The sequence below is a fragment of the Chiloscyllium plagiosum genome, unplaced genomic scaffold, assembly GCF_037043375.1.
Source record: "Chiloscyllium plagiosum isolate Xiang-an unplaced genomic scaffold, Cpla_swu_hap1 HiC_scaffold_6, whole genome shotgun sequence".
NCBI lineage: Eukaryota > Metazoa > Chordata > Chondrichthyes > Orectolobiformes > Hemiscylliidae > Chiloscyllium > Chiloscyllium plagiosum.
This window is the reverse complement of record NW_028270144.1, coordinates 94,119,219-94,363,011: the sequence shown is the minus strand read 5'-3', so window position 1 is coordinate 94,363,011 and position 243,793 is coordinate 94,119,219. Positions and strand designations below refer to the sequence as shown.

The window sequence follows — 243,793 nt, the reverse complement described above, 5'->3', positions numbered from 1 at the left end:
TGGGGGCAGTGATACCACAGGTGCACCTAACCTTAATTAGATAGACTTTTGATTGACAAGGAAATTGCAGGTGGGTGGGGTTCCGGTGGGAGACAGACAGGTAAGTGGATTTAAGGTCACAATCAAATCAGTTATGATTTTATTGACTGATGCAGCAGATTCTAGAACTTGACTGACTTATTATTGCTTATATTTCTCATATTCTTAAGTCCATTACAATATTACTAGGAGTGAACACCACACAGTCCTGGTGAGGACAAAGTCCCATCATCATATTGAGGGTACCTTCCATTTGGTTGTGTAGCACTACACCATACTCATTTGGATAAAATTCAACCAGTATGATAACTCTTAGCTGGGTCTCTATGAGGCAGTTTGGGCCATAATTATATCCAACCACAATGTGCAACCTCACTCGACTGTTACTATCAAGCCAAGGCATTAAGGCACCAAGGGTTCAATGATTAGTGCAAGAAGGCATGTCAAGAGCAGCACCAGGCATAACTAAAAATGAGATGACAATCTGATGAAACTGCAACACAGTGCTATGTCCCTGTCAAAACAGCAGAAAGTAGCATTCGATAGATTGAGCTAAGTAATCCTACAGCCAATGGATTGTATCGAAACTTGGCAGTTTTGACACATCCAGTAATGAAAGGTGATGGACAGTTAAAATAACAACAGCAAGGAAAAAGAGTCTCAACAAATATCCATATCCTCAAAAATTGAAGAGCCTTGCTTATCAGTGCAAAAGACAATGTTGAAGTGTTTACACCAGCTTCAATCAGCAATGCCATGTGAATGATCCATCCCATCCTGTGGTCCTTAGTAACAAAGCCACCAGTCTGCAGAAAATGTCTGCCTGTATTCCTGATGAAGGGCTTTTGCCTGAAACGTCGATTTTGCTGCTCCTTGGATGCTGCCTGAACTGCTGTGTTTTTCCAGCACCACTCTAATCTAGAATCTGGTTTCCAGCATCTGCAGTCATTGTTTTTACCTAGAAAATGTGGTTTACTCATTGTGTTATCAAGAAAATGCTGCAAGCTCCAGATATGGTAAGTACTATGGGCCCTGATAGTATTCTGGTAGTGGTACTGAAGACTGATGCTTCAGAACTAGTTGCACCCCTGGCCAAACTGTTCCAGCACAGTCATGACATTGGCATCTTCCAGACATCATGGAAAAATTGCCAAGACATGTCCTCTCAACAAAAAGCAAGACAAGTCCAAACTGACCGATTACACTTCATCTATCTTGATTATCAGTAAAGTAATGGAGGGGTCATTACAGTGCTATCACCCAACACTTACTCAGCAATAACCTCTTTGATTCTGCCCAGATGATTTGGATCCTGCCCTTGTTGTTACCTTGGCCCAAAAATGAACAAAACCGCTGAACCCTTTTGACATGGACACAATGTAAAGGCTATGTTTTAATTTTCTATACTTTTAATTGTGGACTGAAATGCGAAAAGGACTGTTTTAATCCTAGATCTATTTCAATTTAATGGCTACCCACCAACATGAGAATATGTGCTCTGGTACTAGATACTGGGGAATGCTTTGACAGTAAGTCATCTAAAGCTACATCTTGCACCTCCCAGATATAGAGCTGTTAGAGTTGTCTGCTCTTATTTTTGATTAGCTCAACAGAGAAAAAATAATTAGAAAATGATGTGTATTGCATCATTTGCTAGAATGGAGCTCTAGTGACCTATGATCCATACATGAGTATTATGCCTTTTGACTGAAAACAAAACATGAATAGAGATCACAGCAGATCGGGCAGCATCCATGGTGAGAAAGCAAGCTCACGTTTTAAGTCTAGATGACTCTTCATGAGGGAAAGTGAAATATGGAGGGAGCAGCATTATGCAATAGCGCAGAGGGGGGAGGTGTTGAAGTACTGGGAGAGAAAGAATGTTGACAATTCAAATTAAGTGATCAGAATGTGAGATAGCGGAATAATAGCACATCTAATTGCCAGACTGGAAAGAACAGACAGTCCTACTGGAGTGGGGGAGGGAAGAGAGGACATAGTGACAGAGAATGTAACAAGCAAAGCTAAACAAAGGGAAGGAATATATTCACAATCTGAAGATGTTGAACTCCGTATTGATCTCAGAAGGTTGTAAAGTGCCTAGCCTGAAGATGAGATGTTGCAACTCCAGTTTTCGCTGTGATTCGCTAGAGCATTGCAGCATGCCAAGGACAAACAAGTTAGAGACAAAAAAAAAACTGCAGATGCTGGAATCCAAGGTAGACAAGCTGGAGGCTGGAAAAACGGAGCAAGCCAGGCAGCATCAGGAGATGGAGAACTCAACGTTTTGGGTGTAATCCTTCTTCAGGACTGGAAGTGAGCCCACCCCCAAGTCCTGAAGAAAGGTTATACCTGAAACAAGGACAGACAAGTGGGCATGTGAGCAGGATACTGTGTTAGAATTACTGGCTACATGAAGGTCAGGGTCATGCTTGCAGAAGGACTGGAGTGCTCTGCAAAGCAGTCACCCAGTCTGCATTTGGTTTCTCCAATGTAGAGTAAGCTACATTAGGTGCAGTGAATACAACACACAAGATTGGAGGAGGTATAGTTGAAATGCTGCTTCACTTGGAAAAACTGTTTTGGCCTTTGGATGGTGAGCAAGGAGGAGCTGAAGGAGTAGGTGTTGCACCTTCTGCAGTTATATGAGAAGGTGCAGTGGGAAGGGGAGGTGGTATTGGTGGTCAAAGAATTGGCTAGGGTGTCCCGGAGGGAATGATCCCTGTGAAATGCAGATGGAGAAGTGAGGGGAGGATTTGTTTGGTCATAGCATTCTGCTGAAGTTGTCTGAAATTTCAGAGAATGATCCTTTGAATATGGAGGCTGTAGGGATGAAAAATGAGGACAAGGGGAGACCCGATCATGCTGTTATGAATAAAGGGAAGGGGAAAGGGCAGAAGCTTGGATGATAGGTTGGATGCAGATGAGGGCCTTGCCAACCAAAGTGGGCACGAAACCACCCTTATGTTAGCAGTGCTGTTTCGGAAGGTGGCATCATCCAAACACATACGATGTAGGCAAAGGAACTGGGAAAAGGGATGGAATCCTTGCAGGATGTGGGGTGGAAAGAGCTGTAGTGAAGGTAGCTGTGGTTATCAGTGGCTTTGTAGTCAATGGCAGTGGACAGTTTATTTTCTGAAATGGAGATTATGAGCTCAAGAAAAGGGAGGGAAGTATCGGAAATGGATGATGTGAACATTATAGATGGGTGGAAATTGGAGGCAAAATGAACAAATTTTTCAAGGCCAGGCTGGAACATGAAGTGGCACAGAAACAGTCATTGATGTACTGAGAAAAGAATTATGGGAGGGGTCAGTGTAAGACTGGAACAAGGATTGTCCCACATAACCCTTAATGAGGCAGGTATAAATGAGATCAAGGTGGGTGCCCATAACCACTCCTTTGACTTGGCAGAAATAAGATGAATTAAAAGAGAAATTGTTTAGTGAGAAAACAAGTTCAGCCAAGCGAAGGAGAGTGGTGGACGGGGATTGTTCAGGCCTCTGGTCAAGGAAAAAGTTGAAAGCTCTCAGACCATCCTGGTGGGGAATGGAGGTAAAGAGGAATTGAACATCCATGGTGAACAGGAGGCAGTTGGGGCCAAGGAATTGCAAATTGTCAATATAGTGGAGGGCATCAGGGTAGGGTCTGGATAAGTGGAGGCAAGATGGAGTCAAGGTAGGAGGAAATGAGTTTGGTGGGGTACGAACAGTCCGATACAATGGGCCTACCAGGGCAGTTTGGTTTGTGGATTTTGGGAAGGCGATAGAAGTAGACTGTCTGGAATTGGAGACTACATGGTTGGAGGAAATGGAGGGGGGGGGGTGGAGGGGAGATCTCTGGAGGTAATTAGGTCAGTGACAGTCCTGGTGACAATGGTTTGATGTTTGGATGTGGGGTCATGGTCCAGGGGTAGGTAGGAAGAAGCATTTGAGTGTTGGCATTGAGCCTCTGCAAGGTAGAGATCAATGTGCCAGACTACCTTTGTCAGTGGATTTGATAACAATGTTAGGGTTGTATCTCAGAGAATGGAGTGCGGCAATTTTGAAGGGAACAGGTTAGAGTTAGTGAGAGGAGCAGAGAAATTGAGACAGCCAATGTCACACTGGCAGTTTTCAATGAAGGGATCGAGGTCAGGTAAGAGGCCAGAGGAAGGGATCCAAGTGGAGGGTAAAGACTGGAGGTGGGTGAAGGGGTCAATGGAATGGGTTGTGTGGAATTCTGCCCGAAGAAGTGAGCACAGAATCAGAGGCAGTGCAAAAACATTTAAACATCATGGCAAGCCTGAAATTTATTAACTTGTGCGACATGAAGCTGAGTCCTTTGTCGAGGACAGTACATTCGGCCTCAGAGAGGGGAAGATCAGGAGGTATGGTAAAAATATGGCAAGGACTTGGGTTTGGGTGAATGACCTCTGGGGGGAAGAAAAGGATGGAACCTGAGGGTTGGGAAGGGGTGGATAAGGTGTCGACTCTGAACGACGGGAGGGGAAGGGGTCTGAGAGATGGAAAGATGAGGGTGGTGCAGGATGGATGTTGGAGTCCATACGTTGCTGGAGCTTGTGTGTCTTGATGCCTGAAAAAAAGAGAAAAAGTCTTTTGTTGAAGCAACAAATGAAACGAAGGATGAAGTAAAACTGGGGAATAGCACCGCTTTGAGAAAGGGTGAGTCAATGTTGCTGCAGAGTGGAGTCAAGTGTGCGCACGTGATGGTGCAGGGTATTGGTCATGGATTGCTGGATGCATTGGGAATAGCAGTCCAAAGGTCATTGGATGTCATGGTGATGCTTGTAATCGTGGGCGAACTTGAGACATGAAGGGTGAAACATAGTTGAAATCCATATGGGGTAAGTCATTGGCAGTCACTGAGGAATGAAATATGTCTGTGAAAGTGAGTTTTGGCAACACCTTGTTGAACACTAGCAGTGCAATGTAAAGCAATGAAGATGTGCATAATGGAAGAGATAGCCAGAGTTCCTGTCAGAGGGAAGAGCAAAACCTCTTCAGGATGGGTGTTCCTTGAAGAGACGTGGCATTCGATTAAATACATTGTAGGAGCTAATTACTGCAGATGCTAGAATCTGTACTGAAAACAAAAAAATGCTGGAGATCACAGCAAGTCAGGCAGCATCCATGGGGAGAAAGCAAACTAAAGTTCCGAGTCTGGAGGACCTTTCATCAGAGCTGAAGTGAAGTATGAAGGGGGCAGCAGCATTTATGCAATAGTGTGAGGGGGATGGGATGTGTGCTGTTGTTGGAGTGCTGCGGGAGAAAGGATCTTGACAGTTCAGATTAAATGTTTGGAATGTGAGAATGGCAGACTGATAGTGTGTCTAACTGCCAGACTGGAAAGAACAGACAGTCCCATTGGAGAGGGAAGAGTTGGAGAGAGGACGTGGTGAGAGAGAATGCAACAAGCAAAACTAAAAGACAAAGAAGGAATGGGTTCACAATCTGAAGGTGTTGAACTCCATATTAAGCCCAAAAGATTGCGAAGTGCCTAGTCTGAAGATAAGATGTTACTCCCCCAGTTTTTGCTGTGGTTCACTGGGGCAATGCAGCATGCCAAGAACAGACTAGTGGGCATGTGAGCAGGACACTGTATTACAATGACTAGCTATTGGAAGGTAAGGATCATGCTTGTGTATGAACCAGAGGTGTTCTGCAAACAACTACTTGAAATGTTAGCTTCTTTTCTCTGCATGGATGCTGCCTGACCCGCTGTCATCTCCAGCATTTTTTGTTTTCAATACAGATTCCAGCATCTGCACTATTACGCCTCTTGTTTGCTTCAGTCTTTCGTGTGTCCATCTACTTAGGGGCGGCACAGTGGCTAGGGCAGCGCAGTGGCTAGAGGTGGCATGGTGGCTAGGGGTGTCATGGTGGCTCAGTGGTTAGCACTGCTGCCTCACAGTGCTAGAGACCCGGGTCTAATTCCCACCTCGGGCAACTGTCTATGTGGAGTTTGCACATTCTCCCCGTATCTGTGTGGGTTTCCTCCGAGTGCTCTGGTTTCCTCCCACAGTCCAAAGATGTGCAGGTTAGGTGAATTGGCCATGCTAAATTGCCCATAGTGTTAGGTGCATTAGTCAGGGGTAAATGTAGGGGAATGGGTCCGGATGGGTTGCTCCTCGGAGGGTCGGTGCGGACTTGTTGGGCCGAAGGGCCTGTTTCCACACTGTATGGAATCTAATCTACTTAGTCACACACTCTTTTGTGTGTCCATTCCTATCTCATCATCTTCAATGGAATTGCCTCATACTGTTTTCCAAGTTCGGGAGCATCGTCTTTTATGGGAGTCAGGAATTTAGGAACATAGCACCATGGCTTCACACAAGATGCCAATGCTGGTGGCCATTTGACCAGTGAAGCTAATGTCACTGCAAACAACCACTCAGAAACTCCAGTGCAGGAGTTAATTTGCAGGCTCAGGGCCATTCTTTGAGATACTACCATGTCTATGAAGGGCATTGCTGCAGTCTGGTCCCATTTGTGATGGCCAAGTGGATATTTCATTTTTAGGAAGCTCACCAACATGTCAGACCCTAAGGAAAGCGAGGTATTATGCATTCACCTTGGCAGACTGCATGATCATTAATTTGCTTGCAATACCGCACCTAGGGGTGAGTGATGAGCACATGGTTGCTGACTTCCTCAGTGATCTTCATCTTGCCTTAGTTAATCTAGTGGTGAGTGTCCTGGACCTGTTCTAGGAAAAAAAAGAAGCTTCTGTTTTACTTTAACAACCTAAAGAAGCTGTGCTAAACCACAGTGCCAGCCAGAATCTTCACTTTGCCATTCTTTGACATGCCTTCTTTCTCAGTCCTCCATTCAGGTTTCTTTATGGTTGGATTGAGTTCAAAGAGTGCTGCAAATGCTTTAACTATGGTGCGTGCACATCCAGTGATATGGTCTTATGTTACCACTGCCACTTACTGGATACCTCCTCCACCCTTTGGTAGTTAATTGACTAGTTGCCGCAAAATACTGATTCCTAGCCTGCCCCCCCCCCCCGCCAAAAAGCAGGGGTATCCATCCAATGGTACGACCTTTGACTTTTCCACAAAATTCAACCTTTCTGCATACCAGATGGTTATTCTAGGACTGGTATATTATCTGAAAAACAACCATTCAGTGATCTCTACTGACTACATCAGTAATGCTTAAGCACAGTTTACGTTAAGTAATATGGGTTCAGATGAGAGAAGGGGTAACGTGTCTAGTTTAAATTAAACAATTAAAACTGTAATACCCCCTTCTCAATTAATCTTTAGTTCAGCAATGTCTGTTGAGCTTGAGAACTAATCCTCAAAATCAGACATTTTTTAGGGCTCTCCAAATACTACCTATTAGGAGAACAACATGTGCCCATGTGTAGGTCCAAGCATGCAGCAAACCAGCCACTACTGGTCTGCCTGATCCCGTTAGGATTTAGATCAGAGTGGTGCTGGAAAAGCACAGCAGGGCAGGCAGCATCCGAGGAGCAGGAAAATCGATGTTTCAGGCAAAAGCCCTTCATCAGGAATTCCTGATGAAGGGCTTTTGCCCGAAACGTCGATTTTCCTGCTCCTTGGATGCTGCCTGACCTGCTGTGCTTTTCCAGCACCACTCTGATCTAAACTCTGATTTCCAGCATCTGCAGTCCTCACTTTTGCCTGCCTGATCCCATTAGGGATTAATGCACAAGAACTCCGGGTTTCTGAGCACCAATCCCTGGACAATTCGCCTAATAAGATTAAGCAGAGGTTTTACACAGGATCTGAGGAAACTCCTGACAATACAGCAATTTAATGTAACCAGATCTCCATCATTTTCTGGGTATTCCCATATTTTCCCATCAGTGTTGAAACAGAGACCAACAGAACTCACAAGCAAATTTGTAATCAATATAGCTTTACAAAGAAATATAATAAGTAAAAAAAAATTTGAAAATTAGGGTGCATTTTTCAAAAATATTCTTGCAATAACACTGTTCAAAAATCTTCATTATTAGATTGCTACACCACAGACAAAGTAATTTGTGGCATGGTTGTGCTTCCTAATTTGAGTCTTTTAAACACAAGTATGCCAGGAACTCAATTGACTAACAGGACAACAGTGAGGGAAATTTTGTATCCATGCTACCTTTTCCATATGAATCAATCTAGCTATAAAATTGACACCCAAGAGGTAGAAAGTGAGGACTGCAGATGCTGGAGATCAGGGCTTAAAAATGTGTTGCTGGAAAAGCGCAGCAGGTCAGGCAGCATCAAAGGAGCAGGAGAATCGATGTTTCGGGCATAAGCCCTTCTTCAGGAATGAGGAAGGTGTGCCAAGCAGGCTAAGATAAAAGGTTGAGAGGAGGGACTTGGGGGAGGGGCGTAGGGAATGCGATAGGTGGAAGGAGGTTAAGGTGAGGGTGATAGGCTGGAGAGGGGGTGGGGGCAGAGAGGTCGGGAAGAAGATTGCAGGTCAAGAAGGCGGTGCTGAGTCTGAGGGTTAGGACTGAGAAATGCAGGTCAAGAAGGCGGTACTGAGTTCTCCTGCTCCTTTGATGCTGCCTGACCTGCGCTTTTCCAGAACACATTTTAAAACCCAAGAGGTAGAGGAAATTAAATAAGTGACTATTATATGTGTTTTTTTTAAAGAAGACAATAATAAAGAAAGGTGAATTGGAAATAGACAAGAATGGGAAAACTAGAAAATAAAGAAAAAAAGCAGTAGTTTTTAGTCCTTCGATTTAAAATGTTTTCAATTAATATTTATTTTGGCAGTGCAGTGTTAATATTACAACTGATAGTCATATCAGATATTTAGATGATTTTATTATGTAATATTAGTGTTGGTTCCTGCACTAAATGTCTAAAGAAATCAATGACTAGCTGAATGGCTCTGTAAAATTTCAGGGCTGCTGGTGCTCTGAGCATGAAAATGAAACATGAGGTGCAACATATCACAACTGAATAAATGAAGCAGAGATTTCTCATTGTTTTTCACTAGCTGCTCATTTTAACTTGAAGTTCACAAAATAACAAAACAGTCAAATTAAACTTAAAATTATTCTTGTTAAAATAGTATTTTCATGGTCATTTTTCTGTAGAACATATTTATATTGAAAAGAGAATAGTACTAATCACCAATATTGTTTAAAATTTTAAGATAAACTATTTTCAGGTAGCAACAAGCTACTTAACTCTGAAGACACTTTGCCTTCTTCAAACTTCACAGATAATAATGAAGGCACCCTCAAAATATAGGCAACAATTACAATATTCAGTGATCTTCTTTATAAGCTGATTTATACGTTTCCTTATAAGTCATGCTCCCATATTTGATGTTAATATTCCACAATGTTAGTGATGTTGTGAATTCATTACATTTTCAATGGCAGATACTCTCTTTAAAAATCCTTGCTTAACAGATGAAGTTGACTGTCTTGAAGAACACTCTGCCCACATGCCATTTCCATGATTCTTTTGATGTTTGCACAGAAATTGTTTCATCTTTTCTCTGAAGAAACTGGTTGTGAGTGTATAGAGAATTGGGTTCAATGCACTGTTTATCGGGAGTATAAATATTACTACCCAGGATGTTATTGTTCCTGAAAAATCAAGAAAACACAAATAAAAACGTGTTTATATTTTTATAACTGTTGATGGATTGAAATACCGAAAAAAGTTAAATTACATTATTACAATGATAGAGCACATTTCACATCCCCAACTGCTTTACAGCCAATGAAGTTCTTTTGAAATGTCATTTTTTACAAAATGTAGTAGTCAATTCACATGCAGTAAGCTCACATAAATAGCAATGTTATAAGGATCAATTAATTTTTTGTGATGCTAATTAAGGGATAAATACAAGCCAGGACACTAAGATTTTTTGAAATATTGCCATGGGATATTATACTTCCACATCATAGACAGGACTTCAGTTTAACATTTCATCTGAAAGTACTTTGTGAACCGCACTCACTGCTAGCTTAGAAGCTTATGCTCAAGTCTCTAAAGTGTAAATTAAGTGTAAATGGATGACATTTATTGCTTTTAATTAGAGAAAATATATAAATGATCTAAAATCACGAATATTAATGCTAAAGAGCTATGTATCATCCTCATATGCCAAACCAATGGCACATGTATGTTTTTTTTCATTAACTAAATGTTGATAATAAGTGATGTAATGACTGAAACCTTGCTTTTAAAAATGAGTTTAACTTGAGGACAGTACACTATTTATATGAAGTTGTTGGCAATGTGTGATTCCAATTAATACTTAGTCATACCATTCCATACCAGCAGGTGACTCTGGTGTACTTTCTAACAATTTTAAATAAATAAATTGAATTCATGCTTTGGGTATTAAAAAAACAGGTAAGAAAACTTCAGATGTATTAGAAAAACATTTCAAAGTGGTCTGAATTCATAACAGTAACTTTAAATTGAAAATGACACTTAATTATTGAAGAAGGGAGGTAGAGAGAAATCACTTAACGAGTATCTGGAGAATGTCCTTCAGCTGTTCACATCAAATAAGACACTGATTGTATATCGTCAGCCCATGCTTGCAAAACGTGCAACACAACATCAACACAGTGTCCAACATTGGATAAGAGTCAACAACTGACTAACATTTTCTGGCTAAGCCTGCAAAGTATTGTGCTGACAGCCAGTTTAGAATGGGCAGTTGAAGTGTGATGGCACTTGAGCATACCTGGATATCACATATGTTAATACACAGGTATCTGTTCTTTGCAAGGAGAAAAGATGATACTGCACCTGTGTCGACTTAAAATAGGTACAGCATTTACTGGTTCATTTTTCAGGGCAGTGCCTTGACCAATGAGAGGCAACTTGCCTAGTTTAAAATTTAAACAAAACTTGTTAAGTATCATTAATTAGTGCATTCTCCTTGGCAAAACATCTAGCAGGGTCCATTTCCCCACCAATCAGCATTCTCCTTTCATACAGTATAAATTACGGTTTTTTTCCCCCTAAGATTGATAAACTTATGAAATATCAAGATGGGACAGATGAAATCCATGGACAAAATATGTTTTTGGTTGGGCAATATTGAAGGCCTGTGCTTCAAAATGAAAATTTAAAAACAGAAAACCATTTGAAAACCAAATGAAGTTTGGTCATTTTCCTCATTGCTAGTTGTGGAACCTTGTGTGCAACGTAGCTTTGGATTTCTCTGCATTTCAATAATGGCTATGCTTCAAAAGTATTTAATTGATGGTAAAGGCAGTTATATAGGCACACACAAACAAGGAGAGAAAGTGAGGGCTGCAGATGCTGGAGATCAGAGCTGAAAATGTGTTGCTGGAAAAGCGCAGCAGGTCAGGCAGCATCCAAGGAACAGGAGAATCGACGTTTCGGGCATAAGCCCTTCTTCAGGAATGAGGAAAGTGTGTCCAGCAGGCTAAGATAAAAGGTAGGGAGGAGGGACTTAGGGGAGGGGCTTTGGAAATGCAATAGGTGGAGGGTGATAGGCCGGAGTGGAGTGGGGGCGGAGAGGTCAGGAAGATGATTGCAGGTTAGGAAGGCGGTGCTGAGTTCGAGGGATTTGACTGAGACAAGGTGGGGGGAGGGGAAATGAGGAAACTTCACCTCCCCCCACCTTGTCTCAGTAAGAAATGCAAAACTTGCACACACACCTCCCCCCTTACTTTCCTCCAAGGCCTCAAGGGAAAGTTCCATATCCGCCACAAATTCACCTGCACCTCCACACACATCATCTATTGCATCCGCTGCACCCGATGTGGCCTCCTCTATATTGGGGAGACAGGCCGCCTACTTGCGGAACGTTTCAGAGAACACCTCTGGGACACCCGAACCAACCAACCCAACCACCCCGTAGCCCAACACTTTAACTCCCCCTCCCACTCCTCCATCGCCAGACCATGGCAACATGACAGGTTGGAGGAAGAGCGCCTCATCTTCTGCCTGGGAACCCTCCAACCACAAGGGATGAACTCAGATTTCTCCAGTTTCCTCATTTCCCCTCCCCCCACCTTGTCTCAGTCAACTCCCTCGAACTCAGCACCGCCTTCCTAACCTGCAATCATCTTCCTGACCTCTCCGCCCCCACCCCACTCCGGCCTATCACCCTCACCTTGACCTCCCTCCACCTATCGCATTTCCAACACTCCTCCCCCAAGTCCCTCCTCCCTACCTTTTATCTTAGCCTGCTGGACACACTTTCCTCATTCCTGAAGAAGGGCTTATGCCCGAAACGTCGATTCGCCTGTTCCTTGGATGCTGCCTGACCTGCTGCGCTTTTCCAGCAACACATTTTCAACACACAAACAAGGAACTTGAGTAGGCTATTTGGCTCCACAAGCCTGCTCTGCCACTTAATAAGATCATGACTGATCTGATTTTAACTTCAAATCCAGATTCCTATCTACCTCAGATAACCTTTCATCCCCTTGCTTACCAGCAATCTATTTATCATTGCCTTAAGCATATTCAAGACTCTGCTTCCACTGCCAGTTCAGGAAGAGACTTCCAAAAGCTCACAACTCTCGGTGTGAAAAAAAAAGCCTTATCTCTGGTTTAATTGGGCACTCCTTTATTGAAAAACAGAGACCTTTAGTTCCAGATTCTCCTGTAAGAAGAAATAGCCTCTGCACATTTAACCTATAAAGACCCCTCAGGATCTTATATATTTTAATAAAATCACAGCTTCCTCTTCTAAATTCGAGTCTGTCTGGCCAGCCATCCTCATAAGACAACCTGCCCATTGCAGGTATTTGAGTAAACATTCCAATGCATCTCTGTCCTTCCTTAAATAAAGTGACCACTACATGGAGAATATAGAAGATTAAGATATAGAATACATAGAATCCCTACGGTGTGGAAACAGGTAATTTTTGAGACATTCAAGTTTCTTAGAGAGCTTAACACGATAGATCTGGAAAGGTTGTTTCCCCTTGTGGGAGAGTCTAGGACCAAAGGGCATTATCTCAGAATAAGGTGTCATAAATTCAATGCAGTGGGTTGTGAACATATGGAATTCTTTACCACAGAGGGCTGTTGAGGCTGGGTTTTTAAGAATAATCAGTAAGGAAATCAAAAGTCATGGGGAAGTGGCAGGAAATGGAGTTGAGGATTATCAAATCAGCTATAATCTCATTGAATGTTGGTGAAGACTCCAATGAATGTCGGTGAAGACTCAATTGTCTGAAAGGCCTACTTCTGCTCCATGTCCTGTGATTTTATGGTCAAGTGTGCACGGTAGCCTGGATGTGGTCCTACCGGTGCCCTGTGTACCTGAAGCATAACATCCACAATTTTAGCCTTCATTTTATTTTCCCAGTTACCTTCATGTCATCAGCAGGTTGGGCAGCCATACTTCCCTTCCCTTCATAGTACATAGAATTCATAGAATCCCTACGGTGTGGAAACAGGTCATTTGGCCCAACAAGTCCACACCAACCCTCTGAAGAGTAACCCACCAGACCCATTCCCTGACCCTAATGCTCTATATTTCCCCTGACTAATGTACCTAACCTATACGTCCCTGAACAATATGGTCAATTTAGCATGGCCAGTTTACCTAACCGGCACATCTTTGGACTATGGGAGGAAACTGGAGCACCTGGAGGAAACCCAAACAGACACGGGGAGAATGTGCAAACTCCATACAGGCAGTCGCCTGAGGCTGGATTCAAACCTGGATCCCTGGCGCTGTGAGGCAACAGTGCTAACCACTGAGCCACTGTGCTTTATATAATTTCTAAACAGTTGAGGCCCAGTACCAGTCCCTGTGAAGCATCACTCACTACATTTTGCCAACATGAAAAAGACATGAAAATCTATGTCCAATCTCTACTTCCTTTTAATCAGCCAATATTCTATCCATGGGACTTTTACCCCAAGACATGAATTTTTGCTTTCTGCACAACCTTTGATGTGGCACTTTATCAAATTCCTCTGGAAATGTAAGCACAATACACCTGGTTCCCTTTTTTTCCACAATACATGTTGTTTCCTCAAATAACTCTAATGGATTGGTTAATCATACTTTTCCTTTCATTAAACCATATTTGTAAATATTGGCACAGGGGATAGTTAAAGGTAAAGTCACCATAATCCCAGAAGACTATTGCTTCATTAGAGAGAAACAACTAGTGATGTTTGAATCTGAGGGTCACGAAGCCTTAGCAAGGAGAGCAGCTGGTGCATGAATTTACCTGGTGATTAATTTGAACTTATCTAAGAGCCCTGCTATAACTTTGAAAATAGTGCTACCATTGGCACTATTTTCCCATTTAAAAGAGAATTTTGGAGATTTAAAACCTATGCATCAATGATATCACTCATTACTTCTTTTAAAGACACTAGGATAAATTCATCATGACCTCACAGATCATGACCACACTTCTACATTGTTGGCATTTCTTGACCTTTTAAAAAGGTAATTCATGAGATCCATGTATGCCTGGCTACGCCAGCAGTTATGGCCCATCGACTTGAAAATATAGCAATGAGCTACTTTCTTGAACCATTAAAATCCATTTGGTTTAGGTAGACCCATTAGAAAGGAAGCTTCAGGATTTTGACTCAGTTACACTGAAGGGACATGATCATATTTCCAAGTCAGGATGGTGAGTGGCTTGGTAGGGAACTTGCAAGTGATGGTATTCGAATGTGACTGCTGTCCTTGTCCTGCTGGATAGTAATGTTCATGGTTTGGAAAGAGCTGTCCAAGGAGCTTTCATGAATTTTTGCTGTATATTTAGTTGACAAGACATACTATTGAGCTATTGATGATGAAGGCAGTAAAAGTCTGTGGATGTTGGACCAATCAAGTGAGCCACTTTGTCCCAGATGGTGTCAAGCTTCTTGAGTGTTACTGGAGCTGGACTCATCCAGCCAAGTGGAGAGTATTCCATCACACTCAGGACTGTGCCTTGCAGATGCTGGATACGAGTCAGGAGGCTAGTTACTCACTGCAAGATTCATTGGTGTCAACTTGTTCTTAGTAATATGGCTAGTCCAATTCAATTTCAGGTGAATTGCATCCCCTAGGATGTTGATAATGGGGGATTCAGTGGAGGCAATGTTGCTGAATGTCAACTGTGATGCTTAGATTCTTGTTGGAGATAATCATTGCCTGATATTTGTATGGTGTGATTGTTCATTGCCATCTGTCAGCCCAAACCTGCAAATTGTGTAGGTTTTGCTCTATTTAGACAAGGATTGCTTCAGTATCTGAGGAGTTGTCAGTGTGCTGATCATTGTGCAATTATTAGCAATTAGCAATTAGCATCCCCACTCTGACCTTATGATGGAGGATTATTGATGAGGTAAGTGAAGATGATTCGACCAAGGACAGTACCTGAGGAACTCTTGCACAGGTGTCCTGGAACTGAGATAACAGACCTCCAACAACTACAACGATCTCTCGTTTGTGCTAGAAATTACTCCAGCTTGTAGAGAGTTTTCCTCTTGACTCCCATTGACTCCAGTTTTGCTAGGACTCCTTGATGCTATACTCAGTCATATGCAGCCTTAAGAACAGAGGAGCTTCTTGTCAAAAGGAGGAAGGTAGCTTATGTAAGGTGGAGGAAACAATGATCTAGCATAGCTTTAGAGGATTACAGGATTATTAGAAAGGAGCTCAGAAATGGACTGAGGAAAGCCAGGAGGGGGCACGAAAAAGGCTTGACAGGAAAGATTAGGGAGAACCCAAAGGCATTTTACTCATACGTGAGGAATAAGAGAATGATCAGGGAGAAGGCTGGGGCCGGTCAGGGGTAGCGTAGCGAATTTGTGCGTGGAGTCTGAGCGGATAGGGGAAGCCCTAAATGAGTGCTTTGCTTTGGTTTTCACTAAGGAAAGGGACCTTGGTGTGAATGAGAACTTTGAGGAGCTGGGAAACAGGCTTGAACAGATCAAGATTGATGAAGTTGATGTGGTAGAAGTTTTGGCAAACATTAAGGTTGATAAGTCCCCAGGGCCAGACCAGATTTATCCTAGGTTGCTCCAGGAAGCGAGAAAGGAGGTTGCTAAGCTGTTGGCAAAGATCTTTGCTTCCTCACTCTCCACGGGAGTAGTACTGGAGGATTGGAGGGAGGCGAATGCTGTTCCTCTTTTCAAGAAGGGGAATAGGGAAATCCCTGGCAATTACAGGCCAGTCAGTTTTATGTCTGTGGTCAGCAAGGTTTTGGAAAGAACTCTGAGGGATAGAATTTATGACTATTTGGAAAAGCATAGAGTGATTAAAGGCAGTCAGCATAGCTTTGTGAGGGGCAGGTCATGCCTCACAAATCTTACTGAGTTCTTTGAGGAGTTGATGTGACAGGTCGACAAAGGTTGAGCAGTGGATGTGGTGTATATGGACTTCAGCAAGGCATTTGATAAGGTTCTCCATGGTAGGCTCATTCATAACCTCAGGAGGTATGGGATACAGGGAGATCTGGCTACTGGATTCAGAATTGGTTGGCTGACAGAAGGCAGAGAGTGGTTGTTGATGGAAAGTATTCTGCCTGGAGGTCAGTGGTGAGTGGTGTCCCACAGGACACTGTTCTTGGGCCTCTGCTATTTGTAGATTTTATAAATGACTTGGATGAGGAGGTTGAGGGGTGGGTTGAGGGGTGACACAAAGGTTGGAGGTGCCATTGATAGTATCAAGGTCTATTGCAAGCTGCAGCGCGACATAGACAGGATGCAGAGCTGGGCTGAGAAATGGCAGATGGAGTTCAATCTGAATAAATACGAAGTAATGCATTTTGGAAAGTCAAACTTGAATGCTGAATATAGGATTAAAGACGGGATTCTTGGTAGTGTGGAGGAACAGATGGATCTTGGTGTTCAAGTGCGTAGATCCCTCAAAGTTGCCGTCCAAGTGGATAGGATTGTTAAGAAAGCATATGGTGTTTTGGCCTTCATTAATAAGGGGATCGAGTTTAAGAGCCACAAGGTTTGCTGCAGCTCTACAAGACCCTGGTGAGACCACATTTGGAATATTGTGTCCAGTTCTGATTGCACTTTTAGGCTTTGGACAGGGTGCAAAGAAGGTTTACCGGGATGCTGCCTGTACTGGAGGGTTTGTCTTATGACGAGAGGTTGACTAAGCTTGGACTTTTCTCGCTGGAGAGAAGGAGGAAGATAGGTGACCTGATTGAGGTATACAAGGTAATGAGAGGCTTGGATAGAGTCAATAGCCAGAGACTTTTCCCCAGGGCAGGATTAACTGGCATGACAGGTCATTGTTTTAAGATATTAGGAGGAAGGTATAGAGGAGATGTCAGAGGTAGGTTCTTTACGCAGAGAGCTGTAAATGCATGGAATGCATTGACAGCAGTGGTGGCGGAAGCAGAGTCATTAGGGACATTTAAGCAACTGCTAGACATGCACATGGTCAGCAGCGAATTGAGGGGTATGTAGGTTAGGTTATTTTATTTTAGATTAGGAATAATCCTCGGCACAACATCGTGAGCCGAAGGGCCTGTTCTGTGCTGTACTTTTCTATGTTCTATGTTAATGTCAAGTGCAGTCACTCGTACCTCTGGAATGCAGCTTTTTGGTCTCTGTTTAACTAAATATTGTAATGGGGTCAGGAGCTGAGTGGCCTTGATGGAACCTAAACTGAGCTTGACCCAGCAGGTTATGGCTAAATAGTTGTTGCTTGATAATACCGTTGATGAAACCTTCAATCATTAGACCATTTGGGCAATGTTTGGATAGGATGGGTTTGTCTTCCTTTTTGATACTGGACATTCCTGTCTATTTTTCCGTGTTGTCAGGTAGATGCCAGTGTTGTAGTTCCACTGAATCAGCTCGGCTAGAGGCACAGTACGTTCTAGAACACAAGTCTTTAGAACTATTGCTGGAATGTTGCCAGGGCCCATAACCATCACCAATAGCCGTTAGCTATTTCTTTATATCATGTGGAGTAAATCAAATTAGCTGTAGAGTGGCATCTTTTTACTGAATACATCTGGAGGAGGCTAAGATAGATCATTCAAACAGCATTTCTGGCTGAAGGTTGTAGCAAATGCTTCTTCAGCTTTGACTTTTGTACTTATGTGCTCGGCAGACCTGTTGTTGCAGATGGCAATATTTATGGAGCCTAATCCTCCAATGAGTTATTTAATTGTCCATTACCATTCACAACTAGACCTGGCAGGACTGCAGAGTTAAGATCTGATTTGTTGGTCGTGGAATCACATAGCTCAGTCTCATACCTGTTGCTTTTGCTGGTTGGCATGTAAGCAATTCTGATTTGTAGCTTCACCAGGTTGGCAAATCACTTATAAGTATGCCAAGTACTGCTCCTGGCATGCACTCCTAAAATCTTCATCGAATCAGGATTGATGCTCTGGCTTTGTAGACATAGTAAAGTGGTGAAAATGCCAGACTGTGAAGTTACAGATTGCATTGAAGTTCATTTGCTGCTTCTGACGACCTCCAGCACCTCATGGACATTCAATCTTGAATTGCTAGATTTGTTCAAAGTCTATCCCATTTTTCACAGTGATAGTGCCATAATCATGAAGAAGGGTATTCTCAATGTGAAGACAGTTTTGTTCCTTTTTTGAGGCTTTTGCACAATTGATACAACTGAATTGCTTGTTGAGGGCAGTTAGCAGTCAGGCACTATGTTGTGGGTATGGAGTCACATTTAGGTCAGGCCAAGAAAGGACAGCTGTTCCTTTCCCTTTAAAGGGCTCATGAATGTTTGTGACAATTGATAATGATTTCATGGTCATCATTAGACTTTTATTTCCTGATTTATATCTCAAAAATATTCCATGAACTCCTCAAACTGGAAATCTTTGCCCATCTGACTTTTCAAGTTTATTGAAATATCTTATTGAACAAAGAAAGAGGAGTTGGCCATTCCTTTTCTTGGCCTTGCTAAACAATTAACCTAGGTAATGGATATTTTGCATCTCAACTCTGCATCATATTGTTTGATATTCTTAGCTAGTTTAGCTACCATCTGACTCAGAGATTTTTGAACAAGAGTCCAAAGCAATTATATCAGCAGCGAGACTCAAACACAATCTGCCAAGCATGGAGCTTAAATGCAACACCTTTAATGCAAGGGCAATCGCCATGCCACCACGTGTTTTTGAAGAATTTGTGAACAAAGCACTTCAAAAATACTTGAACAGGATCATAATTTCAAGTTCCAGACTGTTAAGTTTTTGCTAATAGCAAAATAAGCATATTAATATATTTTGAACACCACATCCATTTGTTAAATCTTGATTTAAATTAGTCCATGGCAAAAGTTTATGACTTCAGTTCCCCTCATTCATTTACACAGAAAGTAACATCATATTTTGCATACAGTAAGTGATTATTGTGAAAGACATAATTGTTGCTAGGTCAAAATTATTGGATGCTATATTGTTATATTTCAAAATGATTTAGGAATTATATTGCCATAAACGTGCTGGATAAGGCTGAAGATAACAGGAACTGATAAGCGACTTCACAATGGCCTGATATGTGAGTGGAATTATGCTGAGTCATTCAGATCTGCTAAGAGCAAAGATTGCAGGAAATCACTAATTGCTGTCTCTACCAAGTAAGGACAAAACATTCAGGATTGACCACGTGCACAGATAATTCCAAATAAGGCATACTTGGCACAGATACCTGTTTATAAAGCAACCTGAGAAAATCCTTTTTTTCAGCAGAACTTTGAAGAATCTCTGCAGGAAAAACCTTACGTCGGGAGGTATGGTGAAGACGTCGAGAATAATGCCAGGTAATAACGTTTGGGGTTAGTTACAGAACCCAGGCTAGTGAAAGACAGTGTTTGAGATATCTCGAGCAGTTAAAAGTGTGTGTTATTCATTTAAGTAATAATGAATTGAGTTTTATAGAGCTCTAAATGTCTCTGCTGTATCTTCAAGAGACAGTACATGTATACAAATATATTAAGATTGCTGTATTACTAGTCATTGCTGTATTACTACTGCATTACTAGTCATTGTACCAAAGGAACATGGTATCATTTCACTGAATGTAGAGAGATCAACTCAAGGTAAACTCCAATACTCATGCTTAAACTTGTGATTTTTCTTTACTTCTGAGAAGTTCAAGATATAATAATTGAACTCCCCACCTTCACTACACAGATGAGAGAGATTCAAATAGACAGTTCACCACCACCTTCTCAAAGGCAATGAGAGATGGGAAATAGATATTAGCCTAGCCATTGATGCCTGCATTCCATGAGCAAAACAAAAGTGTGGAAGTTTTTCACCTTTAGTGCTACCTAAGGAAAGAAGCAATATAGATAGGCAAATCAATTTGATGCAGTTGCTGAATTTCCGCTTGCTGGCTTTCTGTATGCTGGCTTCCCACATGCTGCAGTTGCATGTGTTTAGGTCTTTGAAGGTGGTAGGTGATGTTGACAGAGTGACTAATAAAGCAGGTGTGTTGTCAGGCTTCAGATGGACACTTGAAAAATAACCTAGCGGAGTTACAGGGATAGAGCAAGGGATTGTGACCAACTGGTTTGCTTTACAAAGAGCTGGTATGGACTTGTTGGTTTATCAGCTTCCTTCTTAGTCATAAATGGAATCAATACAGGGAATCGTACAGTACACCCATGACAATAACAGCATTCTCATAACGATCTTCATTCTTCATCAATTGGAGAAAGTGTACAAATGTCTGTGCAAAGTATCTTAGAAGCTAGCCTTCGTCAGTTACATTCCTCAAAGGCCTTTGTACCTCCAAATAGAGTGAGCAGGTGGTTTCTTGGAGCTTAGAACTACTCTGTAAAAATATGGCTGATGGTACCAGTGAGGAACCTTACTTGTGAAATGGAAGAAAGATACAAATGAAGTCACATGACCTAAGTGGTCACTCAATAAGCTATTAGTTGATGTAAATGGATTTTAGATGCTGGACAGAACAGTGATATTCTTCACTATGTACCAGCGCCGGTGCTTAATGATCCACTATACCTTGCACTTTATTGCGCTGAAGAAAGGAGCTACAGGAGGAGGAAAGTGAGGACTATTCAGTATCCTCAGATGAAGTGGAGGAGTAGATAAGGAGGACTATTAACATATCAAGGACGCCTGCTGCTACTCACCTTTTGCCAAAAAAAGACTCATCCAGGCACAGTTCAGACAACCTGAGCATATGAAATGTTACACTGAAACAATGCTCAAAGCTAGTGCCTACTTGGAACTGTTACCATTAGATTTGGCTATCTAGTGCATGCCTAGTTGGTCTCCCACCTTCTAACTGCCATGAACTTAAATTCATCCAACATTCTGCTACCCATAACCTAACCTGTATCAAGTCCTGCTCACCTTCTGCCTTAATTAACTTATTGATATCATATCTGAGAGTAATCCAGAGATCTGGGTAAACTCCTAGGAACCCTTGGTTTGAATACTATCATGGCAGATGGTAGAATTGTAATCAAAAGAATTCTGGAATGAAAAGTCTAATTACAAGAATAAAACCGTTGCTACAAAAATCATGATTTGGAGAAGCCGGTGTTGGACCGGGGTGTACCAAGTTAAAAGTCACACAGCACCAGGTTATAGTCCAACAGATTTAATTGGATGCACTAGCTTTTGGAGCATGAAAGAGCAGCTCTCCGAAAGCTAGTACTTCCAATCAAACCTGTTGGACTATAACCTGGTGTTGTGTGATTTTTAGCTATAAAAATCCATCTGGTTTACAAATGTCCTTTAGAAAAGAAAACTGCTATCCTTAGCAGTTCAACATGTGACTCCGGACACAGCAATGTGGTTGACTCCTGACCACCCTCTGAAATGGCCTAGCAAGCCATTCAGTTGTGAACCACAAAAGTCTTAAAAAATGAATCAAACTAGATTGACCACGTGGCATCGACTAAGGTAATGAAAAACACAACCCTGTTGACCTTGCAAAGTCCTGCTTACTAACAGCTGGGGGCTAGTGCCAAAGTTAGGAAAGCTGTCTCACAAATTAGTTAAGCAACAATTTGACACTTATTCTTTCAGGATCTTACCTTACTGACTATGTCTCAGAAAACATCATCATCACCTCAGGCCATGTCTTGTCCCACTGTCAGGATAAACTCATCAGAAGTGGTAGTTCAGTGGTATACAGTTGGGAGAAAGATGCCTAGAAGTTCTCAAAGTTGACTTCTCACCCTGTGAAGTCTCAAGGCATCAGGTCAAACACAGACAACAAAACCTCTTGCTAATTAACATGTACTGCATGCCCATCGACTGATAAATCAATATTCCTTCATTCTGAACAGACTACGACAAAGAAATGAAGAGTGGTAAGGGTGCAGATTCTGGAGGAAGAGGAAGGTGAAGGCTGTGCTACTTCATCAGAGGAGATGGAGAGGTTTAAGGAGGAGCGTAATGATCTGTCAAGAATATCTGCAGCTGTGCACCTGCCAAAAAAAAACTGCGATGGATTCATCTGGGGCATGATTCAGATAACCAGAGCATGTGAAATCTTATTGCACAAAAATGTAATGCAGTGGAGGCACTGAATATTGCACAAGTATGGGACCTGATAACATTCTGGAGTAGTACATGAGAAAACAGGACAAGTCCATCCACAAGCATTCACCTCCTCTGCCTCTCCCTCTGCTGCTCAGTAGCAGCAGTGGATACCATTTACAAGAGATGCTACAGAAATTCATCTAGCCTTCTTAGGCAGCACTTTCTAAGTGTTTGACCACAACCATTAGGGGACAAAGTCAGCAGTTACTTCCTTCCTAATGGCATTATGGATCTACCTAAATGAAATGGACTGCAACAGTCCATAAAACAAACCTCAAAGAACATAAAATGTTCTCAACTCCATTGTCAAGTCGCCTCATTGCTTTGCCCCTTCCTATCTCTGTAATCTTCTCTAGCCTTACAAAGAACTCAATATCTGTGCCTACCCATCCTGGCCCTGTGCATCCTTGATTTTAATCACTCCATCATTGCCATCTAGGCCCTTAACTGTTGAGGACTTTACTATGAGGAATTAGGAATTTTTCATTAGGAATTTATTCCTAAATCCCTTCACCCGGTCTATCATTTCCTAACTTTAACTCACTCTTTAAAACTGCACTCTTTGAACAAGCTTTTGCTAAAATTCATTTGTGGCATGTTGGCATCGCTGTCTGGCCAGCATTTATTTGCCTGTACCTAGTTGTTTTTGAGAAGGTGGTGGTGAGCTGGGACTTCACCAGTTTCCTAATTTTCCCTCCCCCCACCTTTCCGAGTTCCAAACTTCCAGCATCATCCTCATGACCTGTCCTACCTGCCAATCTTCCTTCCCACCTCTCCGCTCCACCCTACTCTCTGACCTATCACCTTCATCCTGACCCCCATTCACCTATTGTATTCTTTGCTACCTTCTCCCCAGCCCCAAACCCCCCTCCATTTATCTCTCCACCCTGGAGGCTTCCCGCCTCCATTCCTGATGAAGGGCTTTTGCCCGAAACATCGATTTTCCTGCTCCTCAGATGCTGCCTGACCTGCTGTGCTTTTCCAGCACCACTCTAATCTAGACTCTGCCTTCTTAAACCACTGCAGTCCACTTGCTGTGGATTAGCCCCCAATGCCATTAGGGAGGGAATTTCAGAATTTTGACTCAGCGACAGTGAAAGATTGGTGATACATTTCCAAGCCAAGATGGTGACTGGCTTGGAGGGAAACTTGAAGGTGATGGTATTCCCATGTATCTGCTGGTCTTGTCCTTCTAAATGGAAGTGGTCCTGGGTTTCAAAGGTGCTGTCTGAGGATCTTTGGGGAATTCCTGCAGAGCATCTTGTCGATGGTACACACTGCTGTTACTGAGTGTTGGTCGTGGAGGGATTGGATGTTTGTGAATGTAGTGCCAATCAAGCAGGCTGCTTTATTCTTGGTGGTGTCAAGTTTCTTAAGTGTTGTTGGAGCTGCACTCATCCAGGCAAGTGGAGAGTGTTCCATCACACTTTTGACTTGTGCCTAATAGATGGTGAACAGATTTTGGGGAGTCACGAAGTTAGTTACTTGCCGCAGTATTCTTAGCCTCTGACCTGCTCTTATAGCCACTGTGCTATGTGATGAGTCCAACTGAGCTTCTGAGCAATGCTAACCCCCAGGATGTTAATAGTGGGGGAATTTAGTAAGGGTAACACATTGAATATTAAGGGGCCGTGGTTAGATTGTTTCTTATTGGTGATGGTCATAGCCTGCAGGTTGTGTGGCGCAAATGTTACTTGCCACTTGTCAGCGTGGATATTGTCCAGATCTTGCTACATTTGAACATGGACTGCTTCAGTATCTGAGGAGGTGCAAATGGTGCTGGACATTGTGCAATCATTGGCGAACTCCTGCAACGATTTCCTAGAGCTCAGATGACTGACCTCCAACAATCACGACCTTCTTCTTATGCGTCAGGTATGACTCCAACCACTAGAAAGTTTACCCCTGATACCCATTGCTTCCAGTTTTGTTAGAGCTCTTTGATGTCACATTTGGTCAAATCCAGGGCAGTCACTCTCACCACACCTTTGGAATTCATCTCTTTTGTCCATATTTGAACCAAGGCTGTATTGAGGTCAGAAGCTGAGTGTCCCTGTGGAATTAAACTGGACATCACTGAGCAGATGCTCTAATAATAGCACTATTGATGACACCATCCATCACTTTATTGATGATCAATAATAGGAATTGGCTGAGTTGGATTTGTCCTGCTTTTTATGTACAGGACATACCTCGGCAATTTGTCAGGTGGATGCCAATGTTGTAACTGCATTCGAAGAGCTTGGTTAGGAGTCCGGCAAGTTCTGGAGCACAAATCTTCAGTACTATTGCCAAAATGCTGTCAGGCCCATAGCCTTTGTAGTATCCAGCGTCTCATGTAGAGTGAGTTTAATTGACCAAAGACTGATATCTATAATGTTGGGGACCACTGGAGGAAGTTGAGATGAATCATCTTCTTGGTACTTCTGGCTGAAGATTTCTGAGAAAGCTTCGTCCTTATCTTTTGCATTGATATTCTGGGCTCTTGCATCATTGAGGTTGGGAATATTTGTGAAGCCTCCTCCTCCAATGAGTTGTTCAATTGTCCATTATCATTCATGACTGGATGTGGCAGGACTACAGAGCTTAGATCTGATCCACTGCTTGTGGGATCACTTAGCTCTGTCTATCACTTGCTGTTTCTTGGCTTCACCAGGCTGACACCTGATCCTCAGGTATGCTTGGTGCTGCTCCTGGCATGTCTTCCTGCACTTTCCATTGAACCAGAGTTGATCACCTGGCTTGATGGTGATGATCGAGGGGGATATACCAGGCCATAAGGTTACAGATTGTGCTGGAGTACAATTCTCTGTTGTTGACAGCCCACAGTGTCTTATGGATGCCCAGTTTTGAGTTGCTAGATATGTTCAAAGTCTGTTTCATTTAGCATGCTGATAGTGCCACACAACATGATGGAGGTTATTCTCAATGTGAAGGCAGGACTTCATCTCCACAAGGGTCTGTGAGGTGGTCACTCTTACTGATACTGTCATGGACGGATTGGTAAGATGAAGTCAAGTATGGTTTTCCCTCTTGCTGGTTCCCTCATCACCTTCTCCACATCCCGTCTAGCAGCTATGTCTCTTAGGACTCAACCAGTTCGATCAGTCATATTGCTGCCAAACAACTCTTGGTGACGGACATTGAAATTCCCTTACCCAGAGTACATTTTGTGCCCTTGCCATCCTCAGTGCTTTCTCTAAGTGTCGTTCAACATGGAGGAGTACTGATTCTTCAGCTGTGGAGAATGGTACATTGTAATCAGCAAGAGGTTTCTTTGCCCAAGTTTAACCTGAAGCCACAAGATTTCATGAGGTCTGGAGTCAATGCTGAGGACTCCCAGGGCTACTTCCTTCTGACTGTATACCATGGTGCTGCAACCTCTGCTGTGTCTGTCCTGCTGGCAGCACAGGACTTGGAGACAAAACAAAACCTTGCAGATGCTGGAATAGTGCGACAGAATATCTCCAGGAATGGTGATAGTGGTGACTGGGACATTGTCTGTAAGGTATGATTCCATGAGTATGACTATGTCAGGCTGTTGCTTGACTAGTCTGTAAGACTGCTCTCCCAATTTTGGCACGAGCCTCAGATAATGGTTAGAGGACTTTGCAGGGTTAACAGGGCTGTTTCAGCCATTGTCTTTTCCCAGTGCCGAGGTCAATGCCTGGCAATCATCTGGTTTCATTTATTTAAGACTTTGTAGTGATTGGTACAACTGGATGACTTGCTAGGCAAGTTCAGAGGCCAATTAAGAGGCAAACCACATTGCTGTGGGTCTAGAGTCACATATTGGCCAGACCAGGTGACTGGAATACAGATTTCCTTCCCTGAAGGACATTAATGAATGAAATGGTTTTTCCAACAATTGACAATGGCTTCATGGTCATAAGTAGATTCTTAATTCCAGAGTTTTTTTATTGAATTGAATTTCCACCATCTCTTATGGTGGAATTCAAACCTGAGCCCCCACACCTCCCCCCTTACTTCCCTCCAAAGCCCCAAGGGATACTTCCACTTCTGCCACAAATTCACCTGCACCTCCACACACATCATTTATTGCATCCGCTGCAGCCGATGTGGCCTCCTCTATATTGGGGAGACAGGCCGCCTACTTGCGGAACGTTTCAGAGAACACCTCTGGGACACCCGTGGCTCAACACTTCAACTCCCCCTCCCACTCCACCAAGAACATGCAGGTCCTTGCACTCCTCCATCGCCAGACCATAGCAACACGACGGTTGGAGGAAGAGCGCCTCATCTTCCGCCTAGGAACCATCCAACCACAAGGGATGAACTCAGATTTCTCCAGTTTCCTCATTTCCCCTCCCCCCACCTTGTCTCAGTCAAATCCCTCGAACTCAGCACCACCTTCCTAACCTGCAATCTTCTTTCTGACCTCTCCGCCCCCACCCCACTCCAGCCTATCACCCTCACCTTGACCTCTTTCCACCTATTGCATTTCCAACACTCCTCCCCCAAGTCCCTCCTGCCTATCTTTTATCTTAGCCTGCTGGACACACTTTCCTCATTCCTGAAGAAGGGCTTATGCCCGAAACGTCGATTCTCCTGTTCCTTGGATGCTGCCTGACCTGCTGCGTTTTTCCAGCAACACATTTTCACCCCCAGAACATTAGCTGAGTTTCTGGATGAATAGTCTGGTGGTAAAACCATTAGGCTGTCGGCTCCCCTAGCTTTTGGTCTTCTATCCTAATATTACTTCTGTGGCCCTCAATCCAGCATTTTTTGATAATACTTCTTATGTGTTTCCAGCATTACCTGCTTTTACTTTATTACATTAACTAAGTTAGCTGAGATTTTATTTCATGTGTCCCCAGATTTATAAATTGCTTTGAAATATTCCTGAACTGTACTATATAATTGCAATTTCTTCCATGCACAGAGCTTCAGAGTTATATTTTGTACTTGTGTCTCATAACTCTTCAAAGTTGAATCATTTTTTTAGCTAAGTCCTGGTTGTGTCATGTAATTGGAAGACTTCTAGGTCAATCAGTGATTTATCTGCAATTCGCTTTACCTAGTCAGCTATGTTTGCTGCTCACAATGGGGTCTCCTTTTCAATGGAGAGATGAACTGTATATTGGGTGACTGCTTTGCGGGACTCTATGTTTTGTCCATAATAATTACCCCAAACTTCCAGTTGCCTACCACTTAAATACAGTACTGTTGCCTGGCCAACATCTCTGTGTCAGGCTGCTGCAGTCCTCCAGTTTGCACTGAATCTCACTGGAGGACTGCAGCAGCTCATTTTCCACTTGAGGATCTTGCAGCCCTCAGGACTCCGTACCAAAGTCAATAATCTTAGAGCCTGACTACCTCCATCCATGTCTTTTACCCACCCTCACACCCCATGTCATGACATGGATCACTTTTAGCACAACAAACCTATTTTCAGCCACTCATAGCCCCCATTAGCACCTATCTGATATTTCTTATTCCACGGCTGAGTATCAACAATCTCTTTGCCTAACTTTTTTCTTTTCTCTGTCTGGGCTTTGCCTTCACCTATCCACTGACTCCTTTTACCCCACCACTCCCTGTCATTAAGATAAATACCATTTCTTCAGTTCTGAAGAAGGGTCACAGGACTCAAAATGTTAACTGTTTTCTCTCGACTGATGCTGCCACCCCTGCTGAATTTTTCCAACAATTTCTATGTTTTTTTCAGACTTCCAGCATCTACTAGTTCTTTATTTTATTTTCATGTGGTTGGATGTTCATTTCAGATCAAATATAACACCAAGGTTACAAACAGTCTTATTCAGCCTTAGAAATTTGCTAGGGAGAAATATTGAGTCAGTAGTTGGGGAATATGTTTATAGTTGAGACTAAAGACCATAACTTTGCACTTTCCAGCATTTTATTCAAGGAAATTTCTGTTTATACAGTATGGAATGTCAAGACAGAGTATAGAGACAGTGGAGACATTGAGATAGATGGTTATGAGATATAGTTCATGTTGTCACCTTACATATAAAATGCAATTTGCATTTCAGATTATTGAGATGAAGATGGTGAAATATGTGAAATATGTGAAATATGAGGGACCACAGATGGTTCATTTGTTGGCACCAAAGCTAATAGTGGGGAGGTGAAAGAAATACCTTTGCAGGGATACTGTGGCTGAGAATGGAATCATCTAAATATGTCAGTTATCCATTCTCTGTGATGGTGAGTTTGAAGGTGGATGGAGATCAGCAAAACAGCAAAATACATGCCTGGGGTGGGATGGGAAGCAGGTTAGCTTGCCCTACACAGAGATATATTTGTAGTTGGACTGAAGGGTCTGTTTCCGTGCTGTAAACTCTATGACTCTAAATAAATACAAAGTTTTTAAAGATTGGCTCTGGTTCTATTCTTCAGCAATTGACCTTCTGAAATAGAACAATAGGATCTGGCTCAAGATAGGATACAGGAAGCAGAATGTTATTTGAGCTGGTTTACAATATTGAAGGTGAAAGCTAATAGTCAAGATGAGAAATTAATGAAGAAGGCATAGATGAGATTTTCAGCAGCGGGTGAAGTAAAGCAAGGGTAAGTGGGGATATTATGAAGCTACAAGTTTGGTACTGTTGAGAAGATTTGGATTAGAAACTCAGCTCAAGAGTTGCACACAGTCTGATAAAATGGATGAGCGGACTAGAATAGACTCTACATGGAGCACCCTGCCTCTATTCCTGATGAAGGGCTTTTGTCCGAAACGTCGATTTTCCTGCTCCTCGGATGCTGCCTGACCTGCTGTGTTTTTCCAGCACCACTCTAATCTAGACTCTGGTTTCCAGCATCTGCAGTCCTCGTTTTTACCTAGTTGATTTTAACCCTACTGCGAATCCTCTTGCAAGGATACCTGCCTTGAAGAAGTTTTCCTCCTCTCTCTACAAGAATCTCAGTGAGTCTCTCTCACTGCAACCCCCCGGACATCTCCTCTGCCCTGAAGCTCTTCAACCATGTCCTGAATCAGACTCCTCATTTCCCCTTCCCCACCTCACCCCAGTTCCAATCTTCCAGCTCTGCACTGTCCCCATGACCTGTCCTACCTGCCTATCTTCCTTTCCACCTATCCACTCCACCCTCCTCTCTGACCTATCACCTCCATCCCCACCGCATTCGCCTATTGTACTCTATGCTACTTCCTCCCCATCCCCACCCCCTCTCATTTATCTCTCCACTCTGCAGGCACCCTGCCTCTATTTCTGTGAAGGGCTTTTGCCCGAATATCGATTTTCCTGCTCCTCAGATGCTGCCTGACCTGCTGTGCTTTTCCAGCACCACTCTAATCTAGACTCTGGTTTCCAGCATCTGCAGTCCTTGTTTTTACCCATCTACATAGAGCACATTGTTTCTTCTAATCTTTCCACAGCAATGGTATCATGTAAATATTCATTATCCTGTTCCTGCTGTGCATGACTTTGACAAAGCTTATTGATTGATAACAATCACTGGTATTAAACCATGTTTTAAATATAACATGTAGCACAGCTATATGAGAGGTTGAATATTAGAAATGCTAGGGTTTTTCCCAAAATTGTTTTAGCTGGTGTTTTAGTCCATTAATGGCTAATTGTTTACTGTGGTGTTAAATCTTAACAATTTCAGGTAATCTTTACATAGTTTGATAATCAAGATAAACAAGCTGATTTTGTAAATTTTCATTTGCCGCACGCTGTTCTGAAAAAAACAATGTCATAATAATATACTTCATTAAATATCAGTTGCGACATTATTCCTATTTATTATCCATGTATCTGTAAAGTAAGCATTTTTCAAAATAATAAGTTTTAAGAAATGCTTTGATACTGGTTGTCCTTTTGCCCTTCCTCTTTTTTGGCTCTTTTTACTTTTGGCTTCATTTTCACTAATCTAGTCTCAATACTTTTCTTTTTTAGCCCCTTTGAAATATAATATATTGCTTCATGTTCAATGTTAAAAACCTGAAACATTAAACCTTGACAGAATTTAGTGTGTGCAGATAGACCACTAAACTGACCACTAAACAGAAATACCAGCAGGCAAATGTAGAAAATTACATGTTATCAAGAAAACACAACCTATCTTCTTATATAACAAAATATTGTATTTTTTTAAAGGAAAGCAGCAACAACAGCATTAGATACCTGGAATCTCCACCTTAATCAATGAAAGGACTTTTAAGAGAAAAATTGGAATCCAACAAAGGGCATCAGAAAGCACTATGAAGAAAAATCTGTAAGCCACTGCAACTTCACTTCGAATGTGACTTTTCATTTCAGGTGTCCGGATTCCACTTTTGTGAATGGAATAAAACATGCTTGAATAAGAGAAGACAATAATGATGAAGGCAATCAGGTTCAAACCTATCAGAAAAGAAAAAGGAATGTTTCATAAGTTGATATCTAAAGAAATATTGATGATTATATCTATTTTATCTTTCTCCCATCTGTTGGTTGTTATGCATTCAAAACACAAGGAACTGATCTATGTCTGACCCCTTTCTATTGTTGCTATTACATGTAGCACTACAGTATATTTTCATCTAGTTGATCATTTGTGGTTCCTGTTCATCCCCCTCTATGGGGAACTTGTGCTGCAAGGGGAAACTTGCATGAACCATAAGTTCACAATCAGGAGGGACCTCATCTCAAAGTAACAGAGAAGCCACTGCTGGTTTCATTTCCATTGCTGTTGGTACCACCCCAGTAATACTGAGATGAGAATCAATTGGCCTTTGAGTGATAAGCCCATCATTGACCTTCTCACTGCTGCCTTAATTGGGTTGGAATTCCCTGTTGATTCTATAGCCATCAGCAATAGTCACTGTATGGTATTGTTAAGCTTTCTAGGAATTTCATGTGCTCAGCTCACAAAATTCAAAGTCAGTTTACAAAATCACAGGTTAGGACAAAACTATAAATTGGCTTTTAGAAAGTGCTAAGGTCTTTAAATAGAAAAAATGATTAAAAGTCACAACATTTAATCAAAAGTAATTAATTTAATTATGCTGTTATGCAATGTTGTTTTTTCTGTTAACATTTAGAAACTTATTTTTAGCCCTTGTCTTACAGATGAGATATTAAGACATAATACATCTCCCATATCAGGTGAATGTAAAAGATCTAATGACATTAATCAAGTAAAAGTAGAGATACTTTGTTGTCTTGGTCATATTCTAACCTCGACCACCCAGCTTTATTTAACCATCTGTCTTATTGCTGTTCATGGTACCTTGCAGTATGATAATTGTTTATCGTGGTTATCATGCACCAAATCCAGTTGCCTTTGGATTTCACATTTCAATAAGATCTCTAATTCTTCTAAACTCTAATGGATATAGGCCCAACTTGTTCAACCTTTCTTCATAATATGAGTTCTTCATCACAGGAATGAATTGATTGACCCTTCCCAGAACTACTTCTAATGCAATTATATCTTCTTAACTGCTTGCTACATTTGCATACTTAAATTTTTGTGATTCATGTACCAGCACACCCCCGTTATTTCTGTACCAACACATTGTGCAATCTCATTCTTCATAAACAGAAAGGTGTTTTTCTATTTTTTCCTGCCAAGCTGGACCAATTCATATTTTCACACATTGTATTCCAAATCATCTAAATTTTTATCCACTCACTTTTTGTTTAATTCATTCACAGGATATGAGCATTTATTACACAACCCTGATTGCCCAGAGGGCAGATAAGAGTCAATCACATTGCTGTGGTTCTGGAGTCACATGTCAGCCAGACTAGGTAAGGCCGGTGGTTTCCTTTCCTAAAGGACATCAGTAAGCCAGCTGGGGTTTTCCAACAGTCAGCAATGGTCATCATTAGACTCTCCTAAGCTATCTTGGCTGCATTTGCTGACACCTGTCCATGTGCACTCCTTCAGGGAGCACTCCCTCCACTCCAGTTCTACTGATCCACATTTCAAAAACACAAGTGTTTTCCTGAGCATATGACATGACATGAAATCTCTGTGTGAATAGGGATCTGAACTCAGGTCACCAGAACATTACCTGGGTCTCTGGATTAATAGTTTTATGATAATACCAGCAGATCATCATCTCCCCATAACTTAACTATTGTCTATCCCTTTGCAACCTTCTCTTAACCATTAAATTTCATACCTATCTTTGTGTCATTAGCAAATTTGATCAATGTAAGTTCAGTTCCTTCTTTCAAGTCACTACTATAGATTGTAAATAGTTGAGGCCCCAGCACTAATTCCTGCGGCATTTCACTCATTAGTTTGCTAATCTGAAAAAGATCCATTTATTGCTACTTTGCTTCATGTTAGTTAATCAATCATTTATTCAAGCTGATATGTTATCCCTCTATGTAATTGCTCTTATCTTGTGTAGTAATCTTTGAGGGGCAATTTCTCAAATGCCTTTTGGAAACTGAGTGCAGCACACCTACAAGTTTCCTTTCGTCCAGCTTACCTGTTACTTCTCTGCAAACTAACACATTAGTTAAATATGATCTTCCTTTCACAAAGTTGTGTTGACTCTGACCAATTGTTATTTTCTTATTTAAATATCTGTGGAAACGTTTACTATATGTTTTGTATATTACTATCTAACTTGTGCTCATATACTATCCTTTCTATTAGTCATTCTTCAAAACCTGAACAATTTTTATGAGTTACCACTAATGTTTGCAGGTTTGTACATTTTTCTTTCAATTTGATATTATCCTTACCTTCTTTATTCAGCCATGGTTGATGCATCCCTCTCAAAGAGTCTTTTTTTCTCACAGGGGTAATTCTTTGCTGAGAGCTGTTTATGTATCTCTATAAAGATTTACCACTGTATCTCTATTGTCCTACTATTTAACCTAGGTTGCCAGTTTAGCTACTTTAGTCTTCATAACCTTACTTTTATTCAGGTTTCAAAACATTAGCCTTCAGCCCACACTTGTTCCCTTTCAAACTGAATATGATATTCTATTGTGTTGCGATTGCTGTTGCCTAGAGGCAATTGTATCATGACAGTATTGATTAATCTTAAGTCATTGATCATTCCCAGATCTAGAGTAGCCTGCTCCTTGTTTAGCTGTAGAAAGTACTGCTCAGAAATTGTCCTGAATACATTTTATTCACCCATTTTCTAGGCTACATTTGCAATCTATTTCATTTAACCTATGTGGAGATTAAATATCATCCATGATTATCATAGTAACTTATAGATGGCTCACCAGGGAAAGGCAGCAGTAGTCAGGTTAATGGCACCATGGTTGGCTCTGCTGTACAGAAGTGTGGGAAAAAGAGTGTGAGGACTATAGTCATTGGGGATTCAATTATCAGGGGAGTAGATAGGCAGTTCTGTGGTCGAAAATGAGACTCTCAAATGGTATATTGCCTCCCAAGGGGCACCGGTCAGGGATGTCTTAGATTGACTGCAGGACATTCTGAAGGGGGAGGGTGAACAGCCAGGTGTCATGGTGCATATGGGCACTAATGATATAGGTAATAATTGGAATGAGGTCCTACAAGCAGAATTTAGGGAATTAGGAGACAAGTTAAAAAGTAGGACCTCAGACGTAGTAATCTCAGGATTGCAACCAGTGCCAAGTGCTACTCACGTAAAAATGAAATAATAGGCAGGATGAATGAATGGTTTGAGAGATGGTGCAGGATGAAGGGGTTCAGATTTTTGGGATATTGGGACTAGTTCTGGGGAGTGGGACTATTACAAATTGGATGGTCTACACCTTGGCCGGACTAGAACCAATGTTCTAGAGGGTGCTTTTGCTAATGCTGTTGGGGAGGGCTTAAACTAATTTGCCAGGGGGATGGGAATTAAATGAGGAGGTTTGTGGACAGTAAAGAGGTAGTAACTAAAGCCTGTAAATAACTAGAATAATGAAGTTAGCGTGACTAAGGGGAAGAGTAGGCAGGGAGCAGATGATGAACAGAAAGGACAGGTGGTCTGAGGGGCATTTGTTTTAATGTGAGAAGTGTAGAAGGTAAGGCAGATGAACTTAGGGCTTGGATTATTACCTGAGAGTATGATGTTATTGCTATTACTGAGACTTGGTTGAGGGAAGGGCAAGATTGGCAACTTAATATCCCAGGATATAGATGCTTCACATGGGATAGAGAGGGAGGTAAAAGGGGTGGAAGAATTGCATTACTGGTCAGAGAGGATATCACAGTTGTGCTGAAGGGGGGGGGGGGGGGGCTATGGAGGACTTGAGCAGTGAGCACTATAGACAGAGCTCAGAAATAGGAATGGTGCAGTAATAATGTTGGGGCTGTACTACAGGCCTCCCAACAGGGTACAAATGTGTAAACAGATTATGGAAAGTTGTAGGAGCAACAGGATGGTGGTGAAAGGAGATTTTAATTTTTGGCAACATTGACTGGGATTCACTTAGTGTTAGAGGTCTACATGGAGTAGAATTTGTAAGGAGCATCCAGGAGAGTTTTATAGAGCAGTATGTAAATAGTCTAACTTGGAAAGGCGCCATACTGGACCTGGTGTTGGGGAATGAGACCAGCTAGGTGGTTGAAGTTTCAGTAGGGGATTACTTTGGGAGAAGTGATCACAATTGCATGCGTTTTGGAATACTCATGGAGAAAGAGGAGTGGTCCCAGAGGAAGAGTGCTAAATTGGAGGAAGGCCAATTACAGCAAAATTTGGCAGGAGCTGAGGAATATGGAGTGGGAGCAGCTGTTTGAGGGTAAATCCACATTTGATATGTGAGGGTCTTTTAAAGAGAGTTTGATTACAGTGCAGGACAGATATGTCCCAATGCAAATGGGGATAGAAATGGCAAGATTAGGGAACCATGGACGATAGGTGAAATTGTGAGACTAGCTAAGAGGAAAAAGAAAGCATACATAACGTCTAGGTGACTGAAAAAAGACAAAACTTTGGAAGAATATCAGGAAAGTAGGACCAATGTGAAATGAGGAATAAGAGGGCTAATAGGGGTCATGAAATATCTTTAGCAAACTGAGTTAAGGAAAATCCCAAAGCCTTTTATTTGTATATAAGGAGCAAGAGGGCAAGGGTTAGAGAAAGGGTTGGCCCACTCAATGACAAAGGAGGAAAGTTATGTGTGGAGTCAGAGAAAATGGGTGAGATTCTTATGAGTACTGTGCGTCAGTATTCAACAAGTAGAGGGACATGACGGACGTTGAGGTTAGGGATAGATCTGGATGTGGGTTCGCTCACTGAGCTGGGAGGTTCATTTTCAGACGTTTCATCACCATACTAGATAACATCTTCAGTGAGCCTCTGAATGAACCACTTGGTGGTGTAGCCCACTTTCTATTTATATGTTTGAGTTTTCTAGGGTCGGTGATGTCATTCCTGTGGTGACATTGTTTCCTATGGTGATGTAATTCCCTGTTCTTTTTCTCATGGGGTGGTAAATGGGATCCAAGTCAAAGTGTTTGTTGATAGAATTCCGGTTGGAATGCCATGATTCTAGGAATTCTCATGCATGTCCCTGTTTGGCTTATCCTAGGATGGATGTGTTGGCCCAGTCAAGTGGTGTCCTTCCTCATCCGTATATAAGGATGGTGGCTAGCTTTCTGCCTGTTTGTCCAATGTAATGTTTGTTGCAGTTCTTGCAGTAAATAATGCAGTAAATAACATTAGTTTTGCTTGTTGTCTATATAGGGTATTTCAAGCTATGAAAAGAGGTTGAGTAGATTAGGATTATTTTAATTAGAAAGACAAAGGTTGAGTGGGAACCTGATTGAGGTCTATGAAATCATGAGAGGTATAGACAGGGTGGATAGCAAGAAGCTTTTTCCCAGAATGGGGTCTCAATTACTAGGAATCACTAGTTCAAGATAAGAAGGGTGAAATTTAAGGGAGATATTCATGGTAAGTTCTTTATGCAGAGGGTGGTGGGTACCTCAAATGCGTTACTAGTGGAGGTGGTTGAGGCGAACACGATAGCGTCATTTAAGATACATGAATGGGCAGAGAGTAGAGGAATACAGATTTGTAGAAAATAGGCCAAAGGTTTAGATAGAGGATCTGGATTGGCATAAGCTTGGAGGGCCAAAGGGCCAGTTGCTGTGCTGCAATTTTTTTTGTTTTTGTTCTTTCTTAGATGTCCAATTTATTTATTTATGTAAATTCTGTCCTACAATGTAATGAGTATTAGGGAACCGATAAGCTACAAACAATGGGGTCAGTTAGCTCAGTTGTCTGAATACTGATTTGTGATACAGCATGATGCCAACAGCATGGGTTAAATTACCATACCAGTTATGGCCTCATGAACGTCCAGCTTCTCAGCCTTAAACCTAACCTGACCCTCATGTTAAACTCACCACCAGCTACAGCTGTCCAATGAAAGAGCAGTGCTATGGTCCTCCGGGAGTGTTGTGACTTAACCTATAAATAACTCCCAAAAGTGATGTTATCTTCCCTGTTTCTTAACACTATTAAAATTCTGGATGTAGGTTTGCTTACTGAGCTGGAAGGTTCATTTCCAGATGTTTTGTCACTCTCCATTGGACGAACAGGCAGAAAACTAGCCACCAGGATACTGGAACACCAACTAGCCACAAAACGATAAGACCCTCTCTCACTAGTATCCTTACATACAGATAAGGAAGGACACCACTTCGACTGGGACAACACACCCATCTTAGGACAAGCCAAACAGAGACACGCATGAGAATTCCTAGAAACATGGCATTCCAACTGGAACTCTATCAACAAACACATCGAGTTAGACCCTATCTACTACCCCCTGAGAAAAAGAACAGGAAATGATATCACCATGGGAAATGACAACACCAACCCAAAGAAATCCAAACATATAAATAGAAAGCAGGAATCATGTACAGTGCTTTGCCTGAGGCCCACTGAAGATGTTACCTAGTAGGGTGACAAAATGTCTGGAATGAACCTTCCAGCTCAGCGAGCAAACCTACATCCAGAACCTCAACCTGAGCTCAAATCTTCTCAAAACTCGTTACTAAAATTGATCCTGCATCTTGCTCTTGTAACCGAGAGACAACGCTAACTACTGTACTAATGATCTCTTTAATAAACAGGGCTACCCAACTACATTTTCCTCATTTCCTATCTTTTCAAAATGTAAAATACCCTTTAAGGCTCAGGTTCCGGTTTTGGTCACCCTGCAACCACGTCTCTATAATGAATTTCAGTTTATTTCTTTTCTTGTCAACAATTCATCCATTTTGATTTAAATACTACATGCATACAAAATGATGCAAAACCTTTGGGTAGCATCTTCCCAGACACCGGACAATGTGAGAATTAGTGAGAAAGTAGGGAAAATTACATGACATCAACAGTGAGGAGCTTCATGGTATCGTGACAAAGATGTCCCATTTTTCAACAGTACTGATCAACAGGCCAATTTTCATGCATAAGTACACATTAACTTTCTCATTATTAGATCATCTCAACTTGCTATTATGCAGTTTCTCATTTTCCACCCTCCCAGTTCTGGTGCCAGTGTCCAAAATACAGTTCAAAACTTGTCTTTGAACCACCTAATTATCTAATCTTATTTACTTTATACCAATTTGCATGTGGCTAAGGTGGTAATTCAGAGATTATCATCTAGCAGTACAGAATTTGAGAGTATTGCTGAAAAAAGTACTCATTTCACTGAAGCCTTTTGTCCTGAACTTATTAGGATATTCACAAAAAAATTAATGTAAAGGGGAACAACGTTCATATTGTATGAGAACAGACAGTTAGGTTGTGGGCAAATGGAGTCTAATTGGTAGAGGTATTGCTATGGGAAATGCACCAGTTCGATGATGACTGCCAAGCTTTATTCAATGTAAGCTGAAAATGTGTTGCTGGAAAAGCGCAGCAGGTCAGGCAGCATCCAGGGAACAGGAGAATCGACGTTTTGGGCATAAGCCCTTCTTCAGATTCCTGAAGAAGGGCTTATGCCCGAAACGTCGATTCTCCTGTTCCCTGGATGCTGCCTGACCTGCTGCGCTTTTCCAGCAACACATTTTCAGCTCTGATCTCCAGCATCTGCAGACCTCACTTTCCCTTTATTCAATGTAAACCACATGTTGGTGCTGATTAGTCAAGAAATTGCTCTGAAGAATGAAGCAGAAAATGGATATTGCCTATTTTGTTCAGTGAGACAGGCTCAGTTGGAAATGTTGTTTTTACCTGCAGATATAAGAACTCTCTGTAATAATATATGTAGCTTGTAGTATGTGCAAATATGTCACATTGAGAGCCTGATTGATAATATTAAATTGTTGTCAGCGCACTCAGAATTATTTAATAAATGTAGTCAATCACAAAATTATACCTAATGTTGGACACTGCTTAAAGTTTTGCAAACACAAAATGGCTGAGTATGGTCAGTACCATGCATGCTGTGGACTCTAATGGGACATGATGTTTGATTTTCTGTTCCAGTGTTTAGGATTTGGGGGTTCATATCTAGCATCATATAGATACTGAAATTCATTTATGACATTACTCATTTTTGTGACAGGCAAAACATCTACACTTGCTGCTGTCTTGGGAAAGTAGCCAACATAATCAAAGACCCCTCCCACTCCAGTTATATTCTCTGTCTTCCATCCTCTTCCAGTGGGCAGAAGGTACAAAAGTTTGAAAACAGATATCAACAGATTTAAGAATAGCTTCTTCCCTGCTTTTCAGTCTTATGATTAGAGTTGATCCTTCTATATTAGAGTTGATCCTTCTTTGCACCTTCTCTAAAGCTACATTCTGTTTTATTATCTTGATGTACTTATGTAAGGTATGATTTGTCTGGTTAGCATGCAAAACAATACTTTTCACTGTATCTTGGTACATGTCACAGTAATCAATCAAATCAAACAAATCAAATCTTTTTGGCTTGATGGTAGCATCCTTTGAGTGGCAAACACTACTTGTGTTGCCACTATATAATATTAATGTTTAACAACTAGCTTCATCTGTTGCTTAAAGTTATGAGATACCTTATTCTTTGAAGATAATCTGGAGTAGACGGGGCAGTTTCTAGGCCTAAACATGGCAGCCATAGGCCCACTCGTGTTTGCATGATATACAGTGAGAAATTATCTGATCAGGGTAGCCAATATCTCACAAGGCGGCTTCCATGCATCCTATTTCAAAATCAAGATTGTATAATAATTCAATGACTCATGCCCTATTTATAAGGTTGTAAATAAGGTGAATATACTTCACATGGAAATGTAGGAATTCCGTGCATATATTTCCCAGTGAAAGTAAACCTATGGTAGGCACAACTGCAGGCAGATTTCACAGTGTTTCTTACTGCTACTATGCGATAATACCATGAATTGTTTGCCACTTACAGGCTAGGTACAGACCAATACCAACCTGCCCATGCTTGCAAAACCCTAAATGCGGTGTCCAAAATTAGATGCAATACTGTGATTGGACAAGATTGGCTTTATAATGCAGAGTGTACCATGTGTTATATTGACAGCCAATTAAGCTTGTAAATTGTGCTTTCAGTGGGGCACACTTGGCATGCTGAAAATACACAAATAAGTACACAAAGCCCTGTTCTTTGCAGACAGAAAGAACACGTATACGTACTCAGTCTGTTTCAACTGACCAAAACAGGATCAATTCCTCAGAACTAAGCCTTAATCAATCAGAGTCAATATGCCTATTTTCAATTTAAACAAAGTTTGGCAGAAAATGGTTAGTCATCATCTAACTAGTGCATTCTTTGTGACAATGCCTTTACCAATCAGAATGCAATTGCCAACCAGTCAGCTGTCTCTTCTCATACAGTTTTTTGTTTATTTGTTTACTTCATAACAGCATTGTGGGTGATAGAGCTTTTTGGGAAAGACATTATTGTTTTAATTTTGAGGAAGGGTCACTCGACCTGAAACATTAACTCTGATTTCTCGTAACAGATGCTGCCAGACTTGCTGAGCTTTTCCAGCAATTTCTGTTTGTGTTTCGGGTTTACAACATCTGCAGTTCTTCCTTTTTTGTAGCAGTTGTATTCCTTTCAGCTTCATGAAGTGATGAAGTTGTCTCCTACAGGACAAAATGCCAATCATTTTTAAATCTATGTCTCTTTGTAGAAAAATGCAGAAATGTTAAGCACCAACAATTATATTGTTTGAAATGCATTTTGGTAAGAAAGTTAGATTTTTGCAATAGTCAAAGCACCATTTTTACACTGAAAAACAAATTTCTAATAAAATTTTAACAATCTGCATGTTTTATTGCTTTCATCAGAAATAGTACTACTTAATGCAAGGTTATTTATTCGTGTTTCTTTAATCTCTTCTAAGATGGTTAGGAGGGAATTTTCAATTGAATACCTTAAGGCTCAATTGTTTTTGTGCTAAGGAAATACCCTTGAATTTATATAGCTTCTTTCACTTAGTCATAGAGTCATAGAGATGTACAGTATAGAAACAGACCCTTCGGTCCAACCCGTCCATGCCAAACAGATATCCCAACCCAATCTAGTCCCACCTGCCAACACCCGGCCCATGTCCTTCCAAACCCTTTTGCCTTCCTATTCATATACCCAACCTTTTAAATGATGTAATTGTATGAGCCTCCACCACACTTCTTGGAGAGACCTCAAAATACACTGTAGACAAGTACCAAAAGCCAATTTGTGTACATCAAGATCTTACAAGCATAACTGAGACCAACAACTAGATTATCGGTTTCCGTGGTATGACTTTGTTATTGTGTCACCATAGTCTTTTAAGACCAGAGGGGCTGCTCTATCATTAGAGAGAAGTGACTTGTGGTTATTTAACCTGAGGGCCACCAGACCTCAGGCAAGGAAAGAAGTTGAGAAGGCGAGCCCTTCATGGTAACCTTAAACCAGTCATGGGATTTGAATCCATGTTGTTGGCATCACACTGCTCTGTAAATCAACAATCCAGCCAACTGAGCTAAACCTTATGACTTAAGAGACAAATTGAAACCTCAAGAACTTCCATACTCGTCTTCTAATAGTGTCACAATAAATTATCCCTGAAAAGGTAGACAGAGCATGTTTCTCAGTAATGACACCTTTGACACTGCAGCATACCCTTAGTATAGCAAAGTTAGCTCTAAAGTTGCTCTGTAGGTGTAAGATGTTATTTTTTGGGAAATTTTCCTTTTCCTTATTATTTAACATGAAAAATAGTGTGCTTTCCCAATGATGGATTTGTCAGGTGAAACTGTATCTGTGTTTGTGAATCTTTGCTTGTGTTTTTTCAAATTTCGGCTGTTGTAATATTTCTACAGTTCTGAACAGAGTATAATAATTTAAAAATATATAAATACATACCAAGGAATATTCCAATAGAATAGCCTTTTGCAGCATCCTTTTCAACTTGGTCTACATGAAGAGGAAAACAAACTCCATTTCTTCCATAGTAATTCCCAAATGTATCTTCATTCCAGAGTGGAATTAAAGCAATAGTAAATCCAATAAGCCAAATTGTAATGTGTACTATCAAAGTCTGGTGCTTTCCTGGTTTGATATTACTGAATGGGAAAACAATGACAATATACTTCTCCAGACTCAGATAAGTCAATAAGAGAACAGAGACCTCAGTAGAAAGCATTGCTAGAAATCCTATCATTCGACACTGGATACTTTCCATCCATAGTTGTGCATGTCTGTTGTACTCCCCACGATATTTGACATCAAAAATTCCAACAAAGAATAGATACACTCCCATCAGACAATCGGCACCTTTTATATAAAAAAGGGACATACATGTTTCAAATATAAAATATTTGTAATTTGCAGCAATATAATTAGATACAAACTTTGGTGAAAGGAATTATGCTTGTTGGGTTGGCTATCTATGTCTTGCGCTCTGGAACAACTGTTCTTTGAGCACAAAATGCAGAACAAAAAATTCTCACTAGGTATTGTGCAAAATCAGGAATGGACCTAAAGTCATCAGTTTTGGTCCTAAAAAATGGCAAGTCTAGCTCGGATTATCCTGTGGGGGAGGGGGGGGGAGGTGTTCATGGGGGTTTGGAAGGGTGGGGGAAAGAGGGTGGTGTAAAGTATCCAAATGTTTGAGCAACAAGTGCGTTATGCAGTAGCAAGATGAATGATGTTCACCATGAACAGGATGCTGCCATCAAGCCAAAAATACATTCTGCTCATATCAGAAACAAGAAATGTGGTGCATAAATTTCAATGCATGTGCGATGCTCACTACATACCAAAAATTGGCCATGTGCCTTCGGCTGTTCACAACCAGAAATGTACTGACTGTACCCAACCAGCTTTTGATTGCAAACTACAGTGTCCAATATTAGATATGATTCCGTGATTGGACATTTCCCACATAATTCCAAATGTACTAAGAATTACTCGAACAACAAATTTGAGATTGTCAGTCATGTTCACACAGTGGGTTGCACTTAACACATACTAGAAGCCACATATATTAATGAATTATGCCCTATTTATGCAGACAGAAAGAGCATATAACATTTTCTGCCTGTTTCAGCTTAACCAAACAGGTAATAGCCATTCTGTGATTAATTTCTCAAGGCAATACTTTTACCAATTGAGTCAACCTTCCTTGTTTAAATTTAAACTTGACTGGCAGCTAACTATCAATCATTATTTAACTGATGCATTCCCCGTGGTAATGTCTCTACTTTTGCCAATCAATCAGTCCTCTGTTCTCAGACATTATATAAAAAAATGCCCCTTTACATTGGTATTTCTTGTGAATTGTTCTAATGAATGAAAGATAAAAACATTCACAAATTGTCTTTTTCCACTATCCAGAAAAAAATGTTGGCAACTTTTGATGCTGGGTAATTCCACTCTGAAAATGTAAAACTACCAAGATTTACCAGGTTTATCTAGAGGAATAGAGGAATGAAGTGCTTGCATTTGCTATCAGTGAAAGCTAATCACTTCCTTGGTAATGATATGGGAGGGGGTATTCCCAGATTTGTTCTGCCAAATCTTCTTTACAAAAGGTGCCCACTCCATGCGTAAGTTAAATGATTTCTCAACATTTACATTGACAAAGTTATTTTGAAAGATGTTGGCTGTAGTTTTTGATGCTATTAATGGATGATACTGTCAGTATTTGCTCATTGCAAAATATATAATTTGATATTTTTATTAGTAAATATTAATCATAATGTTTTTCCTTATTTCTTTGAGAAAAAAAGTATATTTTCTCACATTTTTCCATCTAATTTCAGGGAACAAGCTTGATTCTTGATGACTTTGTAAAAACATCTGCATGGATTGTCCATCCCTAATTGTCCTTTACAAGGTGATGATGAGAAATTCAATTTGTGCAAAGTAGGTAAAAACATAGTGGACATCCAGTTGTCAACCTGTTCACACCAAGTTAAAAATCACACAACACCATGTTATAGTCCAACAGGTTTAATTGGAAGCACACTAGCTTTCGGAGCGCCGCTCCTTCATCAGGTGATAGTGGAGGACACAATTCTAAGGCACAGAATTCATAACAAAAATTTACAGTGTGATGTAACTGAAATTATACATTGAAAAATACCTTGATTGTCTGTTGAGTCTTTAAGGTATTTTTCAATGTGTAATTTCAGTTACATCACACTGTAAATTTTTGCTATAAATTCTGTGCCTTAGGATTGTGTCCTCTACTATCACCTGATGAAGGAGCGGCGCTCCGAAAGCTAGTGTGCTTCCAATTAAACCTGTTGGACCATAATCTGGTGTTGTGTGATTTTTAACTTTGTACACCCCAGTCCAACACCGGCATCTCTAAATCATGTTCACACCAAAGTAGTGAAGATATACTTCCAAGTCAGGGTGGAATGTGGTTCAGAAGGGTACTTACACGTGCTCTTGTTCCCATACACAGCAGTTCTTGGCTTTTCTGGGTATCTTAAAATTCATTCTCACATGGAATTTGGATGTTGCTGTTCAAGCCAGCATTTGTTGCTCAACATTAACTGTCTTTTTGAGAAGGTGATGGTGAGCCGAGTTCTTGCACTATTGCAGTCCATGTGGTGTGGGTGTACTCATACTGCAATTAGGAAGTTCCATGATTTTAATCCTCTGACAGTGAAGGAACATTGTTTTGTTCCAAGTCAGGATGGTGTGTGGTTGTCAGGTTGGAAAGTGCTATCAAAGGAGTTGGTAAGTTCCTGCACTGCATCTTGTAGATGGTACATACTGCTGCCATACTGATGGTTAAGTAAATGAATACTTAAAAAAGGGAGTCAATCTAGCAGCTTCTTTGACCTGAATGGTTTTGAGCTTCTCAACTGTTGTTGAAGTTGCACTCAGGGAACGTCAACTATTCTGTCACACTCCTGACTTGTGCTTTTCAGGCAATAGGCAGGCTTTGCGAAGTCAGGAATTATTTACTCACCACAATATGCCCAGGCTTGCTTTTATAGCCACAGTCTTTACATGGCTGGTCCAATTAAGTTTCTGGTCAATGATGATCCCCATAAAACTTTTAGGATTCAATGATTGCCATACCATTGAATGTCAAGAGGAGATGATTAGATTCTATCTTGTTGGACATGATAATTACTTGACATTTGTGTAGCACAAATGTTAGTTGATAAGTAGCAGCCCAAGCTTGAATAGTTCCAGGCCTTGATGTTTGGGAATGTACTGCTTCATTGTCTGAAATGGAACTGACACTGTCACACACATCAGCGAATAATTCCACTCTGAAATTCTGATGTAAATTGCGGGACTAATGAAGCAGCCGAAAATATTTGGGCCTGTAACACCCCACCGAGGAATGCTTGCAGTACTGTCCTGTGGCTGATTTGATTGGCCTCCAACAATCTTTAATATTTTCCTTCGAGCTACATAGTGTAGAACTTTTGCCTCTGCTTCTCATTGACTTTCATGTTACTACAGTTTCTTGATGCCACATTCAGTCAAATGCTGCCATGAAGTCAAAAGCATCCTTCTCACCTCACTTCTGGAATTCAACAATTTTTTTCCTTATTTAGACCAAGGCTTTAATGAGCTCTGTTGAGCGGTCCTGGCGTCACCCAAGGAGGAAGGGGTAAATATTGCTTTTACATATCACATTGCTAATATTGATTTATATAAGCATAAGGAACATAATTTCTCAGATGATGGGACTTGCTGCTCTGCCCCTCTCCAAGAAGTATTAAATGGCTGGAGATAGAAATTTTGCACCCCAACACTGAGTAATAAGTCCTGCCTTAGATGGTTGCAAACAATCTGATTTGCGAGTGGCTATTTTTCCTAGAAGCACCAGCAACAGCAATAGCTAACAACAGGACTACAACGCATCCTCAGAATCTACGTCTTGAAACCCAGATCCAGTTAAATGTTGAGCGGGGAGAATGAATCCCATAGAAGGTCAGGAAGGGGTGATAGTGGGGAGAGAGGGAATGAAGTTCAGGTAGAATGAGTGTATTGGTGAATAATCAACCTTGAAAGTCAAACCTAGGATTACCATCTCAAAGTTGAGACAAGGTGAAAAGCAACTATAAAGGCTTGAAGTGAGGTTAGGACAAGTGAACTGCCCACATCTCATGTGTTCCAAGTAAAAGTGCAGACAGGGTAGGACTGTGACAAGAATTTTACAGAGCCACCCTACCATCGCTGACCTCTGTCCCCCCACACAAACCTGCCAGTGGGAGATTGTAAAAATTTGCCTATGGTAATTCTGAAATAGATTCATCCTTAGGTTATTGATGAATTAAGGCTTATTAGTCTTCACCAAATTGAAAGTGGAATTATCCAAAAATAAAATTTAATTTCTCATTGACCCCCACCAATGTTTTTGCCAGAACACCTATGATGATGTTCACTTAGCCTATTCAACTAGCTGGTATTCCTCCTTGCATTTGGACTGTCACCTTTTAAAGTTACCTCAAGGCGAAGAATGTAGGAACTCTCAATGGAGAAGGTCCCTCTTGCCAGCCATACATTAACCTTATCTTGATTAGATGCCCTTGTAAGGGTGAACATTTTATAAAGCCACATTAATACTAATTATTTTCAACCGTTTCCACCACAGCTCAATTGGCAATGTGACAGAAATGTGCCTGAATAACCCATAAAATTTCAGAAGGGCTTTTGCCCGAAACGTCGATTTCGCTGCTCCTTGGATGCTGCCTGAACTGCTGTGCTCTTCCAGCACGACTAATCCAGAACATAGAATTTCAGGCCAAGCGTTACTGACTGATGAATGGCTGGACAATACAAAAGACTTGCAAAAGATAAGCTTTACTGGCTGTAATTTTTGTAAGTTTTTAAAATTAAAAAAAGATACTTACAGCATAAAATTTTTATAGACGTAGCATGAAGCTTATTTTCAGCTCTAATACGTGATCTCATGAAAATGACGAAAAGGTTTCCAAAACAAGTAACACAAGCTATGACCCAAACAAATACTCTAAGGATGATGTTTGCTAGTAGGTCTTCAAAGGATGAAATGCCATCTGTATTTGGTTTACAACTGCGTACATGAGGAGAATAAGCACAATACTGGAATTTGTTGAAGTATCTGTGAAATGAAATAACACAAAACACATTAATTACAAGTATGTCCACTATTAGTTGCTGCATTGGTGCAAGTCCTGTCAGAAAAGGTCTTGTACAATTTGTTCATGGAGTGGTATTAAAATTTCTATGGAGGCTTTTGAAAGTCTACATAGTTTCAACTTTTTTATTCACTCTTGTTGGGATGAAAAGAATCAACTAAATTGTCACTATCTGGTTTACCTTCTTTAAAATATACGCTTAGTTTTTAACCTGAAAGAAAATTAATGAATTGAAACTATACAGTCATTTCAATAGTAGGGGTCAAACTTTCATAGCCAATCATGATGCAAAAGTAATAATGACTTCTAAACAGTGGAAAATCACTTCACTGGCATTGGGAAAAAAAATTCTGGATGCAGTTTTGCAGAAGAATCCTTTTTTGTTGGGAGAAACATGAGCAGATTTTTGATGGGCATTGACAAGTTCCAAATTTGTAAAGGAGTTAGCAGACTTAGCTACTGAATGGATAGAATTGTGCCAATGACTCAGAAATTGGGTAGCAATCTGGATATGAACTTGAAAAGGAAATATTTGCATGAACACAGAAAATGAACAGGGGAATAAGACTAAATTGGTTGCTGTTTCAAAGAGCTATTACAGATGTTTTCTAACCAACCTGTTCAGAGATTTAACTACACACTTCTGTAGCAGATGGGTCTTGAACCTAGGCCTCCTGACTCAGGTAAGAAACTACAAAGAAGCCATTGCACATTGTGCCCCAAGAACAAGCATAATGTGCAATGGCTTCCAACTGTACTGTATGATTCTATGAGGCAGATGGGAATAATGGCATGTTATATTCAGTTAGTTAGATTTGAATGTATGGGCCAGGGGAATTCAAAGCACATTCTTTTGAATGCCTCTTAGCATTGAATGCATTAGTATTTCATTGTTAGTATAAAATAACACATGGTCCTTAGGGACACAAAGAAAGCAATGTTTACAAAAGGCTAGACAAAAACACTGCACTGACCAAAAATAAGTGTTATCAGGTGTTTTAGAAGTAAGGCAGTTTAACTGAAACTAGTCTAGTAACACAGATTATATTACCCAAAGCTGGTAAAGAATAGATGGCAGAATTTCCATGAATTTAATTATTCTTGGAAGGAATTCTCTTCAGGGTTGGTCCCAACAAAACCACTGTAAAGTTCATGAAAGACACGTGGAAGCCCTAGATAGATGGGTATGTGCAGGATTTCTGACAACCTTCCACTGAAGTTATATAGGCCAATTGGAGAATTTGAAAGGAAATTCCTAACTTCTGGTTCTATCACCACTGCTCATTTTTACAACGGAAATCCCAATAACAAGCAAGCACAACATGATGGCATCACTGAAATGAACAAATTGATGAAATACAAGGAACTAGTTGATTGACATGGGTGAGAGTCTGAAAGGCATTTACAGGGATCCATAAAGCTACTAGTATGTACTGTGTAACATATTGTGACCTGCATAATAGTGCATGTAATGACACTGTAGTACTCAGATAAATAAAAATGTTAATTAGATTTTTGGGGTTCTTTTATCTCTTTTTAAGACGAGAAATTATTAGATTCCACGTATCAGATAACGCTCACAGTTGAACTGTAGATCTGAAAACAACAAATGCTAATACCTCTTTCCCAAAGTCCACAAACCAGACTGCCCTCGTAGGCCCATTGTTCCTGCCCCACTGAACTCAATTTCTCCTACCTTGACCTCATCCTCTCTCCACTTATCCGGACCATGCTCACTTACATCCGCGATTGCTCTGATGCCCTCCACCATATTGACAATTTCCAGTTCTTTGGACCTAATAGCTTCCTGTTCACAATGGATGTCCAATCCCTCTTTACCTCCATTTCCCACCAGGATGGTCTGAGAACTCTTGGCTTCTTCCCCAACCAGAGGTCTGAACAATTCCCATCCAACACCACTCTCCTTTGCTTGGCTGAATTTGTTCTCTCACTGAACAATTTCTCCTTTAATTCATCTCACTTCTGCCAAGTCAAAGGAGTGGCTTTGGGCACCTGCCTTGATCCCAGTTATGCGTGGCTCATTATGGGGTATGTGGAACAATCCTTGTTCCAGTCTTACACTGGCCCCCTTCCACAACTCTTTTCTCAGTACATCAGTGCTGCTTCATCCTCCCACCAGGACTTTGAAAAGTTTGTTTATTTTTCCTTCAATTTCCACCCCTCTATATCTTCCTCCATCCAACTATCATCCATTTCCAACACTTCTTTCCTTTCCTTGACCTCTCTGTCTCCATTTCGGGGAATAAACTGTCCACTGTCATCCACGACAAAGCCACTGATTCCCATAGCTACCTTCACTACAGCTCATCACACCCCATGCCCTGCAAGGACTCCATTCCACTCTCCCAATTCCTTCACCAACATCATTTCTGTTCGGCCGATGCCACCTTACCAAACAGCGTTGCTGACGTGGCTTACTTCTTCCATGACTGTGGCTTCCCACCCACTGTGGTTGACAGAGCCCTCAACTGCATCCGACCTATCATCTGTGCTTCCATTTTTGCCCCTTCCCATCATTTACAACAGTGTGATTGGGTTCCCCTTGTCCTCACTTTTCATCCCAATAGCCTCCGCATTCAAAGGATCATTCTCTGCCATTTCAGACAACTCCAGCAGAACACATCAGCAAATACATCTTCCTCTCAGTCCCCCGTCTGCATTTTGCAGGGATCGTTCCCTCCAGGACACCTTAGTCCACTCCAACATCAACAACTCCCTCCCCATGGTACCTTCCCATGTAACCACAGAAGGTGCAACACCTGCCCCTTTACCTCCTCCCTGCTTAACATCCAAGGGCCTAAACAGTCTTTCCAGCTGAAGCAGCATTTCACCTGTACCTCCTCCAGTTTTGTGTATTGTATTTGCTGCATCTAATGTGGCCTACTCTACATTGGAGAAACCAAATGCAGGTTGGGTGACCACTTTGCAGAACATCTCTGGTCTGTGCGCAAACAGGACCCCAACCTTCCCGTAGCCGGTCATTTTCACACAGGGTCCTGCTCGCACGCCCACATGTCTGTCCTCACTGTTCCAGTGAATCATAGCCCACACTGGAGGAACAATGTCTCATCTTCAGACTAGGCACTTTACAGCCTTCTGGACTTCATACTGAGTTCAACACTTCCGAATTCTGAACCATTTCTTCTTTTTCTTTTAGCTTGTTAAATTCTGTTATCATGCCCTCTCTCCTCTCCCCCCATCCCAATGGGACTGTCTGTCCTTTCAAGTCTGAAAGGAGACACATCACTGTTCTGCTATTCTCACATTCTGATCACTTAATCTGAATATCAACGTCATTTCTCCACTTGCACCCAACACTGCCCCCACTCCCCGCCTCCCAAACTAAAGCATAAATAATGTCCCTTTCACACTTCACTTCAGCTCTGATGAAGAGTCATATACAGTGTAGACTCAAAACATTAGCTTACTGTCTCTCCATGGATGCTGTCTGACCCATTGAGAGCTCCAGCATTTGTTATTTTCGGTACAGATTCCAGCAACTGCAGTAATTTCCTCCTGAACTGTAGATCTTCCTGCCTTGAGTGTGCTTTCATGGTTGCAGTTTGTGAGTAAGACCTTACAGCATGGACAGGGGATGAAGGGATAACCTACCCCTGTATTTTGACTTAAATCAGCAATTTTTTGTTTGATAGGATGCAAAGGGATAAGTGTCAAAGATAGTTAAATGAATTTAAGGTGAAGATCAGCTATAAGCTGAATCTTAACTTTTTTGTCTAAGTCCGAGTTGTGTTGGATTTCTTTAAGGGTTTGTTACTGTGAGGTCGAGCAAGTTCACTTACCTAATCTTAGCAAACTTGCCACATTAATTATCTACTATACCTCTATGGCATCTCTCATTTGATTTCTGCCCATTTTACCATGCGTCGTTCCTACAACAACCCACCACTCAGTAGATATTCTATTATTCACTAGTATCCTTCGCACCCTTGCCATCTTTAAAAGTCCTTTGAGCACCCTAGTGCTGTCAGTCTGGTGCTACCTGGCCCAGTTCTCATTATTTTTGGATTAGATTAGATTCCCTACAGTATGGAAACAGGCCTTTCGGCCCAACAAGTCCACACCGACCCTCCGAAGAACAACCCACCTACACCCATTCCCCTACACCTAACACTATGGGCAATTTAGCATGGCCAATTCACATAACCTGCACATCTTTGGACTGTGGGAGGAAACCGGAGCACCCGGAAGAAACCCACGCAGACACAGGGAGAATGCACAAACTCCACACAGACAGTTGCCCGAGGCGGGAATTGAACCCGGGTCCCTGACGCTGTGAGGCAGCAGTGCTAACCACTGATTTTTACAATGCAAACCGGGGCAAGTCAGCACCTCAGTGTGTGGGCAAGTACTTGGAAGCCCTGCTGGACAGACTGAAACTGGGATAGGACCTCCTCTTCCTCCAGGACCAGGACTGGAGACCATGACACGAGATCATGCCAATCTAGTATAAGGTTGTCACCCAGCTCAGAGCAGAATCAGCCATCAGGAGGAATACACACCAATACAGGAAGGAGGATATTGGCCTTCTCCACTCCACTAGCCTAAATGCCACCATCTTCTCCTTGATATATGTCATTTACTCTATCTCTGCTACTGCATCCACCTCTCATCAAGGCTTATGCTCTATCACTATCACTATTGCCTGCCACATCTTCCTCATGCTCTCTCATCCAACCCAATCCCGACACCACTGATCCTGTATACCCCTGTGCTGCTTACTCACTTGCTCAGGACACTTCCTCACCTGCACCAAAACAAACAGCCAGACATTTTAATTTCCCTTAACACTAGATTTTGTCTCATTCTGGAAGGAAAACAGCCCATAGTTCAGCAGAAAAATTCAGGATGTGAGGTATGCTGCCTGTCATTTTGCTCTTCACCCCTTAAGAGGAAAGGTTCCTAACTGTGACTGCCCCAAACAAGGCCTGATTTTGGAAGTTGCCAGTAACATTATAAGCTGGGACCCCCTCAGTGAAGGCTACCCCTCTCTTGACTTGACTAGGGTCTGCTGACAACTATGACTGGCTTCCTGTCTTTTTATCTGCACTAAATAGTAAGTCAAGACAGCAGTAATATGTGCCTAATATTTTTGGCTGAGGGGGTAAAGTGCCAAAGTCAAGGCAATCCAGAGCATGGCTGCAGTGAGCATCCAGATAGACTGAGAGTGAGTGAGTGCTATGTCAGCAAGCAACATACCCAGAGATGCAGCCAGGTTCAGTCCATGAGCTGGGTGCATGTTCCTGATTGCAAAGTGTCCCTGCAGCAGCATTACAATGATAGTTGTCATTGCAGCCTAAAAGTGAATCGGAGATGTATCAGGTAGGGTTCTTAAAGGCTGGCATTTATTGGATGTCAATGTATGTGGATGTGGAGTGCACATGATCGATGTGCATGGAGTGTGCCTTCAATGTTGGTGTCCAGTTTCCAGTACAGAGACCATTCAGAACAGGTAGCAAGCTGAATTTACAAGGTGCTTGCTCTGGTTTCCTTATCGGTACATCCCATGTACAGGTTGTTTGGTAAGCTTGGTAAGATAGGAGGCTGAATATTAATGAGGTGAGTTGTAAATAACAATAACGAGCATCAAGGGAAACATCATCCTTATATCCAGTATGCCCCACCCTATCAGAATCTTTTATGCTTCAGTGAAACCCCTCTTATTTACTAAACAGCAGTGAAAATAGCTTAAGTTGACCAAATTTTACCTCAGATGACAAAACTGCCATTCTAGGAACCAGCTTTATGAATCTTCATTGCAGTTCAAATATGGCAAGTATATCTTTTTCTTATGTTGGGTTACCGAAGCTGCAATCAATACTTCAGGTGTGGTCTCACCAATAGTCTGAACAGCTGCAGTAAAACTTCTTTGTTGTGGTACTCGAACCCTTTTGCAAGGAGGTCAGAATAATAATTGCCTTCCCAACTGCTTACTGGATCTGCATGCTTGCTTTCAGTGATCGATGAACATTAACACCCAGGTTCCTTTGATAGTCAACATTTACCAATCTACAACTAATTAAATAATACTGTAATTCTGTTTTTCCTTGCTGAAGTGGGCAACTTCACACCTGCACAACTGGAGGTCATTAACACAGACTTAGGATCACTCTTTAATAACCTCACTTTATCCAAGAAAAATTTGGGACCAAAATCATAGACTGTACAAACTGTTACATAAGAGATCCCAAGTACCTGATTGTTTATACCTGGTGGAGATTATGTGAAACCACCCTTGAGTGACACCATGTACTGAGTTACAATGAACAGTGTGCAACATGTACACAAACATGGGCGCTGTTCTGAATGAAATGAGCCCCCAGCAACGAATTGCTCAGGCTTCATCACAGACACAGACAAATGAAGGTTGTATTCCATGTAGTTCACTAACCCATTATGCAACCATACAGCATTACCACTCCTGAAAGGGTGAACAGCAGTCCTTTATACAGATTTACAAAATGTATCTTGTAAGAAGGAAGTGGAAAATCAATTTTATCAAATGTATGTCAGGCAAAATAATTACGTTAATTGATTTTAGTCAGCTAGATCTTTGGAGGGTAGCTAATGTAACCCTTCTAATTAAAAGGAGAGTTAGAGAGAAAAATCAGGAATTATAAACCAGTCAGCCTGATGTCAGTAGTGGTGAAAATACTAGAGTCCAATATAAAAGATTTAATAACAGAATACTTGAAAAACAGTGACAGGATTGGACAAACAGCATAGATTTACAAAAGGGAAATCATGCTTGTCAAATTGATTGGAATTCTTCAAAGATTTAACTAATAGAGTTGATGAGAGGGAGCCAGTGGATGTGGTTTAATTAGATTGTCAGAAGGTGATCAACAATGTCTCACATAAGGGGTTAATGTATAAAATCATAATGCATGGGATTTGGGGTAGTGATTTGATATGAATAGAAAACTGGTTGACAGACAGGAAACACAATAGGAATAAACAGGTCTTTTTCCAAATGACAGACAATGACAAATGGAGCATCACAGGGATCAATGCTAGGACCCCAACTATTCATAATATAAGTTAATTGGAGAAGGAACTAAATGTAATATCCCCAAATTTGCAGAGTACACAAAGCTGTGGAGGAGCGTAAGCTGTGAGAAGGGTACAGAGATGCGTTAGTATGACTTAGACAAACTGAATGAGTGGGCAAATGAATGACAGATGCAGAATAAGGTGGATGAATGTGAGGTTATCTGCTTCAGTAACAAAACAAGTTGGTAGATTATTATCTAAATGGCTGTAAATAGAGAGAGGGGAATGCACAATGAAACCTGGGTGTTCTTGTACGCCTGTTGCTGAAGGTAAGCATGAAGATGCAGCAGATGGTAACGAAAGAAAATAATATAAACGCCTTCATAGCGAGAGGATTCGAGCACAGGAGCAGGGATGTCTTGCTGCAATTAAACAAGGCCTTGGTGAGACCACACTTGGAATACTGCATGCAGAGCTGGTTGTCTTATCTGAGAAAAGGAACTCTTATTGTGTAGTGGAGGTTTACAAGACTGACTGGGAGATGCGCCCAATTTAAAAATCAAAGTAGGCTATATTTATTTAAGATGGCTGTCCAATTCAGTACTTCAATGATACTAGAAAAATAACAACAGTCACTATTACAGCAAACCAGGCTAAAAGAATACCTCTGTAATTTTTGTCAAGCAAGCTGCGTCACAACATCCACAAGTATACCTTGCAAACTTCCATTACTTTTCGTGAAAAAGTCTGTCTTGTCTCTGAAGGCCAAAGGATCAACATGACTGATTCTTGTAATATCCTTATGGATGCTTTGTGGCATAAAAATTCAGGACAATGTTAGTATTCATGTCAGTGCTAGTGTGGGATTGACCGGGGACAATTTCATTTTGCAATAACCATTAGAACTTGCTGGTTCTGGAGGATTTCTGTCCACATACTTTAGGTTATTCTTTTATTTATTAACTTTTCACAGCCACCTTGAATTACAGGCTTTCTTAACAGACAGAGCTTCATATATCATTGAATTTAAACAGAATTGTTGAAGTCTTTCTGTTAGGGCCAAAAGTGGGAGGCTATCCTTTGGCTGACAGAGAAAATAGAAGTCGAGAGTGTGGTGCTGGAAAAGCATGACAGGTCAGGCAGCATCCGAGGAGCAGGAGAATCGACATTTCGAGGAAAAGCCTTCATCAGGAATGAGGCTGCAAGACAAGGGGGTGGAGAGATAAACGGGAGGTAGGTGGGCTGGGGGGGAAGGTAGCTGGAGTGCGATAGGTAGATAGTCGGAGAGGAGGGTGGAGTGGATAGATGGGAAGGAAGATGGACAGGTAGGACTGGTCATGAGGGTGGTGCTGAGTTGGAAGGTTGGAACTGGGATAAGGTGGGGAGAGGGAAATGAGGAAACTGGTGAAATCCATATTGATGCCATGTGGTTGGAGGGTCCCAAGGCGGAAGATGAGGCGTTCTTCCTCCAGGGATTGGGTGGTTAGGGAGTGGCGATGGAAGAGGCCCAGGCCCTGCATGTCCTTGGCGGAGTGGGAGGGGTAGTTGTGGAAATGTTCTCTGAAGCGCTCTGCAAGTAGGTGTCTTGTCTCCCCAGTGTAGAGGAGACTGCATTGGGAACAACGGATACAGTAAATGACATGTGTGGAAGTACAGGTGAAACTGATGGATGTGGAAGGCTCCTTCTTCCCCTTTCTGGACCTCTCCATCTCCATCAACGGTGATTGACACAACACTGACATCTTCTACAAACCCATCGCCTCCCACCCTGCTTCCTGTAAAAATGCTATCCCTTATTCCCAATCCCTCTGCCTCTGCCACATCTGCCCCCAGGAGGACCAGTTCTACCACAGAACACACCAGATGGCCTCCTTCTTTAAAGACCACAATTACCCCTCCCATGTGGTTGATGATGCGCTCCAGCGCATCTCATCCACTTTCTGCACTTTCGTCCTCAAACCCCATCCCTTCAACTGCAACAAGGACAGAACCCCCCCCACCCCTAGTTCTCACCTTCCACCCCATCAAGCCTCTATATACGTTGTATCATCCTCTGCCATTTCTGCCACCTATAAATGGACCCTACCACCACAGATATATTTTCCTCCCCACCTCTATCCATTTCCATGAAGACCATTTCCTCTGCAACTCCCTTGTCAGGTCCATGCCCCCCACCAGCCCACCCTCCCCTCCCAGCATTTTCCTGCCACTGCAGGAATTACAAAACTTGTGCCCACATCTCCCCCCCCCCCCCCCCTTACCTCTGTCCAAGGCCCCAAAGGAGCCTTCTATATCCATCAGAGTTTTACCTGCACTTCCACACTGTATCTGTTGCTCCTGATGCAGTCTCCTCTACATTGGGGAGACAGGACGCCAACTTGTAGAGTGCTCAGAGAACATCTCCAGGACACTCATACCAACCAATCCCACTGCCCCATGGCTGAACACTTCATCTTCCCCTCCCACTTTGCCAAGGACATTCAGGTCCTGAGCCTTCTCCATCGCCATCCCAAACCACCTGATGCCTGGAGGAACACTTCATCTTCTACCTCAGGATCCTTCAACCACACAGCATTAATGTGGATTTCACCAGTTTCCTCATTTCCCCTCCCCACACCTTATCCCAGTTCCAACCTTCCAATTTGGCACCGCCCTCATGATCAGTCCTACCTGTCCATCTTCCTTCCCACCTATCCACTCCACTCTCCTCTCCAACCTATCACTACTACCTTCTCCTCTTTCTATCTATTGCACTCTCAGCTACCTTCCCCCAGCCCCATCTTTGTCCCATTTATCTCTCCACCCCCTCAGCTCACAGCCTCATTCCTGATGAAGGGCTTTTGCCCAAAATGTTGATTCTTCTGCTCCTCAGATGCTGCCTGACTTGCTGTGCTTTTCCACACTCTTGACTCTAATCACCAGCATCCGCAGTCCTCACTTTCGCCTGGAGAAAACAGGAAGCACATCTCTGGCTGAAGCCAATTAAGCAACTGCAATCAAGGCTCTTGTCCCTGTTAAGGATGCTGGCCCATCCCCTAAAGATGTCAGCCATTTAGAAAGTGGTAGTTCATTGGCCTCACTGCTAGTGGTGGCCAGTGCTGAGGCCACCATTGTTGAGAAGGTGCATCAATGGTTGAGTTGCCTTTGAAAAGAGTTAAGTAGGGTTGGGGACATTTGGGATTAGGGGTGAGTTATGTGGTGTTGAGTGCTTGAAGCACGGACAACATTGGTGATGAGGGGACAGCTATTGCCACTATGGGGCCACTCTGAGACCATGAAATGCCCAAAAGAACAACCTTATCCTTAAGACTACTGGGAAGCTGCCATTGTTCCCTGAGCCATCTTTCAATGAGGTGGCAGGACTCTACCCAGAGCTTGCAAAGGAAAGGAATCAGTCCTTAATACCACTTAAGTGACACTCCTGGCCTCCAGACACCAATCTGCTATCATATAAAATAACACATATAAATAAAATTACATGTTGTTTGCTATCCTACTGCCTAAAACATCAAAACCTGGTAAAATTATGGATGCTTTTTCAAGTAGTTGTTGATCCAAAGGGATTAATCAAAATTTGAAGGAAGATCTTCCAGCAACGGAGAGTGATAAAAATGAATGCTCTGAAATAATCAGCCAGATTAGTTTATGTGGCAGCAAATTGTTGACAGTACAATGTGCCTCTTTTTTTCACACGTGCTGCCCGTAGATTTCCATTTCTGAAAGCCCATCATTGCATCTACTTCTTGTTTCATTTTCATAAATGGATTTATATACTGTGGGATGAATTTTCAAACAATTATCTCAACTGATATTAAAAGTATTACTTCTTTCTAATACATATTAAATGATAAATTAAAAGCTGTTGTATTTACCTAGGAAAAGATACAATGTGGTGAATCTTTAGCCGTTTACTTACATATGTTCTAGTTTTGTCATGGGCTTAAACATTCGGCTTTCTATGTTTGCAATTTCTATTCCTTCAATACCGCTGTTAAAGCAAAATGGGAAAACAACTTCAAGTTATGTAGTAGCTAGATCCCAAATTTTAAAACAGCAAAAAACCCAAAGAACTGATTTTTTTTAAATCATGATATTCGAATCTTTTCTTAAATAAAAAAAAATGCATTACAAATACAAATTTTTCAGAAATAGTCAAATCTCAGACACAAATATGGTATTTTTTTGCCTTCAAATTGAAGCAAAATAATTCCAAGCAGTTTTTTTCTTGTTTAATCTTATACACAATTTTGTTCATGTAGTGAAGTCAAGCCAAACTATATAAAATTATATAACCGAGCTGTATCATATAGTGTACAAGATTTTATTTTGTTCTGCAAAACATCAGTTCATATTCATCTAGATTGTGCAATTAACTTACAGAGATTGAAGTTGGCTAAGGGCATCAAACTGATCAGGGTGAATAAACTTGAGGGGATTGTTAGATATATTCCTGAAAGAGATTAATGGTAATTTTTGTTATCAAAATGAAAAATGTAAATTATAGCAAATACTAATACATAAATTATAATAACATTAATTAGTTTTACTTACAATTTTATCAATAATTTTGCATTTTTGAAAAGATGTTTGGGTAGTTCCTGAATCTTGTTTGATGATATTTCCCTGAGAAAAATACAAAATGAATGTTAATTGAAATGTAAACCAGAAATTGGAACTGCTGTGTTGACGGGAAAGAACCTGTTTTATTTTTTGAACTTGAAGGAAGAGTAGAACTGAATGATCTTTTAATGATTACCCAAGGGCTTGCAACTTTTAGGAGAAGCTGGATTGGATACTTTTTTGAGTGATGCTAGTGCCAGGTGCCTTTGGGAAAGAAAGAAACTGGCCAGAAGCAGCTTTTGGATTTTCCATAACAATTTATCTCAGAACTGAGAGGAGAGAGAGCAGTTGGATTCTTAGACCTTCAAAAACCTGTAAGCAAGCCAAATCTCATACTCTTTCACGCTCTCTTGCTCTCTTCCCTTGAGTGGAAGAAATAACATTCAAACTCTCTGCAAAGGAAGAAACTTTATGGGCTGATTTGGAATCTTTGAATGTAGACATCGTGAGATTGGGCATGGAATAAGAAAAATTGATAAGGATTAACTGGACAGATACCAGCTTTCTCATTCTGTAAAATAAGTTGGCATTGGAAGCAGCTAAAATATCCTGCTGATAGAGGACATATCTCTAATTGATTCACAAGAATTACCAAAGGCAATGGCCATAGAATTGACAAAGAAGATAAAGTGGAATATCCTGCAAAAGCTATATTGGCAGGACTAATTTAAAATATTTGCACAGCATTTGGGATTAGTGAAAATTTAAGCGACACCAGGATCTGAATCTTGTTATTTTTGGATAAGTCTACATTGTGTCGAATTTTCTGGACGATTTCTTGCCTAGACGTCTAGCAAGCTTTCATCTCCATCTCATCAAAGTTGCCTCATTAATTACCTACCATACCCCGAATGACATCTCTCATGTCTGGTTTCTGCTCCAGTTTAGCATGTAACCTCCCAGAATAATTCACCACTCAGCAGTTGTCCACCAAAAGACCAACATCTCTTGTGCTTGTGCCATCTTTAAAAGGCCACTGTTATGGACCAGACCAAACCAAATATATTAAGAACATAGTCTATACCCTAAACTTTTCTTATTTTAAAGATAAGTATAAGGCATTGTGTTCCAGATGCAATTTGATTGGTCAAACTACTGGGCTTGAAACAAAACAAAAACTATAATTTAAATATAGACAAGATAAAAATAAAAGAAAAGAATTGGCTTAACTATAAGTCTATCAAAATAATATATATATTAGCTACTACCAATTAACTGTTCCAGTATGGTAACATCCCATAGACACAACCTTGGCAAAGGCAAATTCAGTAAAATAGAATGTCTCAAGTGCAATTCTAGCAGGAAGAGAACCCTAGCTTTTAGCTGTAACAGAGAGAAATAACAACTTTTACATCCAGCTTCAAGATCCCAGCAACTGTTACTGAAGGCTAAAACCCAATATAATCCTGGTTCTGTGGGACCTTGACCCCACTCAATTGCTTCTATTGTTTCAACTTAAAAAAACAACTCAAGGCCTCACAAAATGTTTAATTTATTGGCTCTGGAGCAGACTACTCGTCACTTCTGTCTCAACTTCTCTTCATTCTTCAACCAGAATAAAGTACACCTCTTAAAGCCATATATCAACACGTTGAATGCACGCTAGGAAATCTATTGAACCTAATCAAAACAGCTGGAGTTCACCGGTCTCTTTAGTTTCTCAGCTGGATGATTTGACTAGATTCTGCATAAACTATGAAAAGTAAATACAGTAATCAAAACAGATTTGTACCCATCTTCTCAGCCAGAAGATTATGTTGATAGAGTTGGCACTACCTCATTCCTTCCTAAAACAAATTTATTGAAGGGTGTAGACAAGTTCCATTAATAATATGAGCTAAAGATGTATTAGCTTTTGTTGCTCTAAATAGGTTTTGATCAACTGAATCATCTAATTTGAGTTTCAAAACACCCCAGCTACATTCCAAAGATTTGATTAAAGAGAACTTGAAGTGCAGGTTCATAGCTCCTTGAAAGTGATGTCGCAAGTAGATAGGATAGTGAAGATGGCATTTGATATGCTTTCCTTTATTGGTCAGAGTATTGAGTACAGGAGTTGGGAGGTCATGTTGCGACTGGACAGGACATTGGTTAGGCCACTGTTGGAATATTGCGTGAATGAAACTTGAAAGGGTCAGAAAAGATTTACAAGGACGTTGCCAGGGTTGGAGGATTTGAGCTTTAGGGAGAGGTTGAATAGGCTAGGGCTGTTTTCCCTGCAGCGTCGAAGGCTGAGGGGCATGGATAGGATAAATAGACAAAGTCTTTTCCCTGGGTGGGTGTCCAGAACTAAAGGGCATAGGTTTAGAGTGAGTGGGGAGAGATATAAAAGAGACCTAAGGGGCAACCTTTTCACGCAGAAGGTAGTACGTGTATGGAATGAGCTGCCAGAGGAAGTGGTAGAAGCTAGTACAATTACAACATTTAAAAGGCATCTGGATGGGTATATGAATAGGAAAGGTTTGGAGGGATATTGGCCAGGTGCTGGCAGGTGGGACTAGATTGGGATGGGATATCTTGTCCACATAGATGAGTTGGAACGAAGGGTCTGTTTCTGTGCTGTACATCTCTATGACTCTATGTTGTAACTAGTGTGCCTAATTTTGTAGTTTATTTAAGCAATCTCTTGATCTATGCAACATCACCTGGGAAGAATATGTAGAATGGGCTGCCAGAGGAAGTGGTGGAGGCTAGTGCAATTGCAACATTTAAAAGGCATCTGGCTGGGTATACAAACAGGAACAGTTTGGAGGGATATGGTCTGGGTGCTGACAAGTGGGACTAGATTGGGTTGGGATATCTGGTCAGCATGGACAAGTTGGACCAAAGGGTCTGTTTCCGTCCTGTATATCTCTATAACTCTATGACTTACTTAAGTAGTTGGTTAATTGACTTAGTAATACATCTTGCCAAAAATGAGTTCAAGAAAGTGACGGTAATTTGGTCTTGAAATTAAGTCTTGAAAGGTGAGAATATTTTGATGGAGCATGTCAATTCAAACTCATAATATGGAAATTGTTCATAATGAAAGAATAATGTAACTGCAGATGTATTATCAAGAATGTAATGATAGGGGAATAGATTGAAAATTTGAGAAGAAAAGATGATAAGAAATAGTACAAGTGCTGAATAAAGAAAAAGTGAGGGTGAATGAATTTTTTCTTGTGTGTTTTATTGTGTTTAGAAAAGCACTCCAGACAGACATAGAGAGAGAGAGAGAGAGAAAGAAAACAAGAAACTTAATTTCCCTATTAATTGCCTGTAGGGGGAGGTTGTCTTTTCCAGTAGCCCTGCAAATCAGAATATCATTGAAAAGAATCCCATAGATCCTGTATTGACAGTTTATTCAAACATCTGTGATGGTACAGTCCTACTTACTCATGGGGTCCCTGAGATTTCCTTATCTGTCCCTCAGCAGCCTTATGCTGCAACAAGTGCTGAAGCACTTTTCTGACCTACAAAAACAGAAATTCCCCTGCCAGAAATAGTGCCTCCAGCACAATGAGGATGACCCTCATTGCATGATGATCCATGTCCAAGGGCAAGATGTCCTAATCATGCACCTTTTTTAAAAAAAAATCTTCTTATACTTGTGGTACATATATTGTGGTACAGTGTCGTGCTGGATGTCGGAGGAGCAGGAAAGATGACTCCACAATTATTTCCTATGCATAGGTTCAGAACTTTAAAATGCTAGGATGTTTGAAAAGTGATCCAAGTTCAGCACGGAAAACAAAGTGACATTAAATCCTTTATTTTTCACAATGGTACCCAATTTTTTTTAATGTGTGATGCTGTATCCACTAAATGCTGTGAATTAACAAAGGAAACAGTCTTGCAAGCATTCAAAATGTTTATGAAATAGATTGTACTTCAAAATCAATCAAGTATCTGAACTGTTTTAAGGTGAACATTTTGAGATGAAATGGTAGACTTTGTAGCAATAGCAGTAACTGCATTAACTACACCTTGACCTATTTTCTCATGATTGTGCTAAATTGGCCTATTTACAAACCATAAATCAGGTGACACTTAGGTCAGAGATGGAAATGAGAGAAAATAACATTTTTCATGTAATGCATGTAGTTTTGCCTTATAACTGCCAATTCAGCTATTCCTGATTATTTTGTCCTTCCTTTGTCTTATTACAGGGCTTTCCAAAGTGGGGATCAGGACCCCATGGCATTGCAAACTTTGATGTGGAAATGGCCAAACTGATTTCCCTACTTTCACAGGCTCACCGGTGGTCTTCTCCTCCTCCACCCACCACTCCACCAGTGCTCACTGACAGGTCATAACATGAAAATGTTTGGGCAGCAATGCCTCAATACAAGGTAAATCACTTTACTGTTGGGAAAAAAGTATTTTTATATCTTTGGTAAGTAAGAAGCATTCTGGCATTATCACTAAATATAAAGGCTAGGTACATTTAATAATGTATCAAATGTTTAGGAACTGTTCAAAAAGCAAAATTGCATAGGTGATATCAGGAAATATGCAAACTTACAGTTCTATCAAGCTGTGTAATGGAGCAAATGTCTTTTCAGAAACTGTAATAATTTCATTCTGCTGAATGTATCTGTCAACAAAAAAAAGGTCACAACTATATTTTAACTAATTCAAATTGATATGTTTATCTTTAAACTCAATTGTTTCCTTCAGTTCTGTGTCAAAAAGTAAGAGTGGATCACTGCTGAAGTTCAAATTCTCCTGTTTAGGGAGGGCAGTCAGGCATTAGTGTGCCTTCAAACCCAAGTGGCAACTTTCAGGCCTCCTACCCTGCATTGGTAGTACAGTGTGCCTGGCGATATATTTCCTCAGACAGGTGAACAGTATCAATTTTGTCATGCAGCTCACGTTTGTAGATTAATCCTGTCTTCATAATGCATTGCTAGACTTGTCTGTCTTTTACCAGGATCTGATCTGAGTTTGCATCATAATCACCTCATACCAGAGGAGCTCTTTCCCCCGTCAGCAGTAATACCTATCACGAAAGAACTACTGCTCAAGAATCCGCAGGAATTTACCAGTAACTTTAGCTGGCTACTGAGGAAAGGGCGCAGATTGTGGATGAGCAGACTTGGGGTCATGCTGAATGTCGGAGGGGCAGGAAGGGTGACTCCATAGAAACTTGCCTGGCAGCTGTTGGCTTGTAATAGAAAAAGGGAACCTGGAATACCTCAGCAGGTCTGACAGTATCTGTGGAGAAAGAAACATGGTTCACAGAACACTGGAGTAGAAGAGTCATATTAGACTGGAAATGTTAATTCTGTTTTATTCTCCACAGATGCTGCCAGGGCTGCTAGGTTTCTCCAGCACTTTCTGTTTTTATTTCAGATTTCCAGCATCCATAGAATTTTGTTTTTATTAAAGTGCTAGTTTAAATCCAGTGTGCAATTATCAAGAGACTTAAAACAGTAGTGATCACAACTGTGGGCTCTTGTGGTGTTGAGGGCGTGGAATGGACATCCGTTTGAGCTGACCCCTGTTCAGCTGGAATTTCGCATTGGTCTTGGGTCCTGAACTCTCCCTCAAGACCAGAATTTGAGCTATCTTGAGAAATTCTCGCTGTGTCCTTCAGGTTTCTGCAAAGGAGTTTCTGGATGGGCTGCTGCTACATGATATATGTAAAATTCAATGGGTTATATTCAAAGGCACAAATTTGTACTTTTGAAACATAATCCTCAAAACAGCAGATAGTTTTCCATCAAATCAACACCCTTTTGTTATAAAGGTAGAGTTTACGTGATTAAGTCAGTATAAAACTGAATTATGAATGGACAGAACTGCAGAACACAATGCCAGAAGCACTGGTTAAAAATCCCATCTATTACCAATGTAGTAAAGATAATTTAATTGTCCAGTCAAAGGCTATGATAGTAAACTTTCAAATATTTGCATTTCTCTGTTAACGCAGCAACAATGTGAATGAATGAACTTACTTATTGTGGATTTTTCCCACTGTTTTTTATCTTACAACAGATTTATCTGCCTAAAATACTTACAGTACAATCAGTTTATCACATCCCAGGAAAGTTGAGTAATTTAAGGACTTGATACGATTACTGTCAAAGTCTCTAAAAAAGTTGGAAACAAAACAAATTTGAGCATAGCTAAAATAGGATTAATTGGATTGCAATAACTGTTGAGAAAATAAAGTAAATATGTGAAAGATCTGAAAACACAAGTTACATCAGAAAGAAAAATACTAACTTTCTAAATAAGTAGAAATTGTATTCACTCACAGCCAATGCACATTTGGGATTTCAGCACATATTGTTTTCTTTGGCAGATTTTCCAGTATATTGTTAACCATCGATCTAAAGCAAAACAGATTTACTACAGTATTTGCAGAAATATGATGTAGCAAAAGAACACAACTACAAATGAAGAAGGTAATTGTTTATTGGCTTGAAATAACTAATATTGATATTATTAAATTGTTAATATTAATTCTGCAACCTTCAATTTTCTACCTCCATATGCAAGGAACCTACCCTGTTTTCATTAGCTGCTTGTAATGCTTGAAAAATGTCCTAACACAATTTTGGATCAGATGTCTCTGAAGCTCCCTTTGGGTAAGGAATATTTGTCTGTGAAATTGGCTCAAATCACATTCATTTTCTACTCATGAGTGGGACACACCAAGCCATAATTTCTGCTCCAAATCTTTCTAGTGACTGAGAAACATAGAACATAGAACAGTACAGCACAATACAGGCTCTTTGGCCCTTGATGTTGTGCTCACCTTTTATCCTTCTCTAAGATCAGACTAACCTACATAACCTTCATTGTACTATCTTCCTTGTGCCTATCCAAGAGTTGCTTAAATGTCCCTAATATATCTGACTGTACAATCACTGCTGGCAGTGCATTCCATGCACCCACCACTCTCTGTGTAAAGAACCTACCTCTGACATCGTCCTTATACCTTGCTCTAATCACCTTAAAATTATGCCCCCTTGTGATAGCCACTTCCATCCACTCTATCTACGCCTCTCATCATCTTGTACACCTCTATCAAGTCACCTTTCATCCTTCTTCACTCCAATGAGAAAAACCCTAGTTCCTTCAACCATTCTTCATAAGACATACCCTCCAGTACAAGCAGCATCCTGGTAAATCTCCTCTGAACCCTCTCTAAAGCTTCCACATCCTCCCTATAATGAGGTGACCAGAACGGAACACAATATTCTAAGTGTGGTCTAACCAGGGCTCGACAGAGCTGCAGCATAACCTCGCGGCTCTTAAACTCAAACCCCCCCCCCCCCCCCACTAATGAAAACCATATGTCAACCCGATCAACTTGGGTGACACCTTTGAGGGATCTATGGACATGGACCCAAGATCCCTTTGTTCCTCCACACTGCCAAGAATCCTGCCTTTAATCCTGTATTCTGCATTCAAATTCAACCTTCCAAAGTGAATCACTTCACAGTTTTCCAGGTTGAACTCCATCTGCCACGTTTCAGCCCAATTCTGCATCCTATCAATGTCCCGTTGCAAACTACAACAGTCCTCCACACTATCTACCACTCCACCAATGTTCGTGTTATTGGCAAACTTATTAACCCACCCTTCCACTTCCTCATTCAAGTTATTTATAAAAATCACAAAGAGCGGAAGTCCCAGAACCGATCCCTGCTGAAAACCACTGGTCACCAAGCTACCTGGCTGAATACTTTCCATCTGCCATTAACCTTTGTCTTCTAAGGGTCAGCCAATTCTGTATCCAGATTGCCAGATTTCCCTGTATCCTATACATCCTTACTTTCTGAATGAGCCTACCAAGGGGAACTTATCAAACGCCTTGCTAAAATTCATGAGCACCACATCCACTGGTCTATCTTCATCAATGTGGTTTGTCACATCCTCAAAGAATTCAATAAGGTTTGTGAAGCTTGACCTGCCTTCACAAAGCCATGTTGACTATCTCTAATTAAGCTATGTTTTCCAAGTAATCAAAAATCCCGTCGGTCAGAATTCTCTCTAATACGTTACCCAACCACAGACATGAAACTGGCTAGTCTGTTATTCCCAGGTTTATCTCTATTACCATTCTTGAACTAGGGAATAACATTTTCCACCCTCCAATCATCTGGCACTACTCCAGTGGGCACAAAGATCATCACCAAAGGCATGGCAACCTCTTCTCTCCCTTCCTATAGAATCCTAGGGTATATCCTATCTGGCCCAGAGGACTTATCTATCTATGATTTCCAAAATTTTCAGCATATCCTCTTACTTAACATCAACCTGTTTCAGCATATCAGTCTGTTTCATGTTGTCCTCAGCAACACCAAGGTCCCTCTCAGTAGGGAATACTGAAGTAAAGTATTCATTTGGACCTTCCCTACATCCTCCAATTCCAGGCATGAGTTCCCTTAACTATTCCTGATCGGCCCCACCCTCACTCTGGCCATCCTCTTGTTCCTCACACGCCTTGGGGTTTTCCTTAATCCTACTCATCATTACTTTTTCATGATCCCTTCTAGATCTCTTAAGTCCATTCTTCAGTTCCTTCTAGGCTATCTTGTAACCCTCTAGAGCCCTGTCAGATCCTTGCCTCCTCAACTGTAAGTAAGCTTCCTTCTTCCTCTTGACAAGATGTTCCACATCCTTTGTCACCCAAGGTTCTTTCAACCTACCATCCCTTCCTTGCTTCAGTGGGACAAACCTGCCCAGCACTATTAGCAAGTGCTTCCTAAACAACCTCCACATTTCTGTTGTGCATTTTCGTGAGAACATCTGCTCCCAATTTAGGTGCCCCAGTTCCTGCCCAATAGCATTGTAATGCCCCCTCCCTTAATTAAATACTTTCCCATACTGTCTGCTCCTATCCCACTCCATGCTTATAGTAAAGGTCAGGGTGTTGTGATCCGACACCTGGCCTGGTTCTTTGCCAAGCATCAAATCCAATATGGCCTCCCCTCTAGTTGGCCTATCTACATATTGAGTCAGGAACCGTTTTTGGACACAGCTGACAAAAACTGCTCCATCCAAACTATTTGAACTAAAGTGGTTTCAATCAATATTGGGAAGATAAAGTCACCCATGACAACAGCCCTGTTACTTCTGTACCTTTCTAAAATCTGCTTCCCAATCTGCTCCTCATGTCTCTATTACTATTGTGGGGTCTGTAAAAAAGTCCAAATAAAGTGACTGTTTCTGATTTCCACCCATAATGACTCAGTAGACAAATCTTCCTCAACAACCTCCCTTTCTACAGGTGTGATATTATCCCTGATTAGCAATGCCACTCCTCCGCCTCTTTTACACCCCCCCCCCCACCACCCCCACCCACCCACCCCCCCCCCCCCCCCCCCCCCCACCATTCCATTTGAAACAGCTAAACTCTGGAACATCCAACAACCATTCCTGCCCCTGTGATATCCCAAGTCAACCATAATGGCCACTATATCATAGTTCCAAGTACTGATCCATGCTCTAAGTTCATCATCCTTAATGCTGATACTTCTTGCATTAAAATAGACACACTTCAATGCATCCCACTGACAGCAGCTTTTCCCTATCAAGTGCCTTTCCCTCCTCACAGACTCTCTGCACGCTGTGTCTGACTGTTCATTACATACTCCATCATTTGATCCGTAGCTCCGGTTCCCACACCCCTGCCAATCTAGTTTAAACCCTCCCGAAGAGCTCTAGCAAACCTCCCAAAGGAGTTGATACAAGTAAGAAAAGTACTTGAAAGAGCATGGATACATGATTAAATGTAAACAATTTAGAAAAGGTTTATCACAAATTCATCAACTATATATCAAGGATTGGCAAAATAATAAAATTGATTCTTTGTTTGAAAGTAAGACTATATTCGGGAAGGTATGTGGACATATCTGACCTGTAGCACTGCTGCTCTGTACTGTCTACAGATTTATGTGAATATATCACATCCTGTCTTGTTTTGGATAGCAGTTTTAAGATTTCCACCTTTAAAAGTATATGCACACCACAACAGTTCTGAGACTGGAGAAGTGATATTCACAAATGAAGCAAAGGCCATGAGAACAGGGATAGTATTACAGACCAGGTTAGTTGATGGTCAAAGGACAAAAGGATAAAGGGATGTAAGAACAAGACAAATAAATGGAATTAAGGCTACTGCTGACATGGAGGATAAATACTACTTCAGATTCATGATTCGGAGATGCCGGTGTTGGACTGGGGTGTACAAAGTTAAAAATCACAGTTAAAAATCACACAACACCAGGTTATAGTCCAACAGGTTTAATTGGAAGCACACTAACTTTCGGAGCGACGCTTCTTCATCAGGTGATTGTGGAGGGCTTGATCGTAACACAGAATTTATAGCAAAAATTTGCAGTGTGATGTAACTGAAATTATACATTATCAATTCTTCAATGTATAATTTCAGTTACATCACACTGCAAATTTTTGCTATAAATTCTGTGTTACGATCGAGCCCTCCACAATCACCTGATGAAGGAGCGTCGCTCCGAAAGCTAGTGTGCTTCCAATTAAACCTGTTGGACTATAACCTGGTGTTGTGTGATTTTTAACTTCAGATTCATGATGTGATTTCAAGGTAATTTTATGCAGTTACATTGTGCTTTCTTCCAATAACGTGAAGGACTTATATCTTCAGCTTAAATGTTATGCTACCCACATTAGTTTTATGACCAGGGCAAATTGTTAAGTTGTAAATTTCTCCACTGTCAGTTTTTCTAGTTTTGAAGTTTGACATGTGAGGACTACACCTGCAGGTTAATTTTGATGTTTTAAAAATCCTTTTTGGGCATTTTGTGGGTTGTAACAGGAATGAAATGGATAAGACGCAACAGGGACAAAACAAATTAGTTGTTGAATGCACAAATTTCAAATCACTGACTATTGGCCTCAAATGTGAATTTCTAAGGTAGGTTTGATTGGAGGAAAATGGTATTGCTGAATCTCAGATGATACTGTTCTCCCTGCTCATGTTTGCAAAAGTAAGCAGAAGAGAGAAAACTGGATCAATTGTTTGATGGCATGTTTGAATATTTATTTGGTAGGTACAGTATTATGTAGATTATTTCAAGGCAAGATAAAATATTCCAAAAGAATAAGCAAGATGACTCATCGGTGGCAGTGAGCTCAATGAATTTTTGTGTGAGCAATACATTTTCTATAATGCATTCTGCATCATATCCTATACATCAGAGAAATGTGAAAATAAATCAGCCTTATTTAGAACAATGGCATCAGTAAATTAGTTGTAAACATTTGAATACCTTTTCGACCACTAAAATATGAACGGCAGTAAATTGACATCATAAAGAGAACCCGCTGAATATTTACAAAATTGTAAGTGAAAGAAATGAACTTACAAAATCAACAAAGACTTCAGTCCAATAAAAAATGATGGTGATATTTTTGATATAAAGTTGTCATCAAGAAATCTGAAAGAATAATTACAGTATTTCAAGTAAGAAACACAAAATACGCAAGACTTAGGTTGAAAGATTTTGCTTTTGAGACTATAACTTCAAGTTTTCCCTCTCTGAAGGTGAGAAGCGGCAGTGAAAAGGGGACATAATGAGATGAGCTGGTCCTGACTGAAACTCGCTCCCTTCTCTCTTTACATCATTTAAGTGCTGAATAAGCAGGTTCATTGGGACTCTTTTTATTCACAAGTCATTAAAGTTCTTAACTGGTCGATTCAAGGCCCCTTAAGTTCCTTGATCTGCCACTTTTCCAAACACTGGCCTCTCCAGCAATGGTGAAATGTTACCCAAATGAGAAAACCAGGATGAACTATCTTCTGGTTGAAGGGGTGGTAGCCAAACCCCAGTCCTTGTCTCTGAGCCCTGACTCCTGTCTCCCTACCCCATTCCAAGAAGATACAAATGATTCTTTTTCTCACTGCTGGATCCTCCAAGGTGTAGTCCTCAATCAGCAGAACTTATGACCAAAATGCTTCCTACCTCTGATTGGCCAGCAGCTGCTAGTGACCCAAATGCAGTGTCAAGGGCTATGATAAGGCTGTCACGCTGCCTGTCATCTCTTAATGGAGCTGACTGATGGATTATCAGGTGGTTTTGTCACCATCTAACATTTTCGCTCCCATACTTCGAAAACATATTGGAAAATCAGATTCAAATTGCATGGGCAGGGGTGTTAGGGGCCCATCAATTAATCAAATTTCAGACACCATTAAAGGTTATGGAAGAGATAGAATCTATGAAGATCTGCTCTTCCAATGAGACACTCTGTCTTTTTCATACTTCTCCAATCACATGTTCTCTCTCCCCACTCTTGCTGCTCCTCAAGATATAAACAATGACTACAGGAGCAGCAAAAGCAGGAGGGAATCGGTTGTCATGTTAATAAGAACAATTTAATAATTAATTGCTGGGATTGATTAACGCACTGGGTTAATTTATTGGGAACAGTAAAACATGTTATAATTTATGAAGCAGGCATTTACAGCAACTGCCTGATTTCTATGTGTGCAGTTTGCAAACTCAAAGCAGACTAATAACCAGGCAGAGCTACAACATTGTATATATGGAGTCCTTAAAGGTGAATTATTTTAAAGGCAGGGTATACAAACAACATCTGTCTCCTTTCCAAAAGAAAGTTTAGCTATTTACAAGTGTACAATAATTTTTGTGTATTTTTAATTGAATTCTGAAATGAGAAAAAAACTGTCTTAAAAGCCAAGGATTGGTGTAGGATTGCTACATATTTCAATGCCGTGACATCCTCAGCGCTCCAGCTCTTTGACACCACCCCCCTCACCTCCACCCAAGGCCCCAAACATTCCTTCCAGTTGAAACAAATGTTCACCTGCCTCTCTTCCACCTGCCTCTGTGGTCTTCTCGACATCGGGAAAACCGAACATAAACTTTAGGGAATGGTTCACCAAGCATCTCAAGTCCTGAAGAAACGTCATACCTAAAATGTCGATTTCTCCACCTCCTGATGCTGCCTGGCTTGTTGTGTTTAGATTTAGATTAGATTACAATGTGGAAACAGGCCCTTCGGCCCAACAAGCCCACACCGACCCGCCGAAGCGAAACCCACACATACCCCTACATTTACCCCTTACCTAACACTACAGGCAATTTAGTATGGCCAATTCACCTGACCCTGCACATCTTTGGATGGTGGGAGGAAACCGGAGCATCCAGAGGAAACCCACGCAGACACGGGGAGAACGTGCAAACTCCACACAGTCAGTCGCCTGAGGCGGGAATTGAACCCGGGTCTCTGGCGCTGTGAGGCAGCAGTGCTAACCACTGTGCCACCGTGTTCTTTCAGCCTCCTGCCTGTTTACATGTTGTTGAAAGCCAGTAACCTGACATTCATTGTATGCAGCATTTGTACAGCTGCGCGTTCAAGCTGCGTGTTCTTTTTGCAAATCAGTTGGAGTCAAGGAGTTGTATCCAAATGCTGCTCTGGTTGGCAACACGTAGAAGAATGTATGTGCATGCAAGGGGTGTTTATAAGGGGATTTTATTTAGTGGGGTTAAATACTGACAGTTCCTAATTATTTACCCATAGTTAGAGTAGACTTACTTGTAATAAATAGTAATGTTTAGTAAAGTACAGAAACCTACTCATGGTTTCTTAAACCTGGAGCTTCGAAGACAGGTAATTTGGGAACTCTGCATATTTTTGTAAAAAAATTTAACTTTTGTGATGACTCTAGGAATACTATTTTATTTCTACTGTGCTACTCCAATGAATAATGACACAAGGAGCCTCCATTCTGGATGTAATTTGCTGATATATCCTGATGTCATGGTGGTGATTATCCATCGTTCCTATTTATATTTGGAAGCTTGTAGATGATGCAACAGGACTGGAAACTAGTTGGGAAACTAGAACACAATTGATGTGTCCTCAGTTCTGTCTCACCACTGTGCTGTTATGTGTGGTGATCACATAGGATCTCAGTTCTGAGCATATTCTTGTCCCTTTGTCTGGTTGAAATGTGCCTTCTGTGGGTTCCTGAATGTGAACTTGTCCCATTAGTAGTTTTGACAACTTTGTAAAAAATTTTAATGATGCACAATGGTCATTTTCTGTTGCAATTTTATGAGCTGCTCTCAAGTTTCAAAAAGCATATTTTGGGCATGAGTTGGTAAATTGGTACACACTGCCAAATATGAGTCATGACAGTGATAGAATGAGTGCACACTCAGAGGTATTGCTCTCAAATATAACATTGGAATGTGTAGAGCGTGCTTGATCTGTCTACATTTGAGGATTAAGTAATTGACTGTGTGAATAGTTACACACTAGACTTGGGGTAACACTGAAAAAAAGTAATGCGGTCAATATCCCATTTATTATGTATGTCTTGGAATGACTTACCAGTAAATTATGGCCCATTTTCCATTATGTTTGGAATAAAATGAACAGATTCAATCTGAACAATATGCCACTATAATAAGCTAAAATTGAGATTTTAGTGTGTATGTGACAGTATGTTGAACAAATTGTGCAATTAATGATTGATGGGGTACTTAGTAATCAACGATGACAATGTAGTTATTTCCATGAACATGAAAAAGGTTGGATGCAATTTTGAACCAAGGATAGGCAGTGATCTCTTTGCATTTATGTGGCATATGCTCTTGGCATATCCTTTAACTAAACTCACAATCAAATCCTTGGAACTTTTTCAGAAAATGCTTCGTGGTCAATGATTTTCATTAAATCATAGCCAGTTATTTGTGGTTAGTTTCTATCATAAATCTTTTGCCAAATATATAGGTATGTAAAAACAGGCCTCTGAAATCTAAAGCTAATAGACAAAATGTTATAGGGCTCTGAGCAATGTGGACTATGAGGAGATTTGTGGCAAAATTATGTGAGCAATACAATGAGCCAATCTTGATATCAGGAGCATCTCACTTTATTTTTTATGGTGTTGGCGAAAGGTGAAGTGAGTTTCTCATGTGGAAATGGTGAGTTGCCAAATGGGAATTACTGCCTATTAAATGCCTTGTTAATAGGCAACTTACCTCAATAATAGGCGGTAGGAGAAGTGCTAAATGAATATTTTTCGGCAGTATTCACATTGGAAAAAGACAATATTGTCAATTGAGAATACTGAGACACAGGCTACTAGACCAGATGGGATTCAGGTTCACAAGGAGGAGGTATTAGCAATTCTGGAAAGTGTGAAAATAGATAAGTTCCCTGGGCCAGATGGGATTTATCCTAAGATTCTCTGGGAAGCTACGGAGGAGATTGCAGAGCCTTTGGCTTTGATTTTTATGTCATCATTGTCTATTGGAATAGTGCCAAAAGACTAGAGGATAGCAAATGTTGTCCCCTTGTTCAAGAAGGGGAGTAGAGACAACCCTGGTAATTAGAGACCAGTGAGCCTTACTCTGGCTGTGGGTAAAGTATTGGGAAAGGTTATAAGAGATAAGATTTGTAATAAATTAGAAAGGAATAAGTTGATCGGTTTTGTGAAGGGTAGGTCGTGCCTCACAAACCTTACTGAGTTCTTTCAGAAGGTGACCTAACAGGTGGATGAGGATAAAGCGGTTGGTGTGGCATTTATGGATTTCAGTAAGACAATTGATAGCGTTCCCCATGATAGGTTATTGCACAAAATACGGAGGAATGGGATTGAGGGTTATTTAGCGGTTTGGATCAGAAATTGGTTAGCTGAAAGACAGAGGCTAGTGGTTGATGGGAAATGTTTATCCTGGAGTTTAGTTACTAATGGGGTACTGCAAGGATCTGTTTTGGGTCCGCTGCTGTTTGTCATTTTTATAAATGACCTGGATGAGAGCGTAGAAGGATGGGTTAGTAAATTTACAGTTGACACTCTAGTTGGTGGAGTTGTGGAGAGTGCTGAAGGATGTTGCAGGTTGCTGAGGGACATAGGTAAGCTGCAGAGCTGGGCTGAGAGGTGGCAAATGGAGTTTAATATGGAAAAGCGTGAGGTAATTCACTTTGGAAGAAGCAACAGAAATAAAGAGTGTTGGGCTAATGGTAAGATTCTTGGCAATGTAGATAAGCAGAGAGATCTTGGTGTCTATGTCCATAGACCCCTGAAATGTGCCACCCAGGTTGATAGGGTTGTTAACAAGTCATAGGGTGTGTTAGCTTTTATTGGAAGAGGAATTGAGTTTCGGAGCCATTAGGGCATGTTGCAGCTGTACAAAACTCTGGTGCTGCCACACTTGGAGTATTGCGTACAGTTCTGGTCACCACATTATAGGAAGTACGTGGAAGCTTTGTAAAGGGTTCAGAGATGATTTACTAGGATGTTACCTGGTATAGAGGGAAGATCTTATGAGGAAAGGCTGAGGGACATGAGGCTGTTTTTGTTAGAGAGAAGGTTAAGAGGTGACTTAATTGAGACATATAATCAGAGGGTAAAATAGGGTGGACAGTGAGAGCCTTTTTCCTTGGATGGTGATGACTAGCACGAGGGGACATAGCTTTAAGTTGAGGGGTGATAGATATACGACAGATGTCAGACATAGTTTCTTTGCTCAGAGAGTAGTAGGGGCATGGAACGCCCTGCCTGTAACAGTAGTAGACTCGCCAACTTTAAGGGCATTTAAATGGTCATTGGATAAACATCTGGATGAAAATGGAATAGTGTAGGATAGATAGGCTTTAGATTGGTTCCACAGGTCAGCGCAACATTGAGGTCTGAAAAGCCTGTACTGCACTGCAATGTTCCATGTTTTAATACTCAGCTGCCTTTCTTACCATACTGATCAAAAAAGCTAGGTATCAAGATAATTTGACATGGAAATCAAAGTGGGTACTTGGCATCAGCTCACCCCTTGCTCTGAAAGACCTCCATGTTGCTTTGGTTCAAATTGGACCTTAGAGCATGATCTGCATGTAAGAATATTAGTACCTGGCATTTGCCAATGCCTCATGACCATAATGGCACCTGTCTGATAAGCTGTAGAGTGGTCTGGAAGCACAGACTTGCATTGCAGGGCACACCAGCAACTGGCATTGATTGAGAGGCTACACAGGAGCATTTTGAGCACAGGAATACATTGCACACAGGGACAGGCACTCAGCTCATGCGTTGGACCAGGTTGCATCTCAGGCTGACTCAATTACTCTGAGTGCTCACTCACTAGTACCTACTTTTATACTTGCAACATCTATGCCGTGGCAATAAACAACCAAGTAGCTTGCCTTTCTGGTCAGCAGCCCTCAGTCAAGGGGGCATGCAGCTTGCAGTACAGCAGAGTATTATATTACACTTGTACCTGCACTATGTGCCAACAGCTTATGAGGCAAACATATTTATGTGCAGTAAGCAAATAGACACAGTGTTAGGAGAATTGTCCTCATCCTAATGTCTCCGTGTCCCAATATTTCTGAGTTAGATAGTTGAATTGTATCCTTCTACATCACTCTTATTGTCTCTGTCACCTCCCACTACACTTATTAGGTGGTATGCTTGTTCCTCCTTATCCTCTTCACTACGATGATATGTTTCCAGCATATGACCTAACTCGTGTTTTTTTTTCCTATGGTCACGTGTATTTATCAGATAAATCACTTTACTAACACTCCTAACTACCTTGTATTGTCCATCTGAATTTCACTTTCAGAGATTCAAATGGCAAATGCAGTAATATAAATACTTCATCTTTCACTTGAAACATTCTAATTGCTGGTTATTGTTCTGCCATTCTTCCATTTTGACATTCAAACTTTCAAATGTTCATGTGCTATCTTACACTCTCCTGTATTTCTTTCTAGACATGGACATGTAATTCAACATAGAGTCATAGAGGTGTACCGCATGGAAACAGACCCTTCGGTCCAACCCGTCCATGCCGACCAGATATCCCAACCCAATCTAGTCCCATCTGCCAGCACCCGGCCCATATCCCTCCAAACCCTTCCTATTCATATACCCATCCAAATGCCTCTTAAATGTTGCAATTGTACCAGCCTCCACCACATTCTCCGGCAGCTCATTCCATACACGTACCACCCTTTGTGTGAAAAAACTGCCCTGTAGGTCTCTTTTATATCTTTTCCCTCTCAACCTAAGCCTATGCCTTCTAGTTTTGGACTCCCCGATCCCAGGGAAAAGACTTTGCCTATTTACCCTATCCATGCCCTCATAATTTTGGAAACCTCTATAAGGTCACCCTTCAGCCTCCGAGGCTCCAGGGAAGACAGCCCCAGCCTGTTCAGCCTCTCCCTATAGCTCAAATCCTCCAATCCTGGCAACATCCTTGTAAATCTTTTCTGAACCCTTTCAAGTTTCACAACATCTTTCCGACCTGAAGGAGACCAGAATTGCATGCAATATTCCAACAGTGACCTAACCAATGTCCTGTATAGCCACAACATGACCTCCCAACTCCTGTACTCAATACTCTGACCAATAAAGGAAAGCATGCCAAACGCCTTCTTTACTATCCTATCTACCTGCGACTCCACTTTCAAGGAGCTATGAACCTGCACTCCAAGGTCTCTTTGTTCAGCAACACTCCCTAGGACCTTACCATTACGTGTATATGTCCTGCTAAGATTTGCTTTGCCAAAATACAGCACCTTGCACTTCTCTGAATTAAAATCCATCTGCCACTTCTCAGTCCATTGGCCCATCTGATCAAGATCCCATTGTAATCTGAGGTAATCTTCTTCACTGTCCACTACACCTCCAATTTTGGTGTCATCTGCAAACTTACTAACTGTACCTCTTATGCTCGCACCCAAATCATTTATGTAAATGACAAAAAAGTAGAGGTCCCAGCACTGATCCTTGTGGCGCTCCACTGGTCACAGGCCTCCAGTCTGAAAAACAGCCCTCTACCATCACCCTCTGTCTTCTACCTTTGAGCCAGTTGTGTATCCAAATGGCTAGTTCTCCCTGTATTCCGTGAGATCTAACCTTGCTAACCAGTCTCCCATGGGGAACCTTGTCGAACACCTTACTGAAGTCCATATTGATCACATCACCACTCTGACCTCATCAATCCTTTTTGTTACTTCCTCAAAAAACTCAAATAAGTTTGTGAGACATGATTTCCCATGCACAAAACCATGTTGACTACCCCTAATCAGTCCTTGCTTTTCCAAATACATGTACATCCTGTCCCTCAGGATTCCCTCAAACAACTTGCCCACCACCAAGGTCAGGCTCACTGATCTATAGTTCCCTGGCTTGTCTTTACCACCCTTCTTAAACAGTGAGACGTTAGCTTTCCTTAATCAATTTTAATGGACCACTAATTTCATGACCATAATCTAATTCAAATGGACTAAACCAAGCAGATTCATTAAGAATCTGAGAGCAAATAGTTAAAAATCTAATCCTCTGTTCCAATTCTTTGTGTATTCATGAGAGAATGCTGTAATCGTTGTTTTAGGTCTCTGATAGTAGGCTTCCATAGCTCCCTTTGTTGCTGATTGATTTCAGTTGACTTCAACTGTTTTATACTTAGACAGCCAAGCATCTCCTCGAAAACTTTAGTCATAAATTTAAAACCTTGATTAGTTGGTATCTTGATACGCCATAGCAACTAAAATGCTGCATAAACTTTTCCACTATTACCTGAACTGTAATTATTCACAAAGGAACAGCTTATAGGAACCAGGTAGTTATATCCACAATCACAAGGACATACAGATGTCAGTAGTTATAACACACAATCTAGTTATACATGACCAAATAGCTCATCAAAAACTGGTATCGGTATCAAAGACGCTGATTTGATTACATATTAAGGGTCTCCTACTGCCTGACTTGCATGGTATGTATTAAAGAATTACAGTATGCCTTTATAAAGTCACGGCCATATAAAATACCTGTTATCGATTCCTGCATTTTTCTATTCCTATATGGCTTACCATACAAACTTCATGTGTTACTCACATTATCGCCTTACGATATCTGGGTAGTACTACTATTTGTTGAACAACCATGCATTCTTATTTGTTGGTTTGTGAGGAAGACTCCACTTCCTCTTCAAAACTTCATTTTTAATATAATCGCAAACTAGAGCTCCTTCGGCCTCATCTTCAATGTTGGCCAGCTGCTGACTTTCTTAACTTTATATCTGCTTCCTGACTTCAATTAACAAGACATGCTAAATATTCCCTTTTGAACTATTCTTATTCCTAAATAAAATTTCAGCAGCCCTAACACCATTTGCGATATCACTGCAACCTTTAGTGATGAACTTGATTTAGCCATTGCACTCGTCACTACACAAAGTGAAATCACCCAGAACCTGTTTGTAATACTATTCCATCTCTGTAACCACAACTACAACTTTTGTGATTATAGGCAAGCTATGACTTTCACTGCTACAAAATCATTCCCCAGGAATACATCAAGTTTGTCCATAGCTAGTTTCTTAACTAATGCAATGACTGCTAATTCAGACAAACCACACTTCAGTTGAAATTTGTACAATGGAACTGGGATACACTCTCCTGCTGACTCATTTACTAACATGCTGGCTTTTACTCAACTCTCTGAAGGGAGAATTAAATCCCTTTCCAGCAAGAGAGTTTGAGTAACCTCTATCTCTTTGTACAGCTATGGGCTTGCATGCTTCCTTTTAAGAAAAAGGGGTTCTGCATTCTGCATTCACAGCAATGTTTACCTTTGGTCTCTTAGTTGTAGTTAAAGTTACAATCTGCTCTAAGACATTTTCCTTTTGAATTTCTTTTTCAGACTCATTATTATGAACTCCAATAGGTTTCTCTCAACTTCCAGCATTCTGAACAAATGTGTTCCACCCTGTTGCAATGGATACATCTGGGCTGGTGATTTTCACCTCTACCTTCACTACCTACCCTTCAAAGCTGTGAAGGAAACTTTGGGACATCTTCAGCAATCCATTTATTACCCTGGCTACTTGTGTTCCTCTCATTCTCCCATTTCCTATCTCTCCTTAATGTATGAGAGTGACAGAAAAAATATTTAGCAAATGGTTTAACTCATAATCACCAGCCATTATTTTGCCTGTCTTTCAATTGCAAGTGTTCAGTCCTCAGCTTGGGTTAGTATTGGTGCAGGTCGGCTGAAGGTTCTGTGGGAGTATGAAGGCAGTGCAGAGATCAGGCTGGATTAGTGGTCTGGGGTGTTATGGGCTGAGTGAAAGCAAGTGGGGAAGAAAATGTTGCAGGCAGTTCCGAGAGTGCAGAGCTTGAGCTTTTGTGGCAGATGGGTACAGTAGTAGAGATAGACTGAGTGTGAGGTAGCAGAGAGATTAATGTGGCACTTCCACTCGTGGAGCAGAGAAGGTCATTGACCTTCTTACAGTACTGCTGGCCATCTTAGAATCATAGAATCACAGAAATGATACAACATAGAAAGGAGCCATTTAACCCATCTTTGTTCATGCTGACCCTTTTGCACTGTAGAGATGGCATTGCCCTGGGTGGTTTGGGCTGTTAAGGTCTGGTGGTGTGACCTCCTCTGCCAGTCGTGTAGGAACAGAACTTTGCACCACCACCTTGACCAAGACTTCCAGATCCCTATCAGAGAATTGTGGTGAAATCTTCCCCTTCTCAGACATTTTAACAATAAGTCCTTGAATGCCAGAGCTTGTCCAGATTCACAGTGACCTTTTAAAAATAGCCTGGCCTCAAAAACTGCCAGTCTTTCAGCAGATATTGTTGAGTGGCAAGTTGTTCCAGGGATTGTACTTAGAATCATAGAATTATAGAGATGTACAGCACGGAAACAAACCCTTCAGTTCAACTTGTCTATAATGACCAGATATCCTAAATTAATCTAGTCCTATTTGCCAGCATTTGACCCATTTCTCTCTAAACCCTTCCTATTTATATATCCGTCCAAATGCCTTTTAAATGTTGTAATTGTACCAGCCTCCATTACTTCCTCTGGCAGCTCATTCCATACATGTACTACACTCTGCATGAAAAGGTTATTCCTTACGTCCCTTTTAAATATTTCCCCTCTCACTTTAAAACTATGCCTTCTAGTTTTGGACTCTGCCACCCTGAGGAAAAGACCTTGTCTATTCACTCTACCAATGCCTCTCATGATTGTATAAACTTCTATAACGTCACCCATCAGCCTCCGATGTTCCATGGAAAACAACCACAGCCTATCCAGCCTCTTCCCTTAGCTCAAACATTCAAACCCTGGCAACATCCTTGTAAATCTTTTCTAAACCGTTTCAAGTTTCACAACATCTTTCATATAGTGAGATGGTTCTAGAATCAGACAAGAGGGATCCTGCAGGGGTGGGGTAAGTAGTTAATGAGCTGAGTTTGTTTTCATATGGTGAGAAATTTCAGTCAGCATTATGGTAAAAACCTTCCAAAAGGCAGAACACAACTCACATTTAGTCAAAAAATGAATAATGTTCAGCCCATGAACTCCATTCTATCTCTAGATACCTGAAGTGAGATTTTGAACTTCATGTACTGACTTACTGCACCTGAAGTTGCTACACTTATTCCAGGCTCAAGAACATTCCACTTCCTGTGATTAAAATAGTCCTGCAGGCATCTTTGATTAAGGTTTGTGTTAAGATTTGTAGCTCAGATGCCGGTTGTCATGGTATGTTCGCTGAGTGGGAAGTTGATTTGCAAACATTTCATCCTCTGTCTACATCTTTGATGTAATCCCCTCCTTGGGTGGGCCTTGGGCCTTGTGCCTGCAAAACAGATGCACACTTGAGCACAGGTTTAGAGATTGGTGTGAGAGAAATGAATTTGAATTCATGGGACATTAACACCAGTACTGGAGAAGAAGGCATCTGTTCTCATGAACCATGCAGGGACAGAATCCTAGCTAATCATATAACTAGGGCTGTAGGCAGAGTTTTACACTAATTGTTGGGGGGGGGGGGGTGTTCAGTTACAAAAGTTTCAGGGGAAATTAGAAAACCTGAATTAAAGGAGGAGGTAAGAATGCAGAACTCAGGAGAGATTATTAAATTCTCCAGCACAGACACAAATCGGACAGAGTGTTTGGAAAGGGTTAGCAATTGAACTTCAAGCACACTGGATAAACAAATGACATTGAGAAGAGGGCCAGTTAATACAGGACTGAAGGTGTTATATCTGAATGCACGCAGTTCAAGGAATAAGGTAAATGAGCTTACAGTGCAAATTGAAATTGGCAGGTATGATGTGATGGGCATCGTGGAGACGTGACTGCAGGGGGATCAGAATTTGGAGCTGAATATTTAAGGATATACATCCTATCGAAAAGATAGGCAGGTAGACAGAGGGGATGGGTTGCCTTATTAGCAAGAAATGAAATTAAATCGATAGTAAGAAACAAAGTAGGACCAGAATCTGTGTGGGTAGAATTGAGGAACAGCAAAGATAAACAAACCATAGTTGGGGTTATGTACTGGCCTCCAAACAGTAGTCAGGAGCTGGAAACAGACGATACCAAGAGATAGAAAGATGTGTAGGAAAGGCAAAGTTACAGTGATCACGGGGGATTTTGATATGCAGGTGGACTGGGAAAATCAGGTTGGTAGTAGATTGGAAGAAAAGGAATTTGTGGAGTGTCTATGAAATGGCTTTTTACAGCAGCTGATGGAGTCCACTAGGGAACAGGCAATACTGGATTTAGTGTTGTGCAATGAGGCAGACTTGATAAGGGAGCTTAAGGTGAAGGAACCCTTAGAAGACAGTAATCATAATATAATGTAATTTACTTTGCAATTTGAGTGGGAGAAGATAGAATCAGCTGAATAAAGGCAACTATAGAGGCATGAGGGTGGAGGTGGATAGAATTGACTGGAAGAGGAGCTTAGCAGGAAAGACAGTGGAACAGCGATGGGAGGAGTTTCTGGGACTAATTCAGGAGACACAACAGATATTCATCCTGAGGAAAAGGAAGCATGGTACATGGAGGATGAGGCAACCATGGCTGACTATGGAAGTCAGGGATGGCATAAAAGCAAAAGAGAAAGCATATAATATGGTGAAGGGCAGTGGGAAACCAGAGGATTGGGAAGCTTACAAAGACCAACAGAGGGCAACAAAGAAAACAAGGAGGGAGAAGATTAAATACATGGGTAAGCTAGCCAGTAATATAAAGAAAGACTGTCAGAGTTTCTTTAGGTATATAAAAGGCAAAAGATAGGCAAAAATGGACATTGGGCTACTGGAAAATGGCACTGGAGAGATAGTAGTGGGGAACAAAGAAATGGCTGAGGAACTGAATAATTATTTCACGGTGGAAAGCACGAATAATATCCCAAAAAAACTCAAGAGATTAAGGGGCAGAGCTGAGTTTGGTGGCCAAGGAGGAGGTGCTAGAAAAACTGAATGGCTCAAGTTGGATAATTCACCTGGACCAGATGGACTACACCCCAGAGTTCTAAGAGAGATAGCTGAAGAGATAGTGGAGGTGTTAGTGGTAATCTTTCAAGAACTGCTAGAGTCAGGGAGAGTCCCAGAGGATTAGAAAATTACCAACGTGACACCCCTTGTTTAAAAATGGAGTATAGCCAAAGATAGAGAATTACAAACCGATTAGCCTAACCTCGGTTGTGGGTAAGATACTGGAATCCATTGTGAAGAATGAGATTTCTGAATACTTGGACTTTTATGGTAAAATAGGGCAAAATCAGTATGGTTTCATCAAGGTGTGGACATGCCTGATAAATCTGCTAGAATTCTTTGAGGAAGTAATGAGCAGGTTAGACCAATGAGAGCCAATGGATGTTATCTACCTGGATTTCTAGAAGGCCTTTGACAAAGTGCCGCACAAGAGGCTACTAAGTAAGTTAAGGGTCCATGCCTAGAGGCAAGGTGCTAGCATGAACCTAGCTGTCTGGCAGAAAGCAGAGAGTAGGGATAAAAGGCTCTTTCTTCAGGATGGCATCCCGTGACAAATGGTGTTCTGCAAAGCTCAGTGTTGGAACCACAACTTTTCACTTTATACATTAACAATCTCGATGAAGGAACTGAGGGTATTCTGGTTAAGTTTGCAGACAATACAACAATAGGTAGAAGGACAGGTAGCACTGAGGAGGTGGGGAGGCGGTAGAAGGACTTGGACAGGTTAGGAGAGTGGGCAAAGAAGTGGCAGATGGGAACGTGTGAGGTCATGCACTTTGTTAGGAAGAATAGAGGCACACACTATTTTCTAAGTGGGGAGAAAATTCAGAAGTCTGAAGTGCAAAGTGACTTGTGAGTTCTAGTCGAGGATTCTTTCAAGGTAAACTTGCAGGTTGAGTCAGTAGTTAGGAAGGCAAATGCAATTATGGCATTTATTTTGATAGGACTTGAATATAAAAGCAGGGATACACTTCTGTGGCTCTATAAGGCTCTGGTCAGACCACATTTGGAGTATTGTGCATAACTTTGGACCCCATATCTCAGAACGTGTGTACTGGCCCTGGAGCGTGTTCAGAGGAGGTTCACATTAATGGTCCCAAGAATAAAAAGCTTAACATATGAGGAATGTTTGAAGACTCTGGGTCCATACTCGATGGAGTTTAAAAGAATAAGAGGTGGATCTAATTGAAACTTACAGAATACTGAATGGCCTGGACAAAGTGGATGTTGGGAAAATGTTTCCAATGGTAGAAAAGACTAGAACCCAAGGGCACAGCCTTAGAGAAAAGGGAAGACCTATTTGAACTTAGATAAAGAGAATCTTCTTCAGCCAGAGAGTGGTGAATCTATGGAATTCATTGCCACAGAACGCTGTGGAGGCCAGGTCATTGAGTGTATATAAAACTGAAAGGGGATCAAAGGTTATGGGGAGAAAGGGGGAGAACAGGGTCGAGAAACTTACCAGTCATAATTAAATGGTGGACTAGACCCGATGGGCTAAATGGCCTAATTTCTGCTCCTATGTTTTATTGTCCTATAGGTCCAAGACACTTTGATTTACAGTGGTTCTCAACCTTTGACATTAAGATACTTCTGTCTGCTCCTGGGGAAGGATGGATGGAGGTTGTGAATTCGATCCTAAAAATATAGAACACTCACCTGCCTTTCCTAAGCCTGTACCAAAAACCCTGTGGACCATCCAATTAGCTAGTGTCAGGGGCCAAGGTACTACAACATATTCCACAAACTGCCTCTGTACTGGTGCAGCCTTATGTTATTGCTATACTAAACTTTTAGTACTTCATGCCAAATATGTGAGAAAGTTGTGTACTAAGGTTGGAGCCAGCTATAGTGTACAGTGCTGGTCCTTATCAAGCCACATTTCTTTAAGCATTTGATAACACACCCCTTACCCATACCATAATTTACAGTAGGTTGATGTGCACATCCAAATTACTGAATCTCCATAACAAGAATATAATTCTGTGAAATTATCCCCATAATTACAAACTTGTTCACAAAAATGATCAGTCTCATTTCTAACTTCACTAATGAATTGATATGAGGAATTATACTTACAATTTATTTGGTGTTACAGATTGCAGAGATGGAAGCAGAAAATTACATCTAAATTTAAACTTCAAAGGTACCTAATGCATCAATTAATTACTCTTAACACTTGTATGTTAAAAATCTAACTCAAATGAAAAATTTTCTTCACTAGCATGAGAACCTTTCAAAATTAAATCAAACTGTCTATGTCGCCAAAACTTCAGTTTAAAATGTAATGCTTACTCTAACAAACACATAATTAGCAAGTAGTCAAAAAATGTTGTGAATTAAAGTATTCTTCAAAAGTTATTTATAATAAACTGGAAATGATCAAGCAATACACTGTAAAATTATTGATGCTGCACTATAGCAGCAGAACAGCACTCTGGGACAGATAGACACTTACAAAATTTTCAGTTTATGAAGGTCTTGAAATATTCTTGGCTTCAGAACTATGATTCTATTATGACTGATGTACCTAGAAAACAAAAGATAATGTGCACTGAAATAACCTTGCAAACAAGACCATTACATTATATTTATAGTAGATCTATAAATATTTTAAAAATAGAGATAATATAAAGAAAATGAGAAAGATAACAAACCATCCTGATTACACTGTTTATTTTCATTGTAGAATTGGATAATTTTTGGAATGATGTCATTAATTGACCAAATAATAAAATACTTCCATTACATTTACTGAGGATGCAAAGCAACTACTATAAAAGTACAGTTTGTCCCAATAAATATAAATAGAATAACACATTGGCTAATATTTTTAAAGGTAAACAACAAAATAGCTGGACGAAAATTTTCTACAATATATTTTAGGAATAAAAAGGCCTGGTTTTGGGACAACAGTAAACTTACTGCCACATAACCGTGAGTGATAACATAGGATGCTCAAGTTCAGTTTTGCTGTGAACGTCTAATTAAATATTTTTGAAATATAGGTCTTCTTAGGAATCACCCTTTGCCATGACCCTAACAATCATTAAGTACTATTAAATCTATTTCAAATCAGTGTTCCGACCATTCCAAATATATTAAGACTCTTTTTATTTAAATGGCTGATTTCTTCTTCTCAGGGCTCTGACCAATTTATATACTGCAATTTGGAAGAGATAGAAAAATCCAGTTTAAACTTCAATTTCTCTCTAAACTCTGCTTAAAGGTGACATTTTCACTTTTGTTCAGTATTGGCAGGTTTCAGAAGTAAATTATTTTTTAGACAAGACAATGCTTGTGGTTTCATAGATTACTATTTTCTCACTTAAGTTGGAGAGTGAAGTTTTTCCAGAAGGGAGACTGCAATGTAAGTCATTTGTAAGCTTTGTGCTAACTACTTATCACCATTCAGCACGCAGTCCACATGAAACAGGCTGCTGAGTGGCTGCATATTTGGAAGGGGTGGGGCAGATGCATGCACGTCTAGGATAATTTTAACTTTGCTTGCCCTTCTTAAAGGGTAGATGCACATTGGCTGCAGCAGGCGGTGGAATAGAAAATGAAGGAAGCATGGCAATCGAGAAGCATGTCTGATACAGGGTTGCTGATTTCATGCTGAAGGTCTAAGACCAAGAGGTGAAAAGGAGGATAGCCTTTCTGCAAAAAGCATATACTACAAAGGAAACAGGAGCAGGTAACCACACAGGCCAATTCAAAGAGCCCAGCAAATCTGACTGTAATGTTGGCAAAACATTAGTGTCCTCACACAAGTGATCAAGGTCAGTGACTGCAGCTTCAAATGTCATATTCTGCCCACTGCATCAACAACCTTATCCACTGTTCAAAGCACCAATTCCCATCCTTTGCTCATATGTGGACTGTAGCAATCAGTATACATGCCTAACATCCATGTCCTCTGCTTCATTCTCATACATTGTTGCAACCTCACATCCACAGCTCATAATTTCCACACACTTCGAGTTATTCAGTATGGCAGACATCACATAAGCACATTGCAACACAATCATTGACATTCTTACTTGTTGGGTTAAATGATACATAACTAGAAGTAGCAGCAGAGAATAGGTAGGGGACAGACATCTGGGCCCTGAATCCCCTGGGCCCTGTGGAGGAGATGGCCCTGTGAATCATTGGGTGAATCATTGGCCCTGTGAAGTCAATGTGAAATGGCCTGAGAACATTCAGAATTATCTTCATGGCATATGAAACTTCTCAAGTCCAACTTCATCCCCAATCTGCAACTTAGAATGAAGTACAAATCATACATGTTGTGACCGTGGGAGCTTCTTTTACCCAGCCAACATCTCCTCTCTCACCTCAAACCATTTCTTGTGCATTTATGTTTTCACATACCCAGTAACTGCTGTGGAGATGGGTAATGTATCTTCACCATTGAAGGGGTCAGCTTTTTAAAAATTCATTCATGGGACGTAGGTACCATTGGTGAGGCCAGCATTTACCGTTAATTCCTAATTGCCCAGAGGGCAGTTAGGAGTCAACCACATCACATCATTCCATTGTGGGTCTGGAGTTTGAAGTCACACGTAGACCAGACCAGATTTTCCAACAATTGACATTGATTTCATCATTGGACTTAATTCCATATTTTTATTGAGTTCAAATTCTACTATCTGCCATTTCAGGATTCAAAGCCAGGTTCCCCATAACAATATCTGGGTCTCTGAATTAGTAGTGCATTAAAATACCACTAACCCATTGTCTCCTCTTATGGAAGATAAGGAAGAGCAGATGCCTGAAGAAGAAGCATCATCATGTGTTGTGACATTTGCTGACACCAGCTTAGCTTCTAGCATTTTGACTATTGTAGAAGGAAATTTAGAGGCTGGATGAGCACATTGTGGGTTATGAACCATATGTTGATCATAGACAGGCCATGCCAAAATGTGTCCCACCTGTAATCTCACCCTGTGGAAAGGAGTTATACTTGTTGAAAACTCAGATAAGGGCTTCAATGAGGTGGGTGTACAGAAAATAGTTGATAGAAACATATGCTAGAATACTTAATGCAATGGTTGGCCTGCCACAAGCCTGTTGTTATTGTCAAGGAGCAAGGAGAATGCACAGATCCAATTTGATGCAGGGCTTTGTGCAGATCTTGGAACTGTTCCTTTCCAGCATGGAAAAGGAAATCACCTACATGATAGGAATTGTGGATTCCTTCCAGTTATGTGGTGTAGCAACAGGTGCCTGATATTTCAATTTCCATATTGGCACAGGCAGAGGCTGCAGTGGAAGGTCAGCCTGAGCTAAACTTGTTGCCATGGAAGATTTATTTAGTGTCATGCAGGGTCAGACTGCTGCCATCATGACTGTGAAAGCCAAATATCTACTCACAGCAACCAAGCAATCCATGCTATTTATGTTTAAACAGGAAAATATTGTCAGCCTTATCACTAAGCATTAACTCACTTACAGTCGTCTGAGTTTGTAAAGTCCAGAAAATGCAGTTTTTGAGATGGATCTGATCTGGTTATTCTGCAGATATCTACAAGGCAAAGGCATAACAACATTGTAGTTACATTATTAAAGATAATGGCTTAGATTTTACAATAAGAATTATGGTGACATTATTGGTAATTTTAGTCACTTCTGCTCGGAAAATGGCAACAAATTTTGGAGCTTCACATCTGCAGTTAAATTCAATGATGATGCTTTCATCACCACCTTTTAGGACAAAAAATTGACAACCCTTTGAGAGAAAGTATTTCCAGATCCCTTTTTTTTTGGTTCCACTTCTAGGGAAAAAACATTATTGTGTCTGTTATCTGTTTTGTAGGTTTCACTAAGATCACCTCTGATTCTTCCAAACTCCAGAAAACTTAGGCCCAATTTACTCAGTTGTAGGACAAGTACATCATTTCAAGGATTAGTCTACCCAACATTTGTTGTAGTGACTGCAATGGGGATAAATTCTTCATTAAATATTGAGACCAAATTACAAATAATATTCTAAGTGAGGTCTCATTAAAGCAGTATTCAATTGCAGTAAAATTTCTTTATGCTTTACATCATGAGCAAAGTGAAGAAGGGGTCATTGACAATACTATCAAATGACAATTGCTCACTTTGGGTTCTGTCAGGCCACTCAGCTCCTGACCTCATACAGCTTTGGTCCAAACATGGATTAAGGAGTTGAATTCCAGACATTGATGAGAATGAATACCATTGATATCAAGGCACCATTTGATCAAGTACGGCATTAAAGAACGCGAGCAAAATTGGAATTAACAGAATCAGAGGAAAATCTGTCAACTGGGATATACCCAGCACAAATGGAGGTGGTTATATAAATACTGTATAATCATATATAACTTTATGAATACTGTGGATACCAGAGCAGGACAGAGGCTAGGACACTATAGAAGCTCAACACCACTCAGGGTGCTGGATGGCAACCTGCTTAATTGGCACATCCCCACCACTTTCAACATTCACTCTCTTCACCACTGACACACAGTGTTAACAGTGTGTACCGTTTACAAGATGTACTACAGAAATTTACCAAGGATTGCAAACCAACAACGTCTACTAACCAGGTCAAGAGTTGCAGATGCTTGGGAACATTGCCATTTGAAAGGTCCTCTTTGAGCCACACTCCATTTTTTTCTTGGAGTTATATTGCTGTTCCTTCACTGTCACTGGAATTCTGTTACTAACAGTACTGTGAATGTATCTATACCTCAAAGACTGGTTCAAGAAGGTGGCTCAGTACCACCTTCCCAAGGACAATTCGCTGTGGGCAATAGTTTCTGGCCAAGCCAGCATGCTTACATTGCCTGAGTGCATAAATAAAAACAAATTCCAATCCCTCACAATAAAGGTCAAATGTGTTATTTGCTCTCCTCACTGCTTTCTGTACCTGTATGCTAACTTCTTGTGGTCCTTATACAAATATCTCAGAGCATCAAGATTTACAACTTCTAAACCTTAAAAATGTCTTCTCTACTATTTTTACATCGAAATTGAATAATCTCATACTTCTCCAGGTTATACTCCAGCTGATGCCATATTGTCCACTGACTTACCCTGTCCAAGTTTCTTTGCTATTTCTTGAGTTCAAAGCTTGCATTGTATCATCAACCAGTTAGTTACATTGTTTCTTGCCTCTTTGTCCAAGTCAATAATATAGAGAATAGGTAGCTGAGACTCAGTGCTGATACTTGGAGCACTCCACACATTGCAATCTGCCAACTTGAATATGTCTGAGTTATCACTACTTTCTGCTTCCTATCTATTAACTAGTCCCTGCCCATGTTAAAATATTAACCCCAACTCTATCAGCCCTTATTTTGTGTAATATCCTCTTGAATATTTCCTCATTTAATCCTTTTGGAAATCCAGTGCATTACATCCACTGGTTTGCCTTTATCTACCTTTCAAAAAACTGTAATAAATTTGTCAAACAGGATTTTCCTGTTTTCTCTCTTCTTCTTCTTTTGAATATCAGTGTTACATTTACCAACTTGCAATGTGCTGAGACTGTCCACTATTTAGGACAGAGATGAGGAGAAACTTCTTCACCCAGAGAGTAGTGGATGTGTGGAATGCTCTGCCCCAGAGAGCAGTGGAGGCCCAGTCTCTGGATTCATTTAAGAAAGAGTTGGATAGAGCTCTAAAAGGATAGTGGAATCAAGGGTTATGGAGATAAGGCAGGAACAGGATACTGATTAAGGATGATCAGCCATGATCATATTGAATGGTAGTGCAGGCTCAAAGGGCAGAATGGCCTACTCCTGCACCTATTGTCTATTGTCTATTGTCCCTGAATCCAGGGAATTAGGGAAAATACACTATCTGTGAAGCTATCTCTTTTAGAATCATGGGATGTAGGCCTTCAGAAATTGGAGATTTGTCAGACTTAAATCCTTTGAATTTCTCCATTAATATTTTCTATCTGATATTATTTACCTTAATTTCCTTGCCCTTATTAGCCACTAAATAACTCTCTACATCTGGCATTAACTTGAATCTTTGACCAGAGAGACTGATACTAATTATTCATTCAATGTCTCTGCAATTTCTTCCTTCTGCATTACTTTTCCTACTGTTTCGGCTTCTAAGGACTCAACATTTACTTCAGCTGCTCTTTTACTTTTCATATAATTCTAAAAGTTCTTAGAATTACAATCTTATGATCTGTTTTCATATTATTGACTGGTTTAGTCTAATAGTTTACATTATTTGTTTTTATTAATCTTTTGGAGGCCTATAACACTCCCTGTCCTCCAACCTACTCTTACTCAATGTAAGCCTCTTATTTTAATTGCATATGATCCTCAAGTAGGAGATAATGAAGACTGCAGATGCCTGTGAGTCAGAGTCGATATGAAAGGTTTTGCCCTGTCTTGCTCCTCAGATGCTGCCTGACCTGCTGTGCCTTTTCCAGTACCACACTTTATCAACTAATTTCCTTGGTAAGCCATATATGAATCATTTTCATGGAGTTTATCAATGGAACATATTTGTGTTGAAAATATGATTTGTTTCTTTACATAGATAAATGCGAGATGCTCATTTTGGGAAAGCAAATCTTAGCAGGACTCATACACTTATAAGGTCCTAGGGAGTGTTGCTGAACAAAAAGACCTTGGAATGCAGGTTCATAGCTCCTTGAAAGTGGAGTTGCAGGTAGATAGGATAGTGAAGAAGGCGTTTGGTATGCTTTCCTTTATTGGTCGGAGTATTGAGTACAGAAGTCGAGAGGTCATGTTGCGGCTGTACAGGACATTGGTTAGGCCACAGTTGGAATATTGTATGCAATTCTGGTCTCCTTTCTATCGGCAAGATGTTGTGAAACTTGAAAGGGTTCAGAACAGATTGACAAGGATGTTGTCAAGGTTGGAATATTTGAGCTTTAGGGAAAGGTTGAATAGGCTGGGGCTGTTTTCCCTGGAGCAACAGAGGCTAGGAGGTGACCTTATTTAGGTTTACAAAATCATGAGGGGCAAGGATAGGATAAATAGACAAAGTCTTTTGCCTGGGGTGGTTGAGTCCAGAACTAGAGGGCATAGGTTTAGGGTGAGAGGGGAAAGATATAAAAGAGAAATAAGGGGCAACTTTTTCACATACATGTATGGAATGAGCTGTCAGAGGAAGTGGTGGAGGCTAGTACAAATGCAACATTTAAAAGGCATCTGAATGGATATATAAATAGGAAGGGTTTGGAGGGATATGGGCTGGGTGTTGGCAGGTGGGACTAGATTAGGTTGGGATATCTGGTTGGCATGGATAAATTGGACTGAAGGGCCTGTTTCCATGCTATACATCTCTCTGACTCTATGACTCTATTTCCCATTTTTTATTAGAATTAGATTGGCTAAGTAAATGGTAACATAGAAATAAGAGCAGGTCATTCAGCCCATTGAGTCTGCTCTGACATTCAACATCATCATGGCTGATTGAACATTTCAATGCCTTTTACCCATATTCAATACCATTAGTAATCAGAAATTTAAAAATCTCTACTTTAAACATACTCAAAGATTGAACTTTCACATTACTCTGTGGCAGAAAATTCCAATGTTTCATAATCCTCTGAACTAAGACATTTCTTTGCATCTGAATCCTAAATGACATCCACCTTATTTTTAAATTGTGTCTCCTGGTTCTAGCTTCTCACTCAGGAGAAATATCTTACCTGAATCAACCCTTTCCATCTCTTTAAGTATTTTGTAGGTTTCAATAAGATCATCTCTCATTCATTTAAACTTTAGAGAATACAGGCCCAGTTTTTTCAATCTCTCTTTATAGGACAGTCCAACCAACCTGGAAACAAGGTTTCCCCCCACAGATCCCACTGTCACTATCCCCGCCTCACAGAACCCTGAGGGGAACATCACCCCCACCACCACTCCCACTCCAGTTACAGGCTCCGACCCCACTCCCAGCTCCATACTTATACCAAGTCCTAGCTCCCAGCCTTGCTGGGTTTTCACCATCCCCACAGACCTCCCCCTCACTGAGGATGAACGGTCAGTCCTCAGCAAAGGCCTTAACTTCATCCCCCTCCCTCCACGCATCAACGAATTCAATACGCATCGTGATGTCGAACACTTTTTCCACCGCCTCCGCCTCCGAGCTTACGTTTTCAATCAAGACTCCCATCCACCTACCGAGGACCCTTCACCCGCCTCCAACACACTCCATCCACCTGGACACCCCGTGCTGGCCTATTACCCACCCTCGATTTCTTCATTTCCAACTGCCGCTAAGACATTAATCGCCTCCACCTGTTGCGGCACGGTGGCACAGTGGTTAGCACTGCTGCCTCACAGCACCAGAGACCCGGGTTCAATTCCCGCCTCAGGCGACTGACTGTGTGGAGTTTGCACGTTCTCCCCGTGTCTGCGTGGGTTTCCTCCGGGTGCTCCGGTTTCCTCCCACAGTCCAAAGATGTGCAGGTCAGGTGAATTGGCCATGCTAAATTGCCCGTAGTGTTAGGTAAGGGGTAAATGTAGGGGTATGGGTGGGTTACGCTTCGGTGGGTCGGTGTGGACTTGTTGGGCCGAAGGGCCTGTTTCGACACTGTAATGTAATCTAATCTAAAACTTGAACCTCTCACACTCACAACGCGCAGCCCTCCACTCCTTCTGCTCCAAACCCAACTTCACCATCAAATCAGTGAATAAAGGGGATTCAGTGGTAATTTGGCGCACTGACCTCTACACTGCTGAAGCCAGGCGCCAACTCGAAGACACCTCCTCCTACCACCACCTCGACTATGGCCTCAACCCCCAACACCAAACCATCAACTCGCAGATCATACACAACCTCATCATCTCAGGAGATCTTCCACCCACAGCTTATAAACCTTATACTTTGGGAACCCCGCAACACCCAATTCTACCTCCTTCCCAAGATCCACAAGCCTGACCACCCCAGTCGACCCATTGTCTCAGCCTGCTCCTGCCCCATCAAACTCATCTCCACCAACCTTGATATTGTCCTATTCCCCCCTTGTCCAGGAACTCCCCACACACATTCGGGACACCACGAACACCCTCCACCTCCTCCAAGACTTCCATTTCCCTGGCTCCCAATGCCTCATCTTCACTATGGGCATCCAGTCCCTCTACAGCTCCATCCGCCATGACCAGGGCTCCAAGTCCTCCATTTCTTCCTCTCCCGACATCCCCAACAGTACCCTTCCACTGACATTCTTGTTTTTTTTTGGCTTAACTGGTCTTCACCCTTAGCAGTTTCTCCTTTGAATCCTCCCACTTCCTCCAGACAAAAGGGTTGGCCATGGGCACACACATGGGCCCCAGCTATGCCTATCTCTTTGTCGGCTATGTAGAACAGTCCATCTTCCGTAGTTACACCGGCACCACTCCCCACTTCTTCCTCTGCTACACTGATGACTGCATCAGCGCCACCTCGTGCTCCCACAAGGAGGTTGAGCAGTTCATCAACTTCACCAACACATTCCACCCTGACCTTAAATTCACATGGACCATCTCTGACACCTCCCTCCCCTTCCTGGACCTCTTCACCTCCATCAACGATGACCAACTTAACACTGACATTTTTTACAAACTCACCAACTCCCACAGCTACCTGGATTACACCTCTTCCCACCCTACCTCCTGCAAAAATGCTATCCCATATTCCCAATTCTTCCGCTGTATCTGCTCCCAGGGGGACCAGTTCCATCACAGAACACACCAGATGATCTCCTTCTTTAAAGACCATAATTTCCCCTCCTATGTGGTTGAAGATGCCTTCCAACGCACCTCATCCACGTCCTGCACCTCTGCCTTCAAACTCCACCCCTCCAACCACAACAAGAACAGAACACCCCTGGTCCTCACCTTCCACCCCACCAACCACTACATAAACCGCATCATCCTCCAACATTTCCACCACCTCCAAATGGACCCCACCACCAGAGATATATTCCCTTCCCCACCCCTATCCACTTTCTGCAAGGACCATTCCCTTCGTGACTACCTGGTCAGGTCCACGCCCCCCACCAACCCACCCTCCCCTCCTGGCACCTTCCCTTGCTACCGCAGGAATTGCAAAACCTGCGCCCACACCTCCTCCCTCACCTCCATCTCAGGCCCTAAAGGAGCCTTCCACATCCATCAAAGTTTCACCTGCACTTCCACAAATGTCATTTATTGTATCCCTTTACAATGCGGTCTCCTTTACATTGAGGAGACTGGACATCTTCTCACAGAGCGCTTTAGGGAACATCTCCAGGACACTCACACCAATCAACCCTGTGGCCTGTCCTGTGGCCGAACATTTCAACTCCCCCTCCCACTCTGCTGAGGACATGCAGGTCCTGGGCCTCCTCCATCGCCACTCCCTCACCACCTGGAGGAAGAACGCCTCATCTTCTGCCTCAGAACACTTCAACCCCAAGGCATCAATGTGGACTTCACCAGTTATCTAATTTCCCCTCCCCCCACCTTACCCCAGTTTCAACCTTCCCAGCTCAGCACCATCCTCATGACCTGTCCTACCTGCCAATCTTCCTTCCCACCTATCCACTCCACCCTCCTCTCTGACCTAAAGCCTTCATCCCCACCTCCATCCACCTATTGCACTCTTAGCTACCTTCTCCCCAGCCCCACACCCCTCCCATTGATCTCTCCACCCTGGAGACCCCTAGTCTCATTCCTGATGAAGGGCTCCTGCCTGAAATGTCAATTTTCCTGCTCCTCGGATGCTGCCTGACCTGCTGTGTCTTTCCAGCACCACTCTAATCTTGACAATGATCTCCTGCATCTGCAGTCCTCACTTTCACCAATCTGGAAACAATTCTAGTGAACATTTATTGCCCTCCCTCCTTAGCAGTAATATCCTACCTGAAGAGAGGAGGCCAAATCTGGAAATACCACTCCAGGTGAGGTGTAACCAGGTTTCTATATAACTGAAGCAAGGCTTCATCACTCCTGTCCTCAAATTCGCTTGTGACAAATGTTAGATTCCATTAGTCTTCCTGCAATATGTAAGACCATAGCATATGGAATATAATATGAACAATTGTAACGTTATCTGCTTTTGTAGAAAAGAAGGAATCCTTCTTAAATGGTGAGAGGTTTGATTTGATTTGATTTATTATTACATGTATTTTGTTATGACATACAGTCAGAAGTGTTATAAAGTGTCACCACTCTCTAGGGCCATTTTAAAACACAGAAGTGTTAAGTGTTAAAAGTTAATTGCTTTGCCATGAGTCTGGTGGCCAGCCATGAGTCTCTTCCCTGTGTTGCTAACATTGGAACGAAAGTTCACTCTTCAGTGCTATCTCATTTCCACTGATGCCCTCACCACTATCAGTCATAGAATCATGCTCTTGACAGTGAGATGAGCTGGAATTCTCAGATGATTCTTCCAAAAATCTCTGTAGTCCACATTACTCAGACCTCTGTATCATTCTACCCTTAGTTCCTAATTACTTCAGGTCTAGAGATTTTTGAGACAGCATAAAGAGGATGGTTAACTTGAAGGTTACTATTTTCCGTACTCTTCCTTTCCAAGTGATCTCTTTCTCTATTTCCCTTGCATACTGATTTGACATTGAGTTCACTCCTTTTAGCTCATTCTCCTCCTGCGTCCTTTCTGTGTTTATTCCCAATGGTTAAATCAAATGTGTTGGTGAAACTGTGTTAGTTGACCTATTAACTCAAATTTTAGGGTTCCTGTTGCATCATTGCCAGTTTGCAAATTTTTAGTTAGTTATTAGTTATGCTTAGGGTGCAGGGGCACATCTACTTAGAGTCACAGAGTCATACACTATGGAAATAGACTCTTTGGTCCAACTAGTCAGTGCCCACTCTGTTCCCAAACCAAACTATTCCCACTTGCCTGCACTTGGCCCATATCCGTCTAAATCTTTCCTATTTATGAACTTATCAAATGTCTTTTAAACGTTGTAACTTTACCTTCATCCTTAGATGTGCTACAACAGCAAAATATGACAGATCCCTTCTCCCAGATTAGGGCCAGCATATTACAGCATCATTTTGTATAGAGGTCATTCTCCAATAACATGTTTCATCAATGTGATTTGGCTGTAATACAGTTCATGATTCGGGGAACGCTTTTTTAAAATGCGAACTCCCGTTGGCTTTTACTCGATTCTATTGTTGGCACTAGGTGTTGCTGTGCGCTGAAGACTGGACTCACGCCGATATTGCATGGTCAGTCAGCTCGCGCGCTTTGTGTGAAGTGTAATCAGTAATTTTTAATCCTGCTTTTTTATCCAAATCTCGCTGTGCTTTCCATGGAATGTTGACAGGAAGTATCCAGGTGAAAAAAAATCGCAAGTGGTGACTGTAAAAAAAAGGGTATCAGACTTGAGCAGAAGCTAAATGCATTTTCACTGTTATGAAAGAGCATGTGATATTGCAACACAAATAAAGGAATCTAAGCTACGCACCATTAGAGACAATGTGGAAAGAATTAAAGCAAGCTGCATTGCTTGCGCAAGTCTGAGTGCTAGCAAGTCTGAGAGATCATGAACAAAAGAACTTGAGGAGATGGAGCAGCTTCTAAGTGTGTGGATAGAAGATCAATCAAAAAAGTGAACTTGGACAACCATTCTCACCATAAAACAGAAAGCCTTATCAATTCATGAGGACTTATGGGGAAAAAAAGCTGAAAATCAAACTAAGCTGCATGCCTTCAGTGTGAGTAGTGGCTGTTCACTGCATTTAAGATCCATTACACTTTTCATAATGTGAAGTTGTGTGGCGAAGCTGCCAGTGAAGACGAGGAACGTGTACTGTTATTTCCTCCTGTGGTGAAAAAACCAATTTACCTTAGATCAAATCTTCAGTTTGGACAAGACAGGCTTATACTGGAAGTGAATACCATCCAAAACCTACATTTCTAAGAATGAAGCACAAACTCTAAGTTTTAAGGTTGCAAAGGACCATACGACTGTGTTGTTGAGCCAATGCTAGTGGAGATTTAAACCTTAAGCCTGTGGTGTATTCTGCCAACCCACGAGCCTTGAAAGGTTACCTTAAGTGCACTCTAGGTGTTTATTTCAGGTTAAGCAAAAGAGGTTGGATGATGGGGCAAATTTTGTCTGACCTTTTTGTTGATATTTTCAAGGATGTTTTTAGAAATTATTGCAGGGCAAAAATTTTGGAATTCAAGATTCGCCCCATTCTGGACAATGCACCAAGTCATCCTCCCACCTTCTGAAAACATCCTAGTATTTTTTCTACCTCCAAACACAACCTCTCTCGTTCAACCCATGGACCAGGGTGCAATAGCAGCTTTTAAAGCTTATTATTTAAGGTGCACATTCAGGAATGTTCTTCAATTTTGAAACAGCTACAACATTAAGAATGCTATTGTGCAGGCCTGGGGTGATATCGGTACGGACTGCTTACATGCAGTTTGGTGGAAGCTTCTCCCAGATTTTCTTCATGATTTTAAAGATGTTGAACTGTCAGAGGAGCTTCCAGCAATCAGGGAACATTGTGTTGCTCTTGCAAAACAAATTGGATTTGAAATGGAGACTGAGGATGTTGAGGGACTGCTTCAGTCGCTTTGTGAAGACCCCTCCACAGCTGATCTACAACAGCTTGTGGCTGCAGGGGAAACTGAACCTCTAGATGAAGACAACAAAATCCAGGATGCACCACCACGAGAACTTTCTACTTATCTTTTGTCTTCTATCCTGAGGGAAGTTGAGAAGCAGTTGCAACTCTTAGAAGACAATGACTACAATGTAGAATGCAACAGGATAGCAGTTTGAGGGATAAAGCTTTATCTGGCATCCTATGAACAGCTTCTTCATGAAAGACAAAAGATGGAAAAGTAGCGAAAACCAGAAGCCTTTTTAAGCCGACTTCCAAGAAACACTCTGAGGACAATGAACCACTTCTGGACTAAAAATATTTTTTCGTCATAACCCTGCACCCAGAACTGCACCTGAAAGTAATGATGATGCTGATAATGACCCTCCGCCCTGTCTTCATATGGTACTGAAACTCAGCAAACTCAGAAACCCCGTAAAGTGTTAAATCTAGTGTATTATTTCATAAAAATATATGATTTTAACATTTACTTAGACTGTGCTATCGTTTGTGTTAGGCTAACTACCATTTTTGTTTTGTTTTTTTACAGATAATTTTGGTGGTCTGTTCCCATCCCTGTGTTTCCCATAGGCCCCATTATTTCTATTGCACGAGCTTCTATAACACGAGATTGCACAAGAACGCAATACCGCGTTATAGCAGAACAGACTGTACAGTGATGAATCAAGGATAGCTATTGTAATACAACGCAATCTAAGAATGATACTTCAATAAATTTCAGCATGAACCTTAGTCTCCTACATTATGAGATTTAGACTTTTGCAAACTGACTTTGAAAATGCTGCACACTAACATTTCAATCAGACATAAAACTGTCATCCTATCTAACAAGGTTGAAGAGATTGAGCTCTCATGCTCAGCCATAAAAAATATGCAAATTCACTCTCATTGGTATGTTCTACAAAACATAATCAAACACTAGATTCAGGGTTCTCATGGTCAAAGCTTTAAAGGAGATGTCAAAAATTAAAAGAAAGTATGAAGAAAAAGGTGTTAATAGATCAATGAGAATTGGAGTTGAGATGCCTTGTCAATCAATGGAAACCATCCAATAACAATAAAATAGAATGAGGTCACTCTGTGATCTCAGACTTTGATTAAAATGTTGTGAGAAAGGGGGAGGGAAATAAAGCAAAACAGTCCATGCGCTGGGGCTATTGTTTGGACACAGTGCATGAGGGAAAACAAGTTAATAAGATGCTAAGGTGCTACCCACCAAATAGCACTGAGAACAATACTAGAGCAAAGAAAACAGACAGAAAGATGATCACTTAAAGTTTTGCTTCTTTCACTAGCAGCATGAATGTGACAAAAATCACTATGCAAATCAGTCCTCAACGTGCCTCACCAATGCAGATATCGCCAATGCTGCCAGTACTGTACTGGCACAAACTCAACTCCACCATCGCCACAAGTCCACTTTGGACCCAACTTGCTGATGTCGCTGGATTTTTTCTTGGGTCCAAACTCTCCTCCACTGCTACCTCCATGAATATTTACATATGCAAGCTGGGAACCTCACCTCCTCCACAGCAGTCATGAGTTGGTGCTAGGACTGCCTTGTAGATGCAGAAGCCACCAGGAACCCAAACTCACCTCTGACGCCACTGCAAGGCTGCACTGTGCTGGGTTTGAGTCCACACTGACCTACTCACCGACTGCCATGAATCCACCCTGGGCCCACCTGGTAACCAGCAAGTGTCCACATTGGGGCCACTCACCAACAGCATAAGTGTTGATGCAGGACCTACTTGCCGTTACTGATGCAGTCGCTGTGACCCAGCTCTTTAACAAGCAGTAAATAAAATGTAAGAGAGAAAAATGCTGTTCAGATTTTTGGGATATTGGGACTGGCTCTGGGGAAGGTGGGACTATTACAAATTGGGCAGTTTGTACCTGGCCGGGACTGGAACAAAGTCCTAGGGGGTGCTTTTGCCAATGCTGTTGGGGAGGATTTAAACTAATGTGGCAGGGGAATGGGAACTAAACAAGGAGGTTAGTGGACAGTAAATAGGTAGTAAGGCTTGTAAGGAACTCGATAATGAAGTCAGTGTGACTAAGGGGAAGAGTGGGCAGGGAGCAGATGATGAACACAAAGGGACTGGTGGTCTGAGGTGCACTGTTTTAATGCAAGAAGTGTAGATGGTAAGGCAGATGAATTTAGCGCTGGGATTCATACCTAGGAGTAGGTGTTACTATTGTTACTGAGACTTGGTTGAGGGAAGGGCAAGATTGGCATCTAAATATCCCAGGATATGGACAGAGCTCAGAAGTAGTAAGGGTGCAGTAACAATGTTGAGGTTGTACTGCAGGACTCTGAACAGCGAGCATGAGATAGAGGTACAAATATGTAAACAGATTATGGAATGATGTAGGAGCAACAGGGTGGTGGTGATAGGAGATTTGAAGTTTCCCAACATTGACTGGGATTCACTTAGTGTTAGAGGTCAAGATGGAGCAGAATTTGTAAGGAGCATCCATGATGGTTTTATTGAGCAGTATTTAAATAGTCTAACTTGGGAAGGGGCCATACTGGACCTGGTGTTGGGGAATGAACCCAGCCAGTTGGTTGAAGTTTCAGTAGGGGATTACTTTGAGAATAGTAATCACAATTCCGTTAGTTTTAGAATACTCATGGACAAAGTCACAAGTGGTCCTAAAACAAGAGTGCTGAATTGGGAGAAGACCAACTATAGCAAAATTCAGTGGGAGCTGGGGAAGATGGATTGGGAGCAGCTGTTTGAGAGTAAATCCACATTTGATATATGGGAGGCTTTCAAAGAGAGGTTGATTAGAGTGCAGGACAGACATGTCCCTGTGAAAATGAGGGATGGAAAGGCCAAGATTAGGGAACCATGAATGACAGGTGAAATTGTGAGATTAGCTAACAGGAAAAAGGAAACATATGTAAGGTTGAGGTGACTGAAAACAGAAGACGTTTTGGAAGAATATCGGCAAAGTAGGACCAATCTGAAATGAGGAATTAAGAGGGCTAAAAGGGGTGATGAAATATCTTTAGCAAACAGGGTTAAGGAAAATCCAAAAGCCTTTTATTCGTATATAAAGAGCAAGAGGGAACCTGGAGAAAGGATTGGCCCACTCAAGGAAAAAGGAGGAAAGTTATGCATGGAGTCAGAGAAAATGGGTGAGATTCTTTGCATTGGTATTCACTGAGGACAGGGACATGACGGATGTTGAGGCTGGGGATAGATTTTTAATTACTCTAAATCAAGTCGGCATAAGGATGGAGGAAGTGTTGGATATTCTGAAAGGCATTCAGGTGGACAAGTCCGCAGGTCCGGATGGGATCTACCTCAGGTTACTGAGGGAAGTGAAAGAGGAAATAGCTGGGGCCATACCAGATATCTTAGCAGCATCCTATGCAGCATCCCAGACGACTGGAGAATTGCTAATATTGCATCCTTGTTTAAAAAGGGTAGCAGGGATAATCCAGGTAATTATAGACTGGAGAGGCTGATGTCAGTGGTAGGGAAGTTGCTAGAGAAGATACCGAGGGATAAGATCTATTACATTTGGAAGAAAATGGGCTTATCAGTGATAGGCAGCATGGTTTTGTGCAGGGAAGGTCATGCCTTACCAACTTAATAGAATTCTTTGAGGAAGTGACAAAGTTTATTAATGAAGGAAAGGCTGTAGATGTCATATACATGGACTTCAGTAAGGTGTTTGATAAGGTATTCCATGGTATGCTGTTGGAGAATGTGAAATTACTTAAAGTCCAGAGTGTATGAGCTAGATGGATAGAGAACTGGCTGGGCAGCAGGAGACAGAGAGTAGTCGTGGAAGGGAGTTTCTTAAAATGGAGAACTGTGACCAGTGGTGTTCCACAGGGATCCCTGGTGGGACGACTGTTGTTTGTGATATACATCAATGATCTAGAGGAAGTTATAGGTGGTCTGATTAGAATGTTTGCAGATGACACTAAGATTGATGGAGTAGCAGATAGTGAAGGGGACTGTCAGAGAATGCAGCAGAATATAGATAGATTGGAGAGTTGAGCAGAGAAATGGCAGATGGAGTTCAATCCGGGCAAATGTGAATTGATGCATTTCGGAAGATCCAATTCAAGAGCGAACTGTACGGTAAATGGAAAAGCCCTGTGGAAAATGGATGTACAGAGAGATCTGGGTGTTCAGGTCCATTGTATCCTGAAGGTGGCTACGCAGGTCAATAGAGTGGTCAAGAAGGCATACGGCATGCTTTCCTTCATCGGACGGGGTATTGAGTACAAGAGTTGGTAGGTCATGTTATAGTTGTATGGGACTTTGGTTCAGCCACATTTGGAGTACTGAATATTTTTCTGGTCGCCACATTACTAAAAGGATGTGGATGCTTTGGAGAGAGTGCAGAGGAGGTTCACCAGGATGTTGCCTGGTTTGGAGCATGCGAGCTATGAAGAGAGGTTGAGTACATTAGGATTATTGGTATTAGAAAGATGGAGTTTGAGGGGGGACCTGATTGAGGTCTACAAAATCATGAGCAGTATAGACAGGATGGATAGCAAGAAGCTTTTTCCCGGAGTGGGGTCTCAAATACCAGGGGTCACGAATTGAAGGTGAGAGGGGAAAAATTTAAGGGTAATATGCGTGGTAAGTTTTTTTACGCAGAGAGTGATGGGAGCCTGGAACGCATTACCAGCGGAAGTGGTCGAGATGGAGACGATAGCACCAATTAAGATGTATCCACACAGATACATGAATGGGCAGAGAACAGAGGAATACAGATCCTTAGACAGGTTTAGATAGAGGATTTGGATCAGCACAGGCTTCGAGGGCCAAAGGGCCTGTTCCTGTGCTGTAATTTCTTTGTTCTTCGTTCTTTGTAAAATGAAAAAAAAAGACAAAAGAGAGAAAAAAAGTAAAAGGAAAAAGTGGAAAACATTTTGCTGTACATCGGGACCTCGGTGTCCAGGGTCATAAGTCACCAAAAGCTAGAATGCAGCTATTGCGAGCAATTAGGAAGCAAATGGCACTTTGGATTTCATCCCAAGGGGAATTCCATACAGGAGTACAAATGTCTTACTGAAACTATATAGATCATTGGCAAAACCGCATTGAAAGTATGATGTACAGTTTTGGTCTCCTTATCCAAGGAAGGATATATGTGCCATAGAAGGTGTACAATGGAGGTTCCCTGGGATGGTGGGATTGTTTTATGAAGAGATATTGAGGAAACTGGATCTTTATTCTCTAGGGTTCCAAAGAATAAAATATAGTACCATTGAAACTTACAAAATTCTTACAGGGCTTGTGGGGACATAGAAAGACAGCTTGGTCTCCTGGCAAGAGACTCAAGAACCAAGGAAATATAGCCTATCCATATTTAAGACTGAGATGAGGAGGAATCTCCTCACTTAGGATTCGATAAATCTTTGAAATCCTTTATTCCAGTGTCAGTGGGAGCTCAGTCATTGAGCACTTAAAAGGTAGAATTTCCACAGTCCTAGTGGACCATTAGGCTGCTTTCTCATTACAGAGAGAGGACTGGTGGTGGTTATCACAACTGCACCAGGTGTTGTGTCAAAAAACATAAGGGGCCTCCCCTCCTGGCACCTTCCCCTGCCACCGCAGGAATTGCAAATCTGTGCTGACACCTCCCCCCCTCACCTCCGTCCAAGGCCCCAAAGGAGCCTTCCACATCCATCAAAGCATCACCTGCACTTCCAGATGTCATTTGCTGCATCCGTTGCTCCCGATGCGGACTCCTCTACATTGGGGAGACTGGACACGTACTTGTAGAGCGCTTCAGAGAACATCTCCGGGACACCCACACTGATCAACTCCACTGCCCTGTGGCCGAACATTTCAACTCCCCTTCCCACTCTGCCGAGAATATGCAGGTCCTGGGCCTCCTCCATCGCCACTCCCTCACCACAGGATGCCTGGAAGAAGAACACCTCATCTTCCGCCTCAGAACACTTCAACCCCATGGTGGACTTCACCAGTTTCCTCATTTCCCCTCCCCCCACCGTACCCCTGTTCCAACCTTCCAGCTAAGCACCATCCCCATGACCTGTCCCACCTGTCAATCTTCCTTCCCACCTATCTGCTCCATCCTCCTCTCTGACCTATCACCTTTACCCCACCTCTATCCACCTATTGCACTCTCAGCTACCTTCCCCCAGCTCCACCCCCTCACATTTATCTCTCCACCCCTGAGACACCCAGCCTCATTCCTGATAAAGCTTTTGCCTGAAACGTCAATTTTCCTGTTCCTCGGATGCTGCCTGACCTTGCTGTGCTTTTCCAGCACTATTCTAATCTTGACTCTAATCTCCAGCATCTGCAGTACCCACTTTCTCACAGTAGATGAGGTGTTTGGATGTGCAGGAAAATCTCTGCCGGATGTGGAAGGATCTGTTGGTACCTTGGATGGAGGTGAAGGGGATGGTGTGGGCGCAGGTTTTATGCCTCTTGTGGTGGCATGGGAGAGTGTCAGGAGTGGAGGGTGGATAGGTGGGTGGCCTGGGCCTAACAAGCGAGTCATGGAGGGAATGGTCTCTGCCAAATGCTGATAGGGGTGGGGAGGGAAATATATTTCTGGTGGTGGGGTCTGACTGTAGGAGGCGGAAATAGCGTAGGTTAATGCATTTTATCTGGAGATTGGTGGGGTGGAAGGTGAGGACTGGAGGTTCTATCCTTGTTCCGGTTGGAGGGGTGGGTTCAAGGGCAGAGGTGCAGGGAGGAGATGAGCACATCTCCTCCACTTCTCGCACCTCTGCCCTTGAACCCCACCCCTCAACTGTAACAAGGATACCCCGCCAGTCCTCACCTTCCATCCCACCAATCTCTGGATACAACGCATCATCCTCCACCATTTCCACTACCTACTGTCAGACCCCGCAACCAGAGATATATTTCCCTCCCCACACCTATCAGCATTTGGCAGGGACCACATTTTCTGCGACTTCCTCGTTAGATCCACATGCCCCACCAACCCACCCTCCACTCCTGGCACCTTCCCCTGCCACTGTAAGAGGAGTAAAACCTGCGCCCACACCATCCCCTTCACCTCCATCCAAGGTCCCAAAGGATCTTTCCACATCCAGCAGAAATTGTTCTGCACATCCAAACACATCATCTACTGTATCCGTTGCTCCCAAATGGTCTCCTCGACATTGGGGAGGAAGGATGCCAACTTGTGGAACAGTTCAGGGCACATCTCCGGGATACGCACCCAACAACCCCACTGCCCTGTGGCCGACTACTTCAACTGCTCCTCCCACTCCGTCAGGACATACAAGTCCTGGGCCTCCTCAACTGCCAAATCCAAGCCACCTGACGCCTGGAGGAGAAATGCCCCATCTTCTGTGATTTAACCAGTTTCCTCATCTCCCCTACCCCACCATATCCTGGATCCAACCCCCAACTCAGCACAGCTGTCCTGAATTGTCCTACCTGTCCATTGTCCTTCCCACCTATCTGCTTCACCCTCCGCTCTGACCTATCACCATCACCCCCCACTTTCATCTACCTATTGCCTTCTAAGCTACCTTCCCCCTAGCCTCACCCCTTCCCATTTACCTCCCAGCTCTCTTGGGCCACTCCCCACCACATTCCTGACGAAGGGCTTACGCCTGAAACGTTGACTCTCCTGCTCCTCGAATGTTGCTTGATCTGCTTTGCTTTTCCAGTGCCACACTTCTTAATTTAGATCTATCTGAGTCTGAATTTTGTGCAGTGTTTGACATTGCATGTGTTGCTGGTGCCCATTCAACAGAGTTCTTTGCAAGGTATTGTCCTCATTTTGGGAAATGAAACCCGGTAAACCTGGTAGTTAATGCATTCCCCTATCCAGAGAATCGTTAACCATCTGATTTTCCTTCTTGGATTAACTCCAGGAGCTATCACATAATCCCATTGAGGGGACCTTTGATCTCATGAATGTCTGTCATGGAAGACAGCACCTCTATTGAAACAAGTACATTATACCTTGCAGTATCCTGGATGTTCAGACTAGGCAATTTCTTCCTTGCAATGACCTGACTTGCAGATCAGATAATGTTTATTTTTTGACTAGGTCCTGAATCTACAGGCATTGAACTAGTTTCCATGAAGTTGCAAACAGCTTATCTTCATTTTGTTTGAGCAAAATCTTCACTCTTTTTTACCTTTATCTTAATACTAATATGTGAAATGTGTAAACTCTTCATTTCAAATTGTTGATTAGATTGACCATCTTCATTCATATTGTTGGTAATTTTGCAGGTGAACAAGATATTGTCACATTCTCAGTTATGTTACTGGAGGATTTCTGCTTATTTAACATTATCTTTGTCACTGGTACTGATAATTCAAGACCAAAATATTGGTCTTGTGTCAGTTCATCATAGAGTCATATTCTTAAAGTCATAGAGCAGGGAAACACATCTATTGGTCCATGTCGAACATAATCCCAAACTAAGCTAGTCCCACCTGTGTGCGCCTGGCCCAAATCTCTCAAAACCATTACTTTTCATATACTTATCCAAATGTCTTTTAAATGTTGTAATTGTGCCCATATCCACCACTTCCTTAAGAAGCTCATTCCACACATGGACCACGCTCTGTGTAAAGGATTTGCTCCTCATGTCTTTTTTAAATCTCTCTCCTCTCACCTTGAAAATGTTTCTCCTAGTTTTGAAATCGTGCATCCTAGCAAAAAGACAACTACTTATTAACTCTATCTATACCTCTCATAATTTCATAGCCTTCTATAAAGTAACCCTTCAACCTCTCATTCTCCATCTGGCAATAAAATCAAATCTGCGGTATCAATGTATTCAGTGGGCTGCTTTGCGATATGAAATATTCGGCTAAAGATTGGCAAAAGGATCATGTAGATTAGATCATTTATTATCTAAAGAGAGAAAAACTTCAGAATGCTTTGGTGCAGTGGGATCTGGGTATCCCTGTGCATAAATCACAGAAAATTAGTATGCAGGCAATAAGGAAGGCAATTTATTTTGTAATTTTGGCATTTATTGCCAAAAGAATAAAGTATAAAAGCAGGAAAATGTCACTGTAACTGTACAAGGAATTAGTGAGATTGTACTGGAGAATTGTGTACAATTTTAGTCCCCTTACTTGAGCAGAAATGTAGTTGCATTTGAGTTGATTCACAGAAGGTTCCCTAGATTGATTCCAGAGATGAGAGGTTAGGCTGATAAAGAGAGATTGAACAATTTAGGCCTGTATTCTCTGGAGTTTAGAAGAGTGAGAGGAGATCTAATTGAGGTATAGAAAATGCTAAAGAGAGTTGACAAAGTAGATGTAGAAAGGATGTTTCCTCATTTGGGGCAATCTAGAGGTCATATTTTTAAGATAAGGGCTAGCAAGTTTAAAACAGAGATGAAAATAAATTACTTCTTTCAAAGGGTCAAGTATCCCTGGAATTTAGTACTCAAAGTGCTGCGGATGCTAGGACATGGAATAAGTTTAAGGAGGAGATAGATTTGTAATTAGTAATGGATTGAAGGGTTGTAGGGAGCAGTCAGGAAAGTGGTGTTGAGGCTGAGATTGTATTAAATGGTGGAGCAGGCTCAAGGGGCTGAATTGCTTACTCCTGCTCCTACTTTTTCTGTTCTTATTCTTTCTCTCAGTATCTGCATCTTCTGGCAAACTTTGCTGATTCTTGTCTTCTGTATTTTCTTCAGAGATGATAGGAATACAAAACACTTTCACCAGTCTGTAAACTCTGTGGTTACCTTCCAGTTGAAAGTATAAAACAATTCCTTTATGGAGACATAAGTACCCGCAATAGACCTTTTCTTCTTTTTGGGTTCCCTCATGATTTTAGAAAGCCTAATAGAGTCTTCTGCCCGTTGTCTACTTACCAATGATTGACAACAGTTTGTTTTTGAACCAGTTGTTCTTTTAGAACTGGTCAAACCCTTTCTGCCATTGCAAACATATTGAGGTCAAGACATGCCTGAAGGTTCAAAAATGAGAAGTAATGAATTTGAATTACATAAACATTTCAACTCTATTGAGTTCTTTATGTCATACTGTTACTTGTAGCATACCTTTACTCTTAAACATTATTCTGTCTGGCACATGTAAACCTATCTTTGTTGACTGTAACTTCTGATCCTTCAGCCGTGGAATTTGATCTGATAGGACAGTGCACTCATTCCTGCATCAAGCTGAAAATTAATGAGATGTCCATTGAACTAGACAAGTTCTGCAAAACTCGAGTTGGCTGAATGATGGCGTTCCCCTAGGAAAACCTTGGGCATCTTCCAAAAGAGAATGTTCTACCACGTCAAACTCTTTGTACAACTTAGCATTTGGATTTGTTCTGCTTTGAAACTGTGTGCTATTTTTGTATATCTTTACAGATGTAGCATTCTTTGTCATTGCTGGACACTGGTTTTGATTGGGAGTTTTTTGTTGTTTCACAGTTTGACACTGACTCTTAGCATCTGTTATTTGGCCCATTCTATGTTGGCTTATCACCTGTGTCTGAAGAGTAATACAAAGTGATATGCTCAGTTCAGAAGGCTATCCTTCTCATCTCAAGATTTGTCTGTATGTATTTGTTGTTTCTTTTTCTGTTTCCAGCACAATTTGAATAGCTTTCTCCAACATCAAATCTTGTTTGGACAGTAATAAAAGACGTCAGTAATTCTGTCTCTTTTGGACTTTGATTTCAAAACTCCATCTTTACAGTTTTCCACTAATCTGAACATATGATAAATTAATTATAAAGTCCCTGGATGCTGAACTCTTGTCTTAAATCTTAAACTGCAAGGATTTTGTTTGTTCCCAGTTTAAAGTAGTTAGGAAAAATCTAATACGACTTCTTCAAAAGTATCTGTGCCTTTTATATTTTGGCAATTTATAATGTCACCCTCTATAGGTTCCCATTGAAAACAATAGTGTATTTACTTATTCAACAGGAGAGTTTAATTTGAAAGCAATTCTAAGTCTGAAAAACTGTTTTCCTCGTGAAGTTCAGTTTTGTGTTCTGTTTGGCCCATCTCTGACATCATATCTTGATGGCAATGTCATTTCTCTTTCTACTGCTTAATGAGGTAATTTAATTTATTCCTTTGAAATTGTTTTGAATCTGTAGCATATCATTCCTGCTTCATATTGATTACCACAGGGATTTAATGATTCTGCAATAAATGTAATAAATGTTGGTAGTTTTAAAGCTGTTAATCTATCATTAAACAAATATTTTGTTTTTGCAGTTCTCTTGTCTTAAATACTTTTAAATGTTTAACCTCTACAATGAAAGCAATGTTACTGTATTTTCTTTGCAAGCTTTTTAACTTCTTGTATTTCATAAATCTTTTATGTATTACAGCAACATTGTAGTGGTTTCTTATTTTAAGTTATTGTTATGCAGCAACTCTGTATCTCTGTATTGCTTGCTGGTGATTTTCCTATCTTTATTTTTCTAAACAAAATGGTAGTTTCCTGCCTTCTAAAATTTTTTTAGCTTCCTGCAGCCAAGACGGAGGTCACCCCCACCATTCGCAGTGCAAAACAGAAAGCATGTTCCTGATACATAATTTTTAAGTAAACTTTGTGGATGTGGCTTTAACAAATCTATATTGAAATCATTGCTAATCTTCAGAATGTCCTGGTCTTATCACAATCTAAGCATTCTTCTAGTGATCTTTGCCCCGAAACTCCTTGTTTTCAAAATTGTTTAAGTTATCCTTTTGCCACCTTAAAAGGACAATCTTTCTGTATTCATTTATTTTCCAACTTTTTGCTCCTCGAGTTGAGATTCTGCCTCCTAGTCTGAGTATTTCTTTCCTATACTTATCTGAAAGTACATCCTGGCTTTCACCAAACTCACATGATCAAAAACATTGTAAGGCATGATTTTCAAGACCACTTCTTGTTGTTGGAGTTGGTTGCATCAACACAGGAACAGTGACACTGGAAATGGAAGTCATGTCTATGCACTTTCCCTCAGTCACGATTGAGCATCACTCTATCACCCACAAGCCTCAGTCCATCATGGTCACCTTGTCCTCAGATAAGTTTCCACTCACCCTTTTGTCAGCCAGAACCAGCTATTAACAACTTTACCTCCGTGACCACAGTAGCACTCCCCAACCCCAGTCTAATCTGTAACCTTCAACCTGCCATCCATTATATCTAGTGGGCTCTCTATTATCACTGAACCTCCCACAGTTACTATCAAATTTCAGGTCTTCAGAAATAATTATTCCAGTGGAACCGTTACTCTTCCCACAAACATGTTTCACCAGGTTTTCGATATCAAACTTACCTTTATGGACCAGATACCTCCTCTGTTCACCATGAGAATCATATGACTGAAAATCTTTGTACCTATGTAGCTCCACCCTTCTTTAATGTCTTCTTTCCATTTCATCTTCTGACCTTTGCAGGATCTCAGTTGAATGAGGCCCGTGGGTCATGTACTATAGGTATTATTTTAGGGGAGGACTGTAGAGATGTGAACATATCTCACTATAGTTCCCATTCATTTATCATGTCTCTTAAGATGGGCTCTGTGAACTCCATCCAGCCCAAACAGACCTCTTCCCACTTTGAAGAATTATGCTTTTGAACATACTGCATTTTGTGGACCAACTAAGCAAAACTGTTCCTTGATTTTCTTACATCCCTTTTCCCCTCATTAACCAAGATTCTATAATCATCACCTTTCATCATCCTTCTCTCCACTCTGAGTCTAGACCCATCATTGACTACATGCCCACTTTGACCCTGAACCATCTGCTTATCCATGTCACTTATTTTGTTAGATTCTGAGACCACCCTCCCAAGAGACCATCTGATACCCAACTGCAATCTTGAAACTCCTACCCTAACATATCCCACGATGACTGTTCCCTCTGCTGCATGGTACCTTCAGTTCAATCGCTACCATTGACAGCCCCTTTATTTAGGACCACTCTCTTTGGCCATTCCTATTGAGAAAGTCCATCCCCTCTCCCAAGATATCCATCACATCTATGCTAGAGGACATACTTTCCTTTGTACATCTCTCTTTCTTCCTGTCACTGACTACACTGTCTTGTAGCCCTTGAGACTGCAGGCCCCTCTCCCCATCCTTGCCTCAGGCAACACCACACCATGACTCTGATACTGCAGCCTCATTATCTCTCTCGTGCCTCAGACAGCTCTACTCTGTACCCCTGCAGCCTACCTCCCTCTCTTCCTCTGTGCCTTGTTGCCTTTTGACTGCCACCAAACAACAACAATCATCATCTGTGGTGGAACAATGCTCCCTAAACAAGGAAATGGAGTTGCTACTCATTCCAAATCCAACAAGTATACTACCTCACATGCTATATGTCATTTACATACAGGTGAAAAGTGCCACCCTCTTAGCCCCCAATATTCCTGATGAAGGGCTTATACCTGAAATGGTATACCTGAAATGGTATACCTGAAATGCCTTATACCTGAAATGTTGACTCTTCTGCCTCTTGGATGCTGCCTGACCTGCTGTGCTTTTCCAACACCACACTTTTCAACTCTGAGCTCCAGCATCTGCAATTCTGACTTTCTCCGATTTACGTACTGTTGTCAATCTGAAGATATACTGTATATTTCTCATTTGCATACAACTTAATTAGAAAAATGCACTTCAGTCTGGAGAGATTGAATTTTCATGAGCATGCATGACATACAAATTGATGCAAAAGGGCATCCTGATAATTGCAATTAGGAAGCTTCACCTATCTTTAAATTTCCATGATCTTAGTTCTTTAGTTCTTTTTGGCATTGGGAAGCAGATTTTCAGCTTCCCGAATAATTATATCCCCTTGCCCACCAAGTTTCATACTTCAAAAGCAGCACAGTATTCCATGTTATCATTTTATTAATCAATAAATATAATTCAATTTCCAGCATTTTTGCTTTCTTAATTTGGTGTGCATAAGGGTTTGATGCATTAGAATGTTTGCCTGATTCTTTGAATAGATGTTGAGGAAATTGGAGAAGCTGAACTCCATTCTTTGCAAAGGATTTTGCACAGGTGTCCCTTGGAACCACGGTCTGTGACATGGAGCATCTTCCATCATGGCCAATTAGCTGATATCGCAACTTATTGAGAAAAGGTTTTGGAGACTGACAATCAATGCTGCATTAGCCATGATAACATTGTGATCAATCAGTATCTTTCTGTTTGGTCTGATTCTAACTAAGGTCAACTAAGGTTGATAATTAATTGTTCCTGCTATATCTTAATGTCAATCATGGTCCAACCAATCAACACACTTTTTTCATGCTGTATAAATTGGCATTCCCTTTCTACATTTTATTTCTTATACGTCAGCTCTGTAAGTGCCAGATGAAAAGTTTTGATTTCATGTCTTTTTAGCAATGTTTGGGTTCTACACCACCAAACAATTATGTATTATAATTATCTTTGCAGCATAAAAAGCTTCCATTTAAGCTCTGAATCATGCAGTGAAACATCTAACTGCTAATGAGAAATAGACAGTAAGCATAAAAGAGTCATTTTCAGGTTGGCAAAGTGGAGTGTCACAGGGTTCACTGCTGGTGTCTCAATTATTTATAGGTTCTCTCACACATTAGATGAAGGAACATAATATATAGTTGCTGTATTTGTTAATAGTACAAAGTAGATAAGAAAGTAAGTTGCAAAGAGAACGGAGCCTGTAATGAGATATAGATATAATGTGCAAATACTTGGCACATAGAGCGGTAATGTGAGAAAATGTGAACTTATCCACTTTGGCAGGAAGAATAAAAAAAACAATATTTTGTTTAAATGAAAAATGAATGCAGATAGCAGATGTACAGAAAAAATTGGATGTCCTGGTTCATGAGTCACAAAAATTTAGTATATAGGTTCAGCAAGTGATTAAGAAGGCAAATGAAACATGGTAATTTATTACAAGGGGAATGGAATATAAAAGTAGTAGAACATTTACTACAGTTGTATAGAGTGTTGGTGAGATCATATCTGAAGTACTGTATACAATTAGTCACCTTATTAAAGAAAGGCTATACACGCATTAGAAGTAGTTCCAAGGAGGTTTACTCAGCTGATTCCTGGGATTGTGGGTGTTACAGGCTGGAAATCTTTAGCAATGCTGAATGAATGATCCATATGGCCTTCTCATGATAACTCCAGTATCGCAGATGTCACCCTTTAACCTTTCTTGCTATCAAATGTAATGAATCAAACCATATATGTCTAATGATAAGTGTTCAAAATGAATCCTTGATAGTTTGTGAACACCTAACAGCCATTGGCAAAGCAGGAAAATTATGACACAAATTAATGTAGAATCCTGATTTTATTCCTCTGCTGCTATTTTCAAACACTATACCCTAACCAATGTCCCAGCTAATCTTACTATTTCTTATTTTCCAAAGGAATAAGAGAAGTGCTGGCAAGGCTAGCATTTATTACTTATCCCCAATTGTTCTTGAGAAGGTGGCAGTGAGCTGCCTTCTTGAGCTGCTGTAGTTCTTGGGGTGAGGATTACATACAGGAAGGGAGTTCCAGGAATTTTTTTCCCAGCAACAGAGAAGGCATAGCAATAAAATTCAAAGTCAGGATAATGTGTGACTTGGAGTAACCGGCAGGTAGTTGTGTGTTCATGCATTTGAAAGTGACATTCAATTGATAAGTTGGGTGCAATGTCTCATGATTAGGGATCAATAATTCAGCATTGAATTAAGGAGAAATTTCTTCACTCAGAGGATTTTCTATCTCAGAATGTATGGATGCTCCATTGGTGAATATGTTTATGAATGAAATTGACAGATTTTTGGTCTTTTAGGGTAAAAGGGAATATGTGGATCTGCGTGGAAAATAGAATTAAGACAATAGATAGCAATGAACTTTCTCAATATTGGAATAGATTCATGGAGCCTATGGTCCATTCCTTATGTACTTATTTAAGAAATATAAAACTAAAATTTTACACAGTATATGTATGACAACCTAAGCACAGTGGCCTGTGAAACTTATTGAAATGATAAATTGAATTTGATATCCAATATAGACTTTAAAAACTAAGCTATATCATGAAAACAACAACAAATAATATTTGGGAGTAAAGGAAATATCTAGGAAGTAAAGCACGATGCAAACAAAAGGGAGAAATGAACTCACAACTCCTCCAGGTCTTTGAAAATGATGAAAACATCAGAAGGTAAACTTTTGATTTTATTGTTCTTCAAAGATCTAAAATAGAGAAAAGTGATTTTAATATTTAAAATACAATTGGTATGGTGTACATTTTTTTACCATATTTAGCTATGTGAATTGTATTAAATTAACTCCAATAATTATATTAACAATGGCATGTGTAGAAAAAATGTACAAAATAGATCTCTTATTTACAACATTAATGTAAAAGGTTCAAGCAATGAAATTTGACATGGACTCAGAAATATTACAGATATGATTCCAAGATAGTAGCTACTGCTTAATCTGTGGAGGGTCTCAAGGGCAAGATCCTGTAGTCTTGAGATTGGTTCTTTGGTAATGTGGTGTCATGGCTAAGCCAAATAGGTAAATAAGGAACTGTAGTTTCAAAGCATGGTGGGATCGGGGACATTCTTGTGGCACACTGGTAGCATCCCGACTTCTGGGTCAGAAGCTTCAGGTTCAAGCCCCATTTCAGAATTTGATAGCCATGGAATATGCATTTATAACTAGACCAAATCAGACTGCAAATTCTTCCAATATACCTGTTAGCATGTGGGGCGGGAGGTGCCTGATCAGCCGTACTGCAGGCAATAGAAAATCATTATAGAACTTTGCCAAACCTAATCATCAATTCAATCAAAGTTTATGGGGACCAATTCCCTTTAGGGCATTGTACTTAATAGAAGGTGAAAGGGCATTGTACCTGGTAGAAGGTAAATTTGCCATAGTCTTACCAGACATTAGAACTGCTCACTCATTAGAGAGAGCTGACTGGTGGTGGTTTAACCTGAGAGTCACCACACTTCAGATGATGGGAGAGCTTGAGTAGGAGACACTTTCATGGTCAGGGAGAGACATAGATAGAGAGAGAGAGAGAGAGACAGACAGACAGACAGTGATATAGAGAGACAGAGATAGAGAGACAGAAAGAGCAATGTGCTTGCTGTCGATGCCTTCCAATCTCCTTGCCATTTTCACAACAGATGGGTCTTGTATACAATGGCTACCTGCCAGCAAGTGATGGGGCAGGCAATCAGAAGTCTTCCTAAGCTGCCTTCCTATGTCAATTAGCTCAATATGGTAGAAATTCAGACAGTGAAAAGGCAGCTTCCACAGCAAAACTGGGCCTGACACTCCATATCACTTTTCAATGTCTGGCCTCTCTGCCTCTTCGTAGTCAACTTACAAATGGCCACAGCTGTAATAGCATGACTTTCCCCTCCAAGTGGACATCTTATAGTGTGGTCAGTTTTTAATTTCAACCATTTTTAAAAGTGTTAAGAAGGCATTTCCAGTTAGCATTATCCTCTCACCTCCTGCTGAACTACATCAGCAAATTGCAGCTCTATCAATGCTGGAGGGCATCCTATTGGCCCTTCAGCAATGAGGGACAGCCCACAATAATTTATTAAAGTGCGTCCATTGGCAATAATCTCTCTACAATTAAATAACAAACCTTACAAACATTATGTGTTGAGTGACTATTCCCAATGCAGTGAAGGTCAATACTGTATTTGAACTTGATGTCAGGATCTTAATGCTAAACAACAAATTAAACCCAAAACATTTGCTTCACACCAAAACTTCTGACCAAACTGCAATTATACATGATACATTCATTACAAGAAAATGATTAACAATGACAAGACAGGAAATATAAATAGATGATATTGAATCTACTAACATATTACAACAGAAAGCCAAATTTTGTTAAGCAAGTTATGTCCACATTTAATTGTCAGAATATTCCTTGGGGTTATAGCAGCAAAGTGAGACACAAGAATACAAGATGGCACATTTAGTTAGCTGGTCTTACCACAAGTAGGGGCTTTACAAGTGGAATAAAGTTGGGTGACCACCAGGAAAATTAGTAAGCTTGGGCAGGTAGTGTAGGAGTCTCCTGTGGCCATTCCCCTCTCAAATAGATATACCATGTTGGATACTAATGGTGTTAGGGTCTGGAATGTCTCAGAGAGACCAATGAAGCAAAATGTGTGTATGGAGCCAGAGAATGTGGATGAGATTTTAAATGAATATTTCTCATTTGTATTTACAACATTGAGAAAGACATTGTAGCTGGAAATTTCATTTAGGATGGTGAGGTTCTAGATCATGGTAAGATAAATGAGGAAGAGGTGTTAGATGTTTTAGCAAGTATAAAGATACATATGTCCCCAGGGCCTGATGAGATGTATCGATGGGAGGCAAGGGAGGAGATTGATGGGGCCCTGGTGGAGATATTTAATATTTCATGGCTAATTAAGAGAAACATAGGTAGGGCAGATTGTGAGAACCTTTACTTCATAGCAGGCATGTCTAAGACCAGAGGGCATAAGTTTAAGGTGAAGAGTGACTCGTCAGAGGAAACATTTTTTCCACCCAAAGGCTGGTAGAAATATGGATCACACTACCTGAGAGGGAGGTGGAAGCAGCTACTCTTATCAAAAGCATCTAGTTGTGCACTTAAAGTGCTCGGGCATAGTAGACCATGGACCAAGTGCAAGCAAATGGGATTAGTGTAGTTCTGGTGTTTGTTGGTCATTGACATGGTGGGCCAAATTGCCTGTTTCTTTGTTGTATGACCCTATGACTTTATAAGATGGGAGCAGAATAGACCACACAGCCATTGAGCTTACTCCAGAATTCAATATGATCATGAGCATCAACTTTGCTGTCTCACCTGTTCCCCATATCGCTTAGTTCTCCGAAAGAACTATCATTGGTTTATCCCAACCTTTCTATTGAGTCAAAAATAAAACATCCACAAGCCTCTGGGACAAAGATTTTCAAACATTCACAACCTTTTAAGTGAAGAAATTTATCTATATTCCTATTTCTGAATAGCAGAATCCCTTACCCTGAAACTGTGCCTTCATGATCTAGTCTCCAGTCAACAGAAACAAGCTCTTAGTGTCAAGTTCCTACAATGGGATAACTCCCATATTCCAGAAAATATAGGTTGATTTTACTCAGCTTTTAAACCAGTTCTGGACAGCTATACTAGACTCTAAGCATTCACTGCTTCTCTCCACAGATGTTGCCAAACTGAGTTTCTCCAGCATTTTCTGAGTTTCAGATTTCCAGAATCCACAGTATCACAGAATCATAAAAACATAGCTGTGAACATTCTGGGATCTCCTACTCAGAACATTGCCAAGTCTACAATACCTTGGTCAATGATTGGCACTAGAATGTATTGCTCTAAGAAATTGCATCAAATATACTTTAAGCTCATCTTCCAGGCTACCTTTGCTAGTCAAATTCATCCAATTTATATGAAGATTAAAATCAGCCATGATTATTGCCATACTCTTCTAATAAGCCCATTATTTCTTCCCAAATACTTTGTGCAGTTACTATAAGGGGGTTAATAAATTAATTGCACAAGTGACTTCTTAACTTTGCTATTATCTTTACCCAACTGATCCTGCATCTTCACTTTCTAAACTAAGATTATGTCTCACTACTGTACAAATAGATAATCAATTATTACAGCTACCTCACCACCTTTTTTCCAGCTTCCTGTCCTTCCAAAATGTCTAATACCCTTGAATCTTTACATCTCAATCTTGGTCACTTTTCACCACCATACCTGACTTGGTTATCTTACCATATGAGCTGAAAATGTGTTGCTGGAAAAGCGCAACAGGTCAGGCAGCATCCAAGGAGCAGGAGAATCGACGTTTCGGGCATGAGCCCTTCTTCAGGAATGAGGAAGGTGTGCCAAGCAGGCTAAGATAAAAGGTAGGAAGGAGGGACTTGGGGGAGGGGCGTTGGAAATGCGATAGGTGGAAGGAGGTAAAGGTGAGGGTGATAGGCCCGAGTGGGGATGGGGGCGGAGAGGTCATGAAGAAGATTGCAGGTTAGGAAGGTGATGCTGAGTGTATGGAGGTGCAGGTGAATTTGTGGCGGATATGGAAGGATCCCTTGGGGCCTTGAAGGGAAGTAAGGGGGGAGGTGTGGGCGCAAATTTTGCATTTCTTGCGGTTGCAGGGGAAGGTGCCGGGAGTGGAGGTTGGGTTGGTGGGAGGTGTGGACCTGACGGAGTCACGGAGGGAGTGGTCTTTTCGGAACGCTGATAGGGGAGGGGAGGGAAATATATCCCTGGTGGTGGGGTCCATTTGGAGGCGGAAATGACGACAGATGATACGATGTATATGGAGGTTGGTGGGGTGGTAGGTAATCCACCACAAATTCACCTGCACCTCCACACACATCATTTACTGCATCCACTGCACCCGATGTGGCCTCCTCGATATTGGGGAGACAGGCCGCCTACTTGCGGAATGTTTCAGAGAACACCTCTGGGACACCCGGACCAACCAACCCAACCATCCCGTGGCTCAACACTTCAACTCCCCCTCCCACTCCACCAAGGACATGCAGGTCCTTCACTCCTCCATCGCCAGACCATAGCAACATGATGGTTGGAGGAAGAGCGCCTTATCTTCCGCCTCGGAACCCTCCAACCACAAGGGGTGAACTCAGATTTCTCCAGTTTCCTAATTTCCCCTCCCCCCACCTTGTCTCAGTCCCAACCCTCGAACTCAGCACCACCTTCCTAACCTGCAATCTTCTTCCTGACCTCTCCGCCCCCACCCCCACTCCGGCCTATCACCCTCACCTTGACCTCCTTCCACCTATCGCATTTCCAACACCCCTCCCCCAAGTCCCTCCTCCCTACCTTTTATCTTAGCCTGCTTGACTAATTCTCCTCATTCCTGAAGAAGGGCTCATGCCCGAAACCTCGATTCTCCTGCTCCTTGGATGCTGCCTGACCTGCTGTGCTTTTCCAGCAACACATTTTCAGCTCTGATCTCCAGCATTTGCAGTCCTCACTTTCTCCTACCTTACCATATGAATCAATATCAATGTCAGTTAGCAATATCACACTCATTCATGGAGACTTGAGTCCAGAACAAGAGGGCTTAGGTTTAGGGTGAGAGGGGGAAAGATATAAAAGGTATCTAAGGGGCAACATTCTCATGCAGAGAGTGGTGCGTGTGTGGCAATGATGTGGTGGAGGCTGGTACAATTACAATGTTTACAACATTTAAAAGGCATCTGGATGGGTACATGAATAGGAAGGGTTTAGAGGTTTAGAGGGATATGGGCCAAGTGCTGGCAAATGAGACTAGACTAGATTGGGATATCTGGTTAGCATGAAAGGTCTGTTTCCATGCTGTACAACTCTATGACCAACCCTGGTCCCGTGCATTGCTAAGATTGTACACTTTGTGCCTTCCTGCCATGCTTGTTTATCATTACCCATATTGTTGACGTGCTCAATTGTGTTGACCTCTTTACATTTCCTTCATAAAGCCTTTTCTACTAGTCCCAGCATGATTCAGGTAAATAGTACAGCTCCTATTTCACCAATATTGGTTCCAATGCCCCATCAAACACACTCATTTCTCCCACAGTAATTTAGTATTAACGAACCAGCACAGCACGAGTTAACCTTTCTGAAAGAAAATTGCACTCAGCTTTGTCCACTTTGAAAATCCCTATAATCCCCTACAACTTATCTCAATATCCTAGTGAAGCCCTTTCCCTTGTATCAATTCTTGAACCAAACATTAAGTAATTTATTCTGCTATTCCTATTCTCGCTAATGTGCGGCAATGGGTGTAATCCAGAGATTGATACCTTTACTTCCTCCCTAGTTCCTGAAACTGACTGTTGGGCTTAAAGTTATTTCCTTCTTATGTTGTGCTCTACTAGCTGATTCTTTCTCCATCAGTATTCTTCCTGTCCCCTCCTGGTACAGGAAGGCAACACATAATGAGCACGTCTTGCTATTTTTACACTTTACTGTGCAATCAAGGTGCCATTATTCTCATTTGCATTTCAGTGCTGAAAGCTGGTTCGAGAATGTTATACTGCTATTTGTTTCCTGGTCCTGCATGCCTCTTCCTTCCATGCTAGATGGTCATCTGCTTACTATCCTCCTGAACAGTGTGTAATTATGGGGCAACTGCTTCTTGGGTCAGGTGCTGCAGGAAGGTTTGAACTTTCTAGCTGTCCTATGGTGACTTCAGTTACTCCTCAAGCTCAGCTACGTTTGAGATGAAGCAACTGGAAGTCCTCCTATACACATAGCATATATATCATAGGATTTGTGGATAATATCTTCAATGGCCTATACATTTTCCTTAAAGTAAATCCTTTTCACTCTAATTAGATACTCTAATGTATTTTAATCTTAACAACCCATTAATCTCAATTGCATCCACAAATCATATTATTGAATGCACCGGAAAGTTAGGGATGCATAATGCAATGTGCTCAGTGTTAAAATGCGTGTTTCTTCAAACTTAACAGCACTACTGAGAGGAAAGAACATGATTTTTGAGAACACTATTTAAACCATTGTTTTACTATATTAAAGTAAAACCCTATTCCTAGCAATATAATGTTATGAAAATTTTAGTTTTATGAATTATGTAACTATGTTAATTTATTTTCATATGAAATTATTAAAGATTGTATATGAAATATTTTAATTATTTTCTTGAAATAAATACCACATTTTAATGTTATAATGTGTATGAATGGCTTTCCATTGCTTTAAAAGACACACCATAACAATGCAATTAATGAAAATAGTGAATATACTTACAGTAAGGTTACATTCACTGAAACTTTTGGCACATAGCGTAGGTTCACGTCCACACATTCCAACTCTGTTTCCTGGCAATCACATTTCTTTGGGTAGTCCTGAAGTACTGTAAAACAAGTTCATATCATATCTGATAATGTACAAAGCAATTCCACCTACAGCTTCTAGAGTTCCTTTTTTGCATATGATTATTAAGACCTAAAATGTAGCTAGGTAAAAGCAATGACTGCAGATGCTGGAAACCAGATTCTGGATTAGAGTGGTGCTGGAAAAGCACAGCAGTTCAGGCACCATTTGAGGAGCAGTAAAACCGACGTTTCGGGCAAAAGCCCTTCATCAGGAATACAGGCAGAGTGCCTGAAGGGTGGAGAGATAAATGAGAGGAGGGTAGGGGTGGGGAGAATGTAGCATAGAGTACAATAGGTGAGTGGGGAAGAGGATGAAGGTGATAGGTCAGGGAGGAAGATGGAGTGGATAGGTAGAAAAGAAGATAGGCAAGTAGGACAAGTCATGGGGACAGTGCTGAGATGGAAGTTTGGAACTGGGGTGAGGTGGGGGAAGGGGAAATGAGGAAACTGTTAAAGTCCACATTGATGCCCTGGGGTTGAAGTGTTCCGAGGCGGAATATGAGGCGTTCTTCCTCCAGGTGTCGGGTGGTGAGGGAGCGGCAGTGAAAGAGGCCCAGGACCTCCATGTCTTCGGCAGAGTGGGAAGGGGAGTTGAAATGTTGAGCCACAGGGCGGTGTGGTTGATTGGTGCGGGTGTCCCAGAGATGTTCCCTAAAGTGCTCCTCAAGAAGGCATCCAGTCTCCCCAATGTAGAGGAGACCGCATCGGGAGCAATGGATACAATAAATGATATTGGTGGATGTGCAGGTAAAACTTTGATGGATGTGGAAGGCTCCTTTAGGGCCTTGGATGGAGGTGAGGGAGGAGGTTTGGGCACAGGTTTTGCAACTCCTGCGGTGGCAGGGGAAGGGGTCAGGATGGGAGGGTGAGTTGTAGGGGGGCATGGACCTAACCAGATAGTCATGGAGGGAACGGTCTTTGCGGAAGGCGGAAAGGGGTGGGGAGGGAAACATATCCCTGGTGGTGGGGTCCGTTTGGAAGTGGCCGAAATGTCGGTGGATGATTTGGTTTATGCAAAGGTTGGTAGGGTGGAAGGTGAGCACCAGGGGCATTCTGTCCATGTTACGGTTGGAGGGGTGGGATCTGAGGGCAGAGATGCGGGATGTGGACGAGATGCATTGGAGAGCATCTTTAACCACGTGGGAAGGGAAATTGCGGTCTCTAAAGAAGAAGGCCATCTGGTGTGTTCTGTGGTGGAACTGGTCCTCCTGGGAGCAGATACGGCAGAGGTGGAGGAAGTGGGAATATGGGATGGCATTTTTGCAGGAAATAGGGTGGGAAGAGGTGTAATCCAGGTAGCTGTGGGAGTCGGTGGGTTTGTAAAAAATGTCGGTGTCAAGTTGGTCATCATTAATGGAGATGGAGAGGTCCAGGAAGGGGAGGGAGGTGTCAGAGATGGTCCACGTAAATTTAAGGTCAGGGTGGAATGTGTTGGTGAAGTCGATGAATTGCTCAACCTCCTCACGGGAGCATGAGGTGGCGCCAATGCAGTCATCAATGTAGCAGAGGAAGAGGTGGGGAGTGGTGCCGGTGTAATAACAGAAGATGGACTGTTCTATGTAGCCAACAAAGAGACAGGCATAGCTGGGGCCCATACGGGTGCCCACGGTGACCCCTTTGGTCTGGAGGAAGTGGGAGGATTCAAAGGAGAAATTGTGAAGGGTGAGGACGAATGAGAGAGTCGGTGGAAGGATACTGTTGGGGACATCGGGAGAGGAAAAACGGAGGGCTTGGAGGCCCTGGTCATGTCGGATGGAGGTGTAGAGGGACTGGATATCCATGGTGAAGATGAGGCGTTGGGGGCCGGGGAAACGGAAGTCTTGGAGGAGGTGGAGGGAGTGGGTGGTGTCTCGAATGTATGTGGGGAGTTCCTGGACTAGGGGGGATAGGACAGTGTCGAGGTAGGTAGAAATGAGTTCAGTGGGGCAGGAGCATGCTGAGACAATGGGTCAGCCAGGGTGGTCAGGCTTGTGGATCTTGGAAAGGAAGAAGAACCGGGCAGTGCGGAGTTCCCGGACTCTGAGGTTGGAAGCTGTGGATGGGAGATCTCCCAAGGTGATGAGGTTCTGTATGGTCTGGGAAATGATGGTTTGGTGATGGGGGGGTGGAGTCATGGTCGAGGGGGCGGTAGGAAGTGGTGTCCTCGAGTTGGCGTCTGGCTTCAGCGGTGTAGAGGTCTGTGCGCCAGACTACCACTGCACCCCCTTTATCTGCTGGCTTGATGGTGAGGTCGGGATTGAAGCAGAGAGATTGGAGGGCTGTGCGTTGTGAGGGTGAGAGGTTGGAATGGGGGAGAGGGGTAGACAGGTTGAGGCGGATAATGTCCCGATGGCAGTTGGAGATGAAAAGGTCGAGGGCGGGTAATAGGTAGGCACGGGGTGTCCAGGTGGATGCAGTGTGTTGGAGGTGGGCGAGGGGCTCTTCGGAAGGTGGGCAGAAGTCCTGATTGTGAAAGTAAGCTCGGGGGCGGAGGTGGCGGAAGAAGTGTTTGACGTCACGGTGAGTATTAAATTCATTGATGCGTGGGCGGATGCTTCCAACCACATAGTACGGGAACCCCGCACTGCCCGGTTCTACCTCCTTCCCAAGATCCACAAGCCTGACCACCCTGGCTGACCCATTGTCTCAGCATGCTCCTGCCCCACTGAACTCATTTCTACCTACCTCGACACTGTCCTATCCCCCCTAGTCCAGGAACTCCCCACATACATTCGAGACACCGCCCACGCACTCCACCTCCTCCAAAACTTCCATTTTCCTGGCCCCAAATGCCTCATCTTCACCATGGATATCCAATCCCTCTACAACTCCATCCTCCATGACCAGGGCCTCCAAGCCCTCCGTTTCTTCCTATCCCAATGTCCCCAACAGTTACCCTTCCACCGACTCTCTCATTCGTTTGGCCGAACTGGTCCTCACCCTTAACAATTTCTCCTTTGAATCCTCCCACTTCCTCCAGACCAAAGAGGTGGCCATGGGCACCCGTATGGGCCTCAGCCATGCCTGTCTCTTTGTTGGTTACGTAGAACAGTTCATCTTCCGTAATTACACCGGCACCACTCCCCTCCTCTTCCTCCGCTACATTGATGACTGCATTGGCGCCATGTCATGCTCCTGCGAGGAGGTTGAGCAATTCATCAACTTCACCAACACATTCCACCCTGACCTTAAATTTACCTGGACCATCTCTGACACCTCCCTCCCCTTCCTGGACCTCTCCATCTCCATTAATGATGACCGACTTGACGCCAACATTTATTACAAACCCACCGACTCCCACAGCTACCTGGATTACACCTCTTCCCACCCTACCTCCTGCAAAAATGCCATCCCATATTCCCAATTCCTCCATCTCCACCATATCTGCTCCCAGGAGGACCAGTTCCACCACAGAACACAGCAGATGGCCTTCTTCTTTACAGATTGCAATTTTCCTTCCCACTTGGTTAAAGATGCTCTCCAACGCATCTCGTCCACATCCCGCTTCTCCGCCCTCAGACCCCACCCCTCCAACTATAACAAGGACAGAATGCCCCTGGTGCTCACCTTCCACCCTATCAACCTTTGCATAAACCAAATCATCCGCAGACATTTCCGCCACCTCCAAACGGACCCCACCACCAGGGATATATTTCCCTCCCCACCCCTTTCCGCCTTCTGCAAAGACCATTCCCTCCGTGACTACCTGGTCAGGTCTATGCCCCCCTACAACCCACCCTCCTGTCCTGGCACCTTCCCCTGCCACCGCAGGAATTGCAAAACCTGTGCCCACACCTCCTCCCTCACCTCCATCCAAGGCCCTAAAGGAGCCTTCCACATCCATCAAAGTTTTACCCACGCATCTACCAATATCACTTATTCTATCTGTTGCTCCCGATGCTGTCTCCTCTTTATTGGGGAGACTGGACGCCTCCTAGCAGAGCGCTTTAGGGAACATCTCTGGGACACCCGCACCAATCAACCACACCACCTTGTGGCCCAACATTTCAACTCCCCCTCCCACTCTGGGCCTCCTTCACCACCGCTCCCTCACTACCCGACGCCTGGAGGAAGAACGCCTCATCTTCCGCCTCGGAACACTTCAACCCCAAGGCATCAATGTGGACTTTAACCGTTTCCTCATTTCCCCTTCCCCCACCTCACCCCAGTTCCAAACTTCCAGCTCAGCACTGTCCCCAGGACTTGTCCTACTTGCCTATCTTCTTTTCCACCTATCCACTCCACCCTCCTCCCTGATCTATCACCTTCATCCCCTCCCCCACTCACCTGTTGTACTCTATGCTATGTTCTCCCCACCCCCACCCTCCTCTCACTTATCTCTCCACCCTTCAGGCACTCTGCCTATATTCCTGATGAAGGGCTTTTGCCTGAAACGTTGGTTTTACTGCTCCTCGGATGCTGCCTGAACTGCTGTGCTTTTCCAGCACCACTCTAACCTAAAATGTAGCTGACTCGTGTAGGGATTCTCAGTCCAATTAAATTAAACTGCACTAGAAGATTATTTTTGTCTGTCTATTTAATGTAGCACAATATGGCAAGGCATTCAACTGTCTTTAAGAAGTCCCACTGGTTAACCAGATTGAGTTTTTGGGTGGACCTTGAAATGGACTGACAGATTCCCACAGAGACTGGCAAAAGTTTTATTCAATATTTAAAAACTGCCCACCACCACCTTTCCCCACATCCATTCAGGAACTCTGTATTTTCCAATTCTGCTCTCTTGCATACATCATGTTCAATTTTCTGTGAACATTGATGACCATGCATTCAACTGTATATGCCTCAAGTTCTGGAATTGCTTTCCTTAACGTTACTACATCTTTCTCCTCCTTTAAGGCCTATCTCTGTGTCCTTAGTCACATTTTTGGTCATCTGTCCAAGAATCTCCTTGGTTCATTGTCTTTTTATGTCTAATTAAACTGCTATGAAATTCTTTGAGCCACTCCTTAGAACTTGTACATGATATTAGTTTGGCCTCAATTGAGGTACTGCATCTAGTTCTGATCACTGAAGATGTGAAGACATTGGACAGTGTTCAGAAAAGATTCATGAGAACTACTACAGAAATCAAGCACTTCACATATCAATATGAATTGGAGAAGTTGGGGTTGTTTTAATCAGAACATAGAAGCCCAAGTGGAGGTTTGACAGGTTTTCAAATCATGAGGCACCTGGACAGACTAGATAAAGAGAAACACTTTCCAATTCATGCAAAGATTGAGAATGAGAGGACACAGTTTCAAAGTAATTAGCTAAAGAAGCAAAAATGAAATGAGGAGAAACCTTTCCACTGCCTGACAGTTTTGTTCAACTGGGGGATTCAAAAGGAAATTGGACTGTTAACTGAAAAGGAAGAATGTGCAAGGTTACAGGTTGAAGGTAGGAAAATGGTACTCGGGTGAACTGCTAATGTGGGGAGCTGGTGCAGACTCACTCGCCAAAAGGTATCTTTCAGTGTTGTAACAATTCTGTGATTCTATTTTAAATTATTTTATATAACTATTTCTAAATTAAAGTCATATGCGAGTAATAATAATTTTTACACAACAATTGGCAGACAGTGCATTATACACACTCCATTCAGGGATAACAAGCATTGAAGCAGCGTGACACATTCACAATAAACAAGACTTAAATCACTTTGAAATCTCAATAGTTTTAAAAGGGATCTGTTAAAACACTCAAGAAAAATCAACTTATGATCCTCAGTCAATCCCCAAAATTGCTTTTCCTTCATTCTTTTATTAATAGATTCATGATCTAAACACAAGATTTCCATCTATCTCTGATTGGTGACCTGTTCAAAATGCATGAACAGCTTGCTAACAACATGGAAATAAGGATTGCTGGCTAATAATTTGTTGGCTATTGAATGGATTTCATGAGATAGCCAGTGGGACCTAAAGTGTTTGTCAAATCCCCATGGAATTAGACGTCTGAAAATTGTCTGCACTAAATTTAAAACTAAATTTGATTTCTTAACCCCACAAAGTCCTATTACCATAGATGCTCTTTTCTATCATAAGTATTTTAAAATCTTAGTTTCTGCTTTATACATGGTTTGAACAGAATGATTTAGCCCAAAATAAGAAATCAACTGACTATTGAGGGGAAAAAAATATTTCTTTGGATTAGCAAGTAGACATCTCACAAGTAAACTGCTCCATTCATTTCTTCGTGGAATTTAGGATATGTGAAGTTCTATGGAGTGGTCCTATAATCAGGATTATTGTTTAAAAAGAGATTAGAAATTATACTTACGAATGTGCTAGCAAAATTATCTTCAAGTGGAATTACTACCATATTAGTATGTTCCCAGTTCTTCCTGGGAAATATTACCTGAAGTGTCCTTCATTGGCTCAGTGAGAGATATATGAGCTTGAAGTCAGCCTCAAAATAAAAAGGAAAATAGCAATTGATCTCTCTGCCTAAGGTGATCACTTAAGAACATAATTTACTTTTTAATCTTCTCTTCAGCCCAAATGGCCACTTACATTTCCTCCTGGATCTTGAATGGTACTGTGAGATTACATTTCCTCAGTGGGTCAAATGTGTTTATTACTTTGTTGCATATGTCGGTGCCTGCCCAAATATTTAAAGGATCCAATCTCCAGGGCTGGGATTAAAGAAAAGCAGAATTGGTCTATGGAAAATGCATTTAATTAACTTCTGACATTGGAATGATTGCCAAAATTTAATATCTGAAATAAGATTCTAGATTCACTGGGTTAAAAACAAACACACGTAAGGAAGTGGTAGATAGTTCTTTTGAGAACTGATGTTTAAGACTAAAATCTAAATCACTTACAGCAATCTTCTGACATGTTTTCATTGTGAGTTGGAGTGAGAAGGTTTTCAAGTACACCTGCTAGGCCAGTATTATCATCTAGAATGATAACAGAAAACTCTTCAATAACTTTTAGATACAAATTTGCATTTGAAGTTGCCATAATAACATATTTGTTTTTCCCGGATTAAAATCAAAATTATAAGCTATCAATTGATTACGCTGAGGTTAGCTAAGAATTTGGACAAGAAGATAGAAAAGGAAATTAGTTAAAATGAATTTAGAACATATATTCAAAAAAGAATCTTGCTTAAATACATTTATTCATAATATATATCTATATCATACATTTACAATAACTTAACAAGGAAGGTAAGAACAAACATATTAGTGTAATTGAAATTAAACACTAACAATGCCTGAGTTAATATACTAGGTGAATTTCAATAGTATTTCTCAACTTTGATTTTCTTAACCCTTTAGAATCATTGAAGATAGAAACATAAACATACAACAGGGCTGAGTTTAATGCGGCTTGGTCCTGGGTGGGAGTTTAGCCTAGCAGTGCCGCCTGCTTTTTAACTTGTCTAGTGGCTAATTAAAGGCCGCCTGATTGGAAACCTGCCAACCACTGAGGAGAATGATGGCAGCACAGCCAGGAAGAGCTGAAAGGCAGAACAGCCGGAGAGGCCACACCATGAACCAAGCATTGGTCACAGCCACCCAGGTAATCCTTAAATCTGTTAATTTAAGGATTAAATCCTTTGAACTATTACAAAGATTCCTGGAAGCTTCCTGTGCATGGTGAAATTCCAAGGATGCATGTCTTTCTCATGCAAAACTGCTGAAGGAAGTAGTATTAGGAGTGTGTTTGAAACTGGGGAAGTTGGCTGGAAATTGGCATTGAAGTTTTTTTAATTTTGAAAGCTTGCACAATTCAGGGAGGAAGGGAATCTCAATGTTGAATGCTGCCAATGGTACCAGTACCAGTTTTGAGGTAGTGGGTCTCTCCAAACTTGCCTCAGATTTTCCTCATTTTACTCCATCACAGAACAAACATCAGTGAATACAGTTGCTAGTCCAAGGGACCATCAATAGCCTCTGAGGAGATAAAACCTCAGAAAGTGCCTTGTCATATCCTTGTTCTGTAGATAACACAGCACAAGTACACACAGTTCAATGAGTATGTCTGAGTGTCAGCTCCACAGGATCCACACAATAGTGAGTACATCACAGTCGCAGGACCTCCTGTTAGAGACTGAGGCAGACAGAGCCACTGGCTCTCTAAGATGTGTTGGAAGTGAACTACAGACTAAGCCCCAGTCTGAAGACAAGTCTAGGAATTGTCAATTAGGTAGCAGAAGCTGAACTGACAGTGAGAGGTATGTGGAAATATGATTGAGTTTCCAGATAGGAATCTGAATGAATTCATGAATAGAAAGGGTTTTGAGGGATATGGGCCAAATGCTGGCAAATGGGACTGGATCAGTTCAGGATTTCAGGCCAGCATGTTTCCATGCTATACATCTCCTTGACTCTATAACTGTACGACTCATCTCATTTCTAAAAAGTCATTTCTTCATCCTTAGGCTGTGCCCTCAGGTCCTAGTCTCTCATACAAATGGAAAACATCTTCGCCATGTCCAACCTATCCAGGCCTCTCAGTATACAGTAAGTTACAACAAGACACTTCCCCTCATCCTTCTAAACTCCATTGAGTACTATCCTAGAGTCCTCAACTGCTCCTCAAATCACAAGCCCTTCATCCCTGGAATCACTGTTGTAAACTTCCTCTGGATCCCCTCCAATACCAGTACATGCTTCATCAGATACAGAGCCCAAAACTGCTCATAATATTCCAAATGCAGCCTGACCAGAACATTATGCAGCCTTATAAATGCTGGCCTAGTATCCCATGAATGAATTTTAAAAAAACTATTGTGGAGAGCTAAACCCAGAAGCACCCTGCTGATATACTGGGTGTGCATTTTGACCTGCATTTAATCATGACTTTGTGCTCAGGTGTCCAAAGCATGATGAGAGGGGAATGAGGAGACTGGAGTCAAATGCAGGTCTTGATTTCTTAGGAAAGCAGAAAGACAAAATGGATCTCATAGTGATGGATAAACTGAAACCATTAGGAAGCAATTCAAAGTGATTCTCATGGGACAAATTCTCCTAATCCCTTTGTCATTAAGTCAAGTGTGTCCAAAATGTCAACAGCTGAGCTTCTGCCATTGTGCAGGAGAGCCACTACATCAGTGCTGTTTTGGCCTCAGTTGATCAGAGGATGCCTGGCCAAAATCATGCCAGGTAAAGTGGTATAAAGGTTAACAGCCTGACTCCAACATAACTGGTAGCAAGCCAACGTAACCAAAAGAAATCTTAAAAGACAAATTAGTCAAACCTGGCATCACATGAGTGATTTTCACATCTGTGAGTTAGGAAGCATGTTGATTAATTTTCAATTAAGTGTTTGTTCTTTTCTCGTGATGTTTGGCTGCATTCATACATAGTTAATGTGTGATTCAGTAGGTTTGAGTTGGATGGTGAAATGATGGTCAGGGACTTTTTGTAAATGGAACAATCTGTTTGGCTAGATTTGATTACTCTACGTTCCCTCTATTCAATGTGACCTGGGTGTTCATGAGAAGGAAATAAAAGTACAAGACAATAGTCGCCACATGAACATATACATATAAACTAGATACAGGAGTTGGTCGCTCATTCTGCTGCGCCATTTAATAAGATCATGATTGATCTGATCATTCCATATTTCTGAGCTTTCCTATCTTGCTTCTTAAGAATCCATCTATCTCTTAAAAATATTTAAAGACTCTACTTCCATAGTTTTTTGATTAAGAGAGTTCCAAGGTATTTGTGCCCTCTGTGACATACTTTCTCCTCCTCTCGGTTTTAAATGGGCGACCCTTTACTTTGAAACAGTGTTCCTCATTCTGGATTCTCCTGCAAGAGGAAACATTCTTTCCACATGCCCTTCCCACAACAATTCACTGCTCAATGGATACCAGTCCAAAGACAGGACAGAAAGACAGAAACAGGTAGTTTTACCTGCTCCCGAGTCTCTCGATGTAGGTGTTCAATATATTGTCACACCATTTGGCAGCAGGTTGTGGCCAAACAAGAAGCTTCTTGGGGTGAGGTTTGTGCACAGGTCTACCAATACCAGCTATAATTGGGGGAACAAAGTGTCCACATGGTTTTGAGGGCTGCTGGCACCAATGGCCCTCTCAGATGATCCCTTTAAATCTCTTAAGGTGTAACTGCCAAAGAATTGACAAGCAACTGCTAATTCCATAGAATCCCTACAGTGTGGAAATAGGCCATTTGGCCCAATGAGTCCACACCGACACTCTGAAAAGCATGCCAGGGAGGAACCACCTTCAGAGTGTAGTGCTGGAAAAGTACAGCCAGTCAGGCAGCATCCGAGGAGCAGGACAATCAATTTTTTGGACAAAAGCCCTTCATCAACCTCACCTTCCATCAAAAAAATGAAGTACTCACTTTCACCACCTTCGGAGAGGGTCAATAGTGCAGAGCGACTAGGGAGTATGCATTCTACATGACTATGCACTAGACCTTTTAGGGGCACATGACATACATTGCTCCCCTTTAAAAGCCCTCTGAGTGGTATGCGCCCGTCTCCCTCAAAGGTCAAGTTACTTGCCTCACCCACTCCAAGTATGGTCATTGTGCATTTTCAATTTCCAGCACAACAGAAGGTGACAACTAGCACTCCTCTTCCCATGGCCCATGGCCTCAGTCTGACCATATCAGTGAGTCCTCATATGTCCCCCTCCGAGTAGTCCATCCTGTCAACTCCATAGGATTCACACTTCTACAAGTTCCCTACTTGACACTTCTACATCTGTTTGTGCCTATCTATCCCTCTTGCCCAGCACCATGCATATAGAATCATTGAGCTGTACAGCACAGAAACAGACCCTTCAGTCCAACATATCCATGCCGACCAGATATCCTCAATTAATCTAGTTCTATTTGCCAGCAATTGACCCATATCCCTCCAAATCCTTCCTGTTCATACAGCCATCCAAATGCCTTTTAAATGATGTAATTGTCCCCGCCTCCACCACTTCCTCTGCAGCTCATTCCATACACGCACCACCCTCTGCATGAAAAGTTGCCCATTAGGTCCCTTTACATCTTTCCCCTCTCACCCTAAACTTACGCCTGCAATGAACATATCTGGTATTGTCATTTGTGGGCCCGCCTTGAAGTCAGGGTACAACTGACTATTGATGACACACACTTTCTCTCTCACTAAACCTTTCCCAGCCATGTCTTACAATTGACCCCCATCAAAATCCAGTTACCTCCCCACCCATGTTCAAATTATATTGCACCCATGCCCAGAGCCTGCAGCCCCCAGTCTCAAATTGTCAAACTCAGCGACAGGGCTTCAGTATCTATTTCTTACCCTACCCCATCAATCCTTTTTACCCTTTTCCCTCCATAGTTTCTGAAACTGCAACCCAAGGAACTAACCGTAGCCTGCAACATCGACTGAACATCTGTTGGCAAAACGTGCCCAAAACGTTGACTGGGACCTGTACACCTTCCTGACCACATTCTTACTCTTCCTGGACTGGCCACTATGCACCAAATGGACTGACATGCCCCCCTCCCTGTATTGCAGAGACACAGACCCCTAACCAAAAACACCCTGACTTGGTGACTCACATGGTCAATCCCCAGACTAGCATGGGAGATTGCCCTCGACTTACTGTGCTGGGATTTCCTGACTGAGAAGTACCTCCAAGAACCTAATTGATAACCGATCCCCGAAGAGTTGGAGACCTGGCAGTCTGCTTGCTGCACAAGCAGTGTGTCACTGCATACGCTGCTGGTACCATTTAGCAGGAAACGCACCCCCTAGATGGAGGACTACTGAGCAGTAAATCACACAAGATACTGCACATTAGGTTACTAAACAACAGCTCATGGTGTCAGGGTACTATACCACTTTGGTAAGAGGATTGGCTAATTAATTGAAGACAGAGTTGAGATAAATGGTTCATTTTTAGGATGGCAAGGTGAGATATCAAGGGCACATTCAATCAACTGTGGCATCAAGGAGCCCAGCAAAACTGATCGATAAGTATCAGGGGACAAAGTGTCAGCTGGTTGGAGTCATACCTGGCATTGGAAGATAGCTGTGGTTGTTGGAGGTTAGCTATCTCAGCTCCAGGACATCGTTGCAGGAGTTCCGCTGGTAGTGTCCTAGGTGTAACTATCTTCAGCTGTTTCATCAATGACCTTCCCTCCATCATAAGGTCAGAAGTGGGAATATTCACCAATTATTGCATAATATTCAGCATCATTTGCAACTCCTCAGATACTGAAGCAGCCCACGTTCAAATGTAAAAAGATCTGTCCCATATCCAGGCTTGGGCTGACAATTGGCAAATAACATTCATGCCACACAAATGCCAGGCAATGACAATTTCCAATAAGAGACATTCAAACCACTGCCCCTTGCCATTCAATGGTGTTGCCATCACTGAATTCCCACCATTAACATCCTGTGGGTTACCATTGACCAGAAACTGAACTGGCTTAACTGCATAAATACAGTGGCTACAGGAGCAGGTCAGGACCTAGGAATACTATGGCGAGTAACTCATGTCCTGACTCCCCAAAGCCTGTCCACCATCTACTAGGCACACATTGAGTGTGATGACACCATCCAGGACAACGCAACCCACTTGATTGACACCACTGCCACAAACACCAACTCCCTCCACCACTGATGCTCAGTAAGAGCATTGTGTACTACCTAAAAGATGCAATGCAGAAATTCAAAGATCCTCATATACCATCTTCCAAATCCACAACCACTTCCAAATAGAAGAATAAGGGCAGCAAAGAAACAGGAACACCACCATCTTCAAGTTCCCCTCCAAGCCATTCACCATCCTTACGTGGAAACACATTGCCATATCTTATAGACAATAGACAATAGGTGCAGGAGTAGGCCATTCAGCCCTTCGAGCCTGCACCACCATTCAATATAATCATGGCTGATCATTCCTAATCAGTATCCTGTTCCTGCCTTATCTCCATAACCCTTGATTCCACTATCCTTGAGAGCTCTATCCAACTCTTTCTTAAATGAATCCAGAGAGTGGGCCTCCACTGCCCTCTGGGGCAGAGCATTCCACACAGCCACAACTCTCTGGGTGAAGAAGTTTCTCCTGAGCTCTGTCCTAAATGGTCTACCCCGTATTTTTAAGCTGTGTCCTCTGGTTCGGCACTCACCCATCAGTGGAAATATGTTTCCTATTGCCAGAGTGTCCAATCCTTTCATAATCTTATACATCTCAATCAGATCCCCTCTCAATCTTCGAAACTCAAGGGTATACAAGCCTTCACTGTTGCTGGGTCAAAATCCTGGAATTCCATCCCTAATAACATTATGCATCTACCTACCGCAGCAGTTCAAGACAGAAGCTCTCCATAAGCTTCTCAAGGGCAACTAGGAGTGGGCCATAAATGCTGGTCCAGTCGGCAATGCTCATGTCCCATTAGAGAATAAAAAGAACCCTGTTGAATTTGAAAGTAAAAAAAAATCTGGAATAAAAAAATAAGATTGTCTGTTTGCAAATATGCAACCATTGTCATAAAAAGTCATCTGGTTCACTAATGCCCTTTAGTGAAGCAAGGTGAATGGTAGGTATTATGGAATTGGTTGGGGAATTGTTGGCTGTCTGGGATGGTCAAGCGGGTCGTCAGGGATTGGCTTTAGTGGGGACTTGGGGCTCAATTTCATTATTAGCCAGGAATTAGAGTAAGTTTATCTTTCTCTAACATGCCCTGCCTGACCAATATGGCAAGTAAGAACAAATCTTCGAAAATCTCCAACTCTATAAGTCAAGGTTCAGGAACTTTTATTTGGAAAGCTTCAGATGCCAGATAATTGCCAATTGAAATTTTCAATTTCCTGGGCAAGTCCTGTGGAGTTAAGTGTATTGTGAGTTCCATATGGTCCTGACAAGAACTTCTAGTTTATGCTTCTGCAACGACTGTCTTCCTAATGGAAGATCTAAGCCACTATACTTTATAGGTATTAATTCACAGTGAATCCGTGATGATTCAGCATGAAAGCAAATGCAGGCAAGTGGGACTCGTTCAGATTGGGTAACCAGGTTGGCATGGTCAGGTTGGGCCAAATGGTCTGTTTCCATGCTGCAAGTCTCTATGACTCTACCATTCCTTAATGGAATCCATTCCGAGACCCAATAGACACTAGTTCTTCAATAGCATGTATAATCAAAATCTGGAGATAATGGTTTAGATTTTAAAGCTGTTTAATATAATTCTAAATCATTGTTGTAAAGGCATGCATGGACAGAATTATATTCAGAATTCATTGTGAAAAGATAAGTTTTCAACAACGAAGGGGGCTATCAGTTAAAGACAGTTAAATTGACTTCACAATTTTCTGCTTCGATAAAATTTATGGGGGAAGGGGTGACAAGTGGATAAATAAGAAATTGTACTATATTCATCCTGTGCTGAGTAAATATACCATTTGTAGGATCTTGCAATTTTGCAACAACTTCCACTGAATAAGCAGTTAATCAAAAAAAAAAGTAACGTCAAATTATTGTAATTGTTCCTCAAAGCTTTTTCTTAAACTGGAATTAAATGCAATGTAAATAACAGGCTTGATGTACTATTCCATTTTAGATTATCAAAAGTACATTACCACAATCTTCCTCATCAGCTCCATTTTCACAGTCTTTAACTTTATTGCAATGTGATGACTGCGGTATACAGACTGAGAGATTGCCACATGGAAAAAATCCAACTGGACAATTAGGATTGTGAAGGATTGTTTCTGGCATTGCAAATTCTAAAGAGAAAGAAAAGAGAATAATTCACTGAAATTGTTTCACTTAAAGACCTGCTCTGTGAAAGACAGCTCACTGTCAAGAGTAAATTGTAAATTATTGAAATATGTAAAGGATCTCAGTGAAGTAATAATGCAATCAGGATGTACAAAATGCAAAGATCACAAACTGTTACAAAAAGGAACAACCTGTTTGACAAGTGTCATCACTGAAAATGATTTTATCTACACATTAAAGAGCAAAATGATTTAAATGTTTTCCTTTTCAAATTTTATTTTATTTTCTTCACTTGCAGGCACTGACTATTGCTGATATTCTTGTATAAGCCATGGTAGCAAGTATTTATTCATAGTTGACATTGCAGACCAGCCAGATTCTATCATCATAAATGTCAGCACATGTAAATGACCTATTAAGTGGAGTTATAGAATAGCAGCTATCAGCAGGAGGCTGGTCTGTTTGTCTCCTTTCCTCTCTGGCCTGAGGATATCCTTGTATTAGCCCAGTTGAATCACAGAATGATTTGAGTACTGAAGGAAACCATTTCACCAATTACGTCCATGACCACTCTCTGCAAGAGCAACTCAGTCCCACTCTGTCGCCTTTTCCTGCGGCTCTAATTGTATTTATTCTCTTTCTCTCTTCAGATAATTTTCACATTCTCTTTTGAAGGTTGTAGCATTTTCCCCAGATGTCTGTTGCTGATGTTTTGTGGCTTTTGCCATCTTTGTGCATATATAATACTGGGTGATGAAACAAAGAACTGCAGATGCTGGAGATCTGAAACAATGTACAGAAACTGGTGGTGGAAAATTAGAGGGGAGAAAGCAGAGGTAATGTTTCAAGCCCGGTGATTCTTCACCAGAACTGGTTGAGTTTTGCCAACAATTTCTGTTTCTGGATAAGGTTGCTCTCACAAATTCTCCTTTAGGAACAGGCCCTTCAGCCCACGATGCCTGCACATGGTCCATATCTCTCTATTCCCTGCTCATTCATTGTCTGTCTAAATGCCTCTTCAACATTCTACCTCCTCTCCTGGCAGAACATTCTAGGCCATACAGTGTGGCACTAAAAGCGCAACAGGCCAGGCAGCATCTGAGAAGCAGGAGAGTTGACATTTCGAGCATATGCCCTTTGGCTTGAAACATCGACTCTCCTGCTGCCTGACCTGCTGTGCTTTTCCAGCGCCACAGTTTTGACTCTGATCTCCAGCATTTGCAGTCCTCATTTTCTCCTAGAATATTCTACGCACCTATAACATAAATATTACTCATTCAGAACTATTACCTTGTAAAGTAAAGGCCTCATTTAAAATTGCCTCCACCAAACTCAAAGGCAGTGCATTCCTTGTTGTAAAAATAGCTGCATGAAAAGGTTTCTGCTCATGTCACATTTCCTTGTTTCACCAATCACCATAAATCAGTCTGCTTGATCCTTCAAGATTTTGAACAGTTTTGTCAAATCTCCACTTAATCTTCTTTTCTCCAACAACAGGCCCAGCTTCTCTAATCTATCCACATTTCTGAAGTTCTTCACCTCTGAAATCATTCTTATGAATTATTTCTGCAACTTCTCCAATATCTATACATACTTAATAATGCCTATCTTTTCGAAGACTTGGCGATGCTGCTATTGGACTGGGGTGGACAAAGTTAAAAATCACACAACACCAGGTTATAGTCCAACGCATTTATTTGGAAGCACTAGCTTTTGGAGCGCCATTTCATCAGGCAGTTGTTGCCCACCTGATGAAGGAGCAGCGCTCCAAAAGCTAGTGGTTCCAAATAAACCTGTTGGACTATAACCTGGTGTTGTGTGATTTCTAACTTTATCTTTTCTAAAGTTGGGTGTCTGGAACTAGGAAGAGTATTCCAGCAAAGGCCAAACCAATATTTTATTGGTGCCTTCTTGCTTTATGCTCTACTGATGCTAATGATGTTATTTAGTCTTGGTTGGAGATAATTGGAAAGACAACTCTGGACCTCAACATGGAAAGTTTTATCATTGATGTTTTGCAATAATCTTAGTAACAATTTCTAACTAGTTATCATAATTTGTACTTAATCACTATCATGAAATAAATTACTCTTGTGAAGGCAAGAACCTCTTGTTAAAGATTTACATGTGGTTGTTGCTCAGTCACTATAAACCAAATATGCCTTTGAGACCCAATAAAGATGGATATTGGTGACATCTTTCCACCCACAAATACCACATGATGATCAGCATCAAGTATTATTGTTTATTACCAAAATCTGCGATGGTGAAATAAAATCTATTGGACTCAGGTGATGCTTCCAGAAGTCCGAGTGAGTCTATAGCTTTAAAGACTTTACCACTATAAGAACTACTCAAGCAGACAGAGGGTAGATGCAAACAGCAGGAATTTGTGGAAAAATCAACAAAGGAGAAACAGTGCTACAGGCTAAAGCCTTTGCTTTAGACCTGGTGAGAAGAAACTCAGCAAAAGCACTGTTGGCAAGAATGGGGTTAAAGATAAATCATGCTTGACACTTACAGGTTCTAATGGCAATTGAGGATCTCTCAGAGCATTCCCAGTCAGAGGGTCAGTATAAGAAGTGTTACAATCCCAGTTAATGTTATTACTAGACAAGTCAGATACCAGATTGAAATTTGGTTTGATAGTATTTTTTGTCTAATGAGGTAGATATCCAAGAGAGCAATTCTGCAGTTTTAGTTTTAGTAATTAAATAGAAGCTTCTAACAGAAAAGAAAACATAATAAAATAAACAATGTTAAATTCATACAACACAATTTGAAAGATTTCCAAACACAGAAGAAAACAAAATATTCCATCCACGTCAACAGCATCCATTTATGGTACTCAAACACTAAAAAGAATTCCCTTCTCTATCACATCTGTCGGTTTCACTTAATTGTTACTTTCAGTTCTAGGTCTTGAGATTCTGATAGCCTCTTCCTTTAATATTCAACATCTGAGTTTAAACCTTCAAAATTTTGAATAATTCATTCAGGGTTCTAACTAAGCACTTCTGGTCTGGAACTTCCAAAACTAATATCCCAACATTGAGATAATGTATTTCTAACTTTTCTGCATGAACTTCTCACTTCAGGAGAGCAGCGTTCTTACATCAAACAACAACCAGGACTTTGGTGAACTGACATCAAAAGTATTCAACCTTTGGATGTTTCACTTAAGGAGTAACTAAGTCAAACCTGATCCTTCGAAACAAAATCCTCTTCAATGCTTTTTCTATCTGCTCTTTAAACTCTCTCAATGCAAACAAACTCCAATTAGTACCCCAGGATCTCTCTTTTTCATCCTAGTTTTAAAATAAAATTATGGGTCCAGAAATATTGACAAGTTAGTCATCAAACATTTTCATACACAGATACCAAAACCCATATGTTACCAGTTTAAAATCCAGCAGAAGCAGATAGGGTATAACAGAAAGAGAGAAAATTTTTGAGACTGAAATAAGAGTGGGAGATCAATAATTTAAATGATAGATCTGATGGCAAGAATTTATTAAGGTTTCAGGCATAATATTTTATTTGAAGAGTTGTGGAAAAGAACTAATATTGTTTATTAGGCCATGAATTATCTATTTGCCTGTGAGAAGGCATCATTGCTATTTACAGACATTAAAGTCATCAAGGGAAAGCAATCCTAGTTGAGGAAAGTGTTGGCATAGTGGTAATGTCACTAGATTAATAAATCAGAACCCGAGGCTAATGTTCTAGGAACTGGCTTTGAACCTCACAATAGTAGATGGCAAAATGAGTAAATACACAGTTGCATTCAACAGGACCGATAATTGATGATATAGTAAATCGTCAAAGCGTAAAAGAAAGCTCAGATACCTTTTGAAGAAGGTGTACAAGCTTTAACAATTCCATCTGCCACTGATCCACCCCCTTTGATAAATCTGTTTATATCCTCCTATAACCTGAGATCTTCCTCACAGTCAACTACCTGGCCAATCTTTGTGTCATCCGCACACTTGGAGGGATTCTCGCCTTAAGATCCAGCAATGTATCTCAAACATGCATCATTAACTGCCCCTAATATGTCCTTCACATCTGGTTCTACCACATCTGACTATGCACATTACCTGGAACAACTAGCCACACACACACACACACACACACATCTTAGTCTTAGGGGCGAATTTGCATTTGCAGATTTGTATTTGAAGACACAATCTGGCAGTCAGTCAGTCCATGTGATATTTTATAAACTCCTACTCTGGAAATGAAACCAGTCTGACTCCAGGTTGGGACACAGATAGACTCAAACTTCATACCTTTAATGCGTTGTCTGAACTGAGAAGTAACTTTTTTACATATGAATCAATCGAAACCTGCATCCCCATTCTAAGTGATTAAAGACTTAACAGCCATCTAGTTTTGTCTATTACATTGCATCAGTTGTATGACACTTTGATCTTTTATTAATAAATACTGTGTCCTATGATTCTGCCCTACTAGCTATCTGACGAAGGAGCCGTGCTCTGAAAGCTTGTACTTTCAAATAAACCTGTTTGACTACAACCTGGTATTGTGAGATTTTCAACTTTATCCACCCCAGTCCAACTCTGGCACCTCCATATCATACAAATATATAAAAGAGAAACAAGCGAAGGCCACTCCACCCTTACAGCCTGCTCAGCCATTCTAAAAGATCATGGCTGATCTGATTTTAACCTCAACTCTACATTGCTGCAAATCCCTGATAACCTTTCATCCCCTTGGTAATCAACAGTCTATCTCTGCCTTAAAAATATTGAAAGATTCTGCATCCATTGCCTGTTAAAGAGATGTGGTGAGCATCTAGCTAGACCAATTAGCTTGATGCATATCCCTGAATGCACAATGTCCTTACTGCAGCATTTCAATGATAGTTGTCAGTGCAGCTCAGTTTACAATGCTGAAGTGTAAATGTGTTCTGTAAGTGTGTTAGAGATGTGCCATGAAGTTTCTTAGAGGTTGGCACATGTTGGATGCCAATGTCTGTGGATGTGGGGTGAGTATGGCCAGTGCCCATAGAGTGTGGCCTGCTTGGGAGACTAGTTGACACCCTTTAAAAAATACTTGGATGAAATGTCATAACTTTCAGCGCTAAAAATCATACAACACCAGGTTATAGTTTAACAGGTTTATTTAGAAGCACTAGCCTTTGGAGCGCTGCTCCTTCATCAGGTGGTTGTGCCATGGTTCTACTGTCCAATGGTGGACTAGAGTAGATTTAGTGTAGCTTTGGTGTTAAAGACGATAGGCCAAAGGGTCTCTTCTGTACTGTATGATTCTATGATAATTCTAACCCAAAGCAAACTGCACTCCACCAAAACAAAATTCAGCCCTCTGAATTGGGTCTACATTTACATAATTAACTTACCTTGGAACCCAGACCCATTTCACATAACTCACTGTTGTCCCTGAACTCAATCCATGATTCCCTTCACCAATAACTTAGCTTTTCAAGTCACAAGGCTTCATGCCAGAGTTCATGCTCCTTATTACCATATCATCCCACCACATGCTGATCTAATGCTGGATACATCACAAAATTGCCGCTGGTTTTATCTCTGTATCTCAACCCCACATCAGGGAATCAAAATTTCACATCCAACCTTATTACCTTACTCTGCTCTCCACCTTTCTCACTCTTGTGGGGTCTTTACACCACCTATGGACCCCTTCCTCATCAATGCTTCAAAGCCATATCAAAAGGGTCTCAAGCCAGCATCTGAAACTTCTTGGCAGTATTGTTGTAAATTTCAGTACTGATTTTATTTGTCCCAACACAGAGCTATGCAATCTAAATCTCTAAGTTGATGTGGTTCAAGTATATGCCTCTGATTACATCCACTGTGTCAAACTCAATTGTAGATCAATAGGTTTCAACTCCTGAAGAAGGGCTCATGCCCGAAACATCGATTCTCCTGTTCCTTGGATGCTGCTGACCTGCTGCACTTTTCCAGCAACACATTTTCAGCTCTGATTTCCAGCATCTGCAGTCCTCACTTTCTCCTCGAAGGTTTCAACTCAATCTTACTAAATAAACTGCACCATTAAAGTAAAAGTTGTTCATATAGATAATTATGGTCAGAGTCTAGACAGCACATAAAAAGACCAGAATTGGGCCTTTAACATTTTATAGCTCATTTGTGAGATCAGATGATATTTCCTGGAGTTTTAAGCTTCTGTGCTCACTATGCCTGTGATTACACTGAGCACGAATGCAATTTCAAGCTGGGGAGCTTATTATGGTAAACACCATTATTTATTTGTAGTTCTGAACATTATGTCTTTAAAAAGTAATAAAGTGGAGCAAGTACTAAGTGGGGTACTTTTCTTTTCAGTGAGAATGGCAAGTTGGGAAGCATTGAAGAGGGAAATTGATTAGCTGCAACGGTGACCAAGATGAATGTTGTTCATAGCATTCCTTCACAGAATGTGTTTGATAGGTACTTGTCAACCTCTTGGAAGTTATTCAGCTATCCATGTTTGCCCTTCCCTCCCACCAGGCTTCAGCACAGCGTGGGGGCAGAATTTTGAAGTTCCATCTCATACTTTAGATGAGACACATGAGGAGTAATGGCACCAATTGAACTACAGCAGGAGGAGGAACACCAGCACCTCCACAGACGTGCTTCTCCTCAGCTACAGACTGCTCCACAGGACAGAGAGAATGGAGACTGGAGATTCAACCAGAAGGAGCTGAACACCATTCAGCATAAAATCCACAGAGGATCAGCTCTCTTAATATGGATGCACACAGTTCCTCAAGAGGTTCAGGTATTCACAACAGATCATTACTGCCATCTGCAGCCTCAAGAGCTCCTGGTGCATTCCTGGTGATTTTGGAGGGACAACAACTTCAGATCTCTACCCATCATCAAGATTGTGCGCTCTCATTTGCAAGTAATGATGAGAAGTTACAAAGTTTGTGCAGATAGAATGCAATACAACATTTTCAGAAGGTGACTGTGTGCAAGAAGACAATATGATAAAGGTGAAGGTCAGTTTCAGCATTGGCTGTTCACATGATAATGTGAGGAAATGCCTATATTGCAAGACCCAATGGAGTATATCAAGCATCAATATTTTATCTCTGTTCCACTATGGCTCTGGTGGAAGCATAAGCATACTTTGAACTATATCAGTCTGAGGGGTCATAAGAGTGTCATTCACCATATTTTGAAAAAGAGTAGTGCTTGTTTCCCAGCAAGCATCATTGTGCAACCAGAGAAACTTGGAAGGATGCAGTTTCTTAAATATATTTGATCCCCACACTTTGACATCAATGGTCACATATAGTTTGACATTGATGGAGTGAAAGCCTTTTTCAATTGATGAACTCTACAGTTTGGTGATAGAGTGCTCTCAATGCAATTTGGGTGCAATCAGTAGTGTCCTACATGTGGGGGGAGCCAGTAATGGTGGAGAATCATCTAGTCCAATATGCTCGATTTGCCATGTCATGAGGGAGGGTCATGGCAGTGATCTAGGGAAAATGGTATCTGACATCCCAGAAGCATTTATAGGCCAAGGATTGAGAGATGTCACACAGTTCTTAACTGCTCCTTGGAAATGAGTTGCTGGCTTAAAAATTCAGGGTAGCTTTGACTTTGATGGCCATTGGGATGGGTTTGCCACCCAGTGGCTCTGAGCATATGTTTTTCTCCAATAAATGACATAGTTCAATGATGATGAATTGGAACATTCTTAAATCAGTGTTTTCACAATTCTCCAGAAAGTTGAAGAAAATGACAGAGGGGCCTATAGATCCAGGGTCACATCCTTTTCCTCGGCCTCCCTGGTGGATTTTTGCCTGCTGTCATTATGCCTTTAGCAGAGCTTCAAACTTTCATCAAATTATTTCGTCCCAAAAGAAAAAGACTCCAGTCGTTTACTCTGCTCACTTTGCACATGGTGACAACTGGTTTTGTGCAGTCATTGCAATAACCGAACACGCACAGTTGTCATTTAGTCAATGGTGACAAGGTTACAACCTTGCATTCTTGTGAGTGGCTCCCCTTCAGAAGCAAGACGATCCCCCCATTCTTCATGTTCACTTTTGGGTTGCTGTCCCAGTGACCCCTTCAATCTCCCTCCTTCCATTTCTGTTGAGCCCCTATCTAACTATTAATGTTCCCAGTGTATCCCCCAGAATCTACAGCCTTGTGAAGTGTTATTCTCTTGTTGATCCTACACTCTCCTCATGAAGAGTCCTGAGTGACCTGTGACCTGTGAGAACACCCCTCCCTGGATTTCCCCATCTCCTCCTATGGTCTAATATACTACTTTTATATATAGAATTGCCCTCTTCACCATAACCATTCCCATTACTAATCCAGTGCAATGAATCCCACCCCCAGACATGAGATGCTCTTTCCTCAGGGGTCCATCTGACCATTACTGAACAAACCTCCAGGACTAACAATGGCTGAGCCCCAGAATGGATTTGGTAGGACAGTTCTGACTGAGTATAGCTCAGCCCCTGGACTGATGTCTGCACAGCACAACTGATGCCACCTGTAATCTCTGTACTATTTGCACTTGACCAGCAAGACTAATTCCTGATGAAGGGCCTTTGCTCGAAGTATCGATTTTCCTGCTCCTTGAATGCTGCCTGACCTGCTGTGCTATTCCAGCACCACACTCTTGATTCTAATCTCCAGCATCTGCAGTACTCACTTTCGCCAAGACTGATCACAGCTCAATCCTCGGACTGCAAAGTCGCTGACCACCGATCTCTGGTAGGATCAAATGCCTGATGACCTTAGTCAATCTCCAAGACTGGAACTGAACAGACCCTTTGAGTGATTTTGATAGTATCTCTTGACTGGCCACTGTCTCCTTGATCCTACTATGGAGTGCTCCTTTTCAGACAAGGGCATTTGCTTGAATTACATGCAGCGTATTTGCTGCATGTATTACTAGCATCTAAGTAGGGACAAAGTGAGCACTAAGAAAGCAACCTAGGCACTATAAAATACATTCCTTGTAGATGAGGTGTGTGAGTCCCTGCATGCCAACAGTGCAAATTATGTGCAAGCCAGAGCTGCAAGCCAGATGGTTGAAGATCAAATCAATGGGTGATTTAGTTTGACACTAGGCAAGATGACGTAATATGATACAGATGTTTGCTACTGCCCACTTGTGTGGATGAAGGATGGAGGAGGATAGTGCCCATGGAGCATGCAGGGACATGATAGTGAAGGCACAGCAGGATGATAGCCTGGACAACAATTGGCGAGGCTGAAGCCACTAGGTATCCAAGCTGATCCAATGCGAGGTCTTGCACTTTGGACAAAAGAATACAAGCATGGACTACTTTCTAAACGGTGAGAAAATTTGTAAAGCCAAAGTACAAAGGGATCTGGGAGTGCTAGTTGAGGATTCTCTAAAGGTAAACATGCAGGTTGAGTCCGTGATTAAGAAAGCGAATGCAATGTTGTCAATTATCTCAAGAGGGTTGGAATATAAAAGCACTGTTGTGCTACTGAGACTTTATAAAGCTCTGGTTAGGCCCCATTTGGAGTACTGTGTCCAGTTTTGGTCCCCACACCTCAGGAAGGACATACTGGCACTGGAGCGTGTCCAGCGGAGATTCACACGGATGATCCCTGGAATGGTAGGTCTAACATATGAGGAACGGCTGAGGATCCTGGGATTGTTTTCATTGGAGTTTAGAAGATTAAGGGGAGATCTAATAGAAACTTACAAGATAATATATGGCTTGGAGAGGGTGGATGCTAGGAAATTGTTTCCCTTAGGCGAGGAGACTAGGACCCGTGGACACAGCCTTAGAATTAGAGGGGGTAAATTCAGAACAGAAATGCGGAGACATTTCTTCAGCCAGAGATTGGTGGGCCTGTGGAATTCATTGCCACAGAGTGCAGTGGAGGCTGGGACGCTAAATGTCTTCAAGGCAGAAATTGATAAATTCTTGATGTCACAAGGAATTAAGGGCTAGGGGGAGAATGCAGGTAAGTGGAGTTGAAATGCCCATCAGCCATGATTGAATGGCGGAGTGGACTCGATGGGCCAAATGGCCTTACTTCCGCTCCTATGTCTTATGGTCTTATGAGGTATTTGAGCCATCTTGCGAAAGGAGAGTAGAGAGGAGAATTGAAGGTGGCATATACAGTAAATAAGATGAATTCAGCTTGGGCAAGACAGAAGTAATATGAGCCTTGCTTCTTTGCTAAGGGAACAAAGTGCAAAAAGGCAATGCAAGGCAAGGTTGGTGTGAGCATCCAGGTGGCTCAGAGTGAGGCCTACAACAGCAAGTAAAGAGTTCAGAGATGTTGCATGGTGAAGTCCATGGGCTGGGTGCATATCCCTAAGCACATAGCGACCTGGCTGCAGCATTACAATGATAGTTGTCATTACAGTCGGAGGCACAGTCTTGAAATTCAGAAGCAAGCTGTAAATGGATCAGGTATGTGCCATGAGAGTTCTTAGGGGCTGGCACATTAGTTGCCAATGTCTGTGAATATAGAGGTTTATAAAATTAATAGTGGAATTGATAGGGTAAATAGACAAGGTCCTTTCCCTGGGGTGGTGGAGTCCATAACTAGAGGGCATAGGTTTAGGGTGAGAGGGGAAAGATTTACAAAGGACCTAAGGGGCAACTTTTTCACGCTGAGGTTGATACATATATAAAATGAGCTGTCAGAGGAAGTGGTGGAGGTTGGTACAATTACAACATTTAAAAGGCATCTGGATGGGTATATGAATAGGAAGGGTTTAGAGGGATATGGGCCAAGTGCTAGCAAATGGGACTAGATTGGGTTAGGATATCTGGTCGGCAAGGACGAGTTGGACGGAAAAGTCTGTTTCTGGGCTATACGTCGCTAAGACTCTTTGACTCTATGTGGCTAGTGCCTGTGGACTGTGCTCTGTAATACTGGTGGCCAATGTCTAACATGGGAATCCTTGGAACAAGTGGTGAGCTGAAGTCACCAGCTCTCAGCTTTGACTTCCATGTGGAGAATTCTTGGCATCCAGCTTGCTTAGCACAAACAAGAAGCTGAATATTAGTGAGCATTAACAAGGTCTTTAACATGCAATAATCTCCTGTCATTGGTAACTCACCATTGCCTAGCAAGAGCCATGCCTCGCCACTTAGTCAATGCATGTAAGATGAAGTGAGATACTCCTGACATTGAGATATGCATCACCGGATTTCTCACCTAATTCTGCTGCTCACCTTGCCATAGTTTACATTGTTGAGATAATTTAATTGAACTTAAATTTGGGAATTTTGCCACAGTTAAGTCCATGAACTGATAGCGTTTCAATGGTTGCTGGTGATTCTTACATCTGACAACATTTTATCTGCAGCACTGCTAATGACCTTTAGTAATAAAGGTATGCAATTTATAAAATGAAGTTTGTTTAAAACTGACAAGAAGTTCTCCTGAAGTTTCTAATAATGGTATTGGCATAACCACTTCTATTTGGTGTACTCACTTTTTTCAGTGTTACTTTATGCCCTTAGTGAACTTTCTATTAGATAACAGCAAAACAATTTTCTCTGTAGAGTGACTGAAGCAAATGCATAACTGATTTTTGATTACCTTGAAGTAACCCAGCTAGAATTTGTTCACCCTTTGAGATCAGTTAGAAAACTCTTACCAAAATCATGAAGCTACCTGTCCTCAATTACATAACTCAGATTAATAGAATAATAATAGAATTTTATAACTTCTGCCTTTTGTCAAAATGAAGATGATCGCATGCACTTTCTTTACAAATTGATCACATTGAGCACATTTCATTCTGTTTCAGATCTCTGCATTTTAACTCATGATCAGGCTTGTGAATAACACTTCAGACAACAACTACCATCAGGAAAGATAAGATGTTAGAATCCAGTGGAAATTTCTTTGATGTCACAGAATGCTGAGATTAAATAATCAGCTCTTCCTGAAACAGCCATATAGTGAGGATAAATAGAAGAAAAGAGAAAACAGCAAAGATTCTGCTGTTCCAATTCTCCTGACTTCCATCCCATTTGTTCTGAGAAGGCTTATGCCATAATCTTCAAGACTCCCATGAAAAAAGGACCCAAATTAAAGTTGTCCGTTTTTCTGTTAGCTTCCAGTCTTGTGTATTGCTGCCCTGCAGAGAACAAGAGACAGAGAAAATAATTGGAGCTCATTAATGTGTCACTCAACCAAGGCATGTGCATTTGTGTAAGCTGTATAATTATTTGTATGATCAGTTACAAGATATGGACATCAGAATTAGGATTGCAACAGGATGATGAAATTTGCTCATAAATACAAGTAGGGTTCATAGCCTTTTATGTGCAACCAGGTGACTGTGATATGCTGCTGTATATCCTGTGAAAATAACAGCAGCTGCTGATAGCACAGCTAAAGCTGGAAGGGTTTCTAATTGCTAAAACCTCCCATTGGTATAGAATGAGTAAGTGGGATCTCCTGCAGCAGTGGGGATGTGAAAGAGTGAAGACTGATGGGAATCAGAAAGTGCTGTGAAAATTATGGCACTGAAGTAAGACATCACACAAAGTTGGTTCTCCACTTAGCGACGCGGGTTAAATGATGCAACATCTTTTCAGCACTGCAGCTGGTTTTGAAGTGTGACTCCAGGCATGCTACAGTGTCTGCCTTGGCACTTCACTTCTCATGAAACAGAAGAAAAGATCCTTGTGCATGGCATTCTTCAGATTCACTAGTCAAATTGTGGGTAGATATACAACGTCCTCGCTTCAAGATATGCTGTCTCACTATAGTGAAGCTTGTCAAGATTCCTGATGAAGGGCCCTTGTCTGAAACGTTGATTCTCCTGCTCCTCAGATGCTGCCTGACCTGCTGTGCTTTTCCAGCACCATACTCTCAACTTTGATCTGCAGCATCTGCAGTCCTCACTTTCTCCATAGTGGAGCTTGTGTCCACCTAAATTTGTATCAGCTAAATAGTTTACAAATGACCAGGGGTTACACTCTCAAGTTTCCAAAGGTAGAACTTAGTTTGATTTCAGGTGATTGTTATTTTCCCAGTGAATTAAAGCCCTGCGAAACAACTACCTGACTCCTGAGTATTGTTGGAGCTGTACTTATCCAGACAATTAACTCAGATGGTGAATTAGTTTTGGGAAGTCAGAAAATGAGTTACTTGCTGCAGAACCTCTTTGTTGTCATCAAATTATTCATATATTGATTAAACTTCGAATCAATGGTGACTATCAGTGGTGACTGGTGGTGAATTTACTAATTCCATGAATAATCAAAGGTTAGTGTTTAGGTTCTTTGTTGTCGGGGAAGTTAATTGCCTGGCACGTGTATTGTACAAATTTACCTCTAAGCTGTCTGTTGACCTATTCCTCACTGACCTATTCGTTTCCTGCATGATCTGCTGTGGCAGATAAGCTTGCTGAGATTACTACCAAGAGCTGATTCGATTCACAATTAGCAGAAATATCTCAGAACGGACAAGATAGAAAAATATGCAGTATGACATATCAAATTAATTAGCACAACAACAAAATAATCCTCACAGATACGGATTTAAATAGTTTGAATCTTTAGAAGATGTTTCAGAGGTTTATGGACTTAAGACCAGTTATTTCAGACAGTCATATAAAAATCGTGCAGAGGGAAGCTGTGATATTGGCAGTGCCTTCATCTCGATAAGACAGTAGACCAAGGACTTGTTTTACAACTCAGATTCTCCCCAGTGTCTTGTCAAATACTGACCAAGCAACCACTATCATTAAATCCATGACCTGATCATTTTCTTTTTGCCATGTTTTCTGCAATCAAATTATTGATCTGTTTTACAACAGTGATTACATTTTAAAAGTATATTACTGGATGCAAATCAACTTGAGAGATTCTGAGATCATGAATAGTGGTGTAGAAATGCAACTTTTTTAAAATTTGAGGCAGTGTTAAGGTTTCTAAACCAATAATAAATGGTTAAATAAGTCTTTTTATCTAAAATCGATTTTGAGACCAAGGAATATTTAGTAACAGTTGAAACTAACCGCAAGATATGAATTTAAAATTGTTTAGAGACATTAATACAAAAACATAAAAATGTAGAAGAGAAACGGAATTATATCACGTGCAAAAGAGAAAAACAACAAAATATATATAAGGCCACAGTGATAGTATGTTGGTGATATATAACATATTCAAGTCCATTTCCTGTATATGTAAAGAAAGATATTGACCAACAAACTAAAACAATCTGATCACCAAATGCATACACAATCTTATAATATTTTCTCTGAAAAATAATTAAAGCAGCAACAAATAATCATTGAAAAATGTTTGCTGCAGTATTGTGCTATGTGTTAAGATATGCTAAAACATATAGAACAACATATTTTGAAATTTTTGGAAATATGTAGGATGGCATTATAAGTGAATTAAGTTTCAGTATTGAACGGAGAAGCCTATTTGATGTAAAACAAGTGTTTGACAAGAACGTATAATAAATAGCAAAGAATAACAAAGAGCTACCAACTTACAGAAAGCTCTATATTCAAAATTGTGCCTCATGGAATAATCTAGAATCAGAGGACACAGTTTCAAAACAAAGGTCTCCCATTTAAGGAGGAATTTCTTCTCTCAAAGGGTCATTATTGTCTTGAATTCTTTCCCTCAGTGAGCAGTGGAGGTTGGTTTATTGAGCATATTCAAGGCCATATTACAGATTTTTGATTGAAAAATGAGTCAAGGGTTATGTGGAACAGGGAGGAAAGTGCAGTAAGGCCACAAGAATATCATCATGCCTCTGTGACAAACATCATTTCTTTCTTTCTATTCTATCCTACAATGTGGTCGCTGTTTAGGACAGCTGTACTCTGCTCTCACAAGTGACTTATTGCCTTAATCATTTCAAATGTCTTCTTCTGAATTTTCCTGAACTTAGCTCATCGCTCTCTCTCCACTATGTTAATAGGATTATGAATTCACAGAGCCATGCCACCATCTTTTCCTGGTTTCTTCTCCTTCCTAAATGTTATGTACCCTTCAACATTCAGGTCCTGATCAATGTCATCCTGCAGTTATGACTCTGGAATGGCTCTGGAATGGCTACTGGATTACACACATTTATTTCTGTTTGCACTTTTAGATCATCTGTTTGTGTCAATGCTACATGCGTTTAGTTTTGAGCCTTTAATTATGTGTTACCTGTAGCCTTATCAGCCGTAGACCATCCCAACAGTACAGCTCCTCCTTTTTGCAGTCCTGGAGCCAGTGTTCCGCAAATCAGAACCCATTTTATCCCATCAATCTTTGAGTCACACATTTATTTTATTAATTTTATTTGTCATATTCCAACTTGCATGTAGCTCAGGAATTAATCCAGAGATTATTACCTTTGAGGTTCTGCTTCCTATTTTGATGAGAAAGTGAGGTCTGCAGATGCTGGAGATCAGAGCTGAAAATGTGTTGCTGGAAAAGCACAGCAGGTCAGGCAGCATCCAGGGAACAGGAGAGTCGACGTTTCGGGCTTATGCCCGAAACGTCGACTCTCCTGTTCCCTGGATGCTGCCTGACCTGCTGCGCTTTTCCAGCAACACATTTTCAGCTTCCTATTTTGATGCTTAGCTCCTCATCATGACTGTGCAGCACCTCCTTCTTTGTCCTGCCTATATTATTGACACATACATGGACCATGACGACTGTATCCTCCCTTTCCCAATGTATATACATCTCTAATCCTAATCAGACATCCTGACCCCTGGAACCAGGCAGGCAAAGCAGTCTTCTAGACTCTCATTCTTTCCAGCAGTGAGCAGTGTCACTCCACCACACTACCACCACTACATTCCATTTTTCTCTCTGCTTCACTTGAATAGTTTCCTGTACCAACATGCCTTATTCAATTAGCTAATCCACCCTGTTGAGCTCACATTCATATAAAAAAGCAGAAACATCCTGAAATCTATTGGGCAGCTACGAATCTGAGAATCCTATATTCCTGCTCTATGGCTGCCCTTACTTGATTTAGCTGTAGATGCACTTCTATACACCTGACCACTTACCAAATCAGAAGGCCCTATCCTAAGGGGCATGACCATCTTCTCTTATAAAATATCCAGGTAGACTGGAGACTGAACTGCAGGCAATGACTCTGAGCCAAAGCTTCTGGAACCACAAACGCTTACTGTTGACATTGTTACCTTGGATCACATTGCTAGCCTGGAGCTCCCACGTGATGCAGTTGTGACCCATCAGCTGTCTGACCATTTTTAATGAGAAGCGAGCTGCCTTTATCAACAGATTCTAGTGGACAGCTTGGTATGATGTATTTCCTGGTCTGGGACTCCTGGACGTGAACACACTTCAGGGTGTCCCTTACATAGACACATAATTGTACCGCACAGAAACAGACCCTTAGGTTCAACTCATCTATGCCGACCAGATATCCTCAATCAATTCAGTCCCATTTGCCAGCATTTGTCCCATATTGCTCTAAACTCTTCCTATTCGTGTACTCATCCAAATGCCTTTTAAACGCTGTAATTGTATCAGTCTCCATCACTTCCTCTGGCAGCTCATTCCACATGCGTACCACTTTCTGCATGGAAAACTTGCCCCTTACACCCCTTTAAAAATTTTCCCCTCTCACCTTAAACCTATGCCATCTAAGTTTTGGATATCCCTACCCTGGGGAAAAGAGTTTAGCTATTCACTCTATCCACACCCCTCATGATTTTATAAACCTCTATAAGGTCACCCCTCAGCCTCCTATGTTCCAGAGAAAATAGCCCCAGCCTATTCAGCCTCACCTTATAGCTCAAACTCTCCAATCCATTTATGTAAATTCTTTTATGAACTCTTCCAAACTAACAATATCTTTCCTATAGCATGGAGACCAAAATTGAATGCAATATTCCAAAAGTGGCCTAACCAATATTCTGTACAGCCTGAACATGACCTCCCAAATCCTATATCCAATGCACTGACCAATAAAGGCAAGTGTACCAAATGCCTTCTTTACCATCTACTTGCGACTCCACTTTCAGTTAACTACGAACCTGCACCCCAAGGTCTCTTTGTCTGGCAATACTTTCTAAGACCCTACCATTAAGTGCACAAGTCCTGACCTGATTTGCCTTGCCAAAATGCAATACCTCACATTTAATTAAATTAAGCTCCATCTGCTACTTCTCAGCCCAAATGACCAATGTCCTGTTGTACACTTAGAAAACTTTCTTCACCATCACCACCAATTTTGGTGTCCTTTGCAAGCTTATTTGTATTCCATTTGCCTAGCAATAAACAACAATATGCTACTACCACTCCCAATCACTTGCTGTATCTGCATGCTAACTTTGTGATTCATGTACCAGGACACCTACATCTCTCTGTACTGCAGAGTTCTACAGTATCTTTTCGTTTAAGTCGCATATTACTTTTCCATTCTTCCTGCCAAATTTTACAAGTTCACAACTTCCCCATATATAACCTGTCAAATTTTTGCCCACTCACATAACATAATTTTATTACTTTGCAGATTCCTTTAGACGTCTCCTATTTAATCTTTGTGCCATCAGAAAGTTTGGTTACAACAATCACTTACCCTTCATTCAATTCATTGATATAGTTTATAAATAGTGAAGGCCCCAGCACTGATCCCTGTGGCACTCTACTGATTACAACTCAACAAGTAACTCAGTAATTCTTAGGTTTACAAAAATCTTTATACATAACGGCTTCTTTAGGTTCTAAAGTAAGCAATTTAATCTCTCAAACTTGGTCCAGCACTCACAGAGAATGTGTTTGATCTGTGATCTAACTCCATATATGTGCCTTTTCCCCAAATGCTTTGGTTTACAAAAATCTATCCGTTTCAAAATGAACAATTGATCTGCGTCAATCACAATTTATAAAGACTGATCCTAATTTCCACCACTATGTGGGAATAAGTGTTTCCTAATATCATTCTTCTAAGAGCTATCTCTGAATTTTACACTGTGCTCCCATTCATGTGCTCTTCAAAGAGTGAAATTGTTCCTTCAATTTTACTGTGTTTCCCTTAATATTTTGAAAATTATAATCAAATCATCTCTTAACTTTATCACTCCTAGAAATGCTACTCCTTGCAGCATTGCCTTTTCAGGTTAGGAATGATTTTCTGCTCAATATCTCTACTCTGTGTCAATTTCTGCTCAGCTCCCTAATCAGGTCAAAAGCTTTGTTCGCATTACATGAGCAATTTATCAAACTAAAAGGAATATTCATAACTTATGACAATAAACATTTGTAGTTTATTTAATTTGACTTTTCCACTACTTCGTTTACTTCTTTTAAAATCATACAATGAGTACATCTAGACCTGAGGATTTGTTTGTGTTTGTCATTATTTCCTTTATTCCTAATTTTTGTTTTCATTAATTTTAGTGAATTCCTATTCCTGAGCCAATATTAGATCAGGTGAAGAGGAAGAAATGTTTTTCCTTTTTATAAACCACCTCTCATTGATCATTTTAAAAAAAACCTTTGTTTCTTTTTTACCACATAGCAATATACTTCATTTTCCAGCAAACTATTTTATTGAGAATGTCTTTTTTTACTTTTATTCATTCAAAGAAATGTGTGTGCCACCAGTGAGGCCAACAATTATTGCCCACGCCCAATTACCCTGGACAAGGTAATGGTAAACAGCTTTCTTGAATCACTGCAGTCTTTGGGATGTAGAATGAAGATTCAGGAATTTGACCAAGTGACAATGAAGAAACAGTGATACAATTCCAAGTTAGGATAGTATATAGCTTGGAAGGAAACTTGCAGGTGGTGGCATACTCATACATCAAGTGGCCTTGTCCTTCTAGGGAATGGTGGTTGTGGGTTTGGAAGATGGTGTTGGAGGAATCTTGGGTGGGTTGCTTCAGTGCAACTTGTAAATGGTACATACGGCTGCCACTGTGTGTGAGTGGTGAACAGAGTGAATTTTGAATGTTGAATATGACAGATTGCTAAGCTTAGATCTAAAATGTTGGCTGAACAATTTGGCATGCAAATAATTTGAGTTTTCGCTTCACCATGTTGACACCTCGTTTTTAGATCTGCCTGGTGCTGCTCCGGGGACAGAGAGTTCCAGCCATTGTTGTCACAGATTCCATTTTCCTTCTGTTTCACTGCTGAAAAGCATCTGTTGAAATGAAGTTCAGTGCATATCCTGGGGTGTAACTCCATTGGCTGTCTAAAGAGATTAACTGACAGGCAATATTTCATTTCCGTATTTATGAAGTCATACATTAAACAGGAGATGTGAATTTCTTGATCTTGAGTCAGTTTCCTTTTTTTATTCATTTGTGGGACTTGGACATTGCTGGCTGGGCCAGCCTTGATAGCCCATCCCTATTTTCCCTTGAGAAGGTGGTGGTGAGCTGCCTTCTTGAATCGCTGCAGTCCACTTGCTGTGGGTTGACCCACAATGCCGGTAGGGAGGGAATTTCAGGATTTTGATCCAATGGCTGTGAAGGAATGGTGGTATATTTCCAAGTCAGGGTGGTGAGTGACTTGAGGGGAACTTGCAAGTGGTGGTATTCCCAAGTACCTGCTGCCCTTGTCCTTCTAGGTGGAAGTGGTCATAGGTTTGGAAGGAGCTGTTTAAAGATCTTTGGTGAATATCTGCAGTGCACTTTGTAGATAGTACATATTGCTGCTACTGAGCACTGGTGGTGGAGGGATTGAATGTTTATAGATGTGGTCCCAATCAAGTGGGTTGCTTTGTCCTGCATGGTGTCAAGCTTTTTGAGTGTTGTTGGAGCTGCACCCATCCAGGCAAGTTGGGAGTATTCCATCACGCTCCTATTTTGTGCCTTGTAGATGGTGGATAGACTTTGGAGTGTCAGGAGATGAGTTACTCGCTATAGTATCCCTAGTCTCTGACCTACTCTTGTAGCCAGAGTATATGGTTTTATGTGGTGAGTCCAGTTGAGTTTCTGGTCAATGGTAACCCCAAGGATGTTGACAGTGGGGGCTTCAGTGATGGTAATACTGCTGAATGTCAAGGGGCAGTTGTTAGAGTGTCTGTTATTGGTGATGGTCATTATCTGGCATTTATGTGGCACGTATATTACTTGTCGGCCCAAGCCTAGATATTGTCCAGATCTTGTTGCATTTGAGCACAGACTGCTTCAGATTCTGAGGTCAAGAATGGTGCTGAACATTGTGCAATCATTGGCGAACAACCCCACTTCTGACCTTATGACAGGGGGAAGGTCATTGATGAAGCAGCTGAAGATTGTTGGGCCTAGGACTCTACCCTGAGGAACTCCTGCAGAGATGTCCTGGAGTTGAAATAACTGACCCTCCACAACCACAGCCAGGTATAACTCTAACCAGTAGAGTTTTTGCCCCCGATACCCATTGACCCCAGTTTTGCCAGGAGTCCTTGATGCCATACTCTGTCAAATGCGGCCTGATGTTGAAGGCTGTCACTCTCACCTCACCTCTGGAATTCAGCTCTTTTGTTCATGTTTGAACCAAGGCTGTAAAAAGATCAGGAACTGAGTGACCCTGATGAAACACAAAATGGGCGTCACTGAGCTGGTTGTTGCTGAGAGGTGCTGCTTGATAGCACTGTTGATGACCCCTTCCATCACTTTACTGATGATGGGGTGTAGACTGATTGGGTGTAATTGGCTGGGTTGGGTTTGTCTTGCTTTTTGTATACAGGACACACCTGGGCAATTTTCCACATTATTGGGTAGTTGTCAGTGTTGTAACTATACTGGAAGAGCTTGGCTAGGGCATCGGCAAGTTCTGGAGCACATGTCTTTAGTACTATTGCCGGTATGTTATCACGGCCCATTGCCTTTATTGTATCCAGTGCCTCCAGCCATTTCTTGATACCATGTGGAGTGAATCAAATTGGCTGGAGACTGGTATCTGTGATGCTGTGGACCACTGCAGGAGCCCGAGATTAATCATCCACTCGGCACTTTTGACTGAAGATTGTTGCGAATGTATCAGTCATATCTTTTGCACTGATGTGCTGGGCTCTTCCATCATTGAGGATGGGGATATTTGTGGAGCCTCCTCCACCAGTGAGTTGTTTAATTGCCTACCATCATTCACGACTGGGTGTGGAAGGACTGCAGACTTTAGACCTGATTTGTTGGCTGTGGGATCACTTAGTTCTGTCTATCACTTACTGTTTTTGCTTTTTGGCATGATGGTAGTGCTGTTTGGTAGCTTCACCAGGTTGAGACCTCTTTTTTAGGCATGCCTGATGCTGCTCCTGGCACGCCCTACTTCATTCTCCATTGAACTTGCGATGATCCCCTGTCTTGATGGCAATGGTTGAGTAGCGGATATGCCAAACCATGAGGTTGCAGATTGTGCTGTACTACAGTTCTGCTGCTGTTGATAGCTCACAATACCTCATGGATGCCCAGTCTTGAGCTGCTAGATCAGTTCAATGTCTGTCCCACAACACGATGGAGGTTATTCTCAATTTGAAGGCGGGACTTTGTCTTCACAAGGACAGTCCAGTGGTCACTTTTACCTATATTGTCATGGACATATGCCGGCAGATTAGTAAGGATGAGGTCAACTATGTTTTTTCCACTTGTTGGTTCCTTCATCATCTATCACAGACCCAGTCTAGCAGTTATATCCTTTAGGACCCGACCAGCTCTATCAGTAATGCTGCTGCCGAGCCACTCTTGGTGGTAGACATTGAAATCCCCCACTCAGAGTACATTTTGGATACGACCTTGCCATCCTCAGTGCTTCCTCCAACATGGAGGAGTACTGATTCATCAGCCAAAGGAGGATAATATTTGGTAACCAATAAGAGGTTTCTTTGCCAACATTTAACCTAAAACTGTGAGACTTCATGGCTTCCGGAGTCAATGTCAAGGACTCCCAGGGCAACTCTCTCCCAACTGTATATCACTGTGCCGCCACTTCTGCTGGGTCTGTCCTGCTGGTGGGACAGGACATATCCAGAGGTGGTAGTAGTGATGTCTGGAATGTTATTTGTAAGGTATGATTTCGTAAGAATGACTGTCAGGCTGATGCTTGACTAGTCTGTGAGACAGCTCTCCCAATTTCAGCACTAGCCCCCAGAAGATGGTAAGGAGAACTTTGCATGGTTGACAGGGCTGTTTGTGTTTTTGCCGTTGTCTTTCCAGTTCCAAGGTTGATACCAAGTGGTCCATCCAGTTTCATTTCTTTGTTGTGACTTTCTAGCAATTAGTACAATTGAGTGGCTTGCTAGGCAGTTTCAGAGGGCAGTTGAGAGTCAACCATATTGCTGTGGCTCTGGAGTTACATGTAGGCCAGATCAGGTAAGGATGGTAGATTTCCTTCTCTGAAGGACATTAGTGAACCAGATGGGTTTGTCCAACAATTGACAATGGTTTCATGGTCATCAGTCGACTCTTAATTCCAATTTTTTTAATTGAATTCAAATTTGACCATAAATCCATAGGACCTGATCAGGTGTACCGTGGAACTCTGTGGGAAGCTAGAGAAGTGATTGCTGGGCCTCTTGCTGTGATATTTGTATCATCAATAGTCACAGGTGAGGTGCTGGAAGACTGGAGGTTGGCTAACATGGTGTCACTATTTAAGAAAGGTGGTATGGACAAGCCAGGGAACTATAGACCACTGAGCCGGACGTCGGTGGTGGGCAAGTTGTTGGAGCGAATCCTGAGGGTCAGGATGTACATGTATTTGGAAAGGCAAGGACTGATTAGGGATAGTCAACATGGCTTTGTGTGTACAAAATCAAGTCTCATAAACTTGATTGAGTTTTATGAAGAGGTAACAAAGAGGATTGATGAGGGCTGAGCGGTAGATGTGATCTGTATGGACTTCAGTAAGGCGTTCAACAAGGTTCCCAATGGGAGATTGGTTAGCAAGGTTAGATCTCATGGAATACAGGGAGAACTAACCATTTGGAATCAGAACTGACTCAAAGGTAGAAGACAGAGGGTGGTGGTGGAAATTTGTTTTTCAGATTGGAGGCCTATGACCAGTGGAATACCAGAAGGACCAGTGGGTCCACTACTCTTCATCATTTATAGAAATGAGTTGGATGTGATCTTAAGAGGTATAGTTAGTAAGTTTGCAGATGACACCAAAATTGGAAGTGTAGTGAACAGCAAAGAAGGTTACCTCGGATTACAATGGGTTCTTGATCAGATGGGCCAATGAACTGAGGAGTTTAATTTAGATAAACACAAGTTGCTGTATTTTGGGAAAACAAATCTTAGCAAGAGTTATACACTTAATGGTAAGGTTGTAGAGAGTGTTGCTGAACAAAGAGATCTTGGAGTGCAGGTTCATAACTCCTTGAATGTAGAGCCACAGGTATATAGAACAGTGAAGAAGCATTTGGGATGTGTTCCTTTATTGGTCAGAGTACTGAGTACAAGAGTTGGGAGGTCATGTTGCAGCTGTACAGGACACTGTATAGGCCACTTTTGGAATATTATGTGCAGTTCTGGTGTCCTTCCTATTGGAAGGATGTTGTGAAACTTGAATGGGTTCAGAAAAGCTTTACAAGGATGTTGCTAGCATTGGAGGATTTAAGCTATAGTGAGAGGTTGAATAGGCTAAGGCTGTTTTCCCTGGAGCATCAGAGGCTGAGGGGTGACCTTATAAAATCATGAGGTACAAGGATAGGGTAAATAGACAAGGTATTTTCCCTGGGGTGGGGGAGTCCGGAACTAGGGGGCATAGGTTTAGGGTGAGAGGGGAAAGATATAAAAAAGACCTAAGGGGCAACCTTTTCACGCAGAGGGTGGTGCGTGTGTGGAACGAGCTGTCAGAGGAAGTGGTAGAGGCTAGTACAATTGCAACATTTAAAAGGCATCTGGATGGGTATATGAATAGGAAGGGTTTGGAGGGATATGGGCCAGATGCTGGCAGGTGGGATTAGATAGGGTTGGGATATCTATTTGGCATTGACAAGTTGGACCAAAGGTTCTGTTTCCATGCTGTACAACTCTATGACTTTATCTGCCATGGTGGGATTCAAACCCAAGTCCCCAAAACATTATTCTGGGTTTCTAGATTAATAGTTGAGTGATAATACCACTTGGCCATCGCCTCCCTTTTCAATGTTTTTGGAGAAAATGGTCATTTCAGCGCAGATGGTGTTGTTTATTCCATATGGATCTCTCAAAGATTGCCTCAATCTGTGTTTAGCTGTCCATTCCAACAAATTTAGTTCTATTTTAATTCTATCCTTTTAAAAACCATTTAAGTACAAGAAATTTTTGTCTTTTGTTTTCATTTTGACAAAACACTCACATTCACTCTCTTCATTCTAACTTTGATCAATACCTTCTTTGGGACTTTTCTCTGAATTGTGGTACTAGAAGTAGAATTACAGCCAGTTCTATCATGTACCAGATTTAGGTCTTTTGACAAATTTAATTTCTAGGCGGTCAGTGGATGATAATCTGATGTTCACCTCCTATTATGTCATGTTGTCCCCTTGTCTCTTTGGTGTTTTTTTGGCAAGAGGGCCTTGTGGACTTAACAACATATAATGATTCAGCATCATATTCAATTTTATTGAAAACCTCCCACTAACATTTTGTAATTTTATGCAAAAACAACCTTTCCCAGTTTAATGGGAACAAATTTCACCTTATTGCATTGATGTTACTTTACCCAAATCCAGACAGGTTTCATACTATATTCTTCATACTACTAAAGACTTCATAGCTATTTTGTAACTCTCTTTTCCAAACACAATGTTGAAATCAACCATTGCTATTTGTTAAAAATGTTCTTGAACCAAAAGGTTATGAACTATACCTGTCTCAATACATAGGAAATTGGAGCAGGAGTAGGACATTTGTTCCCTCAAGCCTTCCCCACCATTCTAAGATCATGGCTGAATTTAAACGTTTAGGTAAAGTAAATTACATTACAAAATCTAATATGTCATGATCTCTTACTGACAAAAGGACATATTGTCTGCAACAAACTAGACCCATCCATGTTCACAATCTGACTTCCACTAACCTAGAGGAAATTTAAAAGCCCCCTTAAAAATCACTTAACTGCATGTTTGCTAATTCTTTGCATTTACGCAATCTTCTACTTTACAGCTTCTTCAGGGAGCTTATTAATAATTCCCACTGCGCTGTCAAATAGTTTTCTATGCCTTAAAACTTCCTATAAAGTTTCTACTGCCTGTTTACCCCTGTTCATATTGTATGGTCTCTTGACATTAATTCCCAATAGTTCTATCATGGTAAGTGTAATGTCACAATTTAACTGGGAAGAATGCATCCATAGTTGTGCCCCACAAGCTGTCACAAAATGTATAAAGTCCCAGTGAAACAAAGAAAATGACCACATTGCCCAGCTGACTGCTACTCAGGACTAAAGTTTCATCATCAGGTTTCTTCAGTAACAGAAAAACAACTTATATTTATTGTAAAGCATTTAATGATAACAGTGGAAAGAAAGATTTCTAATTTATGCAACTTAACTACACATCTTCAAAAGCCTAAATACTCAAAATTACGAGCAAGAAAGGAAAAAAAAAAGACTAATGATTTTACACACATAATTATGGTGGAGAAATAATATAGAAAAGGCAAACAAAAGTCTAAAGATCAATTAATCAGATTGGAAAATTATTTTCCTTGCAGTAATTTACTTTTGCAATATTGATACATTATTGCCTGTAGGACGGTGATCATTCTTTGATTCAATGCATGATCGGGTCATTTGTTTTATTTCCTTTAAGCTGTCATGGGTTTTCGTGTCTTTTTTTTGCCCCAGAGATAAAAGAGAGAGAGTGAGAGAGATACTTTCTGTCTGCAGGCTCTGAGTGTTTTTCATTCTTTACTGTTCTTGGTGCTTACAGCTTTTTAAGATTCTGTTGCTCAACCAAAAGACAACATTGCATTGTGCAGCTCAACAATGTGTAACTTGATTTTCCAGTTGCAAGAGTCTCCTGGTTTTTCAGATTTACTAGTCAGGTGCCAATTCAGTTTACAGTTAAAAAAAATATTAAAATGTGGTCTCTTACACCAGCTCAAGCAATTGTTGAACATTGATGCTTCCCAGTATGAACTAATAAAAATATTTTAAAAAGCAGTAAAATATGTAAATTATTAAAACATCAATAAATTTCACTCCATTTCATAGACTTTTTGAAATTACTCAGAACAAGATGTATAAAGATACTGCTACTTTCTCATCAGCACCATTTTATCCTGATACTCATTGAATCAAACCTGCCAATGCATTTAAGAAAGATTACTACAAGAGTAACAACAATTTGTATTCATAAAGGACTTTGAATATCATAAAATTAAATGTCTTAAGGAGCTTCACATTATGAAACAAAATATGACAACAAGCGACGTATGAAAATGCTAGGTAAGATGACTAGTAGAACATAGAACATAGACATTTACAGTGCAGTACAGGCCCTTCTGCTCTTGATGTTGTGCCGACCTGAGAACCAATCTAAAGCCCATCTAACCTACACTATTCCATTCTCTTCCATATGCCTATCCAATAACCATTTAAATGCCCTTAAAATTGGCAAGTCTACTACTGTCGCAGGCAGTGTGTTCCACGCCCCTACTACTCTGAGTAAAGAAACTACATCTGACATCTGTCCTATACCTATCACTCCTCAATTTAAAGCTACGTCCCCTTGTGCTAGCCATCGCTATTGAAGGAGAAAGACTGTCACTGTCCACCCTATCTAACTCTCTGATTATCTTGTGTGTCTAAATTAAGTCACCTGTCAACCTTCTTCTAACGAAAACAGCCTCAAGTTCCTCAGCCCTTCCTCATAAGACCTTCCGTCTATACCAGGCAACATCCTAGTAAATCCCCTCTGAATCCTTTCCAAAACTTCCACATCCTTCCTATAATGCAGTGACCAGAAAAGTAAGCAATACTCCAAATGTGGCGGCACCAGCTTTGTACAGCTGCAGCATGATCATGGTTCTGAAACTCAATCCCTCTCCCAACAAAGGCTAACACATCATATGCCTTCTTAAAAACCTTATCAACCTAGGTGGCAACTTTCAAGGATATATGCACATGGACACCACGATTTCTCTGCTCATCCACACTACCAAGAATCTTACCATCAGCCCAGTAATCTGCATTCCTGTCACTCCTTCCAAATCAAACACCTCACATTTTTCTGCATTAAGCTCCATTCTCCAACTCTCAGCCCAGCTCTGCAGCTTATCTATGTGTCTCCGTAACCTACAACATCCTTCATCATTATCCACAACTCTACCAACCTTCATGTCATCTGCAAATTTACTAACCCATCCTTCTATGCCCTCATCCAGGACATTTATATAAATGACAAACAAAGGTGGACCCAAAACAAATCCTTGCAGTACCCCACTAGTGACTGAACTCCAGGATGAATATTTCCCATCAACCACCACCGTCTTCTTTCAGCTTGCCCGTTTCTGATCCAAACCGCTAAATCACCCTTAATACCATGCCTCCGTATTTTGTGCAATAGCCAAATGTGGGGAACCTTATCAAATGCCTTAGTGAAATGCACATTCACCACATCAACAGCTTTTCCCTCATCCACCTGTTTCTCAAAGAACACAATGAGGTTTGTGAAGCATGACCTACCCTTCACAAAACCGTGCTGACTATCCCCAATTAACTTATTCCTTTCTAGATTATTATAAATCCTATCTTTTACAACCCTTTCCAACACTTTAACCACAACTGAAGTAAGGCTCACAGGTCTATAATTTCCAGGGCTGTCTCTGCTCCCCATCTTGAGCAAGGGAACTTTTGCTATCCTCCAATCTTCTGGCACTATTTCTGAAGACAATGATGACAAAGATCAAGGCCAAAGGCTCAGCAATCTTATCCTAGGCTTCCCAGAGAATCCCAGGATAAATTCCATCCTGCCCAGGGGATTTATCTATTTTTACACTTTGCAGAATTGCTAACACTCCTCCTTGTGCACCTCAATCCAATCTAAGTCTAGTAGCCTGTTCTCAGTATTCTCCTCGACCATAGTGTCTTTTTCCAATGTGAATACTGATTAAAAAGTATTCATTTAGCACTTTCCCTATCTCCTCTGACTCCACGCATAACTTCCCATTACTAATCTTACTGTAGTCATTATTTTATTCCTGATATAGCTACAGAAAGTCTTAGGGTATTCCTTGATCCTATCAGCCAATAACTTCATACATCCCCTCCTGGCTCTTGTTAGCTCTCTTTAGGTCTTACCTGACAAATCTTTAACTCTCAAGCGCCCTAACTGAGCCATCACATCTCATCCTAACATAAGCCTTCTTCCTCTTGAAAAGAGATTCAACTTCCTTAGTAATCCATGGCTCCCGCGCTCAACAATTTCTTCCCTGCCTAACCAGTACATACTTATCAAGGAGCCACAATAGCTGGTCCTTGAATAAGCTCCACACTTCTATTGTGCCCATCCCCTGCAGTTTCCTTCCCTGACTCTTAGGCAATCCCCAAGCTATATATGCTTAAACAGGCTTGCTGCATTAACCAATTTACTCTTAATTTTATTTCCTCATTCAGTTTTTCACTCATTGATTCCAGGTCAGATTTCAGCATATTAAAACTAATTCAAAAATAAAAATCATTGCAACATTGAGGTGGTTTTTGTGGCATTAATTGCAAACATTAACGGGTAGATTTTCAGGAGACAATTATAAATGAGTGAAGGTGTATAAGAACAGTATTTCAGAAAATAGGGCAAATGTGAGATAGTTTGGTTGAAGGAATGTGGTGGTCCTATTTCTTGTAAAGCAAAAAATTAAATGAGATAGAAGAACAAAGAGGTGCAATAATTGAGAAAGCAAAGTTGATATAGCCTGCAAGATATTATGGCTCACCCCAAGACAAAGAACAATCCAAAAAAGGCATGATTAAATTAAAAATATTGGTTAATTGGACTCTTATCACTACATGCAATATTGGTCTACATGCTAAAAACACACTGGAATTCTAGAAAAAGTGAAATTTACAAATATAGTTGTTTGGCAGCACAGAGCTTAAGCATTGAAAACTTCACCATGTTTGTTTTTTCAGCAATCTTGCACTCAAGACAATTTGCAAAAAGTGTTTGGTCAAGGAGATGGTTTTAAGCATTATGTCAAAATGGGTGAAGTGAGATGCAGGAAGGGAATTCTGGGGTCAAGGCGCAGCTACCAATGGTGAAGCAATTAAAATCAGAAATGTTCAAGAGGCCAGAATTAGTTGAGTGCAGAAATTTTGGAATGTTGGGAGGGTGAAGGACATTACAAGGAAAGTGACTGTAAGATTATGGAGGTATCCAGAAACAAGGATGAGAACTTCAAAATTATGTCATTGCTTTCCTATAGCCTGCATTAGAACTTCAGTGTAAATTCACATTTTCATAAATGTCCCTCTGTTGTGTTCCCAGGAGGTGGTACAGTGATGTGCACACTCATTTATAATATTAAGTGAAAGTGACATTTAATCTTATAAAATTAGCTGCTGGGAAGAAGCTCTATGCATATGTGTCCAAGCACATGTTCACAACTGCTTTTGAGAGTTAGTTTTGTATGAGCTGCAATAAGAGCACTCAAATCTGCAGCAATGTATAGGAATCACTATTCGTGAAGTCACGGTAGCGCTACAGAGTTGGTCAACATGCTTGGGAAAGTTTATGGTAAGCTCAGCTCGTTTGGGAATTCTACCCGTGCTGTTGGCACCATAAACCAGCTGTCCAGCCAACTGAACTAACCACATATCCGACCCCCCCCCCCCCCCAAATTCTCCAGTTTCGCTGTATTCAAGGATCGATCTCGATTGGAGGCGCCTTTCTGTGATTAGAATTCCAATTATTGTCCGATTCAATGGAGCACAGTTTTAAGCAATGGGATTGGGAATCACAGAAACACAATCCTGGGAAGGATTAATAAAGAGGCACCATAACTTCTGAAGTTGAAAAGCAGCTCTGTAAATCAAGGGTTAGCAGATTCAGGGGGCTACCTTTAACCCTGCGGTACAGTGCACAGCTCGTGTTTTCCAATCGGATTTCAATGAAAGCCCCCATCACAGACGCACAGAAACTGCCGGGGCTCACCGACAGCGTTAGCAGCAAATAAAAAACACATCAGTTCCCCAGATAAATCAAAAGACAGGGACGGTTTTTGAAATGGTGAATTCTCGCAAACAGAATGGATGTGATTTTTGTTCTCATTTACTTTATAGACAGGCGCTGGATTCCAGTCAATACACTATATGGACGTTGCGCTCCCGCACCTCGTTTGTGGAAATGGTGCTTATTTCAATGGGACCTTTCGTGTGGCTAGCTACCCAGCCACACACAGTACAGTGAGACGATGTAATTTCCATAACAAAATACTTCGGGATGTGGAACGAAACCAAGTTTTTGAATTATCTGGGCAGAGAAGGACTTCAGTAAAACAGTCTATTTTTTACTGTTATAGCATGCCTCAATTCAGCAAAACAAACAACTACTGGCCCAAATCATCTCGATTACTTTCTTTATGCGCATTGCCAAACCTGAGCAACCCGTGAGGAGACTGAAAGAGAATACTGCGGTTATGATATTTGGTGTAAACTTCAGTCTAAAGCTTAGTTCCATTTTATATGCAGCCAATATGAGTCCAATTATCCACACATTTTTGAAAGGGCGAGCTGTGTACAATGACAGCGGTAAACATTTCCACTCAAAGTTAAGCAAAGTGTAATAATCTGCTCGTTCTGAAGAAGGGTCACTGGACCCAAAACATTAGCTGCTTTTCTCCACAGAGGCTGAGTTTGTCCAGCAATTCCTGTTTTTATTTATGGTCATGTTCAGGTTTGTAGCGAATGAACCAAGCATTGCGGGTTTTGGGTTTAGGAAATGTACCGTATCTCACCGGGTACGGGTTATCGAATCTACCTGTTTTAATATTGCGAACAACGTTTACTTTCCAAAACCTGTTTGACATCACAGGATCTGTAGCACCTATTCCGATCTTTATCCTACATCGAAATCGCTACAAATCTTATTAGCCCTTGACCTAACTTTAACAAATCTTATTAACCCACACTTGAGAGATCCTCAATTAACACTTAGTGCTATCGCTTGGGCTTCTGCCAATTAAACTCAAAACCAGACTACCCATGCTAATCCCAAAACAGGTACAAAGGCAAAATCACCATCACCGTGTCCAATACAATTGTCATTTATGCAAGAGTTGACTTGAATGATCATCTTAACAGACCATTTGTACTGTCATCCTCTGATTCCATGCAAACACCCATTCTCCAAATTTCACCTGGCGCGAACCCCAATCTAAATGAACAAATTGAATCCAAATGCTTCCACGTTCACACAGTCACAAGGAACAGTCGCTACCAGAGCAGCAAAATCCACCATCAACCAGAAGGCGAAAGAAATCCTTACCATTGAGTTGACCGAGCAGAAGCAGGTAAGGCAGTATCATGGCGGTGTATATGCGGGCCAGGAGCGGGGAGACCTGCTGCTGAGTTCGCATCTTCTCCAGTTCACATCTCTCCGTCCCACCAGAAAGCGTGTGTGTGTGTCCGAGATCCGCGCAGCCGCCACTCTGGCAGCGGTAGGGGCTGGCCTGGGAGGAGGGAGCACTTTATCACAAACGCTTATGTAACCTGACCACCTGAAGAACCATTAGGGTCTGCTGTCTGGTAATGAATAGCCAGGCAAGGAGGGAGCAGACTGCTTCACTCTTGTTAACTTACTGGGAAAGACAATGTCATTACCATCAGCGCGCGAAGAAGCCAGTTTTCCGTCGACAACGCAAATAAGCCAAATGGTGTAAAATTACTACACATTCGGTAGGGAGCTACTTGGAAGGGTCTCGCTGCATTCCTCAGGAAAAGTGGCATCTTATTACATAAATGTACTATCAGGATGGATTTACAAGTAATCTCTATCGTAAATCCGACTCCATAAGATATAGAAGCAGCTGCAGGCCATTCGGCTCAACCAGCCTGCTCACCATTCAGTACATGACTGATCTGATAACCCTCCGCTTTCCTCCACAAACCCTGATTCCATCACTCATTAAAAATTTGACTGTCTCAACTGTAAGGAGTTCATTCCGTAAGTTCACTACCCTCAGAGATCAAACCCCCCTCTACTCTGTCATAAATGGGTGACTCCTTACTCCAAGATTATGTTCACTGGCCCTAGACGCTCCTAAAAGGGACACAAGCTGTCCGCATTTTGTATCTGATGAGATCACCTCTCAGTCTTCCAGAGGTCAACAAGTTTTTTTTATATCTCTTTTGGCAATATAGAGCAGAGGGGATGGAAGCTGGTGCAGTTGTATTCTCCTCTTGCAGTATGTGGGAGGTAAGGGTGACCACTAATGTCCCTGCTGACTTCACCTTCAAGAAGTGCACCCAACTCCAGCTCCTTACGGACTGAGCTGGATGAACTTCAGGTCATTTGGGAGGTTGAGGGGGGTGATAGAGAGGAGATTTGGGAGGTAGTATCACCTATGTTACAGGATAAAGGTAGCTGGGTCACTGTCAGGAGAGGGAAAGGGAATAGGCAATTTGAGCAGGGATCCCCTGTGGCTATTCCCTCAATAATAATTATACTGCTTTGGATACTGTTGGAGGGGCACCTACCAGGAGAAAGCCACAGAGGCCAGGTCTCCAGCGCTGAGCCTGGTTCTATAGCTCAGAAGGGAAGTAGGGAGAACAGCAGAGTGATAGTGATAGGAGATTCAATGGTTAGAGAAACAGACAGGAGATTATGTGATTGTGAACGAGACTCCTGGGTGGTATGTTGCCTTCATTGTGCCAGGGTCAGGGATGGCTCGGATTGAGTATACTGGATTTTTAAGGGGAAGGGTGAACAGCCAGAAGTCATGGTACATATCAGGACCAATGACATAGCTAGGAAAAGGGATGAGGCACTGAAAAGTGAATATAGGGAGTTAGATTGAAAGCTAAAAAGCAGGGCAAGCAGAATAGTAATCTTAGGATTGCTACTGGTGCCAGGGGCTAGTGAGGATAGGAACAGAGAGTGACTGCAGCTGATAATGTGGCTGCGGAGCTGATGCAGGAGGGAGGGTTTCAGATACATGGATCACTGGGATACCTTCTGAGGAAGTTGGCACCTGAACAAGGAGGACAGGTTGCATCTGAACTGGAGGGGCATCAATATCTTGGATGGGAGGTTTGCTGGAGCTCTTCGGGAGGGTTTAAACTAGTTTGGCAGGGGGATGGGAACCGGATCAGAGGATGGGGTAGCTGGTGAACAGGCAGATACAGCGTGCAGGAAGGGTAGACAGTTGATAGGGCAAAGTTGCAGTCAGTGTGATGGGTTGAAGTGTGACCATTTTAACGGAAGAAGTGTCAGAAATAAGGGTGATGAACTTAAAGCATGGATCTAAGCTATGATGTTGTGGCCATTATGAAGACTTGATTATCACAGGGGTAGGAATGGTTGTTGAATGTTCCGGGGTTTAGATTTTCCAAAAGGATTAGGGAGGGAGATAAAAGTGGTGGGGAGTGGCATTGCTAATCAGGGATAGTATCACAGCTGCAGAAAGGGAGGTTGTTGTAGAGGTTTTGTCTACTGAGTCATTATGAGTGGAGGTCAGAAACAGGAAAGGAGCAGTTACTTTATTCTGAGTTTTCTGTTGACCACTCAATAGCAACAGAGACACGGAGGAGCAGATTGGGAGGCAGATTTTCAAAACTTGCAAAAGTATCAGGGTTATTGTCATAGGTGACTTCAATTTCCCTAACATTGATTGGAAGCTCCTTAGTGCAAATAATTTGGATGGAGCAGATTTTATCACATCATAGAGTCATAGGGTTATAGAGATGTACAGCATGGAAACAGACCCTTCAGTCCAACTCATCCATGCCGACCAGATATCGTAACCTAATCTAGTCCCACCTGCCAGCACCCAGCCCATATCCCTCCAAACCTTTCCTATTCATATACCCATCCAGATGCCTTTTAAATGTTGCAATTGTACTAGCCTCTACCGCTTCCTCTGGCAGCTCATTCCATACACGTACCACCCTCTGCATGAAAAAGTTGTCCCTTAGGTCTCTTTTATATCTTTCCTCTCTCAGCCTAAACCTATGCCCTCTAGTTCTGGACTCCCCCACTCCAGGGAAAAGACTTTGTCTGTTTATCCTATCAATGCCCCTTATGATTTTATAAACCGGTATAAGGTCATCCCTAAGCCTCTGATGCTCCAAGGAAAACAGCCCTAGTCTATTCAACCTCTCCCTATAGCTTAAATCCTCCAACCTTGACACCATCCTTGTAAATCTTTTCTGAACCCTTTCAAGTTTCACAACAATAGGAAAGAGACCAGAAGAAGCATTCCTGACTCAATATGTAGATAGGCTGACTAGAGGGGAGGCCATATTGAATTTGGTGCTTAGCAACGAACCAGGCAAGTGTCAGATCTCTTAGTGGGGGACATTTTGGTGCTAGTGATCACAACTCCCTGACCTTTACTATAGTCATAGAGAGGGATAGGAGAAGACAGTGTGGGAAAGTATTTAATTGGGGGAGAGGAAATTACAATGCTATTCGACAGGAACTGTCCTGCGTAAATTGCGAGCAGATATTCTCAGGGAAATGCACAACAGAAATGTGGAGGCTGTTTAGGGAGTACTTAGTGCGAGTGCTGGTTAGGTTTGTCCCACTGAGCAAGGAAGGGATTGTAGGGTGAAGGAATCTTGCGTGATAAGAGATGTGGTACATCTCGTCAAAAAGAAGAAGGAAGCTTACCTAAAGTTGAGGAGGCAAGGATCATTAGTGCTCTAGAGGGTTACAAGGTAGCCAGGAAAGAACTGAAGAATGGACTTAAGAGAGCTAGATGGGGTCATGAAAAATCCATGGCAGGTAAGATTAAGAGAAACCCCAATGCATTCTACACTTATGTGAGGAACAAGAGGCTGGCCAGAGTGAGGATAGGGCCAATCAGGGATAGTGGAGGGAACGTGTGCCTGGAGTCAGAAGAGGTAGGGGAGGTCCTTAATGAAAACTTTGCTTCTGTATTCACTGCTGAGAGGGACCTTGACATTTGTGAGGACAGTGTGAAATAGGCTGATACACTCGAACAAGTTGATGTTAAGAAGCAGGATGTCCTGGAAATTTTGAAAAACATGAGGATAGATAGGTCTCCTGGGCTAGACAGGACATACCCAAGGTTACTACAGGCAGTAAGGGAATAGATTGCTGCACCTTTGGCGATGATCTTTGCGTCCTCACTGTCCACTGGAGTAGTACCAGATGATTGGAGAGCGGCAACTGTTATTCCCTTGTTCAAGAAAAGGAATGGGGATAACCCTGGGAATTATAGACGAGTCAGTTTTAAGTCGGTGGTGGGCAAATTATTGGAGAGGATTCTGGGATACAGGATTTATGATTATTTGGAAAACTATAGTTTGATTAGAGATAATCAGCATGGCTTTGTGAGGGGAAGGTCATGCCTCACAAACCTTATCAAATTCTTTAAGGAGGTGACAAAATACAATGATGAAGGTAGAGCAGTGGATGTGGTGTATATGGATTTTAGCAAGGTGTTTGATAAGGTTCCCCATGGAAGGCTTATTCAGAAAGTAAGGAGGCATGGCATACAAGGAAGTTTGGCTTTCTGGATACAGATTTGGCAGATGCATAGAAGACAAAGGTTGGTGTTAGATGGAAAGTATTCATCCTGGAGCTCAGTGACCAGTGGTGTACCACAGGGATCTGTTCTGGGACCTCTGCTCTTTGTGATTTTTATAAATGACTTGGATGAGGAAGTGGAAAGGTGGATTAGTAGGTTTGCCGATGACATGAAGTTTGATGGAGTTGTGGACAGTGTGGAGGGCTGTTGAAGGTTGCAATGGGACATTGACAGAATGCAAAGTTCTGCTGAGAAGTGGCAGATGGATTTTTACAGGGAAAAATGTGAAGTGAATCATTTTGGAATATCGAATTTGGATGCAAATTTCATGGTTAAAGGCAGAATTCTTGGCAGTGTGGAGGAATCTTGGGGTCCATGTCCATAGATCTGTTAAAGTTGCTACCCAAGTTGATCGGTTGTTAAGATGGCATACGGTGTGTTGGCTTTCATTAGCAGGGGATGTATTTGAGAGCAGGGTTATGCTGCAGCTGTATAAATCCTGGTCAGACCACACTTGGAATATTGTGTTCAATTCTGGTCAGCTCATTACAGAAAGGATGTGGGAGCTTTAGAGAGAGTGCAGATGAGATTTATCAGGATGCTGCCTAGACTGTAGGGTATGTCTTATGAAAAAGGTTTAGGGAACTGGGGCTTTTGTCATTGGAGCGAAGAAGGATGAGAGGTGACTTGATAGAGATGTATAAGATGATGTGAAGTATAGACAGAGTGGTTAGCCAGAGACATTTTCTCAAGACAGAAATAGCTATCATGAGGGAACATAATTTTAACGGTGATTGGAGGAAGGTTTAGGGAAGATGTCAGAGGTCGGTTCTTTCTTCAGAGGGTGGTGGGTGTGTGGAATGCACTGCCAGCAGTGATAGTAGAGTCAGATACATTAGGGACATTTAAACGATTCTTGGAAAGGCACATGGATGGTAGTAAAATGAAGAGTATGTAGGTTAGTTTGATCTTAAAGTAGGACAAAAGGTCGACCCAATAGCGAGAGCCAAAGGGCCTGTACTATGCGATACTTTTGTCTGTTCTATGTATAAGCTCAACTACTCACAGAGATGTACAGTATGGAAACAAACCCATCAGTCCAATTTATATAGGCTGACTAGATATCCTAAATTAATCTATGATGTGGAGGTTTAGATTAGATTACTTACAGTGTGGAGACAGGCCCTTCGGCCCAACAAGTCCACACCGACCCTCCGAAGAGCAATCCACACAAATTCCTACATTTACCCCTTCACCTAACACTATGGGCAATTTAGCATGGTCAATTCACCTAACCTGCACATTTTTGGACTGTGGGAGGAAACCGGAGCACCCAGAGGAAACCAACACAGACACAGGGAGAATCTGCAAACTCCACACAGACAGTCACCTGAGGCTGGTATCAAACATGGTACTGTAAGGCAGCAGTGCTAACCACTGTGCAACCGTGCTGCCTTAGTGCCACGGTGCCAGTGTTGGACTGAGGTGGATAAAGTTAAAAATCACACAACACCAGGTTATAGTCCAACAGGTTTATTTGGAAGTACTAGCTTTCAGAGTGCTGCTCCTTCATCAGGTAGCTGTGGGACAGGATCATAAGATACAGAATTTATAGCAAAAGATTACAGTGTCATGCAACAGAAATTATATGTTGAACAAATCTAGATTGCTGTTAAAGTTTTTCATTTTTTAAAATGGGTTGCAGATTTCAGTTTATTGATATAGAACACATAACATAGAACATAGAGCATAGAATGGTACAGTGCAGTACAGGCACTTCAGCCCTCAATGTTGCGCTGATCTGTGAAAATAATCTGATGCCTATCTAACCTACACCATTCCATTATTTTCCATATGTATATATGTATTTCCAAATGTTTAAATGCCCTTAACATAGGCGAGTTTACTACTGTCACAGGCAGGCCATTCCATGCCCCTACTACTCTCTGAGTGAAGAAACTACCCCTAATATCTGTCCTAAATCTATCACCTCTCAATTTAAAGTTATGTCTCCTCATGTTAACCTTCACCATCTGAGGAAAAAGGCTCTCTTTGTCCACCCTATCTAACCCTCTAATTATCTTCTACTTCTCTTCCACTTTTCAAGAAGGGTAATAGGGAAATCCCTGGCAATTACAGACCAGTCAGTCTTACATCTGTGGTCAGCAAAGTTTTGGAAAGAATTCTGTGTATGTATGTATGAGAGAGTGTATAGTGTAACGGTGGTCACCTGTATGTGTGAGATGACTCTAAGGTCCCGGTTGAGGCTATCCTCATGGGTATCCAACCTGGCTATCAGCCTCTGCTCGGCCACTCTGCGTACCTGCCGCGTACACGGTGGGTGGTGTCCCCATGTGTAATAGTGGTATCCATGTTGACATCTGACCTGCCTTGCAGTCATTGCTATGACAGGGTTGTCCAGTGTTGTGGTCGATTTTGTCCTGAAGACTGGGCAGTTTGTTGCGAACAATAGTCTGTTTAAGGTTTGGAGGTTGTTTAAAGGTGAGAAGTGGTGGCATAGGGAAGGTCTTGGCAAGGTGCTCATCCTCTTCGATAATGTGTTGCAGGTTGCAAAAAACATGGCATAGTTTTGTTTCCCGGGAAGTACTGAACAACGAAGGGTACCCTATCAGTTGCATTCCATGTCTGTCTCCTGAGGAGGCCAGTAGGGTTTCTCGCTGTGGCACATCAGAACTGGCGATTGATGAGTTGAGCATTGTACATCACCAGACAGGATGTTGCTTCCCAGTCGGGTTGAACTTCAGCGGTCAGGGTCGTTCAGCCTCAGATCTCCAAGGCAGACTTCGAGACATGCAACAACACAGAGTGGCCGAGCAGAGGTTCATAGTCAAGCTCGGTACCCAGGAGGATGGCCTCAACCGGGACCTTGGGTTCATGTCACACTAGAGGTGACTCCATTACACTATACTGTATACATACACACACTTATATACCCATTTACGCAGACCGTCTCTCATATACACGTTCTCACTCATACACACACAGTCCCCACACTCACATCCACCTATACACACACCTTTTCACAGGCTTATACTCCATCACACTCATACACACAACCAAGCAAGCATACATGCAAACACACACTCTCTCACGCTCACTCATACTCACACGCGCACACTCACACTTTCTCTCTCTCATGTGCACACACACACACACACAAGTCTGTGGGGCGAATTTGCATTTGCAGAATTGTATTTGCAGATACATTCTATTTTGCTCAAAAAGTGCACAAATCTGCAGGCAGTCAATGCAAGCAGTCAATCCATGTAACATTTTATAAATTCCTACTTTGGAAATAGAACCAATCTGAATCAATATTGGGATACAGACAGATTCTAACCTCACACCTTTAGTGCATTGTCTGAGCTGAGATGTCACCTTTTTTATATATAAAACCTTAAGTTATCTCGAGAATGTGGCTTAAAAGAAGTTCTGGGATTTACATATTAATGAACCGAAACCTGCAACCGATTCTAAAAGATGAAAGACTTAACAGTAATCTCGGTTTGTTCAATATATCATTTCTGTTGCATGAGAGTGTAATCTTTTGCCATCAAGTCTGATCCTGATCCTGATCCATAGCTACGTGATGAAGGAACAGCATTCCAAAAGCTTGTACTTCCAAAGAAACTTACTGAACAATAACCTGGTGTTGTGTGATTTTTAATCTAGTCCCATTTGCCAGCATTTGGTCCATATCCCTCTAAATTCTTCCTATTCATGTACCCATCCAGATGCCTTTAAAATGTTGTAATTGTACCAGCCACCACCACTTCCTCTGGCAGCTCATTCCATACACTCACCATCCTCTGTAAAAAAAAGTTGCCCCTTATGTCTCTTTAAAATCTTTTCCCACTCACCTTAAGCCTCTAAGTTTGGTTCCTCCACTTAAGGGAAAATACCTTGTCTATTTACTCTATCCATGCCCCTCATGATTTTATAGAGCTCTATAAGGTTACCACCCCTAGCCTCCAAAACTCCAGGGAAAACAGTCCCAACATATTCAGCCTCTCCCTACAGCTCAAACCCTCCAACCCTGGCAACATCCTTGTAAATCTTTTCTGAACCCTTTCAAGTTTCACAACATTTTTTCTACAGCAGGAAGACCAGGACTCCATACAGCATTCCAAAAGTGGTATAATCAATGTCCCATACAGCTGCGATATTGATCTCTCAACTCTTATACTCAGTACTCTGTCCAATAAAGGAAAGCATGCCAAATGCCTTCTTCACTATCCTATCTACCTATCTACCTGAGACTCTACTTTCAAAGAACTATGTACCTGTACTCCAAGGTCTCTTTGTTCAGCAACACTCCCCAGGACCTTACCATTAAGTGTATACATCCTGCTTGATTTGCCTTTCCAAAATGCAGCATCTCACATTTATCTCAATTAAACTGCATCTGCCACTCCTCAGCCCATTGGCCCATCTGAGCAAGATCCTGTTGTAATCTGTGGTAACGTTCTTCGCTGTCCACTACACCTCCAATGTTGGTGTCATCTGCAAACTTACTAACTATACCTCCTATGTTCACATCCAAATCATTTATATAAATGACAAAAAGCAGTGGACCCAGTACCGAACCTTGTGGTACTCCACTGGTCACAGACCTCCAGTCTGAAAAACAATCCTCCAACACCACCCTCTGTCTTCTACCTTCAATCCAGTTCTGTATTCAGGGCTAATTCTCCCTGAATTTCATGCAATCTAACCTTGCTAACAAGTCTATCATGAGGCACGCCTTACTGACGTTTATATAAATCACGTCCACCATTCTGCCCTCATCAATCCTCTTTATTACTTTTTCAAAAAACCTCAATCAAGTTAGTGAAACACGATTTCCCAAGCACAAAGCCATGCTGACTAATTCTAATTAGTCCTTACCTTTCCAAATACATGTAATCCTGTCCCTCAGGATTCCCTCTAACAACTTTCCAACCACCAATGTCAGGCTCACTGTTCCTTTGCTTTTTCTTACTACCATTCTTAAATAGTGGCACCACGTTACCCAATCTCACTTGTGGCTATCAATGATACAAGTATATCAGCAAAGGGCCCAGTAATCACTTCCCTGGCTTCCCACAGAGTTCTAGGTCCCAGGGACTTATATACCTTTAAGCATTTTAAGATATCCAGCACCTCCTCCTCTGTAATGTGGACATAATTCAAGATGTCGCTATGTATTTTCCCACATTCTGTATCTTCCATATACTCCTCCACAGTAAACACTTATGCAAAATACTCATTTAGTATCTCCCACATCTCCTGCGGCTCCACACATAGGTGACCTTGCTGATCTTTAACTTCTCATTAAAAAATCCTAAGTATGCCCGGCATCAAGCGAGTGAACCTTCTCTGCTCTGTCTCCCGTGCAGTATGCCTTTCCTTGGATAAGAAGACCAAAACCATTAACATTATAACTTGCATGTAGATAAAAACTGAAAGAACTGCGGGATGCTGTATAAATCAGAAACAAAAGCAGACATTGCTGGAAAAGCTCAGCAGATCTGGCAGCATCTGTGAAGAGATATCAGAGTTAACATTTTGGGTCTGGTGACCCTTCCTCACAACCTAGTTCTGAGGAAGGGTCACCGGACCCGAAACGTTAACTGTGATTTCTCTTCACAGATGCTGCCAGACCTGCTCAGCTTTTCCAACAAAGTCTGCTTTTGCAACTTATATACAGGCTCATTATTATAGAAATAACATGGTATCTTCCAAAATATATTAGAACACTGTATAATTTGGGGATCGATTTTAATTTTAAACTTTTACTTATGAACATACCACATAACCACTACAGCTTCAGGCTGCTCTTTCAATCTGTTTCAATGTGCTTTCCCTTCAGAGGTGGAGTTAAAATGTGGACCTTCTATCCCAGATGAAGTAATGTGATCACTGAAGATCAAAAACCTGTTTTTGATCAACATGTTCTGATGCATTAAGACCCACCTCCAGTGCAGGTGGGATTTGAACGAGGACAATCTGGCCCAGAGGAAGGGACACTACCACTGCACCAGCAGACTCTAATTATACCCAGTGTAATTTCTCTTTCAACTAGATTCAACTTTTCAGGATGATTTCAAACAAAATATGACATGTTAAGTCAAATTTTGTTTGTTGACTGTCTTTGGAAATATTGAGTCGGATAAATAGTCACACTGGTTTACACAGTACTAAAAATGTGTTGCTGGAACAGCGCAGCAGGGAACAGGAGAATCGACGTTTCGGGGAACAGGAGAATCGACGTTTCGGGCATAAGCCCTTCTTCCTGAAGAAGGGCTTATGCCCGAAATGTCGATTCTCCTGTTCCCTGGATGCTGCCTGACCTGCTGCGCTGTTTCAGCAACACATTTTCAGCTCTGATCTCCAGCATCTGCAGACCTCACTTTCTCCTCTTTACACAGTACTAGTCAATCATATTTTCTTCAAGGAAATGAGAATTCTTTTACTTCATGATATATGTAACTGCAAGCCCTAACAATAAGAGCATTTCTGTGCAGAGCTATGTGTGCTTCATGCACAGGTAGAGTGGTAAGATAAGGCAAATTTGAACAATGAAAGACTCCAATGAAGCAGAAATTTTATAATGAGGTTTACTTATTTCTTATTATAAATCTTAACATCAAAATGATGAAACATTTAAGTTTATAACTTTTAGATAAACTTGCACTTTATTCATTCACAGGCTGAGTGTTGCTGGCCAAGTCAGAACCTATTGCCATTCATAATTATTTTTGACAAGGTGGTGAAAATCTTTCTTCTTGACTCATTGCTGTCTGAGTGGTGAAGATGTTACTATAGTTCTGCTTGGTTTTAACCATGTGATGAAGGAATGACAATACGTTTCCAAGTCAGGAGATATGTAACTTGGAGGTGGTAAAGTTGTTATGGATTTGCAGCCCTTGATGTTTAGGTGGTAGAGGTTGCAAGGTGGGAGTTGCTTAAGCCTTAGTAACAGTCTGACTTTCACTTAAGAAGTTCTTACATTCTTACCCTCTACCAAACCAAAATTATTGAAAAAGCTACATTCTACCCTGCAAATCTAAAATAAAAATGTAACACGCTAAAAATCCTCAGCAGGTCTGAAAGCATCTGTGAAAAGAAACAGAGTTAACATGCCAGAAAATGACTACTCCATCCTTTACTTTTAAAAAAAAGTGCTCTAAATTTTGTTTTCAGCAATGACTTCTCTGATCCATGTAGCCCACTTGCTTTACTTTGGTAAGTAATTTACCTGCTTGATATTGCTCATTTTCTTCTTCTACTTGTAAAGATGACTGGCAACCCAAATCACTTTTACTAATGTTGTCCAATTCCTAGTACTGAAATGTACAAGAGATTGTTCTGGCAAACTCTGTGTATAAGTATATGAACTAAGTAGTGCATGATTTTGTTAGCCAATAATATAAGTTTTCATATTTTCTGTTGCTTCTTTGGCTAGCTTGAACATTTTAGCTTATGTTCTTTGAATATCTAGTATTCCTTCATTTCTTCTCAGTCTGATCTGGAAAATTATTGTATTTTAATCATCACCTGATAAGATGTATTTACTCTATTTTTAAGGGTATAAACATTGCCTCAAAATCCAGTATCACAACCAACAAAGCATAGGATCAACAAGAAGCGATGGTCACATTCAACCTTTACACTGCAGATCTAGAATGATTTTGAACTGAGAAACAATTCATCCAGAAAAACTAAGCACACCTACTAACCCTTTCAATTCCTGCCTCAGGCAACTGCTGTGTGAAGTTTGCACATTCTCCCCGTGTCTGCATGGGCTTCCTCCGGGTGCTCCGGTTTCCTCCCACAGTCTAAAAATGTGCAGGTTAGGTGAATTGACCATGCTAAGTGTCAAGTGTAGGGGAATGGGTGTGGGTGGGTTGTTCTTCGGAGGGTCAGTGTGGACTTGTTGGGCCGAAGGGCCTGTTTCCACACTGTAAGTAATCTAATCTAAAAAAAAAGATATAGAGGGATGTCTCAAAATCCCCAAAGTGGATGGAGACAAGTGCCCATAAATAAATTCCAATTATCTTAGAGTTTCCGGCAAAGAAGGAAACAAATCTCAGCTACTACTTGTAGGCTGCACTAGTTAGAGGTATTGTGATTAGGTATTAATGTTACTCTGTAAACACCATATGGGCACAATATACAAAGTAATAGCGCTACTAAAATAATAGCCTAAAAATAATACCTCAAGCCATATGTCCAAATAATATTTTAATGATAAATGTATTTGCTATTTAAGCATAGTTTAATAGCAATATCCACAGATATTGGGTTAGGTTTCTCCAAACTTAATTCTCAAAATCTTTGTGTCATCTTTCTGAATTAAATTTAACCCTAATGTCCAATGTTAAAGTATCCACCTCTCCAGGAAGCTCTAGAAAATAATCTGGACTTGTCTATTAGTACCCTAGTATGATTACCCAAATATTTCTAAATTGCCAAATAACAGCAAAATGCTCTTTGAGATAATTATCCTTGCTGCAGTTTAGCTGCTCCACATTGATATATTGATTATACATATATAAAAATTAAAATGCATCATTATGCTTATCCTTCATTCCAATTTAGTAGTCTCAGCTATGCAAAGGTTCTCACATTTAAGAGATTTTTGTAGACTTTTGTTGACATGAGATTATAATACAATCTCATGAAACTACAATATGCATGCATGCCAAACAGTGGAAGCAGATTAGTGCACATACAGCTACAACCAATGAATGAAATAAAATCACTTCAGTCTTGCCAAAATGGTGCTGAACAATTAATACGCAACAGGAGAAGGAGGTTCCATTAACATCAATGGTCCAAGTTATGATGCCAAGTCTGTAAGAATTAATTGACGAGTCAGGCAGGCAACCAGAGGCTGTCAGTGAGTGAAACAATTGTAATAGTAAAATTGGCCTCTGGAACCCAGGCAAGGAAAGAGAGGAGATGTAGTAGCTCTGCTTCTCATTGCTAACACCATACCAGTAATGAAAAAGCGAATATGGAGCAGGCTTTTTGACTGCTCAAGTCTGCTCTGCCATTTAATAAGATCATGGCTAATCTGATTGTAACTGCAAATCCACATTGCTATCTGCCCAGGTAACATTTCACCCTCTTGCTTACAAAGAATCTATCCGCCCTGACTTAAAAATATTTGAACAGTCTTGCTTCCATCATTTTTCCAGGTAGACTTCTAATGACGAACAATGTTCTATGAGGAAAGATTTTGCCTCATTTCTGTTTAAAATGGGCAACTCTTTTTTTAAACAGTAACCCTTAGTTCTAGATTTGCCCAGAAAAAGAAGCATCCTCTTCACATCCACTCTGTCAAGATACCTCAGGATCTGATGTGATTCAACCAAGTCACCTCCCAATCTTTTGAACTCTAGTGGATACAAGCCTAGCCTGTGGAACATTTCTTAGTGGAAAACAGATAATATTCTCTTTAAAAGGTTGGGTTTAACTGCTCTCCCACAGTTAAAAATGCTCACTATCTAGGATAAATGGAACAAAACATTTTACAGAAAAGGAGTCTATTCCCTGGAATTTCGAGAAAAAAAAGAATTTGTTCACAGGCTGTATGTGTCACTGGCAAGGCCAGAATTGATTGCCTACCCGTAGGTGAGCTGCCTTTTTGAACCACTTCTTGAATACCTGGGCAACTTCCTACTTTTCCAAGTACAGGTCAATCTGCTATGACACATATTTCATTAACACAAATTCGCTATAGCGCCATTGACGAATTTGGACAGTTTCTAAAGTATGAATTTTTCTATAATGTGGGGTTGCACAAGAATGCAACCACTGCATTCTAGAAGAACTGCTTGTAAATGCTAGTGTTGTCGCTATACTGGATCAGGTTGCCTCGGGGCACAAATAATTTTGGAGTGTAAATCTCCTATTGCTATAATATTATCAGAACCCGTAGCCTTTGTCATATTCCGGTGCTTTCAGTTGTTCTTGAAATGGTGTGAATCCATTGGCTGCAGATTGGCATCTGAGATGCAGTCAGTCTCAGATGGAAACCAATCTGAATGATCTATTTACTATTTCTAGCTAGAATGGATAGAATTATTTCAGGCTTGCATTTTGTATTGATATTTTGGACTCCCCATCATTGACAATACTTGCAAAGCTTCCTCCTCCTGTTCGTTTAACTGCTCATCACCTAAAGCAGCTGGAAATGGCAGAACTACAGAGCCTAGATCTGAACCTATTGATTGGGAATTGCTTAGTTCTGTCTATAGCATTCTGTTTCCACTGTCTGGCGCATAAGTAGTCCTGCATTTTAACTTCACTAGTTGACACCTCATCTTTAGGTATGCCTGGAACTGCTCCTTGTATGCTTTACTGCCTTCTTCGTTAAACCAAGGTTGGTTCCCAGGCTTGATAGGAATAGAAGGGTGGACAAAATGCCAGACTATGAAGTTGCAGACTGTGCTTGGACACCTACTTCTTATAGTCCATAGTGCCTCATGGACTCCCAGTTTTGATCTGCTTGGTCAATTTGAAATCTGTTCTAATAAGGATCATGGTAGTGCTATACAACATGATGGGGGATATCCTCAATTTGGAGCATGAGGACATGATTTTACTGAAGCTGTTAGATATTAAGGGGCACTGATAATGAGTCAAAAAATATGGAAAACCACAGCAGGTCAGACACATCCGAGGAGCAGGAGAGTTGATGATTCGGGCATAAGCCCTTCATTAGGAATGTTCCGGGGGCAAGGGGGCTTAGAGATAAATGGAGGGTGGGGGTGGGGCTGGGGGGGAAGGTAGCTGAGAAGCCGTTAGGTAGATTCAGGTGGGGGGTAATTCTGATTGGTTGGTGGGGAGAGTGGAGCGGATAGGTGGGCAGGAAGATAGACAGGTAGGACAAGTCAAGAGGCTGTGCCGAGTTGGAGGGTTGGATCTCAGGGGAGGGGAGATTTGGAAACTAGTGAAATCCATGTTGATGCTGTTTGGTTGATGGGTCCCAAGGCAGAAGATGAGGCATTCTTACTCCACTCATCAGATGGCTTGGATTTGATGGTGGAGGAGGCCCAGGACTTGCATGTCCTTGGTGGAGTGGGAAGGGGAGTTGAAGTGGTTGGCCACAGGGTGGTGGGGGGTTGTTTGGTGCGTGTGTCCCAGAGATGTTTCGAAATGCTTTGTGAGTTGGCATCCCGTCTCCCTGATATAGAGGAGACCGGATCAAGAACAATGGACACAGTAGATGAAGTGGTGGACGTGCGGGAAAATCTCTGCCGGATGTGAAAAGGTCCTCAGGGGCTTTAAATGGAGGTGAGGAGGGGAGGTGAGGAGGGGAGGTGTGGGCCCAGGTTTTATACCTCTAGAGGGCATAGGTTCGAGGCGAGAGGGGAAAAGTTTTAACCCCAGAGAGGCCGATATCCTGTTACCAAGTCATCCTTTATTTAGACTTGGAAAGTCCTTGACACTGGTCCACCAGAATACCTTGCAACTCATATGCTCCACACCTTATTTTCCAATGATAAAACCAGTTGTAGTACCTTTTTGAGGTCCATTTGGTCTTCAGCTACTCAGTGTTTTTGCATGTTTACATCATTAATCCCACATGCCAAATGGTCTCTCAGCATCTCATTGGAGGTTAAAACAAAGTCAAATGCCTCTGCCAGTCATCGTAACCTCCTCAAAAATCCCAATATAGATTCCTCAGGTTCTCGAATTGCCGAGTAAAACCGATAGCGTCTCAGAATTAGAGGAGATTTGGGGTTGTAATATTCCTTAACCAAATCCTTCAACTCTTGAAAGGTTTTAATATCTGATGCTTCAGGGAAAGTTTGGTTCCTAACTACCTAAAAAGCTATGAATCCACAAGCTGTCAGGAGAATTACTCATTGCTTTTCATCTGCCTAATGTCATTTGCCCAGGATAAAATAGCACATACTTGGCCTAGTCTTCAGCAGGATCGAATGAGTTAAGCTTCCCAAATAATGGCATATAGCCAGAAATGCTTACCCCAACTCAAAGATGACAGTTGTAAGCAAGTTTCTTCAGGAATGTATCCCATTCTCATCGCCACTGAAATACCTTCACAGAGGCCCATATTCTGTCACTAAGTCACTCTTTATTTACATGTGTAAAATCTTTGACATTGGTCCAATTCCCTCAGAGCCAGCTCTCAGACTGTCAGAATGTCTGATATTCCTCTTTTAATCTGTCAGCTCGGGCTCCCTGATTGAGACTGTTAATTTGGTCCAATCAGGGATCTCACATTCCATGAAATCCACCTGGCTGATCTTGTTTCAATCACTACAGTGATCACATCATCCATGCTCCATGCAGATTCAGTTACTTTTTATTCATTACTCAGCAAGGCAAGCATGTATTCATGAGGAGAAAGTGAGGTCTGCAGATGCTGGAGATCAGAGCTGAAAATGTGTTGCTGGAACAGCGCAGCAGGTCAGGCAGCATCCAGGGAAGAAGGGCTTATGCCCGAAACGTCGATTCTCCTGTTCCCTGGATGCTGCCTGACCTGCTGCGCTGTTCCAGCAACACATTTTCAGCTCAAGCATGTATTCATGTCTTACCCATTGTTGTTACTCTCTCATCTCCCCAGCTGGTAGAGATTGCAATTTACTACACACTTTTGATGAAGCCTTGCTGCAAAGCCATCTTGTAGAGGCTAAATATTACAACTGCTAAGCGCTAATGCTGGAGTGGGTACTTGTTTAAGTTGGTGGATGGAATGCTGATCAAACAGAGTGCTTTGTCCTGAATGGATTTGAGCTACCTGACTGTTGTTAGAGCTGCACTCAAAGCAAATGGAAAATATTCCATCATTCTCCGACATTGTCAGTATTGAAGATAAGTTGCTCGCCACAGAATTCCCATCCTCTGAACACTTATAGCCAGAATACATAAATATCTACACCAGTTAGATATGTGGTCAATGGTGATTCCTAAAACACTAATGATGAGACATAGATCGATGGTGATACTTTGAAATATCAATTGGAGATGGTTAGATTGTCACTTGTTAGGAATAGTCATTACCTGGCTCTAATGTGGGATACGTTTATTTGTCACTTGTCCACCTCAGCATAGATGCTGTCTGGGTCTGGCTGTTTTAAGTGAGATTGAAGAAATTGCAACTATCTTCAGCTAAAAATGCTGAGTGATGATCCATCTAGGTCTCCTTCAGTGGTCTCCAGCATCACAGAAACCAGTCTTCAGTCAATTGGTTCACTCTACACAATATCAAGAAACAGTTAGAGGCACTGGATACTACAAAGGCAATGGCCTTGACAACAGACAAGCAATAGCACTGAAGAACTGCTATTCAGAATTTGCTGTACCCCTAGCTAAGCTGTTCCAATACAGCTACAACATTGGCATCTAATCAACAGTGTGGAAAATTGTCCAGGTATGTCCTGTATACCAAAAGACAGGATAAACCCAACCCAGCGATTACTGCCTCATCAGTATAGATTTGAACATCAGTAAAGTGATGGAAGATTTCATTAACAGCGCTATCAAGTGGCACCTGCTCAGGGATAACCTGGCTCAGTCATGCCCAGTTTGGAATCCACTTGGGAGACTCAGAGGTGAGGGGAGAGCCCTTCACATCAAGTCCACATTTGACCGAGTGTAGCACCAAGAAGCCCAACCAGAAAAGCGTTTGCCAAAGTTCCACATGGTAGACTGGTTAAACTGGTTAGATCACAGGGGATCCAGGGGGAGTTAGGCAAATGGATACAAAATTGGCTTGAAGGTAGGACAGGGTAGTGGTAAGAGGGTTGTTTTTCAGATTGAAGGCCTGTGAGCAGTGGTGTGCCACAAAGATCAGTGCGAGATCCACTGCTTTTCATCATTTATAAGAATGGTTTAGATGTGAATATAGGAGGTATGGTTAGTAAGTTTGCAGAAGACACCAAAATAGGTCATATAGAGGACAGTGATGAAGATTATCTCAGAGTACAATGTGACCTTGATCAGGTAGGCCAGTGGGTTGAGGAGTGGCAGATGGAGTTTAATTTAGATAAATGAGAGGTGTTGCATTTTGTAAGGCAAATCAGGGCAGGACTTATTCAGTTAATGGTCAGGCCGTCGAAGTATTGCTGAACAAAAAGAGCTGGGGTTGCAAGTTCCTTGAAGGTAGAGTCACAGGTAGACAGGTTAGTGAAGAAGGTGTTTGATACACTTGCCTTCATTGGTCAGAACATTGAGTATAGGAGTTGGGATATTATGTTGCAGCTGTACAGGACATTGGTCAGGCCACTTTTAAAATACTGTGTACAATTCTGGTCTCCCTTTATGGGAAAGATGTTGTGAAACTTGAGAAGGTGCAGAAAAGATTTACAAGGATGTTGCCGGGACTTGGGTTAAGTCACAGGGAGAGGCTGAATAGGCTTGGGATTTTTTAGCATCTGAGGCTGAGGGATGACCTTATAGAGGTTTATAAAATCATGAGGGGTATGGATAGGGTGAATAGCCAAGGTCTTTTTCCTGGGATAGGGGTTCAAAACTAGAGGACATAGGTTCAAGGTGAGAGGGGAAAAGTTTTAAAAGGACCTGAGGGATAACTTTATCATATAGAGGGTGATGCATGTGTGGAATGTATTGCCAGAGGAAGTGGTGGAGGCTGGTACAATTACAACGTTTAAGATGCACCTGGATGGGTATATGAATAGGGAGGGTTTAGAAAAATATGGGCTAAATGCTGGAAAATGGGACCAGGTCAGATTGGGATGTCTGGTCAGCATGGACAAGTTGGACTGGAGGGTCTGCTCCATGGTGTATGACTCTAAGACAATGGGGATCAGAAGGAAATCACTTTGCTGATTGGAGTCATAACTAGGACACAGGAAGATGATTGTGGTCCTTGGAGGTCCATCATCTCAGCTCCAGGGCATCTATTCCTCAAGGTAATGCCCCAGGTCCAATTATTTTCAGCTGCTTCATCAATGACCTTCACTCTATTATAAGGTCAGAAGTGGGGATGATTGTCAATGCTTGCACAATGTTCAGTATCATTCGTGACTTCTTAGGTACTGAAAGAGTCCATGTTTAAATGCAATAAGACCTGGATAATATCCAAGCTTGGGCTGAAAAGTGGCAAGTAACATTTGTGCCACACAAATGTCAGGTAATGATCACATCAAATAAGAGATAACCTAAATACCGCCCCTTAACATTCAATGGTGTTACCATCACTGTATACCCCGCTGTCAACATTCTTGGGGTTACCATTGACCAGAAACTCAACTGGCTTCATAAGATAAATATAATGGTAATGAGGGCAGGTCAGACGCTAGGAATACTGCAGCAAGTAATTCATTTACTGACTCCCTGAAGCCTGTCCACCATGTAAAACGCACAAATCAGGAGTGTGTGGAATACTTGCCTGGATACATCGACTGAAAACATTCACTTGCCTGGATGGGTGCAGCTCCAATAACACTGAAGAAGCTTGATACCATCCAGGATAAAGCAGCTTACTTGATTGGTACCACATCCACAAAAGTCCACCCCCTCTACCACACCCTTTCAGGAGGAGCAGTGTCTACTATCTTCTGCATTGCAGAAATTTTCCAAAAATTCTTAGAATGCATCTTCCAAACACAACCACTGCCAAAAGAAGGACAAAGGCAGCAGATACATGGGAACAACACTACTGCCTGCAAGATCCCATCTAAGCTGCTTGAAAATACACCACAATTTATTAACTATCACGCAGTCAAAATTTTGGAATTCCATCCCTACAGCAGTTCATGAAAACTCAACACCCTCTCAAAGGCAAATAGAGATGGGCAATGTATGCTGGCCAGCCAGCGATGCTCACATTCCCCAAATTAATTAAAAAAAGACATTCAGTATTTTGGCTTCAACTGTTTTCTATGACACAGAATTCCACTGGTGTCTTTCTCTAGACAAGGAAATTTCTCCTCATCTCAGTCCTAAATAGACTACCCTGTTTTCTTAGGCTGTAACGTTTGGTTTTGGACTCCCTGCTGATGGTGAATATCCTTCCTGCATTTATCTTGTCTAGTCCTGTTAGAATTCTGTAGGAATCTATGAGATCCTCCCTCACTCCTCTAACTTGCAATGAACATAGCCTTCTAACCAATAGATCCTCCAATTCTCTTCTGTAAGTAATAGTTAATGCTGGGTCAATTGTTAAATTTAAGTTTGAGATTAATGGATATCTGTTAAAGAACTTGAAAAATGTAGGGCAAAGATGAGTGTGTGAAATTACATCACAGATCACTCACAATCTCACTGATGAAATTGGATTGATGAATTTAGTGAACTACTCTTCCTTTTATGTTCTTAAGCTGTAAAAGCAAAGACAAAAGAGTTGAATAAAATAAATTGAAAAATTGAATTACAGAAGACAAATGAAGTTAGAAGTGGAATGCAAAACAATGGATGTAAACAAATTAAATTTCTTATGATTCAGTGATTCTCTGTTAAGCATCAACTTCTGAGAAAGCACTAAAGAAGTCCAGTGATCAAGGTCTAACCTTTAACGAACCTGGTCAAGAAAGGCTCAGAAAGCCTTTGAAGAAACAACAAACAAAATTGGAGAACATCTTTCATAGCTATTTGTAACAATTTACAGATGGACCTATAAATAGATAAACAATCATTTGCCTGCTCAATTTTATTGGATGCTCTGAGAGCCTAGCCAACTGTCCATAAAGGCGAGCTTGGCATTAGCATCTGGCCAATTTCCCACCTCCAACAGCCTCCCATTTAACAATTTGCTGTTGACAGTTGGATGAAGTCCAAGCATTAACTAGTTTTATGTTTTCCAACCTTGACTTGGCTTGGCTGTTGTACTATCAGCCTTTAGAGATAGGCAGAGATGATACACTAGTTTGTATATGTATAACAGGAGCTTTAATCAATGCTTTAAAGTGTCTGCCATTTCATGATTAAACTAGCTTTCCTACAGTTTCGTTTTTTTTAATGTAAATGACCACACTAAGGCTTAATGAATCATATTTACTGAGCTGTCAACTCATCGTCAGACATTGAATAATTGCTGGATTAGTGGTGCTGGAAGAGCACAGCAATTCAGGCAGCATCCGAGGACAGGCAAAATCTGAGGACAGGCAAAATCGACGTTTCGGGCAAAAGCCCTTCATCAGGAATCATTGAATAATTGCTGCCCATCTCGGGTGGGAGTTGAAAATCACCATATTGTCTCACATTTGTTTCATGATGACAGGGGGAAGGTGAGCACCCGTTCTCTAACTTTGCTTTCCCAATGGGAATATTGACTACCTGAGCAAACAGAGGGAGCCTTTGTTTAACATCACATCAAAAAAAAACAGACAGGCAGTTCTCCCTTGTAACTGCACTGGAGATTCAGCCTTGGTTTTTGCATTGAAACATTGGCGTCGGACCCTTGTGATTTAGGAGCATATGTGCCACCAACTGAGCTGTCATAGTAAAATGGAGGAGTAATTAATTAATGTTGTCAGACATAATGAGCTGGGAGTGGACTATTGAGTCAAACATGTAGAACGTGCTTAACAGTCCTTTCAAATAAACACTCAAGGATTCACTTGACTTCACTGTTTAATATATTTGACTAGGATTGAGATTAGTCTTTTTTTATACATAAATTTGCTAGTTGTACTTGAAGTCCATTAATAGCATTATAATTATACAACAGGATATAATGTGATTCTTGTCTGAGCTATGTAAATAAAATAGACCTCCTACAGTACTGAAGAACTCCGCTACAATCAATGAGACTGTTGTGCTTAGATTCTTTAACTGTGGTGATCATCTGCATGATGAAAGGATTTTGTCTGTTATTGTTATGACTTGTGTGAGATCACTAAATACCTAAGGGATTGCTTATGAGAATCCGTCAAGCCTTATTGGATTACAGAGTATGGAGTACAGAGTTGGCATTATAGCAGTCTCAGATTTTTTGTAACTGTCTCTGACGTTTTTCTGTTAAAGATATATATTTGGAATGGAACTTCGCCAAGTTTATGAAGTTAATTTTAGACACGAGAGTAAAATTCGGAAATGTGCACATAAATCTCAATTTTAAACCTTGGAAATTGAATATCTGATTAAAGTATCACTAAAGTAATACATGTATATTTTACAAACAAGTCCTTGGCTCAATCCGAATTGATGCTTTAGCCTGAATCTTTTTCTTGGCAGTTTTTGTCTGTCGTGGTTTGATCTGCATCCCCACATCAAGTAGATCACTGAATTCTCCAGACATTAGAATTTTTGACCATTTTAATTGGGCAATTCGTGTGGGTGGTCAAGATAAATTGGGTACTCATAAAGTCATCTCTCAGAATCAGATAGTTGAAGGGGAACTTTACTGCAGCTGAATGGATTACAGGACGCCTTTTCCATTAGAATTGCCAGTAAAAGTTCTAGCTTCCGGGTTGTTTCTTTCTCACTTTTGTAAGTCTTATTATCCTCAGTATGTTTTATCTTCTTATCATGGGTTCTATTATTGCCAGTCTCATTTAAATAAAGCGACATTAGAAGTAAAACAGCAGCCTCAAAAACCAATAACAGCTGTCTATTGAAATGACTATGGGTTTGGCAGGATGTTTTGGAGGATGTAATGTTGAGCACAGAGTTTATAGATCATCACTATCATGGATCTATTTGCATTGCCATGATGAATGCACCAGGAAATGTCTATTAAGTTGAAAAAGACAAAACATGTGGACATGTTCTTTAAGTTTGGAAAGGACAGCACCCTGTATATGAAGATAAGTAGCTTCTTGGTGGAATGCTTGATGATGTGCAAAGGTAACAATCTTTCTCTCATTGTCTGCAAAATTAAAGACCTGTTCAGCAGAAAGCAAGGAGGAGGACACCTCCCAATCTACATCAATAGAGCTGAGCTAGGGATGGTTAAGAACATCCATGTCCTATGAGTGACAATCAGCAACAGTCTGATTCAGAATACTCACATTGATGCGATGGTCAAGAAGGCACAACAATGCCTCTTCTTCTTCAGGAGGCTAAGGAAATTCAGCATATTCATAAGGACCTTAACTGGTCTTTGCAGATGCATCACGGGTAGTACAGTAACTTCTGGTTGCATCACGGCTTGGTACAGTAACTGCTCTGCCCAGGACCATAATTTACTACTAAAAATTGTGAACACAGCCCAGACCGTCATGCAAGCCAGTCTTCCATCCGTTGACTCCATCTACACTTCTCATTGCTGTGGAAAGGCAGCTAACATCATCAAAGACCCCTCCCACCCTGGTTATAATCTTGGTCAACCTCTTCCATCAGGCAGAAGATACAAAAGCTTTAACAGACATACCAGTGGGTTCAAGAGTAGCTTCTTCACTGCTGTTATGATGGACCTCTCAAATTTCAATTTTAACATTGATCTTGCTTTTTGTGCAACCTCTTTGCGGCTGTAACTTGCTCTGATCAATCACCCTATGATCTTTGTGTCTTTGTATTTTATGTTATGTCTGTACTGCATTAGCTTTTATTCCTGGTGAAGGGCTTTTGCCCGAAACGTCGATTTTACTGCTTCTCGGATGCTGCCTGAACTGCTGTGTTCTTCCACCACCACTAATTCAGAATCTGGATTCCAGCATCTGCAGTCATTGTTTTTACCCTGCATTCAAAACAAAATTGTACTTAGATAAATGTGACAATAATAAACTAAATCAAATCAAATCAAAAGCTTCTATCACAGGTAAGTGAGACATAGTGCAAGCCAAACTGTTAATCTTAAATTGGAATCCAACGTTTTTTATGGCTGGAAAAATACATATATCAATTTCATCATGAACAGAACAAAGGAGGGCAAGTGAATGCTAGATTTTGTCTAGAATTGTAGGCTCCTAGGATTCAAGGAGTCAGAGATTGCATCCACACTGACTTCCACCCAACTTCTTGCATAATTGAAAAAAAAAGACTCCCATAAAGTAACCACAAGAAATCTCTGGTTCTTTTACCTGGTCACGATTCATTCATTTTATATTGGTTCTCTGTGTTTGCTTTATTCGAGCCAGTCCTCCAGATCACAGTATGGCTGCTTGGTGACAAGACCTGTTCATTCCACTCAAGATTTATGAACCTTGGTACAGACACAGAGCAGATATGTCAAGAACCACAGCACCACCAGAAATGTAATTGAATGGTCCATCAGCATAATTACTGCATATGGATCACTAAAGAGGAACTCTGAATTACATGCTAATCATGTTTGCAGATATGTAGTCCTGTGTTGCATTCACTACAACTTTGGTATGCTGCGGAATCAACCCAGTGCTGGGAGGGAGGGTGCTGAATGAATAAGGAGTAAGATGCCAGATAAGTAAGTTACCAGCTGGGTAAAGTGATCAGGTGCCATGTAAGCAAGGGAGGGTGCCAGGTGGTTAGGATGCCTTGGGTCAGGTTAGATGTAAGGTGTGTGGGGGTCCAGGTAGATAGTAGGCCAGAGGGCCAGTTTTAATGGTAGGTTGGGATGGGTGGAAGAAATTGGGTCCAATGGGGTGGGACAGGTGAGTGGGAGTGCAAGCTAGCAGTAGGGGAAGTTGGACTTGTGAGGGAGGCAATGGAAGCAGATTAGGCCTAGAGTGAGGGAATGGGAGAACAGGCCATGGAAGATATACAGAGGTGTGTGGAGGCCGCATAGGATCCACAGTGGAGAGTGGAGGAAATGGGGGTCAGGGTCAGAGTGAGTTGGGGTGGCAGGACTGCCAGGTAATGCTGCTGGCAAGTTAAGGCCTGAGGAGTGCAAATAGACTGGGAGATGCATGGGGTCAGTTGAAGAATGACTCAAAGATGAAAATAATGTAGCAAACAATAGCTGGGCTGTGCATCCCCTGAAATTCACAACATCTCTCCAAAACAAAAGTTAGTTTCACCTGATCTGAGATATTACATCAAGGAATCATTGAACGGGTACTGTACAGAAGGAAGCATTCAGCCAGTTGCATGTAGACTGACAATCTGCAAGAGCACTCAGCTAGCCCCACTCCACTATCTTTTCCCTTCAACACCATTGACCCCTACACCCCCTCCACTCTCTCCCCCACATCCAACCCAATCTAGATCAAATCAGGAGATGCAGCAGTCCTAATACTGCACGGACAATCTAACTGCATTCCTCTCTCCGGTCTGTAAAGCATCCATTCAGTTATGCATTGTTTCCTGTCATTCAATCAATTTTGTATCCACAATACCAGTGTACCTTTTATTCTATAGGCTTTAAGTTAATTCACAAGTCTGTTGTGTGTCATCTTAACAAGTGCCTTTTGGAAATCTATCTACATCACATATTTTATTGTCTCATTAAAAAACAGACAGATTAGTTAAACACGATTAGACTTTTTTAAAAAAATGTGCTAACTTTCTTTAATTCAGCCACATTTTCTGCGTGTTAAGTATGTCTCACGTTATTGTTTCTTAAAGATTTCCCATCACCAAAATTAAACTGACTGGCCTCCTATTTGGCCTGATCTTCAACCATTTTTCCCAACAAGATGTTAACATCTGCACTTCTCCAATCAATTGACATCACTCCCATATCTAAGGAGGATTCCACAATTATAACCAGTTTTCATATATTTCAGCTCTTATTTTCTCAAGTGCATTTGGTCTACTCCCAGTAACTTAACAACTTTAGGTTAGCCCTCTTCTATTCTGAAGAAGGTCACTGGACTTGAAACATTAACTCTGTATTCTCTCTACAGAAGCTGAGTTTCTCCAGCAAATGCATTGAAAAACTGGTCTCAAACATGTACATCTGGAAATGCACACAGACATAGTTTAAATGGTAAGGTTCTGACAAATAATCCATAGTAAAACTGACTTTATAACAACAAAGTGGTAATGGCAAGAGGGAGATAAAAATTAAAATGAAATGAATTTTGAGTTGGGACTATTGTGGATTAAGGGCAGAAATACTTTTAAACAACAATTTATCTGGCACCAAACATATCCTTTTATCCACGTATTGTTTTTGAAAATAAGAAGATCAAAGCAAAGAAAACTAACCTTCAGATGAAGCAGGTCAAGTGAACAATGATCATCCAACATCATGGGTAGTTGTCTCATGGCAATTTACAAAAGGGTTCAGACAACTCATTGACATGCATAATCTTCCCCTAGAAATGTGCTCTAACAATAAGTGTCAGCCTCAGAGAGAAGTATTCAGGACAGAAGGTGTTGCAGGACACCCACAGGAACTAGCTCAGTTCCATGCTGGAATAACCGCTGGGGCCAAAGATGTTAGGGAAGCCAAATTCACACCTTAAAAGTTGCACAAGGGCTAGATCAGATTCCTGCTATAGGATCCATGCAGGAACCAAGAATAGAATAGACCCAGGCACAGAAAGGAGTCTCTCAGAGGGCAGTTTTCACCAGTAGGCTTGGTGGGCATCAGTTCTCATAGGACAGTCCACAGAGAGCAATCTTCATTGAGCAGTCCCCACCAACTCGATGGAAGACAGATCAGAAGAAGAGGAGGAAGAGCAAATAAAGAGTTCCCTAACACCTCAGCTAGAGAGCACAATGCTGTCCCCACCATTTTAATGAGACTGAAACATTCGGCATCAACAGACTGTTTGTCTTGCGGTGTCAGTGCACCACCCCCAGTTGTCACAGTTATATATATTTTTTACCTAATTAACTAAGATATCATTTACAATCTACTCCTTCTTAACAAACTGAAAATGATATCAGAAAATTGCAATAAATTACTGTCTCTATTAGGTAACAGCAATCTGTTTGGATTCTTTGTTCACCAGTGTCACATATTACTTGAAGGGATCTCTGGTAGTATTATTTGTATTTGTGGATAGCACACCATCATGTAGGCAGTTTATGAGGGAGACTGATAACCCTTTAAAGGGTCTGGAGAAATAATTCAGATAGTCAATAGAATAGCCTCTATAATGAATTTTCAGAGCAATGAATTAGATTGTTAATGCAATGAGTAATGACGAATGCAGAGCTTTAAAAAATGTTTGAACAATATAGTTGAACAACAAATGTTATCAATCCGAATTTGAACAAACAAGCAAGGATTGTTTTGTTACAGCTTGAGGGCATTTAATCATAAATTGAAACCAGTATAACATTCTAATTGCATACAGATTCAATGGTGAGTGGAATTTGGAATACAGTATGTAATTTTGGTCAACTCATTTTAAAAAGATTCTCACATTTTGTTTTCAGGTTTTTACTTTTAAAGGGGGGCACGTAAGTGCTGAATACTTAGAGAATTCAGTTCTCTCTTGGCTATTTATTATGGGACTCAGATTGAATTGCAGATTGAAAAATGTTAAAAAGAATCACATCTGTAAAAATAGAATGAGCGGTGAGCCACCAAATTATAAATCTTGATTTCCTCTTAGAATGAAGTATTCTCAAGTGTTATGATAGCTGTCAGACTAGGACAGCATGAGCCTATCTAATCCAGTCTTAGAAAGTGGAAAGTCATACCTGAATAACTTAATGCATTTATTTGTGTCTATTCACTCTTAGTACATTGATTTCAAGAAGATATTGAGTCAATCACATATAACAGGCTTCTAAAAATTTAAATTTCATGGGTGTAGATACTGATCTGGAAAAATAGATTGACAATTGATTGATTGATAATAATTGATGGTTAGAACAAAGATGTAAAATACTGGAAATAGTCAGCATGTTGGGAAATATCTATGGAGAAAGAAAGAATGGGCCAAATCTTCCATGTCCACCTGAAGTGTTTAGAAGGGTGGGTGTAAGGCAGAAATTCATTTCCCTAATGGCAGAATAATATTTTGCAATTCAGTTCTCAAACTTTCAGGTAGTTGAGCTTTCTAACCTCCTTCACAGAGAACTTGTTTTGCATTTGTTATCATCTCGTAAATATTCATTCGAATTACATTCATGAGTGCAATCTTTTTATTGAAGAAAGGAAGATGTATGGTCTGAAACGTGACTGTGTATATGACACTTGTATATGACCGCTTCTTCCGCGTTTGATAAGTACAAAACTTTCACTAATTTGAGTTCCTTTTATTATCAAGCCATTTATTTATGCTATAGCTTACATTATAAGGGAATGAAGACTTTGTGTTCCACTCAGCTCAGCAGAAATATCAGTCTTCCTTCCTTTAGTTAATTTTTTATGGTTTAATGAGTGAGCTCTCTGCATGTTGACCAGCTCATGTAATGTTTGGGTTATATCCTGTCTGAGTTCTTGTAATTAAATTCCTACATTGTTAGGGATGAAGACTGACCAGACCTGCCCAAGCAAGAGAGCCACACTGGCTGATTCCAGCCCACCTGACAAGGAAAAGGCTAGTGGGGTTTCAGGGAGATCAAAATAAAAGGGGAATTAACAGATAAGATCGATAGAAAGGTGGAAAGGTAAGAAATGCAATTGGAAGTGTGTGGTTATAGGGTTCATGAGATGAATCCTGGGGAATGGAAAGAATAAAGTGGGTTGCAGAGGGGACAGTGATGATGATAAGGATAATGGGGACATGGAAAGATGGGAGCTGAACATTGAGAGAGAGAAACCAATGGTGTAATTAGATTTACTGCGAATGGAGAATGAGCAGATGAACTGAATAAAGGACTGTAACAGTAAGGCTTGGTCTGGGAAACTGGAAAAGAGCTGGAGTATCAAGGAATATAATGAATGGGACAGGAGTCACAGGAGAAGATTGAAAAAGAACCAAGGGGATATCAAAGGAAAGAAGGCTAATAATCCTTGTGGGAGAGTGGTGTCTTCTGGAGACTGAGGGTAGAGGATGAACAACTTGAAGAAAATGTTTGCAACCACTTTTTTCTTTAAATTCATCTTCAAAATAAGGCCTCTCAGTCAGTGTTCATTGAAAATTATAGGGGCACATGATCCTGCCCAGTGTAAACACATTTATCTGAGAAAATCAAGACAGAATTTGACAAATACTATCATGTGAGCACTTAGTTGAGGCATTTGTACCTAAGGATAGTATTTATGTAGAATAAAGGCAAAGATGTAAACTATACCTCTCAAATATGAAGAGGCTTTGGGATTGTAGATGTAAACATGCACACAGCACATGAAAAAGCAAACCAGGATCTTTAGTGCTGTGAATAAGTCTACTGAGAAAGTATGTACAGAAGGAGCTCCATCTATTAGCAGAAAAGTGAATGACAATGCTGGAGGTAGCCACATTCTGCAAGAAGACCTGCAGCAAGTTTGGGATGAGGTGTAATACCAGTGGCACTGAAGATCACGGAGGTGCTGAACGTCCTTACCACCAGTCCCTTTCAAACCTCAACTGAGACTGTTTCCCAGTCAGCAGCCTTACGATATCCTTGACAAATCCATCCTTAGGGCTTTTTTGTTACTCACCCAAGGGGCTTAAAACACACTAGCTGGGTCAACATTTATTGCCCATCCCTAAGTTGCTCTAGTGGTGAGCTGGCTTCTTGAACTCCTGCTATCCATGGTTGCAGGTACAGGATGACACAGCAACACTGAAGGAATGGCAATTTAGTTTCAAGTCAGGATATGAGGAGAATTTGGAAGTGGTGTCATTCCTAGGTGGTATATTCTATTCCACCAACCAGACAGATCTAACAGAGTTGGTAGAACAATGATATAAAGGTGGGAAGAAAGTGCCTTGGGAATTTGCAACATTGGCTGCAGGTCACTCACGGACAAGGAAACCTCCCACTGATTATCACTTCACACCCCCTTGGCTGATAAATCACTGCTCTTTCCTATTGAGTGCAACCTGAAGGAAGCACTGAGTGTCAAAGGCACAGAAAGATTTCTGGGGGGGGGGGTCTTCAGTGCCCAATGCCAAAAATGGCTTGGCAGCATCACCAACTGATTGAGCTGACTGAATTCTAAAGAACACAGCTGCTAGATTGGATCTATGGCATACACTTATTAAATCTAATTTACTGATCTAGTCTTATTACATCTAACTTAGTGATATAGAAACTTAATAGACTAAACAATGTGCCAGAAAGAATACTGCTCTGATCATCTGCAACTATGGTTGATAGATGTGAATCATATTGTTCCACGATTTCTCATGAGATCAGGAGTTGCTTGATTTTTGTCAAATGTTTTTTCCTGGTTAACATTCCAATGTCATGATTGCCCTGATGCAATAACAGCCTCAGAAGTTTATTTACTTCTGCTAAGTTTGGCAAAAACTTTCTCAACTGATTCACCATCCATGGAAAGTTTGAAGCTGTGATATTTGTTGGTGATGGAAAATCTATAGTGGCATTAGTTTAATGGGGTTTGCCTGTGATTCTAGTAGCTTGGAATATGTATCCAAGGAATATTATCCTCTATTACATAAACTCATATCTCCCTTCCAATTTTACCCCTGCACCCTAAAGCTCTTTCCTGACTATTCTAACTCTTTGGTCATGTTCTCCTTTTGTGATTCCTTGTATTATTATTAGTAGTATGTCATCCATTTCACACTTTACACAACCAATGTGTTTGGCATTGTTCTATGGAAAATTTCTGGTGTGAATACAATTCCACAGAGTAATCTGTTAAAGCATAATGAACAAAAGGTGGAATAAAAATGGTCAGATTTTCAAACTTTTCATCTAGCCATTCTTTGCTAGCTGTTGCTGTACTATCGCATGGATTCCAGACCAGATAGACAATGTACCTTGTGGAGAGTTACATGAAATCCTGTAATGCTCTAGTACAATGGTGTTCACTTTGAGTCACTCCCTGCTCAGAGTAATGGAGTCACTGGAGTATGTGAAATATCAGTGTAAGTAGTAAGTGTTAATGAAGTTCAAGATATTTCTTTCAATAATAACACAGACTTTGTGGTATATGTTATGTGAGCTAATTTATTGGGAAACATTTAATGACCTTAATTAGCTTGAGATGGATGTCTCACACCCAACTATGAAAAAAATCCAACCTTGGAGAGCTGCTGGCTAATCAAATGATTTCAGGTTTCTGATCCCAGCAATGCCACTGGAACCAGTGAATACCGCTGGAATTGCATCCAGTCTGTCAGGAACTGGAGAGGTGACTGAAGGTGTGAGGGTGTTGGGCTACACAGAGCAGGCCAGGAGGGGAAGAACAGTGGCTGGATTCTGGCAGGTTCAGATAATCATTGACTATAGATGTGTGATCATCAAGGTGACCTCAATGCAGCCTGGAGAGTTACTCAACTGCCAGTGTTTTCACTTCCTTGGTGTTCGGATCATACGTGATCATCAGAAAGTTACTACATATACAAGATATACCAAAGCTGCCATGTTTCATTCATACGACACTCCATGGATTTTTGCTCCCCCACAGTGTCAGCGGATGGCTTCTTCAAAGCATAGACTACCCTTAAAGGTCTTGGCTAATGACTCCAGTGAAGGAATCTACTGCACATCTACTGAGGAAAGATGATCTCAAAGTCAATCATGGAGAACCATGTTGAAGGCCCCCACCACAGAACTTTCTGTGCTTTTAATATTTAGTGCATCCCCCAGGTAATGTGCCGCAGGCTTATGGGTCCAGGTGCCTTGGCAAATCGAGGGCCTTCCTTCAGAAAGACTAATTAAGGGTCTTCAGAATGGCTGCAGTGTGCTTGAGGAACATTATACTGCACAGAGGAGCGAAGATTCAGGAAGAGGACAGTAGAGAGTGTATGGTATGCTTCCAAGGATGTGAAAGAGAAGCAGAGGTGTAATCATGATGCCTCAAAACACTCACATGGCTTCACAACAACTTGATGCTGGTCTGCTTCAGCTACTCTGTGTTACAAGGCCATCCGGTTTTATAATCAAAAATCATGTCTCCCCCCCTTGCCCCACAAAAACAAATCACACTCAAAGATCTAAATCCAATTGTAGCATTCTTATCTTTTTCACTTATGACTCTATCTTCCCACTCATCTGAAAATTACAGAATGCAACAAAGTAAGAGCAGGGTGAAGAGTTAAAGGGAAATATTTCAATTGTTAAAACGAACATTAATGTATTGCAAAACAGTCCAAGTGAATCCATTGCATTATGTCCTTCCACTCCACTTCACATTAGTCCTATCTGATGAAACCCTCTAGCTTCAGTGGAGATGGAGGCAGGTTAACCATTCCCCTACCTTGACAAATGAGATACTGTGGGTACCTCCTCTGAGTTTTAGAACCTGTGAGGACCCCACTTTCAGCTGTACCATGGTATACTCTTTCTTGAAGTGACAGTGAATATTCCAGCCATTGCTGAGGGCCAGCAGGCTGGGCTAGCTGGTCATGTCTAAGGATGATGTTTTTTTCCATGGAAGTTGATATTAATGCAATTGCATATGACATCATGGTACCCGCAATAGAAACAAACTCCTCCAATTTCTATCTAATGGTGTTCAGCTGCTCTAGAAATGCTGGCAGGGATCTAGACATTTCTCCTTGATGCTCCACAATTGCCCTCTTGTGCATGATCCTTGGCGGTCAGCCACTGTATCAGTTCAGTAGAGATTGTAAGGCACAAGTCAGAAGTGTGATGGAATACTCCCCACATGCCTGGATGAATACAAGCCCAACAACACTCAAGAAGCTTAACACCATCCAGGACAAAGCAACCCGCTGTATTGGCACTGCAGCCATAAACATCCACTCCATCCACCACTGATGCTCAGTAACAGCAGTGTGTACTATCTACAAGATGCACTGCAGATATTCACCAAAGATCCTCCAGACAGCACTTTCCAAGTCTGCGACCACTTCCATCTAGAAGGACAAGGGCAGCACATATATGGGAACACCACTACCTTCAAGCTCCCTTCCAAGCCACTCGCCACCTGACTTGGAAATATATTGCTGTTCCTTCATTGTGACTGGATCAAAATCCTGGAATTTCCTCCCCAATGGCATTGTGGTTAATTCACAGCAGGTGGACTGCAGCAGTTCAAGGCAGCAGCTCACCACCATCGTCTCAAAGGCAACTAGTGACAAGCAATAAATGCTGGCCCAGCCAGCGATGCCCACATCCCACAAAAAATGAAATAAATAAAGTGGTACCTGTAGCAGATCACAAATACAAGTTAATGTTGACATGGGGAAAAGATTCAAACTCAACTTAAGTATTTAGCAATCAATCACTCATGTTTAATTGATAATTGACATGGGGAAAAGATTCCTGAAGAAGGGCTAATGCCCGAAACGTCAATTCTCCTGTTCCCTAGATGCTGCCTGACCTGCTGCGCTTTTCCAGCAACACATTTCCATCTTTAATTGATAGGTGCCAAGTATCCAGGTGGTATCTAGTGCTGTCTTCAATTCTCTGTGCCATCTGCATCTTTCTGTGCATCTGGTGATCACCTGATTTAGTTGCACTCCACCAATGTACTGAAGTGGCAATGGTTCCAGGTCCAGCATCAGCACTCCCGGATCTCTGCCTTTCACTGGATTTGTGTGTTCTCTTTCTCTGCATTGTGAGAAAGCAAAGTGATACAAGTAATACGTGCAATATGTAGAGAAGTAAAAGTGAGAACATTTGTGCAGGATGGGTATGCAATGACAATAGGATGAGGATGAGTGCAAACATTGGCTGTTGAGATGGAGGTTTGAGGAGGTGCCTGGAGAGAAAGGAATGTGGAACTGTAAGATGTGTCAATTCAGTGATGCCTGGCATCTGAGAGTTGCATGTCGCAAACTCTTTCTGAGCTCATAAGATTCGTAAATCTTGTTGGGGGTGTGTCCAGATCCTCAGTGCCCCAGTCCTTATGCGTACAGCCTCCACGTTGGTGCCTTACTGATTCCAGTCTGAGCTCAGGGGCATTTTTCCCATGTCATTCATCCATCTCTTTACTTTATAAAGCATAATCATTGGCAGGCTAGCAGGATGTGCTATTTTGTCCTGTTTTCAAATAGGGAGGTAATTCTTCAATTTTGTGCTGTTATTCTGTTTGGTACTACAAAATTGTTTCCTGTTCAAAAATTAAATTAAAATATTACATAAGAAGTATTGTGAAGAGGCACATTATACTACTCATCTTTTTGGAGCCTTTAAAGTGATACCTGAGACAAAGTAAGCTGTTTGTGATTCTTAAATGTTAATTTAAGATCTCATAAATAATATCACTGAGGATATGACTAATTCAGTAAAGTGTAAAGTTTTATGTGAAGCTACTGCAGTGCAAGTATGAAATAATGCTATGACAGTTACTTTATGCTATTCTTAATTACTGTGATAAAATGAGGGTAAAAGTGTAAAAGATATAACCTAAAATCATTTTCTTTGCCAAATAACTAAGAAAGGATCACATTTCTAGCTTAATATTAGGAAATCATCAATTTTTTTTATTAGATTATCAAACAACAGGGGCAAAGTCATGGTAAGCTACAGTGAAAAGTCTTTTGATTTGTGAATAATATGAGGAAATGCTGTCAATTTCTAAAGTAGTTTTTTTTTGGGAAACAATACATGGTATCAGAAGGAAATTAACTTGTCAAAAATTCTGAGTTCCTTTGAAGAGCACTTGACCTTGGCTCCAGTTCAAGAATGATTTCAGTAGAGTACAGAGAAAGTGAAATGTTTTGAATAGTATAGCATTGGAGTAAACATAGTTTTTCCTGTAATTATGCTGGGTGCAAATGTTGAAAGATCCTCCATTTCCATGGTTACACTGCAGAACCTAGCACCTATTAGCTGTCAGAAAACGTAACTAACACATGGAAGCCCTTCCCAGCATGGGGAATGGCTTTGATAATAATAGCTGGAGTGCATCATCAATGCTATCAGATGATGTCCGGTCACATGGATCTGGGACCTGAGCGAAGAAGGTTCTAAAGGACTCCTGTTGAACAATGTCTCTGTCAACAGTATACATGTTCTTTGTTTTACACAAATGTAGTTTCAGTTTTCGTCTGTAATAACCATCCAGAACCCAATCATGGTATTTATACAGAAACAAGGTTAAAATGATATTAAACAAAGGAGAATTCTGAAATAATCTTTGTTTTAGAATATAACATCTTGTAATTATCAATTACTATAATTATTGTTCATAATTCTAAATTATAAGCTTTTGATGCTGCCAAATAAATCATGAGCTACAGTGACATATTGGGTGTTAGATATATTTACATCTGGGAGCAGCTGACCAAAACAAAGATATTGTTAAAAAGTCTGATTGACAGTAATGGATTACTTTAAGAAACCTCCTGACTGGGTATTCTGTAGCATGTTTAAAATAATCTATTTAAAGGCTGCATTAGGTATGAGAAATCCAGCAGTGAGAGCACATCTATTTAGAGAGGTGAAACTTAGTCTCAGAAAAGTGATTGACATTTGCAGATATGAAGAAGATGTGAGGTGAGATGAGTGACAGGCTTTGACAATAAAACTGCAGTTGACTGAATGTTATATCAAGGAGACAATAGGAATCAAGATAAAAACTCTATGATAGTTGGAGTCATGCCTGACACATTGGAAGATGCTTGTGGTTGTTGGAAGTCAGTCACCTCAGCTCCAGGAGGTTTCCGCATGAGTTCTTCAGGATAGTGTCCTAGGCCCGACCATCTTCAGCTGTTTCATCAATGACTTTCATTAAGTCAGAAGTAACAATGTTCACCAATGACTGCACAATGTCCAGCACCATCCGTATCTGCTGAGATACTGAAACAGTCCAAGTCCAAATACAACAAGACCTGGATAATATCCAGGCTTAGGCTGAAAAGTAGCAAGTGAAAATGCCAGTTAATGACTATCCACAATAAGAAATAATCTAATCACTGCCCATTGAATTAAATAGTGTTGCCATCACTAAATACTCCACTATCAAAATCCTAGTGGTTACTATTGAACAGAAATTGAACTGGAATCACCATATAAATACAGTGGCCATAACGGTAGACCAGAGGTTAAGAATACTACAGTGAGTAACTGATTTCCTGGTCCCCAAAACTTGTTGACTATCTACAAGGCACACATCAGGAGTGGAATGGAATACTGTCGACTTTCCTCAAGAAGCTAGACACCATTTTGGACAAAGCAGCCACTTTGCTTGGCACCACATCCACAAACATTCAGTCACTCCAACTCTGATGTTCAGTAACATCAGTGAATACTATCTACAAGATGCACTGCAAAAATTAATCAAACATCATTAGATAGCACCTTCCAAACCCATGACCACTTCCATCTAGAAGCACAAGGACAGCAGATACATGGAAGGACCACCACCTACAAGCTCCCCTCAAAGCCACTCATTATCCTGACTTAGAAATGTATTGCGGATCTGGCTAGGTTTTAAAAATTGCACCAGTGCCAGGAATCCTTGAATGTGCCAGTACTTCCACCATTGCTAAATGGATGTGTGTGTGGGGTGCCAAAGAGGCATGGTGCATTGTTCATGAGATGAGCTTGGAGAATAGTATGACAAATCATATTAGAGTTCACAGAAAACGTCCACAAAATTGTCCAAAATTGATGCTTCACTGATTTCTGGTGAATTTCACCCCATTGAATCGAACAGTGAAATGCCTTGCTTGAATTAAATGAACTTTCCACCAAGAAGCAACTTTCCATGTGTTGCAAGACATGATGATGAAGGTGTAATGATTGGAACAAGGTCAGCCAGGTCGACCACATAGAATATGAGTTCCCTGACTGGGGCTATTAACCTGGTTCAATCAGGAAGTCATGACTGACAGATATAAACAGGAATGTCAGGAGTTCTGCTCACTCGAGAATCCAGCTCTGAGCTAGCTGGGTCATTATCATGTACTATGCACATGTAAATAAAGGGTGATTTGGTGACAGGATACTGGCCTCTGTGGAGTTATTTAATAAGGGACAGCTTGAAAGTATCAAGGTCACTCAATAGCTTGATGATATTGGATATACAGAGATAAATTAACAAAAAAAAGGCATATTATACAAAGGAAATTAAGTGATTATCTCTAACGAGTTAAAATGAGAGATGCAAGAATACATCCATGCTACCAAGGAAATAAGTTGTATCTGAGCAAGATAAAAGAACATTTAATTTAAGGAGCACACCAGCAGTGCAGTCCATGTAATGAGTGCCAAGCTAAACAGAGAGAGAGAGCCATTGATGGCACTTAACATTACAGAAAGAGCATGGATGAAGCTGGGTATAGACTTCTTCACTCTTGCAGGACCTCATAATCTGATCAGTTAATTGCTATTCTGACTACCGGGGATTGATCAGCTGACTTCAAGGATTATAGAATTCCTAAAAACACACTTCAGTCCTTACAGCATTCCAGACATTGATGTTATTCCCAGTCAAATGGAAAGGCTGAAGAATCAGTGAATATCACAAAAGAATCATGAAGAAACAAAGCAAATCCAGCTCAGATTTATAGAAAGCAATCCTTGAGTGGGGAAACACAGCGACTGACAGCATGGTATATAGTCCAGAATCAAGACTAATATCACTCCACACCTAAACTACTCTACTTACAATTGCAAAAAGCTACTGAATGAGTGACATGTTGGAAAACCAAGTTTCATTTTGCCAAAACTGCCAAACCATTGCCAGAATTGAGCACTGGAGGATCATTCGGGGATAAGTATTCAACATTCTTGACAAATCTCAGCCCAAATGGCAAACTGGATCCTGCAAAAAAACAGTTGTCACCTCTACTATACATGGTGGAAGTGAATATGGAGATACTGAGATAACTGCAAGCACATTACCCAACTAAAGAAGCTGTTCTTGCACTGCAGGCAGCTGATTAGGAAGATGTGAATTTACAATCTACACCAATCACAGATTATCCTTCAGCTCCAGAGATCCATAGTTCCTCATTGAGGAAATAGAACTGCAGTTACTGAAGCAACAAGTGAGAAGGAATGACATGTGCTGGAGAACGACTGTCACACAGATAAACTTCAAAGACCAGCATTATTTAAAGATGATGGGCAGAATCTTTACAGATTCTGAGTGATATGTGTCATAGAATTGGGCAAGAAGTGCATCATGTTTATCTTCACAAGTAGCGAGGTGAAATTCTCACCAGGCATTAGTGAGCCACCAATTGATACTTATTATTGTGTATGAATTGCTTTGTGAACAGTGCAACTATCTACGTAAGTATTCTGTTTTCACTCTTACCAAACGAGCTGTAAGGAAAACTAACATGGATTCTAGAGTGAGTTTTCACAGCTTCAATTTACCACTTGCTCCAAATAGACCTCCATGTTGCACATTGGGCGATTAACATCTCAGGGCTACTTCATGGGCATCAGTTCAAGCACGGACATTAGCACTTAGCATGCGCTAGTCCCTAAGAAACCCAATGACATGTCTCAAATTCACTACAGGACGCCCCAACACGTCAATTCTGTACCTCAGGCTTTACTGGCAACTAGCATTGTAATGCAGCGACAAGGACACTTAGGGACATAAGCACAACTCAGGGACTGGACCCAGCTGCATCTTCAGTCTGTTGTATAGCAGCCACTCACTTTGAATGCTTGCAGAATCCCTGCTTTGCATTACCTTCTTGCACTTCACCTCCTCAGTTAAGATACTAGATTTATATTACAAATGATGAATGCTGTGCCATTTAGTGTAGACATAAAACTAGTTAGCAGGCCTCAGTTCAGTGGAGAGGAAGAATCTTCTCTCAAGGGATCTTGGCACAGTAAGTCAAGGACAGTCTTCAATACCAGTGCAGGCTCTATTCTGGGTGGTCAGAGCCAGGATGTTCTCCTCATAAAGAGCTGAATGATTGATAGCACGCGATTACATCTGTCTTGATGCTTTCTGCCGTTTTGTCGGCTGTCATCCTCTTGGAATGAGAGAGATACAAGTGTTACACAAGATGAACGTGGGTGGCCCAGTTATTACTGCTGGTGCAGATTAGAAGGTGTCCTGAGTGAGTGAGAAGGCAGCACAGAGGGCATGCAGATCTAGAGTGTTGATGGTTGAACTGGGTGAGAGCGAGCAAGGATAATGTTGCAGGCAATGAGGCAGAATATGCAAACTCCACACAGTCACCCGAAGGTGGAATCGAACACAGGTCCCTGGCACTGTGAGGCAGGTGTACTAACCACTAGCCACAGTGCTGCCTATAATGTCAGGTCTGAGGCAAACATTAGGAACCATGCAGAGCACCTCCAGACTGATCGTGCTTGTCCAGGGACATGATGGGCTTTTAAAAATGGTTCCAGTGTCAGAGAAAACAGTCAATTCCATACCTTCCATGAGTTGTGAGCCATTCTGGGAAGGGCATGTTGTAAGGTGGGGCAGAAATTGGACCTGATACACACTGACATTGAGGCGGTAACAGGCATTAAGGTGTGGGTTTGATATGATTTGATAAGAAAGCCTGCTCAGCCGCATGGTAAGAATCAGTCCTCCACACTCAGCTTAACTTGCACAGGCAGATAATATCCCATAATTGCACAATCCATGTGCCAGCACTGATGGAAATAACAAACTGCCCATACATCAGAACAATTGTCTGTGTTGTGCTTAACTTGGGCAACTCACAACGTTAATGATGAATGAATTGTTTTTGTGTTTTTGTATGGAAAGGAGATGCTAAGGCCAGAAATGCAATATCGTGATAACATAGTTTCGGGCTTTCCAGTCATGTGATCTCCACTCATTTTAGGCATCCATCTTATATGTGTTTCAATAAAGAAACCATACAAGCTAGGCTGTTGTTCTGTGTGCTCATAATAGCTGGGAGGTGGCAGAATGTTCTGTCCACTTGTTGAGGGGTGTCTGTGGACATGAGAAAGAGTCATGGCAGATTTAAAACATTGAATTTGTTTCTCACTTCATCAATACTACTAAGCACTTTCTGTTTTATTTTATTTCAGATCTCCAGCATCTGCAGTACTTTGCTTACATATTTCTTGCGATTGATGTTACGCACCAAATTATTTACATCCAGCTGTACAGCCAAAAAGCAGGGAAAGAGATGTAAAAGATCACAGACAATGGGCAAATGATGGAACAGGGTTTGACTAGATTGTTGGATAGGAAGGGGGCTGCCGTCCACTTAACAGGCCCAGACTTTCTGCATGGCTCCCAATAGAGCAATGAAGCCCTCCCTGGGCCTCATCATTTTCCCAACAGCCCCTGCTCTTGGTTTGTGATCTTTAAGAGGCACCCAATTCAAGACACTATTAAAATACTATTTGTCTTCTTTGTATTTCATAAGACACCAATTAGCATATATTGACTAGGTTCCCCCTGAGTTGGGTTTCCTTAGCCAACAGCCAGTGTAGGGTTAAATCTGCTGCAGGGCAAATATGAAGAAAAAAACAGAAAGAATTGATGTTATTTCCATTCCGTTTATGGCAACCAAATAGAGGTATTCAAAATAATGAGTGGCCTGGACAGAGTGAATAAGGAGAAAATGTTCCCACTTGTGACAGGATTGAAAACAATTGGACACAGACTTAAAGTAATTTGTAAAAGAAGTACAAGTGATAAAAGAAATGCTTTTTCATGCAGTGAATGTTGGGCGAAGTTCACAGCACAGAATCAGGTAAGTTAATTGTTGTTTTAAGTCTGTCCTAGAGAAAGGCTGCTGTACTGGGTACAGTGGATTCTATCTTGATTATATGTTTTTGGAGATAAATCTCTTGATTAAACTAAAATATAAGCCATAGCTATTAATTTAACCTGTGGCAGTGTTTGTAGAGAAATAAGACAGTGTTATTTTCTGGGTCTGTAGATTGTGAAGGAGGAAAAATGGCCTTTACAGTGATATGTACTTCTTGTCAGATGTGGGAGTTTAAAGAGAGTTGAAGGGTTACTGTGGATTACACCTGCCATAAATGCTGTTGAATGCGAATCTTATCAGATCAAGTGGATCGGTTGGAGAGACAAATAGAAGCAATGAGGAATTTGCAACATATGTGATGGATGACAGTTATAGAAAGGGGGGAAAGTCTCAGATACAGTCATATAGATGGGTTAACTCCAGGAAAGGTAAGAGAGGTAGGCACCTAGGGCAGGAGTCTTTTGTGGATATACCCATTTCAAACAGGTGTGCTGTTTTGGAAAATGTAGGGGGTGATGGATTCTCAGGGGAACGTAGCATGAACAGTCAAGTTTCTGGTATTGAGACTGACTCAAATGCAACAAGGGGTACGTCGGCTTCCAAGAGATCAATTGTGTTAGGGGATTCTGTAGTCTGAGGTACAGACAGACGTTTCTGTGGCCAGCAGAGAAAAAGCAGAATGGTGTGTTGTTTCCCTGGTGCCAGGATAAAGGATGTCTCAGAGAGCGTGCAGAATGTTCTCACGGGGGAGAGGGGCCAGCAGGAAGTCATTGTCCACATTGGAACCAACGACATTGGAAGGGAAAAGGTTGAGACTCTGAAGGGAGATTACAGAAAGTTAGGTAGAAATTTGAAAAAGGAGGTCCTCAAGGGTAGTAATATCTGGATTACTTCCAGTGTTACGAGCTAGTGAGGGCAGGAATAGGAGGATAGAGCAGATGAATGCATGGCTGAGGAGCTGGTGTATGGGAGAAGGATTCACATTTTTGAATGATTGGAATCTCTTTCAGGGTAGAAGTGACCTGTACAAGAAGGTCAGATTGCACCTAAATTGGAAGGGGACTAATATACTGGCAGGGAAATTTGCTAGAACTGCTTGGGAGGATTTAAATGAGGGGGAGGGGGGCGGTGGGATCCAGGGAGATAGTGAGGGAAGAGATCGATCTGAGACGGGTACAGCTGAGAACAGACATGGGTCAAACAGTCAAGACAGGCAGGGACAAGATAGGACTAATAAATTAAACTGCATTTATTTCAATGCAAAGGGCCTAACAGGGAAGGCAGATGAACTCAGGGCATGGTTAGGAACATGGGACTGGGATATCATAGCAATTACGGAAACATGGCTCAGGGATGGGCAGGACTGGCAGCTGAATGTTCCAGGATACAAATGCTACAGAAGGATAGAAAGGGAGGCAAAAGAGGAGGGGGAGTGACATTTTTGATAAGGGACAGCATTACAGCTGTGCTAAGGGAGGATATTCCTTGAACTACATCCAGGGAAGTTATTTGGGTGGAACTGAGAAATAAGAAAGGGATGATCACCTCATTGGAATTGTATTATACACCCTCCAATAGTCAGAGGGAAATTGAGAAACAAGCTTGTAAGGAGATCTCGGCTATCTGTAAGAATAATATGGTGGTTATGGTAGGGGATTTTAACTTTCCAAACATCGACTGGGACTGCCATAGTGTTAAAGGTTTAGATAGAGAGGAATTTGTTAAGTGTGAACAAGACAATTTTCTGATTCAGTATGTGGATGTACCTACTAGAGAAGGTGCAAAACGTGACCTACTCTTGGGAAATAAGGTAGGGCAGGTGACTGAGGTGTCAGTGGGGGAGCACCTTGGGGCCAGTGACCATAATTGTATTTGTTTTAAAATAGTGATGGACAAGGATAGACCAGATCTAAAAGTTGAAGTTCTAAATTGGAGAAAGGCCAATTTTGACGGGATTAGGCAAAAACTTTCAAAAGCTGATTGGAGGCAGATGTTCGCAAGCAAAGGGACGGCTGGAAAATGGGAAGCCTTCAGAAATGAGATAGCAAGAATCCAGAGAAAGTATATTCTGTCAGGGTGAAAGGGAAGGCTGGTAGGTATAGGGAATGCTGGATGACTAAAGTAATTGAGGGTTTGGTGAAGAAAAAGAAGGAAGCATATGTCAGGTACAGACAAGATAGATCGAGTGAATCCTTAGAAGAGTATAAAGAAAGTAGGAGTATACTTAAGAGGTAAATCAGGAGGGCAAAATGGTTTTGGCAAATAGAATTAAGGAGAATCCAAAGGGTTTTTACAAATATATTAAGGGCAAAAGGGTAACTAGGGTGAGAATAGGGCCCCTCAAAGATCAGCAAGGCGGCCTTTGTGTGGAGCTGCAGAAAATAGGGGGGAATACTTTGTGGGCGGCACGGTGGCACAGTGGTTAGCACTGCTGCTTCACAGCGCCGGAGACCCGGGTTCAATTCCCGCCTCAGACGACTGACTGTGTGGAGTTTGCACGTTCTCCCCGTGTGTGTGTGGGTTTCCTCCGGGTGCTCCGGTTTCCTCCCACTGTCCAAAGACGTGCAGGTTAGGTGAATTGGCCATGCTAAATTGCCCGTAGTGTTAGGTAAGGGGTAAATGTAGGGGTATGGGTGGGTTGCGCTTCGGCGGGTCGGTGTGGACTTGTTGGGCCGAAGGTCCTGTTTTAACACTGTGATGTACTCTTAGTACCCTAATTACTAAATGAATATTTTGCATCAGTATTTACTGTGGAAAAGGATATGGAAGATATAGAAGATATAGGAAAATAGATGGTGACAGCTTGCAAAATGTCCAGATTACAGAGGAGGAAGTGCTGGATGTCTTGAAACGGTTAAAGGTGGATAAATCCCCAGGACCTGATCAGGTGTACCCGAGAACTCTGTGGGAAGCTAGAGAAGTGATTGCTGGGCCTCTTGCTGAGGTATTTGTATCATCGATAGTCACAGGTGACGTGCCGGAAGACTGGAGGTTGGCAAACATGGTGCCACTGTTTAAGAAGGGTGGTAAGGACAAGCCGGGGAACTATAGACCAGTGAGCCTGACCTTGGTGGTGGGCAAGTTGTTGGAGGGAATCCTGAGGGACAGGATGTACATGTATTTGGAAAGGCAAGGACTGATTCGGGATAGTCAACATGGTTTTGTGCATGGGAAATCATGTCTCACAATCTTGATTGAGTTTTTTGAAGAAGTAACAAAGAAGATTGATGAAGGCAGAGCAGTAGATGTGATCTATATGGACTTCAGTAAGGCGTTCGACAAGGTTCCCCATGGGAGACTGATTAGCAAGGTTAGATCCTCATGAAATACGGGGAGAACTAGCCATTTGGATACAGAACTGGCTCAAAGGTAGAAGACAGAGGGTGGTGGTGGAGGGTTGTTTTTCAGACTGGAGGCCTGTGACCAGTGGAGTGCCACAAGGATCAGTGCTGGGTTCTCTACTTTTTGTCATTTGGATGCGAGCATAAGAGGTACAGTTAGTAAGTTTGCAGATGACACCAAAATTGGAGTTGTAGTGGACAGCGAAGAGGGTTACCTCAGATTACAACAGGATATGGACCAGATGGGCCAATGAGCTGAGAAGTGGCAGATGGAGTTTAATTCAGATAAATGCAAGGTGCTGCATTTTGGGAAAGCAAATCTTAGCAGGACATATACACTTAATGGTAAGGTCCTAGGGAGTGTTGCTGAACAAAGAGACCTTGGAGTGCAGATTCATAGCTCCTTGAAAGTGGAGTCGCAGGTAGATGGGATAGTGAAGAAGGCGTTTGGTATGCTTTCCTTTATTGGTCAGAGTATTGAGTACAGGAGTTGGGAGGTCATGTTGCGGCTGAACAGGACATTGGTGAGGCCACTGTTGGAATATTGCGTGCAATTCTGGTCTCCAGAATGTTGTGAAACTTGAAGATGTTGTGAAACTTGAAAGGGTTCAGAAAAGATTTACAAGGATGTTGCCAGGGTGGGAGGATCTGAGCTACAGGGAGAGGCTGAACAGGCTGGGGCTGTTTTCCCTGGAACGTCAGAGTCTGAGGGGTCACCTTATAGAGGTTGACAAAATTATGAGGGGCGTGGATAGGATAAATAGGCAAAGTCTTTTCCCTGGGGTTGGGGAGTCCAGAACTAGAGGCATAGGTTTAGGGTGAGAGGGGAAAGATATAAAAGAGACCTAAGGGGCAACTTTTTCACGCAGAGAGTGGTACGTGTATGGAATGAGCTGCCAGAGGATGTGGTGGAGGCTGGTACAATTGCAACATTTAAGAGGCATTTGGATGGGTATATGAATAGAAAGGGTTTGGAGGGATATGGGCCGGGTGCTGGCAGGTGGGACTAGATTGGGTTGGGATGTCTGGTCGGCATGGACGGGTTGGACCAAAGGGTCTGTTTCTAAGCTGTACATCTCTATGACTCTATTTAGAATACACTGCCTCAGAATGTGGTAGAGGCCAGTTAAGTTGAGCAGTTCAAAAGGGAGTTTGACAGTTATCAGTAAAGCAATAATGTGCGATGTCATGGAGAGAAGGAAAGAAATAGTGTGAGGTGAGTTGCTCATTTGAAGGGCTGGTAGAGACATGATTAGCCAACTGTTTTTTTCCTGCCAACCGAAATAGTCTGTGATTCAGACAGAGTTAAAATTCTGGAATTGAGTTTTATTTTGCTGACAAACAAAGTTAATGGATTTGTTGCCCTTTGTAAACTCCACCTAATTTTCCTTTTTCATTGAAAATTCAAAAAACTAGATTTGTGGTTATATGACACTAAAGTTTGTGCAAATCACAGCAGAGTGGTAGACTATACCCCAATGAGAACGTGGGAATGTACAGTATCATCATAGGTCAACATTCTCGGCTCATCAGTAAAATAACAAGGTTAAATTAAAAGAAATGTATATATATTTTATATATATATATATATATATATATATACACAGCTCCACACTATTTAGTTTAGAAATTAAAAATTTAGCCACAATGTACATCAGCTATTAATAAATACATCAGCTAGTTAAACATCAGGTTAGCTCAGTTGGCTGGATGGCTGATTTGCGATGCAGAGCAACGGCAACAGTGTGGTTCAATTCCTGTACCAGCTAAAGGCACCACAAAGATTCTGCTTTCTTAACCTTCCTCACACCTTAGGCGTGGTGACCCTCAGGTTAAACCCACCATCCGTCATCTCTCTCTCTACCAGAGAGCATCCTTCAGTCCTCTGGCATTATGGCAGCTACCTTTACAGACATGAAACTGAAAAATATTCCCTTTCAACACAGTGATAGAAATTACTGGAGGAAGATTAGAAAAGCTTAGAATGGATGGTAAAACAGAATCAATTGGTCAAAACTATAAGTCTTTCTAAAAACTTCCACTGTTGGAAAAACAGAAGGTTAAACAAGTAACAAACAAGCAGGAAGACAGGCCATGAGAGTGCAGCATCTAAAGCTACAATAAAGAAAATTCAGTTTAAACAATATAGTTGCAGAAATACTCATTTAAAAGTATAAAAATAATGGACCCTGACAGTGCAGATGGAATACAGAGCATAAGAACAATGAGGTCAATGTTGTCATGACAGGTGAGAGTAAAGTATTCTTGCATCCACTGGGGCAAAACAAAAGAATTATTTGATCGTGACCATAACTTAAAGAAAAAAACACTGACTGCACATAAAGTTCAAACATCTGCATAACACAAGGTAAGGAGATGATTCATCCATGCAACAGACTTGTCTTGTTAACCTACAAGAGTTTTGATTCTGTAATCATTCATCATACGTCAGACTCTGGCAACAGATGTTGTGAGCTACCATTTCTTGCAGATTTTCCAGTTAACCTTTTGATCCCAAGACAAAGAATTCTGAATTCCTCTGAAAGATACCATTTTTCCTTAAATTTAAATATCTTTCACGGTTCATTTTGGGAAAAAATTCTATCTGATCACACTGCTTGGTTCAGTTGCTTTAAATAGCGATAATTCTAGTCAAGCATATTATTCCAATGATTGCTTTGTATTTTTGAAAATTACAAGCTTTAGGTTCTCTGTGAGGCATCCCAATTAATTGTACCTCTAATTAATAGAACTCTAGAAATGTTGAGCATAGTAAAATAAAAACTATCTCAAATCAAATCTAATCACCTGATCTCTCTTCTTTATTAACATAGGTTTGAACACATGAAAAAGATAGTCAGGAAAAGACCATCCTACTTCATTCATCAGAACCCAACTATGCATTATGATGTTAGTTACCTGATTTATGTACATATTAGTGTCATTTATGGTTGATTTGGGAGTTTTGAATTTTTATCTCATGGCATTTAGGATTTCTGTGTATCTGAAGACAGCAATGATTAACTTGTATTTGTGGCCACAGTGATGTCTTTTAAAAACAGTCTTGTGGGGAGGGGTTTGGAGGCTACTGGGAATTAATTTACATTGGGAGAGTTCACAAGCCAGCTATGTAAACAATATAGTGCATAATGTTTTCAGATGGAAAATTCTGGAAATTTTCTTTGGACTTATGGGAAAACACCCATACCCTGAAAGAAAAGCTTTTGTTTTCAGTTGTGCAGGGTTTTTAAATGATTAGATTCTCTACAGTGTGGAAACAGGCCCTTCGGCCCAATAAGTCCACACTGACCCTCCGAAGAGTAACCCACCCAGACCCATTTCTCTCTGACTGATGCACCTAACACTATGGACAATTTAGCATGGCCAATTCACCTGACCTGCACATCATTGGACTGTGGGAGGAAACCTGAGCAGAAATGGGGAGAATGTGCAAATTCCACACAGACAGTCGCCCGAGGCTGGAATCGAACCTGGGCGCTGGTGCTGTGAGACAGCAGTGCTAACCACTGAGTTACCGTGCCACTGAATGTAGAAACATAGAAGATAGGAGCAGGAGTACACCATTTGACCCCTCGAGCCTACTGTACTGTTCAATATAAACATGGCTGATCATCAAACTCGCTACCCAAATCGTGCCCACCCTCTAAACCTCATGATCCCTTTAACTACAAGAACTATATCTATTCCCTTCTTGAAAACACAATGTTTTGGCCTCAACCACTTTCTGTGATTGAGAATTCAACAGGCTCAGCTCTTTTCTGGGTGAAGAAATTTCTCTTCATCTCAGTCCTAAAAGGATTGCCCCTTATTCTTAAATTATGACCTCTGGTTCTGGATTTTATTTTAATGTAATTTATGTTTGATATTGAATTTTTAAATTTTTATCTAATGGCATATGGGAATCTGAAGGTTTGCAATGGTTAACCCCACCATTAGGAACATCCCTCCTGCGTCTAACCTGGCCAGTCCTGTTACAGTTTTATAGGTTTCTATAAGATCCCTCTCATTCTTCTAAAGTCCAATTAATACAATCCTAATTGACTCAATCTTTCCTGATACATCAGACCGGCCATCCCAGGAATCAATCTGGTAAACCTTTGCTGCACTCCCTTTATAGCAAGAGCATCCTTTCTCAGATGCAGAAACCAAGATTGCAAACGATATTCCATTTGTGGTGTCACCAATGCCCTGTATAATTGCAGCAAGACATCTTTATTGCTGTATTCAAATCCTCTCACTATGAATGCCAACATGAATTTCCTTCCCAACTGCATTGTGGGTCAACCCACAGCAGGTGGACTGTAGCGATTCAAGAAGGTAGCCCATCACTACCTTCACAAGGGCAACTAGGGACAGGCAATAAATGCTGGCCAGCAAGTGATGTCCATATCCCAGAAATGAATAAAAAACATCCAGTTTGCCTTCTTTACTGACTGCTGCACCTACATGCTTACTTTCAGTGATCGGTGCACAAGGACAGCTAGATCCTGTTGAACATTCCATTCCCTCAATTTACAGCCATTCAAATAATAATCTGCCTTCCTATTTTTGCTACCAAATTGGGTAACCTCACATTAATTCACATTATATTGTATCTGCCATGCATTTTCTCACTCACTAAATCCATTCAAATCATACAGCACCACCTCTGCATCCTCCTCATAGCTCATCCTTATACCCAGCTTTGCCCCATCTGCAAATTTTGAGGTATTGGATTTAGTTTCCTCATCTAAATCATGAGCATATTTTGTGAAAACCTGCTGCCTTAGTACTGAACCCTATAGTACACCACTAGTCACTGACTGCCATTCAGAAAAAGACTCATTTATTCATACTCTTTGCTTTCTGTCTGCTAAACCAATTTTCTATCCATCTTAAACACTAACCCTAATCCCAAGCTTTGATTTTATACATTAATCTCTTAATTGGGAATTTGCCAAAAACCTTTTGCATATCCAAATAATCTCCTGATCAACTCAACTAGTTACATTCTCAAAGAATTCCAATTGATTTTTCAAGCATGATTTCCTTCGTGTAAATCCATGCCAACTCTGTCTGGTTCTATTACTGTTTCCTGCATATAGAGATGTTTCTGAGAAAGGGAGAAGATAATTAAGAATTATTGAAAATAGCTTAACTTAGTGTAAGGAGTCGAGTTCAAAATTTCCAGACCAGAGGTGTTTGGTTAAAACCTTTGAGAGGTTATTTGAAGCTGAGGAAGTTTAAGTTCAGGTATGCAACAAATCAAAGAAATGGCTATCAGATTCTTGCAACCGTACATTGAAGGCACAGCTACATTAAAGTCTTTGTGGGCTAGATCATAAGAACATAAGACATTGGAGCAGAAGAAGGCCATTCCACTCATCAAGTCTTGTTGTGCCATTCAATTAGATCATAGTTGATTTAATAATTCTCAATTCTATTTTCTTGCCTCTTCCCCATAACCCTTACTGACTAAAAATCTGTTTTTTCCAGCCTTGAATATACTTAATAACCCAACATCAACAGCCCCCTATGAGAAAAAATCCTCCTCATCTCTGTCTTAAATGGGTGACCATTTACCCATAGGATTTTGCCCTTTGGTCCTAGATTCTCCTAGAAGGGGAAACAATCTTTCTACAAATATCCTTTCAAAACCCTAAGAATGTTATATGATAGATCAAATAAATCTCTCTAATTCTTGTAAAATCCAATAAGTCCAATCTACTGAACCATTTCATCATAAGAAAATTCCTCCATACTCAGGATCAAACTAGTGAACCTTCTCTGGACTGTTGTATTGCAAGTATATCTTATCTGAGATAAGGTGTCCAAAATTGATCATTTTTGTAGGTATGGTCTGATTAGTACCTTCAATAATTTTAGCTACAATTGTCTATTGTTATACACAATTCCCTTTGAAATTAAAAGCAACAATCTATTTGCCTACTAATAGGGCCAGCTTTCACTAAATAGCATAAGATGGCCGATGGCTCTGTGACAATGCTGCCACTTTAACAAGGTTATTTTGTGCTTGTGTTTTTTTCAAGAGAGGTCATAAAAGCAGAGATGCCAAAATGTCTGAAAATGTCTACTTTAATGATGGCAGAGGAGTAGCCAGTTCTACCAGCTCAGGTTTCTTTCTAGTTTGGTTTAGTTGTAGCAGAGAAGCTGCTGGTAGCTGTCACAGAAGCTGCAGCAGTGGAAAAGGGTTCCAAAGTTAGAGTCTAAGCTACCTTCTTAAAATAGTTTGAGGGGATCTGGCCTGATCTATGACACTGCCCATCACTGAATAGTAGAAGATGGCTGCTCACAAATATATTTAACAACAGTTTTCCTTGGTCAACTAAAACCAAATAATAAAATTAACATTTTCAAGATTAAAATATTCGACCAATAGAGGAGTTGTGGCTAGTACGTACATTTGAAGAACATTCTGTGAGCCATTGATAAAACAATGGCAACTTCCAAAGTCAGAATTAGCCATATTCAACATTTGATTCAACTCTGTAAACCATAGATAAAAGGATTCAAAGATTCAAACCAGATCACAAATAGAGTCATCGAGTCATAGAGATGTATAGCATGGTAACAGACGCTTTGGTTCAACCTTGCTTTGCTGACCAGATATCCCAACCCAATCTAGTCCCACCTGTCAGCACCTGACCCATATCCCTCCTGGTTAACATTAGCCCCTCTCTCTCTATCTATCTATATCTTGCTTACTTAAGATATTGGAATTTTAATTGGACAGAGATGAGAAGGATTTTTTATGTAGTCCAAAGACTATGTAATGGTCTTGGAACAGTCAAAAGTCAATATTATTTTGACTACTTGTAATGAGACATTTCTAATTAGTTGTCAGTTCTGGTAAAGAACAGAATATAGACAGAAAATAGTATGAAAAGTTTCAAAAACTTAAAAATTTTAAATATTATTGAATCACACACCCATCCATCCACAAGACAGTCAATCAAAGAGCGACAGCTTGGCTCTGCTGACCAATAGTGATCATACCAGGGCATGTACATTCTAACGTAAAATGTATAAATACAGGCATTCTAAGCGTGTTGTTTTTTATTATTATTGTTTTCATTGATCTGATTTTTACGATTTTATTATTCAATTTTCTGTATTTGATGTTCTGATATTTTTTGGTTCTTTGTTCAGTTATTTTTCTTTTTGCCTTTGTGACCTAGTGTCTTTTTTGTGCTATATGCAGTATTCAGTGCTGTAAGTAAAGGAATATTTTGAATCTACCTCCATAACTCGGAGTCTCATTGAAAGATGTGTGATCTTACACCAACCCTATTACCTGCTGAATTTAGATGCTAATATTTTGTGATTTTTGCATGAGGATCCCAAAGCCATCTGCACTGTGGCTTTATTGCAGTCTCTGTCTAGTTTAATAACATTCACCTGCTCTATTCTTCCTGCCAAAGAACATTACTTAACATTTTCCCACATTATATTCCATCTGCCAAGTTTTTGCCCACTCAGTTAATTGGCCTATATCCCTCTGCAGACTCTTTGTGTTATTCTTATTGCCTGCCTATATATTCAGAAAAGATTTAAGAAGGAATAGTAAAGAGCATTCAGGTGGTTAATCACTGTAAATTGACTAATGGACTGTATTTTACCATGTATTTCAAATTTTAGCATTTGTACAATCTGTAAATAGCTTGGTTTCTTCTATGTAATCTTCACTTTTTTTGTGTAAAGGTTCCCTGTGGTAGGCTGGTCAGTAAGGTTAGATCACATGGGATCCAAGGAGAACTAGCCATCTGGATACAAAATTGGCTTGATGGCAGGAGACAGAGGGTGGTGGTAGAGGGTTGTTGTTCTGACTGGAGGCCTGTGACCGGTGGTGCGCTACAAGGATCAGTGCTGAGTCCATTGTTGTTTGTCATTTATATAAACAATTTGGATGAGACTATAGGAGGCATAGTTGGTAAGATTGTGAGTGGCACCAACATTTCTGGTATAATTGACAGTGAATTAATGATATCTTGATCAGCTGGGCCAACAGGCCAAGAAGTAGCAGATAGAGTTTAATTTAGATAAATGACAGCCATTTCGGTCAGACAAATCAGGGCACGACTTACACAATTAATGGTGGGGGTGGGCGCTCCTGAAGTGTTGTCAAATAGAGAGACCTAGGAGTACAGGTACATAGTTCCTTGAAAATGGCATCACAGGTAAGTGATGGTGGTGAAGAAGACATTTGGCACAATGGTCAGAGCATTGAGTACAGGGGTACAGGAGTTGGGACATCATGTTACAGCTGTACAAGACATTGGTGATGTCATATTTGGAGTACTGGTACACTTATGGTCATCCAGGTTTAGGAAACTTTATTAAATTGGAAAGAAAGCAGAAAAGGTTTAAGGGTGATGTTCAGACTGGAGTGTTTAAGTTATCAGGGAGGCTGGAAAGGCTGGGGGTTTTCCCCTGGAGTGTTGGAGGCTGAGGGTGACTTTATAGAGATTTATAAAATTATGAGGGGCATACATAAGGTGGATAGCCAAGGTCTTTTCCCAAGGTGAGGGCAGTCTAAAACTACAGGGCATAGGTTTAAGGTGAGAAGGAAAAGATTTGAAAGGGACCTGATGGGCAACTTTTTCTCACAGAGGATGGCACATATATGGAACAAACTGCCAGCAGAAGTGGTAGATGCAGGTACAACATTTAAAAAAAACATTTGAATAGGAAAAGTTTAGAAGGATTTCGGACAAACGCAGGCAACTGGGAGTAATTCAATTTAGGAAACCTCTTCAGCATGGATTTGTTGGGCCCAAAGTTCCACTTTCCTCTACATGACTCTATGCCTGTAACAAACTTCTGTTTTGTTGTTAAAACCAATTCTGGAACATTTTATGCTTTTGTTTCAGTGAGCAATCACCTTGTTAAAGCAATAAACTATATCTGATCTATTAAGTCAAAATTCAGACTAGGATCTGACTTGTTCAGTAAAAACATGAGCTGGGGTCATAGCACCATCATGATCCCTAATGCTTCCTCTCCAGGAACGGGAATTTAATCTCTTTATTTTGGCAGATTTTAATAAAAATCCCTGTTACTTTTTATATAAGTTTTAAGAACTTCTAAGTGAACCTTATTATTCACTCATTTGACATGGGCATCACTGAATACCCAGCATTTATGAACCTTTCCTCTGTCATGTGTTTATTTGTGAAGCATATTGTGGTGCTATAATGCTAAATAAATGTTGTTAATGCTTCTGGCATCATTGTTGAACCTGTAGGAACAACCAAACTTTGATCAAAATGCCTCCTTAGGCTAAAAATAAAGTGTACAGATAGAAACTTTAAAATTACTGAAGCGGTGAGTGTTGAAGATATGATTTATTTTTATTTCATTTTGCTCCTTTTTTATTTTGCATAGAAACATAAGAAGCAGAAGTAGGAATATGCCATTTGATCCTTTGAGTCTACTTCACCATTTAATATGATCATAAATGATCAGCCAACTCAGTTCCCTCTTCCCACTTTCTCCCCATACCCTTTGATCCCTTTAGCCCTAAGAAGCATATCTCTCTTTTTCTTGAAAACATTCAATGTTTTGGCCTCAACCATTTTCTGTGCCAGGGAATTCCACAGATTCACCACTCTGCGAGTGAAGAAATTCCTCCTCATGACAGTCCTAATCAGCTTACCCTGTATCCTTAAACTGTGATGCCTAGTTTTGCACTCCCTTCTTATCAGGAATATCTATCCTGTCAGCGTATAACTTGTCTGGTCCTGTTAGAATTTTATCATTTCATAAATTAATTTTGACTTTGAAACTTTTCAGTTTTAATTTTTTAATATTCATTTATGCATTATTGCTTATGCTGAATTGCAGAATCTGTATGTGTAATTTTGCAGGATATGGGCACTGGTTGCCAAGCTAACATTTATGCCTTGTACCTAATTGTCCTTGAGAAGGACATAGTGAGACACCTTGTTAAAGTGCTTCAGTCCCCAGCTATAGAATACAAGAGCCGGGAGGTTATGCTAAAACTGTCCAACCCGCTGGTTTGGCCATAACTGGAGTACTGTATAGAGCTTTGCTCACTGCATTAGAGAAAGGCTGTGATTGCACTAAATTGGGTGCAGAGGTGATTTACCAGGATGACTAAGCTACAAAATCTGAACACTGAGGAAAGATTGAACAGGTTAATGTTATTTTCCTTGTAGCAGTGAAAGTTTTGAGGTGACCTGGTAGGAGTTTATAAATTGAGGGACATAATAGGGTAGGTAGGAAGCCTTTTTCCATTAGTAAAGCAATCAGTAACAGGATGCATAGATTCAAGGTAACAGGTTGAAGACTAAGAGGAGATTTAAAGAGAACCTTTCTTTCATCCAGAGGATGCTGGGAGTTTGGAACTCACTGCCTAAATGGATGACTATTGGGAAAGTTGACATGCAAACGGAAAGTGGAGGGAGCTGGATTGGACCATATTGGCAGTAAATTGGCATAGGGGCTATAAGAGGCCTTGAGGATGAGTAGCGAACATGAGTTGATACAGAGGTTTCAAGACATGTGGGGCCTATAGATTTAGGGTCACATTTGGCCTGTCGTGTGTCAGGAATCATAATACATAATCATGAATTAATCAAAGAACAGGTGTACCATTATGTAGCCAAAAGCAGATGGAAAGACTCCATGGAATCTTATCATGGAGGAATAGCTGAACTATGAAGGAAGATTAAAATAAATGTTGGAGAGTGACAGAAAAGTGAACCTTATAAATTTCATAACAGAATCTTGGGAGAAATTAAAAAATAGAACTGAGCTTATAGACTAAGTCTTTATAAACTGTAGTGTAAAGTTAAGAGTACTGAGTTTGCTTCATTCATTTTTAGATACAACAAACGCTGTGTTAATTCAAAGTATGAAATCCTGTGGTACAGATTTGCCATTTTATTGCTGGGCATTTAGATTTCTTCTTTATGTGCTAATGCAATCATCTCACAATAAGATCATCTTTCATTCCTCTGAGTTTCAATGAGCAAGCTGTGCAACCTTTTCTGGTCCCAGGAATTAGACTCGTGAAAGTTCTCTGAACTGTGTCCACTACAAGTAAATCCCTCTTTAATGTGGCCAGAACTGTGCACAGTACACAAGATGTGGTCCTACCAACACCCTATACCATTATAGCAAATCTTCCCGACTTTTATACTCCATCCCCTTGTGACTAAATTTACGAGCCTGTGTCTTTGATAATCAGACTCTGGGCACATTTCAGGGAGGCAGTAGTATAGTGGTCATGTCATTGGATGAGTAATCAAGAATCCCATGCAAATGTTTTGAGGACATGGTTTGAATATCACCAGGGCAAATGACAAAATTTGAAAACAATGAGAAAAGCTATTTTAATGGTAACCCAGTAATCACTATTTATTGTTGCAAAACACATCCTTTTATCTAATGTCCTGATGGAAGGAAATCAGTCATCCTTACTGGGAGAATCACAACCATGCAGTTGAGTTTTAGCTGCCATCTAGGTAATTGGTGATGGGAAATCAATGCCAGCCTAGCCAGTGACACCTACATCCCATGAATGAACATTAAGTGGTGTGATTGAGAAATGGTTACTAGACCTACAGCTGAAAAATCTGCTGATTAATACTAATGGTTATTTGAAATTCCATGAAGATATCGATGTAAAAACCATAGGAATATTTCTGATAATTTTCTCACCAATGACACCAGCACATGGTCAAAAAACTGTTTCTTGCAGGCTAATGCTACTCTGAAAATATCCCTGCAAAATAAAAGTCATTCAAAAGAGTTATGAGGCTCATTATACTTGTACCTTTGTAGATGTTGCAAGGAACACTGCATTAAGTATAATTTAATAGATTTGGATTCTTCAGGAAATCTCTAAAGAAAATGCTCCTAATATGCGAACAGTGAAATGGTATGTTTTGTCAAAATGAGTTGCATAGTCAATGGATCTGCATATAAATGTCATGGATCTCATTGTTTCTAATTGGTAAGTTTATAAAATAGTTTTAATTTCTTAATCATTTTAGTATTTCACATAGCTACTTTATTTTGTAAGTATGACATGTTTATTATTGTATTTTTCACGACTGGTTTTATATTACATCAACTTGTTTTCTCAGCTAATAAGTTTGAGAAGATTTGACCTTCAGGTTATTCTGCTCAGCAATATCTCCCGAACCTAGAAACAACTAGAGGAATGATCTGAAAAACAAAAAGAAACCTAAATCTCCACTTGAATCATTGCAGAGCAGATTATTATAATCTTGAAAGAAAAAATATATATTTCAACAAAGTGAGAGCAAGCTGTTAAAATGAAATGAGAGGTGTACGTATTTCCAACCAGCTACAATCTGGCCAGCTGCAAATTTTATCTGCAGATAGCATAAATAACTTACAAGCCAATGCGTTGTAAATATGCAGAGTAGGTAATAGTCTTGTCATATACAGCTAATCTGCTGTTTTTCGCATTGCGTCTGAATGGAATAACATCCTTGGCCTGGCCAGGAAAGGCTCAGCAAGTGGAAAATGTTCCTCAAAAGAAAGAAATCTCAATCTTTTCCTGGACTGGCTTACCTCCTGTTTCATTCAACTGGAATTCCTCTCCCAAACCTATGACGGAGCTGGACACAACAGCCTTGAATTCCCAAACTCTTGGGAAGACCTGACTATCAGCAGCTATGAGTTGGTACATGAATGAAGTGAGACTGCAAGGCCACCTGTTGCTGTTCTCGGACCGGCAGGCCAATCCCATATGAGAGTTGAAAATGTGTTGCTGGAACAGCGCAGCAGGTCAGGCAGCATCCAGGGAACAGGAGAATCGACGTTTCGGGCATAAGCCCTTCTTCAGGAAGAAGGGCTTATGCCCGAAACGTCGATTCTCCTGTCCCTGGATGCTGCCTGACCTGCTGCGCTGTTCCAGCAGCACATTTTCAGCTCTGATCTCCAGCATCTGAAGACCTCACTTTCTCCTCAATCCCATATGAGAGTCAGATTTGAGTTCAAAGTTGTTGACTCTTGTCAACATGGCTGGATTTTGGTGGAGCTGAAACAGCTTTATAGCCATTGAACCAGCAGGTGGGATACTCACCTACATTCCTGGCTTGCCAGGTTTTGCTGGTGTGTGACTAGCAAGCCCACACCCTGTAATCCAAACCTGACTGGCTATATTGTAGGGTTAAGAATCTGAGTCCTTCACAATTTGTATCGTGTATGCCAGACTCTCCATGACTTATTGCATAATGGATCTTACAGAAATTACAAACCAATCTAGATATGGAAACTTTCTGAACGGTAAGTTCAAGAGATCTTATCCATTCCCTCCACAACAAACTCATGTCAACTCAAACGTCCCGCACAATACCATGGCCCCTTACAACAATAATGCCAATTCAATGTTAACTTGAGCCTCCATCCATCTCAATGGTTCCTCCTACCTACCATGCCAACTGAGGGTACTTACATTTCCATTCACTGAATAGTTCTTGTGGAGATGAAATCCCTCCTTCACATTGAGAATATCATTCATCATGTTGTGTGACACTATCAGCATGCTAAATGGGACAGACTTCAAACAGATTAGCAACTCAAGACTTGGCATTCATGAGGTGCTGTGGGCCATCAACAGCAGCAGAACTGCATTCCAGCATAATCTGCAGTCTTATGGACTGGCATATCCCCAACCAACCATTATCACCAAGCCAGGGAATTAACCCTGATTCAGTGGAGAGTGCAAGAGGGCATGCTAGGAGCAGCAATAGGCATTACTAAAGATGAGGTGTCCACCCAGTGAAGTCATCAAACAGGACTACTTGCATACCTAATAGCATAAGTAGCAAGTGGCAGACAGCACTAAGCAATCCCAAAACCAATGGATCTGATCTAAGCTCTGCAGTCCTGCCACACCCAGTCCTGACTGGTGGTGTACAATTTAACAACTTGTTGAAGGAGGAGGGACTGCATATATATGCATCCTCAATGCTGGAAGAGCCCAGCACATCAGTGCAAAAAATAAGGCTGAAGCATTTGCAGCAACGTCAGCCAGAAGTGCCGAGTGGATGATCCATCTCGACCTCTTTGAGATGAGTGTTTCCATCTTGTGGAACCTTCTCATTCTCAGTATTCCTGAATAGTGCTCATGTCTGATAGTGTGGCTATTGGCAGGCCTCCCTCTGTTCCTTTGCTTGGTCCTCCATTTCCAAGTCGAAGAAAGTGGCGCTGGCAAGCACAGACAGTCAGGCAGCATTCGAGGAGCAGGAGAGTCCATGTTTTGGGCATTAGCCCTTCATCAGAAATTAGATTACTAATACTGCATTTCCAAAACTACATTTGGAACTACACCTTTAAAATTTATTCAGGTTACTGCATAATCAAAATCAGAGTTCTATCATACATCAGGTAGTGTCAAATGAGTAAGTAAAATAATTATCCATAAAATAGTCCTTGGCAATCTTATCTAATATCTTCTGGAGGTCTAATTCTGCTTACACAATGTGATATGCATTTCATTTGAACATTTCACAAAAGGACATAACTGTCACCAATTCTATACTTTATAGGTATGTTGTGGGGAAAATCACCAGCCTTGGAGTCAGAGTCGGGGTTCAATGACAGAGTTTATTGTACAGGGAAATACCGGAGCTCCGGGGGGAGAAAGACACCAACAGCACAGTGGTCAGCTGAGAGTCTTCTCTCAACCCAAAGCACATGTCAAGATACTTTTATACATTTTGTAATAATAAGTCAGTGATGAGGTTATTGTCTTTGTAACGTGGGGTTTGTTTATGGTAACCACAACAGTCATGGCATTTAAACACAGTGAAACACATACGAGTATATACATTTTACAGTTAAAATAAAGTTATCAGGCAAAGTCTTCATTTTCGTCAGGAGGTGCCATTGTTCTTCTCTGTGGTTTGTTCTGTTGTGTTACCGGTACTCCCCTCGGGATGACCGTCTTGTCTGCCGTTCCTGTACCATACCTGACCATACCTGGGGAATGGTCAATGACATTAGTTTGGTCACAGGAGTCTTTAAAAGTTTTAGTTAGGTCCAGTGCTTCCATTGCCTTTCCCTTTAATATCTATACTGGCACAGGTGTCCCCACTTATTACCATGTCATAGAACGTAAAACGTAGAACATAGAAAAGTACAGCAGAGAACAGGCCCCTTGATATACGATGTTGTGCCGAGATTTAATCCTAACGTCAAATATAGTAATTTAACCTATGTGCCCCTCAACTCACTGCTGTCCATGTGCATGTCCAGCAGTTGCTTAAATGTCCCTAATGACTTTGCTTCCACCACCACAGCTGGCAACGCATTCCATGCATTCACAACTCTCTGCGTAAAGAACCTACCTCTGACGTCTCCTTTATACCTTCCTCCTAATATCTTCAAACTATGACTTCTCATACCAGTCAATCCTACCCTGGGGAAAAATCTCTAGCTATTGATTCTATGTATTCCTCTCATTATTTTGTACAGGTCTCCTCTCTTCCTCCGTCTCTCCAGACAGAAAAGTCTGAGCTTATTCGATCTTTCTTCATTAGGCAAGCCCTCTAGACCAGGCAGCATGCTGGTAAACCTTCTTTGCACCCTCTCCAAAGCCTCTGTATCTTTCCTATAGTAGGGCGACCAGAACTGGACACAATATTCCAAGTGTGGTCTCACCAGGGACTTGTGGAGCTGCAGCAAAACCTCGCGGCTCTTAAACTTGATACCCCTGTTAATGAAAGCCAAAACACCATATGCTTTTTGAACAACCCTATCCACTTGGGTGGGCAACTTTGAGGGATCTATGTACCCAGATCCCTCTGTTCCTCCACACTGCCAAGAATCCGGTCTTTAATCCTATATTCAGCATTTGAGTTCAACCTTCTAAAATGTATCACTTCCCATTTATCCAGGTTGAACTCCATCTGCCATTTCTCAGCCCAGCTCTGCATTCCGCCTATGTCGCGCTGCAGCCTACAGTAGCCCTCTATACTATTGACGACACCTCCAACCTTTGTGTCATCTGCAAATTTACTAACCCACTCCTCAACCTCCTCATCCAAGTCATTTATAAAAACTACAAAGAGCAGAAGCCCAAGAACAGAGCCCTGCGGGAGCCCACTCAACACTGACCTCCAGGCAGAATACATCCCATCTACAATCACACTCTGCCTTCTGTCACCCAGCCAATTCTGAATCCAGATAGCCAAATCTCCCTGTATCCCATACTTCCTGACTTTATGAATGAGCCTACCATGGGGAACCCTATCAAATGCCTTGCTGAAGTCCATATACACCACATCCACTGCTCGACCATCATCAACCTGTCTTGACACCTCTTCAAAGAACTCAATAAGATTTGTGAGGCATGACCTGCCCGTCGCAAAGCCATGCTAACTGCCTTTAATCACACTATGCTTTGCCAAATAGTCATAAATCCTATCCCTCAGGATTCTTTCCAAAACTTTACTGACCACAGACGGAAGACTGACTGGTCTGTAATTGCCAGGGATTTCCCTATTACCCTTCTTGAAAAGAGGAACAACATTCGCCTCCTTCCAATCCTCCAGTACGACTCCTGTGGAGAGTGAGGAGGCAAATATCCTTGCCAACGGCTTCCCGGAGCAGCCTAGGGTAAATCTGGTCTGGCCCTGGAGACTTATCAATCTTAATGTTTTCCAAAACTTCTAGCACATATCATATGGCCCATTCCATTTTGGGGCAAAGCCTGGTTTGTTGGGCAATGCACACTTTAGGACACGGCTTCCTGTTGCTGGGATGTCAGGGAAGATTTCGAGTTCCCACTGTCTTGTCCTTTTTGTCCTGTTTATCAATTACAAATTTCCACATCCCTTTCAATTGGGTGCTTAATTTTATCACATGCCGCCGAATTTTGTCTTTTAGTGGACCCACATCTGTGCCACCTGTGATCTCTGGTAATTGCATTGCTCACCCGGTCATTAATTCATATGGTGTTAGCCTGGTTGCCTAATTCGAAGTGGCTCTTAATTTCATTAGTATGGCTGGCAGCACTTCAGCCCATGTTCTGCCTGAGGTTTGCACCGTCTTAGCTAAAGTATTTTTGAGTGTTCTATTCAATCTCTCTACCATCCCTGAGCTCTGGGATTGATAGGGAATGTGAATTTTTATCTAATGCCAAGTAATTGGCAGACAGTTTTCATGACCTTGCCTGTAAAATTAGTCCCTTCATTAGATTCGATCTGGAGGCAAAACCCCACCTCGGGATTACCTCCTCTGCTAATATTCTGGCTACAGTGGTTGCAGTGCAGCTTTTGGTCGGGAATGTCTCTGCCCACCGGGTGAATTGGTGTATGATGACCAGGCAGTATGTTTTCCCTAAGGAAGGTGGTAGTGGCCCTGTAAAGTCTATCTGAAGGTGTTCCCAGGGTCCCCTAGGTCAGGCCTGGTGTCCCATCCTAACTTTTATCGGTCTCCCTGGGTTATGTTGTGCACAAACTCTGCATCTACGGCAGTACTTAGTCATGTCTCTTCCCATTCCCTTCCACCACCACTTTCGCCCTAGACTTGCTATCATGGCCTCTCTAATTGTATGGGAGAGCCCGTGGTGTAATTCAAGCAATATGTTCTGTATACACACTGGTGCTACCACCTTGTCTGCTCACCTCCAGACACCATCCTCCACTTTGAATGCCCCCTACAGTTTCCATTGCTCTCTCTCTTCACCTGTGAGGTGTCCTCTTGTAGCTGCTGAATTTGGATAGCGTCTTTTGCTAATTCAATAGTGGCTAATGCAGCCTCATCAATGGTTTCTTGTTCTAGGGCTTTCTGAGCTGCTCGGTCTGCTACCTGGTTTCCTTTGAATTTTAGCCAACCTGGACTCTTTCTTGCTGGCTCCTTTTGATGGTCTTTTACTTTAATTATTGCAGCCTCTTTTGGCTGTTCACTGGCACGCAATAGTGCCAGAATTCTTAGTTGGTGTCTGAGAGGAGATCCCCCTGCGGTAGTGAACCCTTTTCTATCCCATGCCACCACGTAGCCATGGACTACACTGAAGGCATATTTACTGTCTGTATATATATTCATGATTTTCCTATTGCTAGTTCAAGTCTTTTGGTGAGTGCTACCTGTTCTGCTATCTGTGCCAACTGACTTCCATCAATCCTCCCGAACATAAATCAATTTATGTAAAGGGGCAGTACAGAGAGATCTGGGTGTTCTTGTACACCAGTCAATGAAGGCAAGCATGCAGGTACAGCAGGTAGTGAAGAAGGCTAATAGCATGCTGGCCTTCATAACAAGAGGAATTGAGTATAGAAGCAAAGAGGTGCTTCTGCAGCTGTACAGGGCCCTGGTGAGACCACACCTGGAGTACTGTGTGCAGTTCTGGTCTCCAAATTTGAGAAAAGACATTCTGGCTATTGAGGGAGTGCAGCGTAGGTTCACGAGGTCAATTCCTGGAATGGCAGGATTACCTTACACTGAAAGACTGAAGCGACTGGGCTTGTATACCCTTGAGTTTCGAAGATTGAGAGGGGATCTGATTGAGACGTATAAGATTATGAAAGGATTGGACACTCTGGCAGTAGGAAACATATTTCCACTGATGGGTGAGTGCCGAACCAGAGGACACAGCTTAAAAATACGGGGTAGACCATTTAGGACAGAGCTCAGGAGAAACTTCTTCACCCAGAGAGTGGTGGCTGTGTGGAATGCTCTGCCCCAGAGGGCAGTGGAGGCCCACTCTCTGGATTCATTTAAGAAGGAGTTGGATAGAGCTCTCAAAGATAGTGGAATCAAGCGTTATGGAGATAAGGCAGGAACAGGATACTGATTAGGAATGATCAGCCATGATTATATTGAATGGCGGTGCAGGCTCGAAGGGCTGAATGGCCTACTCCTGCACCTATTGTCTATTGTCTATAAATGTTTCTAACTTATCATTCACCACAGCCCATCCTGTTCGGGGAGACCCTGCTACATATTTTCATGATCCGTCTGCAAAGAAGGTTTCCTCAGTTTTGTCTGGGGGGGGGGTATCCTTTACTCTACCCTTACCTATATCCCCACAGTTGTGCGGGTCCCCTGTGTCTAGAATTCCCTCAGCTGGGTTTTTCTCCCATATCCCTAATTATTAATTTATTTTGGGATTCAGATGTAACAGGATAGAACAGAACCAGTTGGCTATGTTTAAAACAGTAACAATCTTGTGTTCAGGGGCCAAGCCGTTTAAAATGGTGGAGGGGTCTGCTACAATGGGGTGTAGTTTATTTAGTCCTGTATAATCAATGGTGACCCTGTAGCTCCCAGCTGGCTTTATTACTGGCCAAGTTGGGGAATTATTTGTACTTGTGGTTGCTTTCAGGTTTCCCTGTTTCACTAGTCCTTGCACTACCTCCACAACTGCTTTTTCTGCTTCGGGTTTTATTGGGCATTGCTGGTGGGGTTTATGCTCCACTCTGGGAACCCTTATTGGATCTATGTTAACTAGACCTGTACCTAACTTTGCTTCTGCCCATGGTCCGGGGACGGAGGCGCAAATGTCTCCGAATCCCCCCTTTTCGAGGTTGCAGTCCCTACTGGTGACTGTAGCCACTTTAATAGTTTCAAGGTGACTTGTAAGTTTCCACTCTCGGTCTTTCGACCATCCTGTCTGGGCCAAACCAATTTCCCTTTTGCACAATCAATTAGAACATTATATTCTCTCATGAGATCTTTGCACATTATGGTGCCCTTGTTATTGTGGCATACATAAAATCTCATGGGGCTATTTTATATATATGTATAGTTTATTTCTACGAGAGTAGTTTCGCTTAGGTAAGCTGGTGTTTTATTCCCTCCTATTCCAGTTAAGTGAATCATTTTACTTGCGTGGGGTAAGGGTAAGTTTGTGATAGATACGGCTGCTTCTGCGTCCACTAGCATTTCACATTTCCTCCCTCCTATTACTGAGGGCATGTCAACTCTCCCCTCTCCCTTACCCTCACAAATGGGGGCAGCTGGTCATCAGTTCTGCTTACCTCGGGACTCCCATGGTTCCGCGGTGTTCTGGGTAGTGTTTTGAGGTGCTCCATGCTTTTCCCAGCACACTGCTTCGAAGTATCCTATTCTGTTGCAGTGGCTGCAGTATTTTACATTGTTTTCTGCTCTAACTCTTGATTTCAATAGACAATAGACAATAGGTGCAGGAGTAGGCCATTCTGCCCTTGAGCCTGCACCACCATTCATTATGATCATGGCTGATCATCCTCAATCAGTATCCTGTTCCTGCCTTATCCCCATAACCCTTGATTCCACTATCCTTAAGAGCTCTATTCAACTCTTTCTTGAAAGTATCCAGAGACTTGGCCTCCACAGCCTTCTGGGGCAGAGCATTCCACACACTCACCACTCTCTGGGTGAAGAAGTTTCTCCTCTCCTCAAGTTCTATATAGCCTACCCTTATTTTTAAACTGTGTCCTTTGGTTCAGGACTCACCCATCAGCAGAAACATGCTTCCTGCCTCGAGAGTGTCCAATCCTTTAATAATCTTATACCTCTCAATCAGATCCCCTCTCAGCCTTCTAAACTCAAGGGTATACAAGCCCAGTCGCTCCAATCTTTCAACGTAAGATAGCCCCACCATTCCGGGAATTGACCTCTTGAACCTACGCTGCACTCCCTCAATAGCCAGAATGTCTTTCCTCAAATTTGGAGACCCAAACTGCCCACAATATTCCAGGTGCGGTCTCACCAGGGCCCTGTACAGCTGCAGAAGAACCTCTTTGCTTCTATACTCAATTCCTCTTGTTATGAAGGCCAGCATGCCATTAGCTTTCTTCACTGCCTGCTGTACCTCCATGCTTGCTTTCATTGACTGATGTACAAGAACACCTAGGTCTCGTTGTACTGTCCCTTTACCTAACGTGACTCCATTTAGGTAGTAATCTGCCTTCCTGTCTTCTACTCCAGCTCTTTAACTTGTTTCCGGTCCTTTCTCCACCTGCTCATGGAGGCACTCGCTTGTTCAATTAGGCCTGCTAATTGGTATACTAACATTACCCATATCTTTTTAGTTTTATTCCGTTTCTGTTTATCTATCCACTCTCTCTGTTGTGTTAATGTCTGGGATGGATCTCAACCACCTTTCTTCATTTACGCTGTCATCCCTTGTCTGTCTGCCTTGTAGGGAACCTGTAGTATCCCTTTTAAAATTTTGATCTGCCATTTAGCAGATTGTGTACCCTCGATACCACCAACAGTAAAGTGTTGCTAACCAGTGGGGACTTCTCTACACCCAGCCAATAATACTGTCCCAGCACCGTCCGTATGGCCGTAGCAGCCTCCTAGCAAGGTGTGCTCTCTACTGATGGGACTTCTCTGCCCTTCCGGCCACCACTATTAGTTGGTACCTATCGGTCAGCTAGGAAAGCTGGTTCAATAGGGTGGGCACTCTACCGGGATTCCTCTACCTTCCCGGCCAGCTCTACTATTCCAATGCCTCCCGATAGGCCCAGTAACCTACCTCTAGCCCGGTGTGCTATTTACCCTCCAACCCACTACCACTATTCAAGCTCTGTCATTCTACTATGGCCTGACAGGTTATCACGGTTACTCACAGTGTCAATGCTTTCCACCTCAGTAATGTGCGCTCCACTGAGGTTTGGCTCTTGGTCAAAGTGATCAGCTCTCAACTTTTAACTTAAACTCTAAGGACTCTGCGTTTTCACACCTACAGAGTCCAATGTTACCTGACTCTGCTACTTGTGCTTCACTACTCCTAGTGCCCTTGGCGTCTCAATTCCCACTTCAAATCCCAACCTTCACGTGGGGGCGTACCCCTCTTAACAACCGGTTTAGGGCAGGGCTTTTGAGACAGGCACTACCTTTGTCCTCTGACTGATTCAGCACAAGCAGCAGGGTCTTACAACAGTTAATACGGTTAACGCTTATTTTCCACAGATATTCATTTAACATTTTTAACTCAGCACAGAAGCAATTTAGACATTACAATCAGTATACTCTTTAAACTGTGCCTTTGGCGCGGTCTGACTCTTGCCGTTTGCAGGTACAAATTGGTTCTTACCCCTGGCCCCAATCATGGCCTTTGACCAGGGCACCAGTAATAAGAATCCTGCTCGCAGTGCCAATAGTTGTGGGGAATATCACCAGACACAGAGTCAGAGTTGGGGTCCAACAACAGAGTTTATTGTACAAGGAAATACTGGAGCTCCGGGGAGAGAAAGACACCAACAACACATTGGTCAGCTGCAAGTCTTCTCTCAACCCAGAGCACATGTCAAGATACTTTTATACATTTTGTAATATTAGGTCAGTGATTAGATTATTGTCTTTGAAACATGGTTTGTTTATGGTAAACATTGCAGAATCATTAATAGTTTCGGTGCAGTCATTGTCAGTTCCAGTGCAGCCTTTGTTAATTTCATATTATGGTCACTGTCAGTTTCAGTGCAGACATTGTCAGTTTCAATGTTTGCGCGGAAGTCCATTGCTGTAGTAATGGGCGCTAATTGCTCTTTCTGAGAAGAACGATTACTCCAGCCCTGGCTATTAGCGCTCTGTATTGAGTCCATATCAAGCTGTTAGCCTTTCTACCAAAGGTGTTGTCTGAACCCAGACACTTCAGCGGGCAGTGTAAACTACTCATGTATATTCTCTCTCCCACCCGCCTTAAACTAATCAATTTAGTTGGCATTGCGCTGACATTCTAGTGTCCCCAGGCAGTGTCTGTATTTGCTCTGATGTCTCTCTCCATATTATGGTCCAGTGGCCATCTTGTGTGTCAAGTGGCCAACTGATGGCTCAGTGGCATCTTGTGAGTCTGTGTGCCTAGTGTCACCTTGCCCCGTGCCAGCTCCCACTTCAGGTATTTTCTGTTTACTGTATCTTTTATATGAACTTTCGCACAACACCTTCAATTGGTGAATCACAACTTCTTGTTGCACACTTATTGACTCTCAGTGAAAGAGTTTGGAGGTAAAGGAGCAATAAAATGCAATAAAAATGCAGTGACTCCAGCCATCTTCCCACCAGAATTGCATTGAAAAGCCCCTTCCTGCCTTAACTGGCATTAGCTGGCAGCCTGGAGCTACCTCAAAAATTGAGGGTTCCCTGCTCTTTGGGTACTTTTTTGCCTTTTTGGCTAGTCCCTCAGCAATAGTCACCCTTAGTCCTCAAGTTCCCTATTTGTCTTTCAAGCAGACTATGACATTTCCAGAAGCCACTGACCTAGTTGTGAGGACAAACATCCATCACAACAGTAACTCCTCCAGGTGCAGCTCCAGCAGTGGCACTGTTCCTAGATGCATTGTTGAGATTGATAAATTGCCAGTTTTCTGTACAAGGGACAGCGTGTGTCTGCGTGTGTTGGGGTATGGTGGGGGTGGGATGTTTACAGCAAACTCTACCATTACACAAATCAATGCCAAGGAATTTTATTTCTTAAACAATGCTGAAATAAAATTAGAAGTTGAAGCTAAAATAGATTGTTGAAAAAACTCAGCAGATCTAGCAATACCTGTGGAGAGAAAGCAGGGTTAATGTTTCAGGTCCAGTGACTCTTCCTCAGCATATCATGAGACCTGATGAGTTTTTCCAGCAATTCCTGCTTTTGTTCTGATGTCCAGCAACTGCAGTCCTTTGGTTTTCTTAAAATTAGATTTAGAAGTTGAAGTTTTTTTGAATTAGGATCCACGAACCATATTTGGAGAAAGAGACAGCATTTTATTGAGAATGAAAAGAAGATACTGATTGATTGGGCCATCACTGGCATAGAGATATAGCAAGGACAGTTAACGGTCAACATTAATTCTCAGCCCAGACAGATAGATTCTGATTGGTCAGGGAATTACCATGAGGATGCATCAAAGATTGACTGTCTCTCTTTGATCCTTTTTCTCCAATAAAAATGTGCAGTGAATATACAAATTTCTTTAATCCACGTAAAACAATGTCTCGTGTATTTATTTATGTGGTTTCCAGCACATGCAAATGTATCAAACAGCCACTCCAGGCTGTCTTAAATGATAACCTTAAATTGGTTTTCGGTGTAACTTTTAATACAGTCTGGATTATTCAACAAATGACTTCCAATTGCAGACTAACATCTGATGGTGGATATCCCTTGCTGAAGCTTGCAAGCATGGACTGCTTGAGCATGATAGGAAGGCTACCAGCTGTGATTGGAACATAACCGACATAACGAACATCAAACCGGTTTTCATCAATGCTCAGCTGGTGGACAATGACATGAAGAGATTCTATAGATGTGTGTTTTGGTCACTGAGAGCTACCATGGCGTTTTTAGGCTAAAACAGTCTAACATTACAGATGATTCAACTCTATTGAAACAGACTGAAATCTTCCAAGAAGGCGAGTAGCAAATCTGGATTGTGAGGACTTCAGATTTGCTACAAGAGCCGCATGATCATCAGGCATGCCATCAAACAGGCTGTCACATAGAGTCATAGAGATGTACTGCATGGAAACAGACCCTTTGGTCCAACCCATCCACGCCAATCAGATATCCCAAACCAATCTAGTCCCACCTGCCAGCACCCGGCCCATATCCCTCCAAACCGTTCCTATTCATATACCCATCCAAATGCCTCTTAAATGTTGCAATTGTACCAGCCTCCACCACATCCTCTGGCAGCTCATTCCATACACGTACCACCCTTTGCGTGAAAACGTTGCCCATTAGGTCTCTTGTATATCTTTCCCCTCTCACCCTAAACCTATGCCTTCTAGTTCTGGACTCCCCCACCCCAGGGAAAATACTTTGTCTATTTATCCTATCCATGCCCCTCATAATTTTGTAAACCTCTATAAGGTCACCCCTCAACCTCCGACGCTCCAGGGAAAACAGCCCCAGCCTGTTCAGCCTCTCTCGATACTCAAATCCTCCAACCCTGGCAACATCCTTGTAAATCTTTTCTGAACCCTTTCAAGTTTCACAACATCTTTCTGATAGGAAGGAGACCAGAATTGCACGCAATATTCCAACAGTGGCAGAACTAATGTCCTCTACAGCCGCAACATGACGTCCAAACTCCTGTACTCAATACTCTGACCAATAAAGGAAAGTATACCAAACGCCTTCTTCACTATCCCATCTACCTGCGACTCTACTTTCAAGGACCTATGAGCCTGCACTCCAAGGTCGCTTTGTTCAGCAACACACCCTAGGACCTTACCTTTAAGTGTATAAGTCCTGCTAAGATGTGCATTTCCAAAATGCAGCACCTTGCATTTATCTGAATTAAACTCCATCTGCCACTTCTCAGCCCATTGGCCCATCTGGTCCATATCCTGTTGTAATCTGAGGTAACCCTCTTCGCTGTCCACTACACCTCCAATTTTGGCGTCATCTGCAAACTTACTAACTGTACCTCTTATGCTCGCATCCAAATCATTTATGTAAATGACAAAAAGTAGAGGACCCAGCACCGATCCTGTGGTACTCCACTGGTCACAGGCCTCCAGTCTGAAAAACAACCCTCCACCACCACCCTCTGTCTTCTACTTTTGAGCCAGTTCTGTATCCAAATGGCTAGTTTTCCCTTTATTCTATGAGGATCTAACCTTGCTAATCTGTCTCCCATGGGGATCCTTGTCGAACGCCTTACTGAAGTCCATATAGATCACATCTACTGCTCTGCCCTCATCAATCCTCTTTGTTACTTGTTCAAAAAACTCAATCAAGTTTGTGAGACATGATTTCACATGCACAAAGCCATATTGACTATCCTGAATCAGTCCTTGTCTTTCCAAATACATGTACATCCTGTCCCTTAGGATTCCCTCCAACAACTTGCCCACCTCCAAGGTCAGGCTCACCGGTCTATAGTTCCCTGGCTTGGCTTTACCGCCCTTCTTGTTTGCCAATCTCCAGTCTTCCGGCACCTCATCTGTGACTATCGATGATACAAATATCTCAGCAAGAGGCCCAGCAATCACTTCTCTAGCTTTCCACAGAGTTCTCGGATACACCTGATCAGGTCCTGGGGATTTATCCACCTTTACCCGTTTCAAGACATCCAGCACTTCCTCCTCTGTAATATGGACATTTTGCAAGACGTCACCATCTATTTCCCTACAGTCTATATCTTCCATATCGTTTCCCACAGTAACTACTGATGCAAAATACTCATTTAGTATCTCTCCCATTTTCTGTGGCTTCACACAAAGGCCGCCTTGCTGATCTTTGAGGGGCCCTATTCTCTCCCTAGTTACCCTTTTGTCCTTAATATATTTGTAAAAACCCTTTGGATTCTCCTTAATTCTATTTGCCAATGCTATCTCATGTCTCCTTTTTGCCCTCCTGATTTCCCTCTTAAGTATACTCCTACTTCCTTTATACTCTAAGGATTCACTCGATCTATCCTGTCTATGCCTGACATATGCTTCCTTCTTTTTCTTAACCAAACCCTCAATTACTTTAGTCATCCAGCATTCCCTATACCTACCAGCCTTTCCTTTCACCCTGACAGGAGTATACTTTTTCTGGATTCTTGTTATCTCATTTCTGACGGCTTCCCATTTTCCAACCGTCCCTTTACCTGCGAACATCTGGCTCCAATCAGCTTTCGAAAGTTCTTGCCTATTCCCGTCAAAGTTGGCCTTTCTCCAATTTAGAACTTCAACTTTTAGATCTGGTCTATCCTTTTCCATCATGATTTTGAAACGAATAGAATTATGGTCACTGGCCCCAAAGTGCTCCCCCACTGACACTTCAGTCACCTGCCCTGCCTTATTTCCCAAGAGTTTTGCACCTTCTCTCGTAGGTACATCCACATACTGAATCAGAAAATTGTCTTGTGCACACTTAAGAAGTTCCTCTCCATCTAAACCTTTTACACTATGGCAGTCCCATTTGGTGTTTGGAAAGTTAAAATCCCCACCCATAACTACCATATTGAAGATGTTCTCCACTAACCTAGACCAGTTTCAGGCCCCCTTCAGTAAACACCAGCAAGAGTGGAAAGAATCACAATATCATCCTGTGTCCCGCACAACATTGCACAGAGAGGAGCAGAGCATTTGGTCAAACACCTTCTGAAATTTAAGATGGCTGATAAGCATGTTGGAGAAAGTGAGGACTGCAGATGCTGGAGACCAGAGTTGAAAAATGTGGGGCTGGAGAAACACAGCAGGCCAGGCAGCATCCGCGGAGCAGGAGAATCGACGTTTCGGGCATAAGACCTTCTTCAGGAATGAGGCTGGTGTGCCAAGCTGGTTGAAATAAAAGGTAGGGGGGAGGGAATTTGGGGGAGGGACGCTGGGAATACGATAGGTGGAAGGAGGTGAGGGTGATAGGCCGGAGAAGGGGTGGGGGCGGAGAGGTCGGGAAGAAGATTGCAGGTCAAGAGAGCGGTATCATATAATCATTTAATGTGGTATCATATACAAACAAAACTGAACAGCATAACATTTTGTCAAACAGACATGTGCATAGCCCTAGTGAATTATAATTACTTTCATTTGTTTCCTATTGTTTTAAAATGAAACATGTTCATGTGGCTTCAGCAAAGGTAGTGTCAGGTTACCGAGTTCCTTACCTGAACTGCTGAAGCATTTTTAACCCTGTAAACTCTTGGTTTTGAAGTCCCTGAGAGTTGTGCTGAATAATGTTTGGTCTGATGGAACAGATTTGACCATTAGGAGATGAGGTGGTACTGGTTGAGGGAGAAATACGAGATAGAAGTGAGAGTGTTTCGAATGAATATCCCACTTCCAGAACCCGTGTCACCATCATCCCTCTCCATGCTCTGCACTACGTCACTTCTGCCAAAGCAACTTGCTGACATTTACTCACAGATTGTAAGGCCACGGAGAAAGTACCAGTCCACCTGTTTATGGTCGAGAGTGTGCTGTTGGAAAAGCACAGCAGGTCAGGCAGCATCCGGGGAGCAGGAGAATTAACGTCTCAAGCATAGGCCCTTCATCAGGAATGAGGCTTGTGGGTCAGGGCTGATAGATAAATGGGAGGGGGGAGGGGTTTGGGGGAAGGTAGTTGGGGAGACCCAGGGATGACATTGATCCCACATGGAGTCCGGACCACATTCAGACTAACCCAGTTTGGACCCGAACAGGATACCCAGTAACCAATGTCATCTACTACATCCGTTGCACCTGGTGTGTGCTCCTCTACATCGGAGAGACAGAATGCCTTCTTGCAGATCGTCTCAGAGAACATCTCTAGACACCTACACCCATCAACCCCAGCGCCCTGTGGCTGAACACTTCAACTCCCCCTCCCACTCCATCAAGGACATGCAGTTCCTAGGCCTCCTCCACCTCCAAACTGTTACCACCCGACGCCTGGTGGAGGAATGCCTCATATTCTGCCTTGGGACCCTGCAACCACACGGAATAAATGTGGAATTCAACAGCTTTCTCATTTCCCCTCCCCACCCGCCATTATCCCAGTCCAAGCCTCCAACTTGGCACTGCCCTCCAGATTTCTCCATCACACCCCACCCTGACTTAGCACCTGCTCCCTCACCTTCATCCACCTATCGCTTTCTCATCTACCTTCCCCCAAACCCCACCTCCCTCATTCACCTCACATTCCTGGTGAAGGGCTTATGCCTGAAATGTCTATTCCCCTACTTCTTGGATGCTGCCTAACCTGCTGTGCTTTTCCAGCACTACACTCTCGACTCTGATCACCAGCGTCTGCAGTCCTCACTTTCTCCCACCTGTTTATGGTGGCAGACATATTGACCTAGATTGTGTGACCCTGGCTGTGGTCAGTGTGAACTCATTTGGAAGGGAGGCCAGCAAATTCACAGAGGCTGCCACTTTTTCAATGACAAACAATCACACAATTTAACAAGTTGTTAGTCATCTAACAACTAACAATCAAACCCGACCTCCACCCTGTGCTCTCTTCTATTGTGTGAGTAATGATAGGATAGGTGTATGCTGGATAAGACAAAAGCTGAGTGAGGCATTGTGTTATACCTCAAGATGTACATGAATCATCAAATATATGTATTCATCTTTTCTGTCATGCCTTAGATATTAAACTGCTTCCTGGATTACACCCGAGTCTGGGGCAGAATGAACTGCCACTGATATCCTGGGTCATTTCCAGTGATGGTTTCTTAGTCAGATAAGCAGATTCATCCTCACATTGCTGGGGAAAAATAAGTCCTTCTTGGACACCAAGATATCAAATGTCAAAATACAGATTGTGAAGAAGAATTTATTAAAATTAGTGCTGTTTTCATTTGATCAGTGTATATGGGGTGATTAGTAATATTGTTAAAAATTATGAACAATGGTCGTGAGGATATAAATAGGCTGAGAAAATTAATTATGCTGCACATATTGCTCATCATTTTGGAGTGAACTTCTTCAAATAAATCCTGATAGCTATTCAGAAAGTTTATTAGAATATTTAAATAGGGATTTTGTCTTGTTGTGAAACATTTCGTAAAATTGATTTGTCTGAGTAGCTAATTCACTACATGACAAACTCATTTCTAGCTATTTATTATGTACCTTCCTGGCAGGTCAATTCTTGGTTTGCATTTCCACTTGGCCTTGTTCCATGCTACCTCTGTATCCCCACAACTCTATGAGACATTTGTATCAACCAATATCTAAACTCTTCAGCATTTTTGGTTTTAGTCACTCCACCATTAGTGCAGTGCTTCGACTACCAATCAAAATCTTCAGGGAGTAAACAAAGTTTATAGCTCGGAAGAAGAGGCAATAGACTCGAAATATTAACTCTGTTTCTCTCTCAGCAGATGCTGCCAGACCTACTGAGTTTCTCCAGTAATTACTGTTTGATATGTAGGGAGTACATCCCTCCTGTGTTTGATGAAATTCCCCCAACTCCCCATCAAAGATGATCTTAGACTCCCACCTACTGTGGCAGAATTTGAAACCTTTATTATACACATGAAGGGTGCAAAAAAATGTCAAAGTAGTTGGGATTCCAGTGGGGATTTTCAAACTTGAATAAGCCAAGCCATGAATTGTTCCAGGAAATCTGGGACAATGAAGAAATCTATTCCAATCTCAGGGATGCTGCTTTTGCCTCCATCTTTGAGAAAGGAGACAAAATGGCCAACTACTCAGGAATCTCCCTGCTCTCCATAACATCAGTGCCAGAATTCTCACTAGGCACCTTCTTAGTTAATCCTTTCTGAAAGCCTGCGTGGCTTCTGACCAAACTGTGGAATTATGGACATAATTTTCACTGCCTAGCAACTCCAAAAGAAGAACCAGGAACAACACCAGCCACTGTACATGACTTTCATTGATCTGACCATGTCTTTTGACTCAATCAGGAAGTGCAATGAAGACCGTCAAAGGCCAGCTGTCCAGTGAAATTCATCAACGTTCTCCCTCTCCTCCATGACAAGATGTCAGTCCTCACCGATGGTATTATGACAGAATCTTTTGAGGTCAAGAGAGGGATCAAATAGGGATCTTTATCACTTCATTCTTCAGCTTGTCAAGAAGCAGCTTCACAGTGGTGTAGACATTGTCTATGGGATAGAAAGAAAACTCTTCACCTCAACCTGTTGAAATCCAAGAAGAAAACAACACCAACGTCACTTGTGGAACATCAGTACATGGATAATAACATCATCTCTGCTCTCTCAGAAGAGTTTCTTCAAGACATGCTTACTGCCTTCACAGGAGCATACCGACCAATCGGTCTCAGCCTTAGCATCAAGAAAAATCAAATCCTTGGCCAACCTATCATGTTCCGGTCCATCCTTCCACTAAGATGAACGGAGAAATCCTTCCAAATGTGGAACATTTCCCCTACCTGGGAAACTACCTCTCATCTAAGGCTGACTTCAATGTGGAGATTGAACATCACACTCAATCTGTGAGTACTGACTTTAGACACTTAACAATGAGAACCTTTGATGACTGTAACATCTGTGCTGATACCAAGATCTATTGTGTAAAGTCATTCTTATGACTGTTCTATTTCGCTCCAAAACTTTGACTACATATAGACACCTCCTCAAAACCCTTGAGAAGTATCATCAATGCTGTTTGAGACAGATCTTGCATTACCTGGGAGGACAGGTGTACTAACATCAACATCCTTAAAGCAACTAACAGCGCCAGCATTGAGGCCATGATCATCCGAAACCAATTCCACTGGGCTGGCCATGTGCATGGGATGCCTGAGTTCCGATTACCAAAGCAAATTTTCTTTACCCAGTTTAAGGAAGGCAATTGAATGAGAGAACGACAAAGGAAACATTTCAAAGAGTCTTTGAAGACTTCCCTTTAGCAATGCATCATAGATGTCAATGCCTGGGAGTCCCTCATTCGAAAGAAACTCTCTTGGAGGAAACTCGCTATATCTAGTGGATCAGCACTCACTTCTCTTTTTCTTTCCCTCTTTAAATAGCTGTAGAAACCCTTGCTATACATGTTTACATTCTGAGCTAGCTTCCTCTCACAAAGCCAACAGAAATCACCTCTAATTATTAAACAAATGCCACTCTCAATTACCAATATTACCCCTCCCTCTTTATCTAACCGTATTTTTCTGTCCCACTAGCTACCTGCACCAAAAGCCTGTACTTCCAAATAAACCTGTTGAACTATAACTTGGTGTTCTGTGATTTTTATCTTTGTCCACCCCAGTCCAACACTGACACCTCCACATCATGGCTTATTTTTCTTGAATGTCTTATACTCCTCAATATTCAGCACCCAATCCTTGTCGCTTTGAATCCATTTCTCTGTAGTGGCTATACTTCTTATTTGTTTACTTCAATGAGCACTATGTTGAGTTGTTGCATTGAAAATATTATCCATCCCCATTGAAGGTTTTCCAGGAAGAATGGCAAGATGATCAAGGACTTAAAATATCAAAGAGCCACCAAAGGATGGATGTAAGTATAAAGTGCTCTGCTCATCTTCAAAGTCAAACTCAATGCTTGAACACCCAAACATAGCAAGACGTGAAAGGTGCAGCTTTCTTCATGTAGCCATGAAATGACCAGCTTTCAGTCAATTTTGTAAGGCATGTGGTAGAAAAGGAGATTGGCAAAAGCAATGTATTAGATCAGAGGTTGATGCAGCCATTATTTAATCCAAACAGACCACACACAAACAGTATCTTGCAGTTACAATAATAACAACCTGCGACCTTGCCAAAGATATAAAAATGAAGTGTTCAACAATTCAGAATCTGATGCTGTTCATGGTGAGACAAAGAATGGCGAACACAGGTTAATCTCATGGAAAATATAAATGTTA

The 243,793-nt window shown here is 41.5% G+C and overlaps 1 protein-coding gene, 1 long non-coding RNA gene and 1 pseudogene across 4 annotated transcripts; 2 read left to right on the top strand and 1 right to left on the bottom strand.

The window, feature by feature from the left end:
- Nucleotides 1–8,680: 8,680 nt before the first annotated feature.
- LOC122550791 (relaxin receptor 1-like) lies at nt 8,681–167,719 on the bottom strand. 3 transcript variants are annotated; one of them, XM_043692054.2, is made up of 18 exons: nt 167,514–167,719; nt 135,981–136,127; nt 128,252–128,329; nt 121,316–121,421; nt 114,655–114,726; nt 88,398–88,469; nt 85,398–85,469; nt 70,015–70,086; nt 64,915–64,989; nt 64,675–64,746; nt 63,177–63,248; nt 58,601–58,672; nt 58,428–58,499; nt 57,966–58,037; nt 46,751–46,980; nt 41,784–42,194; nt 30,654–30,872; nt 8,681–9,618 (listed from the first exon to the last, which is right to left on the bottom strand). In XM_043692054.2, exons 1-18 carry the CDS (start codon nt 167,602–167,604, stop codon nt 9,371–9,373), a joined length of 2,253 nt encoding a protein of 750 aa, XP_043547989.1. In that variant the 5' UTR covers nt 167,605–167,719; the 3' UTR covers nt 8,681–9,370. The 3 variants fall into 3 exon arrangements, 2 of the variants coding, with proteins under 2 accessions (XP_043547989.1, XP_043547990.1); XR_015757451.1 differs by lacking the exon at nt 8,681–9,618 and adding an exon at nt 40,362–40,519 and having other exon boundaries at nt 30,780–30,872; XM_043692055.2 differs by lacking the exon at nt 41,784–42,194.
- On the top strand, nt 19,687–109,748 carry LOC148149811 (uncharacterized). The gene is made up of 5 exons (XR_015757452.1): nt 19,687–19,754; nt 30,627–30,744; nt 62,821–63,003; nt 64,962–65,064; nt 108,648–109,748. It is a non-coding gene; the product is annotated as an uncharacterized LOC148149811 (long non-coding RNA).
- Nucleotides 95,958–99,069, top strand: LOC148149812 (uncharacterized; annotated as a pseudogene).
- Nucleotides 167,720–243,793: the final 76,074 nt, after the last annotated feature.

Excerpts from the sequence above, each read along its gene's own strand:
- LOC122550791 (XM_043692054.2), bottom strand. The coding sequence starts at position 167,604 with ATGCGAACTCAGCAGCAGGTCTCCCCGCTCCTGGCCCGCATATACACC. Across the intron at positions 63,249-64,674 it reads TGTGATAAACTGATTGTACT|ATACATTCAGCAGAATGAAA; the intron begins GTAAGTATTTTA and ends TTTTGTTGACAG. Across the intron at positions 30,873-41,783 it reads TTCTATTGGAATATTCCTTG|GTTTGAACCTGATTGCCTTC; the intron begins GTATGTATTTAT and ends CTTTTCTGATAG.